The sequence below is a fragment of the Dromiciops gliroides genome, chromosome 3 (assembly GCF_019393635.1).
Source record: "Dromiciops gliroides isolate mDroGli1 chromosome 3, mDroGli1.pri, whole genome shotgun sequence".
Lineage (NCBI taxonomy): Eukaryota > Metazoa > Chordata > Mammalia > Microbiotheria > Microbiotheriidae > Dromiciops > Dromiciops gliroides.
In genome coordinates, this window is record NC_057863.1 from 149,667,908 (window position 1) to 149,956,265 (window position 288,358).

Sequence of the window (288,358 nt, forward strand, 5' to 3'; positions counted from 1 at the left end):
GTGTTTTTTTAAATCTCCTTCATCTCTCAATCTATTCATCCCTTCTTCACCTGACAGAAAACTATCCTTTATAATAATAAAGAAAACAAACTACTTCAGCAAAACCAATACATATCAAGAAAACCCAAATCATAGTTCTTTACCTTTGAAAATAATGGAAATAGGTGCACTCATATTTCTTCACTGGGGCCAAGTTTGTTTTATTATAATTTCATAGCATTCTGTTTTGATTATTTTTTGTTCTTTCCATTTATTTCCTTGTAGTCTTTTAATATATTATTTTCTTGGGTTTGCTTATTTCACTTTGTATCAGTTCATATTCTTTCTCATCCTTCTCCACAGTACTCATATTCATCATTTTTATATGTATTTTTTTTTTGCGGGACAATTAGAGTTAAGTGTCTGGATTTGAACTCGGGTCCTCCTGAATCCAGGGCTGGTGTTCTATCCACTGCACCACCTACCTGTCCCCTCATTTTTATATGTAGCTACATTCAGATACTATAATTTGTTTAGCCATTCCCCAACTTGTTTGCCATTTATTTTAATTCTGGGTCTTAGCCACTACAGAAAATTGTCCTACTGTATATATTTTAGTACATATAGGCAAGTCTTTCTTTTTGTCATATCTTTACTTTTCACTTGCATGTCAGTACTGCCCTTTGCAACTACACAAAATAAATCTAACCACACTTAAAAGTAATTGCCCTTCAAAACATCTTTCCAAGCCTAATGTTTCCCTGTTATTCAACTTTTTAATTGACAATTTCTACACAAAGTTTATCTTATACCCAGAAAATTGGCAAAGATGATAGAAGGAAATATTCAATGTTGGAGGAGCTATGGGAAGACAGTTACACATAATATTCTATTTGTGGAGCTATGAATTGATCTAATCATCCTCTAAAGCAATTGGACATTTTGCTTAAAAAAAAAAAGTTCAAACCCTTTGTTCCAGAAATAACACTGCTGGCATCCCACTTTAAAGAGGGCAAAAAGGGGGCAGCTGGGTGGCAGCAGTGGATAAAGCACTGGCCCTAGATTCAGGAGGACCTGAGTTCAATGTGACTTCAGACACTTGACACTTTCTAGCTGTGTGACCCAGGGCAAGTCACTTAACCCCCTCATTGCCCCACCCCCCCCAAAAAAACAAAATAAAATAAAGAGGGCAAAAAGATTGATATGTATCAAACTATAGTAGCATTTTTTGTATTGGTGAAGTATCAGAAACAAAGGAAATATAGAAATATGTTTTGCATGACTGCACGTGTGTAAATTGCCTTCTCAAAAAAAGGTTCAGGAGCGGGGGAAGAGAATTTGTAAGTCAAAAATTTTATAAAAGAATGTTAAAATTTTATTCCATGTAATGAAAAAATTTTGAATAAAATAGAATGTTATTCGGAGAAGGGGGACTATAAATTTTAGCAGATGATCACAGAAGACCATGATACAAAAACAAAAAAACACAGTTAAGAACCCCTATTATCTAATTTCACATTTTAAAGAGGGGAAAACTAAGTTGGAGAGGTTAAATGACAGACCTGTTCTACTGAATGGAAAGCTAGCTAAATCTTTCCCTTGTCTCAGAAGATCTTGGGTCTGGGATTAATTGCTCTGTCACCATTGTTACCAGGCAAATCAAACTTTAGGCAAGTCACTTAACCTGTAATACTCAGTGACAACACCTGTAAAATGGGTGCTTGCACTATGTATGATTTCTTGGGTCACTTTTAGTTCTAAAAGTAATGTAAAAAATAAGAGAACTTAACTGACAATTAGATTTATCTGAAAAGGACAATAAGAATCACATAAGTGGTTGTTTTACACAATGAAGAATTGCACCTTAGAGTCTCAGAAAGACTGGTTAACTTTTATGTACATTTGCCTATAATTTAGGTGTCTGCCACTTTTTGATTTCATATACTTTGTCAATGCTATCTCCTTAATTAGTATGAGAGAAAATCTAATCCGCTTATTTAGACCATCAATGCATTTTCACCAAAAATCAATAATAAAATTAATAAACATAGAAAACATTTTATAGCATTTTACATTTTGTGAAATGTAAATCCCCCTACGCTGAAAGCTACTGAAAATATTATTACGTTCTCCTTTTTACAGATGAGGAAACTAAGGTTCAGAGAGTTTGAAATGGCTTGCCTTAAAAAAAAATCATAATAAAGGAAACTGATCTTTGGAATATTTTATCTCCAAGGCAAAAAAGTTCTTTTATGCTAGCTATTTTTCTTTTTTTTCTTGAGGGTTTCGGGGAGGGGGGGTAGGAATCTGAGATTTTTATCAGTGTGGAGAACTCTCAATGTTTAAACTCCTTCCACCCTCCTGCCAGCATGAACATTAGCAACTAATCCCAATTTATAATATTGGGGAATTGTCTGAGGCTGAATTTGCTTGGTCAAAGGGTCAGTACCTGTCAGAAGTACCTGAATCCAGGGTTTACTGACTCCCAGGCCAGATTTCTATCCCCTATTTTAAGTATGGGTGGATTGTACTATGCCTATAAAGAAAAAACAAAGAAACAACAAAAAGCTTTTAGATCCCTTTAAAGAAAGAGGTTCTTTGTCATGCCAGAATACATTAATTTTTCGTATCTATCACTATTTAACTATCTTCCATTTGAACAAAAAAAATACTTGTTGATTTGAATATGTTCACTTGAAGATTGTAGTGGATCAGTTCCCACTGAACCCTCCAGGAATTGTAAAACAGCTCTAGGGTTTTGGCCACTGCTTTCTTGCTCTCTGGCAGATTTGGTCTCTTTGTGCTCTTGGAAACATCTATACTTCTGGACTTTGAGCATCTCTGTTAAAAAGTGTTTGCCTTCTAGCCGGTACCAACTTCTGAAAAACATGAAAGCTCTGCCTCAGTCTGCTTCTCCTCCCTTTTGGCCTCAAGCTTTTAATTAAGTGCTTAACCTAACACTTTAGCCAGGATCCCATAACTGTTTTTTTGTTCTTTAGCTTTCCTCTCTTAACACTAAATTCTGCTTTTTCTCCTGGCTACCTCCAACTGAATTAAAACTCACTCCCCTTTCCCTCAGGAAATCATATAACCAGCCTTCCTGTGACCCTCAGCTTCTAATCAGGATAAACTCAAGGCACATTTCCTCTTTGATTGTTTGCTTTTTATATTGCTTTGGGAAGCCTCTCCTCACTCTCTCACTATTATCAGTGGTCTGTAAAACATGTTATGGGTTGTTTCCAACCTTATAGTTGTCAGAATTTTTTTTCTCTCTCCTTATTTGTTGAGAAATGAAAGGTGCCCGTCATTTTTTTCTTCTGAGTCTTTAAGAACACATTTTAAACATGACAAAACATATTGGACAGATGTTAAAAAAAAACAACATACAAAAGGGTTGTTACCTCACAGTGGTACTGTTATGTGCTCATTGAAAGCCAAGAGAGCAAAAGTGGTCAAGGAAGGAAGGATTTAGGCTAGTCTATTGAGAATCTAAATTTTAACTTGAGTTTGGATGGAAAATAATAGATGCTAGAAAGAATCCAATACAATCTTATTCTCAGCTCTATTTACTTGCTATTAATGAAGTTAGTGGTGAGAAAACACAATTAGTGCCTTAATAATAAGAAATGAAAAAATACAAATAATGACTAACTATTCATTATACTTTTTTCTTTTTTCTTTTTTTAGTGAGGCAATTGGGGTTAAGTGACTTGCCCAGGGTCACACAGTTAGTAAGTGTTAAGTGTCTGAGGCCAGATTTGAACTCAGGCCCTCCTGACTCCAGGGCCTGTGCTCTATCCACTGCGCCACCTAGCTGCCCCCTAACTATTCATTATACAAGTCATTATTAAATATGTTGATTTGCTCATGCTGATCAATACTCCTGTGAGAATAGTAGGGATTTGGTTTTTTTTTAACCTCTGTCAACAACTTCTATCCTGGCTACCATTTGCTGGAGTTTGATACTTTACAGAGTTCCATAACCAAATTATTTCCTTTTTCTAACTTAGGGAGTTTTAAAGTCTGACTTTAAACTGTGAAAATAAAGATAAAGACTGGCAGTTTAGGATCCTTTTTCTTGTTCATTACAAGCTCTATCATGGGCCTGGATCTCCTTTATGTCATCATGGATTTATTTTTACAAGGCTTTCCTTTGAGAGCAATGTGCCAGGATTTGAATGTTTTACACATCTTGTGAAAAATAAATATAAGATGTAATGCTCTGACCTTTCAGGCAGTCTTCATTTTGATTGGCTAATGGTTACACTCTTTCTCCACAGATCAGTCAGGCTGTAAACAAGGCCAAAAAGAAAAACTGCCAGTCAATAAAAATGTACTGAATATAAAAAAAGGTCAGGATATTTTAGTGACACAGAAGTAGTGAAGCGCAGTTATTTTCATGCTTCAAACAAAAAGGACTGTATAATGAAGCAAAAATTAGGTTTCATCCTTATATCATTCTAATGAAGTAAAGTCAAACTATTTCCACTTAATTGTTATTTTCTAAATAGACAAACTTAAGACAGGGGTGTTTGTTTTGTTTTAAATAATCTATATTTGTCTATTTTTTTTCCCAAAGAATGTGACTTCTTAGAGCTTCCCTTAAAATATGAAAGATAAATGTGTATCATTTGAACCCAATTCTCCAACACTATAATTTGATATTGCAAGCAATCTATATTTTTTAATGTAGATACTTATTACATAAATATAGATATTTCTACTCTTTATTACAAAGCCCTCTTGATCATTCTAAATACCATGTTGGAATAGTAGTCACTACAACCCTTCTCCACTCATACTCCTAAAAAAGAAATGTAACTGTTAAAGAAATCCATGAAACCATATTGGTGAGTTTCTATACAAATTTATGCTCTGATAAGTCAATCTAATTGACCAGTAAATGTCTAATTATCCAACCCAACAGCCTCTTCGATCCCAGGTAATCAACTACAAAGTCATAAGGGTTTTTTTATTTGAATAGAGGAGAGAATAGCAATGCTGATGAAATGGCAGATTTTTTTTTTTGGTTTTCCTAGTATAAAGCCAGCTCATTGAGGGCAGGGACGGCTTGGTTATTCCTTCATATCTCCAGAGCCTAATGTGGTGTCTGTTAGGGAGTGCAAGAAGGTAATATGCATTTGTTTAGCAACTATTATGTGTCAGGCACTGTACTGAGTGCTTTTTATTCATCTCAATTATCTTTTACAGCTGGGGTAACCAATGCAAACAAACACATGTTAAGTGACTTACCTAGGGTCACACACCTAGTGTCTGAGGCCAGATATAAACTCATGTCTTCCTGACTCCGAGTCCAGAACTATATCCACTGTGCCAACTATCTACTCTTAATACATATATAAGCATATATTTATCATGTTAAGATTTTCAAAGTACTTTATATATTTATCTCAGGGCAACCACTATGTAACCATTCTTCCAACATGAAAATCAAATTGAAGAATATTTTTGGATACTCTGTAATCCTCCCAAGTAAAAGGACTGGCTGACTCTAATCACAACTAAGTATGTTCTCTTGGATTAGGAATTCATTCTTTGAGACCTTCAATTTCATAATTCGCAAAATTGGGAAAATAACATTTTTTAAATTACCTATTTATTGTATGAGAGGTATGTTTTATAAACTCTGAAGTGCTATAAACATGTGAGCTGTTATCATTCTTTTTATTTCAAAACCAAATTTTAGATGAGCAGGCAAAATACTAAGGAACAGGATAGCTGAAGTGTCACATTAAATTCTTTTTCTAATCTTTTATTTGATGATTTAGTGAGAAGCACATTACCTTACACTCTTCTCACTTCCTCTTTCCAGGTTTTCATAGCCTACAGACACAAAGTGAAAATAAAGTATCCCATTGGAAAGGTGAATTTCAGAATTACATTGAAAATATTGTGCTCATGTTAACATCTGGCATACACAAGGGGGTCATACTGAATGGGTTCAGAATAAGCTCCTTTGGAAGTAAACCTTTATTAGATGAGGAAGCTTCAGGGGAACCTCTCCTAGAATCTGTTCTTAATAGAGCATTTGAGGATGAATTCTGCACAGCTGGCCAAAAAATTAAATGAAAAAGTCTACCCTACCTGCCAACAGCTAGGCATTATGTGAATTTGCAATCTTTCGTAGTTTTTGCTTTAAAAAGGATGATGATGACTTAGCACATAAAAAGGACTGTAACCATGGAATAATAGGATCTTAGGATTTAAGGCTCAAAGAGACTTTAGATGTCATCTGATCCCATGTGATCATTTATAGAGTAGGAAATTGAAGGTCAGGGAGAGGTTGTGACTTGTCCAAGGTCAGGAAGGTAGTAAATAGCAGGAACGGAATCCAAACCTAGGTCATTTGATTACTTTCTATAGCAAGGTATTGTAGTATAATATGAAACTGAAATATGAGCTGACCCTATGTCTGTGCAAAGAAAGGGGGAAATGAAAGAAAAGATGATTAATCTGCACTGAAATGTATCTGAAACCTCTGTATTACTGCAGTAAAATTGATAGAAATTACTTAAAAATTGGGGAAAAAACATGTTAACTTGTTAGGAAAAAAAATAGCCTATATAACTAATAAAATTGTGTATTACCTGACCAAATATAGAATTGAGATCCTGCTTAGCAATAAACTCCTGGCTTGGGTACACCTCCATACCTAAACCTTACTAGAAAATTGAGATAGTGTGGGTAACATTGAAGCATTCTATATCAGAACAAGAGACAATGTAGTTTTGGGGTATTGTTGTTGTTGTTGATAATGGTTAAATAGCCTACTTCTCCAACCCCCCTGGTCACACTGAGATGTGCAGAGAGGTTCTCCACAAGTTTATGAAAACTTGAATAATTTGGCTTCATTTCCACAAAAGCAGCAAATGACCATTTTTCTTCCATCACTGACTTTGGGGATGTATAACTGTGCCTTGTGGAACTGGGAAGAGAGAAACAGACTATTAGCTAGGAATGCTGGAAGAAATAAATAAGTAGTATTTCTTTGCTTACCTAGAAATATACCTAGAAAAAAATGGAGACTCAAGAAAAAAAAAAACTTTTGTATAATTTGAAAGTTATTTTAGGCTGAATTAATCAGATAAGAATTTCAATTTCCCACTTAATTCTGTGCCTATATACATGTTTGAGGCATTAAAAAATTTGCAGAAACTACAACATAACTTCAGACTACTCCCCAATAATGTTAATTTAATTAACAACCAAGGGATGAAAAAACAAGCAAATAATAAGTGTTTACTTATATTGTTTAGAATATAATCTGGGATGATGTACTTAAAAATACCATGCATTTGGTGAATTATTATTGCAAATGATTTCCTTTTAGTTAGTTGTACTGTAGACCAGATCTTTATATAGTATTACCTTTACAATGGTTTATTATAAATTACTATAATCTTTTGTTTTGATTCATTATATTTAATTTACTTTTGTAATATTCTCTCCTCTAGGCAGTTGCTAGGTAGCTCAGTGATAGCTTGCTGGGCCTGTAGTCAGGAAGACCCGAGTTCAAATATGGCTTCATAAACCAAGTAGCTGTGTAACTCTGGGCAAGTCAATTAACATCTGTTTGCCTTGATCTACAGGAGAAGCAAATGGTAAACCACTCTGCCAAGAAAACCCCAAATGGTGTCATGAAAAGTCAGCCATGACTGTGACAACAAAAACAGTATTCCTTCTGGGTTACCTTGCTCTCTCATTTGCTGAAAAAGCTTACACCACTTTCCCAACAGCTAGACATTAAAAATTCTTTCATGATTTTTGCTTAAAAAACAATAAAAAACAAAAAAAGTCACAAGAATATTGATTGCTTAACATTAAAAAAAAGATCATAACCGTGGAATATAACCCAAGAGAGGTACCTTGAAGTTCAGGAAGTACTTTGTGGGTAGCTATACCTAAAACTATAGCTCATCAACTCACACCAGTGTGCTTCCCATGAATAGTCACTCACTAGACACAATTAGAACTTAACAAAAGATATTTACTCGATTGGCATGGTAAAAATAGCTTATATCTTAGATATCAGATATTTATCAGAGGAAATTATATTTTTTCCTCACTAAATAATATTTTCCTAATTTTAGAAAGGATAGAGTAAATTGATTTTATTGCTGCAAAATCTTTTAAAATTTACATAATTGAATTTGTCCATTTTAATTTCAGTTATTCTTCATATCACTTATTTTCTTAGGCTCTCTTCTCCAGTGAAATGACCTTTCAAATCTAGGTCATGTATAGTATCCATTTGAAGTTTATTGTGGTAAATGGCATTATATATTGGCGGAAACCTAATTTATTTCAAACTACTTCTCACTTTTCCTAGAAGTTTTTGTTAAACAGTAAATTTTGGCATGAGTTATAGGGATCTTTGGACTTATCATCCTCTATGAAACTGTTATTGTGTGCTTTTGAATCTTACGTTCCTACTCTGTTCCTCTAATAAACATTTCTATTTTCTAACCAGTACCAAATAATTTCATATTACTCTTTTGTGGTATATTTTGAGATCTGATAATGCTAGACCCTGTTCCCTGTCATTTATCCCCATAATATCCCTTGATAATCATCACTGTTCCTCTAGATGGATTTTTAATATTATTTTTCTAGTTCTTTAATGTGTTCCTTCAGTTGTCTTGTGGTACTGAATAAATAAAATAACTTAAGTAGTATAATCATTGTTATTACATTGGAAGAATCAAATGGAATGGGGTGGGTTGGGGGCAGGGGGATAAAAATACTTTTTCACTTTAAAAGGTAATATTTGCCCAAAGTCACATCAAACATTTGGTCAGTTGGGGAAACCACTTTCTTTATGTGGTGGTTTTCAACAAGTTAATAAAGCAAGCACATCTTATATACATCAGTGAACAGGAAAACAGGTCTTTATGTATTAGAAATATTACGATATGTTACATCTAGATATTTCCCAAATGTATACATTCTATCATATTGATATATAGACTGAAGACATACATAAAATTAAGGGTTACCTAAAGATCATTTAGAATAGACAGGTCTTAGCAAATAGATAATATCTTCTGGACAATGAAGCATAGAATTTATGAAAGAAATGGTAGAAAGTAGGGAAAAGTAGAAAATGAGGGTACTAACAATAGAATTAAAAAACAATTTAAAAATAGATAAAGCTAAGCTGGATGCTACAAATCAAGAACAATTAATATATTTCTAATTATTTAGGTATGGTGTTATTGTGAAAAGTTTTTTTAAATTGTTTTCTTACTATTTATATGTATGTCTTTATAGATGGGCTCCCAGATATTTCATGATTCTATAGTTATTTTGAAAAAAACTTTAATTTCTTACTACTGGGTTTTCTTGGAAATATATAACAACAACAGTAACAATAACAATGATAACAAAATTGGCATTTATACTGTGCTTTCAGGTTTGAAAAGCACTTTATATTTACTAATTCATTTAATCCTCATACCAATCCTACAATATTTTTATGACAAAAGAAATTTTGTATTATTCCTTATTTTTCTATTTTTTCAGAGTTTGTGTAATAGTAAAACTGGTCCTTGAATATTTTATGGAATTCATTTGTATATTCTTCTTATCTTGCATTCCCCCCCCCTTTTGGGATTTAACTTATACTTTGTTCAACATCACTTTCTGAAAAGGATTATTTAAATACTCTATTTCTTGTTCTGTTGCTATTCACATTCAGTAAATAACAGAGGTCATTCATATCGGAACCTTTTAAAATTTTATTCATGTCCTTGATTTCTTTCTTATCTTTTTTGGTAGATGTTTATCATTCTGCAAAGAATACGTTGATTTTTGCAACCTTTATGGTGTTGTTGTTTATTTTCCCCTGTAGTTCAACTGTCTTTTCCTTTATCCTATTCATTAAATACTTATTATGTATTGGCAATACAGATTTCATTTTTGAAGGTGCTTTTAAGTGTATTATAGTTAAATATTTAAACATTGTCAATTTTTACTATTGTGTTTTCAAATTTATTTCTTTTTTAAAATTTCAACTTTCCCTGAAACACAATAAGTTATATTCTTGACCATCATATAAAAATTATATCAATATTTTTGTCTGTTCCTGTAAACAACATATTGTTGAATTTACATTTCTAAAATGATAGTAATCTAACATTTATATAGCACCTGCTATGTGTCAAGAACTCTGATGAATTTTTCTTTCTTATGTTGTCTTTGTTTCCTTTTAACGTCCAATCCTAGTTTGATAGTCTACTTCTTCAAGATGAAGTTCGTTTTGCTTGTGACTATTCTCTTAAAAGCTTCTCTTTCCCATTGTCCTACTTTGAATTCCCTGTTAAGTTAAATGTATTGCTACAATAAACTCTGTGTATTCAAATTTTCTTTGTTCTGCTCATTTAAGAGTAAGGTTCATGTAATTGCTGATTCATCTACCCCTTCTTCATACTTTTTTCTTATTCTCTGCATATTCGCCTCATGCACCCAAATTATGTAATATGGTACCTTTCATCTCCTTCTTCCTCATTTCTTCCTTACTATATGGTTTTTCCCTTCTTTTTCTTTTTTATCTTAACACTATCAAAATAGAATGAAACTACCTTGCCATTTCTGCTATTTGAATTTTTAATTGCTCCTGTTAATTTTAAAGCTTTTAGGATTTCAAGTGTCCAAAGGGACACATCTCTTCTCCCCCTCTGAGAAAACACTTATTATTTAGCCCTTTTACATTGCTCCAATATATTTACCTTTCTTCACATGTTCTTTATTCATAACATACGTTTATTTGTTTTCCCCATTTCCATCATCTCTCTTCTCTTTTCTACCTATCTCAATATGACTGTTTGATAGGGTATTCTAGTGTTTTCTAAAAGGGCTGATGCTGAGAGAAGTTGCTTACTTTCTTGTCTTCTCATATACTCTCATGTAGACTTGACTCATGGAAGTTTCACAGTTGGAGAATGGATGACTCTTCCTTTTTCTGTCCTCATGTATTTTGCTGACTCTTACTTCTGTGTTGCATTTAATTTTATATATGCATTGTTAATATGAATGCATACATTCATCTGGATTTGATGGGAGGCACTTTTTTATCCAAAAGTATTTTTTTATGAAACCCTGGGTTAATAGGAGCAAAATGTTGTTCAACTGAACTCGAAACTGAACCTAGATAGCTAGTATATAAAAGACGCCACCTGGTAACTTCTTTTCCCTAAGGATAGCAAGTCCCTATCTTATAGGGACATCTCAGTGTCTTCATCCATTTTTTTGGAAGTCTGTTATCTTATCATGATGCTTTTGTATTTCCTCAGTACTTGTTACATCCATTCTTGTTACAGTATTTGCTTTTGGGTTAAGCTGTAACTGATGACACCCTGTAACCAGTGGACCAAACAAACAAAACCAAAAACAAACAAACAAAAACCCTTATATACCCTCAGAAAGAGGAAGTCCCCAAGCTCCCTTCTGAGGAGGAGGGTCTCCAACATGATCATGTTGTATTTCTTCTTGGGACAAATTAAATTGACATTATGTTTTTTCTGTCTGTCTCTGATCTGGTTTATTCTGTAGGAGAAATTATATGTTCTCTGATATGTTTTATTATTTTTTTTTGTAGGAGGATGGGTATGGAAACAAATTGTAGGAAATATTGTAAGAATAATTTCTCTGATCTGTTTGTAGGATACAGGCAGATTAAATTATATTTAATTTTCTTCAGGATTATAAGTAGTCTGTTAATAATATCATTTTATAGGGGCTTTTTGGTTTTATTTTGTTTTAGTTTTAGCATTCCTATGAGGTAAAGCATCTCCATATTAAAGAAGGGACTAAGAAGCATAACAAGTATAAACTTAGCCAATTATCGTTTATCTGATGGTTTCAAAAATGGAGGCTGGCAAGATGTGTTTCTGGAGCATAATCCACAGGCTAGCTTGTAGAGTCCAGAGAGTAGATTTCAGGAGTTATTCCTAAGTTCAGTATTTTATCTGCAAAATTTCAATGCTTTAAAACATTGCTGGATTGTATTGCATAAAGTAAATGCCACCAGAGTGGTGATCTTTCAAATCATTGTAGCAACAAGAGCTGAAATCAGAAGGCTCAAACTTAAAGCAAACATTGACAATAAATTCTAATGAAACTAACTCTGTTCAACTTAATATAATGCCATATCCTAAAATGTGGTTTGGGAGGGTTAGAATATTTTAAAAAGGTTTATTCTTTTGATATTACTTCTTTTCATTTATGATTCTGGAATATGTACGTTGGGAGTCGCAGAGAAAGCATGTTGTTTCTCCCTCCCTTTGAAACAAACAGTAGAGAAGTTGCAGTAAATTAGTTGTTGTTGTTTAAAGAGGGAGTATGTGGGAGGATGCAGGGCAGAATGGAGGCAAGATTGAATGGGAGGACTACACATCTACCAAGAGAGATTATGAGACTATGACTAAGGAGAAGAATGTTAAAATGATGTGATTTTAATTGGGTTGCAAAGGCATATGTTGAAATATTTCATACATAACTAGGAATAAAATTTCAATTTTAAATCGTTATGAGTCTTCATAAATTGCAAGACTATATTTTTAATATTTTGTCTAAAATACTCCCATAAAGATTTTACCAGTTAGTAGTTTCATCACAAAATAAAATACCTATAGATAAATGTATAGCCTATACTTAATTATTTATAAGTTAAAGAATTTGCTAGTAGTTTCACTATAAATTTATTGATGATAACTTTAGATTTATCTTTTGAATTTCATTGTCATTATTCAAATTTTTTTCTTGTAAATTTTCATCAGTAGTGTTGAATCTCAACACTTTAAGACATTCAGGATGCTTGAATCAAATTGATATTTAAGAATATTTATTGACTAATCATTTCTATACATATATTTATTTCTTCTATGTATGTCTGCATAGTTTAAGAGTAAGGAGAAAATATTTAAGGATAGGGATTTATTCTATGATGTCACTGGTATAGGAAATTACCTGGTAAAGAAACATCCTCTCCTAATACAGACTAGCAGATTGGGTTTTGTTGTTTTTGTTGTTGTTGGGTTTTTTTGTACCTTAACTTGTAACCTAGCACTTAATAAATGGATGTTGATTATTGGATTATTCATGGCAATTGGATAATGTCTTTTAAATTATTTAGACAATGAAAAATTATTTATATTTCAATTCAAAACACATATATTGGACTTCTAATATATGTGAGGGTCTTTGGTACAGGCAAGAACAATGACAGTTCCTACTCTCATGGAGCTTACTTCCAAATAGAAAGATGAAAAGTACACATAACCTAATAAAAAGTCAATTGAGGGGCAGTTAGGTGATGCCGTGGATAAAGCACTGGCCCTGGATTCAGGAGGACCTGAGTTCAAATCTGGCCTCAGACACTTAACACTTACTAGCTGTGTGACCCTGGACAAGTCACTTAACCTCAATTGCCGCACAAAAACATAACAAAACAAAACAGAAAAGTCAATTGAGAGGTACACAAAAATATCCTATAAAAATAAATGAAGAGGGGGTAGATAGGTCATGCAGTGGGTAAAGCACCGGCCCTGGATTCAGGAGGAGCTGAGTTCAAATCCGACCTCAGACACTTGACATTTACTAGCTGTGTGACCCTGGGCAAGTCACTTAACCCTCATTGTCCTGCAAAATAAATAAATGAATGAATGAATGAATGAATGAATGAATGAATGAATGAAGAAAGACCCTACTTCCATTATTTTTGTGATGGAAATTTGGTTTTTCAATGTGCCATGATATTTAAATGTTGCAATATACAGTATTAGCCCTATGTTCAGCTAAATATACAAACAAGCAAGCAAAGTAGTATTCTTAAAGAGTTACCAAGAACACTAAGTTAAATGATTTATCCAAAGGTAGATCCCTATCTGTTAGATGCAGTACAAGCCAGCTCTATCCACTATGCCATGCTGATCCATATTGCATATTATTATGTAGTTACTATATGATATATTTTATATAGTATTTTTTAAAGAAAATCTATTTTCCATACCTATGGTTATTTTTTTAAAGGTGATGAATGATATTCTTTCTCACAATAAATAAGTTACATTTCTGAGTCCTCCATTGCCATATTTCCTTGTAACTGTTTAGAGAATTATTCTGAATATAAGATTCTGCCAGATGGTTAGGAAAAAAAGAGTGAATTGAGTATATTGAGAGATTAATTCACCAGCTGAGGGAAGAAGACTTGATCCAGAGTCATCAGAAATTCCACCCACTAAACTTATCATCCAAGATATAGAAGATCTCTAATTAGCTTCCTGAACCAATTAAACACAAGCAGGAAGCATTAGTCATCAACACTATTTTGAGTTGATCGACTGACTTGAGAAACTGCATACCAAGAGGGAAAACTATGCTGTGAGTTTTTCTTCTGCCACTCATGCTTGCTGCTGCAGTATCTTTTACTTGTTTGGTTTGCGGATAGACAAAATTTCTCAAATTACTTCTGACTGAGCATGTTTACAGATTGAGATGCTGAAAAGAGAAGAGTAGATGCATATTTTTTCCTGCTCTTACTCCTATGCCCGTCTTTGAGAAGCTAATTTTGACTCATCTCCAGTCAATGGTCAACTTGCTTAAGAGTTGAGGATTTGAGAAAATTTAACCTAGGTTTCCAGTACTCTTTGACCTTATGTAACATACAGGTCAAGAGAAAATTCTGAGATGGCCGATGTGTGAGGTAGGATTATAAAGTAATGAGAACATTTTTGCTTGTGACTGGTAGAAATCGCTTTGATTAGCACTTGCCTAGTTTTCTACAAAGTAGAACAAATGTCTCGGTTTTTTTTTCTTATGAAATGTTGTCTTCTAATTATATGATAGTGAACTTGAATTTGATTTTTTGTAAAAATCTAAAGACATATAAAAGAATATTAGGATCATAGATAGAGAGCTGGAATGATAGTCAGAGGCCCTTTGGTTCTATGCCTTTATTTTTTTTGATGAGTTATCTGAGACTCCAGGAAACTGAAAGACTTGCCCAAGATCATATGAATTGTAACTAATGGTATTCAAAAATGGTATTTTTTCTGAATTTCTCTTAATTTCAAGCCAGTGCAATTTTTACTACAAATGGACAGTTTATGGGCATTTGGAAAGGCATTTGATTGCCATTGAAAACCAGGCTGGATTCATCAATAACTTAAAATAATCTCATTTCTTTTTTAAAAACATGGTTACTAGGGGCAACTAGATGGCTCAGTGGATATAGCACCGGCCCTGGAGTCAGGAGTACCTGAGTTCAAATCTGGTCTCAGACACTTAACACTTACTAGCTATGTGACCCTGGGCAAGTCACTTAACCCCAATTGCCTCACTAAAAAACAAAACAAAATAAAACATGGTTACTAGACTGTAAGATAAAGGAGATGCCTCAAACAAGAGAGGCATGAATTTCAACAAGGCATTTGACAAAATTGATGCTGATATCCTTGTAGACAATATAGAAAGTTGTTCAGTTAAATGACAATTCATTAATATCGACTGGTTAAATGATCATGCTGAAAGAATTCAAGGATTGAAGGTAATCTGAAGAGACATTTCTGGGTGAGTGCCTGAGTATTCTGTCCTGATTCACATGGACTCTTCAACACCTTTACCAATGATTTGGTTTGAGAAACAGATGAAATGCTTAACATTATTTCAGATGACAAGATTTAGATTGGAAAAAAATAACAGTCCACATAAGGATGCATTGTGTGTATGTGTGCATTTTCCAGTGTGTTGAGAATGCGCACATGTGCGCGCCCGCGCCCACACACACACACACACATATACTTACATATATATGTATATTCTAAACACAGTGGGAAAACGGGAAATTTCATAGGAACTATACTTGGATTTAAAAGAACAATTTCACAAGTGACAGACAAGAAATGGTTAGATAACAAAAAGATATGGAAGTTTTAATGAACTGTTAGTTTAATATAAGTCTGTGGTTTGGTACAGCACCCAAAAAGAACTAATATGGCCTTGGGCTACATTCGTAAAAGAATAGTGTCCAGAACAAATGGTAGTCTAACTCTATTCTAACCTGCTCATGCTCCATCTGGAATACTGAATTCATTTCTATACATCACTTATGGTAAGAATGGGGACTAACTGGTGTGCATTCAGAAGCCATTTGCAATTGTGAGGGTATTGTAATCTATGCTAAATAACAGTCAGTTGATAGAATTGTTGGTGCTTATCCAGGAGAAGAGAACATTTGGGGATACATGGAACAGAATAGCTCTCTTGAGTATTTGAATGATTGTCTTGAAGAAGAATCCTTTTGCTCAGCTACAAAGGATAGAGCTAGAAACAATGTTTAGAAGTTGTAGAGAGACTGATTGGGGTTCCACGTGAGGAAAGTTTGCTAACTTCTTGAGTTGCTCAAACAAGAAACTGGTTACCCTAGGAAAGAGTGAGGTTCCCTTCATATACACATAGACATGAATATGCATACATGTATATGCATGAATGTGTAAATTTATTGTATTAGTGCCTATGTATGTATGCATATATACACTTGTATATATGCATATACAATATGTTGTTTTATTCAGCCAAGCTCTTTTTTCTCACCTCTCACCCAAATCTGCCTCATCCATTGAGAACACAAGAAAAACAAAACCCATTTCACACAGGTATAGTCCACCAAAACAAATATCTGCTTTGGCTATTATATATGTATGTATGCATATGCATATATATGTGTGTGTGCAGTATATACATGTATATGTGTGGATGTATGCATGTACATATGTCTATATGTGTATGTATCTATGTACATATGTATAAGTAGAATTCAGCCTTCTGAGTTCTTTGGTTCTATCAGGAGCCAAGTAGCATGCTGCATTATTAAGTCTCTGGAATCCTGGTTGGTCATTAGCTGGTAAGAGTTCAGCAGAATTATATTCAACCACATGCACATGTATGTGATATAAGACACCTCCTTATCTTACTCTTTGCAAAGATGAAAGGTGTAGGATTGTGGTACAGTGCACATATTTTCTGACTTTTTTACTGTATTAAGGAGATATGATGATATTTTTTTCTTTTTATTTAAAAATATTTTGGGGGGGATTGCTCTCTGAGAGGGGTAGATTCTGAGGGAAATTATATTGATGTAGAGACATAAATGATGTCAATTAAAATGTATTTTTTAAAGAAAGCATGATAGATAACCAATAGCCAACTTCTATTCTCAAATAGTATGTTTGTAATGTTAAGAGCACATGAAGTTATTCATTGTTAAACTTGAGAGGACAGGTATGAGAATGAATAAAAATTCCTTACTTTGTGTATGTGTGTATATGTGTATGTATGTACATAGGTATGTAGTGTCTTTGTACGTGTGGCTACACAAATGTGCACGTATGTGTATATGGATGGATGACTCCTTTAGCAGTTTGTTGAACTCTATGGACAAGATAAACTATCTTCCATCTCTAGGAATTTTTGCTGGTCTATACACATGCCTGAAATTTTTCCCTCCTCAACCTCACCCTCTTGGCTTCCTTTAAGTTCCACCTGAATCTTACCTTGTACAGGAAGTATTTTGTGATCTCTTTTAATCCTAATGCTTCCTTCTGATTATTTCCAATGTATTTTTGTAAACTAGCATATTTGCACAAAGCTGTTTGCATGTTTTCTCCCATCATTTGATTGTGCTCTCTTTGAGAACAGGGCACTGTCTTCTTTGTATCCTCAGTACTTAGTACAGTGCTTAACACGTAATAAATATTTACTAAAAAGTTATTATTCCTGACATTAAAATAAAGGTTTAACTGTATAAATAAAATACATAGGATTACCTAAGAAACCAAAATAAAGATGCATATCCCCCCCCATTCCAGTTCACAGACCCCAGGAAATCTAGCAATAGGACCTTAGGGATACCTAGAGCCTCCCATGAAACCCTCCAGGCATAGGGGACAGCCAGCCAGATGAAAAGCACTGAGATTAGAGATGGAGTGCCTTGAATACAAACAGATGGAAGATAGAAGAGTAAGGAAGAGATTTGTCTTGGTTCTTCCAAATTCCTCCAAAAAACATGAAAATAATGCCTCAAAACAAAATCTGAATAAGCAAAACCAATGAAAGAATGTGGTTGATGAAATAATTTTCCAGCCAAAGAGAACTTAGTTTAGCAACAAAGTTCTGTCTCACTCAGGTGAGAATAGAGTGCAATGTAGCACTGGTGCAATGTGCCATACCATGGAAAAGCCAGAAGCAAGCCTTGGGTATGACTAAATCAGTGGTGAAAGCAGATTCTGGAACTCTCTAGACCATAGACGGTAGGGGGGTCAGATAATTGGTCAGAAAGAGATTACAGGGACCCTGTGCTGGCACTGGGAGCAGGACTCTTGTGTTGCCCCATATGTAGTTCCAGGTCACAGTCCCAGGGTGAGGAGGAGCACTAGTAGGAGCAGGAACCCTGGACACAGTTCCAAGATGGAAAAAGAGTGCTTGTGGTCACTCTCAGACCAGAGTACAAGCCAGGAGAGCAGTCATCACACTTCCTTAGTTCATACCACCTTGTAAGAACTGAAAACATACAGATTCCAAGAATTAGCTCTAATAATAGCAGCACAAAAAAAACCTTAAAGTTTGGGACAGTGCTCTGTCAACCCAGGGAGAAGAGTCCAATTTTAACAATAAATTTAAACAGTCAAGAAATGGGCTGGAAAATAAGCAAAACAAACAATAAATAGAAAAAAAGAAAAGAAAAGAAAAGAACCTGACCATAGATAGGTACTATGGTGAACAGGGAAAATCAAAGCACAAACTTAGAAGATGATGAGATCAAAGTAGTTATATGTAAAACCACAAACAAAAATTTGAATTGGTTCAGGCCAAAAAAGAATTCCTAGAAGAGCTCAAAAAGAATTTTTAAATCAAATAAGAGGGGTAGAAGAAGAAAATTTGTTTTCTATTATAAAGTCAGATTTGGTATTTAACCTGGTCTTTTCATCAAGAATACTTTAAGTCTTCAGTTTTATTAAGTGTCCAATTTTCCTTCTGAAGAATTATATTCAGTTTTGCTAGGTAAATTATTCTTGGTTGTAATCCCTTGCTCCTTTGTCACCCATAGATCATACTTGAATCCCTTTGCTTTCTTACTACCAAATTTGGAGTCATCCTCACTGTTTGTATTTGAATTGTTTTTTTCTGGCTTTACTTGAAATATTTTCTCCTTGACCTATGAGTTCTTTAATTTGGCTATAACATTCCTAGAAGTTTTCATTTGGGGATCTTTTTTCTGGAGGTGACCATTGGATTCTTTAAATTTCTGTTTTATCCTCTGGTCCTAGAATATCAGGGTAGTTTTCTTTTATAATTTTTTAAAGATGATATCTAGGCTATTTTTTTTTAATCATGTCTTTCATGTAGTCAAATAATTCTTACATTGTCTCTCCTTGGTCTATTTTCCAGGTCAGTTGTTTTTCCAGCTTGCATACCCATTTACCTAGCAATACTATTACTAGTTCAGTATCACAAAAGATATTTTTTAAAAATACAAAGAAAAGGAGCTATACATAAAAAATATTTATAGCAGATCTATTTGTGGTTGCAAAGAATTGGAAATTCAGGGGATGCCTATCAGTTTAGAAATGACTGAACAAGCTATGGTATATGATTGAAATGGAAGACTATTGTGTTATATGAAGTGACCAGCAGGATGATTTCAGAAAAACCTGGAAAGACTTAAATTAACTGATACAAAAGTGTAAGTGATCAGAACAAGGAGAAGATTGTACATAGTATTAGCAATATTATACAATGATCAATTGTGAATGACTTAGTTATTCTCAGCAATTCAATGATGTAAGATAGTTACAAAGAATTTATGAGGTAAAATGCTATCTACCTCAAGAAAAATAACTAATCGAGTCTGAATGGAGATTGAAGCATACTTTTAAAAAACTTTCTTTTTTCTTGGGCCACTTGTTTTTAGTCTGTGGTGTTTTTTTTTTTTACAACATGACTAATACGTAAATATGTTTTGCATTACTGCCACAGTAATATATACCAAATTTCTTGACTTCTCAATGAAATGGAGGGGAAGAGAAGAGAGGAAAAGAATGAGAGAATTTTGGAACCCAAAATTTTAACAAAAAATGTAAAAAAAATTATACATGTAATTAAAGAAATAAAGTAAAATGAAAGGTAAAAAAAGACAGTAAATTAGTCAGTTTAGTAAGACCATAGAGTGTGTAAAGAGGAATAATATGTAATAAGTTTAGAAAGCTATGTTAGGATCAGGATCTGAAGATCTTTGAATATCAAAGACAATAGAATTGATTGTTGATCCCAAAGGTGATGGGGGAATTAATAGAGTTCGAGTTGGAATGCTATAGTAAGACCTATGCTTTAGGAAGATCACTATGGTATCTTTTTTTTTTCTGGGGTTAAGTGACTTGCCCAGGGTCACACAGCTAGTGTCAAGTGTCTGAGGCTGGATTTGAACTTGGGTCCTCCTCAATCCAGGGCTGGTGCTTTATCCACTGTGCCACCTAGCTGCCCACTCGAACACTATGGTATCTTGATGAAAGATGAAGATGAAATGAAATATGAATCTTTAAGTAGGAGGAGATTTCAGGCAGAGATACCAATTAGGATACTATTGCCATAGCCTAAATGAAAGGAAATTATTCCTGAATTGTGGTGGCAGTGGGATGAGTAGAAAAAACAGGCCTGATGTGAGAGAGATAGAGGTAGAATTGACAATATTCGATGATTGATTAGATAGTTGAAATGGAAAAGAGTGAGAAGTCGAACATTTCAGTATAGTGAAGAGTTTATGAACCTGGATGAACAGATGGATGCAAATGCCCTTAATAATAGTAGAGAAATTGTGTATTTAGCTTGGGCAAGCATGGATGAGTTAAGAATAACATCACTTCAAAGAATACCCAAACTGATAATATAATTGAAATGTTAATGTATATTTTTAAATGAAACTAGGGGATATTTACCTTTCCTAGTCCAAAGTATTCCATTCTGAAATCAGACATTTATTTCACCCTTTAGTAACAAGTATAGAGCAAATACAAAGAAGCATAGGACATTGCTCCTGAAACATGACAAGTTAACTATGAATACAAGGCAGTATGTATTAATTTTCAGATGAGTAGTACAGACAAGTACATGAAGCATTCGAAATTAGGAGAGGTCAATATGGTCTAGAGAGATTAAAAAAGGTTTAAGAGAGGAAGCAGGACTTAAGATAGCACTTCACAAATGTATAGGACTGAAACAGTCAAGGGTGAGGATATATATGTCAAAATTACCAGTTTCTGTTATTCTTAGGGTTTTTTTTTAAGAAATTGGGGTTAAGTGACTTGCCCAGGGTCACACAGCTAGTGTCAAGTGTCTGAGGCTGTATTTGAACTTGGGTCCTCTTGAATCCAGGGCTGGTGCTCCATCCACTGAACCACCAAGCTGCCCCTATTGTTGTTCTTTTAAAAGTAGATTACCTTTTTCTGATTTAGATGATGAATAATATTTTAATGTATTTTATTTATCCTGGTAACAAAACTGACTCATTTTTTCAAAATATGAATGGTTTATTTAGTTTGGTATATGAGAATATGGGTTTGGGGGCACATTGTGATGAATTCTAGATACTTTCTACTTGATGAGGGAAAAGCTCTTTCAGAATTGGAGAGCTTTCAGAATCAATGAGCACATAAAATATTTTTGAAATCTTAAAAATCATTCAAGAGTAAAAAAATCTAGTTGCTTGCTATATTTGGTCATTAAGTAGAGTTCAAATACAGATGCCCTGAAAGCTATAGGGAACTTTGAAGGTTCTAGCTTTATAATGAGGAATGGCTGAGTGGCACTTGTGTTTAGATTTCACTCTAAAAGTGACTAAAAGTCTTAAAAACCTGGTTAGGTCTAATTATTGAACTAATGTTCAGTTATCCAAATTATTTCATTGGTATCTCAAAAATGATGCTTTCAGAAAGCACCATGAGAGCTTTCATAAGTAAAAGTAGTCAGAAGGAACATTATATCCTAGTCATAATCCAGCAATTACCAATACAGGTCATGTTGGTAATAAGTTGAATCCAAATCTGTCTTAAAATGTATCGTAGTGAATTATTTTGCCTGTGGTAAATATATACATACATACATACATATGTATATATATTTATATTTATATGCATACACATATGTATATGTGTGTATGCATATATATATATAGTTGCTTAAAATAACCATTTAAGTGTTTTATGGATATTCAATGAATCCTTTCAGCATGTCTTTGAGGTTGGAAATGAAGGAGAGATGTTATAGATTGAATCAACACTTGGAAAAACAAGGGACATGGAGAAAGCACACTGATAAATGAGTAAACTGAGGTAGTAGATGATTTTTCCAAACAAGGTTTAGAAATGAAAATAGAAGCTGGGTCCTTTAAGATGTAAGTACTGTGCTATGAGAATTGTGCTGTTTCCTAAAAAAAGATGAATAAGTGACCTAGGAGAGAAAATGTGTGTGTTTCTGAGGTAGATCATTTCATCAGTTCATTAAATCTTTTAAAGCACCGTATTTTATTAGCTTAAACTTTCACAATGGTACATAGTCTTGTCTTAAACAAGCAGTTTAAAAACAAGTAGAATAATGATAACACCAGATGTGTTCTGCATTTGGCAAAAACCAATACTTACAAATCCAGATGGTTTAATAAATCAATGCTGGGGGTGGGGGGATTGTGATTATTTGCTTTAAAAAACTAGTCTTTTAAATAGCAAGATTCAATAGAAGACTTAAAAACAATTACATTTATGGAAGCATAATTCACTTTCAGTAGTGAGCCATGTTCTACTCTGTCCCTTAATTCCTTATTTCAATATATGTTTTTTTCACATTCTGTTCTTATAATTGGAAATCCCTTGCCCTACATTTCAGTAAGTAGAGATGTTATCAAAGAGAGGTACTAGATGCTTTATCCATTCCTCTTAATCTCTGAAACCTCTTCAAAATAGAAATTATGAAAAAGAGATAAAGCAATTTCAGTGCTCTTGATGGTCTAATTCACCAAGAATCCTAATGAGGTAAATATCTGAGAACTAGAGGTAAAACCAATCCTTAATCCCTAACATACTTCATACCCATCACCCCCCACTGCCCACCATGTTCTGACAAGATGTACAAGCCTACCATAGGCTTGAAGCAGTACTCAACTCTGTCCCACCACACACTTTGCCAGCCCTAAAAGCCAGAAACTTGCTCTGACCAGTACTATACTGTAGCAGAACTCTGTACTGCAATAGCACTTAGGCAGAGAACAGAAAAATAGAGGGAACTGGTATAGGTCAATATGTTTGTGATGCCACAAGACCTAAAAAAGGAGATGTGCATTCAGCTGGGGCCAGTCATGCCCTCCAACAGAGAAGTCACTTGGAGCAGAGATGGAAACTGGTGAAATGTCAGGTAACTAGGTTGGAGGAAGTCCAGTATCAGTCTCATTCCTCTGGGAAAATAACTTTGAGAAGTCAGAAAGTGAGTGATAATGGAATAAAAGGAAAAAAAAAAGAAAGAAGCCTGAAATTACCAAAGATCATAAGCAGAAACATTCTGTTGAAGACACTGAGCACAAGTGGGGGGGGGTGGGGAGGAAGATAGAGGTAATATGGTCCCTAGATCTGGCAAAAAAGAGACTGGATATCTATGAGTAAATATTGCAAGGCAAAGGAAAATGAAACCACCTGAAGTGGCAAAGGTCCCTGTGGATTCACAAGAGAGCATGTTACCATAGCAGGATATGCCTGAATGGTTTAAGAGAAGCAAGTACTGTTTATCATTCACACACAGAATAGAAAAACTCAAATCCATGGTGGCAAACCTTACCAGAGAAACAAAAGAGAAAAAAATTGATTAGGCACAAAAAGTCATAGAAGCAAAGGAAATTATGGAAGTGAAAAGTAACATTAAAGAGATCTCTATGAGAAAAAAACATCAATCTCAAAAGTAAAATAAGTGAGTGATATGATAACTCAAGGCTTATAGGTCTCACAAATAAGAAATACAAGTCAAACAACAACAAACCCTGAACATCTTAATTTAAGAAATAATACATAAAACTATGTAGAACTTCTGAGATTAAAAGAATAACAATAAACCTTTTTATTTAAAGTTTAGAGCTCCAAATTCTATCCTTCCTTCCCTCCCTTCCCTCCCCACTCCCTGAGGCAGTAAGCATTCAGATATAGGTTATACATGTGCAACTATGTTAAACATTGCCAGGTTAGTCATCGTGTATAAGAAAACTTGAATCAAAGTGAAAAAAATAAGAGTGAAAAATAGCATGATTCAGTCTGTGTTCAATCGATGTCAGTTCTTTCTTTGGAGGTGGATGATGTTTCATCATTGATCCTTTGAGATTGTATTGCTGAGAATAGTTAAATCATTCACAGTTCTTCATTGAACAATATTGCTGTCACTGTGCACAATGTTCTCCTGGTTCTGCTCACTTTACTATTCACCAACTCATATGTCTTGAAAGAGAAATTTCTGAATAAGAAATGCATTGTCTTATAGGGTGAAGCGAAGGAGAGAAGAGTTCTATCCTAAAGACTCCGAGATGGAGAGAGGAAAGAGAGGGAAAGAATTATGAGATAACAAGATCTTAGGAAGAAATTGAAAATAATATGTTAAGAAAATTTGCAGAAAAAGGAAAAGGGTAAAATGGGAGAAGACAGCTAAGAAGTGAGAAAAGCAGGTAGAACTAGAGTTGCCTAAAGTAAATCACTGGAGACTATATATATATATATATATATATATATATATATATATATATCATTATAATATATATATATATATATATATATATATAGAAGAGGAAGTAGGCAAAAAATACTAATTTGGAATGATGCAAATGAAGTAAAATAAAAACCTAGCTCATAACTTTAAAAATGAAGGGATCAAACAATCCAATCAAATTTAAAAGGGTGAAAAATTGGTTAAGAAAACATAATGACATTTTTTGTTGTACATAAGAATACCCAAAATAAAAATGACCCTGTAAGAAAGTATTTGCCAATAAAAATATTCAACCTTTGAAATCCAGCTCAAATGCTACCTCTTTCAAGTAACTTTCCCTGATGCCTAAGCCATTAATATATAAATGATTCCTACTTCCTTAGATTTTTCAAAGCAGTTTGTAATTTGCCTGTCCCTCCCTCCCCCTTTCTCTTTCTCTCTCTCTGTTTCTCTCTTTCTTTCTCTGTCTCTGTCCCTCTCTCATCTGTGCATATATACACATATGCACACATACACACACACACATATATATATATATAAATAATTTTGCTCTGCATTATATTATTTAGTGAATCATAATTATCTTACGGATAAAGCCTGTAACTTCCCTAGGGCCTGGGATAGTAACTTGCACATATTTATTGAATTAAAATGAAAATATTTGGTACATGTTATTGCAATATGTGGATTACTGATGCTAGTCTCCAAGAGGGTATGTAGTAATGAAAAATTAGCTGGTGATCAGTGCTTCTTCTCACAAAGATTCAGTGGGTTGCGACTTTGAAGTGGGACTAATATAAATCAAACCTGGAACTTGTAACGATTGGAATAACACCACCTGCTGGAGACTTACTGTAGAATCGTTCCGCCCATGAAGCGAAGGTCTTTGAGGGCAAGACCAGGAGTCTTTTCTTTGGCCTCAGGAAGTGACTGGTGCTCAGTTTCATGCTCTTTCCTTTGGACTCTGGTGGAGAGTGGAGCTAGAAATGTGCTCTCCCTTTAATAGATAGGAATCTAGGCCTTTCTCTCTTTACCAAATTCTTATTCTCCTTAATAAATGCTTAAAAGTCTAACTCTTGCTAAAGCTTATAATTTATTGGCGACCACTCATTAGATATTTTAGACAGACTAGCTAGAATTTTAGCCCTTAACAAACTGTAAAGTAATACTCATTAACATTTTGAAAAATATTAAAGAATTAGAGTTAGGAATGTAGTTATTCCAAAGATCTTCCTTATTATTTTTTCCTTTCCTTTTTCCCCCAATTTAACAAAATCTTTTAAAATTTCTACTTTATAGAGAGAATTATGGGGGTTTTTTGTTGTTTGTTTGTTTTTTGCTACTGGAGTTGTAAAATTTAATTAAGGCATTGCTTTTGCCTTCATGGAGTTTACAGTTAGAAGGTAAGTTTTAAGGGAATTTTTGCAACTCCTGAGTTAAAGGATTGCCTTAATCCTGTTAGAACCTAGAGTCCTTCTAATTTTACATCATACCAACAGTCTTGTGTTTTTGTTTTTTGTTTTGTTTTTATAGGGCAACAAGGGGTGTCTTGCCCAGAGCCACACAGCTAGTAAGTGGCAAGTGTCTGAGGCTGGATTTGAATTCAGGCCCTCTTGAATCCAGGGCCGGTGCTTTATCCACGGCGCCACCTAGATGCCCCCCAACAATCTTTAGAAAAGAAAATAAGTTGTTGTTCTTATTATTGTGTATCCATCTGACTCTTTATGACTCCATTTGTAGTTTTCTTGTCAAAGTTATGGGAGAAGTTTGTCATTTTCTTGTCTAGCTCATTTTACAAATGAGAAAATAGAGGCAAACAGGGTTAAGTGACTTGCTCTACGTCAACAACTAGTAAGTGTTTGAGGCCAGATTTAAACTTGAGAAGATGAGTCTTCCTGACTCTAAGCCAAGCACTTTATCTAGTGCACAAAATAGCTGCCCTGTGAATAATTTTGCATATTTTTATTTACCTCTACTACCTTTTAAAATATTCCCTTAAAAAAAAGAATATATTTGGCCATTCTTTAAAAGTTAATAAGCCTTGCTTCTGCCTAACTTCAAAATATACACTTGAAAAAGTTTATTTCTCAGACCCATTATAGATCATAATTCTTTTTTATTTTGTTTCGCGGTTTGCAAGGAATCATAATTCTTAATAGAATTTTAGATATTTGAATTCGTAAACCACTGACGTTTTTCTCTATTCTCTGGTCACTGGTCTTAAAATGCCGTTTGGTTTTGGTATATTCTCCATCATACTAGGAAAAAAAAGTTCACATTCAAATATGAAATTTTAATGTGTTACAAACTCACCTTTGAACAATTTGACTGTATTTCCTTCTATATGGATTCCTAAAGGAATTTCCAGATGGTAGAGATACTCTTGGTCAGTTCCTTTCTCATTATGTTAATATTGCTTTGGTGTCAAAAACTTTTTTTTTTCAGAAAGAGTGGATTTTAAAGGTGAAGTACTATACCTATGAAAACTGGCATATTTCTCTTTGCTATTTGTTACTTTTGGTTTGCTTTTGAAAGTTCTTATTATTCAGTGCCAAAGTATGACTATTCATAACATAAACACTTATAGACAGTTGCAGATAAGAAAAAATTATTATTGAAAATAATGATTATTATAGCATGGAATAGTAGATTGAACACCGGGTTTGAAGTCAGTAAGGTTTAGGTTCAATGTGTTATGTGCCTCAAGAAAACTCAATATCCTTATTTTAAGTCATAAATAGTTGTAATCTACTTCCTTGAAGGGAGTACTCACACTGATAAAACCATGCATTCTTTATGTATTATCATTCATTATTATCAACAGAATCACCGAAAGGTCTGATTTTGTGAGGTTTTTTGGACAAAACATCTGGATATATGTGACTAGTTCTTAATAAAAAAAAAAAAAACATAAACCTCAAAAGACTCTTCCTTTGTCATTCATATTTTATTTTTGCCATTTGTTCTTAGTTACTCCAGGGCAGAGCTACTCCAAAACCTGAGAGATGGATCGACTCCAAGTGGGCAGTGGGGGACGCATAGATGATCAAAGTCAGTGGAGACTGTGAGGATGAAGATGGGTTGTGGAGGATCAGAAGTGGAGAAGTAAAACGTGTCCTGAAAATCGCAAACTGTAAGTCATTGATTTTAATGCTTTCTTTGAAGAAGTTAATTTGTGAAGTGAAATGAAAAGATGGTAGCCTAGCTTGAGGTTGAAAGGAAGATCATTGTGGGTACACAAAGAGCAGGAGGAATGTTAAAGGAATTGGAGATGAAGAGAGACTGGAAATCTGTTGCAGTGGCAATTAATCTGTGTGTGGATATACTGGATGTGTATTCATTTCTCTGTGACTCATTTCTCCTGATTGATTTTATGAAATGGTTTTGTTACTTTTGCAATTGAACATGAAATAATGAGATGTGGGGAATGATAAGCATATATACAACCTCTTAAAAAGCAATGTGGTAGCTAGTGTTAGAGTTGATAAATAAGCTAAAATCCTTTGCAAATAATAAAATAACTCTGTTAGGGTCTATAATGTAATCATCAAATGAATTAGATTTCACTTCATTCACTTGTCAGGCCCCAGCTTAGTAAAATGAAGAACAAGGACAAATATGTAGAAAGTTCAAGTGGAAAAAAATGTATTTGAGTCAAATTCTGTGAATTCTTTCTCCAATGATTCTACCAATCTTTCCATTTTCTTTGCTTGCCACCAAAATGGAAAATGATGGACATAATGAAGACATATAAGCAAAGCAGTTTTAAGTTTTTGGCTGCTCATGTTAATCAGTTAAACACTATTACAGATGTTTGAATAGTTATACACTCAGGCTTTACCAAGTGTATCTTTTTGTTTTGGTCAGTTCAGATGTAGTGGTTTCTTTTTATGAAGATATCCTCATCGTAATATGATTTAAAAAAAAAAAGTTTTGCATCCCCAGGGGACCAAACTGAGCACACTGAATACAATTGTATGGAAGTTAAGTAATCTATCTACCAGAGGAAAGCATTTCTCTCTCTGACTGACTCACATCCTTTTAAAAGGTGCAGAGGCCATTCAGCATGTTTGATATGGTCCTCATTAGATCTCGAGGAGTGCTTGTGCACATCATTAGTTCGTCCTGGGAAGTGCAAGATAAGATCCCATACACCTTCTTGTTCTCTAGGAGAACCTTTTAAGATTTAGACAGGTTAAATGAATCAAGTAATACAAGCCAAACAGTAATACAGAAAAACATAAATCCTAAAAGCACTTTTGTCAAGAAATAGTTTTCCTACTAGATTTACTAATGGACAAAAAGAATGAGGAAATCAAGAATTTGAAGGAGTAGCTGTTTGCTGGTCATTTAAGTAGCAGTTTGCGTACCTTAACAATAAGTTACTAAAGTTTGACCAATGTGCCAGAAGAATAAATCAACCTCCCAAAGTGAGTAATTTGGCTACTATAATAGAGGAATGAGAAAGCAAGGATGATCATCAGAATCATTTTCAGTGGTTCTTATGGGATTTGTTTATCTTGCTTGTCCTTCTTTACCTGACATTTCAAATCATATAAGCTTATTCCTGGAACATTATGATGGCTTATTTGTACAAAAGGACAAAAGCTGAACAATCTTTTGGACTTTTGCAGGTGTAGCTATTTACCCAAATTGTCACATTGTTGTTTCATGTGAACATAAGACAGCTACTGGGAAGGAGGATCAGGGTATCCTCAGTGGCACTAATGGTAAGAATGAGATTCTTAAATATATTTTTCTAAATGTTATATAGTTATAGACATAATTATGCTTCAAATCATAGCCCTTTACAGGAAGAAAAACATTTTCTTCTTTCCTAGATTTTTTTTTTATAAACTTAAAAACTTTTTATGAAGTTATGGGCATAATTGCTTTGTTTCATGAGAGAGCAGAGCCTCTTGTGGATGTTACACTACTAATGGTTTTCTCACAAAGTCATAACTTTTCAAGGTGGCAAGAGGTGGAGTTTTACTTTAGAGCCTGTTCTCAATTACGTAGAAATGGACAGGTATGGTACAAGCAACCATTTCATCAGAACAAAGAAAAGTTTAGTTATATATCGTCTTAGAACTCCAAACATAAAAAAAAAAAAATCCACATTTGCTGTAAATGGGCTGCCTATTAGGTTTCTAGCATTTTATAGCTGTTACCTTTCAATTTTTAATAAGCGGGCAGGAAACCACTGTGGACAGCCTGCTGAAATGAAGTGGGACAATGAGAGTGGGAGAGTGTGGGGCACACTTCTATTTCTGTACAATGGTATGCTTTAATTCCCCATCTTCATTTATTTTGGTATACTGGCGAAACAAACTGAAGCAGTTCCAAGAGGTTCAATTTACACAATGATTGTGTTACTAGATATAGAGTTTTCATATTTTTGTGGTGGTGGTATACTACTATAGCTTTGTAATTTAAAACTTATAACCTGATTAAGCATCAAGCTTGCCAATGGTAATCTCCACTTACCTTAGTACCTTGAACAGTTCAGAAGGTACGTTATTGTACCTTTACTTTTCATAGGCATTTCAAGTGGAGATGTATCTAAATTTGCACATATTACATTTATTTTAAGGTACTGCAATTCTGCTTAGCTCATGGAGCACAGAACCTTCTGTGATGCAGGCATGCTGTATTGGCAGTCTATCTCTGGTATAAATGTTCATATGGACTATGTGCACCCGATCTGTGGCAGAGCCTTCCAAGCTCATATTGGTCTGAATAGCCACAGTCCAACATATCATACGTTCAACCTGACACAGTAATATCATTTTGGTTCTCTTAGAGCTTGAAGGAAAACAATCACTTTTCATAGGCATTTATTATGAATTGGGGGTAGGGAAGGTTGTTTACCGTGGCCAAAATGCCTGTGATTAAAAAATATAAAAAACAAGTAATTCCCAATCATATCAAACAATATGTGTCTGGGTATACACACACACACACACACACATATACATATGTGTGTATATTTGAGTATATATACATATATAATAAACATATTTACTGACTACCCATGAATATAAAAATAGTGGTGGTGAGTTTTATAGTTTATAGTAATGAGTACCTACGAGTTCATATTTCTGTTTTTACCTATTTCAAGTTATATGAAGGTATATGTATAACTAAATTTTTTAATCTTTAATCTCTAGGCATTTAAGCACTTTTTTGGGGATGGTGAGCAAGGTTTATCTTTTGTCATAGAAATTATTTCACAGATGATCCATCCAAGAGGTCATCCATTAAGCTTTTCTCATATTATTTAATGTCTGATAAAAATGATGATATGTTTATTTCTATATTTGGTCTATAAAAACATAACTCTACTCGTTTGCTATTTGAAAGCTCTAAATATATTTCTCTTTGATTTTTTATTAGAAAAAATTCTAAATTATATGAAACTATTCTGTATTGTCTGACAGAAGTTGCCTAACCGTTTAGTGAAGGATGTACATTTCTTTTTCCATCATAGATAAAATGAAATTTAGTTTGCTTGTTAAAAAAAAGTTATGAAGTATACCCACTGGATTTGTAAATGAGAACAGATGCCCAAATCATTGTTGTCCAGTATCATGTGACGACATCATTAAAATTTATGATGGCTCTTTCTCTATTTTGCTCTAAAAACTCAAACCATTGTCAAGTTCATGTTTTATGAGGCCTATGGTAACTGTGACCCCTGTGATCCTCAAGAGATAATTGTGCTCCTTTGCCTCCAGGAAGTGAACTTTTTTTTTTCTTTTAACAAAGCATAATACTTCATAAAATATGCAAAAGCTCCATCCTTTGCCATTTTAGCAGTCTTAGGCACATTCTGTCCAACCTGAGAAATGGTGAATCAACAACTAGGCATTATAGTTATTCTATAATATTTCTGAATGAGGCTATTTTCATAGTTAAACTGAAATAAGATGGGCAGTTTGTATGGAGTAGAATCTTTTTTGAGAAGCAAGGGCTGAAGAAATAGTAAGCAGATCTGTTTTACTGATGTCAGAGTTCAAGGTAATAAGGAATTGTAGGTAGCCTCAGATTAGAAATTGCAAGAATATAGAGGTTCCCTACCCCAAAAGCCAAGAACTATTCTGTCTGATCATGCCCACTGGATTTTTGGTGGTAAAAAGACAAATTAAGCCTTGTGCATCATGGAAGGCTATAGTCTTGGATTGTATTAGTGGAAAACAAAAAGAGCAACAATGGAGAAAGTGAGTGTCATCTGGTCAGATCCCATTTAGAAATTTATGTTTAATTCATAATTCAACATTTGAAAAGAGATATTTTTGAACTAGAGTATGGCCAAAGGAGTATTACCAGGATGATGAGGTACTGGAGATGTTTAGTTGGGAAAGAAGACAAAGAGGTCATAGGAGTTATCGTCAAATATTTTATGGAATATCATGAAGTAAATTCATTAGGTCTCCTGCTATGGCTTTACCAGCATGAGTATATTTAGAGGAGCCATAGCAAATTTGATTGAGGGCTAAGCAGCTGAGAAAACCATGTGCTGCCATCATGGAAAAGCTGGAGCTTTGGAGATATGTATTTTGTCTGAGAAACAAATAGCTAATCTTTTGTTGAACTTCCTGTTTAGAAATCTTTTTTCTGTCCCCAAGGCTTTTCACTTCCAGATCATTTTCTTGGATGCTGATACTCTGAAGACACCTTTGTTTTTTGACCTGGCTTAGTCTTTGACATGCTTCCTTTGATTCTGATTGTGACCTTGCTATCTTTTCCCAGGTAGATATTATATTTGAATTCAAATGTTTGCCTAAATCATCACTATCCCCTTTCTATTTCCCATTGGGATAGGACAGATTATACTTATTATTTATTATTCCACAGGGTAGAACTAGAAGCAATGGATAGATGTTATAGGGATGAAGATTTCATTTCCTTATAAGGATGAACTTAAACTGTTTTTCAAAAGTAGTATCAACTTCCTTGTAAAACCATAAACTTCAAGTTCCTGGGAATATACAAGCATAGACTGGCTGAGCTAAACTAATTCAGTCTTAGAATACTTTTGGCCTTGGCATATGTTGATGGAACCCAGAAACTTTTGTCTAGTGATACAGAATAAAACCAGGATGAAGTAGGGTCAGGGAAATTTTGAAGCAAAATAGAGTTGATTTCATGTCAAAAGATTAAGTCCTATAGACCATATTTTGAGTTAAACATAATGTAATAATTAATAATTTAAAGGAAAAGCATAATTTGTTTTCTCCCCCAAGCTTCTATTTATATCATATTGAATACATGGTTCCACAGAACGTAGTTAGGGAAATGCTGCTGAAAAGGAGATTCCTTTATAAGATGGATGTTGAATCTAAGCTCCCTTTCAACTCTGAAATTCTATTAAGACCAAGTTTCATTTCATTTTCCACATATTAGCTATATATTAGCATAAGATAACATATTGAATACAAATGTATATAGTAAACTTTAGCCACTCTGCACAACCTAAAAAGAAAATTCCTATAAACTTATTGGGGGTGAGGGATAGGAGTTGCCAAGAGTATGATGAGTTTTCTCATATTGTCAGGTGTCCAAGGATATTTTCATTTTCCCACAACCTGTAAAATAATTCACTCCCTGAACCTGAACTTCTCTTCCTCCTAGCATAGCCAAATAACATTTACAAGAGTTGACATACATGATGCTAAGGCAACAGCAGACCAGCAACGAGTCTAGCAGAAGTGGTATACTATCTTCCACTATGGACCACTGTCCTTGGACTAATACAGGTCATGTTCACTTTTCATAGAGACTGAGCTCTAAAATGAGGTTTCAGGTTCTTTCCTTTATTCTCTATTTCTTTACATCCTCTGGGAAAATCCTCTAAAACTTATGTATTGGTTCCCATCTAGGGTCTACCCACAAGGGATCAGAAAGGTACTGAGGAAGCAAAGTACTTCAGATAAAAAAGCAGTTATTTCCTCTGCTACAAAAGAAATGGTTAAATCAGAACAAAATTTCAAAATTAAAAAAAAAAATTATTTCTAAGCAGACAGACAAAGTTTTAACAGGAAACAGGAAACCAAAACTCATTATATTCTCTAAGAAAATCAAAACTTAAAACATGAAACACTTAGTGGGACAGCTGAACTATCATCTTGCATTCATCTTGGTACTGTCTAAACAATTCCATTAAAGTCCATATGTTCTGGCAAGCTATCTTTCTATCAGTGAACATCTTTTCTGACGTGGGTATAGTTGCACCAAACTCCTCCTGCTGCCAATTAGATCTGGCTAAGGATCCCCCAAAGCCTCTAAATGCTGAGCTGCCCACTCAATAAAACTTCATCACTCATGGTGGCTGTTTGGTTGTCATGAGGGGAAGAAAGGCCCTCCTCTGTCCCTAGGTCATTAAGCAGTCCAAAGGAAAGCTCAAAGGATCCTGAAAAAAATTGGCAGACAGAAAAACTGTACTATTTTGCAGAATCACTTTAAGTTTTACTAAGCAAATTATTCTTCCTGGCTCAGTGACCAATCCTTTTTGATGAAACATGCCATTCTGAAGCTAGGAGCAGGTGTACAAGGTTCTCTATGTCTTTTTTTAAGATGCTACATCTCCTTTCCCAGTCCCCATAAGACCAAAACAAATTCTTCAATATGATCATTTATACTCAAACCCTGCCACATAAGTGAAGGTAGTTCTCACTTCCTCCCTTCACCAAAGTCTGGGAAAGCTATCCTTGAGACTTTCTTGGTCTACTGAGTTAAAGCTTGAGCAGTTGAGGTCTCCTGTTAGAAAAGGGAAAGTCCTTGAGTCAGGGCCCTTCAAACATTGTGACTGGATATCCCACTGCTTTGTGAGTGAGCACAGCCAATACATCTGCTGAAAAGACCCATTTCTGTACAGACCTGAGAATTTGCATCTGTCTGAACCAGTGCTATGTTCTTGCTGAATATTTTTCCCCTATGTTACAGTTAAATAAATCTATTTTAAGCTATAAATATCCATTTTATTTTAACTTTGACCTTGAACCACAAGATTATCCAGATTTTGACTCTGTCTGTAATACCTCTGTCATACTGAGATGTGATAGTACTGTAACCTGGAAATTTTTTTTTAATGGGAATGGGAGTGGGGAAGGGAAATCAAGACTTCCCCCATAGTCTTTGACAAGTGATTACCTACAAGCAGAAAGATTTATGATGACTGAAAAGCTTGAGAGACACAATTTATGGGTAACTAATCACTTTATTAATTATTGCTAGCAGATAATTAATAAAAGGGTCATTTGGCTGTCTCTCCTAAACCAAAGATAAATCATGGTGGCTTCTTGAGGCTTCTTTGAGCTCGGAAGAGTAGGTGTTCACAACAGGAAGCAATGAACTCTGGTTAATAATTAAGGAGAAAAATGAATATTATAAGGAGAGGTGGGCCTATTCTAATGAAATGTTGGGGGACATGACTTTGATTATATTACTTTGATAACCAGATCAACCCCAGGCAATCTAGACAAAGGATTTATGTCCCTTCCCCACTCCACCCCCATCCAAGCCTAAGTAGAACACAGTAGGCTTGACCACTAGGGTGGGCTTTGAACAAGATTGATGAGAATGTTAACTCAATCTTATTATCAGCCCTATTCTTTTTTAAAATTCTTTTTATTAAATTAATATTTATTTTATTTCTGTATGTTCATTGAATTATCAGCCCTATTCTTCAGGGGCTGATTTAACCTAATACAGAAAGAGGAAATAATAAGGGGGGTGGGGATCCTGGACCTCCTCAATAGTAAATAGTCATTAATATAAGATATAAATAGTCATTTCCCTCAGATTAAACACATAGCATACAGAGTGTAGGCAGTGATCACTGGGAATACTTGGGAGTATTTTTTTTAAATCACTTAATATTTATTGTCACAATAAAATATCAAAGCTAGTGACATTGATAAGTTCTGTCTTGGGAGAAAACAAAGTAGGCAGCTAGGAATGGACCCTGACTTGAGGTGCTGAAATTGACCTCTAATCTAAGAACATCAACACCTGTCACACCTAAAATTCTTCCATAAGAATTTATTCCTTTGGGTCTTTAAAGAATTTTGGTCTGTAAGAGTTCTCTATTAAAATGCAAATGTTCCTGTCAACTAATACCTTAGCAAAACTAAGGTATTAGCTGATAAAATGAGATGGGTGGGAGGTGTGCTAACCAGTGACTGGAGAAAGAAGTGAAAGAGGAAGTTAAAGGCAAACTTCATGTGTTGTCCAAGGACAATGACCCCAAGGAAAATTATTTTGCCAGTCTTTTTCATTCCAAATTTATTTTTATCCACTTTCTGTTTTGTTTTTCAGAAAATATCAATGTTCCTAGAGATATTTAAATAGACAATTCTTAGCATAAAATATTAGCTGTAAAGTAAAATTAGAAATAATTATAAAATCCAAGGAAAATATTGTATTTTTCCATGGCATTCTCTAGATACATTTAAATTTCACTAATATAGTGTTTTGATTTTCAGATATTAACCATTAGCTGTCTTGAATTGACCTCTGGCAGTTTTGCCTATGTGGCAATACTAGCAATGACCTTGGCAGAAACTAGAGCAGTCTGTGTGCCTAGTAAAATTATAATGGCACATTGTTGGTCACTGCAGAATACAAGTTGATGATTTATTTTGAAAACAGTAATGCAGCATGGTTGGGTGAGTGAAAATTCTTGGTTTCCTTGGCCTGTTATTCTCACTATAAATCTATACCCCAGAATCTAAGCTACTTATAGTGGTGAAGTAGAGTACAAATAATAATAAGCTATTTCCTTTAGACAACTGTTATCTCTCCCTCCCCACCCCTTTGAGAGAACTATTAACAATCAGCATTTCTCTAATTCTAGAAATGATTTAACATTGTAAAATGAATGACTCCTTTTTCAGTTCCATAACAATTCTAATTTAAAAAGTGATATTTATAAGATTTATATGACCATTTATAGCTAAATAATATGTGCGTGTAGAATTCAAATTAAGAATTAGAGATTTCCTTTAAGTTTTTTCAGTTTAATGGACATAATTCTGGAAAATTTTCAAACCCTTAACTTTTTTCAAATGCTGGAAAGAAATAAGCAACATTTTAGCAACATAAAAACCTAGTTGTCACATGTTCACTATTTTGTCTGATCATATTAAACTTAAATTATCCAAAGCATTATTATGTTAGATTCAAATTTGGGGGGACAATAAAAAGTAATCACTGCATAATGAATACAAGCTTTTGACCAATGTTTCATGTATTCACTGCTCAAGAGCAAGAAGTATGATTAAAAACTTAGAAGACATATTAATGCTGTTTTCTTTCACTGTATCTAAGAAACTGAAAAGATAAAGTTCTTTGAGACTTAGTTATAAAGCACAGTTTTCACATTATAGTATAAGAAATGTTTAGTGTTAATAAATGGAATATGTAGGAGAATTGAGGCCTCTACTGACCAAAATTAATATATTTTAATTCAGTTTATATCATTAAGGATGTAGTATTCTTATTCTAATTTACATTCCTCAATAATGAAGCCTATTTTTAGACTGTTATCATTTATTATGTCTGTTAAAAGTATTTGTCCCATATCATATATGGTGGATAAGATGAGATGTGAATTCTTAAATATTTATCCAAAAATACCTTAATCAATCTATGAATTTTATATGAATTCCATGTTTTTACCCATGAACTATAAAAAGAAAATAATATTTGAAGCAAGATGTAAGAAAAGACCACACACCTAGTTAGAAAACAGTAACTTCTCTCTAATACCAACCACAATTTATCTCCTCTAAATGCTTACGCCTGGTTTTTCTTTTTAAGGCCCAAATAGTCTTCCTTGGAATCCCTTAACTTCAAAATTCCTAGCCTATTATAACTCCAATGTATGTGACACATATTTTCTCATATATAATCAGCAACAGCAGAAAAAGTATCTTAACAGAAAAAAAAAATCTCTGCCCTCCTGCTTCAGGGTCTAAAATCCTACATATTTCTTATCAAAGAAAAGAATAAAATAAAATTTAAGCTTTGAAAACTTTCCTCTGCTGAGTGGCTTGACTTTCCACTTTCTCCCTTTTTTTCTTTTCTTTTATAAGGTAGGAGCACCATTTATTATTTAGCCTAGGCTGGTTTCTTTTTATGGGGGCAAGGAGGATATCCTTGGGATTTGAGAGGTCTTGGGGACAAGGCCTTGAAACATTTATGTGGCTCCTTGGTCACCAGAGATATAAAAGGTCCAGCTCTTGGAGAGGTGGTAACCCTCAGGCTTGACAGCATTCCCACTTGTATGTGATTTTTAAATAAATAAATAAATGTGTGGGTGTTTGTGTGTGTGTGTGTGTGTATTTTTTATGACTGGATACTTTTGTTGTGTGGAAAGTAGAAAGGAGTGCAATATACATTTAACCAGTGATTCTGTCACTTTAAAATCTTTTAATGTTAAGTGAATTTTTTTTTTAATTGAATTTTGTATGAAGCCTGAATTACTGGATTGGCATGAGCCTAGGACTGGCCTAGAACACCTTCCAAATCAGAAATGGAACAAACAAAAGGAAAATGAGACCATTAATATTGTCTCTGATTTCAAATTATGTTAGGATTCTTACATTTCCATCGTGAAAGTGTTAAGATGACCATGGTTCTAACATAGTGTTCCTGCTAACTTGTCCTTTGCTTCTCCTTTTGACTTAATTAATTTTAATCTTCAAGAGAATTTTATTTACTAGAGCAACCCTTTTAACATTTATAAAAATGACTTCTGCTTCAAACTTCCAACCAACTTCTATTGGAGTTTTGAGCACTTTGAAGCATATGCATTTTTATTTTTTTGTTTGTTTATTTATTTATTTAGAATATTTCCCTACGTTACATGTAAAAACAAATTGTAACATGGATTTTTAAAACTGTGTTCCAAATTCTATTCCTTCCTCCCTATAGCCCCCTTAAGAACTCAAACAATTCAATATAAGCTATACATGTGCAGTAATGCAAAACATAGCAGACAAAAACCTTTAGAAAAAGGAACTAACAACAACAAAATAGATGTCCATCAGTGTTCAGATACCATCAGTTCTTTCTTTGGAGATGGGTCACATTTTTCATAAGTGCTTCACAGATGTCTTGGATCTTTGCATTGCTGAATATGACTAAGTCATTCACATCTTATAGTATTGCTGTTATTTTGTATATAGTACTTTTCACTTTGCATCAGCTCATGTAAGTCTTTCCAGGTTTTTCTGATAGCATCCTGCTTATTTTTTCATAGTAATATACATTTATATAGTACTTTAATGGGAGATTTCCTTACGAAACACCCCTGAGGTTGATTATTGCAACAATAATAATCAACATTTATATAGTACCTTATACCTGACAAAGAGTTTTCTTCACAATAACCCAGCAAAGTATCGTCATCATCATCATCCTCACCTTACATTGCTCTTGCCTCTGCTTCAATTTTTTCCCCCACTTACTATTGCTAACTGTGTCTCCCTCCATCCTATTGGCTCCCCATGCTATTTACTCTATTTTCTATCTTCTTTTAGACTTTCCCTCCTCAAAAGTGTTTTGCTTCTGTCGGCTGCTCCTCAATCTGCCTTCCCTTCCTTCATCCCCCCACCTTATTCCCTTCCCCTCCCACTTCCCCTCAGGGGAATTCGTATTTATTCCCTCTTTGAACCTATTCTGATGAGAGTAAGGCTCACTTACTCCCTGGTTCCTCCCCCATCTACCCCTACACTCCATAAGCTTGTTCTTGTTTCTTTTATGTGAGATATTTTTAACCCATTTCACCTCTCCCTTTTCATTTCTCCAAGTGCAATCCTCTTACTCCTTAATTTTATTTTAAAGATGTCATTTTGGGGCAGCTAGGTGACAGAGTGGACAAAGCACCTGCCCTGGACCCAGGAGAGCCCAAGTCCAAATCTGGCCTCAGATCAAAGACACACACCAGCTACTCTACCCTGGGCATGCCACCCCACCCTGATTTCCCAACAACAACAAAAAAGATAAAAAATAAATGCTTTATAGATGTCATCCCTTCACAATCAATTCCCACCTGTGCCCTCTGTCTAAATTTATTCCTTTCAGCTGCCCTAATACCGAGAGAGTTCTTATGAATTAGAAGTATTATTTCCCATGTAGGAATGTAAACAGTTTAACCTTTTAACCTCCTTCAAGATTTCTTTTTCCTGTTTACCTTTTTCTGCTTCTCTAGGATCTTATATTTGAAAGTCAAATTTTCTATTCAGCTCAGGTCTTTTCATTATGAATACCCCTAAGTCCTCTCTTTCATTGAATTCACATTTTTCCCCTAAAAGATTGTATTCAGTTTTGCTTGGTAGGTGATTCTTGGTTGTAATCCCAGTTCCTTTGCCCTACAGAATATCATATCGCATGCCCTCTGATACTTTAATGTAGAAGCTGCTAGATCTTGGGTTGTCCTGACTGTTTCTCCACAGTACTTGAATTCTTTCTATTTGGCTGCAAGCAATATTTTCTCCTTGATCTGAGAGCTCTGGAATTTGACTATAATATTCCTGGAAGTTTTCATTTTGGGACCTTTCTCAGGAGGTCATTAGTGGATTCTTTCAATTCTTATTTTATCTTCTGCTTCTAGGATAACAATGCAATTTTCCCTGACAATCTCTTGGAAGATGATGTCTAAACTCTTTCCTTGATCATGGTTTTCAGGTAGTCCAATAATTTTCAAATTATCTCTCCTGGAACTATTTTCCAGGTCATCTGTTTCTCCAAGGAAATATTTTACATTGCCCTCTATTTTTTTCATTCATTTGGATTTTCTTTTTTGTGTCTTGATTTCTCGTAAAGCCTTTAGTTTCCATGTGTTCAATCCTAATTCTTAAGCAATTATTTTAATCAGAGAGCTTTTCCATTTGGTTCTTCAAGCTGTTGACTTTTTTTACGTGACTGTCCTACATCACTCTCATTTCTCTTTCCATTTTTCCTCTACTTCTCTTATTTTATTTTCAAAGTCCTTTTTGAGCACTTCTATGGCCTGAGATCAATTCATATTTTTTCTTGGAAGCTTTGGATGTAGGAGCTTTGACCTTGTTATCTTCTTCTGAGTGTGTCTTTTGATCTTCCTTGTCACCAAAGAAACTTTTTAGGGTTAACATCTTTTTCTGTCTGTTCATTTTGCTAGTGTACTTCTTGATTTTTAACTCCTTAAAGTGGGGCACTGCTTCCAGGACACACTGTCCCAATCTTCAGGTGGTATACTTTAAGGAGAGGCAGGTTCTGCACTCTCCTGACCTGTGCTCTTGTCTGTCAATAAGCCCAGGCCTACTTACTCTTTAACCTGGAAACAAAAATCTATTTTCAGCTCTGGGAGAGCTGGCACCCCTCCCCAACCTAGAACACCACTCAAGACTGCTTTCTGGTTCCCAGCATGGGCAAAGCAACTGATTTCCATCTCAGTGCCAGCAGAGACCCCTGGAATCTCCCCCCAGCCAACCGCTCCATCCTCTCACCAGACTGTGAGCTGAGTTCCAGAAGAAGCCACTGCTGCAGCCAACTCAGAGGCTCCAGAGGTCTCTTTTTCTGGCACAGCCTGCCTGGGGCTGGACTCCACACCCACCCTGGTATAGCAGACCTTTCATGATGAGCTTCTAAGCTGTCTTTGGCTGGAAAATGATCTCATGCCAACATTTTTTGGGTTCTGCTGCTCCAGGAATTATCTTATGGCATTATTTGGATGCTTTTGGAGAGATGATGTGGAGCGCTCTGAGTGGTTACTGCCTTTCTTCCACCATCTTGGCTCCAAAGTCTCAAAGCATATGCATTTTGAACAAAAAAAGGACCATTCTTAAACACCCTAAAATAGAACAGATTGTTCATAAATGTCTCTGTAATCTGGATGATAGGAATGAAAGTGAGTTCATTAAGTTTGCCCATTGGCAAAGGAGGCAAAAATTTCTACATGTTGCTATAGGGGTACTAAAAGGTCAGTGTGTTTACCCTGGTTAGACAACAAAGGTAGGGGGCCTTGTTTCCATAAGGCTTCATAAGGGTTCGTTTGTTTCCTGGCAAACAACTCCAGACTGTTATTTTGCTTAATTTATGGGATTATTTTACTCTGGCCAAGGGCCCTGAGAAAATGAATTAAGGAGAAGGTAAATATCAATGGGTTTTCTCTCAACTTTTAATGGTATTAGTGGTAGTGTGCAGGTTGAGCACATAAGACCAACATGGTTGACTTTAACATAACACATACTGAAAAGTTTCAAAAAACTTGTTCACAGTATATAGTACTCATCTCGAGTTCTGCACATAGATGTTGGCTCTATTGCTTTTTTTCTTGTGTTTTTTTTTTCCTATCACTGATAATTTCCTATGTTTTCTGCTTACCTATTTTGTCTCCTTGTTTTCTTTGTGTTTTAGAAAATATCCTTATGACAGACTCTATCCCAGAATTGGCAAACATTTCAACATGATATTTTCTTGTTAGTATTTCCCTCAAAATTCTCCTCTCTACAACCAGACTAATTTCTTAGCCCAGACAAGTAATTATTATTATTATTAGTAGTAGTAGTAGTAGTAGTAGTAACAGTAGTAGCAGCAGTAGTAGTATCAGCAGCAGCAGTAGCAGTATCAGCAGCAGCAGGAGTAGTAGTTGCCGTAATAGTAGTAATTCACATTTGTATATGTGAACAGCTTTAAGATTTACAAAGCACTTTACAAGTATTATGTCATTTGATCCTCAAAATAACCTTGTTAGATAGATGCTATTATCATCCTCATTTTACAGAGTATAAAACTGAGGGTGAGAGAATTATTAATTATCTAGGGTCAGGGGTAGCTAGGTGGCACAGTGGATAGAGCACCGGCCCTGGATTCAGGAGTACCTGAGTTCAAATCCGCCCTCAGACACTTAACACTTACTAGCTGTATGACCCTGGGCAAGTCACTTAACCCCAATTGCCTCATTAAAAAAAAAATTATCTAGGGTCACACCTCTACTGAGTGTTCAAGGCTGAATTTGCTCTTAGGTCTTTCTGACTCCAACAAACACTCTATCCACTGGACACCTGCTTGGCTCAACATCCAAAACCCAGAAAAATCAACAACCTAGGATCCTAAACAGTAGTTGGACTGGCCATTTAACTGAAGTAGACAATGAAGAAAGGAGGGAAAACAAGAACAACAGGAACGATTTTTTCCAATTTCACCATTTCATCTGAAGCTTTCCTTTTTTTTTTTTTTGACTGTAGCACTAATTTAATTGGGGCCTCATAATAGCTAAAAGATTAGGAAATAATTCAATATTATTTTTAAAATTAGCCTTTCAAAATTAAGTTAAATTTCAAAAAGAAAACTACTCATTGGCAGCACAGCTGTGACAGGTTTAAATCACTGCTAATACCATTGCCCGGCATGGATAGAACACTTATGCTCTCAATTTGCTTTTGCTTCCACATGGGACAGTCAAGGATAGGGGATAGTTGTGTTTCCTGGACTTTGGCTAATTTTATGAAGCCTACAGGATAAGATAATAAAAATCTCAGTTGGAAGAGACTGGAGAGGTCATCTAGTCTCTGAAAAATAAATTCCCTCTATAACTTCCATGACAAATTCAATGAATAATCCTAAGAATAATAACTTAGATTTATTTTAATAGATTAAATTCTAATCTCCAAATGTATGAAATTGGTTATGTCTGAGTAGATTAAGCTCCTACCATAGACTAAGACTAAGACAACTGAGTTTATGTGGGAAAAAAAGTAATTAAGAAAAGCAATTCTTGATAGAGAAGAGGACTAGAACTATTTGTCAGACACTAATGTGGCAAAAAAAAAAAAGATTGTTAGATGAATGTTGTGGTGTCACTAATTTGTGAAACATATTACAATAAAGAAAAGTTTTATTTCTTGAAAAATTTGGGAACAATCAATTCTAGGCACAGGAGTTGGTTGTTGTATACTAGTGGGAACATTGTATATCAATTAAAAATTGAAACCAGGACTCAGGAGAATGGGGTTTTGTTTCAACTAGCCCACTAACTTTCTGTGGGGTCTTGATTAAGTCACTTTACTTTTTGTAACCCTAATTCCTTCATCTATAAAATGAGGGAATGAGACATAAAAACAGCTAGATCCAATCTAGTCCACTCAATCTGTGATTCTCTGTTTGATTATCTCTTCCTTGTATAATTCGTTTTGTTTGTGTTACTCTTTAAAAAAAAAAAAGTTTTATTGCTGATTTTAGTTTATATCCTGTACTATACTATATTTCTTCAGCTGTTTCGCCCACTTTATTTACAACTCATATACCACAAAGAATGTTTTATGAGTATTTTTTCTATATATCAGGTCTTCCTATTTTTCAATGTCTTTGTAACATAAGCCTAGTAAAGGAAATGCTGAGTCAAAAACGATAGTTACTTTCTAACCTAATTGTAAATTGTTTTTCCTGAATAGTTGCACCTATCCACAACTTCAATAACAGGAGGTAGGTGTTGTCTTTCCAACACCTTCTGCCAACATTGACAGTTTCCTCTTCTTGTATCTATAACAATTTTTGGGTGTGAAGTATCACTTTAAAATCATTTTAATTTCTATTTCTCTTATTAGTTGTTTGAAGTATATTTTTCATAAACTCATCAGCAATTTGTGATTCTTTTGAGAAGTGTTCTTATCCTTTGACCATTATTTATATTTTGTACAATAGCTTTTAGTCTTGTTCAGTTGTATCCAACTCTTTGTGACCCTTTGAACCACATTACATCAATGCTGTTTTGGGAATTTTCCTGGCAAAGATATTGCTTTGGTTTGCCATTTTCTTATCTAGTGAATTAAGGCAAACAGAGGTCAAGTGATTTGCACAGTTAGTATCTGAGGCTGGATTTGAACTCGGGTCTTCCTGACTCCAGCCCCAGCCCTCTATCTGCCAAGGTACCTTGCTCCTTCTGTGCCATTATGTAAATCCCATATGTATCTTGGATATCAGATTTTTATCAGTTATTTTTGATGATAATATTCTTTTCCCTTACTTGATAGCTTTTCTTTTTACTGTCTTCGAATCAATTTTATTGATATTGTCTTGGTAAAATTCAAAAACATTGTAACACTTGTATCAGAGGTTCCTTCCTGATAGAAACAAGTCCAATTACTCATATGGGAACATCTTGCTTCTCTGTCTCATTTCCTGTACCCAAATGATAGGGAAATTAACTACCTGAATTCTACACCCTCTCAGGTCCACTGAATTGTCATGGCCTCTCTTTAGAAACACACAGGCTCACAAGACTCAAACTATGAAAGGTTGTATTTAGAATTTAAGGAAGACAAATGGGATTAGTATCATAGTAACAATTTTCACAATGAGCAACCCTCTCTCTGGAGACTTGTGTAATCTGTTATTTACATTGTAAATTTTACAGTACTGTTCTAAGTAGAGTTCTGGCAGGTGCTACATGAGCATAGATTGTTTCTATCTGTATTCCCTTTTGAGACAATTAACTAACTTCATAGGACCTTCTTCCCTCCCTCCTTTCTTCATTCCTTCCTTTCCTCCCTCTTTCTTTTCCTTCCTCCTTCCTTTTTGTCCCCTTCCTCCCTCCCTCTCTTCCTTCTTTCTTCCTTCCTTCCCCCTTCTCTCCTTCCCTTCCTCCTTTTCTTTCTCCCTCTTTCTCCCTCTCTCTTCCCTTCCTCTTCTCTTCTCCCTTCATAAAAGTCCACTAATAGTGTTTGCTTCTGTTCAGTGTATTAGTGTTTTCTGTAATATTCTCCTTAAGTTCCAATATAGGTGGGACCAAATGTCTCCGTCTCTAACCTCCAGCCTATGTATGCATTTCCCACTTGGTTTAGCAGATCAAGGAACTTCCTAATCATCACTCAATTCCCCCTCATTCTTTCACAATTCCCTTTGGGAGCAATTTGGAACTATGCCCAAAGAGCTATGGTGCTATGCATACCCTTTGACCAGTAATACCACTACTAGGCCTATATCCCAAAGAGATCATAAAAAAGGGAAAAGGGCCCACTTGTACAAAAATATTTGTAGCAACTCTCTTTGTGTTAGCAAAGAATTGGAAATTGAGGGGATGGCCATCAATTGAGGAATGGTTGAACAAGTTGTGGTAAAGGAATGTAATAGAATACTATTGTGATATAAGAAATGATGAGCAGGAAGATTTCAGAAAAACCTGGAAAGACTTATGTGGACTGAGGCTAAGTGGACTGAGCACAACCAGGAGAACATTGTACATAGGAACAGCAACATTGTGATAGATTTAGCTCTTCTCAGAAATACAATCATCCAAGAAAATTCCAAAGGACTCATGGTAGAAAATGCTCTCCACATCCAGAAAAAAGAACTGTGGAATCTGAATGCAGACTGAACCATGCTGTTTCTACTTTTTTTGCTTTTTTGAGGTTTTTTTCTCTTTTCTTCTGATCCTTCTTTCACAATATGACTAATGCAGAAATGTGTTTAATGTGATTGCACGTATATAACCTATATCAAATTGTTTTCTGTCTTGTGGACGGGGGGGGGGGGGAGAGAGGGAAGGAGAAAAATTTGGAACTCAAAATATTAAAAAAGGAAATGTTGAAAACTAGCTTTACATGTCACTGGAAAAAATACAATACTTTTAAGATTTTAATAAGAATAGTTCACACAGGGCATGTGATTGCTTTATTTACTCATGGTTTTTTTCCTGTGTGTTTAGAAGATGGAAGGAGAAATAGAGGAGGTAGTCCAGTAAAGTAGGATAGGTTCATTGGCTGTAGAATTAGAGGAACTGTGTTCAAATTCTACTTCCAATATTTATTTCCTGTATGACCTCAGACTAATAACTTACCCTGGCCCTCACTTTTCTTATATGTAAAATGAGGAACTTAGACCCTCTCAAAATCTATGATCCCTCTGACCCTGTACCAGGAACAGAAAGATTTCTAATCTCACCTATGTTATTTTCCAGAACCACGTGGTAGAAAGAGCTCCTGAACTGGGTCTCAGGATAGTTGCTTTAGAATGCTGGCTCTGATAGTTGTTTGACCATTGACATGTCATTGAACTTTGTAAGTACTAAGTGTTCTCATTATTAAAATAATGGAGTTGGACTATATGACATCTAAAAAACCTCTTCATTTAAATCCTATGCACTTTTCATTTAAAGATTTCCAAAGGTGCACTCACTACCCACTGAGGCAGCCCAATGCATTATGTATAATTCTATTTTTAGACATTTTTTCCACCATATTGAACTGAAATTAGTCTCCTTTTAAATTCCATTCCAGAGTTAGCTTAGATGGAGTACCAATCAGTATCTAAAGACCTCAATCTGTAGGCAAAATTTCATCAATAGAATGGAAATGGAGTTTTGTTCTCAGTAGTCCTGTTTTATTTATTTACTCAGTTCCTGTAGTTATTGAGGCAAATGCTTAGATTCAGTAGTATTATAGGGAAAACCCAATTTTCCTCACAAATTCTAATTTCAAAACCATTCAGGAGGTCCAAAGCAAAGCCTAAAATGTGACATTTTATATTATAATCCCCAGAGTTGTAATGATTCTTATCTAAATGTCTGAGATATGAAGAATTGACTTCCAGCATCTAGTAGTCAAGAGTTGACTTCCATGGAACTTAAGGGCCTAATACTTTATTGGGAATCTCATACATCTCTAGGGATTGTCCAGGGTTTTTTGTTTTGTTTTGTTTTTTTGTTTTTAAATTTTAGGTAGGCGGGGCAGCTATGTAGCTCAGTGGATAAAGCACCGGCCCTGGATTCAGGAATACCTGAGTTCAAATCCGTCCTCAGACACTTAACTAGCTGTGTGACCCTGGGCAAGTCACTTAACCCCCATGGCTCTGCCCCCTCCCAAAAAAAAATTTTAGGTAGGATACTTGCACGATTGTATCATGTGTTTTGATAGCTTGTCTATGCTGCTTGGGAACTGTAGGTCTATAGAAAGGGAGTTGATTGGTGGCTGAGAAACCCTGAGAGGCTTCTTTTTGTTTTTTTGGAAAGGAAGCTTGATCTGGTGATTTTTCATTGGAGATCCAGTGATTGTTTTCCAATCCACCACAATTTCCCACACCAAATATAGGATAGCTTTGGAGATTTTAGGAGCTTATCTGAGAATAAACTTTCTGTTAGAGGGGGTAAAAATTTCCCCCTCTTTTCTTGTTATCATTTTTATTCTTGTTTGTTTTAGTTTTTATGTTTAATAACTAGCATTCATATAGTGCTTTGTTTTGCAAAGAGCTTTACAATTGTTATCTCATTTTATCCTTACAACAACCTTCTGTGGTAGATTCTAGTAAAATCTCCATTTTACACATGAAGAAACTGAAGCATACAGAGATTGAGTTACTTGCCCAAGGTCACTTAGCTAATAACTTTCCGAGGTCAGATTTGAACACACATCTTGTTAATTCCAGGTCAAGCTCTCTACGGACAGCACCACCCAGATGTTTCTCTCTTCTTTCCTTCCATTAATGGATTTTGTTTCCAAACCTTATGATTTGGAGGTGAGCTCCAGAGTGTCAAAGGTTATGTCAGTGGATTGCATGTTCTGGAAAAGCCTATTAAACTCCAAAGATCTTGAATACAAATAACAAATTATATGTCTGTCGTCTTTGTCCTAACTTAGCAGTTGATATCATCCGATTTATATAACACTGTAAGGTTTGTCAAGCATTTTAGACATATTGTCCCATTTGAGTATCCCAACAATCCTGCAAATAAAACCCATTGTTAATAATTTTTTTCTTGCAGCATTATTGGCATCATCTTTTGGTATAATACTATGAGCATTATCCCCATTTAACAGCTGAAGAAACAGAGCTAAAGTGATTTGTTCAGCACTATTCAAACCCAATTCTATGATTATTCTCATTTCAGCTCTTTTCCCAATAAGCACACTGAATAGCTAAATTCATAAGAGCTCACGACCAGAAGACTGGTCACCAAAGGCCACAGAAATTTCTGAAGAGGGTTCACTAAAGTCTAAAAGAGTTGCGATCTGCAAAAGTGGATGAAGGCCATAGAACCCTCAAGACATAGATCTTGGAAATAAGAATGGGTATAGGAGATTCTTCTCTTCAATGAACACTAAGCAGAATGTAGCTGGTTCTTAGCCACATTGATCATTGTGAGGTTCTCTGTTGGTTTTAGACATATCATAATGTCTGTATTATTATTCAGAAATGAGAAGTGATTTATTATAAGAGACCAGACTCCATGACCTAATAACTGCAACAGTTCAGAGAGCAGCTCTTCCCTTCAAGATTGTCTTCAAGTTTTTGAGTTATATAAATAGGCCTTTTTGTCCTCTCATCTACAGTTGACCTAAGTATGGATTTATTTGCTTTACTCTAATATGCTAGAGTGAGTGAAAATTAATAAGCCAAAAGTAATTATTTAGTGCTAATGGTTAAATGGAGGGCAAGGCACTGATCTTAACAGCGTAATTTTCTAGATTAATGTAATGTCTCAATTTTGGAAGAGATACATTAACACAGTATGCATTACTTGGGGGTGATTTTTTGACTGATGGAGTTTGACTTAGTTTAACCTTCCCATTACATTAGTATTTCATACTAATTGTATATTTAACATATTAATAATAATTACTTATTAAGAGATATAGAAAATTAATTTCAGTTTTCTTACAATTCTTAAAAATAAAAAAATGTGGCTATCACAATAATTGTTAATTGCCATTTAATCTCTAATATATATGTTATCTTTAGTATATATGTTTCACCAGGACAGTTAGAGGGCCTGAAGTCAGTAAGACCTGGGTTCAAATTTGGCCTCAGGCACTTGGTAGTTGTATGTCCCTGGCCAAGTCATATAACCCCTGTTTTCCCCAGTTTCCTCATCTATAAAATAGAGATCATGATAGCTTCTACTTTGAAGGGGTTGTTGTGAGGATCAAATGAGATTATTTTAAAGCATTTAGCACAATGCCTGGTAAGTGGTAAGCAATATATGTTATTGTTGTTGATATTTATTATTATATGTACATACATATACCCATTGAATGTGTGTGTGTTTTAAGACAGGAGCAATTGAATTTCAATATAGCTCTATAAATGTATTTATTCTGAGATCTAGACTTAAACTTTCTGGAGCTTAACTTGTTAATCATTTATGAATGTATCATGTAGGTAGATTCTGACCAACCCTCCTCTTATCCTCAGACTCTATGTAAAAATATCAGAAAGGCTTTCCTTCCTTCCCCCATACTTTTATTTCTCTTTGATTCTGCTAGTTCTTCTTAGCCCATTGATGATACTAAACATCTCATAAGCTAGGTTGAAATGAACAGGTCCCAAGAAGTCAGAAGAGGTTATTGTTAATAGTCCTGGAGAAAGGAGATGCTTAAAGAGTCTGAATCTAACACTTTCCATTTACTCCAGATTTCAAGCTGACTTCCCAAATGCCCACCTTTCCATTTTCTAGTAAGAGACAGCAAGTTAATTAATGCGCAGCACTTTCCTTTAAATGCTCGAGTGCCAGAGGCATTGAATTGAATTAACAGCTACTCAGCTTGTCAATTACCTTTTAGTTGCTTACTCTTTGTTGATTGCACAATAAACGGGTTCCCTACCTTGGAGCTCCCCCTCCCCATTGTTTCACAGCATTTCTTTCCTTCCCCAAAGTGGGAAGTTCAGATGTATCTATACTCGTAATTATTAATGTCCTTTTACTACTCAGTTTATTTTTTCAGCTTCCCCCAAACTTTATGAAAGTTTAATTCCTACCTTCATTTGGGTAACCAGGTTCCATATCATAGCTAGCAAAAAGAATGCAGGTTTTTGTTTTTGTTTTTGTTTTTTTGGTCGGTTGGGTTTTTTTTTTTTTTAGCCTTAAGTAGTAGCAGAAGGAGATGGACTAGGATTGGAGAGCAAAGGATGAAAAGGGAAAAGAAGGGAATGTAAGGTACAGTCCATAGGACATATGATCTCAGTTAACCAGAATTCTGGTTAATACCTCATATCTCTGACATATAGAATGCAGTACTTTTTACTGCATAAAATACCTGTGTGTATATGTGTGTTTTAGTAACTTAGAAACTAACTCATCATCAACACAGATATGTCTTAATGCAAAACATACAGAGATTCTGGGAAGGAAGCACCAAAAAGAAAAAGAAAAAAAAGAAAGATTTTCTCACATTTTATAAATCAAGTGGTTGCTCTCTTTTATTACTGAGAAATGTTTTTAATTTAATCATTATGGTGAGAATGATGTGTTATATTAGTAGCAGGAAGAAATAAGGTACTATCGTTTTAAAGGTTTTGAAAATATTAATGTTACAAGACCAATTATCCAGATAGAAGCTGATGATTGACGTATGCCATATATTGCAGCTATCACATGTTGCTTTTGAAAGGTTAGCCAGAATAATTTAAAATTAAATAAATTGTGTATAGATTGCAGAAAAAATTACTAGACTGGAAATCTGGCTTCTAAACTACCACTAAATGTAACACTGGGCAAGTCATTTAACAGTTCTGTTCCTTTATTTTATTTTTTAAAATGTATGTATATTTTATGGATATTTTCTGTTTCTTATATTAATTTTATTAATATTAATAATAATATTTATTAATGTTATTATATATTTCCTAAAATTCTAGTTTTCTCTTCCCTGGCAACAATCCTATATAACAAATAGTACTTTTTTTTTTCTTGAGAGAAAAAGAGGTAATAAAAGTTAGCACAACTGATCAATTCACAGAGAAAGTTTGAAAACATGTGCATTGTGTAACAACTATGGATTTTACCTCCATAAAGGAATAGGATGGTAGTATCTTCTTATATGTCTTCATTTAAATCCCATGTAAACTTTATCATTTTGTTACATTTAATTTTTTGTTGTGTCATTGTCCTTTCCTTTTAAATTGTTGTAGTTACTATGTATATTGTTTTCTTGGCTCTGCGTAATCCATTCTACATCTGTTCCTATGGATTAGAAAATAATTCAATATTATTTTACAAAATAGTCTTTCAAAATTCAATTAAATTTCAATAAAGAAAACTACTCATTGGCAGCATAGCTATGACAGATTTAGAACACTTCTAATACCATAGCATAGCACTGATGGGAAGCTTCTGATATCAACCTGCTTTTTTGTTCCCACATGGAAGAGTCATTTATTACAGCACAGTATTATCCCATTACATTCATGTACAGTACCACAATTTGTTTAGCCATTCCCCAGTAGATGGACATCTACTTTGTTTCCAATTCTTAACTAGCACCAAAAGTACTGCTATAGGGGGCAGCTAGGCGGTGCAGTGGATAGAGCACTGGCCCTGGAGTCAGGAGGACCTGAGTTCAAATCTGTCCTCAGACACTTAACACTTAGTAGCTGTGTGACCCTGGGCAAGTCACTTAACCCCAATTGTCTCACTGAAAAAAAAAAAGAAAAAAAAGTATTGCTATAGATATTTTGGTGTACATAGATACTTCCTTCTTATTGATGGCTTCTTTACAATATAAGTCCAGTAATGGAGTCTCTGCTTCTAAGGATATGGGTATTTTATTTGCTTTATTTGCATAATTCCCAATTCCTTTTTTTCAAAAATGGCTGTACTATTTTATACCTCCACCAATAATATATTAATGTGCTTATCTTCCCACATACACACATAACATTGACTGTGTGTTTTGTTTTGTTTTTGTGGGGCAATGAGGGTTAAGTGACTTGCAAAGAGTCACACAGCTAGTAAGTGTCAAGTGTCTGAGGCCATATTTGAAGTCAGGTCATACTGAATCCAGGGCCAGTGTTTTATCCACTGCACCACTTTGCTGCCCTCCACAACATTGACTGTTGACACTTTTTTGACATTTGTGTAAGTTTTCAGGGTCTGAAGTAAAACCTCAGAGTTGTTTTGATTTTCATTTGTCTGATTATTAGTGATTTAAAGCATTTTTCCACGTAACTGTGAATACTTTACAATTCTTCTTTTGAGAACTATCTGTTCTTTTGATAATTTATTTGGGAATGGCTATTAATCATATATTTTTATTAACTATTTATATATCTTAGATACCAAACCCTTATCATAGAAATTTAATACAAAGTTTTCCCCAATTCAATTGCTTCACTACTTATCCTCAATGCATTAAATGTTGTCTTTGTAGAAGCTTTTTTCAGTTTCAAATAATCAGTTATTTATTTTATCTTTTGTAATTGTGTATGTATCTTGTTTGGTTATAAATACCATTCTTGTAGTGATGAGCAGTATATTATCTGTTTCTCTTCCAAATTTTGTTCACAGGATCATCTTTTATAGAAAGGTCACATTTTCATTTAGAATATATTGTGGAGTGAGGTTTGAGGTGTTAAGCTAAACCTAATTTTTGTCAGACTGCTTTCTAGTTTTCTGAATACTACTTCCATTCCTCTTCCTCATCTTCCTCATGCTCCCCCTCTTCCTGCAATAAGGAGGTATTCCCTAGGGAATATATTTGCCACTTTATCAAAGATTGGGTTATTAAGTAATGTTTCTGAATTTCTCATGTCTAGTGTATTCCATTGATTCATTTCTTTATTCTTTAACCAATACCAGGTGGGTTTAATGATTGCTACTTTATAATACAGTTTGAGAACTGAATGTGTTATTCCCTTCTGTCCTTTTTTCTTTTCAACATTTCCTTTGATTTTCTATATCTTTTGTTTTTCCAAATGAATTTTGTCATTTTTTTAAGCTCTGTAAAGTATCACCTAGGTAATTTGATTGTTAAAACATTAAAAATATAATTAATTTTGGTAGTAATGTCTTCTTTATTTTATTGACATTGTTAAGGGCTAAAATTCTAGCTAAACTGTCTAAAATATCTAATGAGTGGTCGCCAATAAATTATAAGCTTTAGCAAGAGTTAGACTTTTAAGCATTTATTAAGGAGAATAAGAATTTGGTAAAGAGAGAGAAAGGCCTAGATTCCTATCTATTAAAGGGAGAGCACATTTCTAGCTCCCTTCTCCGCCAGAGTCCAGAGGAAAGAGCGCGAGAGCGAGCGCCAGTCTCTTCCTTCCTCCTCCCACTAGTCCGCGTCACTTCCTGATGCCAAAGAAAAGACTCCTGGTCTTGCCCTCAAAGACCTTCGCTTCCTGGGCAGAACTCTTCTACAGTAAGTCTCCAGCAGGTGGCGTCATTCCAATCGTTACAACATGATCTACCTCAAAACATTAATTATTCCTCCCCATATTTATCTTGGTCTTTAATTCTTTAAGGAATGCTTTGTAATTGAAAAGCTTGGGAATATTGATCTCCAGATATAGTTTGCATTTTATGGTTTTTTGGAATGAGATTTCCCTATTATTGCTTCTTATGTTTTTGGTGTTATTTAACAAAAATACTGTTGATTTTTGGGAACTTTTGTATCTTGAAACTTTGCTTGAACCTATTAATTGTCTCAATTAGTATCTTTGTTGATTCCCTGATTCTTATCAGCAAGCTTGGATAATTTTTTAAATCTCTATTTATCTTTATCCCTTGAATTAATTTATTTCGTCTTATTGCTATTGACAGCATTTGCATAATTATATCAAATAATAGTAGGGAGAGTGGACATCCTTGCCTCACTTTTGTATTAATTGCAAGAAGGTTTTAGTATGTCTCCAATGCATATCATATTTGCTTTTGGTTTTAAATAGATGCTTTTTATGATAGTAAAAACCATATCTCACTGCCTATACTTTGTGGAGTTTTTAGCATAAAAGAATATTATACTTTGTCAAAGACTTTTTCTGCTACTGATTTGATCATGTGGTTTTGGTTTTTAATATGATTAATTATATTGTTTTCTTAATGTTGAACCATCTTCACATCTCTGGTTAAAAAAAAACTTACTTGGTCATAATGAACGATTTTTTGGGATATATTTCTGTAATCTGTTTGGTAGAATTTTGTTTAAAATATTTCACTCAGTTATTATATTGGTCAACAGTTTTCTTTCCATGTTTTATCTTTCCCTGGTGGGTTAATAAGGCTCTATTTGTCTCATAAAAGGATTTTGACAGGGTTCTTTCTTTTTAAGTTTTTGAGATTAATTTATGAACTCTAGATATTAATTATTCTTTAAAAGTTTGAAGGAATTGTCTTGTGAATTCATGAAGTTTAAGGGTTTTTTTGTTGTTTTTCTTTTTGTTTTTGTTTGTTTGTTTAGTACTTCCTTTACAGCTATGTACATTTCCTTTTCTGAGATTGTGTTAAGTTTTTTATCTGGTCTTCTGATAGTTTAGGGATTTAATATTTTGGAATTATTTCTTTCAAAATTCTTTTATGTTTTCAGGTTTTGTTAGCATATAATTGCATAGAATATAGTCTTCTTATTCTTTTAAAAAATTTCTTCTGGTTTTCCTATGGTTTCATCTTGCTTATTTGCTATTTTATTGACAATTTTCTCCTCTCTTCTTTTTAGTCAAATTAACTAAGGGTTTATCAATTTTATTATAGGGGTTTTTTTTGAAGAATCAGAGATTTCAGTTATTTATTATTTCTCTGGGTTTTGTTTATTTCTGGTATATCATTTTACCTCTTTAATTTTTATTATTTCTTCTTTTATGTTTATTTTATTTGATTTGTTAATTTTCTAAATTTGAAATGCATGTTCAATTCATTAATATTGTTTTTCTATTTTATTAATATATTATTGTAAGGGCATAATTTTCTCTCTAAAGACTGCATTAGCTGCATCCCAGAAGTTTCTAGTGCAGCCTCAGTGACTATAGTGTTGGAGGGTAGGAAGGGATGCTGAGCAAGCTTAAGTTCAGTAAGAGTCAGTTCCTGAGTTACTTTTTAAAATCTGTTTGATTCCAGGTGTCCTAGACCAAGGCTTTTTCATCTTTTTCCACTCTCAACCCCTTTTTACCCAAGAAATTTTTACATGACTCAGGTAGATAGATATATAAAATAGGTATACATAACCTTGTACTGTTGCCAAATTTTTTCATGACCCCCAACATTCACAAGCCCATATGGGGGATCCAAAGTTTAAGAAGCTAGGTCCTAGAGCATGGATCGAATTGAAGTTGCTTTATGTTTGGCATATAATTTCTATTTTGGAAAGGTCTGAAAAGTCATGGGAATTAGAGAAAATTTCTAGTTCACTAACTTCTTGTTCATGTGACCCAGAAATTCTTTGTCATTTGTAAAATAGGAAGGTGGGGTTAGATAGTACCTTTCAGTGTTAAAATTCTATACAATACAAATTTTCTTTTAAATTTTTCATTAAGAAAAGTTGCCGGGGAGCTAGGTGGGACAGTGGATAGAGCACTGGCCCTGGATTCAGGAGGACCTGAGTCCAAATCCAGCCTCAGACACTTAATACTTACTAGCTGTGTGACCCTGGGCAAGTCACTTAACCCCAATTGCCTCACCCAAAAAAAAAAAAAGTTGAACATAAATGAATTTATTGAAAGTTTTTCTTGTTAACATAATAACAATCTCTTTGGGATCACTTCTATTATAGAGTTGCTATTATGTCTTGTCCTCTTTGATTCTTCTCATAATAATATATACCAATTAGATTTTTCTTAATTTTGTGTAATTTAAAATTCTAAATGTGGATTCTAATCTGTTCCCCCAGTTTTGGAGGGAACTGACTAAAATCACTGTTAAAACGAGTTTAGGTTTTTAAGGGTTTATTGAAAAATAGAAAGAAAAAGATTGAGAACAGAATTGCAACAGCCTGGCATTCCTATCTTTCTTCAAATTTCCTGTGAAGTCCTCTGCCGCCCCCACCACCATCAAGCCAGGAACCCAAAAGAGCCAGAGCTCTCTGCGCAGGCCCTCTTTCCTCCTTCCTGTCTCCTCCCAGAAAATAGGAGGCTCCTCAAGTTGATTGGCTGGTAGCCTTGATAGACAACACCCATGAGCAAACGTCACTTCCTAATGCCAAGGAAAAGCCACATGGCCTTGCCCTCTGAGGCATTTTCCTCATGGCGGAGCTTTCCTACAGCAAGTCTCCAGTAGGTGGCATCATTCCAATCATTCCAATTTTAAGTTCAAGAATCATCTTAAAAGAGTTCATTGTTATGAGTCTGGAATGAGCATTCATGCTATATTTTCTAGAATCATGAATTCTTGAAATCCAGTATACAGAGGGTGAGAGGATCCTCAAAAGACCAAGGTCTTCTATTTTTTCCCAATACCTCACACTTTTGTTTTAATCAAAGACATCAGTGCTTAAGAACTATGATTTTCCCCTTACTGCTTTACCAGTAGCCTGACACAAAGAAATGATTGTGGTCTTCTTTTAAAAGATAGTATACTGAACAGCTAGGTAGAGCATTGGTCATGGAGTCAGGAGCACCCAAGTTCAAATCCAGCCTCAGACATTTGACAGTTAGTAGCTGTATGACCTTGGGAAAGTCACTTAACCTTCATTGCCTTGCCCCTTCCCCCCAAAAAAAAGTAGTCTATTTTTCTTTTACTTTTATCAAGAGTAGAACAAAGGAGAATTGTTTTAGATGAAGATGTAGGAATTAGGATTAAAGACTAGAAAAAAATGTCATGAATTCGCAGCATTGTGAGATACACACAACACACAACATATAATGGCAATAGATTTTTCCTTCCTTCAGTGTTTTTATTTATTTATTTATTTTGGTGAGGCAATTGGGGTTAAGTGACTTGCTCAGGGTCACACAGCTAGTAATTGTTAAGTTGCTGAGGTTGGATTTGAACTCAGGTCCTCCTGAATTGAGTGCCAGTGTTCTATACATTGTACCACCTAGCTTCCCCTTCATTCAATGTTTTTAAGACCAAACTGTCTATCTGCCATGTCAAACTTTAGTCCTGCCTGTAAGTAGAGGTAGAGGTTGATTTTTATTCTCTGCCAGCAGACATATGAGATTACGTAGCACATTTTCTTGATCTTGTTCATGTCCTTTAAAAACTCTATTATGGGGGCAGCTAGGTGGTGCAGTGGATAGAGCACTGGCCCTGGATTCAGGAGGACCTGAGTTCAATCCAGCCTCAGACACTTGACACTTAACTAGCTGTGTGACCCTGGGCAAGTCACTTAACCCCAATTGCCTCACCAAAAAAACAGACAAAAAAAAACCCCTATTATGCTCAAAACTAACATATAACCAGCTTATTAAGGGTGTATTGGCCACATTTAATGAATACCTGTAGGAGAGAAATTTGCTCCTAAAAGGAAAAGGGGAGTAAGAAGGTCATCACAATTTATAGGTGACTCTAGGGATTTACTACTCTATTCCATCCTCAGCGAAATCTCCATTAGAACATAAGTGACATGCATCATCCAGCCTTTCCTTGAACACCTTCAAGAAGGAGGAAACTTCCAGCTATCAAGGAACTCCATTCCATGTTTGGACAGCTCTAATTATTACAAAGTTTTCCCCACCTGCATACAAAATCTGAACTTTATTCTATGGAGCTTAGACCTGTTGCTCCTATTTCTGCCTTCAGAAGCCAAAAGAATAAACTTAATCCATCACACATTCATAATAATTCATCCATTGTATAATGGGGAGGAAGAAGAGTTAAGCAAAACTAACCAACATATTAAGAAGTCTGATGTTAATATGCAGTGTTCAGCCAATTAGGTAACAAGCCATTTATTAATTGCTTGCTATGGGTTAGTTATTATTCTGAGTGCTGGGCTTACAAAGAAAGACATATAAATGTCCCTGACTTTAAAGATACCAGAATAAGTAGGTATATACAAGAAAAAATATAGAATAAACTGGGAAATACCTTTTGCAGAAAGCAAATAATAAGCATTTTTTCTCCTTCTTATGCCCAACTGCCTGTCAAATGAAGTGTGTTTAGGGGAGAACATTGTAAGAAATGTCTTCAGTGAAGTAAAATGAATTCCAATATCTTGTGTGTGTGTGTCAATCTACATGTTTAGTTCATCACCTCTCTGTCAGGGGGTATAAATAGCATTCTTAACCATTAGTCCTATGGAATTACGGTTGTTCAGTGAGTTGATCAGTTTGTTTTATCTTTTAAAATTATTTTTATATTGTTGTTGTTATAGTATAAATTGTTTTTCTTGTTTTCCTTACTTAATTGTACATCAGATAATACAGTTAAGTTTTAACAGGTCTTTCTAAAGGTATATTTCATCATGTCTTACAATACCAGTCTTCTATTACATTCACATAGCAAAATTACTTCAGAGATCCTCTAGTTTATGAGAACCCCTTTAGTTTCCACTTCTTTGCTACCACAAAAAGAGCTGTCATAAACATTTCTGCAGATATGAACTGTATCTCAAAGGAAACTGCAAAAACTTTGAGACAGAGCTGAGGTAGGAGTCAATTCTAGGAATGGGGCAGAGCCAATAAAAAAAGCAGGAAAATGTGAGATGGAATATATTGTATGAGGAGCAGTAACAAGTCTGTTTAACTCAATCATAGACTATGAGGAGGTTCATAGAGGTAGGAAGGTCACAATTTGTGAGGAACTTTAAATGCCAGACAGACAACCTTAAAAATAATATTGGAGGTAATGGGAAGATATAGTTTATTTAATATGTATGGAGTTGGGTTACGTGATCACACATGCACTTCCAAAAATATTTTTTGTTGAGTAGCTGATCAGTTACAATGGGGAGAAACATGGAGATAGTCTGTTTAGAAGGTTCTTTAAATAATCTAAGTGAAAGGTGGTGAAGGTTGGAACTAGCATAGTACCTTCATGAATAGAAAGAAGACCTATACAAGAGATGGATTGGTGGAACTGATAAGATTTAGTGACAGATCAGATATATTTGTGGTGAGAAAGAGTGAGGAATCCAAGATCATCCCAGTTTTGCAAGGTTAGAAGACTTAGAGGATAAATTGAACCACTGACTGTAATACAGAAGTTAGGAAGCGGTGTGAAGATTAGATAAGAAAATGTAAATGAATTTTTTATTGGAGCTGTTGAGTTTGAGATATCTATATCACATTTAGTTCAAGATGTCCAACAAGCAGTTTGGTGAAGCAAGACTATAGCATGGGAGAGAGAGTGGGGATGTATATGTAGATCTAGCAATCATCAGAAGGGCAATGATAATTACATTATAGAGCTGATCAAATTACCTAGTAAGATAGTAAATAGCAAGAAGAGAAGAGAGCCCAGGGCAGAGATCTGGGGGGGGGGGGGGGAGGGGGGGAGAGAATACCTCCAGTTAGTGGGGATGGCATTGATGAAGACTTAGCAAAGGAAACAGAGAGAACAGTCAAATAAGAGGAAAATTGGGAGGAGCAGTCTTCTCAATCTAATATTGCTATTTTGGCAAGGGGGGGCATTCTTGTTTTACTCCTGTATTGACCAGGGAAAGTGTTTAGTTTCTCCCCTTTACATTTGATGCAAGATTTTCATTTTGGATGGATAATTTTTAAATTACATTTTAAAATCCCTTTATAGCTGAACTGGGAAAAGTTATTTTTTTTATCATAAAAACAATTTGCTATTTTGGCAAGGACTTTGTCTACATCCATTGATATAATAATGTGATGTGGGATGTTTTGTTGTTTCTTTCAATATGATTATGTTGATTACTTTCTGATATAGAAACCATTCTTCCATTCCTAGTATAAACTCCAGGTTGACTATAGTAACTGTTTTGTTTTTGTTTAAGTAGTTGTAAAATTTTTATTTAAAATTGTTTGAATTGGTATTCCTTATTAATATTCTATCTATAATTATCTTCCTTTGTTACTACATTTTTTTTTTCATCAAAGGAATCTGGTAGAATTTGTTGTCAATTTTAAAAATATTTTTTGTAGTACAGATATTAAAATTTCTTTAAAAGGTTTGATAAGCATCAAACTTCTTGCTTCTCTGATCTATCCTGGTAATATGAACAATTTCATATATAAATTTTATTTTAAAATACTTTGTTGGGGGCGAGATAGGTGGTTGCAATGGATAAAGCACTGGCTCTGGATTCAGGAAGACCTGAGTTCAAATCCAGCCTCAGAGACTTGACACTTAACTAGCTGTGTGACCCTGGGCAAGTCACTTAACCTTCATTGCCCTAGTCCCCCCCCCCAAATTGTTAAAGGGAAATTTCATACATCTTGTTAAGTTTGTTTTGTTAGTTGTTTCATTTGAAACTTATAAGATAAAAAGGGCAAATGTAAAATTCACACTTTTGTTTCTGTGGCTCTACCTTTTCCACTTTTTCTGTCTTTTCCATACATTGAAATAAGAGATAACAAATGCCTGTTGCAGAAATATCTCTAAGTATTAGTCTCTTCTAATTTTCTTCTCCTCCTTTGAGTATATTTTAAAGAAAAACATTTAAACTAATTTGACAAAAAGTTCTACTCATACCATAGTCTATTTTATGTCTTTCTTAAGGAAGCCTATCTTTGCTTAGAAGAAATAGATAAAATGTCTTCCACATGGAATTGTCTTCAAATTATTCAAAATTACAAACTTCTTTTCAAGAGCTAGTTTAAAAAATCTTATCTAAGTTACTGAGAACTCGCATATATCCTCTCCTAAATGTCATTCTTTCAGATAAAACATTTCCATCATAGTATCATAATCATATTCATACCCTCAGGCATAAGTGTTCGAATAGAAATATCAATAAGAAAATCTCCTCAAGAAAAGTCTTACTAACAATTAGACATACCCTCAAGTGGTGAAACAGGTTGCCTTAGGAGATACTCAGCTCTCCCTCAATAGAAATCTGCAAGTGTAAGTTGAATGTTCATTCATCATGCACTGTTGTAGAGGGCATTCTTGTTTGGGTATTTTGGGGGCCTCTGAGGTTCCTTCCCATTTTGAGACTGTCAGTCTCTTTAAAAAGAGTCCTGTTGGAAAAATGAGATGAATATAAGTCATTCATTGAAGTTCGACTTGCAACGCTCTAGTAGAATTCACATAAAAAAATTGTATCTAGCACTGTTCTGGGCCCTGTGCCTTGGTGCTAGGGAAAACAGAAAGCTTTAGATAAACTATAATCCCTGCCTTTATAGAGTATATGGTCTAAAATGGAGGGAATTATCATCAGTGACACTTACAATGCATGGTGTTACATCAACCAATTGGCAAGCCTGTGTTAAGCTCTTACTGTAATAAGGCTCTTGGAATACAATTACAAAGAAAAGCTAATACTTGCTTAAGGCGTGTGATACATATGAAAACAACTACCAAGTGACCACAGAGTGAAGCTGAAGGTCTTAGCATCTGTAAGGAGTGGGAAAAGGTTTCTGTAGGTGTAACTTGAGCTGAGTTTTGAAGGAAGCCAGGAATTATACGATGTAAAGGTAAGGAGGAAGAATATTTCATGTAATTGCATCTGAGCTTTAGAGGGTGTGTATATGTGTGTGTTTAAATGAAGGATTATGAGGTCATAGAACTTACATCAAGGGGTTTAATGATAGGGGAATCATAGAAGTCTCCATTGAAGAAGTAGCATAGCTTTGTTATATCAGCACATATGTGGTTAATATACATTATTCATCTACTGTTTATTCCAGTGTGCCAATGGATGTAAGTGAGAAGGACCCTGTTTTGTTTGGGAGACTGATGTAATCATCAAATATCACCTACAAATAGCATTTGCAGAGGTTTGATGGAGAATTCCTGTAACAATGATGGGGTGCTTTTGCAAGATTATATTTGTACCTTATAATCAGAAGGTCATTGAAACAAATAATCTGTCATTTCATCCATTAAGAAACCTTGAATAATCTTAACATATACATGCATACTTTTTGAGTCTCAAGGCTATAGTTGCTCTAGCAGTCCAATTCTTGCCTCTCCTCCCTTCCCTTTCCCTCTTCCATCCCTCCCTTGCCTCTCCCTTCCTTTACCCTTTTCCCTATATCTCTCCCCCTTCCCTTCTCTCCTGTCTCTCCTTTCCCTCCTTCTCTTTTCCCTCCCTTTTCCTCTTTTCTCCTCTCTGTAATCATCAAAACAGTAGACACAAATGCAAAAATTCTTGAATTCTCTTCATCTCTCAGCTGATTTACTGTGAAGAAAAGGTTCACTCCAGAAAATCAACTATGAAAGCCAGCTTGTTCCCTTCTCATATATGACTTATGTCAACTTGCTTTCTGGGGTTAATGGGGGGAAATGACCCCTGGTACCCTTATTTGAAAAGATAGGCAATTAAGGATGGCAGCTAACTTCAGTAAGAAAAGAATGATGGGTCAAGTAGATTGCCCCACCCCAAGTTATGGAAATCCTTTGTAAGTTTAAAATTAGAGAGAAAAATTCTGGTGAAAAGAAAAGTGATCATCAAAAATAAGCCAGCTAGGTGGTATAGTGGACAGAGTGCTGCACTTGGAAGCAGGAAGGCCTGAGTTCAAGTCTCTGGCACGTGCTACTTGTCTGATCCTAATTAATTTATTGCTTTTTTTGTCCCTCAGATTCCTCCTCTACAAAATGTTTATTTTTTAGGGGGGGGGGAAGTAGGGAGAATGAAAATACAAAGACTTAACATGTGGAGTATTTTTAACATGTAAACTTAGTGTTATATGTAAGTGCTATTTAGTAGTAGTAGTAATAATAATAATAATCCACAAAAGTGGGCACAATGAGAAATGCTGCTTGGACCAGGATACACCTCAGATATTCAGAATTTGAAGACACAGACACAGGACACTCAGAGGATTGTAAATCTAACACTGAATGGAGAAAGAGTGCTTGGGTGTGTGGATGGGCAAAACAGTTTGGTTTTATCCAGATCTTCATAAGCATATGGAGCTAAAGTAAGTCAGAAGTCGTCACTTAAAAGCAATATGCCATGGAAAGCTTTTCTGGTAACTGGGAAGAGAAGATAACTGTATAAAATGACTCAATATGCTGAGGAAACAGGAGAGGGTGGTTTCTTAGAAGATAAGATCAAAAGGACTTTTGAAGATCATTGAGAAATAAACTAGGGAAGTGAACATAACCTCTTAAATGATCCTTAGCCATTAAGGGTAGCTCAACTTCAGTAACTGAGGACTGTTAGGAAGAGAGCCAGATTTGAAGGAGGAACAGGGGGTGAAATGAGTTGCTAAAGGGAAGGGAGTATGTCCCCTAGCTGATGTGAAATTTTTCATATGGCTACTAGTTATAATAAATTTTATGTTTCCCTTGCTCCTCTAATGCCTTTCTCCTACACTGACATATCACCTTGGAAAACATTTTCTCAGAAAGAAAGATCCTTTTATAAAACAGATGACTCTTCTCATTACTTGAAAGAGACACTAACCTCTATCCTATTTGAAAAGGTTTTCTAAGTGTCATACTCTTTTGAACTATAATCTACAGTCTGCAATATTGTACTTGTAATTAATTTTACAGTTGAAGTATTTGAACACTATTAAGAAGAAAATGCTGAATAATCTGATTATTATATTTCCTTGCCTAGGCCTTAGTTTATTTCTATAACCATGGAATTACAATTCAGAAAGGAAGGGAGGGAGGAGGAAAAAAATGGATAGATCATTTATACATCTGACTAAATATAGTAATGCAAACCAGATTTAGATCTAGAACAGCCCCCAGAGGTGAATTAGGCCAAACTGTTTATTTCTTTGTTTGTTTTTTATATTTGGCAGGGCAATGAGGGTTAAGTGACTCGCCCAGGGTCACACAGCTAATAAGTGTCAAGTGTCTGAGGCTGTATTTGAACTCAGGTTCTCCTGAATCCAAGACCAGTGCTCTATCTACTGCACCACCTAGCTGCCCCCATTTCATTGGAGAGGAAACTGAGACCCAAGGAGGCTATGACTTGTCCAAGGTCAAAGAGGCAATAAGTATCAGAGGTGAGATTTGAACACAGTTTCTCTGATTAAGAACTAAAAAATGATCAAAGAAATCATATGATTCTCTAAATTAAACATACTCTAGGCCAGGGCTAATTAAATTTTTTCCACTTGCGTCCCCGTTTCTCCTGAGAAATTTTTATATGATCCTGGGTATATAGGTATATAAAAAAAGTATACAAATCAAACATTTACTGTCAAACTTTTCGTGGATACCACGTTCAGTTACACAACCCCATATGGGGTAGCAACCCACAGTTTAAGAAGCTTTGCTCTAGGCCACTGACAATATGGTGATAAGATAAAATTAATGCCTGGACATAAAGAGAGATTGGGTAAGGGAAAAGTGATAGTGGTGGAGACAACTATAGAATTTATATAATATTAAAGTTATCTAGGGCAAGAGTTTAGTAAAAATCACTTAAAAGAAGTGTTTTATTGTAGAACTTTTACATGATGAATCTTTAACTACTTTACCTGGAATTGTCATTTGGTAACCATATTTTGAATTGAAGAATTGTCATGAAACTCTGTCCCATTCAGTGAAGTTTCATGTTACCCACGGACTTCACTGCTCCATTGTTTGAGGTAATTTGAATTCTTATGGGAGGTAAAGATTATGGACAAGTTGGCCCTAAATAATTAAATAGATTTTTTTTCATTTGTATGTTATTGATAACTTGTCTAGGAGTGGTTGTAAATAGATTTTGGCACTGACTGTCATTTTTTAGCCATTCATTTCATTTGGGTGGGGCATATATTACTAAATAATGTAGATTTAACATTTAGAATCAATTTCCATAATAAATAATGTAAATTATATCTTTTAAATCACAGCTTCATTCACTTCAGCCAATTATTTCAAGATCAATATTTGAAGCCTGATCAATCTAGAGAGGCAATACTCAAATCAGAAGTATTGCCTCTCTAATTCCCTGTCCAAAACTCTAGCTCTCTATTTTTTAGAAGAAGGAAATTAATGCTTTCTCTTTTGTCCAGTTTCTTTGGTTTAGGGCAGTGATGTCAAACAAATAGAAACAGGGGCCATTAAACAATACATAACGATTCTTGAGGGCTATATATTGATTTAGAAAATAACATGTTAATATTATCTATGTTTTATTGTCTTTTTATTCATTTTATTAAATATTAACTGACATTTTATTCAGATTCAGACATTACTCTCCAAAATGTACAGGACTCTAGCAGATCTAGGTTAGGGTGTGAAAGAATGGTAATCTCTGTGCTTGACCCCTCTGGTTATAGGTAATCTGCAATTTGTAGTAAGAGAATTTCCTGCGTCAATGGCAGGTTATGCACTGGGTACCTAGCCAGTATCAGTCAGAGGAGACACTGGAATTGAGATCATCTTGACTCAGAGCTGTAGCACTTTTCTTGTTAATAAGAGATTAAGATTTGAGCATAACTGAGACACAGAGAGCTTTAAGTGACTTGCCTAAAGTCACACATATATAGTAAGTGATAAGGAGTTGAAACTAGATCCTCCTGCCCCACATGCACTCATCCCATTCCTTTTTTTCCCACTCTGCTCTAATTAAAGAAAAAAAAAGTCCATATAAGACAGAGCCATGCTCATTTCATATCAGCCATTTATCATCTCATTATACCAGTTAGACCGCATTCCCTTCATCTCACAGAACAGCCTCATGTTCTATCGAACCCTTTGGAAGGGGTCATGATCATACTTTTCACAAGATTTTATCCCTGGTCCAAGATAGCATCCTTAGCATAATTTCCCACTTAAAATAATAAAGTTACTCTAAATCTAGTTTGATTATACTATTTTTTTCCCATTTTCACTTTACATCTCACTTGTGTGTAGTCAACAGTAAGTTAACACTTACATTGTCATCTACCTGCCAATGTCGGGAAGGAAAAAATTGATGTGAATAGCAAGTTGAAACGTATTATAGCTGTAAAAGGGATGAGGTTCCCAGGGCTGGAAGGGTTAAATCTATTTTGTCATGGAGATTTTAATTTTCATCAGGACTATCTTCTTATTAAAAACCTGATCCATACCCACCTTAAGTTATTCACTGGAGATGCAACAAAGAAGAGACTTGTGAGCACCAGTGGCATTAGAAACAATTGCCTTGGTGAGGCTGGTTTTGCAGCTAGACCACCAGAACAGATGGCTATGCATTTATTCCAATCTAGGGATTCAAATTGGCAATAGTCATACAAAAATATTGAAAAGCAGGTCTGCAGTTGTGCAAATGAGATTTTCTTTATTAAAAAAAAAAGCACTTCTACTATATTCCAATGAGGATACATATCAAATTTGAGACATTTGCAATTGTAGTAGGTTTATCTTCTGTACTGAAATTTTGGCCATGATTCTAAATTGATGATATGTACTAAGCACATTGGCTGAATTTTCTTTGAATCATCTCATTGGAATTACCAAAATTTTTATGTTATTTTTTTTCCCCTTCGCCTGTAATGAGACATGTAACAGCAGCTGGTGGATCAATAACGTCCTGGGTAATATAACATGTTGTTTTGCATTTTTAAAAGTCTAAACTGCAAATGAGAATGACAATTGTATTATTTTCTTTTTAAGAGTTAGTTGCTTCCATAAAAGTAAAAATAAAGCTTGTCAAAGGTAGTGTCAATTTTAATACTGAAATGAGATCATTGCTAAGATGGAAGCAATACAAGACAGAGAGTCTAGAGGCCTGGGACCTGTTCTCTGTTCTGTAGTACTAGGATAACTGTATAATGTTGGGAAAGTAATTTCACTTCTTTTTTTTCCATATAAGTATTTTATTATTTTTAATTTCACTTCTTTAGAAACGTTAAATATCCCTGTCAAAACAATGAGATGAAGAATCTTCTTACCCCCAGTGTATCTGCACACTTGCAACCATATTAAACTGAAAAGAAAAACAAATAGATGACTTTAGGGTTTGTCAAGTGTACAATTTACAGTTTCCCCATTTGCAGAATAAGTTAGCTAGGTGGTGCAGTAAATAGAGCACTGGACCTTGAGTCAGGAAGACTCATCTCCCTGAGTTCATATGTGACCTCACTTACTGGCTGTGTGACCTTGGGCAAGTTACTTAACCCTGTTTGCCTTAGTTTCCTCATTTGTAAAATGATCTGGAAAAGGAAATGGTAAATCCAGAATCTTTGCCAAGAAAACCCCAAATGAGGTCATGAACAGACACAACTGAAAAATGCCTAAACTACAATAACATGTAAAGTTATTTCTGATATCATTTCCAGCTCTGGCATATATTAAAAATGATATGGGGGGCAGGGCAATAAGGGTCAAGTGACTTGCTCAGGGTCACACTGCTAGTAAATGTCAAGTGTCTGAGTGCAGATTTGAACTCAGGTACTCCTGAATCCAGGGCCGGTGCTTTATCCACCATACCACCTAGCTGCCCCCTGAAACCAGTATTTTTAAAACATTCAGAGAATCATAATTTGGGAGGTAGAAGAGACTCAGCCTTTTAGTACAACCTATATAGGAAAGCAATTCTTACTGTAATATACTCAACACCTAGTCGTCTAGTTTCTTCCTGAATATTTCCAAGTAAGGGGAATCTACCACTCACTTCTCCTTTGGACTGCTTTTATTGTTAGGAAGGTTTCCTGACATTAAAACTTTGAAACTTGGACCCACTGCTCCTGGCATTATCTTCTTTTTTTTGTTTTTTGTTTTTTGGGGTTTTTTTGTGTGTGTGTGAGGCAATTGGGGTTAAGTGACTTGCCCAGGGTCACACAGCCAGTAAGTGTTAAGTGTCTGAGGCCGGATTTGAACTCAGGTACTCCTGACTCCAGGGCTGGTGCTCTATCCACTGCGCCATCTACCTGCCCCTGGCATTATCTTCTTGAGCCAAACAGAATGAGTCTCAACTGTCTTCTACATGACAGGCATGTCTAGGATTTCTTTTTTCAGTGCCAGGTATAGCTTGTCAATATTAGAATTTTATTGATTCCTTTGTAAATACTTAGGGCCCCCAAAAGTGAACACCCTCTTCTCATTGAGTTATTACATTTTATTCTGAGACTAAACTGAATGAGGCTTAATTCGTAATTTTGACAAAATTTTGCTTTAAAATTAAAAAAAAATTTACAAACCCTTTTTTCCCCCAAAAAATTATTATTATCAAAACCATTTTTGGCTTTTTGTCCTCCAATAGTGTAACACTTGGGCTATTAGACCATGGGATTGTCCATTTGATTTTCTTTCCAATGTAATATGTCTGCAGATGTGCAAATGTATTGAGAGTAGGAAGATTCTTCATTGCATTGCTTTGTCTGGGATATTTAACCTAGCTATATGCTCAGGGATAAAATAGTTTTGGCTGTAATGTTTTGCTTAATTAACCCGTCCTTGTCCATTTATATGGTGGTGATATTGGTAGAGACAAAGAAGAGTCTTACTACAGATCTGTACCACAGCTCATCTCTGAAAGCTCTAGTCAGAACCTTGCAATACTGGTTTTCAATATGAATTTGAAATGTATGGATCTGCTGCCAAGCATAGAGATACAGCCTTATTACTGTGCCCTCTTAAATATTACAGAAGAAATGTAGTTTATGTGGCAAGATGAGGATAGATTTTGTCTGACCTAAGTGTTCCTCTTCTACATTCACTGGTAAGGTAAAGTGAAAAATAACCTGTGGGTGGCAACAAAAACCATATTCAGATTTACCAAAAGTCTCTGAAAGCAATTCATGAGCCATAGTTACATTTCTGACCAGATATCTGCCCAGTAGGCTTTTTCTGCATTGTGTGTATGAAGCTATACTGTTGCAGCCAATTTTTTTTTTAAATTAGGCATTTTGGATTCTTAACCCATCTGAAGCCTTTAATAAGAAACCATACAAAGCAGACTCTTATTTATGTCTGAATTGTCATTTTATAGTCATCCATAATCTCTAATGATTTTTTTTGGAAGCTGGGCTTTAGTAAATCTTAATAGAAGAATAAGAAAAAAAGTATCTAGAATTAAAGATAGGTCTCATAATAAGAATTGGGAAAGGGGAGGCAGAATTAATATATTATTCCATTTAATTAGCTACCAAGCATTATTAATTGTGCCTCCCAATTATCCTTTTCTCTCAATTCATATAGTCATCATCCTAATTCAGGCCCTTATCACTTCTTGCCTATGCCATCTCCTAATTGATCTTCCTGTATCCAACCTCTCCTATCTCCAATCCTACCTCCACATATTGATATTCTGGAAACAAGTCACCCCCATAAGTATTAAGAAGCATCTTAGAATGTTGCCTTTAGCATTGAGAGGTTAAATGGCTTGACCTGGATCATATTGCTGGTATGTGTTAGAGGGAAGATTTGAACCTGATAGCCCTGACTCCAAAGCCATGATGTCTTTACTCTTTTTTTTTTTTGCAGGGCAATGGGAGTTGAGTGACTTGCCCAGGGTCACACAGCTAGTAAGTGTCAAGTGTTTGAGGCTGGATTTGAACTCAGGTCCTCCTGAATCCAAGGCCAGTGCTGTATCCACTGTGCCACCTAGCTGCCCCTGTCTTTACTCTTAAAACTGGGTTTTTTATTGCCTCTCTGAAACTATACAAAGTCTTGTCTTTGGAATTTAAAACCCTTTACAACCTGACTCCACACTGTGTTTTAAGGTTTGTTACACATTGCTCTTCTACCCCTCAACCCTGTCTTACTCTCATTTCCAGCCACACTGGCCTATATGTCATTCAATTCAGATGCTTGCCTATCCCCAACCTCTTTAAATTACATGATTAATCTTTTACTCCACCTCATCCACACATACATATGACATATCATAGATCTCACCATTACACATACACATTCCACTTCTGTAATTAGAAACTTTGACAATCCTCAGTCAACAGCTTTTTTGTTGGTTTCCTTTTCTCAAGCCTCTACCCTCTGCAATCCATCCTACAAACTTCTATCAAAGCCATTTTCTTTAAATGCAAATCTAACCATATTACTTTTTTACTCAAAGCCATTGGTTTTTAGTTACCTCTTCAATAAAATACAATTTTTGAAGCCCTACACAACCTGACCCCAAACAACTTATCTTTTTCATATTCATTGTATATTATTCCTCATCACACATGATATAATCCAATCAAATTGACCTTTTCTCTATTCCTCAATATGGTACTCTGTCTTCAGTGTCTGTGCCTTTTATTGGCCTTGAATTCCATCTCTCCTAGTGTTCTACTTCAGAACATCCCTTTCTTTACTTGAGCCAAATCAAGCACTATATTCTTCAGTTAACCTATTCTTATTGCTCTATTTCATAATGTCCTCCCTTTCTAGCTACCTTGTATTTAACTACATTGTATGTGTTTTTAATTCAACACTTTACCTCTGTATTTGTTATGTTTTCTATTAGCACGTAAATTCTTTGTGATTATGAATTACTTCATGCTTTATACTTATATCTTCAACACCTAGTACAGTGCCTGAAGGGGCTGCTAGGTGGTTCAGGGGATAGAACAAAGGCCCTGGAGTCAAGAGGACCTGACTCAAATGTGGCCTCAGACACTTGACACTAGCTGTGTGACCCTGGGAAAGTCACTTAACTCCAGTCATCTCAAAGATCTGGGGCCATCTCTGGTTGTCCTGGTGTATATCCTACCATTGGACCCAGATGGTTCTGGAGAAGAAAGTGAGACTGATGACTTTGCACAGCCCTGCCTCACTTAAATCCCATTCACTGCAAGTCATGACATCACCTCTTGATGATAAAGTCCTCTTTGAGAGTGAAGGACAAACAACAACAACAACAATGATAGATATGGGGGGTGCGAGGGAAAGGAAAAGAGGAAAGAGAATATGCATTTAAATAGCTCCTACTCTGTGCTGGGCATTGTACCAAGCACTTTACAAATAATTTCTAAAACATAATATCATAATATGACATCTATAATATAAATTTATAGTAGGTGTTTAATAAACACTTCATAAATTGATCCTTAATATATTCCATTCTATCTTTCATCTCTGTGCCTTTTTATAAGCTATCTCCTATGCCTAGAATGATTTCTCTCTTAACAAATCATACCCTAATCATAAAGTCCAATGATCTTTTCTAAGTCTAAAACCTCTGAGAACCCTTTGCATTATTTAATATTGTTGATTAGTCCCCTTTAATCCTTTATCCTCTATTCATTTCTGCAATGCTGTGTTCTAAATCTTTTGTCCATTCTATTTCTCTGTCTCTATCTCTCTTTTTCTACCTGCTGCTTACAATTCTAACTCCTAAATGTAGTTATATTTTTGCTTCCCTTCCTCCTGATATGTATCTGTGTGTATTTTTAGCCTGTTTTTCTCTATGTATGTTTGTTTACAGACTTCTAGTTATTGAACTCATTCACTGAAATGAACTTCATATACTCTAAATTCTAGGCAAACTAAACAACTAGTCCTTCTCTAGATTTGGTATCCCTGTCTGTTTCCAAAAATGGTCCCTGTTTACCTGCAATGCACTTTCCCATATCTCTAAATCTTTATCTTCCTTTCAGCTTCTTTATTCAGCTTCTTCTGGAAAGCCTTCCTGTATTGACCCAGGTATAGTAAAATCTTGCTCCTCAAAATCATTTGAAGAAAATGAGCTCCTCTAGCATCGTCCCTTGACCATAGGAGAAACTTAAGAACTATTTGTCAAATGAATTTAATTGGAACTGTATAGATGAATGTCTAGGTCCATTCACAGTTCTGAGATATAGAACTACATTCTTGGGCGAAGCTAGGTGGCACAGTGTATAAAGCACTGGCCCTAGATTCAGAAGAACCTGAGTTCAAATCTGGCCTTAGACACTTGACACTTACTAGCTGTGTGACCCTGGGCAAGTCACTTAACTCTCATTGACCCACCAAAAAACAAAACAAAACAATACAAAACTACATTTTTATCATCAAACATTTCTGCTGTGTTGTTTAAAAATCTAAACATGAGTTCTAATCTGTCTCCCCAGTGTTGGGGGGGAAACTGGCTTAAATCACTGATAAATTCAGTTTAGGCTTTTAAGGGTTTATTAAAAGATATATTATCAGATAGCAAAGAGAGAGAAAGATTGAGAACAGATTCCTTATAGCATGGAAATCCTAGCTTTCCTAACAGCCCATGTGAAGTCCTGCCACCAAGCCGATGCCTCGAACCAAAAGAGCAAGATCCTGTCTGCCAGCCTCAGCTTCCTACTTCCTGTCCTCCTCCCAGAAATGGGAGGTTCTTCAAGTTGACTGGCTGAGAGCGGTCTCCTGTGATGCACAGTCCAAGCCTCTGAGAACACACTCTCCTTAGGGTTGCCCACATGTGATCTCAATTTAATCAACCTTAAATAGGTTCAACTTCTGAGAACAACACCCTACTCAGGGCTGGCTAGGTAGATTTAATCATCACAAGTAGGTACTTAGTCTCTCAGTCTCACCCAATTCAGTCAACTCCAAATCAAACTTCAGGTGGGGGCTCTGCATCTGCCAAAGTCCCATTATTTTATCACACTGCTGGGACAATTTACCTATTTATTAAATATAATTTTTCTAAATTTGACTTCTTTCCCATACCCATTTCACCTCATTAGATTCTGTTTCTCTTAATAGTGTCACCATCCTTCTTGTTACTTGGGATTTAAATCTGAGTTTTCCGTTCCTTTGCTCATCACATCAAATAAATCATACCTTCCCCAATGCCCTTTGTTTCCTCTCCTACACTTACCATTCTAGTTGTCTTCATTTAAGCCAGACTGCTAAAGTAACCTTCTCAAGTCCTCCCCATTTCCAGTTTCTCCCACGTTTAGTTTATCTAGCACATCAGTGCCAGAGTAATGATTCTAATTTACAGCTTTTATTATGTTATTCCCCTACTCAAAAATGTTTGCTAAATCGCCATTGTCTACTGAAAAATAAATTACTTAGTTTGGCTTTCAAGAATTTTTACATTGTCTCGAGTTCTCCTTTTATTGTCAGTTCTCACTAATGTATTTTGTTTCATCCAAACTGGACTTATAGCTGTCCCCAAAACTTAAATGGTTCTTTCCTTCCTCTATGCCTTTGCTATCACCATCCTAAAGGACAATACTGCTTCACTCATGTCTGTTACTTCATGTCTCTACCCGTTGAAATCTTTTCCATCCTCTAAGGTATAGCTTAGACACTGACTAGAAATAATCTCTTTCCTTACCAGCAAACCTCATAGCACTTTATTTCTACCTCTGCCATTAACATTATACTGTAAGCTAATTTGTATTATAATCATGAATATCTGTCATCTCCAACTATTAAATTATAATGCCCTTGGTTTTGAGAGCTTGAGAATGATACCTTCAAATAGTTTTTTTTTTAAATTTATATAAGTGAATATTTACTAATAACCTAATAGGTCCTAGAGGATTCATTATTTTTTCTCAAATGGCATACTTTTTCCCATAAAGGACCATATGAAAAGTTCAAAAGCAGCTAGGTGGCATATTAGATGGAGCACTGGGCTTTAAGTCAGGAAAATCAGAGTTCAAATCCTCCCCCAGATACTTACTAGCTATGTTATTCTGGGCAAGACAGTCTTCAATTTTATCATCTCTAAAATTATGATAGTAACATCTACATTACAGTGTATTTGTGAGGATTGATTGATATAGCTTTTGTAAAGTGCTTTGTAAGCCATAAAGCACAATTTAGGTGCTAGCTGCTGGTGCTGGTGGTGGTGGTGGTAGTGGTGGTGGTGATGACAAGATCTAAGAATGGAAGTTGATGCAGAAATTACATTGAGTTATGGTTAAGATTAAAATATACAAAAGAAGTTAAACAAGTAGAATAGAGAAATTCTGGGAGGGAGGCATCAATCACACATCTAGGCAGATAATTGGAAATGATATCTGAGCTGGGCCTTGAATGTAGTGGTATAGAAATAGTCCATTCTAGAAATGGGAGATCATACGCATACATCGATAGGGATAGGAACATAGGATTACATTTTAGAACTGTAAGGTAATCTAGTCTAACCTCTTTATTTTCCATAAGACCCAGACAGTTTATCATGTTGCCAACTATCACATATAATATGTAGTACAACTGTGAATTGAATCTTTGCCTTCTGACTCCCAATGCAGAGTACTTTGCTCATTACTGTGCTGCTCCTTGGGGTAGTACAAACCTGGAAAGTTCAGTTTGACTTAAAAACTTAAACTGTGCAGTTTAGCCAGAGCAAAGAAGTCTAATAGGCAGAAGAGTAATTATTCAGTTTGATTAGAATATGATGTGCATAAAGAAAAAAAAGTGTCCTAAATATGTAGGTTGGAGCCAGACATTGAAGCACTTTGAATGAGTATAAGTGTGTGTAGAGTATACTCGAAGTGGATCTAAGAGTGTTAGCACACCTTAGGGTAAGTGCTAAAATTGGCTCCTTCCCTTCTCCTCAGTTTCCTACTGTGAACTAAATAAAATATTATTTCTTATCATAGGTGTGCATAAAGCATAGTCCTCAGCAAAAGATCAGTTGGTAATGTTCAACCCACGATGCTGCATCAGCTTACCTGACCTAGAGTTTAGATTATTCTATACACAGTCAAGATCCACTCATGGCTCTCAAGCCAGGAAATGCTACGATCAAATGTGCACATTATTAATTGCTTTGGTGTTGAGGAGTAAAGAGTTAGGGAGGATAGATACTAGAAATGAGAGAGTTCAGAGCAATTTCAACAGAATAGTCAGGAGATAATGATGGTCTTAACTTGTTAAGAAGATAAAGGTAGGAGAAATGAAGAACATTGCAGACAAATAAATTATAAGGTTGACAATTGCTAGGATGCAAGGTGTGATGGAGAGAGAATAGTCCAAATGACTAACATTCTGAGTTTATACTGGGGAAGTGGTGATGCTATCAAGAAAATAACTAGAACAAAAGGGTATAAGCCAATTTGGGGAAAATATGATAACTCTTTTTTGGGGAGTGGATTAAGACATAGATGTGGGCAAGTGACCTAGATAGAAAGTTAAGTTCAGAAGATGATGGAGACATAAGGGTTGGAAATATAGATCTGGAAATGATGGGCATAGGTGTTCAAATTGAAGACATAGATTAGATGAATTTGCAATGGAAACAGCATCAAAACACAGAAGTTTCAGGTTGATACACATTTGGGAGGAGAAAGATGAACCAATGAAAGTGTCACAATAGAGAAATGTGTCAGAATAGTGTCTGAATAGAGAAATGAAAGATAAGTGTCACAGCAGCCAAGGGAGGAGAGAGTATCAAGAAAGTGTGTGTGTTTAAAATCTAAATTGTGGGTTCTAATCTGCCCCCCAGTCTTGGGGGGAAGCTGGCTAAAATCACTGATAAATTTAGCAAAAGTTAGGCTTTTAAATATTTATTAAAATATATATTATAAGTTAGTTAAGAGAGACAGATTGAGAACAGATTCCTTATAGCATGGAAATTCTAGCTCAGTTCTAATTGGTGTAGCCAGAGAGAAAGAAAGCAATTTCCTTTCCTAGCAGCCCACATGAAATATCTCACCACCAAGCCAGTGTCTGAACAACTAAGCAGCCCCCATCCCCCGTTGTCCATTTGCCACCATACTCGTTTCCTGGACAAAAAGAGGCCAATCCTCAATGGCTTCTCCCAGAAGCAATCTGTGAAACAGGAAGCAGGGATGTCCACACACACAGCTCCAAGCTAATTGTCTGGTAGCTTTGATTGACATGACCACAGGTGACTCTATAGACGAAACTTCCAGATGCCAAGTCACATGCTTTCTCCTCAGGGTGGAGCTCTGATTCTCACAAAAGAAGGATGGTTGGTAGTTTCAAATACTTCAGAAACACCAAGGATGTTGAGGACCTCATTTTTAAAGACTGAAATAAAGGAGAGAATGTAGGTGAAGAGAGATCATGAAATGCAGAACAAGGAAGATGATATAGCATGGTGAATACTCTCGACATTCTCTGAAAAATAATAAGTGGGGTAACAACAAGGGGAATGAGGTAGAGTTGGGAATTGTGGGCAGAAAAGGACTATTGTAATTGCTGAAGTGACAGAGAGGGTGTCCATAGGATAAGAATAAAAGTGTTATAGTGTAATTTTGAGGGTGTGTTTGAAGATTATTAATAAATGTGTAGTGAACTGAGTCATCACAGTTTTACTTCTTTTACTTGCCAAGATGATATCTGTTAGGGTATCATCTCTTTCTTAAATTTGAAACTACAAGGTCTAATGATCCCCTTGAACTCCTCAATATTTATTGTGTTGGTTCTATTAACATAAAAGGTATCAAACACCTCTGTAATGATCTATTTCTGGTGCTCTGTGAGTTCATTTTTGGGTCCTTATCACTTATCTAAGTCTGTGGCCTCTAGCTTTGCTTCTTGATAATTCTGGTAGCTTTACAATAGAAGGAAAAAATGGCCATAGTGGAATTATTCACAGTTGGGGATTAGGATAGCAATAGAAAATTCTCATCTTCCTGAGTTTGAATCTGGTCTCGACATTTACTTGCTTCGTGACTCTGAGCAAGTCACTTAATCCTGTTTGCTCCAGTTTACTCATCTATAAAATCATCTGGATAAAGAAATCATAAACCATTCCAGTATTTTTGCCAAGAAACCCCAAATGGATCACAAAGAGCTGACGTGACTGAACAACAAGTATATCTATATAGATATAATGAGTGTATGTATATGTACATATGTACATTTATGAAAATGTTTAATATATACATATTTTTGTTCTATTCTGCACTTTACAGACACAATAAAATCCATTTCTACTTACACAGTATAAGAGGCAAAAATAGAAAATGGTATATGAGTCTATGAATACAGTTTGTTTTAAAAGAACAAGTGTCATGGCGAATAGAGTGCTGTCCCTGGAGTCAGGAAGACTCATCTTCCTAAGTTTAGATTTTACCTCAGACACTTATTAATTGTGCTGGGAAAATTACTTAATTCTTTTTGCCTCAGTTTTCTCATCTGCAAATTGAGCTGGAGAAAAACAATGGCAAACCACACTAGTATCTTTAAGAAAAATACACACACACACACACACACACACACACCAAAAACCAAATGGGATCACATAAAGCCAAATGTGACTGAAAACAAGAATAATAAGTTGTTTCTTTCAAAGCTATACTGCTATTCTTTCTTTTCTGAACTTTTTTCCTTCTATGTATTTTCTTTTAAAATTGTATTTTCTTTACAATTCCCCTTTTCTTTCTGTTTTGAAGGAAAATTTTCATTGGCTACCACCCCCTTACTAAATTGGGGAAAAAAAGGAACATTTACATGCATTTACAAATTGACCTGTCCACAATTTGCTAAAATATGATGAATTTGATCCCATAATCTCTCTTTCAGGAGGTAGATAGCTTGCTTCAATATGCCTACTTTTTAATTGTTGTTACTTGGTCAGATTTGTCTTTCATAATTGTTTTTCTTTACCATGTGATTTGTATTTTATAAACTCCTGCATTAGTTCTGTTCATTCTCCTCCTCATCAGTTTATTCAAATCTTTTCCTTTTTCTATGAAGCTGTCCATTTGTTATTCCTTATGGCACAACAATATTTCATTCTATTAATATACCACAATTTGTTCAGTCATTGCCCAACAGGTATCCATCCCCCTTTTATTTCTAATTCCTTGCTATAATGAAAAGAATGCTTAGAAGTCTTTTGGTTAATGAAAATCATTTTCCTATTTATTTTATCTGTTTGAGGTCTAGTAGTGGTATTGCTATGCCAGAAGGCATGCACAGTATGTGACTTTCTGGGTATATTTCCAAATTACTTTATACAATAGTTATCCCAATTTACAGCTTCACTATTGTGACCATCCATGTTCCCAAGGCTTCTCCAAAAATTGTCATTTTGTGCTTTTTGGGGGTCACTTTTTGATCAATTTGATGATTGTGATGGTCTTCAGAGATATTTTAATATGTATTTCTTTAATTAATAATCGTCATTTAAAGCATTTTCTACATGGCTATGAATAAGTTGCTATTTGTTCCTTTGAGTACTTCTTCATATCCTTTGATCATTTATTTGTTGAGGAAGGATTGTTATTATAAATTTGAATCAGTTCCTTTCTTATGTTGGATATCAGAAATTTGTTGTACTGATCCCCCCCACCCCACTCCACTAAACTGTTTGCCCTTTCTACAAAGATCAAAGCAGTTAAAACTGTAAGGTAAATGTGTATTATTAACACATGTTGGAGAGGTAATTGAAGCTCAAGATAGGTACAGAGACAGTAAGAAAACATTTAGAAAATCTACACTATTCCAGATATCTTCACCCAGAATAATTATACCTCATAATGCTGAAATAATTTTAGATGTGATTATAAAATCACTGTAGTTAACTGCTATTGTCAGTTTTTGGTGATGCTTCAGGAATTGAGAGCAACAACAGGAGACTTTATGATATTTTAAAAGTGAAAATGAATTTTCTCATTTGAGCCTCTCAAAAATTCTGTGAGGTAATACAAATATTATTGTCCCCATTTTGTAGATGAGTCAATTGAGGCTCAGAGAATGTGAAAAATCTTACTACTTTTAAAAATCAATCCAATTATCAGGGCAGCTAGGAGGCACAATGGATAGAACACTGGTCCTGCAGTTACGAAGACCTAAGTTCAAATGTTGCCTCAGACACTTACTAGGTGTATAACCCTGGGAAAGTCACTTACCCTCAGTTGCCTCCAAAAAAAAATAAAAGATCCAATATCAATAAATTATACAATAGTTGCTCTTATGGGGCAGCTAGGTGGTGTAGTGGATAAAGCACTGGCCCTGGATTTAGAAGTAGCTGAGTTCAAATCTGGCCTCAGCTTCTTGACACTTACTAGCTATGTGACTCTGAGTAAATCACTTAACCTTCATTACCCTGCAATAAATAAATAAATAAATAAAATTTTTTAAAATGTTGCTCTTGAAGCCAATCCTTGGACAAAAAAAAAATCAATTGATTATTGCCAGGGATTATTAATCACTTAGAAGATGAAACATCCACTGGAAAAGGAAATGACAAACCACTCCAGTATTTTTTGCCAAGAAAACCCTATTGGCAGCATTGGCATGATATTGGTCATGAAGAGTCAGACATGAGTGAATGACTGAAGAACATCCAGCTGATCTGACTTCCTTTTTATTAGCTTGGTAAAACAGAATAATGCTGTAGACATCCTGTAAATGCATTTCAATAGGGCATTTGAAAAAAATTTCTTACAGTTTCTTCATACACAAGATGAAAACTTGTGGGCTAGATGATTATATAATTGAATACATTCAGAACTGTTTTAATATGGCACTCAAAAATATGGATTGTTTAACAGATTTATGTCAACCTGAAATCCAATATCTCATGGCATGCCACAAGTGTTGGTTCTTAGCCTCATTGTGTTCAACGTTTTTACAATAATCAATTACTTAAATAGGTCATGTTGATAAAATTTGTGGATTACTCCAAGCTCAGAATTATAGCTAATCCATTAGCTGACATAATGAGAATCTCAAAAGATCTTGTCAGACTAGAATACTGAGCAGAATCTAATGAAATAATACTTAACTGGTATTGATATGAAATCCTACTTTTGGGTTCAGGAAATCAACAGAAGTTATAGCTTAAGTACAATGATGATCTAGCAGTTCATATAATAAAGAATTATGGATTTATTTTATTGTAACCTCAACCCAGCAGTGCAATGTGACAGCCCAGTGAACTAATGAAATCACAGACTGCATGAACAGATGTAAAACATTCAGAAAAATGCAAAAGATAGCCATACCACACTCTATAATTATCAAACCACATTCAAATAGAGACAAAGTAATAGTACTAATTTGTTCTGAAAAAAAGGGACAGAACAGTGTATTAGAGAAATATACATCATTTGAAAGGATCAATCATGTAATTGAATGATTGATGAAATGTTACTACAGTGAAATTGAATCATGCCTCCTTAACATCCTCTTAAAATGACCTTGTTTTGGACAGTGTTAAACAAGAACTGTATGTACATTGTTCAGTTCTTGTGGCCATCTGTTAAGAAGAATGTGGAAAAGTTAGAGTACATCTTTAAAAAGGGCATCTACATAGTGTTCTAATTATGAAGCCCGTGACCAGTTGAAGGAAGGAAGTTACAGAAAGGCATATTTTTTTAATTTTTAATTTGAGGCTATTGGGATTAAGTGACTTGCCCAGGGTCACACAGCTAGTAAGTGTCATGTGTCTGAGGCCAGATTTGAACTCAGGTCCTCTTGAATCCAGGTCCGGTGCTTTATCCATTGTGCCACCTAGTTGCTCCAAGGCGTGTTTGTTTTTGCAATACAAGGGACTAAGTTTTTAAATTTAGAGCTTTGAGAACATGAAATCATCTGTCTTTTGAAATACTAAGTGGTTTTTCATTAAATTTATTTTAGAGGAAGTTTGGGTATCAAGTAGGGGGTTGGTCTTGATGATCTGCAGCATCATTTTTTGACTCTGACTTTATGATTCTGGAATGAAGTTTTTATGGAAATCCACAAGACTATTGATGCTACTTTCTTGGATCATATTAATTTGAAGAATTTTCATCTTCTGGGTCTTGGCAAATGGACTCAGGGTATATAAATGATAATTTTGATATTCATTAAATTTTCACAGTGGGTGCCTATCAGTTTCCTCTAGATAGCCTGGTATCTGCAGTATCTCTATTTACTTTATTAGCATCAGTTTGCTTGGATGCAGTAGGATAAGCTTTTAGCACTCTTTCAATTGGTAATATTAGGAGAGATATTGACTACTTTCAAGAGAAAAGGAAAAAAATCACCTCGTATTATTGTTCATAACTATGGGATATGTTCAGAGAAGGAAGGCAAATGACTAATAAGTATCACAATGCATATAAAATATATTCTTTCTCATAGTTCACAGTGCTAGTACTATGGAGACTGGAAGATGGTTTGAGGTCTGTAAACACTTGTAGAATAATTTTAATCACCGTAAGAAAAGTAAAGTTCATATATATCTATATGAACACTCAAGCTGGGTGCAAAAACTCTATGCTACATTATTAAGTTTGTTTTACTAAAATATATTCCATTGTCTAACACAATAGAATATTCAAGTTGGATTTCAGATCCAACCAGCTAATAATGAATGTATGGTAGAAAAATAGAAATGTAAATAACCATGCTTTCATTCCAACTAAAAATACATATAGATGCAATTTTAGAATAGTATTACTCCTATTGTTAAAGTCTGGTGCTACTCAGATTATGAAATATATTGACATTGTATGCTAATCGTGATTCAATTAATGAGAAATGTTTAGAGAGAAAATGTAATATAGCTTCAAGCTATAATGAAATATTCACTGACAGTTAAAAGTAAGCAGTATAATGAGATACTACTTAAAACTTAATGCAGAAATTGAGAAGAGAATTGTCATGTTTAAAAAACATATATCCTAAAGGAGTATACTCTGAAGATCTCAAATCTAGAAATAAGGCTTCCTTTAAAATGTTTAATAGAGATTCTTTTTAAAGATATTCTTGAAATGCCAGTTCTTTTATCATGATATTGCTACTGATTTAAATCGGTGTTAATACACCCAAAGAGATTTTCTCAAAGCTTTTGGAAAAGCAGCTGGTGAATTGATTGATTCAAACACAGCATTTCCAATAATGGTGGACTCGCTTCCTTAACATTCTATTTATGGAATTGTTGTGTATGTTATTATGAGGATTCAACTAGTTAATGAAAAAGCATTTAGTGAATGCTTACTATGTGATAGGCACTGCACTGTGTTGGGGATATTTTAATCCCTCTTTCTCTCAAGAAGCTTACATTTTAATGGAGGAAAAAACTGTGTGTGTGTGTGTGTGTGTGTGTGTGTGTGTGTGTGTGTGTGTATAGGAAATGCAATGTATGTATGAATATATATAGGAAACACAAAATGATCCCTTCAAAAGCAGGTACCTTATAACTCAGGGATTCCACAACTCTATGAATTTTATTCTAATTATATTTTAAAAGTAATAGAAAAAGGTTAAATCAGTGGAAACTTGGGGTGGGGGAATTATCTATTTGGAGGAAGGGGAAAGGTGTTTTAAAAAGAACTAGAAAACTAAACATGATCTATATTCTATACCTCATATAATATGGATTTACATAATTTGCTACATCAAGAATAAATGCATTTATTGGAAATAAAGTTAACAAGGGACCTCTCTTCCAACCTATGTAGACTCAGGTAACTAGAAATAATAATAAAAAAAATAAGAAAAATAAAACTAAGGCTAAATAAATTGATACCAATGTGTAGTTTTGAGTCTACTCAGGAGCATTCAGAGTAATAGAATGTACTTGTTATATTAAATGGCATGTTTACTAACATCTTATTTGTGCACTTTATTTGTATGCAGAATTCTCAAATACTATAAGTAACAAGACTCTGTGGATATATATTTATATTTTTACCATAACACATATTTGGGAAAACTTTTAAAAATAGGTAGAATTTTAAGACATCTGTTGTTGGATATTTGAGAAATATTATTATTACTCTACCTGTCATAGTCTAAGTAAAGGATATAGTTAGCATATACTAAATAAGAAACTGTTCTTCATTAGCCTCTAATAGGATGATACTAGATGATGCTATTTTTTGCTTTACCAAGTACTCAAGACTTACCTTAATTTCAAAGGCATTTAAATTTTGTATCATTACATCTCACCATTTGCTGATCTACTCACTTTCTAACAGTCATGTCATAAAAGTACAGATGGAGGGAATTTTTAATTATTGTTAACCCTTCCATTTCCCCCATTTCTGTACGTTTCTTCATTTAGAATCCCAGATAATTCTCTATCTCACACCCAGAGTATTTTTTTTTCTCAGAAAACAGATCCCTCTATGTACCAGAAGGTGCCGCTGCAGCCCTCACCGACAACAACTACAGCAGCAACTACAGGAGAGGGTGGATCTCTGGGCTTAGAGGCGGATTGCTCTCCTCACTTTTCTGTAGCCAGACAGGGGCTGGTTTCGACGTACTTTATTAGAACTGGTGAAGAATTGGTGGTTAATTTCCTTGAACAGAATTTCGCTTTTGTCTTCTTCAGCAAGGATGTGCACACTAAATATAAATGCACAGCTGTTGAAAATAAAAAAGAAAATGCTTCATTTAGACGATATTAATTTCAATCACCAAACGTTCAGTGTAATATTCTCAGGCTTAATTACTCATGTAAAGAACATTATGACTAACGATGAAATAAAGGGTCCTTTATTCCATTGAAGGTTTTTTCTCCTTCCAACAATGTAGCATGAGGTTTTTTGTTTTTTGGGTTTTTGATGTGGAAATTCTCCTAGGTTCATTTGTTTCTGTCTCAGTCTAATTTCTAATATTGCAGTGTGATTATTATCTACCTTTTAATTACTTCCTATCCACTACCCCTCCCCGACCCCCATTCCCCCATGAAAGAAAACAAAGGAAAAACTGAGTATTCTAATAACAGGTCATAGTCCATAATTTCAGAAGTCTGATATACTGGAAAGATCCTTATATTTAGTGTTGAGAAAACCTGGATTGAAATCATGACTACTACTTTTGTAGCTTTGTTACCTTGGATAAGTTACTTTACTCATTGGGAAAATGAGCGGTTTCATACTAACTCTAAATTTTTAATCCTACCTTTGAATATTAGACTCATTCATTGATAACTTCCGGATATCATTGCTTAAAAATAGCCCCTGTGTAAGTGATAGAAAAAAAAAATCAAATCTGTTCTTGGAGCCATGTATTATAGACCTTTTACCTTAGAGCTCTCTACTAGCAAGTTAAGTGACAGATGCTGTGCTAGGAAGGAAGGAAGAAAAGGTGATTATGCAGACTTATTGACAGTCAAAAGAGGTTGAAATTGATTATCTTCAAAGAAACACAATAGGAAGAAGGCACCTCACTAAAAGCCCAGCCACTGAACAAGTTCTCTATTAATTAATTGTTAGCCTCTAGAGATAAAAAGGCGCCTAAACAAGATATAAAGCTCAGTAAATGGATCTGAATGAGTGAAGCATTTCTTTTTCAATTTCCTTGCACAACAATACTACTTAACTATACCCAATAATGCCAAACAAAGGGGATGGCGGAGTGGGGTGAGAGGTGTTGGACAGTGTAAAAAGGTGAAAAATGCACATGCCTGTGATAGAAAATCCAAGAAATTAATACAATAAATTGGTATGTGAATGCCTTTATAAAGCGATTTTTATTTTGACTTAACTACATAATCTAAATGGTTTAATGGTTTACTTGTTTTTGGCTTTTACCATCAAAAGTATGCAATGAGAGAGAGAGAGAGAGAGAGAGAGAGAGAGAGAGAGAGAGAGAGAGAGAGAGAGAGATGGAAATGGAGATGGATGTTTGCATTGAGAAAGAGGGGGAAAACAGGTTTGTACAAAGCTTTTGGCATGGAACATTTAAGAAAAGAAATGTCCCTGAAAGATTTCTAGTGTTCACCCCTTTTAGTAGGCTGAGGGATGAAATCAAAACATCTTCACTGGAGAATTGTGTTATCTTTATGACCAGACATTGCAGAAACCTTTACCTGCATTCCATGCTATCATATTGTAAAAAGAAACTCAAATGCCTAATTGTTTCATTCACTCAACAAACTTTTGTTAAAAACCTGTTGTGTTCAGGATTCTCTAAGTAGAGTAGATATCATTTTTTTTTTTGAGATTTAGTGACAGCTCTCATGAAACTTGAATCACCTAAGGAGACTTGTGATACGCAGTTAATTTTAATATATGTGATGTAAGCACTTTAATGAGAAGCAAAAGCACGGTGAGAGCTAAGTAGGAAGGTCATTACCAATAATGCAGATCAGAAAGGAGTTCATAGAAGAGAAAACCTTTGAGTTTAAAGGTAAATGAGAGTTCAAGGGATGAGTGGGAAAGAGAACATGCAAAGCATAGGGAATAGTGTGAGCAAGGGTTTGGATTTTGCAAACACATAGGGAATATTGGTTGGGGAATGGTGGTTAGAGGGTAGATCAGGATTTATTGGAACATAAGCAATGAAAAGATAATGTGAAAAAAATCAAGAAAGGTAGGACAGCACATAATTGAGGTGGGCCTTGAATGCTAAACAAAGGAGTCTAAACTTTTTTCATGGGCTATAGGGCATGCAGATTTAGGAGCAGAGGGTGTATGTGACCAGATCCATTTTTAAGAAAGACAGCATTCTGGATTTTTTTTTTTTTATTAAAATGATTTTTGCATAGTATACGTAAACATCATGATTTCTGGAACACTTACTGTGTATCAGGTATCGTTTTTCTGAGAGTGTGAAGAGTATTATAATAGGAGAGGGCATGAACTCTCTAATTGTTGCCTAATTACATCTTTCTCTCACAAAATGGTATAATAGGACATTTCCTTTCTCTGATACACTTAACTTCCTCATAGATAATTCAAGCAAGAATGGCACTAACATATTTACAATGATATTTCTGAGGGCATAGCCCCCTAGAATTATGTTCTAAAGCATCATTAAAAAGATATCTTCAATAAAAATATGTAAACATGAATGAAATGTTCAAATCATGATGTCTGCTCACTGTTTGATTTGAAATATTAACAATTTAAATTGAACAAAATTCTATACCCAGATGCTGTTAACCTGGAAATTAAGGAAACAATCAATATAGGAGAAAATAAGGTCCTTAATCTGGGCAGAGGAACTATAGCTCCTGGTGTCACAAAGCAAGAAGCTAGGAAAACCCAAAGATGGGAACCAAGGACAGGGTTTTTATGGGGTAACAGAACAAAAGGGACCTTAATGTAAATGAGCCTTTAACAAAAGAAACCATAGAACTGCTCTTGAGTTAAGTATATAGACACTACTTAACTCTAAGTAGAAACTGCTCTGTGTAGGTGGATCCTTTAACATAACAACATAAAGTCCAGGAAGTAAGGTGGGCAACCATTGGGAGGGGATAGTTTGCTTGAGACGAGGTGGGGGAGGTCCATAAATCCTTAAAGAGTCTGGAATTGACAATGATTGGTTAGCCGCCAGCAATTTATTTGCCTGGGAATGGGGAGTGGGTGGGGATCTGTCTGTTCTCAGTAAATTTGTAGTTATCAGTGCTCAGTAGTAGAAAAATTCTTTGCTAATTCAGCTTAGGAAAAAAAATAGCTGGACTTAAACATACCCTATTTTGTTTTGTTTTTAAATTTCTTTAGATTTGTTTTCAAAAGGGCCATGCTCTCACGTTTGAAATTTTTCTTCATTTTCTCTATCCTCTGAATAGCCAGTTCTACATTTTAAATATTTTATAATTTTGGAAACAAACTGGATATGTCATAATGGTACAATTCTTTACAATGACTGGTTTAATCAGAAGGCACTGATAGGTCAATTGCTTTGAACCTAAATAAGAAACCCTCCTATAGAGGGCAGCTAGGTGGCACAGTGGGAAAAGGACCGGCACTGGATTCAGGAGGACGTGAGTTCAAATGTGGCCTCAGACACTTGACACTTACTAGCTGTGTGACCTAGGGCAAGTCACTTAACCCTCGTTGCCTAAAATAAAATAAAATGAAATGAAATGAAATGAAATGAAATAAAAAAAAAATAAAGAAACCCTCCTATGATGTTCCAGGAATGTGATCATCCAGCTTTTGCTTTGAGTCCTGTTGAGAGAGGACTTGCTGTACCTTCTAACACATTCCAGCTCTATTTATTGAACTTTTCCGTCCAGGAAGCCTACATCTGCCTTGTTCAACTCTTGCTCATTGCTTTCATTCTATCCTCTGGGGCTAGATAGAAAACATGTTATCTTTTTATCTATACCACAGCCTTTCACCTATTTGATGATCCTATTCTCCTCCACAAAGCCTGTTCTTTAAACTTTCCAGTATATTTTGAAATTCACCAACAGCATGCATTTTACTACAGCATTGCAAAGCAAACCTGATGGCAATCGTTGGCAGAATGGAGGTGAAGAACCTGAATCAGCTTCAAGCTAGAAAGTATCTGTAAAATTAAGTGAATGTAACAAACTTAAGGCTGACCAATCACTGGAAAATTCTAGACACTGTACTTGCTGTGGGGTAGAATAATAAGGCCCTCCCTTTAAGAAGTAATTAGGTTAGAGCAGCTAGGTGGCACAGCAGATAAAGCACTGGCCCTAGATTCAGGAGGACCTGAGTTCAGAGTTGATCTCAGACACTTGACACTTACTAGTTGTACCACCCTGGGCAAGTCACTTAACCCTAATTGCCCAAGAAAGAATAACTAAATAATCAAATAAATAGATCAAATAAATAAAAATAAGTAATTGGGTTAAAAGAAGTCAAGATTAATAAGTAGAAAGAAAGAACTCATTGATATATGGATGAATATTTCTTGTATATTAACCTTTATGGTTTTGTCTTTCACTTTATATTTTAAAAACCAGACTTAATCTTTATTTTTTATGAGAATTCCACATTTGGTTTTATATCTAAATCTGTGAACTTTATAAAAAAAAGATATAGTTCATTAAATGAAGGAGGTGCTATATGGTACCTCCAATAAGATACTGAGTACCTATTATTAAATAATACATTGAATTCAAGAATAAAAGTGGAAATATGGCTATCATTTATGTGGAGCCATTCATGTCCAAGATTCCTGATATTTTCATAAACTTAAATTAAGCAAATTATAAAATATTTCATTTTGAAAGCACCTTTTCATATATCAGGATGTAACCTGCCTGGGAAAGGAAAAAAACTGCTGTGGAGAAAATGTATTTTATAATTTTAATTTTAATATTTAAAAATACATACTTATGGTAAAACTTTTAAATAGTGTTCTATTTTTTCTTTTAGCCCAGACCCCCCCTCCAAAAAAATGACATTCTTACAGTCTAAAACTTTTATTAAAGTCTTACTACTTCATGTTTTTCAGTCTTGAATTTTAAATTTCCATCTTCAAGATATTCAAGTCTGGCATTTTAGACTTAGCTTGAGCCTCCTCTCCTTTAGATCCAAAGACAACATTTCTCTAACTGCTATGCTATTCTGTTTTCTACTTTCTAACATGCCAACATCAAAAGCTAAAATTCTGCCCTCTCCTTACCTTATCCATGTCAGAAGCAGGGTAACTGGGAGAGATTTCAACATCAACAACTAACTCATCTTAAAGGTAAACAAGGCACAAAGAAGCATAACATTTTGTGACAAAAAACACTACTGGGTGAAAGTGGTATTTCTTCTAGTTCAGTCTTCAGATATTTTAAATTACTCCATCTTGGGTGACATGGTTCTTAGTTAACATAACATTTATGTTTGGGTGGGCCTCCTCTTCGGGAAATGTTAAGATTTTGAAAAAAAAAAACAAAACATACAATATAAATAATGGAGATCCAACTTAAAGTTAGCTGTTATAACTAGGGTGTGAGTAAAGCAGAGGTAGAAAGTTGGTCAAGTAACACTATTTTTTTTCTTTCATTATATGTTTGTGATACAATCAATCAATGTCATGACAGTCCCCTGAAACCAGTGTAAATCCTTTCCTCCTATCAGGATCATTGCCTCCATTTCATCAAGACAATTTTTCCCTTCACAAAATTCTAGAATGAGATCTGAAAGAGACTTAACAGATAATCCTGGTCAAATACCCTCATTTTACAGATGAGTCCCATAGTAATTAAGTCACTTGCCTGGGTTCACAGAGGATATAAATAACAGAACCAAGAACATAACAAAGGTCCTCTGATTCCAAGTCTAGTAATTTTTTCCTACCATACCACTTCTTTGACCATGGCTAAAATGCCACCAATAAGCCAGTGAAGAAAATTATTTTGCTAACCAAGTACAACTTTTTTAGATTGGAAGATTACTTTATTATCATACGTTATTTCAAGTTGTTTAGTATTTAAAAAATCCAAGGCATCCAACCAAAAACAAAACAAAACTTTATTTGAATGATCTGTTATTGCATGCCAATTGGGAAAGAGTCAATCTGGGAGAAGAAGACTGAAAAAAGTTACTTTATGAAATCATATTATTCTCTATTACCAGAATGGTTCACAGATTCATTTCCCTTTTGCTGCAATGATTCCCATACAGTTATTACAGTTCTTAGAGGACCACATTTTTACTCTGAATTTAATTTGAGGTAATATCTTTGAATAAGGAGCCCCCATCTAATGTTTTATAGTTGGTTAGGTCATATCACTTAGTAAATTAAGGTGCTACTTTGTTCATGGAAGACATTTACAATGAACTGAGGTATGTGGAAGTATTCCACAAACAGTATGCCCATTTAATACAAGTATAATATACATATGACATGCATCTTTAAAATTATCAGTAGTTACTATATTTTACCTTACCTGTGATTTTATTGTTATAGAGAACCCTTGTTGAGAAAACTCCTTCTCCCAGTGAAGAATGGCACCTACTTTGCAATTTAAAGTCTTAAAGAAGGCTGCTGAGAGATTAACTATATTCTCAAGTTCAACCAGCCAGGAACTTTCAGAACTCACATCTCTCCAACCCCATGCTGAGATGCATTGTTTTTATGAATAAGGGCTATTAAATAGATAAAAGGCCTCTTATGCATATTATATGTGGTATCTCAGGCAGGTCACTTAAGCTTTCAATCTTCAGACAATTTTATAATACTATGAATTGCCCAAAAAAAGGGGGGGGGGCAGCAATCTGAATGGTTCAAAGGTTCATTGTCCGGACCTCCAGAGCTACTGAAATCATAGATTTTGTGAAGAAAGAACAGGGTGAGAGTATATACCTTCCTGGCAGGCTAAAGTCATACCTTCTCATAAAATACTCCTTTGTACCATCTTCAGAGATAGAATATTGAATAGACTAGACATACTAGGTAAGGCTAGATTCAAGACTGTGCAGGGGACCTAGAAGAAAAGCTATGCCAATTCTAAGAGGAACATCTTGAGGACTCCATCTTGAAAACTTCCAGGAGCTGAGAGTTATCCTCTATTATTTGTGCTTCCTAAATGTAAGCCAACTGTCTGCCCTACGCTTTGTTATGGGAGAGAGTGTCACAGACTTATGATGTACCTCAGTTATTTTTGGAAGTGCCCCAATCAAGACTCCGAGGCTAATAGTAATGCATTGAATAGAATATGGAGTTGGAGTCAGGAAGATGAATTTAAATCTGGCCTCAGACATTTATTAGTTATATAACCTTGGTAAAGCAAATAGACCTCTATTTGCCTCAGTTTCCTCCAATGCAAAATGGGATAACAATGGTATCTTCCTTCCAGGGTTGTTATTAGGACCAAATGAGATAATCTTTGTAAAACTATTTAGCACAGGGGGCAGCTGGGTGGTGCAGTGGATGGAGCACCGGCCCTGGATTCAGGAGTACCTGAGTTCAAATCTGGCCTCAGACACTTGACACTTACTGGCTATGTGACCCTGGGCAAGTCACTTAACCCCCATTGCCCCGCAAAAACAAAACAAAACAAAACTATTTAGCACAGAGTAGCACTTAGATACACAAATGCTCATTCCTTCCTTCCCTAGTGTTTTTTTTTTCTGTATACTCTTCATAAATCTAGGGAAGAATTTTGAAGTGGAAAGATCACTGATCTAAGGATTTGGGACTCATGAGTCTTTTCCAGAAATTTTAAGGACCTGGCTGGAAGTAGGACTAATGTTATTGTTACAGTACAATTGACACAGAAAATACACAGCTAAGTACCTGAGGTGGAAAGAGAGAGAGTTTATTATGCGTGGGCCCAAAGTGGGTTTTCAAGCCTCCAACAATGGGCTCCATGGTCTTGTAGCCCACTTGGTTATATACAAAAGGAGTAGGCATGGTATAGTGGCAAGTTTATCAAATGAAGATGAGCTCAGTTATTCATGGAACAAAGGATGCATAGTGGTGCCTAGTGGTTTAATCATCATTACAGGAATACATAAGAATGAGGTCAGTAGTTAAGGGGGGCCAGTCATTGCAGCTGGAGTCTCTCAAAGCCAGAGCTTGTCTAAGACAGACAAGGTCAGAGGCTATGTGTGATTTTCTACATCAGTATGGAGGGACAGAATGTTGCTACTCCCAACGCTTTTGTGTCTGAATGCCTGTTGGTGATAGTTGGTTAGCAGTTATTGCTTCTTTTGATGAGGAAGGGGGCTTTCTCCTCTACAATGATATCTCCCCTTAATGATGTCTATGGAGGCTAGTATAAAAGTTGATTTGGGGGGATGGAACAGCTAGGTGGAGCAGTGAATAAAGCACCGGTCCTGGCTTCAGGAGGACCAGAGTTCAAATCCAGCCTCAGACACTTGACAATTGCTGTGTAACCCTGGGCAAGTCACTTAACCCCCACTGCCATGTAAAAACAAAAACAAACAAACAAAAAATAAAACAAAAAAAAAAGAGAGAAAAGAAAACCAAAGTTGATCTGGTGTTTTGAGGGACACTGCTATTCTCAAAGTTTTTGGATTCAGTGTCTCAGGCTGTCTCCAGAATCTAAGAGAAGATAGCAGACAAGGTGGTAGTAGCAGTGATGACAACAACAGGGCCTTGGCTCCTATTTATCCAGCAGGATACTCAGCTGCTTCATCTTGGGTTAGATGACATCATGATAACTTAGAAGTAAGAGAAAGAAGAGTTACTTAATTCTCACTTTTCTTCTGCTTTCTCTTTAAAGGAGAATGCATTGAAAATTTGCACTGAAAAGGAAAAACACAAAGAAAAAGGATACCCAAGATGAATGAGCTGATAGTAAAAGAATAATTTATTACCTTGCAAGAATTAGTCATATGGCCAAGATGAGATACATATGTGGGTACTGAAATAATTGGTAGGTTTGATGATCAAGACATTGTCAATGATATTTGAAAGATCATGGAAAATGGGAGAGATGCCCCCCAAAATAAAAAAGGAGATATGTTTCAATTTCAATAAAAAAGAAGACAACAAAATTTTGAAATTAAGTAGCCCAATACCTTGACTTTGATTCCTGGGGAAAATTCTAGAACATATCACTAAAACTATTGTTAATGACCATTCAGAAAAGAAATTAGTGAAGACGAAGAGCCAGCTTGTGTCATCTAGACTATAACATGTTGGACTAGCATTTATCAAAGAGCTCCAGGAATTTCTGCTGGCCCTTGGGTTAACATCTTTATTAGTGATTCAAAAAAAATCAAAAGTGGCATGCTTATTATATTTGTGGATATCACAAAGCTAATAGAGATAACTAACACACTAGTTGAGTCCATTTCCAAGCTTGACAGGGTGAGCACTGGAGCAAATGTAAAAAGATGAAATTCATTTGAGATAAACATAGTTTCTTAGACCTCATTCTAAAACAATCAGTTTAGCACATATAGATTAAATAGGTAAAATGCAGAAATTTTTTTAAAAAGAAGCAAAGGCTGTAATGTAACAGAGGTGTCAGATTCATTTGTGCAGCCAAAACACATTGAAATGTAAGTGGGAAATGTTTTAACCAAAAAATACAATGGTATACAAACAACATTTACTTGTGATTTTCTAAGTCAATATGCCTCCTTCAGCATTTCTATTTGAGTTTGATACTGCTTATGGACAATATGAGCCAATATTGGGTGTGGTAGCCAAAAAGTTAATGAAATCTTGGGCTACACTAAGGTTTAGGAATAGAAAGGGCATAGTCCCTCAGTTTTCTGTTTTGGTTAGATTACATCCATAGCATCAAATTCTTGGGTACCACAGTTTATTGATAAATTAGGATGTTAAAGAGTGTTATGGAGTCCTCGTTCTAGGAAGTTCACTGAAAGGAACTGGGGAAGATTAGCCTGGAGAAGTCATTTGATTCAGGAGAGAAGGGGATAATATTAGTCTTCACATATTTGAAAGGTTTTCATATGGAAAAGGGATTATAATTCATTTTATTCAGCCTAGGTAGAAGCGCCAGAAACAGTGTGTAAAAGTTACAGAGTCAAATTTGGACTTAATGCCAATAAAAATCTCCTAGCAATTAGATCTATCTCAAAATACAGTGTTTTTTCTATGGATGTGGTGGATTTCTCCTCACTGGGTATCTTCAAGAAGAAACTAGATGACTTTTTTCATTACTGTATGTTGGGGATTACTTTCAGGGATGGACTACATGGCTTCTGAGGTTCCTTCCAACCAAGGGTGTGCAGGTAAATATTTAACAATCGGCTCTCTGGGAGAAAAAAAAAACTACACACAAACCACCTTTAACTTTAATTTGCATTATGAATATTTTCTTCATCACTTTCTTTTTTTGTTGTTTTGGGGTTTTTTTTGGCAAGGCAATTGGGGTCAAGTGACTTGCCCAGGGTCACACAGCTAGTAAGTGTCAAGTGTCTGAGGCCAGATTTGAACTCAGGTCCTCCTCAATCCAGGGCCCGTGCTTTATCCACTGCACCACCTAGCTGCCCCTCTTCATCACTTTCTTATGTCTAAACAACCAACAAAACAAATAAATTCAATTTATAGTATTTGCCAATTTCCAAGGTATAAATGCTCACATTGAAAGTTTAACAATTGACATTTGTAAGCCAGTAGGAGCTGGCTTCCACATACCCCTGATTCCAATTCTAAAATTCTGTTAACTAGATAATTTCTAAAGTTCCAGCTCTAACAATATATGACTCTAAATGAGACTGTGATTGCAAATCATTTAGGAGGTGTACTTGTTTCAGTAACTCTCAGAAGCAAAAACCATAACAAAATCATAATGGCTGCTTTACAAAGTTGATATGCAAATTTGGGAAACATCCCATACTTTCATTGCCTTTAATGTACTGCTCAGCAATCGACAATGTTTTGTTGTCAGATTGAATTCCCTGGCAAAATACCTTGCCACACAGCTTCCACACCACAGCAGGAAATGTTTGTGAAGACCATACCAGCTGAGTAGCTTCTTGTCTAGAAGGCAGACATGAATCTCAGACAGAGTTCCCTTCTCATAGACCTGCTGGGTCAAAGAGTGATTTGCTTAGTGTCAGTGGTTGCTGTAGGGAGAGTGGAAGGGGTGCTTTGGTAGAAGCACTGAAACACAGAATATATGAACTTGAAGAGTTTTTTAACCTGAGTTCTGTGAATTTATTTTTCAAAACATATATATTTAATAATTATTTCAATATAATTGGTTTCTTTCTAATCCTGTATATTTTATTTTATGCTTGAAAAGTCATTATCCTAAAAAGGGATCCTAAGACTTTTTCAGACTACTCCCCTGTTCCCTTCCCAAAAATGTCATGACATATACAAAATAGATAAAAAACATTTTAGTTCAATTACCTTATTTTTTATCTATCTGTCTATCAGTCATCTCTCTATGTTTATTCATTTGGTTTCTTTATTTTCTTTATTCATTCATCTATCTATCTATCTATCTATCTATCTATCTATCTATCTATCTATCTATCAATCATCTATTTATTTTTGCAGGGCAATGAGGATTAAGTGACTTGCCCAGGGTCATACAGCTAGTAAGTGTTAAGTGTCTGAGGCCAGATTTGAACTCAGGTCCTCCTAAATTCAGGGCCAGTGCTTTATCCACTGCACCACCTAGCTGCCCCCTCCCTTATTTTATAGATACAGAAACTAAGGCCCAGATAATGTCGCAGGGCCTCTGATTGACAGGCTTTCTCATTCCAAGTCTATTGCTCTCAGTTGTATAGGTCTTCAAGCAGGGCAGCTAGGTGGCACAGTTGATAGAGTGCTGGGAATAGAATCAGAAAGACTCTTCTTCTTGAGTTCAAATCTGGCCTCAGACTCTTTATTACCGTTATGACCCTGGGTCAGTCACTTAACCTCTTTTGCCTCAGTTTCCTCCTCCATAAAAGGAGTCAGAGAAGGAAATAGCAAACTACTCCAGTATCACTGCCAAGAATACCCTAAATGTGGTCATGAAGAGTCAGAAATGATTGAAATGACTGAACAAGAAAGCAGGATGTCCTATATCTTAACTCCCATTCTATGTTCCAGTTCTAAACCATAGTGACATTCTATTAGTGACTATGTGGATTTCATTTATCCACAGCAGCTATCCCCGCTGTGGATGCAGATAGTCAATCTATAATTGACATTGAATTAACAAAGATTTACTCTGTTTGCCAAATCTGTATAAAGGTCATTTTCTTGCATGAAGTGTTGAAATTGATTTCCTAGTGGTCTAAAATTGGAGGTATTATCTGTTTTTATTCTTTCCACATGAGTCTTCATGTTCTTTTGAAGTAAATACATTTCACAGGAGACCCTTTGATCATTATTATCTTCTGTATTGGTATATTTTTGTTATTTTGTAGGGTAAATATCAAAAGCCTCAAAGAGTTAGGATTTACTCAGGAAATATTAGTTTTGGACCTGCTCTGAGACCATGTCTGCTCGTACACGTGATTGGATCACTTTGATGGATCTGATTCATCAGTTAAAATATGAGAATAGTTTGATTGGATAATATAGGCATAACTATTGATTCTGTATGTATCTATCAAAATCTAGTAAGGAAAATCCTGTGGTACCACCTCCAAAGTTGTTTTTTTTTCCCTTTTATGATAATACCACTACATTGAGAGCCAGTAACAGCATAGTTATTACAGCTGTTGACAAGTTTTATTTTGATTACGTATAATCATAGGTTCAGAGAAGAGAGGAGGAAGGACCGGCATACTTCAGTTTTGCTAAAAGGTGTTTATAAAAGTCAGATGTTTAAGTTCATAGATGGAAGTTCTTTTGCCTTTTTTTAAGTGGTAGTTTAAATTGATCCTTTTTTCTGTTAACTTATAAGGTATGACTTAGGTGGAAAAGTAAAAGAAAAATTCATTTTCAATGAATGCTTACCATACTGTGCTTATAAAATAGTATGCCTTCAGTTCAATTGAATGCACCAAGCATTTATCAAGTCACTACTCCTGTGCTAGGTGCTAAGCATAAAAAGTCAAAGAAAAAAAATAAAAGATTCTTTCCCTAAAGAAGTGTGTCTTGGTGGTTTTCTTTTCTAAACAAATGGATTAATTTATGCTATATTTGCTTGTAACCATGAACCAGAGAAACAGCTTGACTTAATTGCTAGATAGCCTCCCATGAAGTTAGGAAGATGAATTCAAGCCCCTCTGTTCACACAACATGCTGACTACGTGACCCTAGAAAAGTTACTTTACCTCTCCATTCCTTGAGCACCTAAGACCATAACCTGTAGAGGAGGTGTCACTTTCCTTTTCTATTGAGGACTTCCTCTTCCAGCATTCTCTATATAAATGAAATCACAAATCCCATTTTTAAAAGTACTCAAATACCTTTTTCTGGAAGACATTTGTATTTCTTTGTCCTCATGCCTTCTAATTCATTTATGCAGCAGGCATGTATTTATCATTTGCACTTTGCTGAAAATTGTGTTATGTAAGAGAAGATATAAAATTAATACAAGCATGGACTCTAGTCTCAGGGAATTGTTTCTAATTCCAGTAGAAGGCAAAAAACACATAACCATGACACAATATTGAATAAACACATTTGAGAGGTGGAAAAGCACTATATAGAATCTGAGGGAATAATTCGTGGAGCAGATGTCATCTGAGTTGTTCATTAGGGGATAAGTTATACTCAAAGATGGGGAGAAATGTCATCAGGGACATGGGGATCAGTTTAGTAAAGACATAGAAACTGTCTTTAGGGAATAGAGACTAGATCAGATAGTGAGAATGTAGGGTGCATAAGGTGGCACCATTAGTGATGTTTATAGGATATCTCAAATGTCATTTTGAACCTTTGAGCTAAGGTATGACATTAATAGATCTATATGTGAAGGGAAGATTTGTTTGGCACAAATGTGAGGAACAGATTAGCTAGAGGACAAACAAGAAGTAATTAGACCTTGTAGAAGCCTGTTGCAATGATTCAAGGAGTTAGTAATATAAAAGTGTAGTGGTTGGTGACAGTGGGAATAGAAAAGACTTGAATACAAGTGAAAGATGATGTAGCAATGGTTACTAAGACTTGATCAATGATGTTTTTCCTTTCCTTCATGATCTCATAACCAAAGATAACAGTAAGACTTGGAACTTGTGACACCTTGTGAATGACACTCCTTTTGACTGAAGGAATGATCTGGGGTGAAATGTAGGTTATTTTTCAGACATGGTGAGTAGGAGGCACTCATGTGACATCCAAATGGAGAAATTTCTCATTGGAAGTTGGAAATATCAATCCAGAGCTCAGAAGAACTGTCAGGCCTGGAGCCATATACATGGGAAACATGCAGGTCATCTAGGCTAAATGCAAGCAAATACTGTGGAATTTCAGCTAGTTTACGTTATATAGGATTGAACTTGGAGACACAGCTCAAGATTGCATCTCACCTCGGCCACTTATTGAGTGACCATGGGCAAGCCACTTTATGTCCCTAGGACTCAGTTTCCAGATGTTCCTGATGAGAGGGTTGGACCTCTAACCTCTAAGGTCCCTTCTAGATCTAGGTCAATGAAGACATGATTATCTTGTGAAGAAAAAGAAATACTGGCAAGCAGAAAATGACTATAGAAAAGTGAAAATGCAATAATTTCAAGAAAAAATATAATGAATTAGATCAATTTTAAGTACATGACAGGCATCTTGGCAGCAGGGTATGTTGAATAGAATAAGAGATGTCCCTTATGGTCTTTGTTATATTACTGAATGACATTAGGTTATTATACCTTTTTGTCATATGAGCAAGTTGGGTTAAGGTTCTTCAAAATTCTATAATTCAAGGCAGTTAGGTGGCCCAGTGGATAGAGCATTGGCCCTGGATTCGGGAGGACCTGAATTCAAATCTGGCCTCAGACACATGACTCTTACTAGCCGTGTGACCCTGGGCAAGTCACTTAACCCCCATTGCCCCACAAAAAACAAAACAAAAATTCTATAACTCTATAGAGTGCTAGTAGTAGAAGTGATAGAATATTTCCATTAGTATAATGAATGAATGGATGGATGGATGAATGAATTGATGATTGAAAAGCATTTATTGAGAGCTTAAGGGCTGACAGTACAAATATTTGGCTCAAGTTTTTCTTTTTTTTCTTTTTTCTTTTTTTGCTGGACAATGAGGGTTAAGTGACTTGCCCAGGGTCACACAGCTAGTTAAGTGTCAAGTGTCTGAGTCTGGATTTGAACTCAGGTCCTCCTGAATCCAGGGCCAGTGCTTTATCCACTGTGCCACCTAGATGCCCCTGACAGTACAAATAAAAAGGGAAGATGAACTCTTTTCTCAAGGACTCTATAGGAGAGATGATAGCAAAGGTGGTAGCTACGAAGGAATGTTTTGGTCTGAGAAGTCATAGAGATGGTAATGGAAACAATCGACATAATAACGATGAAGAATAGCAAAATATATTCTGTAACCTTTGCTTACTAGCAATATAATTTTGGAGACCTCTATAATACCCTTATTTTCAGCTCTGAAATGATTCATCCAAATTCCCAAACCTAATGTTTTCTGTAAAACATAGCTATTATATGAAATATGCTTTAGTCCTTTCACCTTCATAGCATTTAGTATTTTGATTGGTGGTTATTGCTTCACGGTGGATTAGTGAGGCAGTAAATGGGAGAAGACTTAAATGGACAGCTAATCAAGTGAATGGATATCAAGTAGTCAATTACTACAGTGTACAATTATAATTCACAAAATATGTGAAGCATTATAATTTTTGATGCTGCACTCTTGTACAAAATATAACTAGAACGGACAAATGGCTGCACACTAACACACTTGAGAATTGGGTTGTTACAAATATACAGTTCTCTAAAAACATTGTAATCTTTCCTTCCTTAGATGCCACAGGCAGTTTTTCTACTCACATTTTGTAAATATGGCATGATGTTTATGAAGTAATGGACCTACCATTTTATCTTTTTTGTTTCATAGAACGTTGGCCCTTGGATGCTTCCCTCGTGTGTGCTAGCACCTTCGACCCTATGCTTTATACATGACTTTAAACATAATTTATACCTTCAAGGATCTTCCAATGTGTAGGACTTTAATAATAGCAAAAATCTCTAAACAAATGTCTTCAATATCTTGTACTTACATTCCTAAACAAATATCTTCATGTTTATTATGTTCTCTACTTGGCTCTGGCACATGGTAATCACATAATAAATGCTCACTCTTTTTGCCTGCCTATCATCTATCTATCTATCTCTACTTCCTTAGTTGCATTACCCAAAGAAGTATAATCTACAGTTTTGGGGCCTTAGCTTCTAGTTTACCTATAGTTTGTACCTTTAATTTCAACTATAAGCCATAGTAGATAAAGCACTGGGCCTAGAGTCAGGAAAATCTGAGTTCAAATCTAGTGTCAGATGCTAGCTGTGTGATGCCCGGCAAAAATCATTTAGCCTCTGCTTCATTTTCTTCAACTGTAACCTGGGGACAATAAAGGTACCTACCTCACAAGGATGTTGTGAGGATCCAGTGAGATAATATTTGTAAAAAATGCTTGGTACAGTTCCTGGAATATACTAGGAGCTATATAAATCTTTATTACTCATACCCTGCCAAAAAAACCAAAAAACAAACAAACAAACAAAAAAAACCCCTTATAATGGGAAACCTTGAAAAGGCATCAGAGGGATGTGACTAGAATACAGGTTAAAACTTCCTTACAGAGAAAGGGCAATGAGAATGCTCTTCCAGTGTGTACTGTTTTACTTAAACTGTACTAGTCTTTGAGGTTGGTTCCTTGAGATAAATAGTTCTGTATTGTTATGTTGAACAGTTTATATATAAATGCTTAATCAGAAATAACCAATGTGGGGTGTTCTTGGGAATGTACAAAAGAAATCAGAGAATGCCTGTTACTGAGTGGTCTCTCTCACTATAGGGATTTGGTCCCTCTCCCCTTAAATTCAGTCAAGGAAATCACCATTGGGTTGGATATCTGTGGTTAATATGCTAATGAAATCTAAAGACAAGTCTGTCTCTATTATTGTTTTACACAAATGTGGATAAAAGTGATTTTCCTAATTGATTTGGAGCAAGACTTTTGCACTGTCTGGCAGAAGATTGGCCAGCCCCCGTCAGTCTCAACCTTGAGGAACGATCAATATATAGCCAATAAAAAGTCAATGTTGGCAATGACTTTTGAGGTGTGGAAGCATTACATCTGTCAGAAGACTGGAGAGAGGAATAGGATAAGGGAAAGGGGTTTTCTATCTTTTTCTTCTCCCCATTGGCCATTGTGTCTTGCAGTGGAGTTTCATGCCCAACATGTCCCACAGAGAAAACACACACACACACACACACACACACACACACACACACACACAGAGCTAGAAGTAACCACTAGCAGCAAAGTAAACGACTATGGATTTAAAGGTGAAGCAGCTACAGCATTTAAGAGTTGAGTTTCAAAAAAAGAGGTACTTATAAGAAGGACTGGGAACATTAATTTATGTTGCTCATTCACACAGAGATGATTGGTCCCAAGATGTCAATTTATTCATTTGTAGTGAGAACTGCAATTGTCCAGATCAGCTTTTGAATCTGTTGGTTATTAGCACATTCTTATCTCAGTAGGGAAACTTAATTGTAAAACAAAATTAAAATAATAGTTCAAATTGAAATATTTTATGGTCAATAAATCAGTGAATTAAGTACAGTAGGTTTTGTTATTTCTACTTTACACACAAGGAAATAGATACAGAAACTTTAAAAAGATTTTCCCAAGTTTATGTTTGGGAAAGTCCTTCATAACTTGCCTCCTGCCTACCTTTCCACTCTTCTTGCACTTCACATCCCCCCAGGTACTCTTGCATCCAGTGATGTTGGCCTCTTTGCCATTCCTTGAACAAGATACTCCATCTCCTGGTTCCAGGTCCTTTCACTGGCCTTATATTATTCACAGAATGTTCTCTCTTCTCACATCAACCTCTGCCTTTCCTGGCTTCTTTCAAGTCCCAGCTAAAATCCCACCTTTTATAGGAAACCTGTTCCAAGACTTCTTAATTAGAGCGATTTCCACATGTTGATTACTTCCTGTTTATTCTGTATGTAGCTATTTTGAACATATTTCTTTTTGTGTTGTCTCCTCCATTAGATTGTGAGCTCCTTGATGGGAAGGACAGTCTTTTTAAAAATACATATTTTGTATCCTTAATGCTTAGCACAGTGCCTAACAGAAGGCACTTAACAAATATTTATTAATTGACTGTCTGCCCAAGAGGGATAATAACTGGCAGAGCTATGGACTAGTTCAGACTCCAATTTACTGTACTTTCTACTAAGGCACAGTGATTCTGAAAAAGCTGATTTTATAATCATAGGCCAGAATAAAAGAGTGGAATAACTTTAAAATCTATGTTCTTCTAATTTATAATAAAGTTTAATGCTTTCCTTGAGGAAAATAATCTATTTACCAAAGTGAGTGCATGTTCATATTAGTCACTTTTGTTGTTTAGGTCTTTCAGTCATGTGTGATTCTTTGACACCTTTTGAGGTTTTCTCAGCAAAGATACTGGAGTGCTTTGTCATTTTCTTCTATGACTAATTTTACAGAAGAGGAAGCTGAGACAAACTGGGTTAAGTGACTTGCCCAAGATCACATAGCTATTAAATGTCTGAGTGTGAGACTTGAACTAAGGAAGATGAGTCTTCCTAAGTCCATTCCTAGCACTCTATTTTCTGTACTACCTAGACCACCTAGCTCCCCTATGAGTCAATTAGAATACCTCTAATTTGCATATTACTAATGAAACACTGACAGATTCTAAGTCTCCAATCCTCTTAAAAAAGACTCATAGAAGATCACCTCTTTTGTGATTGTTATATCATCCATCCTATTTTATATTTTATTAATATTTCTAAATTTATAGTAAAGACTGAATTATTATAGCAGTAGGGAAATACCTTTTTGAAAAAGTGATATAGTTTATTAAAAATAGTTGAAACTTTCTTGATGTGGATTTCTTCCTTTTCTGTCATTCTTTCTTAGATTTTATGATCTCTCATTTTGAGCACCTACAGTGCAATATCCATTCACCTTAAGATCAAAGGGTTAACTGAAATGGTTGTTACACACATATATATTATCTTAGTAATCCTTAACAACTTATAACTTATGTTTTTTCTACGTCCTAAAGTAACTCTAATGCCCTCCCAACTCTCACCCTCTTCCTGTGCTGCAATTCACCAATTCAATAACTTTATTCTTCTCACCAAACTATGACTTCTTTAGATAATGTCTTAAGGTTCATTATCACGAAAGAACTTTTAACAAGCAGAAATGTCTTCTTCCCCTCTTTCATGTCATTTTTCTTTAGCCTTTTTAATCCTTAAAGTCTAGTTAAACAGTATTAGACTTGCAAATAATAATGCTTAAGGAATATATTGTTTTACAAAACTCGTTTCTCAAAACAATACCATGATAAAAACAATTATTATTATTATTATTATTATTATTACTCACATTTTATAGATGGCAAAACTAAGTCTCAGAAAGAATAAGTTACTTGTACAACATTTTTATTAGTTAGGTCTTTTTTTTTTGAGGCAATTGGGGTTAAGTGACTTGCCCAGGGCCACACAGCTAGTAAGTGTTAAGTGTCTGAGGCTGGATTTGAACTAAGGTCCTCCTGAATCCAGGGCCAGTGCTCTATCCACTTTGACACCTAGCTGCAAAAAAAAAAAAAAAAAAAATAGAGTTAGGTCTTGATATCCAGTATCCTCATTCCAAGACGCAGGCACTTTCCATTGCACAACTTGTCTTGAGTGGACAGTCATAGCAGATGGTCAAGTGGAAAACCTGTTCTGCTCTTCATGTATTTTCATGGCAACTAGGCATTCAAGGGAAATTTTGACGCATGTTTTGTACTTATTTGCAAGGATGTACTAAGTATTACTTTTTTCTGTAACCAAATTAGCTCTCATTGTCCTTTAAATGACTATATTGTTGGAAAGCTTCCAAAGCTGCTTTCATTACTAAAATTAACCTTTTGTAAATGTCAACACACCATACCCCATCCATTTTGGAGCATATATCACATTACCTATAAGCCATTTGACCTTATGAACAATACCACATGGTAGATCGTTACTACAATTGTCAACCTCTGTGGAGTTTTACTGACCTGATGTTTTACCTTGAAGTTCGTGTAGCTAGTGTTAATGTCAGACTCAAAAAAGCATCATTACTGGTCAAATGATTGAGGTTGTACTCATTTTTTGCTTTAAGTTTCTTTTGTGTAACCAAAGGAAGGATGGTAAACAATTCATATTTACTACTCCTTCCAGGGTACAATGATGTTTTCAGATTAGCATATAATTAATTTATTTGCAAAACTGACCCATCAAAACATTTACCAGTCACATTAAACCATGTTTTATTCTTTAAATTAACTTTTCAATTTGAATGCAGTGGTAATTTTTCTTATTAAGAGTTCTGGTTTTGTTATTCAGTCATTCAGTTGAGTCTGACTCTATAGAGACTATAGAATACCAGGTCCTTCTGTCCTCCACTATCTCTTGAAGTCTGTCCAAGCTCATATTCCTTGCTTCCATTGCCCGATCCATCCCATATTATGCTGGACCCTTTTCCTTTTTCCCTCAAAGGGCTCTGGTAACAATTATCAACTACTCTTGTTCCACAATCTCCAGCATCAGAATTATAGACAGCACATCAACAGCTGACCCTGAAAGTGAGGTTAATGTGGCTGAAGACCAACAACAGAGAAAATACAAATATATCTCATTGTGTGAAACCTTTACTCTTCCACATAAATCACTTCCAGAGCTGCAGCTAATGTGGACCCAGGAAATGAAGCGATTACTCACTTAAACCCATTAGGTCTCAGCTCTTGCTAAGTACTATGAATGTTAGAAATGGCCCCAAAGATTTTAGAGATACACCTATTTTGAAAATAATAATAATAATAATAATAATGATAATGATAATGATAATGATAATGATAATGATAATAATGTTATGAGCTTTTGTACTTATCAACAGAAATGTGATGGTTCACAAAATGTACAAGTTCCATTCTTTCCCACTATCCAAAAGGATTTTTAGGTAGGTGGTTTATTTTTTACCTGACTTGCTGTTAAATGATTTCATGCAATATTCCTCTACCATCAAAGGGTTCTAATCCAGACATGTGTCTTAATGATAGCTCAGCTGTGTTTTTATTAGATAGTGAATTTTGATTGGTTACTGGATAATTGTTAATCAGAAGTGGTCATAACATGCCCTAAGAAAAATGCTTGAAGAAAAGTGTAAAAAATCCATGTTGGGATCTAGATTGCCATTCCCATCTTTTTCTTATTTATTGTGAGCAATTTTTTTTAAAGCAATTCTGCTTAAGAAATAGAATTTGGTTTACCAGAATCATGAAAGTAGAATGGTATTATGGAACAAAATGTTTGATTTTAAGTTTAAAAATCTGAGTTGAAATCTTACCTAAAACTTGGGTGACCTTGGACCAGTCACTTTAACTCCCTGTGCTTCATTTTCCTCATCTATAAAATGAGGACCCTCTCCTTAGATTTACTATAAGAATCCTTCCAGCTCTATAACTATGATTATATGATCTGTAATTATTTGCAATTCCCTTCATGTTTGTCCTTTTCTCATCTAGTGCTGTGATGCTGTATTTTACATGACAAAGTATGGAGAGATATCAAACAAAAATTGATATTGTGGAAGTAAGTTATAACAGCAAGTTAATCTTTGTATAGCTATTATGTTCACTCACAGTTCTTTCTATGTAGTGTCCTATCCTATTCAGTTTGACCCTGCCCCTTTGCCCTACTTAACCCTCCCCTATATAATTACACATCAATGCACATTTATCCAGTATTCTTCTTATAGCTGTGCTAATTAAGAATAATAGATCTTGGGGGCAGCTAGATGGCACATTGGTTAAAGCGCTGGCCCTGGATTCAGGAGTATCTGAGTTCAAATCCAGCCTCAGACACTTGACACTTACTAGCTGTGTGACCCTGGGCAAGTCACTTAACTCCCATTGCCCCACAAAAAAACCCCCAAAACAAAACAAAACAAAACAAAACAAAACAAAACAACAAGAATAATAGATCTCGTCATGTCCCTTCAGAAGAGGGCCGTGAGAAGATCAGCAGCAAGTGGATGGTTGTGGGCAGAGTTTTTAGAAAGGAAAATAAGACTAGAGGAAAGAAGAATATTTGGGTTAAGGTCAGAACCATAGACCAAAATATGATAGCTCTGAAGAGCAAAATATGAGGCCAGAGACCTATAGAATATTTCAGACCAAAGGAAAAATAAAGCAGTCATAGAAGCCAGGGATTATCAAAACATAAGAATTGAAAAAGGATCTAGAGGATTTTGAGGTTTCCCTTAACAGGCTAATTTACCCTCAAAAGATCTTTCCAATCCATCACCTTTCCATTCAAAAGCCAAATAATTTTGTTCAGACTCTTATAATCATTTTCCTGGATTATCTCAATAGTCTTTTTGCGTGTTTGTTTTTGTCTTTTTTTATATGATTATAATTTTCCTCAGTATACCTCCTACACTCCCTTAAGGAGTGCCAGCCAATATGGTAAATAGTTATTTTTATAAGACAAAAAAAGAGGGTGGAAAAAGAGAAAACAATGAAAACAGCTATATATATATTTGGGGGGGGGTGTGGCAGGTCAATGGGGGTTAAGTGACTTGCCCAGTGTCACACAGCTAGTAAGTGTCAAGTGTTTGAAGTCAGAACTCAGGTCCTCCTAAATCCAGGGTGGGTGCTTTATCCACTGTGCCACCTAGCTGCCTCTTGAGCAATATATTTTTAAAAAGGAAAATGTATATGTGCACAATATCCATGGATCTCCTACTTTTGCAAAGAATGGGAGTATCTTTTTTGAGCCATGCTAGTTGTTTGTGATTTTGCAACTTTCAATTTTGGGTTTATTTGGGTTTTTTTTGGTAATTTTTCTTTCTAGTGACAATGTTGTAACCATTGTACACACTCATACACACATATACATACATACACAGACATTTTAGCTCTTGCTTCAATCTGCCTCAGTTCATAAAATCTTTCAATGCTTCTCTGTATTCAGCACATTTCTTTCAGCAAAGTAATATTCCAACTTAGTTACATACCATAATTTGTTTATCCATTTTCCAAGTATGAAATTTAAATGATTTAGGAAAGAACTCCTTTAAAAAAAATAAAACCTGATAGGAATGATTTTTTTTAAATGAGGTTTATTGCACACCCTGAAAATTGAAAAAGATAAGAAGAGATGTGAATAGTCAATATTGTAAGGGTTTTAGGAAGAAAGGATTTTTTTTTTCTCTAGTACACGGTTACTAGTGTGAGTCAGTACCACCATTTTGGAAAGAAATGTGGAATTATGCATATAAATCAATCATTCAATCAACAAACATTTGTTAAGAGTCTGCTGTATACCAGACACTGTGATAAATGCTGGTATACAAAAAGAGGCAAAAGATAGCAAATACCTGGTTTCAAGTAGCTTACAATCTAACGAGGATGAAAATATACAAACAAATAAATAAAAACCAAGCTATAGAAAAGATAAATGGGAAATAATTACTTGAAGAAATGGTCTGGAATTAATGTGTCTGGGGAAAGTCTTCTTATAAAAGATGAGATCTAAGTAGCGATTTAAAGGAAGACAAGGAAGTTTTAAACTCTTTGACTCAGTTCTTCCATTACTAGGCTTGTACCTCAAGAATATCAGTGATAAGAAGTAAATCCTTATACACAACAAAATATTAATAGTGATACTTTTGTAATATCAAGTAATTGGAAACAAAGTCAATGTGAGTATTTTTGTTATTGTTAAAATCTATTTTTTTAAAATTTATTTATTTTTTATTATTATTTTTTTTTCAGGGCAATGGGGGTTAAGTGACTTGCCCAGGGTCACACAGCTAGTAAGTGTCAAGTGTCTGAGGCCGGATTTGAACTCAGGTACTCCTGAATCCAGGGCTGGTGCTTTATCCACTCTGCCACCTAGCCGCCCCCTCTAATTTATTTTTAATATTCCTTTCTTTTAAAATTGAATTCCAAGGGGAAGCTAGGTGGCGCAGTGGATAGAGCACTGGCCCTGGAGTCAGGAGTACCTGAGTTCAAATCCGGCCTTAGACACTTAACACTTACTAGCTGTGTGACCCTGGGCAAGTCACTTAACCCCAATTGCCTCACTTAAAAAAAAAAATTGAATTCCAAATTCTCTGCCCCCCCCAAACATATTCCATATTCACTGAGGCCAGTATAATGATAGTAAATTGCAAAATCCCCAAATAAAAACTCTTAGGAATATGCTAACTAAATTTCAGAACTTGCATATCAGGGAGAACATATTGTAAGGAGCCAGAAAAAAACAATTCAAATATTATGGAGCCACAGTCAAAATCAGTCAATATTAAGAAGCTTTCACATTAAAGGAGTAGAAGGCTTAAAGATAATAATCCTGAAGGCAAAGAAACTGGCATTCCAACAAAAAATAACTTACCCAGCAACACTGAGTATAATCCTTAGAAAGGACAAATGAACATTTAATAAAATAGAGGATATTTAAGCATTCCTGATGAACAAACCAGGTGAGTAGAAAATGTGACATTTAAACATAAGATTCAAGAGAAGTAGAAACAGGTAGATGTGAGAAAGAAATGATAAGAGGCTAAAGTTCAATTTTTTATGTTCCTATATGGGAAGATGTAACTCCTAAGAAATCTATCAGGATTAGGGCAATTAGAAACAATGTAAATAGACAGATTATGTGGCTATGAGTCAATTTTGTTAGGAGGATTTCAAAACAAATAAAGAAGTGAGAAAGAGGGAGGCACTGGGAGAGGGGGAAGGGAAAAGTAGAATGGGGGAGAAACAAATGTTGAAAATTATCCCTATATGTAACTAGAAATTAATTTTAAAGAGAAAAAAAATAGAATGGGGAAAATTATTCCACATAAAAGAGAAACGCAAGGAAAAGCTTTTACAATGAATGAAAAGGGGGGGGTGGTAGTGGCATGGAATGCTTGAACTTTACTCTCCTCAGAATTGTTTCAAAGAAGGAAGAATACTTTTCTGTGCACTTATTGTTTGTGTTCAATAAAATTTGATCCCCTTGAGGACAAAGATGATTATTTTCTTCCTAAGTCCATAATTTAGTAAAAAGTACTAAATGTGTTAGATGAATTGAATAAAATTGAATTTTGGTGAGAACCTCCTCATATATTTTAAAATCTGAGAAAGTATGACCATTTTTTGTCAGAAGAAAAAACTTCCCTTGACAATTTTGCCTACTTGCTTTTCTTCATGGAATCCATTATAATTATGTCTTTGTTGTTGTATAATCATGTCCAACTCTTTATGATCCCATTTTGATGGGGTCTTGGCAAAGATATTGGAGTGGTTTGCCATTTCCTTCTCTAGTTCATTTTACAGAGGAGGAACTGAGACAAACAGGGTTAAGTCCAGGGTCACATAGTGTCAGATTTTAACTCATGAAAGTGAGTCTTCCTGATTCCTAGATGAGTACTCTATCCACTCTGTCACTTACCTGTGCATGATTATGTCCAGTTTTATTAAAAAGTCTCATAAGATTCTGACTTGTTGTTCCAGAACTGCAGCTAATATGGACCCAGCAGGGGTGAAAAACCCAAGTTCTGTCTCAGTAGGACTGTTCACTATTTTTGTCTGTTTGTTTATTTTTGTGGGGCAATGAGGGTCAAGTGACTTGCCCTTGGTCACACAGCTAGTCAGGTTCAGATTTGAACTCAGGCCCTCTTGAATCCAGGGTCAGTGCTTTATCCACTGTGCCACCTAGCTGCCCCCAGGACTATTCACTGTTAATGGGTTTTATCACACTCCCTAGAGTTACAGACTCTGAGATGGTTGTTTAGAAGTTGTATAAATATATTGAAGAGCCAACTTGATATATTATATTGGAATAATTCCAAATAACCATCTTAGGACATCTAACTTTATTGAAACATCTCCTAAAAAATCTGAAGGTTTTGTGATTGTATTGAAAAAAAAATCTCTCACATAGCCATCTCAGAGTTTGTACTTACATCAATATAATTTCTAAATAGCTGTTTCAGGTTTTACAACCCATAGTGTGATAAAACCCATTAATAGTCATCAGCTCTATTGAATCTCACTGGTTTCACCTTTTCATTCAGTTGCTCAAAAGCTACAGTCGATTGAAGATGGACTCAATGTTTTCTATCGCCAGATATTAAACTTATTTCAGTATTTAAATCTCAAACGGAGCTTTCAAAACAAGAACTAATAATGTTTTTACTATATTCTTCTGTTTAATTGTGGAATAAATTAATCTGGACATAGGAATAAACCAAACAACAAAATTAAACATGTTTTGGACTTGTCCATGTCTTCACTGTTAGGTCATGTGTAGAAGGTAAAACTGATCATCCTGGACGTCACACTAACAAACCATAGACTTGTTCTCTTCTTGCTCAGTGTTATGGACAGGTGAAGGAAGAGATTTCTTTAAAACACTCTTGGCTTCTTGGTCCCAAACAAATGCTTGAAAATTTGTTTTGACAAATGCTTTGAATAATAAATAGGTTCCTGGATCACTGCTGTTCACTTTTGCTGCAAAACATAAGTCATTTATGCCATATTGTAAAGGATCTATATGACACAGTTCTTTCTATGGCATTCCTTCTTTTTTAAAAAAACAGGCATTGTGAAGTTTTTCTTCCTTCACGCAGTAATTGTCAGCATATAAATGGACAACCTAGCTAAAGGGGAAAAATGAATGCTTCTGAAGAGAGAAGTCATTTTACTATCTGCTGAGTGCTTATATCTCAAGATCAGTCAGAAAACTAGGCCTTATCTTCCTTGTTGACAATCACTGTCTGGTGAAAACATTCTTTTCCAGGAACATGAATCTTGTCCACCCATCCCTGAAGTGATGCTGTGATCTGACAGAACAGTTTGCTAAGCTAACACTTAGGGAGCATAGGATGGGAGAATTCCTTCCAGCAGAAAGTTAATGATCTGTGACATTCCCCTTCCTAGATAAAATACACACACACACACACACACACACACTCACTCACACTCACACACTCACTCACTAACTTTATAATGGCTTACATTTTCTGGGTATGAATGACTTTAAGTAAAGGTGTTGAGAAGGAAGAAGGGAATCTCATGTATAGCCCACATTACTTGATAGTCATTGTGTGTCCTTTTGACTTACCATTCACTTAACTTTTATAAGGAGGAACAGAAGATTTATATCCTACAGCAGGAGAATTTTGCAAGTTTGCAGTGGCACTGTTTTATAAGAGAATATCTGTACACAAATCTCAGCTGCAGTTAGCTGTGTGACCATGAACAAGTCACTGAATCTCTCTGAGTTTCAATTGCTTCATCGATGATAGCATTTCTCTCATATTGTTGAAAGGTTCAAAGATGTTTTTGAAGAGCTCTGCAAGCTTTAAATTGCTGTCTAAAGGCCACTTTATATGAGAGGCAGCAAGACAGTGGATAGAAAGCTGGCTTTATTCAGATGACCTAGATTCAAATCCTCCTTCTGAGGCTATGTGACCCTGGACAATTCACTCAAGGGTGCCAGGCAACTATCTAAGGCTATTAATTGCTGAAAAGGTACTTACTGTTCTGAATTGGTACTAGGTACTCCCTAGCAAGAAAAAATCAGAGGTCTAGTAAAAATGAATGAAAAAATGAACAAATGCATTTTAGTTAGAGATGGAATATGATATAGTAGTGGATACAAAGCTGGTTTTCCAGTCAGGAAGATCCGAGGTCAAGCATGCCTTTAACATATACTAACTATGTGACTAGGAGAGGAGTCACTTGTCCACTTAGTGTCTCCAAGCATTTCTATAAGACCATGAAATCCAGAGAAGATGCTGATCTGCATTTGTAGAGGCAGTTCCCTCATGAACCAGTCCCCTATACTAATGAAATGACAAGTCTGATCCAAAAACTAAGTATCACTTACTGTCATTCATAGTGGAACTTTCTGAATTATGGTGCAAAATGGACATAAAGATTCCCTGCTTTCATTTCATTGTATGGCAATTACATTTACATTTGGATTCTAGGTACTTTGATTATTTTTCCTCCCCTGCTTAATTACTGATTTTTTTCTTCATTAGTAAAGTGATAGAGTCAAAAAGAATATTTATATGTGCCATTATTATTTTACAGATGGCATTAGGCAGAATTAATGTGAATTTTTCATGCCTGCTATTTCCTGCCTTGGCTATATCTTATTGGCTACATATTGAAACTTTAGCTCTGAAATATTAAACCAGTTTGGGCCTGTAAATCCTTTTGCTAATCTGTAAAATTTAGAGGCAGAATAATATTGTAGTAAAGAAGCAATGGGTTTGAAGTCAAGAGAGCTAGGTTCTCCTTCCATTTTTTTTGCATCCACGTAACCTTGAGCAAGTTAATTTGGCTTCATTTACAGCTACATGGTAACTAAGGTTTCTTCCAGATTTAAATTCGATGACATTTCCCCTCTGAGGGTATCTCAGGACAAATTGCTTCATTTTTCTAAAATGGTAATAAACCTTGCAACAACCTTGCAAGGTTGTTGTGAGAAATGTTCTTCAGAAATTGTAAAGTGCTAAACTAAACCACAGAACACTATAAGTTCTCCTCATTGTTGCCATCACCACTACCATCCTCTCTACATCCCCCTATTTCCTTGTACAACCTTGATCTTTTCTCCAGGTGTAGGTAGTAGCTTGTGTTGGCCTTGATTATTACAGGTGATTCTGACCCTCAAATTGTACATAGTACTCATTCCTGTGCATACAGTAGTATCATAGACTTTATAGAAAGCAAATTTCAAGTTTTTGTTTGCTCATAACTCATCTCCCCTCATAAATATCATGAATGTTTATTAAAGAGTCAGTTTACCTTACTCCTTACTTTAGCCTTTCCTAGCATCTAAAATGTGCCTTGAGTTAAAGCGCCTTGTGTTAAATTTGAAATGATATTAATTCATTCACATTCCAGGGAACTGTTTTGTAAATTATTGCTTCAGTGTACTCTGTTGAAATATCATGGAGGGGTTAATGAATTCTAGAATGAATACAGCTTCCATGCAAGCCTAAGATTGGGAGAATCTAATTCATTTTCTCTGCTTCAGTTCTGCTTTTACTATCCATCTCCCCAACAGGGGGTTGGGATCTTGTTTGATTTAAATTGTAAAAGGTATCACTGTAGCAACAATGATTATGTCCATACGTTAAAGATGGCTGTTAGAAGTGAGAAACATTACATAATGCTAGTCTGTGTTGGAAAAGTGTGACTTGTATCAGAATCTTACCAATATTCAAAAAGAAAATCTTTTCTTTTTCCTTCCTGCCCATGGCTTGAAGTGTTATTGTTGAGATCTTTACACATTCTAAACAGGTTCTTCATTTACAATAAAAGTATTACTGCTTTTATTTCCCCTTATTGATTTTATACAATTTCATTGTTAGAACAATCCAGAAAGACCTCAAAGTAATTTGAATACATCAACATATCATGTTCATCAAAGAAACCTGGCAGAAATTCACTATGAAAGAGGTTTCTTTTCATACAAATAAGTTCAAGTCAATCTGAAGTTGAAAAAGGAACTATTAAATATCAGCCCTGATAAGAAAACTTCTCAAATAAACCAGAACCCTATGATAGTTTCAGTATAACAAAATCATATAAAAGACTGGGCTTCAAAAGCAAAAGATGTTGTGTGTTTACAGTGTGTTTGTATTTAAATATGTATATGTAAATATGTGTATATGCATATATATACACACATACATATACATACAGAAAACCCACAAAAACAGCCTCATTAGCCAATTCTGTAAGATGAATTTTAAAGACAGAATTGAAAATCTTCAATGTTTTCAATTGTTGATTTAACATCATAGTATAACCACTAAGTTAATAGGTTCATTAATATAGAGGTGGAGGGGGGTAGCAGAAACCGTTTAGTCTAACCTTTTCATTTTATAGTTGAAAAAAAAACTGAAGCCCAAGAAGATTGTGGGAATTGTTCAATATCAGAGGCAGGATTTGAACCTAGCTTCTCTCACTCTAGAGACTAGCTTCTTAAACAGTAGGTCTTGACCCCGTATGGGGTCATATAATTGAATGTGAAGGTCGTGAAAAATTTGGGAACAGTAAAAGGTTATGTATACCTAATTTATATACATGGGGTCACCTAAAATTTTTTTTCTGGTGAAAAGGGATCATGAGTAGAAAAAGTTTAAGAAGCCCTGATGTAGAATCAAGGCTCTTCTTACTGTTCAACACTTCCTACCTACACTGATGTGTCCTGTGGAGGTGATACTATGTTCTTCTCCTACTCCTTAAAAAAATGTTACTTTTATTTTTTAGGAAGGAAGAAGTAGGTTCTAGCCCCTTAGGGCTATCCCACTAAGCAATCACCTTCTACCAATGCATGTTTATAACTCCATATTTATTTTGTTTAGTCTTATATGTTGGAGCTGTCTCTATGAATGATTCACTTTTGCTTTTGTATCCCCAGAGTCTGACATATAGTAGGTGCTTAATAAATGATTGATTGATTAAAAAACAAAAGGCAAGCTCTCAAGCTAGGAAAAAAACAAAACAAAACAAAAAAAAACTTCAAATATCAAATAAAATTCCAGATCTTTGAAATTTGTTTTTGTTGTTGCTGTTGTTGTTTTTTAGTGAGACAGTTGAGGTTAAGTGACTTGCCCAGGGTCACACAGCTAGTAAGTGTTAAGTGTCTGAAGCCGGATTTGAACTCAGGCACTCCAGGGCCGGTGCTCTATCCACTGCGCCATCTAGCTGCCCTAGAAATTTGTTTTTAATAAAGATAATAATAGGATCATTGTATTGTTGAAAATAGTCAAGTCATTCTCAGTAATTCATCAAACAATATTGCTGTCTCTGTGTACAATGTTCTCTTGGTTCTGCTCACTTCACAAAACATCATTTTATAAATGTATTTCCAGGCTTTTCTGAAGTCATCCTGCTTGTCATTTCTTATCGCACAATAATATTCCATCACCACCATATACCACAGCTTGTTTAGCCATTCCCCAATTGATGGGCATTGCTTTGATTTCCAATTAGTAGCCACCACAAAAAGAGCTGCTATAAATATTTTTGTACAAATAGGTCTTTCTCTCTTTTTGGGGATGTGTCTGGGCTATAAACCTAGCAGTGGTATTGCTGGATCAAAGGGTATGCACAATTCTCTAGCCCTTTGGACATAGTTTCAAATTGCTCTCTAGAATGGTTGGATCTTTTCACAACTCCACCAACAGTGTAATAGAGTCCCAGCTTTCCCACACATTGAGGTGTTATTAAGGCCTGCAGCTACCTTGTGACTCTGTACAGTACTCTAAATCTATCACCCCTTCCCTTGACTACAAGCAAGTAACACAATAATAGCAACAAATGTCCTCTTTAAGTGTGACCCTGGGCAAGTCACTTAACTCTCATTGCCCTGCAAAAACAATTAATTAATTAATTAAATTGTGATCAGTCCCATTTATATTGAGGATATGAGGAGAAAACACATTTGTTTTCCAGTATCTTTATTTCTCAAGAACAAATACAACATATAACCAAATAGGCCAATGCAAAGTATATTTAAAATTGCTGTTGTTATTATTTGTCCTTTGTTCTCAAAGAGGACCATAGCATTGGGAGGTTGTCATGACTTGTGGTGAATTGGATTTAAGTGAGGGAGGGCTGTGCGATGTCACCAGCCTCACTCTCTCTTCCACAGTCATCCTGGTCCAGTGGTGAGATATGCATCAGGACAACTAGAGATGGCCCCTATGCAGTGGTAGACTTTGCCTTTTTTAAGCTAAGGTCTTTCCCAGGTCTCAGTTTGCCTGAGGCAATGTCCATTTGGTGATTAAGTCTAGGTAAGAAGTGAGTAATTTCAAAAGGAAGAGAAAAGCAGGGTTTGCTCATGGAGAGAGAAGAGAAAATCTCTGGGGCTAGAAGCCATGTTTTTATTCTTTCCATAACCCACAAGGTCTGGAAGACTAAAGAAAATAGTAGTCACTCAGTGGTTGATAGAAGAATGGCATAGATGGTAGAAATAGCAAGTGAGATACACTCAACACATCTTTATTAACTTCTCTACCCTCTACTTCCCATAATAGACAAGCACATGTACATAACTTTATTGCTAATAATCAGTATTTTCCTCTACAAATATGCAAATGAAATTGATCAAATATTTGACTGGCAGTTATTTGACTGAAAATACAACGTAGGACATAATACATTAGATGGGAATCTATGAGCTAAAAGTTATGTTCTTGATTTTGTCACTGAATTGCAATTAAATCTTTTTTTTTTTAATTTATAATCTTAGGGTATTAGAACTCAAAGGAAGCTTAGAAGAAATCTAATGCGCTACTGAATTTTACAGAAAAGGAAGCTAAGACTCAAAAAGATGTACTCAAGATTACACAAGCATTTTTAGAATTGGAACAAAAGTCCAAGAGTTCTGATTATTAGTTTTGTTTCTTTCTACCATGTTTTTAATATAAAATCAATAATGCTAGTTATAGAAATTTGTAGGTTCATAGATTTACAGTTTGAAGGAATCCTAGAAGCTATCTAGTCTGATCTTCTCATTTTATAAATGAAAACACTTGAGCTTAGAGCTGTTAAATGACTTGCCTGAAGTCGCATAGCTAGTAAGTGGTAGAACTGGGATTTGAGTCCAAGTAAAGCAAAGCTTTATTATCATCTATACAAGAGGTTTTTAACCAAGGAGTCACATAACCCAGAGTGGTACATGGATAGATTTCAGAGGATCTTGGATGGGGAAAGAAACAACTTTATTTTATCTACTTCCAACTGAAAATTTGCATTTCCTTCAGTTATTTTAAAAACTTTGTTTGGAGAAGGTTTCTATAGGTTCACCAAACTGTCAGAGTGGTATTCTAAAAAGGTTAAGAATCTTTCTTCTATGCCAGCTCCTATATGAAAAGATCAGATATCTAAAGTCTGGAAAGGATGAATAAATGCAAGGATACATAGTTAATTAGCGACCACACATGCAACAAAACCACAGTCACCTGATTCACAAGTCAGTAGACTTTTCAAATATGCCACAATGCTCTGTGACTTATAAATTATCATAATGAAGAAAGTATGCTGATGGACAATTAATTTATTCAACAAGTACTTATTTAGTACCTACTACATGCTAGGAGCTGAACCAGGAACTACAACAGTGTTTCTTAGCCTTTTTTGTTTGTTTGTTTCATACCTTCCTTGGCAATTTCATGAAACCTATGGACCTATTTTCAAAATAATGTTTTTAAATGCCTAAAATGGAATTACAAAGTCAACCAATTATATTTAAATATAGTTATTCATATATCTGACAAGTTAATGGACTCCAAGTTATAAAACTCCAAACTAGTGGTGTGAAGATCTATTTAAGATCCTTAGAAGAAAATAATTTCAAATATATAACTAAAATATGATGTAAACATAATTATATTTTTTCTTTTATGTCTTCACAAAGTACATATTAATTCCTAAGTCAATTTAAATAAATATTGTTCAGAATGGACAATTCAAAAAAATATACCCTCAACCTCAGTTTCTTTTCTTCTAAAATAAGATCCTTTCCAGTTCTAATTCTCTATGACTTCTTTATTCCGTATCAATTCCAGTCTTTTCAACATTAGAATCTTCAAGAATCAATTAACACCTAATTGTCTATGCATTTTCTACCACTGCGTTGTGACTTTCTTGAGGTATTATAACTTGAACTGCCCTCTCTTTATTCTGGGTTGGGATCAATCATGCTTTTTTACAAGACCTTAAAATCATTTCCCTTAACTTCTATTTTCAGTTAACGAGTTCCAACAAACATAATTTAGTTCTACTAGCTTACCACTATCTTTGTACTATGCTTTCTTATCTTTTTTCATTGTTCACATCTTTCCACATGGTAAGGATTCCCACCATAGTTATAATTTCTGCTGGTTACAATCCCTTGCAATCCTGCTCATCCTATTAAGTGTCAATTTAAATGCTACTCTCTGCCATGAAGATTTATTTTTCCTATCCCCTCCCAATTAGAAATAATCATTTCCCGCCTTATGTCTCATATAGCACTTTATTTGTACCTCTCTTACACACATATCCTATATTGCTTTGGATGGGTGTATATGCCATATGCCTTACAAGGATAAGTATTAAATAAATCTCATGATGGTCAGGGCTATGTCTTTATTTTAAATCTGCATATCGCCTAAATTATTTGCATTATTTATCATAAGACACTACATATAATAAACAGTTAATAAAGACTTTTTTTTCTCAGTGCAATAAACATTTATTTTATTTTTTCCAGTTACATATAAGGGTAGCTTTCAACAATCATTTTCATAAGATTTAGAGTTCCAAATTTTTCTCCCTCCCTCCCTTTCCTCCCCCCTCCATAAGACATCAACCAGGTTATATATATACAATCCACAAGTGGTCTTTTTATCAGTTCTTTCTATGGGGTGGATAGTATGCTTCATCATTAGTCCCTTGGAATTGTCTTGGATCATTATATTGCTGAGAGTAGTTAAGTCACTCATAATTGCTCATTGAACAATACTGCTATCACTATAGACAATACCCTCCCAGTTCTGCTCACTTCACTATACATCAGTTCATATGAGTCTTTCCAGGTTTTTCTGATACCATCCTGTTTGTCATTTCCTATAGCACAATACCATTCCACTACAATCATATACCACAGCTTCTTCAGTCATTCCTCAATTGATTCTTAGCCACCACAAAAAAGTTTCTATAAATATTTTTTTGTACAGTTTTCCCCTTTTTCTTTTTCATGATTACTATTGTTAACTGTTTCCCTCCATCCTGTTCCCTTCCCCATGATATTTACTCTATTATCTATCTTCTTTCACCCTATTCCTCTTCAATAGAGATTTGCTTCTGTCTGTCCCCTCCCCCATTCTTCTCTCCCTTCTTTTGCCCCTCTCTCTTTATCTCCTTCCCCTCCTATCTTCCTGCTGGGTTAGATAGATTACTCTACCCAATTGAGTATGTATGTTATTCCCTCCTTGAGCCAATTCTGATGAGTGTTAGGCTCATTTATTGCCCAGATTAAATAGATTACTCCACCCAATTGTGTGTGTGTGTGTGTGTGTGTGTGTGTGTGTGTGTGTGTTAATCCCTCCTTGAGCCAACTCTGATGAGGTTAAGGTCTTTGAGCCTGTTCTGATAAGTGTTAGGCTCATTTAATGTCTTGTTCCTCCCCAATGTTTTCCCCCACTCCATAAGCTGTTTCCTGTTTCTTTCATGTGGGATTTCACCCCATGCTACCTCTGACCTTCTCTCTCCCCCAATGCATTCCCCTCACCCCTCAATTTAACCCTAAAGATGTTCTCATGGGGCAGCTAGGTGACACAGTGGACAAAGCATCCAACCTGAACCCAGGGCGAATCCTAGCCAAAACCCAGCCTCAGACACAAGACAGTTACCGACTGCATGACGCCAGGTATATGCCCCAACTCCAATTTTTTATGGTTTTCTAGGGACTTGTATTTGAAAGTCATATTTTTCACTTGGTTCATCAGGAATACCAGAAAGTCCTCTTCTTCATTGAAGTCTCATTTTTTCCTCTGAAAGATGATGCTCAGTTTTGCTGGATACATGATTCTTGGTTATAATCCCAATTCCTTTGCCCTCTGAAATATCATATTCCATGCCCTCCAGTCCTTTAATGTAGAAGTTGCTAGATCTTGTGCTATCCTGACTGGGGCTCCACAGTACTTGAATTCTTTCTTTTTGTCAGCTTGCAATATTTTCTCCTTGAACTGAGAGCTCTGGAATTTGGCTATAATATTCCTAGGAGTTTTGCTTTGGGCATCTCTTTCAGGAAGTGACTGGTAGATTCTTTCAATTTCTATTTTACCTCCTGTTTCTATAATATCAGGGCAATTTTCCCTTACAAATTCTTGGAAGATGATGTCTAAGCTCTTTTATTGATCATGGTTTTCAGCTAGACCAATAATTTTCAAATGATCTCTTCTGGACTTATATTCCAGGTCAGCAGTTTTTCCAAGAAGATATTTCATATTGCCTTCTATTTTTTTTAATTAATTTGGATTTGCTTTATTGTATCTTGGTTTCTCATAAAATCACTAGCTTCCATTTGTTCAGTCCTAATTCTTAGGCAGTTATGTTTGTCAGAGAGCTTTTGTACCTCCTTTTCCATTTGGCCAATTTGACTTTTCAAGCTTTTCACTTTTTCTTATGTCTTTCCTGTATCACCCTCATTTCTCTTTAATTTTTTCCTCTACTTTTCTAACTTTATCTTCAAAGTCCTTTTTGAGCACCTCTGTGGCCTGAGACCAATTCATATATTTCTTTGAAGCTTTAGATATAGGGGCCCTGGCATTGACATCTTCCTCTGAGGGTGCACCTGGATATTCCTTGTCACTAAAGAAACTATCTTTGGTCCTCACCTTTCTCTGTCTGCTCATCTTGCCTTTCTTTTACTTGACTTTTAGCTCCTTAAAGTGGGGCACTGTTTCTAGGCTGCGCTATCCCAAGCTTCAGGAGGTCCCACGTGGTATGATTTAAGGAGGATCAGGTTCTTCACTTGCCTGGCCTGTTCCCTGGTCTGTAGATGACCCCAGACCAACTTGCTAATCAACCAGCTTTGTGTGTTGTGGTTGTCAGCTCTGATGAGCCTGTGCACCTCCCCCACCTGGACCACTGCTACTCAAGCCTACCTCCTGGTTGCCATCAGGAGTGAAAAACCCAAGTTCTGCCTCAGCACCAACATAAACCCCTGTAGTCTTCCCCCTTCTAAGGGATCATCCCTCTCACCAGACTGTGAGCTTAGTTCCAGGCAACACTAATGCTGCAGCTGATTCAGAGGCTCTGGAGGGTCTCTTTCTCTGGTGTGGCCTTCTTGGGACTGGATCTGTGTCACGGTGACTGTAGGGTTGGGCTCCATTCCTGTCTCAGGATAGCAGCTCCCTCCTTCTGACCTTCCAAGCTGTCCTTGGTTGGGAGATGATTTCAGCACATTCTTCTGTGGATTTTGCTGCTCCAGGAATTGTCCTATGGCATTATTTGGATGTTTTGGGGAACAATCACGTCATGAGTTCGAGAGCTCACTGCCTTCCTCTGTCAACTTGGCTCTGTCCTGGAAGTCCAATAAAGACATTTTTAAAATTGAATTGAGATAAGTATCTCATTTTCCTCATTAAAAGTCAGGCTTTCTGCCTTTAACAGTTCAGAAATAGCTTATTTGTTTTTGTGTTCCTCAGATATACTTGAACAATGATAGCACTTTATAGCAATGAAGACAAAGGTTGTATCCTCTGATGGTATCTGATCTTTTCCTGTAATTTCTATTCTCCTTATGTTAATGTATAGAATATACAGAAAAGTCATCCATAAATGTCACCAAAAGCACTTGCTAAAATATTTAATTGTCAATAGAAAAAAATAATGTATAACAAAATAATTTATGGAACATATTTTTAACAATTAGTTTGGAGGTTGATTTAACACACTTGAATATACAAATAGAGGTAATAAATGGCTGAAAGAAAAAGATGAATACAGTGGAAAATGCTAATTGGGAAAATTAAAATGTAGATGGTCGAGGAAAAAATTTCTTCATCCAAAATTCTTGGAAAGCTTTTTAAAAAATGAAAAAAAAAATAGTGACCTCTTTAGCCTAGACCAGAGAAATAGTCATTCTCTCATTACAGTTTCAGTTGGATGTTAAAATTTTTGGAATGTTTTTCCAATGAGTTCTTTGGTTACTCCCTGATTTTCTTAAAGGTATCTTTCATTTAGAATGAGAATATGACTTACGTAATGGAACTTATAAATGTCATATTCTATCACCTTGACTACAAAGAATCATTGAGACCATTTTAAACCTTGCCTGAATGTACTTTAAAAATGATGTACTTGGGGTGATTGGGATACATCCAAATTTTTGCCTGGGTCTTGATTTGACAGTGTTTAAATGGTGAAGTTCTTCATGAACTCAATATTAAACCCTATTTACTTTAATGAAAAGTGGCTTCGCGAAGCAATATTTACAGATCCTTAGCAAGGAATGTAGTACTGAATATCAGTTTACTCAAGTCTGATCCTTTCATTGAGTTGCTGTAATAATGAAATAAGATGAAAAGACTTTGTATAAACTAATTTTTGTTTTTAGTTGGCCGAAAATGTGAAGTATCAGAACCCATTTTAGATATTTAAAGTTATATAAATGTAGGTTTTAAATGAAGATTAGTAGCACTATTGTCTTACATCCAACCTGAAAGTAATGTGCTCATGCATGTTAGATTTAATAATAATGTTACACTTGAAAAGCGGCTTTCACCCATGTTTTAACACATGGAAATCATCAGTATGCTAGTTACACCCTTGTAACTGAAGCCAAAATCATCTCCACCCTATTTTGAAGATACAGTGAATTTAATTTAACATCAAGGATAAACTTGGTCTTAGTAGTTGGACTATGTGGTTAAGAACATAGGGAAAGAAGGGGAAATATATTTTGGAAAATCTTTTGAGGGGTCTTCTCTCAGCAGGACAATTTATAATTAGCCATTTTGGAAAATACCTTTGGTATTGTATAATGTTCTTTGTTATAACCGCCTTCCCTTACATATATATGCATATATTATGTGCATATAAATGCATACATGCATTGCACATATGTGTGTACATGCACACACATGTGCACGTGTATATGTAAATGTATGTATTGTGTGTGATGCAGCTGCACAGACAGAACACACTTCTAGAGTCATATGAAGAAACTAGTTATTAATTTGGTTATCTACATAGTTTAAAGTGGCAGCTAGGGGGCATAGTATATAGAGCACTGGCCTTGGAATCAAGAGGACCTGAGTTCAAATCTCACCTCAGACACTTACTAGCAGTGTGACTCTGGGCAAATCACTCAACCCCAATTGCCTTAAACATCTGGGGCCATCTCCAGTTGTCCTGTTCCTCCCTCAGTTAATTCCAATTCAATGTAAGTCATGAGACCACTCCTATGTCATTGTCCTCTTCAAATATGAAGGACAGGGTGGCAGCTAGGTGGCACAGTGGATAAAGCACAGGCCTTGGAGTCAGGAGGACCTGAGTTCAAATCTGGACCCAGACACTTGGCACTTACTGGCTGTGTGACCCTGGGCAAGTCACAACCCTCATGGCCCTGCAAAAACAAATAAATAAATAAATTTTTAAAAAATATGAAGGACAAACAACAACAATATGCACTATGAATAAATGAAACATAATTAATATTTCCTGCTTATCCATTGGGTATCTGACTCATAATTATGAATATGTAAGGTGGGAAAAATTGGCATTAAATGGAAAGATAGGGGATAAACTAAAAATGTAAAAGGTCAACATTTTGTAAAAGGCATTCTTTTAAGCCATCAGAGAAGAAAAACTGATTTTTGTCAACAAAGTACCTTATGTCATTTTAGCTTCTAGCAAGCCTTAGTACTGTAGAGCATTTTGAATAAACCTCAAGTTAGATACATTTCTAAAATATTCCCAGGGGCAAGAGGGGAGAAAAGAAATATATAAACAAACCCTGACCTGGTAGGGAAAGCAATTAAGGGCATGTTCAGAACACAAGCACTTATTTCAAATACAATGCCCATAGCTCCCTGGATACAACTGAGCCCTGAAAACTAATGTGATTTGTTCTTACTGAAATAGAAAAATACATGGATAAATGGATGAATAAGATAATTAAGGAATGCTGAATATCTACAGAAAATTAAAATTGTTAATGCCTTAGTAAAAAGGAATGTATTACATGCAAAGAGTCAAAAACCTCCCAATAATGTGCTATTATTCACATTTCCAGAACAGTCGAGAATAATAGTTGAGCGTTTCTGCTTCTTCATGCCCTTTATTTGGAGGTTTGACAGAAATCTTTCATTTAGGGAAAGTGATATCCTGTCCTCTGTAAAGATAGGAAGAGAATAGAAGGCCATAACTGTCCTTGTAGGAAAGCTCTTGGACTTGGAGAGCTGGAAGGGAAGTTAAAAACCATTTAATTCAAACTCTCTAACTTTATATATGAGGAAACTGAGGCCAAGGAATTTTAAATAGAGAACTCAGTCTAATAGCAAAATAATGAGAAATTGAACCCTAGAAATGAAGTCTTATATGCTCATGACTAGTTGTTTTATCTCTATTTTATTGATTAATACTTTTGTGAGAATATTACTCTCCAGGGCCCTCTGCCAAGAAAACATGAGGTGACCTTTCCGAGTTGTGATGTCCAGAAAGTTGTCTCACAATTCATGAACTGCCTTTAAGTCATGTCAATTGAATGCTACCAGCCAATTAGCTTGGAGCTGTGTGTGGGCACCACCCCTCTTCTCGTCCCATAGGAAACTTCCACTTGAACTGACTGAGGCTTTTTCTCTTTGATAGCAGGACTGGCTAGGTGAAGGGAACTTTTTCTCTCTCTCTCAAGCATAGATCTGAGCTAGGTTTTTCCATTCTTTCAGAGACACGTGTTCTCTCTTTACTGCCTTCTAATATACTTTAATAAATGCTCAATACCTAAACTGTTGTTGAAGCTTCTAATTATAAGTAAATCCTATCTAGTTTCCCCCACACACACACTATGGGACAAGTAAGGTGATTTAGTTCTACTTGTCACACTTTGCCATTAATTAAACCTCCAATTTGGCACTTTTAGCATGAATTTATACATCTAGCAAACCAAGTAAACCAATTCATTGTAAGCAATATTTGGAAATGAACTGAAGAAAACTAATTTCTTAATCTACATAACTGGGAGCCAAGATGATGGAGGAGAGGCTGTGACTCCCGCAAACTCCCAATAAACTCGTCCACTCAATCCCAAATAATGCCGTAAAAAAATTTACATAACTGTTATAGAGTTTGTCAGATTAAAGGAGGAGTAAATTGATGTTTTTGGAATATCAATCATCTATCTCTTCTCAGGGGAGAATTTTATTCTTTTCGGGAAAGAAGCAGGAGATTAGCGCCTTGAGACTAATGCATACTGCTACCCTTAGAGAGAAGAAATAAGAATGGAAACATATCTTTCTGCCTCCATAAATATTGGTAATCTAGGGGAAACAATTTTTAAGTTCAAGCCACTATCCATCAATGGATAAAGGGTTCCCTAAGGGGAAATTCCCTAGAGTCTAACATAGAAGTTTACAGATTGGAACATTCTCTAGGTGCTAACTCCTCTACATGTAAACATGTTGTTAGAATTTCTTCTTCCAGTGATTTCTCCATGGTGGTGGTTGGGGGTGGGGGAAGCCTAGAACACTGTGTGTCCTCTTTCAAGGTCAAAATCCAGGAAAGGAATCTTTCTCCCAAGTTTTTGTTATCACCACCCCTTCATGCACTCACATAGCCATCAGGCAAGTGATCCTTGTCTCTTATATAGAATCCTATATAAATGCCCATGCCTGAGCTCTGTTACAGATATTTGGTATGGTCTTTTTTTCTTTAATAATCTATGTAAGATTGGGGGCGGCTAGGTGGCGCAGAGGATAAAGCACCAGCCCTGGATTCAGGAGGACCTGAGTTCAAATCCGGCCTCAGACACTTGACACTTACTAGCTGTGTGACTCTGGGCAAGTCACTTAACCCCCATTGCCCCGCAAAAACAAACAAACAAACAAAAAAAGCAAGAATAATCTATGTAAGATTTTGTAGTTATATATTAAGTTGAATCAGAGAGTTATAGAGAGTTCAAAAGGTCAAACTAGTCCAACCCTTGCCTGAAGCATAAATCACTTCTTATAATATTTCCTCCATTTTTGCTTACATATATACCAATGCTGACACAACCAGACACAAAATTTTCAGTCAGCATTTGTTTAAATGAATTTGGTTAAAGGTAACTCATTCCACCCCAAGGTGGCCTATTATCCTTTTGGAGAATTCTGAATTTTGGAAATTTGTTCCATGCCCATCTGTAACTTGTATGTCTTAGTCCTATTTATAAACTCTCTGAAAACAAATTTTTTCTGCTTCAAATAGATGGAGAGTACTCATTCCTCTCATCCCCAATATAAGTTCTTTATGATTCTCATGTCCAGTTTCTCCAAAGAACATTCTTAAGGTCTAATTTTGAATGCCTCGACCACCCATGTCAACTTTATCTGATTTGACTTGCCCATTCCTCTTCCAAAATATGTTGAACAGAAATAAATATATTATAGGTGGAGTCAAACCAGGATGGAGCACAGTGTGATTGCCACTTCCTCGTTTCTTGACACTCTATAACTATTAATAGAACCCTCTAATATCTTGTTTTTACCTGTTTTTTTTTTCAGATTTCTTTCATATTGGTCAGCTTCATACTATATACATTTTAGCCAAACCAGCCAAGAAACTTTGCCCTGAACTTAACATGTGATCTCTCATCTCTATGGCTTTGTAAGAACCACCTTATATACCTGAAATAGCAAAGTTCCTCACTTCCCCTTCTAAAAATACTTAGCTTCCTTCACTGCACAGTACAGCTGCCCACTGCTGCCTGAAATGTTGCCTGATCTACTCCTGCTGTTAGCATTCTCTCCCTTACAAAGTAACTTTGCATTTTTGCCCCTGAGGTACATGTTATGTCCTACCTTGCCCAGTGTAAGTTCCTTGAGGTCAGGGATGATATAATTTAAAAACAACAACACTGCTAACCCAATGCATACCACAAGTTTGCATATAGTAGTTAATCAGTATTTGTTGAATTTTTAACAACACTTATTTTTTGCCTTCTTATATTATACCATTGGTTCACAATAAAGAAGTCTGTTCTAAACAAAACAAACAGGAAAAAGCTCAGAGCTTTTTCATATTAACTACTGCATAGTAAAGTCTTCTCCATAAGGCATTATAAACTTTATAGATAAAGTTGAGGCTCATAGTCAGGTACTTCATAATGACTATTCCTAGGATTTAATCCAAGACCTCCTGAATTCAAGGACCAAATCTTTTCCATTACAACATACTGCATATTGACATAAAAGAGCTGAATACATGCTTAAGTTGTCAGATTTCATTCTCTCCATTTAATATTAAGAATAAGAAAATATAAAAATTAATAAATTGTAACTTGTAACAATAAAGCCAAATGATTAGAATTCTCCTAATAAAAGAAAACAGTTACAGAAATGCTTGAGAAAGAAAACTTATCAGTCTGTTGCTAACAGAAAGCAAATTTAATAGCAATGTATAGCAAGGTTTAAGATTGAGTGAAATATATAATGTAACTGCATAATTGGTAAAAGCATGAGTAACAGTAATGATACCTGATAAAGTCAAATTTAAATTATAAAAAAAAGTAAAAGAGACAAACAGGGTCATTAGTCAGGTAAAAGCATTTATTAAGTACTCACAGTGTGTTAAGTACTGTGGTAAGCACTAGGAATACAAAAAGATGCAAAAGACTGTCCCTTCCAACAAGAATCTCATAATCTTTTGAGGGAGACAACAAACAAAAACTGTACAAACAAGTTATATCCAGGATATATAGGAAATAATTAAAAGAGAGGAGACTCTAGAATTAAGAGGCATTGGGAAAGGTTTTCTGGAGAAGATGGGATTTTAGTTGGGACTTAAAGGAAGCCAGGAAAGCTAATAGGCAGATACACCAGGAGGCTACTGAATAGTCCAGCTATAAGGTGAAGAGGACCTACATCACAGTTGTGACATGTCAGAAAAGAGCATGGAAACTTATTCCAGGGATGTTACAAGGTTGATATTGACAGGTTTTGGCAAAAGATTGCATATAGGAGAGTGAGAGATAGTGAAGAATTGAGGTTTTGAGTCTGGGAGCCTAAGAGTATCTTGCTGCCTTCTACAGGGATAAGGAAGTTAGAAGTAAAGTGTGTGTGTGTGTGTGTGGCGGGGGTTGGTAGAAGATAATGAATTTGGTTTAAGTTGTCTATTGTACATCAAGTTCAAGATGTATGAAAATCCCGAGGGACAACTCTGGTTAGAGAACATGATGTGAAGTAGCATGTAGCAAAGGAAATTGAGGGGTGGTTAGAAGATGGGAGCAGAACCACAATAGTGTTATCCTGAAAATGTAGAGAGAAGAAAATATTGGGGAGAAGAGAGTGAGCAACAATATCTAAAGCTTAGGGAGATAATGAGAATTGAGAAAAGGCCATTGGATTTGGCAATTAAGAGATCAATAACTTGGAGAAAACAGTTTCAGTTTGTCAACTGGGCTTTTTCAGAAATGGTCTCTAAAATGTGTATGGCTGGAGTTGCTTAGAATAAGCCAGAAACAAGTGAGTCAGGAATTAGAGAGAGTTTATTTTCCAAGTGAAGAAAAAGGCCTGCAAGCAAGGTAGAGCTATAGACACATGTGCTGGAGCCCCACCCCTAGTGTGGAGGACCCAGGCAGTGTGGAGAGATCTCAATACTTATAGTAGGTGACTACTCAGTCAGTTGTAACCCTAACAATAGGGGAGCATCAAGTATGTGACAAGTTTGATTCACTGCAGGACATTCTGACCTTGTCCAATGTTCGTCTTTGACCAGAGAACACCTGGTGAATTGCATGATTAGCCCAGAGGGTGATCACCACGGGCTGTTGTCCTGCCAAGCTCAGGGCACAGCTTGCTTGCTGGGCCTTAGCTCTGGAAATAGGGAGTCTAATTTTACTTTGTCAAGTGAAATGAGGTGGAAAGCCAAATTGTAAGGGGTCAAGAAGAGAAAGATTGCTTTTTCAAGGAATTGAGGCACAAGGAGCAAGAGATACAGGATGATGATTAACAGGGATGGAAGGACCAAGTGAGGGTGTTTTGTTGTTGTTGTTGTTGCTGTTGAAGATGGAGGACGTGTAGGTGTTCTTGTAGGCAGTAAGAAAGAAAGCCAGTGACCAGGGAGATACTGAAAATGAGTGATAGAATAGGGAGTATAGAAGGGGCAATCTGTTCAAAGAGATAGGATAAAATGGGATCAATTGAAGAAGTAGAAGAGTTAGCTTTAGGTCAGAGTAAGGGCACCTCTTCAAGGGTAAGGAAGGAAACAGTAGAAGGCATTTGGATGATATGAAATGAGTAAGAGAGCAAGGAAGTAGTTCATGATAAATGAACTACTGTTCAACTACTTGTTTTTCTGTGAAATATACTAGGTTCTCAGCTAAGAGGATAGGGAAAATAGGGAAAGGGGGAAGGCATGGGAAGTTTGAGGAAGGTTGAAAAGATTTGCAAGAATTCCTTGTGGAGAAGAGGATAGTAAATTGGTAAGGGAGGTATAAAAGGATTGCCTATCGACACTGAGGGCTCAGTGGAGTTTGTGTATGGACCCAGTCAGAACAGTCACAGGATGTTCTCCATCATCATATTTTATACCAATATAGGAGTGAAAGCAGTGAATGGTAGATATAATCAAAGGCAAACAATTAGAAGGTGCAATGGGCAATATAATAAGGGGAGCAGGAATTAAGAATTGGATAATGTAGAGTTGAACTGATTCACCAAAGGTTGAAGACAGGGAAGAGAAGACAGAGTTGCTAGTATAGTGATGACCTGGGAGAGAACTAAGGGGGTAGGGGATGAGTGGAGGTCATTTTCACTGATATAATGAAAAGAAAGGTGAGTAAAAATAAGCAATATTCTAATTTTTATGTATTCAACAATTTGACATTATCATAAAAAAGATTACCAGCAATACCACAAGAAATAAACAAAAAATAAAATATTAGAGGAAATTAATTCAGACCCACATTTTACAACATACACATCATTGAAATTCAATTGGATGATAAACTTGAACAAAATATTTTTGACATAAAAGAAAGTATAATGTCCTTCATTTTTGGAAGGTAGAGGACTTTTTCTAATACAAACACACACATATATATGTACATATACACACATATATGTGGGTGCATACATATATAAATATGTAATTTGTGTGTAATTTGGGATACACTTGCTAGGCTTAGTAAAAATAATTATATTTAACAAAACTAGTAAAAATAAAATGCCTGAGGAACAGTTCTGACAAAATCATAGTAATTTAAAATACAGAAAGAACTATTAAAATTCATAAAAGGTCATAGTCCATAATTGATAAGTAGCTAGTGGATATAATTAGTAATCTCTTCTCATCTCATTTTTTCTCTTCTCATCTCTCTCTGTGTCTCTATTTCTCTTCACATTTCTATCTTCGTTTCTTTCCCCCACCCCCATTTTCTTCCTTCCATCCTTCTCTCCTTCCTTCCCTGGAAGTACAATGGTCACTCACAGCCCCAATACCATTATTGTTTAGGACAGAATTTTTAACATCTTTCATTTCTGACCTGAGATATTTTGTCCCTCCCTCCTTAGGTATTCTCATGGTTGTTACTCACAGTGACATGCCATATTGCCCTCCGGACTTTGTGTGGACACTAAACCAGCTTTACCCATACTGCATTTCAGAACTTTGTTTCTGAACTCCTCAGCTTAAATGATTCATCAGCCTTAACCTCCTTAGTCGAAGGGATTACAGGCATGTACTGACACATCTGTCTCAAACAGATAATTTTCAAAAGAGTAAATCTGGATTACTAATAAATATTTGAACATGTCTACATTAATAATAATTTTAAAAGATTGAAATTAAACTGAGCTACAACCATCATAATCATCACATTGGAATGGCCATAATCAACTCACAAAGCAACCATCAGTCTTATTTGCTAGGAAAGATTAAAACAAATTTAAATTTTAAAATGTCATTAATAATAGTAACAAAAAAAAATCAAATGGTTTTGGCATTAATCTAAACAGAAATATGTGGAATCTTAGTACAGCTATACAATTATAATGACTGAAATTTTAAAAATACCTTAATATTGAGACTATTCAGTGTTCATGGATAGGCTAGATTAAAACAGCTAAAATGAAAACAATATCCAAATTAATTTACATATTTAATGAAATACTAATTAATATCCCAAAGGGTCTTCTTATAGTAGCAGATAAAGTTATAATGAAAGTCATGTGGACAAACAAGTGGGCTAAAATATCAAGTGAAAACTCTGAACAACAACAACAAAAAGCTGATGAAAGTGGTTTTATATTTCCAGATTTTAAAATATAATGGAGTTATTAGGAATTCCCCTAAGTACTGGGGAGAACAACAACAAGAAAAACAGAACAATCTCTTAATATAATAACATATACACCCAGATATCCAATGAATTAAAAACAGAATATTGATCTTGATAAATCTGGAGAAAACCAAATCTAGGAAAATGAATCTGTAAGAAATCTGCTTAGGAAAATTGCTTGGCAAAAGCAGTCAGCAAGTATTTATTAAACTCTTTGTTCTGAGCACTGTTTCATACCCTGGGGACACAATGAAAATCAAAAGTGGTCTTTGCTCTCATTTGGGAAGATAACATGCAAACAACTATGTATGTACAAGGCATATAAAGTGTAAATCCATTTGGGAGGAGTAAGAAAGGCTTGAGGAAAGTGGGATTTGAGCTGAGCCCTAAAGAAAGCAAAGGGAACCAGGAGATAGAATGAGAGGGGAGACTATTCCTGGAATGGGGTGAGAGGACAGCCATCGAAAAAGGAGTAGGGTAAGAAAACGGAGTGATGTGTGCAAGGAACAGAGAAAGTCTGAGTTATTGGATCATAGAATAAATGGAAGGAAGTTAAAGAAGTAAGAAATAAAAGTAAAGAGATTGGAAAAAAAAAAGTAGGAATGGGACATGTTGTGAGAGGCTTTAAAAACCAAATAGAGGGTTTTTTTATTTGATCCTCATGATACAGGCAGTCACTAGAGTTTATTGAATATAGAGCGAAGAAGCCTCCTACTATTATATCATAAAGTTCCTAGTATTTAAGTTGATGCATTTCTTAGCTCAGAATTTTTAAAAAATCTTTTTCTCACTTTCTCAACTCAAAGGTCTGCCTAACAATAAAATCAATAAATAAGCTGATGGTAGAGTCAGAATTTGATTGCGGATCCTCTAACTCTACCCTCTGGTCCTCTGGTTCTTTTTTTATTCTACCAGTCTGCCTCCTCCTACTAGGGAGGAAAAAAAAAAAACAACAACTATGCATAAAGTAATCTGAATGCATTTTTAAAATAAAATCTAAAACCTTTAATTTGTGTTACGTAAAGAACTTTTGCTTTTGCATTAAGTTGTGTGAATGAGAAGATTTCATAAATGTAAGGTAATGAAAGTGATCGCTGCTGAAATTCATTACATCACAAATTCTGTTCTAGTTCAGTCAAGAACATATCATTTATATTATGTTAATAACTAGCATTTATTTAAATAGAGCTTTAAAGTATTGCAAAGAGCTTTTATGAATATTATCTAATTTAATCTCACAACCTTGGGAAGTGGTATTCTTATTCAGATTTCACTAATGAGGAAATTTTAGGTAGATAACAGTTAAGTGGAGGCAGCTAGGTGGCTAAGTGGGCCTGGAGTTAAGGAAGACCTGAATTCAAATAAACCCCATACAAGGTCACAAGTTAGACACAACTGAAGAACAACAACAATACTAACAACCAACAACCAACAACCAACCACCACCAAGGACAAGTGACCTGCCCAGGTTTACACAACCAGTAAGTGTGTAAGATGGTATTTGAACTCAGGTCCTCCTGACTCTAATTTCTGTACTTTATGTACTTCATTATCTAGCTTCCCCCATCATTTTAAAATCTTGACATCATGTGTAGAAATAAACATTAGGCCTCAATAATCATCATCTTAATTTTGGAACTATTTTGTAGCAATTTAAATCTTAATTTGGGGCATTTATAAGATAAATTATTACTTTTAATTAACTGTGGAAAACAAAGTTTTGTATGTGTATGATACACTTTCTGTTAACACCAGTTTGCTTATTTTAATGCTTCTTCTTAGATTTTCTTTTTTTAGTAGCAGGGATAACTTTAGTAACCAATCTCCTTATCTTGATAATCTGGTAGATCAAGTACATCATCTGCACCCCAGCATTAGGCTATTCACAAACTTAAAATAATCAAGTACAGGTTGGGCCAAAAATAACAGTCAGGAAGGGGCTTCAATATTTATTAACTCACTTATTTGTTTTTAATTTACAATACTATAGCATCATTTAGAGTACATGGAAAAGAAATATGTATATATACATATATGTGTATATGGGAAATAAAGAAAAAACAATGTCCAAAAGGTTATTAAAACATCAGACCCCATCATGACTTTTGGCCCACCCTGTGTTTTAATATGAAGCACATAACGTAAACTAAAGGATTTGGTGTTTTTAAAGAGATGAACATTTGATTTTAATTCAGGCATCCTGGGTTTGATTCCTAGCTAAGTCATTTCCTGTTACCTGGATTTTTAAGCAAGTCATATCAGACATATGGTCTCTGGGCCTGTCACTTTCAGACCTGGAGTATGAGGGATGGCTTCATGAAAGAGGAGTCATGTAAGCTGGATGGTGAAGAAAGACTGTAGGGTCAGAGATTTTAGTGTTGTTATGATTCCTAGAAATCAAATAGTAATATTACCTCATTTTACCAATGAGGAAAGTGAGGTCATTTACTAAGTTTATATAGGTAAAAAAGGTAGCAATTGGATATTTGTCATGTGACTTCAATTCCACTGTTTTTTTCAATAACTTATGCCTCCTACGGCTGTTGAAGAATGTCAACAAACAGAAGTTGGAGGGATTGGTATGGGAGAATAGTGCAAGCAAACAAATTCATGGAAAATTTGTTTCTGTGTGAAACATAGAACGTCATTCTAAAGTTTGCCAATGATAATAAAATACTTTCCTTCATTTAGGCAGAGACTTGGAACCTGAATCTTTTCTTCTCATCTTTTAAACTTGGACTGATTAAATTCACAACTGAAGCACTGCTTTCTCTTCCAAATATATATATTTTAAGTATCCTATGAGTATTTTGGCATACCCAAGTACCTAATTTCTGGTGCTTATGTAGTAATCCAATATATTTTGGACTGTTTTTCATTTTTTTCTAAAGATTTATTTATCCCTTTTTATATTGATCATTTCTTGACATTCCAACCTCCACAAAAAAATTTCTCTTCTAACAAAGGAAAACAGTTTAACACAAATGAACACTATGACCAGAGTTTGAAGAGTATTCATCATTCCACACCCATAGTGCCCCAACTCAATATCAAGAAGTGGAAAGGATTTGATAATCCGTTCTCTTGCTCCAATATTCACTATTGCATTTAACCCAATTTAAACTTCAGCTGTTTTGCTTATGTTAAGAATACTGAATGAAGCTGCTAGTGCCCTGCTGCTGTTTTTTTCTTGTGTTGAAAAATATTTCATGAACTAATAACTTCATTAGAAAATCAGCACACTGTACCTCAGAATTGAAGAGCTGGAAAGACAGATTTGAAGAGCTACACCTATAGCCTTAAACAATTGGTCAACCAATAAACATTCCTTAAATGCCTACTATGTTATCAGGCTAATCCCTAATTGTGCTAATTGCTGATGATACAAACACCAAAAAAAAAAAAAACCAACAACAACAACTTTCCAAGGGCAGATCATGGAAGGAGTTAGAGAAGCCAAAGAACTCTAAAATGAGTACAGCTGGGTGGGAAATGATTAGTCTTAGGACCTGTCAGTTCTATTCCCCTTCTTTAAGTAAAGTACTTTATGGCTCTAGCTTACAATCAAAGGGGCAGAGGGTACTGATAAGTAACAAGTTGATTACATCTTGCAAGATGTAAGTCCAAAATGAGTGCAGCCATTTTGAACAGAGTGCCATTGTAGTCATTTTTCTCACACTTAAATAGGCACTAGTTCAGTATGCCAAATACTCAGCATATTTGGCATAGTGTCTATGATGTTGTCAGTAGATTGTGAATGGAAGGTGCTTGTCAATATTATCTGGGTATCATTCAGTAAGAAAGGGAGGATGAATGCTTAGCTTAGGACAAAAATCGTAAACTCAACAAGTTTATAAACTCTAAGGTGGTTGAATTTACCATCTGCAGTAAAGACAGGAATTGACCCAGCTCAGGCTCTTACCAAATATTTTGGGAATCTTAATAAGCTACACCTCACCAATTTCATTTCCACACTCTTTAATTATCAAACTATATAGGGGAGCAAAAGGAAAAAAAAGAGGAAAATACAATACTTTCCATAGTATCATAGAATCATGGACTTCAAACTGAAAGGGACCTGAGAGACAATCTAATCCAACCCTCTAATTTTATAATTGAGGAAACTGAGACTCAGGAAAGGTAAGTGACTTCTTCAAGGTCAAATAGAAAGCAAGCATTAGAGGAAGGTTTTGAACCCTGTTTCTCTGACCCCAAATCTGATAACTCTTTCCACTGTATAAAAATATCTCTGTCTACAATACCTAAGGAGTTTATGTTCCACTGAGCTGAACCTGGGATTTACCACACATACACACTTAAGTAAGTGCAAGGTAATTTGAGGACAAAATAAACAATAACAATCAGTTGGATCAGGAAAGACTGTGTATAAAGTGACACCAGAGTAAATCATTAAATAAAAATTTAAAAAATAACTGACTTTTATGCAGAACTTTGAAATTTGCAGGGCTCATACATTTCCCCCTCATTTGAGCTTACATGGTAAAGTAGATATTAAAGTTGTAAATATCCCCATTTTGAAGATAAGGAAACTGAGACTCAGAGGACTTAAGCAATTTGCCTGTAATCATGTAGCAAATAACTGTCAGAGATAAGATGTAAACACAGATGTTTATCACTCAAAGCATGGAACGTCAACCTCTCTTCCACGTTGTTTCTTAGAATGAAGTTAGGGAGACTAGAGGTAGGGATGAAAAGTGGTCAAGAACTTAGGAGAGTCTAAGACATTTTTGCCTTGGTTATCATAGTTATTATCATTACCATTACCTTTCCTCTCTGCCTCTTCCCCTCCCTTTTCCTACAAATACTCCTTCTGACGCAGTGATTTGTTTGACCCTGAGAAAATAACTTAGAGCTCTAGGCCATTGTCTAAGGCCATAAGTTGTAGGGAAGTTGCCAACCTGTGTTTATAAAGTGAGTTTCCTCTTTCAAGAGTTCTTAGTAAAATAGCATGTCTACATGCTCTCTCCTGAAACTAACTTGATAATCTCATTTTAAATCATACAAATGATATTTTTGTCTACACATATGACTTTTTAGTAGCTAAGATGAAGGTTATAGTCACCCTCGAATATTAAAAACAAAATCCAGGTAAATGATAGCATATAAAAATGGATTTGAGTACAGATGAGATGTAAGCAAAAACAAATAGCTAACTGGCAATGTTATGAAAATGTATGAAAAGTGTTCTGTGATAGTGCCAAGTAATGGAGTATTTTTTCATGGCTTTTTACCTTTAATTCTTTATACCTCAGGCTTAGGAAATGTTAGTTCATGGCTACATGACAAGAAGAGAACTTTTCAAGAGAAAATGAAATGAAGTGTGTGGTTCTTGGCAGTATGTCACAACAACTGAACTATAGCCCTCTAATACATTTTATTTAACAACAGAGTGCAAATGGCGACATTTTCTCTAATCTAGTCGTATTCTGTAATTGTTTAGTGGTCATTAAATTAACTAAAAGTCTGAGCATTTAAAATTTTATTTTGAAGATCAAATGAGATAATACTTGTAAAGTGCTTTGCAAACTATAAAGTGATATATAAAGGTTGTTTTTCCCCCCTTGGCTCTTAATTAAGCCTCATGCCAATTTGTTTTTCTTTCCTACATGAAATCAATAATCTATAAACATCCATTAACCACCTACAATGTAGCAGGTACTGTGCTAAGGACTGGGGTTATAATAAAGGCCAAAAGCCAGTCCGTCCTGTCAAGGAGCTCACAATCTAATGTGGAAGACAATACATAAAAATATTATCTATCTATCTATCTATCTATCTATCTATCTATCTATCTATCATCCATCTATCTATCTATCATCCATCTATCCATCAGCTGGTATCTGGAGCTGGGGCATGATTAAGTGGTACAGTCAGGTGGGAATATGAGATGACTCTATTAGACATTTTCTTTAAATAGAGGATCAGAGAGGAGCTCTCCAATGTCTACTCTACTTACTCCCCATCCAGTGGGGGGAGGGGCTCCAGGCACAGGGGTTATTGAAGAGGTGTGTGATAAGGTTTTGGAGATTGTGAGGTCCAGGAGAGCAACCATGTGAAAAATTGTGCTTGTGAAAGACCATAGTTTGTGTGATATTTTTTTAATATGTGAAAACAGAAATGATAGATAGAAAATAGGTTATAGTTAGGACCACACAAGATAAATGCAGTAACTTTCATAGGATAAGTACAAATCCTTTGCTACTATATCTAGTACAAGTAAACTGGGTTTGAGCCATGGAAAAAGAATTCTCTTCTCAATGGTACTGTTCTAGTCTAGGGTTGGCTAGTGTCTGTATATTTGGATTATTAATCCACAAGAAAAGTACACCTACCTGTGAATTCACTGGGAATTTTTGGAAAGGACAAGCTCATGATACCATTCTATGACATTTAGATGATACTTTATTATTAAAGTGGAGGTAAAGGTTTATATTCATTTGTTGCTGTTGTCTTTATAAGTCTTCCCTCCATATGTGTTAAATACAGGAGTATTGAAAGTCATACATGTTTAGGAGATGGTCATAAACAGAAGACTACTATTATTATCTTTTATCTGGAGTTTATAATGAGATGAGGGGAAACAACTCATTTTTGAACAACTGTTATTAATAAAGACAAAGATGATAAAACTGCAGCCAAATTTTAATGAAATGTCATATGAACCGGTATAAAAACACATCTCATGCTGATAGTACTTTGGAACATGACATCAACTCCCTTAGGTTAGCCAAGTTATTAAGTATGGCATGTTTGCATGGATACTGTGGTGAGGCAAAGAAAGGCAAAGGTAGTTGATCAGTAAAGTTTACCATGTGGGAAGATTTAGGTGCTCCTTAGATGGCAAGTTGAATGGAATGTCAATTATTAATGACCCAAACTTAAAGGAAGGTCAGTATTAGATAAAACAGTGATCAGGAAACAATAAAAACTCTAGGTCATTGCAAGAAGAAAGGAATTACATGACTTTAGAAACTAAAGTGAAGATCTGCTGTATTTGTATTCTTCTGTAGTCCTTGATCCACAGTTTTAACTAATTTGTTTGTGTGTGTGTGTGTGTGTGTGTGTGTGTGTGAGAGAGAGAGAGAGAGAGAGAGAGAGAGAGAGAGAGAGAGAGAGAGAGAGAGAGAGAGAGAGAGAGAGTGTTCAGGTTGTTGGTTTGAAGAACATTACGTCAAAGGTAACATAATGAAGCTATTCACACTTTTAAATTTAAAATTATATGAACATGTCCCTTATAAGCTCAGCTTTCAGAGTTCTTTCAATGGTAAATATGTGCCCTGAGTGGTAACTTATTAATGCAAAAATCAAATCCTCAAAGCACTCTTTAAAATAAAATTGAATCTGGTTGTTGCCATGTTTTAAACAGAACAGAACATATGTTATTGATAACACTTGAGAGAAACAAAGCAAAGCACACTACATAAATATTTATTTTTAAAGGCTCATCTCACAAAAGATATTAAGCAGTAATGGAAACTAATGACAGTAATCATGCTATATTATCAAAAATGCTTTTGAGTAGCTAGATGCTGCTCTAGAGAAGTTGCATCTTTCCCTAGCCAAAATGGTCCTCGGTATACTACATTAAATTGGATTTGGAGTCAGTTTTGGCTGTTTCCTCTACAAGCTCATGAGTAAGCCTCTCTGGGCCTTAGTTTCTTTTCAGCAAAATGGGGGGATTGCATTAAATCTCTAAGGTACTTTCCAGCCTTAATGCTATGATGTGTCATCTATTGTATTCCTATACCTGAAAATTTCCTGTAAGTATTGCTTTCATTTTTTTAAAAAATAGTTTTACATTATTTTTAGTTCTAATTTTCTCTTTTCCTATGTCCCTCCCCCACTGATGGAGAAGGCAAGGAAAAAAAAAAACATTACAAACACACACACATATAATTATGCACATGTGTGCATAATTATGCAAAACAAATTCCCACTTTAGCCTTGTCAAAAAAAGAAAGAAAAAAAAAGGAAGAAAGAAAGGAAAATATACTTTAATTTATATTCTGAATCTATCAGTTCTTTAACTGGAGGTAGAAAGCGTGCTTCATGATGAAATTATGGATGTCACTGGAGTTGTGAATGCTTATTGGGTTGGTTGGAGTTACTAAGTCTTTAATTGTTCTCTTTATTCTTTTTGCTTCACTTTGCATCAGTTCATACAAGTCTTCCCAGATTTTGCTACAACCATCTCCTTCATTATTTCTTATAATACAATAGTATTCCATGATAGTGATATACCATAACTTGTTCAGTCATTTCCCAATGGATGGACATCCATTCAGTTTCCAATTCTTTGCTGATTTGTAGCGCAATGAACAATGCATCACTTATACATTTCTCTTATGTAACTATTTCACATACACTTGTAAACTCCTGTGTTTTAGATAAAATGACATGGAGGTGATTAAATTTAGACATTAAAATGGTAGGGTATTGATACCCCTCATTAGCTTAAGTACAAAAAGAACATTTTGCTCTAAAATAATGATAGATGTCAAAATCAAATTTCAGATATATTTAATTGTAAAAGGAATATAGTTGATTAAACACGGGTGCTGTAAATATTGATATGCTGTTGGTATTATCCTATAAAAGAGACCTGTGATCAAATTTTTTTCAAAACATAGGAAGAAATAAGACAATTGCAGCTAAGTCAGTGAGGGCAAAAGGGTTTTATTTGTTGATTAAACAAATTATACATCTCTCCCTCCCTCCACCTTATTCAATTGCTGGATCAGCAACCTCATTATACCGAAAAGTAGCTACCACTAGTAAGCAAGGCTTTGAAACTTAATGGAAAGTTTAACTTATGATGTTAATAACAAAAGGGGAAGGGAAAGAGGGAGAGATAAAGATTAATATTGTGAAATAACATATTTTAATGTGTCACCAACAACACACCTGCTTTTTTAGAATGTTTATTTTATTCTATTCTGCCATTTTAAACTTGAAGTAGGATCCTGGGACCCTACCTTACATATCTTTATATGTCTTCCAGTGCTTTGTATTATGTAGGAGTCATTCCTTACACAGAGCAGCATGCAAGTTTGTCAAATAAGGATGGATAACTTTGTTAATATTATTAGTTTTGTTTTCTTAAATTGAACAAAACCAAAATTCATTCTAATCAATATTTATGATGTTACTCTCAATTATCTTAAATAGCCAACTTATTTTTTTACTAATGAAAATTTATGCTATGGAACCTAAAAATGCTTAATTAAAAAGGTTCACTTAAGTAGTATATTATTAGTAGTGGCATAAAGTAAAAAGAAAATCTAAAAAATGAAAAACATTAGGTGGTGACATAAATCCACATATAAACAATTAGATAACTTCTGATTATATTTTAAAATGAGGAGCTAGATAAATGAAGTGTTATTTAATTAAATGAAAATCACAGGTTGAAAATTTTCCCCATTAGTATTAATAATATTCTGTGGTTAGAATAATCAGATGCTTTTTTCTTTAATAAATATAAAACCAGTGGTGTATATAATGAATTAAGATACACTTTTAAAAGTTGAAATTTAGACAAGGAAATGAATGGCACTTGTTTCATTTCCAGATATACAATATTAAATACATAAACATATGTTTATTATATATATGTGTGTATATCATCTATATATATCTTATGTGGGTGAATAGATAGTTCACATGGAAATATTCCCTGACATGGAATTCCAGCTTAAAAGTATGGAAACTCTAAAGCAAATCAACTGGTAACCTTTTAGGAATATAAGTAATGAGATTTGAGGTTGGAACTTGGATTTGCCTCTTTTTCTGTTCCTCTTTTATACATTTTTAAAAACTCAATTTTATGAAACAAAGTATTTTCCCAAAGGGTTAGTAATGTGTGTATAACTCTAAATTACATAAAAAGACTGGATAAAATTCTCTTAAAATTCCAGAAAAATACATCTCTTCCTTAAGCAATCAAGCCATCCATCAACAAGCATTTATCAAGTGCTATAACAACAACATAATAAGGAGTATTGATGTAGCACTTTAAAGTTTACAAAGTGCTTTATAATATTGTCTCATTTTAGATGGTAGTATTACCAGGGTTAACCCTTATACATGCTCAAGTGATCCCATTCCATCTTGTCACTTCCAACAGATTTCCCCTTATGCTTTCTACTTTCTATCACTCATTTTCAATCACTCCCTGTCTTCTTCTGGATACATTCCTACATACTTCTTTTCTACAAACATAACCCTATCTCCCCTAACTTCAAAAAATTCATTCAGTTAATTGATCCTTTCATCTCTGATAACTATCATTCTATATCACTTCTGCCCATCCTGGCTAAATTATTTGAAAGGGCTGTTTGTAATAGGTGACTCGACTATCTCTCTCTCCCTCTCTCTCTCTCTCTCTCTCTCTCTCTGTTTCTCTCTGCCTCTCTCTCTCTTGGGTTTCTGTCTCTCTTGGGTCTCTGTCTCTCTCTCTCTGTCTCTCTCTGTCTCTCTGTCTCTGTCTCTCCAGTCATTCTCTTAACTCCTTACAATGCAGATTCCAACCTCATCCTCATCATTATACTAAAATTGATCTCTCCAAAGAATCCAGTGGTTTTACTTTGGTTTTTCTTCTTATAGCCTTGGATACTGTTGACCGCCCTCTTCTCCTTAAGACTCTTTAGATTTTCAGAACATCATTCTATTTTGGTTTTTCTCCTACCCGATTGCTTTTTCTCTTTTACTTTCAATGGATATTTTTTTTCAGATCATACTCTCTAACCACAGGTGTCCCATAAGGTTCTCTAGTGGGCCTTCTTCTCTTTTTCCTCTATACTATTCATTTGATCATCTTCAGCTCCCCTAGATTTAATTACCATCACTGTTCTAGTTTCTGAAATCTACCTATCCTGGCCCTACCTTTCTGCTGACTTCCCATCTTGAGTCTCCAAATCCCTTTAAGACACCTCAAACTAAATATCCAGTAGACATTTTAAATACAAAGGGTCCAAAACAAAATCCATCATCTTCCCCTTGAACCTTCACTCCTTCCTAGAAGGAATAAGGAGTCACTTGAGTTGATTGAATGGAGTATGGAATGGTACTGACTTGGTCGACTTGAGGAAAATCACTTTGACAGTATAATGGAGGATGTACTAGAAAAGGACCATACTAGAACAGATTATTGTAATAGTTCAGACATGATATGAGGAGAGCCTGTACTAAGGTGGTGCTAGTATTAGAGGAGGAAAAAAAAGGGGGCTTATACAATAGACATTAGAAGGTAAAATGAAAAGAACTGGCAACTGTTTGTATTTGGGTCAGGGGTAGCGAAAGCATGGGAGGATGGTAGTGCTCTCAACAGTAAAGGGAGATGAAGGGGTTTAGGGAAGAGTTGGTGAATTCTGATTTGGTTATGTTGAATGATGGTTGTGAGACAACAAGGTCAAAGTATTCCATGTTGTTGTTGTTGTTTTTGTTTTTTTTCAGTTGTTTCAGTCACATCTGACTTTGTGACCCCATTTGGGGTTTTCTTGGCAAAGATACTAGAATGGTTTGTCATTTCTTTCTCCAGCTCTTTTAACAAATAAGGAAACTGAGGCAGAGTTAAGTGACTTGACCAGGGTCACACAGTTATTAAGTGTCTGAGGCCAGATTTGAACTCAGGAAGATGTGTCTCCCTCACTTGGCACTCTATCCACTATGCCACCCTAGCTGTACTGAGATATACCATAGGTAGTTGAAAAGTTGAGACTGGGTGTCATGAAAAAGAGTAATAGATCTGTAAATCAATCCTATAAAAGTGATAATCAAATCAATGGTAGTTAATAACACCAAATGAAATAGTATTGTGAGAGAAGAGGGCCCATTCAACTGTCACAGAATCATGGATTGATATGCCCTTTTTAAATGCATTAGTTATATTGATTTGATTACAGTTCCTAGAGAAGATGGTAAAGAAGGAGGATGGAATAGTTGCACATCCCTATGACAGGAAGATACCTGTGAAGCCTGTTCAGGTGGTTGGGTTGGTCTTCAAAGAGTGACAGGTTGAGTTCTGACCAACAGAGGGCTCCGGAGGAAAAAAAAAAAGTGAAAATTCAGTTGGGAGAGCCATGGGGTGGTAATTCAGAAGGAAAGGACTCATTTTTCTCAGCAAAGTCAGAGGCAAAGTCCTCAGCAGAGAGTATGAGGAAAGGGGTGTTGTTGGAGGCTTGAGAAGAAAAGAGGTTTGAAACAGCCTCTGTGGGCAATGGGAATCAATTAGGGAGAAGTAAAAGGATTGTTTTGCTGCCAGAAGGGCCCAATTGAAGTTAGATATATATTTGTCATCTACACAACAACTTGGTTGGACAGCTTCCTCTACTTTTGTTTTGTACATAATAAGCACTTAATAAACCCTTTTGTTTTCAGCTTCCTCTAAGCTGGCACATAGTAAAAGCTTAATAAATGTTTGTTGACTGACCAATTGTTTAGCCGCCCTTGAGTAGAAGTGGAGGAGATGAACAGTGGGAATAACCCAGGGTTGAGTTTTGGCAAGGTATGAATGATGAGAGAAGACAAAGTTTCAAAAGTAGATTGAATTGAACTGCTTTAAGTATAGGGTAGAAAAGAAAGGAAAGTCAAAATAGAAGTAATGAATGGTCTAGGAAAGTATGGAGGAACAGCAGGATAAGAGAGCATGGTGAGATTCTTCATAAAGTCTAAGGTTAGGAGAGGTGAGCCATAGGCAATGATAGAATCATAAGAGTTTGTGTTCAGACAGTGGAATGTCATAATTTTTGATGATCAAAGTGGAACTGTACTAATAGCAGCTAACACAGCTAACATTTAGATAGGTTGGAAATATTCAATTAAGTTCAAGTGACTTTTTTTTTTCTTTTGGAAAACATTTTCATGCCTGTTAAGAAGGTCTTGGGGGCATATTCCAAGTTCCATCAAAAAAGAACAACTATAAGAAAATCCAAATCCACTGACATTCATTCTTTTTCCCAGATAGAGGAAAAATGTGGAACTTGGCTAACCGCTTCAATAACAGATTTAATACTGCCTGTTTAGATTAGTGCAGGCTGTACCCTGCAGTTTATGAAATATTTAAGGGGGAGAAAAAAGCTTAGATAAATCCAGCCACAGTGGAAAACCTTGGCTTCAAAAATCCCTTTACTCTTGCTAAAGTATATTGAAATATATTCCAGGCTATAAATCCATGGTAAATTAAATCTGATAACTTCCTGACCATTTTAAGGTCCTCTTTTATGAGATTTAGATTATATCGTCTAAAACAAGAATTTCCATCAAAGAGCATAGGAAGATGGTTCTGCTTCATCCATGAATTTCCATTAGTGAATGGTGATACTGTGTTAGTCTGATATATAAGTATATATATGTATGTATATATGTATATGCATATGTATAGCTATATGCACACATTTATATTATAATTGATGCCCTAGCTACCTTCCTTTACTTGAGCATTTGTCATTACCTTTTTGGTACTATAAAGAATACAGTCTCATATAATTTCAGGAGAAATGAACAATAAAAATGACCTTAAAATATAACTGGTAACCTGCCACTAAATCAGAAATGAACAGTAATACAGAATTGACCCATGGCATAAAACCTATCTACTTCACTTCACATGGAATTATATAAATCTTCAGACACAGAAACAGAGTCGTTACAGAATGTGGATATGTGACTATTCCAATAAAGTTATTGAAACTGATTCAATCTACTGGAAGATTCTACATTCAATGACTTAGTTCATATGATATGATTTAATAGTAAGGTGATTTCTAAATTAAAGAGAAGTGAATTTCTATATCATAATGTGAGGAAATAAGATCAGCATTCATTGTGAATTAGATTTTCATGTTCATTTTCAACATCTCCTTATTCACCAGTCCCTTCCCTACTAGCTAGAAACATCCATATTTTCACTATTCTTAAAAATATATATAAAACCCTTCACATGACCCTACCATTACCTTAAACTATTACCCTACATACGTGTTTCACAACTAAACTCTTAAAACAAGTTCCTTACACTTGCTGCTCCTATTTTTTAACCACCTATTCACTTCTCAGTCTGACAACCTAATTTCCAATCCTACATTTGCTTCAAATTGCTCTCTCTAGTGTTGCCTGTGTTCTTTCTCTCTTTATTTTTATTTTAACTTTACTGATAAACTTTCATTTTTATGTCACATTTTTTCCAAGTACGATTCTCCCTTACCTACTGAAACATCATTTAGAACAGCTTTAAAAAAGAAAGAAAGGAGGGGAAGCTAAGTGGTACAGTGGATAGAGCACTGGCCCTGGATTCAGGAGGACCTGAGTTCAAATCTGACCTCAGACCCTTGACACTTACTACCTGTGTGACCCTGGGCAATTCACTTAACCCCAAATGCTTCACAAAAAAAAAAATCTGTCTATACGTATACATGTGTTACTGTGCATATTATTTGTGTTTGGTTACTTGTGTGTATCTCACTCTGTGCCACCAAGTAGAACATAAGCTTCTATGGGGTAGGGGCTGTTTTGCTATTACCATTGTATTTCTATTCTCTGGATAAGTGCCCTCTAACAACTACCTAATAGATGGGTGTGGAAATGAAGTGAATTGAATTCATGATTCAGGGGCATCTAAGACAGCTCATCTTGGCCCTAAAAGAAACTTTTGCTTTTTCCTCTTTCAGGATATTTTCTTTAGCCAGGTTCATCCCTGAAGTAATAATTATTCCTGTGGACATCATTCTTTTTATATTGCAGACAGTAGAATGGGTAACTAAGGTTAATTTAATGCAAAAGCTTTGTTCCTCTTTATGATGGGTTGTGGTCCCTTCCAGCTCAAGGGTAGCTAAAATGTATCATCTCCTGATGGATGATTTAGTGACCTCAGGAGCTATTAATGGGTAGGCAGGTGTTTGTAATGCAATTAGTGCTAATTAGCAAGTTTGTTGACACTATTAAATGGGAAGGGGTAGAACAAATATCGAATAGAGTTCTTATTATCTCAGGCCTGGAAATAGATTTCTCTTGGGTAGAGATAATGTGTTTTGTGAAGAGTCACAAAGGAAGGAGAAGTTTCTTCTCTTCTTTTTGTTGTTGCTTTGATACTTCAAGAATCTGTGCTTTTATCGTTTTGGATTCCCCCTTTATATATTATGGTCACAGATCACAACCCCTTGACAGCTTGACAATTTTCTGAAATTTTCATGCCTGAAAAATTTTACCACCTTGTGCCAACATGGTGATAAGCATCTACCATTAGGATCAGGATAGCATTAAATAAGACATTTGAGACTTTAGTTTCCCTTAGCACAGATCTTAAAGTATTTTTTATGTCCATGAGGCAAAAAAAAATACAAAATGCATTCACATTTGATCTTCAGAATAGTCCAGTAAGGTAGCAAGTGTGTCTGTTGGAGAAAAAAACAAAAAACAAAAGTAAACAACAGCTGAAGATTAGAGTGATTGTATGTTTTGCCCAGATTGTAGAACTAGGATTCTAAGCAAGATTATCTGTACCTAAATCAAACCTTCTGTCAACTACAGTCTGTGTATGCCTAATATCTGTGAGACCTAAGTATAGTAAATGTAACCAAAAATAATTAAAGAAACAGCACAGTTCTACATTTATCAAATACCTACTTTGCTTATATTGCCAGACATCATGGTAAGTGTAAGTGATAATATAATGATTCAGTGGGATTTTTCATGTTCTCAAGGAAGTTGAAGTTCCTACAGAAAGGAAGTGGTATTTTTACAAATAATTTATAACACAAGTTATAATATGATTAATCTCATAGGAATCAGAGTTCCCATAAGAATTTTTTGTTTTTGTTTTGTGGGGCAATGGGGGTTAAGTGACTTGCCCAGGGTCACACAGCTAGTAAGTGTCAAGTGTCTGAGGCCAGATTTGAACTCAGGTACTCCTGAGTCCAGGGCAGGTGCTTTATCCACTGTGCCACCCCGTTCCCATAAGAATTTAAAGAGATAAGCATCATTTCTAGTTGAAGGTAATCAAGGAAGCCTTCAAGGAAAAAGTGATCCCTTAGTTGGCCCTAGGGAAATAATTTCCATGGGTAAAGGGATTTTTTTCTTTTAAATACAACAGAAATAGTGTGTACTAATGCATAATTAAAATGAGAAAAAGCAGGAAGAGATCACCTGGCTTATTGATGTTTAAATCCCATCAAAGCCACCAAATCACAAAACCAGTTATTTCTGTCTAAGGCAAAAAAGAACTTGGACTTGGAGAAAGAACTCTAGAATCATTCACACAATCATTTATTTGTCCATGCATTTTTTCTTTCCACTTGAATGAGGCTTTTTTTGTATACATGGTCTTTACTATTATTATTATTATTATATTTTCTGGATTAATAAATATCAAAAATACAAATATTTAATTATACAAATAAAAACAGGAAAGAAGATTGTTTTGAAAAACCATACTTCCTGTGCATAGTTTCTTCTTAAGGAAGATCTATAGATGTAATATGCATATAATTAGCATTTAACAAGATGCAACAAAATTGCTATATTTGCATAGTTTGATGCACTTTAAAATGTTGTTTTTTTCTGTGATTTAAAAAAAGTTTTGTTGAGTTGTTTTGTCTTTTCAGTAATTAGTTATATAAACTAACTTAATCTATTATAACCTATACTTTACAAGACACAAAATGGACATTTTCCATTCCTCAATTCCTGTGTTGTTTATTTTTCACTCCTGTCTGACTCTGCATAATCCCTTATTCTTTGGCAATATAATTCTACACATTTTCTGGACATACATTCTAATTTGTTTTTGATAGTCCCTCATTAAGAATCAATAGCTAACTTGCCTATGCCTTAGCTACTTTTCTTGTGTCCATCAACTGCTGAATCTAGGGTTTTCATTTCTCAAACATTTATTTATTTTTTTTGGCTTATGTTTTACATTCATTTGCACCCCAAGTTGATTTTTTCCCCTAAGGTAAGGTAATAACTCTTTACATTTGTTCACTGATTAAGAGAATGAGTTTTTATCCCCTTTTCTCACAACAATAACTTAATGAAAAATGTTAACTTGGGTGTCATTTTAGATTTTTTTTTTCTTCTGGCACTCTGCTGGTTATGTTACAGGAACCTAGCAAGTTCTTGTATAACATTATTTTTTTTTCTCTTTGTCTACTAATTTTTCAACCTACAATAAGGCATTCATTACTAAGCAATTTGAGTTCCTCAACAGGTTTTCACAAAACACAGTATTAAAAGTTTAAAAGCTCCAAAAGCAAAGTGAAACATCTTTGAGTGAGGTAATTCTCATACAAAGTCATGCCAAAATCTTATTGTCTATACAATATCAAGGAAAGCAAAACTATTCTTAACATTATTGACTTTGAGTGTCTAATTATGACTCTTAAAAGTGATGAAAGAGCCATTGTCACTATTTTCTGAGGATATTGGCCTCTGTTGTCTGACGCAGGGAATATGGGGTGGCATGAATGAAGTTCTCTCTGAAGAGAGTCTTACACTGTGCATTATGTAATCACAGATGTCAGACAGAACTGATAGGGAAAAGAAAGGCAAAGAAGACAGGTGCAGAGAAGGAAGGGAATGGTAAATGCAGGACATTGTACCCACTGAGTACTTATTTATTGAAGGTAGTTGAGAAGAGGGAAGCTCCCTCTCGAAGGGCAAAGAGAATTGCTTTTCTCACTAAGCACTCTGGAAGGGTGACCATTTTACCCAACAGACCTTTTCCATTAGCATGATAGAAAATAGTGGATAGGACATTAAACTTCAAATTCTGTCTCAGATACAATTGTTACATGGAGCAATTCATTTAACCTCTCTGTCTCTTCGTTTGTTTACCCTAAAATAAGATAGCTGGATTTGGTGACCTCTAAGGTCCTTTCCATTTCTATGATCCTATGAAACTTCAAATCCTGGCAGCTAAATGTTTGATGACCTTCAATTCAGCAAACATTATTTTATTATTAAATGCCTCATTTGCACAAAATACTATGCCAGGCACTAAAGCCAGGTATAGCATTCATTGGAGACATAGTCTCAACTTTCATGAAGCAATGTGCTATGTAGTATATATAGACATTTGAGTAATCTTGAGTAATTTGTATAATCAGTGGAATCCTGGTGAGATTATGTCTCTTAGCTCTGTAATCTTGAGCCCTTTACTAAACCAGCCTTAGTTTCTTTCTCTGTAAAATGGGAGTAATGTAAAACTTAACCCCATAGGGTTATTATGGGGAAAGTGCTTTACAAATTTTTAAGACTATGCAAATAGTAATTATCAATATTTATCAGGTTAGGACACATAAACAAATAGCAATTCAAAATAATATATATTTGAATAAGAGGAGTATAAGCAAAATATGGGTGAGATTTGAGTGGAAATGAGCCTTTTCCAGGGTATGACACAGAGGAGTTATCACTGAAAGCCTTCATTTGTAAAAAGTTCCTGCTCTTAGGGTGTTTATAATCTATTAATATACAATCACTATATCTTTAAGAGCTTTACAACTTTGTCCAAAAGGATTATGTAAGTTCCTTGAGGGTAGACTTTACATTTTTATCTAAGTATCCTCAGAGGCCAGAAATAGACCCTTAATAGATATGATTTGACTTAAACTGACTCTCCACCTGGAATATTATGGAAATGTTTGGTCACCATATTCTCAAACTAGGGAAATACTGTTAATTTGGACACAGGGAACTTAAAAGGACTGATTCGAGATCCCTTAGTCCATTGTCTTTCTGAAAAGTTTATGATGCCATTTTTCAAAAAGAAAAACAATTGAAGAAATGCTTATTAGATTTATTTTTATTACATTTGATATGGTTAACTATTCTTTGCTTTTTTTAGTGGTCTATATTTCAGACCATTTGCTATTTATTCAAAATTCTCTTCAATGATTTTGTTCTTTTTTGTTATTAATATCTGTGACATCTTCAGTTCAGTATAAGAAGCAGCTTAGATTTCAGTGCTTATGAAGCAAAAAATTTCTTGTATTATTGTAGACAGTAGGAATGTATAAACTTTCTTAAGATTAAAGATAATCTTTCTTGGTCCAATGGGAACCATTCATTTTTCTATTTGCAATTTATGTGCTTTAAGAGAAATATTAAGACAGTTATATAAATGACAGAGAACCCTTAAATCAGGTTTTTGAAAAGGCCTTGTTTGATTCTATTGTTTTCAGTAATTTCACAAAATTCTCCCTAGAGAACTGCAGGATAGTATGCAAGGGCAGTAGCTTAGGTTTCCTTACCCGCTCTTTTGTTGTTCATCCATTATACTTGAAAGGGACTACTGACCAGGGCTTCTTAAGCTTTTTCCACTTGCAACTCCTTTTTGCCCAAGAAATTTTTACTTGACCCTGGATATATAGGTATATAAAATAGGTATACATAACCTTTTACTGTTGCCAATTTTTTCACATCCTCCACATTCAGTTATGTGAACCCATATGGGGTTGCAACCCACAGTTTATGTTGATGTCAACATATCTTGTATTGAACTGTGGCCGATAAGTCAGATATGAATTTGGAAGGCTTTACCACAGGGAAAAAATAGTCCATTTGAACATCTGGGATGGAGATGTCTCTAGATTTGCACATTACACATTCTGCTTTGCTCAAAGACCATAGCACCCTTTTTGATGCACGTGTACCATGTTGAACAATCTTCTACCACTCTCTCCCATGTGTCACAATAGACACTCAAGTACTATAGAGAGTTCTTGAGAGTGTCCTTGTATTGCTTTTTTTTAACCTCTGTGAGTGCTTTCCTTTTATGAGTTCTCCATAAAATAGTCCTGATAAGCGTATATTCGACACTCAGATTATGTGGCCTGACCATTGGAGTTGCAATTTCTGCAGTAAAGTTTGAATGCTCGGCAGTTTAGTTCTAGAGAGGACCTCAGTGAATGGTACCTTATAACCATCAGAATCTTCCTAAGGCAATTTATTTGGAAGTGGTTTAACTTTCTGTCATGGTTCAGGTAGACTGTCCAGGTTTCACTTGGTCTTTTACTTATTAGCTGTATGACTTTAGACAAGTCACTTCATTTCTACTGGTTTATCTGGAAAATGGGATGATATTATTTGACTAGGTTGTTGTACTGATCAAGTAGGGAAGTACTTATAAAGTACTTCATGGTTTGGAATTACAAATGTAAAAAATTATAGTATTTAGAGCTAATAGAGATCTTTAAAATCATCTGGTCTAATTCCTTATTTTTCAGATGAGGAAACTAATGTTCAGAGAATAGAAGTCACTTATCCTTTATCATAAACTCATAAATAGCAGCACCAGGATTTCAATTGTTTTCTCACCACAATTTAAAATCAAGGCCTTTCTTCCTCAGTAAAATACACCATATTTTTGAAAATGTAAATATTATATTTATATTTTCCCCTATTGATGGAAGAAGCTAAAAGAGTTAACAGATAACCTATCAACTGTAGCTAAAAAGTGGTTAATAGATAAACTGAGGCTTGAATTCTTCATTTGTAATTCTAGCTCCTAGATCTCCTTCAGCTCATAGACCCCTGTGAGCCCCTATGTCACCCCCACTCAGCAGGAAGTAGATAAAGAAGAAAAGATCTTTGTCCCTTTTCCTGGGGTATATGAAAAGGGGGGGAGTGCTAGAGAAGGCTAAAAAGGGTTAACAGATAAACTGAGGCTTGAGTTCTTATCAATGGTACCAAAAAGAGTTAATAGAGAAATTAAGGTTTGTGTTCTTACAGTAACCAAGAGGGTTTGTCCCTATCAACCAACAGCATCAACAAAGACAGTAACTAGAACCATTAACCATTAATAGCCATTAATATTCTTAGATGACAGGACACCTAGATTCCAGATCTTAAGTAAAGAGATATCAAAAACACAGAGACCCTCTGGGTCTGCAAATTTAAGCATGTCTTTATGAACATGTACAGAAAGGACCAAATGTATCCTTGAGTTTTCCTTATGACGCATAAACCCCCAAAACACACCTCCAAGGAAAAAGGTGCCTGCCTTGGAGGTTGTGTTAGGACTCCAGGTAGTCCAGATTAGGATAAGACCTCCCATGAGCCTCCCATAAGGAGGAGATTAAGATAATGAGGAGATAACCTACTCTTTCTCACTATAAATATAACCATTTTCATCCCCTATTTGAGATACCTCCCTGGTGCTCTCCATATGGTCATCAGTCTTCCAGTAAAACTTAGGAAACTGAGTCTTGTAATTCTTTGGGACTCCTCATGATAATTTGATTAATTAAACCCACCACCACCTCACTATTATTTTCTAAGTTAAACACTTTTTTCTTTCCTTAAATGATCCCTCCAACACAGTTTTGAGTTAAGCATATCATCCTAGTCTCCCTCCTCAGGATATGTTCCACATAGAGATTTCCTTTAATACCCAGTCTCCAGAATTGAACACAGTACTCCAGATGAGGTCCAGCTAGGGTGGAGTATATTATATCAACTTTGTTGTTGTGGATACTATTTTTTTAAGCTTGCACCTGTGATTTCATCCATAAAACAAAACAAAAACAAAAACCTCCCTGAGGGAGCTTCATTTACCAATGCAGAGCAACAAATATTCTCTAAGTTAAAGTCTTGTAAAGTTGCCTGGAGACACTAAGAGGTTACCTGACTCACCCAGGGTCACAAAGGCATTATGAGTCAGAGGCAAGACTTGAACCAATTAGCTTTGACCCAGAGGCTAGTACTTTATCAGTCATACAAGATGATATTGTTATGATGTATGCCATTATGGTTTTGTTAAGAGTCCCAATAATACAACCTAAAATTAGATTTTTGGGCCATTTGATTAGATTGCTTTTTTATATTGAGATTGGAGTCCAACCAAACACAAAAATCCTTTTCACAAAAATTATTCCGCCATAGTAAGTAAAATTCTAACTGTTATGTACATCTGAATTTCTGTTGTTCTTATTATTAATTTATCATTATTGGAAAGCTGAACAGAGAGACATGAAGTATTATTCCTGGTAGCAGTGATGAAATAGAGGTGAGCAGAATCTAAAGCACAGAAGGCAATTAGGAGAATATAACCATAGTTGAGATAAAAGTTAAGGGGTCTCTGAATTGTCTTCACCAGTTCTCAACTAAATTGTAATTTCCTTGCAGGAAAGAACAATAACACATTCCCCATAATACATCCAATTCTACAGTACTAGCTCATAGTAGAAGCTTTATAAATACTTGTTGATTGATTTCCATTTTAATTAGAAGTGACTAGGTTGCACGGTGGCTGGAGCACTGGTCTTGGCATCTGGAATGTGTGGGACAAAAGACCACCTACTCAAAATAAATACCTGGAGTCTTAGAGTTTTAGAAAAAAGGGCATACCTGTGTATGGTGAATGTGTGCCTGCAAGTTCAGAAACAAGTATTATACATGATCCTAATGCAATACTCCCTCCCACCCCTGTCTGACTCCCACTGGCTGTTGATCAGGACTTACAATCTATATGCAACATCTAACCCAATCAGAGAACAGGATGATGTATAGTATACTCTGATCATGAGTTGATAATGAGCTCGTGCTGGAGGGCTAAGATTTATGGTATAGCCAGCATGTCCCTGAAGTTATACAATGACAGTATGTAAGCTAGAGACTAAGGAAATAACAAAATACACAATTAGGATATGGTTCCTCTGAGAAAAACACACTATGTTGTCTCTCACATGGAAGACCTAAGTTGAAATCCTGCTTCAGACATTTACTAGTTGTGTGATTCTGGGCAAGTTATTACACCTCTATGTTCCTCAATTTCTTCAGGTATAAAATATGGATAACAACAGAACCTACCTCCCAGATTTGTTGTGGTGATCGAATAACTGTAAAGCACTTCATATAGTGCTTAGTATATACTGTGACCTTAAGAAATGCTTGTTTTCTTACTACCTAATTCAGAATAGTATTTCTCCACTGAATTCCTACTTTGATGCCTTATTGTATGGAAGTACCTCTGGTTTCTCAAAGATATGCCAACAGATTGCAAGATCTGTATTGTCTGACCGAATTGGAAAGAATTTAAAAAATCATAGCAAGGTCTGTGTATCTTCTACGGAAAAGCTAAATTTATTGGGAAAGGGTCAAGTAGGTAAGGATTTGTTGTGGTTGGCTTTAGTAATTCCTGAAATTATCTATTAAAGTTGTAAAATATGTAGTGGTAGAAGTAATGTCCACAGTAATAAGATTAAATATATTTTGTAATACGGCGAGTATTGAAGGACACCATATATATGTTTCTTATCCCATAACCCAGATCACCAGGTTTTAGCAAAATTCCTTGGAAATCCCAAGCATTTCAATAAAACAATATAAAGATGGATGACTATGTGAATAGGATTATATAAAAATAAAGATAAACATTGCAGTATTTTAAAAGTTTTGGCTATCCTCGATTTGGATATGCCCTCCATGGACTGTAGCCCATCTGTATCTTATTAAACAATTTCATGAGTTATCATGGATGAAAACAAAACAAAAAATGAATCAGGCATCTTCTAGTGGCCAACCTTCTGGTGATTCAGTTCACCATATTCTACAAGATTTTCTTAAGTGACTGCTACATGCAAAACACTACACTAAGTGCTAGGAATACAAAGAACAAAACAAAATATTTCATGACTGCAAAGAGCACTTTCTGAATTTAGCTTGACTGTTCCTTAAAGACAATTCATTATGGAGCCCATACTTAGGTTTGTAGATTTAGAGCCGGAAAGGATTTTAGAAATCATTCACTCTAAACCCATCACTATTGTTGAGGAAACTGAGACCCAAAGAGATTAAATGATTTGCCCAAGGTCATATGTGGAGTAAGTACAAAGCTTGGATTTGCATAAAAAACTTCTTGACTCCAATCTAGTGCTTTCTACTAATCACACTGACTACTTTGAGGCTATTGTATGTTAGTAGGCCCTTGAGTGCCTCTGGGATAAATAAAGTCTAGAAAGAAAAGAAAGTACACTGTATTTATAGATGCTTTGTGAAAATTTTACAGTGTTCAAAATCGTTAGTTAATGTATGTGGAAATATTTTGAGAATGATAAAGTATGATGGAAATGGATTTTTTTTTTTGATTTTTAAAAAATCATTAGATAAAACTTAGATTCCATAAGAGTTTGTTGATATCATAGAGGAAAGATGTAAATCAAAATGCCAAATATGAGCCTATTTATGAAAATAGGAATAGAAATAGAAATATATATTAGAATTTAACAGTCAAACCTGGTCCACATACCACCATTAAAATGACCACTTTATTGTCAGGATTTTTTCTGCTCTTTTAGAAAATAAGTAATTGAAGGGAAACAGGAAAACCCGTGATTAAACTCTCAAATATAGTCTTTTAAATCTAAGATGACTAAAAAGAAAACCAGATTTCTTTTAAAAATATATACTGTTGGGGGCAGCTAGGTAGCAGTGGTTAAAGCACTGTCCCTGGATAAAGGAGTACCTGAATTCAAATCTGACCTCAGATACTTGACACTTATTAGCGGTGTGACCCTGGGCAAATTACTTAACCCTCATTGCCCCACAAAAAAAAAAAAAGGAAAAGAAAAAATGTGAATATATATACATATTCATGTACATACATAAACACATCTATATATCTCTCTCTATATCTACATCCAAGTCCACAACCACTCTCAGTCACTGTTCAGGAATTTCATCAAGTTAGACTACATCCTCTTTGAACCTTCTTTGGTCTATTATGTCTACATTTTGAAGGATTTGCCACTATATGCCGTATCGGATGGCTTTGTTCTTTTTTCTTTCTTTATTGTAAATTATATCTGTTTTCCCAAAGACCTTGGCTTTGGTGGGAATAGGAGTTGGGAAGAGATGAATGCAAACCCCTGCATTTTTAGCTACCCCAAAGTGGGACTAGGGATAGGAGGGCAACATCCTGTTCACCATTTCTTCTTCTTCCATCCCCAGCACTGGTGCCCAGACTCCTTATGGCTCTACCAGCTGGGTATAGGGGCTTCCATTTCATTTGGCCAACCCCCTCTGTTAGGGACTGGGCCCATCAGCACCTTATTAATAGGACAGCAAGTGGCCAGATGTGCTTCACCTGTGACAGGGACCAGTCTGGAGAGTTCAGCCAGAAAAGCTAAGACATGAGCATGGAAAACACCAGACTCAAGGGCCAATCCTTGACCCAGGAGTTTCAAGACATTTGTCAGGGCAACACACTGGGTCTAGGCCTACTCTGTCTGATGGAAGGCAGATACTGTGAGATCCAGCTTGATAAATGTGAGAGGACAGTGGTAGCAACACTGATCCTATAGGCAGCTGGAGAGGGTACTTAGGGCTTCCCATTGGGGAGTGTCCAGAGGCTGAGTGAGTAGGAGTCCAAGTGTCTAGGAGGCAATGAGGGGAGCAAGTTTGAGATCTTCACATGGACCTCTCTCAACAATTGGCTGTAGTTCCTGGCTCTTGTTGGGGCATCCCCAGATCCTGATGATTGGGCAAGCTCTCCCTGAGCTTTTTCCTGCTCCTTCTCTTGTGCACCAGCATGGGAGGGGTGAGGTGGATTATAGACTCAGGAGTCTTATATGATTATAGTAGTCAAAACCTGTGTGCCAACCTCTCTAAATACTGCCCCCTCCCCACTGCCCTAATAAGCTAAAATCATTAAGCCCCATTTTCTAAGAACATTACTCTTTATTATGAAAATATAACTATGGATGGGAATTTATGTGACTACTTTATAATAGATATAAGGGAAAAGACATGCTAATTGAAACACATCATTTCCCTCCATATGCCAAGAATTATGCTCAAAATAGGAGAAATTTATCTATTTATCTAGCTATCTATTCATTCATTCACTCATTTATTAATTAATGTATGTATGTATATATGTATGTATTGATTGGCAGGGCAATGAGGGTTAAGTAACTTGCCCAAAGTCACACAGCTAGTAAGTGTCAAGTGTCTGAGGCTGAATTTGAACTCAGGTCCTCCTGAATCCAGGGCCCACGCTTTATCCACTGTACCACTTAGCTGCCCCAGGAGGGATTTATTTTTGAATCACTCTCCCTAATGAATGTGTAAATAATTTTTTTTATATTCTCTCACTTTGAGAATAATTAACAAAAAACTGTCATACTCTCTAAAAATTCTTTGATTACCTTGTTCTATTCAATTTATCTCCCTCCGTTGCTTAATGCCTTAAAAAAACCGATCAGTAATCCACTGTTTTAAATTATTTTACTAGCTCTTATCCTCAAATTAGATAACTGACATTTTTTCTCATTTATTATGGGTAGTGATGCTACTTCCGATCATTCTAGAACCAGATCTAAACACTACCAAGAAAGGAAATAATTTTTTCTATTGTCATTTCTTTGGCATAGATTTTTTTTTGTATTGGAGAGAGATAGAAAGAAATAGTAATAGGGGACTTTTCGTGGCCTTTTGATTTTTTTCCACTCTTCATTCTACCTCTCTTATGACTCCACTTTTCTACTGTATGAGTTGCTTATTTTGAAAGAACAATGGCACCTGACTCTTGTAGTTTATGCAGATGTTTAGACTTTCACTGAGTTCTCCCTTATGCAGTCAACTTCTGTACTAATTCAATTCCACAAACATTTATAAAGTATTTATTACATGCAAGATGCTTTCCAGAATGTATCTTATTCGTGTGTGTGTATGTGTGGAAAAACAAAGAAACAAACACAAAAACCAAAAACACAATCCATAATGAGTGTCCTTTTCCTTTTCTTGCTTTCCTTTGGTCTCTCTCTTGATTGCCCAGCCCCAAGGGACTTGCTAGGTAGAAAGAGTGACATGGCTGTTCCTATCATTTAGATAAACCAGTAGTTCTCAACTAAAGCTTCCCAGTCATAGGGATGACTACCAGGAACTACCTTATATTTCAATACTTCATCCTAAAGCATTCTGTCCTGCTGCTATGCCTTCCAGACCACTGGTCACTTTGGTTTAACCTTTTGATGCAATCTAATCATTCTTCCTGCTTCATCTTTAGGTTTTCTGATCTGTTCCATTGGTGTGCAACTCTTTTATTATATAGGCATCATTTTACCAATTAGAGTTTGAGCACCTTGAGATTAGGGCCTATATCATTATTTTCTTCTATGTGTCCCTAATGCTTAAAACTTTTCTTAACAACTTGATTTGCTTTTACCCAATTCATTTGTTCAAAACACTGGGTAGGGGGCATCTAGGTGGTGTAGTGGATAGAGTACCAGCCCTGGATTAAGGAGGACTTGAGTTCAAATCTAGTCTCGGACACTTAATACTTACTAGCTGTGTGACCCTAGGCAAGTCACTTAACCGTCATTGCCCTGCAAAAACAAAACAAAACAAAATACTGGGTATACAAAGACCCTCAAGAGTCTAATGCTCTGTGGAGAGGAAAAATAGAAGAGAGATGGAAATAATATATTTATATAAACAAATAAGATAAATTATAAAAAAAATGTTTAGGGAAAATGAGAACTACAGAAAAAGGGCTCAAAGACAACCTGAGAAAATAATTTCTTTACTTAAGCTTTTAGAAAAATTTGGCATATCATAACTAAAAGATAAATCTATATTTAAAAAAAAATAGCAGTATCTCCACATACGCTCATCTGTTGTTCCAAAGAGTGCTTTGTAATTGATTTCACATTCAATAAGATGAAGATATTTTGGGATTTCAAAGAAGATTTTTTAATTAAGACAATCACCCACTTAAAAGAAAACTCCTGGGTGATCTGTTCCAAAGGTCTCAAACATGCTTCCCATGGTGCCAGGACATCTACGACACTTCTGAATGCAGCCCAGAAACAAACAATGAAAAATGTAAATGGGAAATGCCAAAATACAATAAAACACAGATAATGTTAATATATGTTTTTCTAAGTTAATATACTCCCACAAAGATTTTTATCCTACAGAGATATTTATTTAGTGACCCTATATTTATTTGGTTTGACACCATTGATCTGATAGTCCACCTCCTATCCCATTTAGAAACTATAGATAACTAAAACATACTAAAGGAATGATTTGTTTTCTTAAATATCTAAGACAAAAGGGTTTCTAAGGAACTAGTCTCAGAACCTAAGCTCCACAGCATATAAACAGAAATTATTGGTTTTGAAATAGAATTCAATTAACTAAGCCATTTAGAATGAAAGCTAAATAGTCCATAATTTAATTTATAGTTTTATTATATTTTCTACCTTGTGCCCAGGTAATATAGGAAACAACATGCATTTTTCTCTTATAATTTTACCTTGTCTTACATCAGATGTGTTCAAAGTTAGAATTTATACTAAATTTATTCAAATTGTAAGTTTATGTTTGGCTTTTCTTCTTTTTTAAAAAATATAAACTTTAAAAATATAATTATATAAATCAGCATTTACTTTATGAACATTGTTTCATGGCTTTGTTTCAGGGATTGAGGTCATTTGTCATGGTTGTTAATTCACTTTAGGATGGAGCATTTAATATGAAGCCTAATAAAAAATTCAGATCAGCTAATCCTGCTTATACAGAACTCATCCCAAAATATGTTCTGAGAGTAAATTGGATTATCATGAAGTAACAAGTTTCTGGAAATGATATTTCAGGAAATTAAAGTTCAGTGGCCTTGGACATTTTGTATCAAAAATTTTGATCCAATTTTAGTCAGTCAAGCAATTTTACCTTGTAGTCTAACATCTGTGGCAAGTATCCATTTTAAAGTATCACATACTTTTTTTAGAATGTTAAAAATATTATCCAAGTAATAATTCCTTTGCAAATTTAATCTTTGATTTATTTTCTTAATAATTTCTTAGTCTCATAAAAGTAGAGTATTAAATGGCCACTACTTCATTAAAAAAATTGGGTCCAAGAACTCATTTATGTGTATATTCTCTCCACCAATGCAGATTTCAAACCATGCATATCTGTCCTGAGTAATTCTTTTCCTTGTCTTTTTATAAATTCACTGCATTGAGTCACCAATTTCACTTCCTAAGCTCTATGAAAGAAAAGGCATCCAGTTGTAATCCTCTAGAGATGAGAAAAGGTTAAATGACTGAGTACATCAAATACATGAAGCTTTGATCAAGGTCCTTATCTCATAGGCCAGTGCTTTATCTCTTAAAAGATATGATCTCCAATGAGGACAGGCAATGACTACATCCATTTGAATGAATGCCTTGCAAATTTTTCATTTCAAGTTCAAGTAAGAATAAGTTACAAAGGAGTTTTGAAGTGAACACAAGTAAAATAAAATGTACCTCTCGGGTTTCTCTTCTCTGGTTTCATTTAAACATAGTAGACTAGCTTGTAAAAATTTGTTCATGTTAAAAGTCTCCAGGCAAGAATTGTGTCTGATGATTTTCAGTATAGAAGTTTCTTGTAGCTTATTTATTAGCTCCTGAAAAGATTTCATCTTGGCAAGTAACACACTCTTAACTCTAATGCTGTAACTACAGAAGCTATAATAGCTAAGGAAATAGGGGAAAAGTCAAAAGTCCATTCAGCCCATCATGTGTTTTTTTTTTTCTTCCTTGTATTAATGCCAGCTTAACTCAAGACAACATCTAATTGATTTTAAATGACCACAGTATCTGCCTCAACAACCTTGCCTAGCAGACCATCCCTAATATTTATCAGTCTCTGAGCGGATGTGTTCAGAATTTGATTTTCCAATTTAATGAACTTGCATTTTCCTGTTTTGTTCTACCCCACCTTCCAAATATTTCCTTCAAATTGCCTGTAGCATATTTTTCTTTTACTTCTTGTCCTGTGGTTCACTTTAAAGAATCCTCACTTCTTATGTTTGAAATGAACCTGAAGGATTATTTTTGTACTATAGAGAAAGTCATCCAAAGTCAAACTCTAGCTCCAGTTAAACTTTCGTTGATCCCTGTTAGGAGATGTCAGAAAGCATTCAGTTTAATGTGCTAAGTACTTGCCCATGACAGATATGGTACAAAATCATACTACATATAGAAAGGGGATAAATTTAGACACATATGTCAAGCAATGTAGGTTAAATTCTATTTTTAAGATTCTTTACATTCATGTGATAACCATGTTCTGAAATATTTATAAACAGATTTATACAACAAAACATAAATGATAATATAAATAACACACATAATACTTTAAGGGATGCAAAGCCTTTTGCTCACATTGACCAAGTGAGGTATATAGTATAAATGCTAATCCTTATTTTGCAGAAGATAAAATAGGTTCTGAGGAATCAATCAATTTGCCTCAAATCACATTTAGAAAGTTTCTGTGGCAATATTTGAATGGAGTTTTCCTAATTTTTAAGTATAATACTGTATCTACTAATAAAACCAGAGTTATCAAACATTGACATGTTGCCTGCAACACTCCCAAGTGGACTGAACTAGGTTAAAATATGGGAAATATTGAATAAAATAAGAAATGTAATAGAATATAGATGATAGTAATATGTGGTTTTTGAAGTCAATAGGCAACTGACCGAATTCTTACATATGGTTTAGTGGCCAGTGTTTGTAGTTAAATTTGACACTTATGATAAATCAACCTGTCCTGGATTTCTTCAGGCTTGATTTCAACTTGTGACTGTTTAGACATGTATCTGATTGTTACTATTGTTCAGTTGGTCAAGCTCTTGGTGACCCCATTTGGAGTTTTCTCCTTTTTTCAATCTTTTGATTTTGTTTTAGGAATTTTTTCCTCTTTTCCCTTTGCTGTTATTGTAATTGATCTTATTTTATCCATTCCAATTTTAAATGAGTCTATATTTGTGTATGAGTAACTCCTATACTATGCTGTTTTTTCAAGTCTTTCCTGTAAATCATTCATTTTATTTATAAAATTCTTTTTAAATTCATTTCTTCATTTCTGCTGAATTCTAAGAGAACTTATAGCAAAATCATATTTTATTTATTTATATTTGGAGGCCTTAATTGTAGATATAACATTATTTTCCTCTTCTACCTTTCTGACTTGGGTATCACTGACTCCACATTAATCTTTATTGTTCATATGAAAAATAATAATAATTGTTCATACTCTCTTTACTAATTTTTCCACCTTAATTAGAACTTTGGGTCAAGGACTGATTCTGGGTACTTCCAGAAGCAGTGTTAGGGCCTTTTTGGTCCTCACCTCCAATCACTTGGGGTTATACAACTGCTTCCTTTTTCTAGTGAGTACTATGTATTTTGAGAATTGCAAGGTTGATTCAGACCAGTGCACTGCAAACCTTTAGTGTCCTTAATCTCCTGTTCTAAACTAAATCTGACCCCTTATCCTCTTGGTTTGAACTTTGTAGGCTTCCAAACTCAGTCTGGAGTCAGAGGAAAACTGGAGCTTGAGGCTTCATGCTTCCCTGGCTTGTCCCTGGTTTTTGCCCGTGACTTGTTTTAAACAATGTACATAACTTAAGCATCTAGATTTGCCTGTCTTGCCTCTTGTCTGGACATTCAAAAGCTCCCATGTACTATGTTCTTTTGGGGGGGGGGGCAATGAGGGTTAAGTGACTTGCCCAGGGTCACACAGCTGGTAAGTGTCAAGTGTCTGAGGCTGGATTTGAACTCAGATCCTCCTGAATCCGGGACTGGTGCTTTATCCACTTTGCCACCTAGATCCCCCTAATGAACTACATTCTTGATCTGCGCTTTTATAGATAGATCCCCTTCCCTAATGCATACAAGCTTTTGTTTGTCTCTGTGCATATCTATGCTCTAAAAATGGACTTACTATAGTTTCTTTTTGGATTTCTAGATCATTATTTGGCACTATACTCTTCTATCATTCTTGCTGGAGTAGTTGTGAGTGAGTTAGGCTATTCTGCTCCCTCACTCTGCTGTTTTGCCCCCAAATTCTTCCATTTATTATTATTTTTCATTTATTATCATCCTTGTAACTTTATAGACCAAAGTGCCCTGCAACCACCACTTCTTTGCATGTTTTCTCACCCATTAAATTGTAAGTTCCTTGAGGGGAGGTTAGTCAGCCATTCTGTAAGTATGCATTAAGTGACTTTTGTGTTTTAGGTACATTGGTGAGAACTGGAGATATTAATAAAGTCACAAGACAGTCCTGGCACTCAAGGAGCTCACAAGCTAATGGGAGAGACAACTTGCAAGCTACTACATAGAATGTATATACAATATACAATGGAGATAATCAACCAAGGGATGGCACTAGCATTGAAGGGCATCAGGAAAGCTTGTTCTATAAGAAGTGATTTCAGCTTACACTTGAAGGAAGCCAGGGGATGCAGGAAGTAGAAATGAGAAATGATGAATATCCTATGTATTGAGAGAGCCAGAGAAAATGCCCATTCTGGAAATGAATCTTATTCAAAGAACAGTAAGATTAGTGTCACTGGATTGCAGAGTATGTAGTGGTAAATAAGGCTTACAAAGACTAGAAAGTTAGGAAGAAACAAGGTTTTGAAGGGCTTCAAATGCCAGAGGACATTATGTTTTATCTTGGAAATAATAGGAAACTACTATATAATTTATTGAATAGGAGTGCAGTATATAGCCAGTCAGATTTGTACTTGAGGAAGATTAATTTAGCAGCTGAGTGGAAAATGGATTGAAATGGGGAGAAACTAGAGGTAGGGAGTCCAATCAGCAGGCAATTGTAATAAAAAGGCATCAGGTTAGTGAAGACAACTATGTGACAGGCACTATGCTAATCAGCAGAGATACAAAGGGCAAAAAGCCCTACATCAGGTTAGTGGTATGGTCAGAGGAGAAAAGGAAAGTGTATACAAGATATATGTAGGTAAAATCAATAGGACTTGACAATAGGTTGGATATCACAGGAAAGATAAACTAAGGATTATTAGATGACACCTAGATGGCAAGCTTTAGTATGGTATCTTTGATGGTAACAGAGAAGAAGGTGTGAATGTTTCCAAGGAAATGAATTTAGTTTTAGGCATAAGTTTAAGATGTCTGTTGGCCATCCACTCTGTGATGTCTATTAGGCAGATGAGGATGTGAATTAGGGACTTGAGTGATGTGAGAGCTGGATAGGTAGATGAGAATCATTAGCATAGTGATGATAATTTGTATTGTCTGTGGGAGCTGATGAGATCACCAAATAAAATCCTTTAGAGGGAGAAGATAAGAAGTCCCAGGAACAGAGTCCTATGGGATACCTACCTCAAGTAGATGTGACCTGGATGAAGATCTGACAAAGTAAATTGAAAAGGAGCAGTTAGATGGGTAATTTCTCTTTTTATAATTTAATTTATTTTATTTTTCATTTATGAAATAAAAAGTATTTCTGTAAAACAGTAGAATTAAAAACAAAGATGATTGCACATGAAACATGAAATCTATTATGTACAGCTTGCTATTCATTTTAAATATATAATAAAGCCATTGTGTATCTTTTTTCTTCCTTACCCTCTACCCCACCCTAGAGATGACTACCATCAGACACAGATATATGTGTATATATGTGCGCTCATTCCATCCATACTTCTTTTTATCAGTTCTTTCTCTGGATGCAAATAGAGTCGTCCTTTATAAGTCCTTGGTACTAGGTTTGGGTATTTATAATAGTCAAAATGACTTTGTGGCTCAAAGTTATTCTTAAAACAATATTGCTTTTACTGTATATACTGTAACAGATGAATAATTTCATTGTTTTATATTCCTGGCATTCTCTTCTTTGCCATTTCTATCTTCTAGCTGCTCTGATTAATATTAAGTCCCCACTAAAATCACATTTTCTACAGGTAGCATTTCTTGGTCTACCTTAACACTAGTGCCTTCCCCTTTGACTATTTCCTATGTATCTTTTGTGTATCTTCTTTGTATATAGTTATTGGCATGTTGTCTCTCCCCATTAGACTGTGAGCTCCTTGAGAGAAGGGACTGCTTTTTGCCCTTTGTATCTCTGCTGATTAGCATAGTGCCTGCCACATAGTTGTCCTCACTAAATGGTTGTTGACTTGTTGACTCTCTCTTTCTTTTTCAGTAGTGGGGGATGGAAGGGACAAAAAGTATTGTGATTGATTGAAAAAAATTAATTTTAGACTAAGTACCCTAGGATGTATAATGACAAACATAATTGAGCAGGATATTTAAAAGCAAATTGGCAGAATATAGGAGAGATTGGGATAATTCTTTTGGAAAAAATAATCCTTTTTTCCAAAGGACTTTGGTCACTTTTTTCTTTTGTTCCTTACCCTAGAATGTCAGTGGTTCTGGTAATATTGGTGCTGAAATACAAATTAAAAAGTGCTGGTGAGCAAGAAGCAGAGATGGTGAGCAACTGGGTGCAAGACCAGTTCCAATGATTTGTTGCCTATATCATTCTTTAGGTAAATTTATAGGGTTTTCTGAGTTCCTAACTCAATTTAACAAACTGGCTACTTACCCACCAGGGTTTTTACAATGAATAGTGTGGAATGGAAAAGCATTTATTAAGTGCTTATCCTTTGCTGCCATTGTAGTAAACACCATCATCACAAATAGAAAAATGAAATGCATTGCTTTCAATAAATATACCTTCTCAGTGAGGGAAACATACAAGGGGATTCTGCTGCAGGGCAGATAGAAAGTCTGGTATACCTGAAGCTATAATAGGATTATTCTTGTCTGGTGCTTGGTTGGAGTATGCAACAGGTTTTCTAGAATCTTAGGCCAATCTCTTTCTGGGGAAGTTGATACATGGTCTGAAAAAGGTCATAAAATGTGAGCACATTGATGTTTGCTGTACTGTGTTGAAGATCAAAAGAAATAACATAAGTAAAATACTTTGCAAATATCAAAGCCAGTTTTATTATGACTGATATTACATTGCTTTGGTATGTTTCTAAAATTCTTACTAAACTTATGTACAATATGTTTTATAAATGGCTATTATTAGAAATACAACAGGATAAAATTGAACAGTTTTCCTATAGGGTAGGGATTGTGGATCAAAATTTAATTTGGTTAAATATATGTCTAACCCTAAACTAAGAGGAAAATCTGGAACTCCTTGTTCAGAAGGACAGAGCCAAGTTGAGGATGAAAACTAGTTGTAGAAGATCCTGAAAGAAGAAGCTCAAGAAGATAGGGTAAGTAGAGAGCTGTTTGGTACTGGGCGATACACAAAGCCAGCAGAGAGAGTAAGGGCTTGAGTAAGAACACCCATGTAAGCTTTACTACAGATAGCGATCCAGCATTAGTCACACATAGTAAGCAGTTAAGGATTGCTTTTTCTTTCATCTCATTTGATAGTGAAAAACATTTGAGATGGATACCATTCCCTGTTTTGTAGGAGAAGTAAATGGAAGCTGTGGAAATTCAATTAAGAAGTTTTTGAGGCATTGTTGGAACTTGTTGTCTAACTCCAAGACTGATGCCCTATCCATGATGCTACCTAGCTTCTTCTAAAATGAATATCATTTCTTTTTTTGTCTATGCACCCAAACTGGGAGATAATGAAGGCTTGGCTTCAGTCAAACCACCAATTATGGTTAAATTGTGACCTATTTTTAAACAAAGAAAGCCAACAAAATTTCTCTGTGAACAGATGTTCCATCTAATTTTTGTGCTCTGGGGAGAGGTTTGGAATATCATATTGTGCCAGTGGTCCCATATCTATTCCTGCCTCCTCTCCAACAATAGAAATGAGAAGGGAATAGGGATGAGCTACTGTCAGGGTCAATGAGTAGCATCTTGAACATAGTAGGTACATACTATGTTTGTTGAAATAATTTAATTGTGTCCAAGAACAGATGGCCAAGGATTCCATCTATTCCCATCAAAAGATTGGATATGATGGGAAAATGAATATCCTTTTTCTTTCTTTACCTCTTTATCCTTCTCCCTTTAGTCTTTGGAATTCTCAATTTAATTTAGTAGTCTGTGATCCACTCCCTACACAGGAATGTGTCCATGTATCTTTATATCCACTTAGTGACACCTCGTTCCAACTAAAATGCATGTGTTTATTTAGCCAGGCAGAATTCTCCAAAGGAAAGATACTTCTGTCTGATTAGACGGATAGATGATTATCAAATAACAATTGACAGATTTTTTTTTTCTTTTCCTCTTATTCCCTGTCTTAGAAACCTGTCTGCTATGGTCTCCCATGCAATTATTAGCAATTAGTTGTCTATCACAGCAGTAGCCTATAGTTAATGTTCATCATTGGCTATAATACAAACACAACCCAAGAGCTTTGGAAAGAGTAAATTACTAATTACCACCAGGATAACTTTCTTCCTCTAGGAAAAGAGACATGTTGAACATGGTTAACATTTTAAACATTTATTATGCAAATGAGATGTGACTATTAAGCAATAAACAGATTTTCAAATGTAACCTATAGACTGGACTGCAGATAATCCAAAATGGATCTCCAAGAGCAATTAAAAACAGAGGCCACATAATTAGAATAAATAACCCCCCAGGGAGATTATTTGGAAAGTGATAATATTCTGGTTTGTTTATTTTAAATAGTGAACAAAAAGCAGTTATGTTAATTATACCTGCCATATCCACATTGTGCAAATCAGATCCCAGAATGTTTGTTTATGGGCCATGACAAATTAAGCCATCTTTTGGGTGCTCCCCTCCCCGCCACGTTGCTAGAGGTAGCTAGGTTCTACAATTGATAGTGTACAGGACCTAGAGTGAGGAAAACCTAAGTTCAAATCTAGCTTCTGATAATTAATATAGCTTTGTGATCTTTGGCAAATCTGTCATGTTCATTTCCCTCATCTGTAAAATGGTGATAATTATAACACTCACTAGAATTTTTTGAGGACAGAATGTGGTACTTACAAGTTTTTTTTTTTAATAAGTGTTAGTTACTATTGTTATTTTCATTATTTACAACTTACTTTTTAAAATGTCCTTTTCCCCTTTTTTCTTTGTCTAGATTTGCCCATGGTTTTTCTTTTGATGAATTTGAGCAACCATGCTTCCATTTTGTGATATTGGCATAGAAAAACAAAATCAAAGTCTAATAGGAAAGAAACTTGACTGTAAACCATGTAACCACTATGAAACCTGACAGCTGTCAGTGAATGTTAAGTTTAAAGGACAATGCTCATGACTCTGTATGCTGTAGGTAAAATTCACATTTACTTTGTACTGAGATGCCCACTGGATGCCCAAGGAGTACCTGTGTATTTAATGGCACTGTGGCATAGGATAGCTCTACAAAGATACAGAACCTCTTATAAATTGGCATTTTCAAAGGTACTATGAAGATTCATAGAGAATAGTGCTGGACCCCTCCTCATATTTCTAGTACCTATTCAACTACCATTTCAGTTACATCAGCAGCTTATACTTCTTCCACCAAAGAAATATGTACAATTTATTAAAATGACGTATTCTGTTCTATAGCTGGTTTTGGTCATCTGATGTCATTAGTTTTTCAAAATACCTCAATCTCATTAGTAATGGAGGTAACATAAACTAATACAAAATAAATGGAAGCCTGATTTTTTTAAATTATTGTATATGACAGATGTTTTTTCTTTGTGTTAAGAAAAAGATAAGATGAAATCATTACTCAATCACTACATATGGAAATTTTAAAAATCTCTTTATGACACGATAGGATGGAATCAGAAGTGAAATGTAACAGTGGTTTGATTCTGTAAAAACCTGATACAATGCCTGCAGACTTCTACAAGTTAATTTAGGAGGAGAAAGGTCTTCATTTCTTTAGTCCTCTATTCTTAAATAGGTAAGCCTGTAATCCTAGGGTGATTGAAATTAACACTGCATGGCACATTCACATTTTAAATGGAGGACTTTTCATTTTTATTCAAAAGGTTATGTCATTTTAAAAAAGGGAATTGATCCTTGACTCTTGAAGGCTTTGCCCATTAAGGCCAAGAAGATCTTAGAAGGCTAAACATACTTTAAGTACTGAATAGGCTCAGAAATGGACAGACGGGGCAGCTAGGTGGTGTAGTGGATAAAGCACCAGCCCTGGATTCAGGAGGACCTGAGTTTTAACGTGGCCTCAGATACTTGACACTTACTAGCTGTGTGACCCTGGGCAAGTCACTTAAGCCCCATTGCCCTGCAAAAATAAATAAACAAAAAAATAAATTAATGAATGAATGCATGCATGCATGCATGCATGCATGAATGAATAAGTAAATAAATAAAATAAATGGACAAGCATCTGAGGACCAGCCTGGCTTTGATATGAGAGGCTCATTAAAAATTTGATCATATTAAATGGTAATGACTGTCTAGGAAGGGTTGATGGATCATTATTTATAGTGGAGTAGGGAGCACCTATAGCAGTGAAATCACAGGTTCTTGAAGAAACTTTTAATTACTTTTTAAGTCTCTTCATTTATGTTTATGTAATGGTAATGAAGTGATATGACTGCTAGGAAATTAAAACTACCTTTAAAACATAAATTGGCATATACACTTTTTAAAGTATAAACATATAACTGTTAGTGTTGTTCAATCATTTTGAAGTTTTGCCTAACTCTCTGTGACCCCATTTGGATTTTTCTTGGCAGAGATACTGTAATGGTTTGTCATTTCCCCCTCCAGCTGATTTTACAAATGAGGAAACCCAGGCAAGCAGGCTTAAGTGACTTGGCCAGGGTCACACAGCTAGTAACTATGTGAGGCCAAATTTGATCTAAGCAAGAAGAGTCTTCTTGACTCCAGGACCAGCACTCTAGCTACTATGCCATCAAACTGTCCCAAACTACTGGTAGTACCTGGTATTGTTTTGGTTGTGAGATACAAACATCATTCATTCATTCATTCATTCATTCATTCGCTCTCTCTCTCTCTCTCTCTCTCTCTCTCTCTCTCTGTCTCTCTCTCTGTCTCTCTCTCCCTTTCTCCCTCTCCTACTTAGGATTAACTGAAATTGTGTATATGAATGTGTATGTATATATATACATACATATAGTATACATACATAGATTTGAATAGCACAATATGAAAAATATTTAAAGCAAGGAAACATTTGAGTATACTTTAGTTCATATAAAAATGTGCTACTAAAAGATTACAAATAAATTGCTTTTTTTGGTGGATTCTCTCCAAATGGTAAACATTGACTCATATGATGATTAGAGGAACTTTGATTATTTCCATATCTTTTTCAGATTACTAGTTTTGTTTTTCTCTCTACTCTCTAGTCTCTCTGTCAGGTAATTATCTCTAAACAAATATATGCACAAGAGCAGGTATATTTTTATTAAAAAATTGTCAATGTTTTGTAAGTTGGATGAGTTATTATGCTACCTATCAAAAGCTAATTTCCCTTTTTTCAAAAATTTGAATTTTTTTGGCATAATAATACCAGTGATGAAAAAGCAAAAGAAAGATTTCCATCTAAAGAGACTAATTTGAATTTGACAACAATTAAGATTTTTTAAGTGTACAAATAGATGATGAAGCAGGGGCATCTAATAGAGGAAAAAATAAACAAAAAGAAATTAACAATAATTTAAGAATAATCTCATACTCAGGTTGTTGGAGTTACATGGGATCTCAGAGGTCATTTCAGAATGACTTCAAACTGTTACTAAAGTGAAGTTTTGCTCTTTTGGGTATATAATAGGAGTATTAAAGGAGGGATAGAATAAAAAAAAGTTATCACTTTAGGTAGCCTGCCTATATATGAGGGCAGAAAATATCTGGACCAGTATGAAATTCCATTCAAAACTTTCACATTTAAAAATAAATGCGGCTACTGAAAACCTATTGAGGGTATACTGTGGTTTTATACAGGAATACATTAATTCATCTCCTTAAATTCAAGAGCAGAAGAGAAGGTATTCTATGGTAGGTTAAATTGGAGGACATCTTTGATATGCCCTTTAGAAACAAAAATAAAATACAGTAGCATGATTTTTTTCTTGATTAAATTGGAATGTAAAAAACTGATTTCATTGAAAATGCAATTAAAATGTAAAAGAAAAATATAAAATATGTTTGGAAAAATTAAGACCATTACCCAGAATAGATGTGATTATGATAAAGGAGAATGGGGAGAAGAAAGAACTAGTCAACTTTAACTTACCATTTGCCTCATTACTTTATTTTTTTTTATTTTTTTTTTAGTGAGACAATTGGGGTTAAGTGACTTGTCCAGGGTCACACAGCTAGTAAGTGTTAAGTGTCTGAGGCCGGATTTGAACTCAGGTACTCCTGACTCCATGGCCAGTGCTTTATCCACTGCACCACCTAGCGGCACCACCATTTGCCTCATTACTTTAAATCCAGTAGAATGCTGACTATGTTGATTGTCAGTCACTCTCTGTCCCACCCTCCTTTATTACATCTGCCTGGTCACTCTTGGTCCTGTCCTCCAACCTATGTCTCCTAGATGTTTGTATGTTATTCTTAACTTCACATTAACATTTGTGGCTGTTGTTTCTTCCTTCTCTTTCTACTTTTATGAAAAAGTCTACACAAAAAATGGCACATAAGCAGTTTAACCCTATTAGATTAAAAGCAATAATAATAGTATTGCTGGATCTCTTTCTCCCTCTCTCCTTCTTCGTCTCCCTCTTCCCCTCTTCCCCTCCCTGGTCCCTTTCCTTCTCCCTCTCTCTGTGTACCTCTTCCTCTTCCTCTCTGCCCTCCCTACCCCTTTCTTTTTCTCTCTATCTCTCTGTCTCTCTCCCTGTCTCTCTTTTTTCTCACCCCTTGCTTCCTCACTCTTCTTTTTTCCATCCAGGCTAAAGATGGGAGTTAACCCAGAAGTTTCCTGTCTTAATTTCAGTTTCCCATTTCCCCTGCAAAGGAACCTGGATGCCATCCATCCATCCATTAACTCATGACTGACTTCTGTCACAAAACTTTGAAAGTATTGTGGACATTTTCTCTTGGCTGCAGCTACAGAAGCAGACAAAACAAGAGAGAACCTTCTCCAAAGGACCTGGTATGGCACATTGTTTTGTCCCTGTAGCCCAACACTGAAATGAAGTATAGTTGGAGTCCCCTCTAAGACTGATGCCCAAATGTTCTTGCTTGTTTCAAAACACCAGCACCAGCGCTGGTAGACAGACAGGTGAAGCCTTCAGCAGCATTGGGTTCTTCCATAGCCATCTCTTTCACCTTCCAAAGCTTCTGTTTGAGATTATGGATCTTGCAAGAAAGTCGGTCTACCAGACCATCAGTAAAATCCATTTCTTTGCTGAGGAAGCGTCAACCTCTCTATGTCTCCTTCCAGCTGAGGAGTAAAGATACTATACTACTGTTTTCAATGTCAAAGAAAAACTATTCCTAAATAGATGATGTGAGCAATTAGATAAACAAGTGATGATTATGAAGAATCACCATTTTATAATCAAGAAGTTTTGCCAAACTAATATGATTTCTAGTTTTTTGTAAAGGTTTTTAGGCTCCTGAAAAAAAAGACCCAATAAAGTCAGAAAACCATACTGATTGGGTCCACCTTAAATGTATATTATATAATGTCTACTGGGCCCTCATTACTACAGCAAGACAATTCATTTACATCTTCTTAATTCACAATATCACTTATCATACTTAGTACACAAATTTACCTAATATGTTGCCAAGTCTTTTCTACCTTTACTGCACTTCTTGTATATATCTCCTTTTCCTCATTCACATAGCTACCAAGCCTGGTACAGGTTCTTGATATCTCATGGACTATTGTAATAGCCTTCTACTTGGTTTCCCTGACATGTCTCTCCCTATTCCAGTCTGCCCTCTATGCAACTGCCAAGATGACTCCTGTAAAGTAAATGTCTGACTACGCCACCCCCCTCCTCCATAAAATCTGTCTCTCTTTTACCTCCAACAACAAATATCATAAACTCTGGCATTTAAAACCTTTATTGGCTTTGTCCCTTTTCTGTCTTCTTATACTTTATTCCCCATTGTGTACTCTAAGATCTAACAGCTCTGAATTCCTTACATGCCAGTAGCAAATACTCCCTGTCCTGAGTTGCTGCTTTTTTGCTGGCAATGCTTACCTCTTCACTTCAACCTCCTGGCTTCTTTTATCTTTATACAAGAGTCATATCAAATTCTAGCTTCTGCAGGAGGCAGAATTTGCCCCTCCCCTGACTGTTAGTGCCTTCTTTCTGAGACAAGGCAGTCTGTGTTTCTTATATGTACTTATAATTTATGGATTTTTTTATTAGGATGTGTGAAATTCCATTAGTACAGGAAACATGTTTTCTTTGTATCCCAAGAATTTATTCCAGTACCTGATGCATAGTAACAGCTTGATAAATGCTTTTTGGTTGACTGAATGACTCCCCAGATATAACAGGTAGTCCCAGATCTCATACTGTGTTACCTGCATGAGCTTAGGCAAATCACGAACTCTTCTGGGTGGGCCTTAGTTTCTTCTTCTGTAAGATGAGCAAGTTAAACCACAAGAACCCAAAGTTCCTTTCCATCCATAAGTGTACAGACCTATAATCTTAGTCATCTAATCACTCAAATATCAAATTTTATTTGGAACAATTCATTAGAGAAATATATCCTTGCTACTGTTTGGTTCAGCCTTTTTTAAAATCAGTGACAGACTTAGGAGTAACATGACAGTTGCTTTTAGGCATTTGAAGTCATTTGTGGTAAGGGGATTATACTTTTTCTAAATGGTCTCAGAATGCAGAACCTAGAGCAGTGGGTATAAGATGCGGGGGAAAAACATAATCGATAAATGCAAGGCAAAACTGCTTCACAAATTATAGTTTTCCAGAAGTAGGATGAAGTATATTAGAAATGTAAGCCAATTCTTCTTGCCACCACTTTTCTGCTTACAGCTCTTTCTCTGGCAGCAATACATAATTCTGCTCTCTTACTGTTTACTGGCTTGACTATTTTTTGGATAGGTTGCATATGACTGTGTTCATTCCATCACTCTTCCCCACTTTTCATGCCTGGTAGAATAGTGGAGTATCATCAAGAACAGTCCTAATACAGAATTAGACTAATCTGAATGATCTTCCCCTCTCTCTCATCCTTCAATTCCTATTCTTCCTAGGGATGGTCTGCCTTCTTAGTGCCCCTACATAGAGCTTGGCATGTAATGTCTGCTTAATAAATGTTTTTTGATATATAAATTACCATCGTACTAATGTTCCACAAACATCTTTCTTTGTATCCATGAAACCCCCATGATATTGGGTCCCTTAGCTGCCAAATCTGCATCATATCTGTCTGGCATACTTATTCTCTTGCACCTTGTTTGGGGAAGAGAATAGACTAATAGGGATGCTTACACATATGAAGTGGGATGGTGAATCTGTTAAGGTATGAATACTTTCTGTCTTATTTCCACAATGTGAATGTCACAACAAATCAGTTAGATGAATTGTAGATGTTCAAATTGACTAGACAGATTAGAAAGTGAGCAAGATTGAGAAATATTAGAATCATGACATTTTTAACCTCAACCTAGTAAAAATAAAAATGGGTAGAGAATGAGAAGAGAGAGCCAAATCTAATTGCTAATTAGATTTGATCTAATTTCTTCAGCCTTATTGTGCTTATGCCTGGAGGCCAAAGTAATGTGTATTTTATATAAATCAGAATGATAAAGCTGAGAAAGAAAACACAGGATCCTAGAAAAGCTAGGGTAAGACACTCTTCTTTGAAGTTCCTCTTGCTTTCCTCTACTGTTGGAACTTAGAAATGCTGGCTAAGATTTTGGGTAAGTTCTTTATGTTTTTTAATAGGAAAAGTACAGTAGAACAATTTTCAGAGTATTGTGAAAGTGAACATAAATTATATCAATTCAAATTAATTTAAATTCTTCTTTAAAAAGAAGAATTAAAAATAGAAAGTATTACTTGGTCACTGATTTGACTCTTTAGTGAAAAACCAATTCAATTCTACCTCAAGCTACTGACAAGAGAGTTAGTATTCCTCAACCTGATAGAATAGTAGAGAGTTCACTATGTGGAGTTAAGAGAGCTGTTCTCTGACTAGCTGTTCTACCTTGCCTCTCTTCCTTTGTAAAAATGGAGGAGTTGTATTGGGGAATGTTTTGAGTCATTCCTGTTAGGATTTATTGTGTGTCAATATAACACTAACCACTGGTCTCTCCCATCTCTAAAATTCGATGGTTTTATGAATGTGAAAAGAACACTTAGGATTATTACATATAATAGTGAATACATCACTTCTACCACCATTCATTTATTCCCCAATATATAAATAATTAAAATTAAAATAAAGGAAAAAAACAAATCATCAGTTTGCGAAGCTTTGAGACTTTCTAGGTCAACTCTTCTATTTCATAAGAAAGGAAACTGAGATTCATTGAAGTAAAATTATTTATCAAAAATCACACAGCCATTTAGTGTCAGAGATGAGATTGGAATTCAGGCCTTTAGACTTTCACTTAAGTTCTTTTTTTTTTTTTTTTTTTACTATACTGTGATGATTCCTTTTAGATCCTTACCTTTCTAGCCTTTTTATTTTGACTCTGCTGTCGAGATGAAAGGAGATTTCTGGATTTGGAAAGTGAAAAGTCTGGCCCTTTCTTACAAATGGTACAGTCATGGGTGACAGTAAATCAAGAAATCATTAGTTCATTGAGGACAAATAGTGAGAGGTAGCATAGCTCTACTTCTTTCCGAGGCAGATAGGTGGCACAGAGGATAGAGACACTGAGCCTGGAGTCAGAAAGACTTGAATTTAAATCCAGACTCAAACACCTACTAGCTATGTGATGCTGCAAAACCATTTAGCCTCTTCATGCCTCAGTTTCTTCAGTGGTAAAATGGGGATAATCATACCTCCCAGGGTTGTTGCAAGGCTCAAACACACACACACACACACACACACACACACACATTCTCACTATGTTTTAGTTTGTGGCAATTCCATTTGCCACAGGTGTGTCATGAGCCTTCAAAATACCAAGACAATTTAGATAATACACAATATATTTATATCTTGAAAAGACCTTAAAGGCTATCTAATTCAATGTCTTCATAATACAGATGAAGAAAATGAAGTAAAAAGAGATAAGTGACTTGTAAAGATGCCACAGGTAGTAAGTAGCAGTGCTAGGATCTATACTCCGGGCCTTAGGCCACAAAGCCAGCATGCCTCTCACTGTTGCATAGTACCTCCCAATTAGTATATATAGATTAAAGTATGCATAGTTTTAGCTATGAACTTTTCCCTTGAATTCCATGATATAATGTTCTGAGATAAGGATTTAAACATCTTAAATCTTTAGAATGGAATTATAATAATGCTTTTATTATTCTGTCACTGCCATTCTGGATTTGTCAGTATGCGGGGTGACTTCAGGATTCTGAAATTGTTGTCATATTGTTCAGTTGTTTCAGTCATATCTGACTCTTTGTGACCCTATTTGGGGTATTCTTAGCAAGGATACTGGAATTGCTTGCCATTTCCTTCCCTAGCTAATTTTACAGATGAGGAAACTGAGGCAAATAGGGTTAAGTGACTTGTCTAGGAACCCATAGTTATTAAGTGAGGCCAGATTTGAACTCAGGATGATGAGTCTTTATGACTCCAGGAAAAAAATATGTATGTGTGTATAAACATATATAGATATATGTGTATACACTTATATACATATGTGTATATATGTATACATATATACACATGTATACATATATATGTACACACATCTGTGTATACACATACACAGGGAGAGAGAGAGAGAGAAAGAGAGTCAGTCACTGGTTACAAAATGAGAGTGATAGATAACAGATTTAGAGCTTAAATATCATGCTGGTATCCATCAGCTTTTGAAAGTCCCAGAGATAGGCTTTCAGATGCTTATATAATTCTTCTATAATGGATTGTAGAAGGACAAAGACAAGAATTGAGAATGATTTGAAGGCAGTGAGCCTTGAAGGAAGACAGAATTTTGAGAAGTAAATTTGGAATTTATTCCAAAAAGTGGTGGACACCTTGTGTGAATGCAATGAAGTGAGATATGAGGCTTTGAATTTGGGAAATATCTGATAGTTTAGATTTGCTGAAATCTAGAGTTTGTGAAAAAAAAGTAGTAAAAATAAGATGGACAAGAAATCAAGAGTCAGATTATGAAGGACCTTAATTTCAAAGCTCATTTCTAAGCAAAGGAGAGCAACTCATGGGTTTTTCATAAGAAAGTGAAGTCAGATATGGGCCCTAGACTATTTTGGCAGCTAAATAGAGAACATATTGGAAAGAGGAAAGACTGGAAGTAGAGAGACCAGTTGGTAAGCTATTACATAAATCCTGGCAAAAGATTAAAGGACAATAGTTCTGAGTGCTAAGTATATTGAGGGTAATTAAATTTTATTTTAAGGTAGGTCAAATAACTCTGAAGAAAGAAATGTATTGTATTTTTCCAAAATGAGTTCCATACACAAAATTCTAGAACCATTTTCTTTAAGAATTCAGTTTTTGCTTATGTGGTTTTTCAAGGAAAGAGAGGAGATTATTCTGATTTACACTATTGCCACTTTGATTCAGTCTGGTTCAGTCAGATCACATTCATATATCACTTAATATAGACTGTATTCTCTCAAATTCTGGCAGTGCAATGCTGAAAAATAGTGTATCTCCTACTTACACAGAGATGATAGTCTGCTAGAAATGGAGGAAACATGTATAGATCAATGTGATTTAAGGGAAAATGTGGTAAGAGCAAAGGAAAGATGGAGACAGGGTAGTATAAGAAATGAAATGGGAAGACTTGACTGTCAATTCTCTACATTTTTGCATTTTCTGAGATCTGTCAGAAGTGGAGAGGCATGGAGGAAATGGAAAGGAATTCATAGCAATGATCCTAAAACATAATCTTTTTTTTTCTGGGGGAATAATATTAAATAATCATTTATTAGCACCTACAGTGTACTAGGCATTGTGCTGTCTTGAATCTACGAAGACAAAAAAATACACTTTCCCTCAATAAGCTTATTCCTTGGGATAAATTACACAAATCAGTACAAAATGTCTAGGAGAACTGTAACAATGCTACCACAGTGGAAACATTCGTGCTTGGACTTGTATAAAGCTAAGGATTCCAAAAGGTGGTGGTAAGAAGGAAGAGAATCTTACAAAAGGGAACTAGTTTGGAGCAAGGTGAAAAAACCTGAGAAAGATGTCTCTATACAAAGAATAGCAAGTAGGCCATTTGGGATGGAATGTAGGTTAGGGAAGAGTGAGTAGAAAGGATGAAGCATGGAGTTTTATCTAGTATCTAGGCTTCTTAGGTCCTTGTACTGTTCTAAGTTTTTTTTATCGTTATGGTCTCCTTGAGAGAAATTAATATTACACTATTATATTAAGTACTAATTATTAACTTGTAATCCGCCTTTTTCCTTCTATTTCTGTTAAAACCACAACCTAACTAGCTCAAATATAAATCCCCTCTCAGTCAAAATTATGTCACTACCAAATAAGGTTCAACAAACAAACCAAGAACTGGATATACAACTTCTGTTGAAATACTATAAAAGCCATTCATATTTCTCAATATCTTCAAATATAGAACTAGAGTTTTCTCAGCTATCCTCATTATCACAAAATCTAACTCTATAGTTAATAAGTCCTTCTTCTAAAAGTAGAATGAAAATTGATTGTTACATATCCTTGAAAAAGTTAAAGCCCACATCAGTTTTTCAGTATATTTGAACTACTATGGTCCAGATGTTTAGCTTCAAGTAAAACCTTGAGAAGAGCTGAAACAAAGCCAAAAAGAAACATATGATGTGAAGATCTGCTTGGGGAATATGTAATTATAGTTTTTAACCTTGACCAAAATGAAATTAGTAGTTTTGATAAAAAAAGACAGGAATGAAAAGCACTGTTAAAAACATTGTCAATTCATGTTACCTTTGAGGTAGAGACTAAGCTTGTCTTTTCATCCATTGAATGCTATAATGTCAAGAACAATAATCTCAGGACCAAGGGACCTAGGTTCAAGTCCTAGCTTCTTTTGTTGTGTGTCCAGAAACCAGAGATATAACCTTTCTGAACCTCAGGTTGTTCATCTGTAAGAAGGAGGGAGTGATAATTCATCTAACTATAGTATTTCAAAAGGTTGTGAGGACATCTCTTCTTTTTAGATTATATGATAAAAACATTTTAATTTAAAGTTTTGAATTCAAAATCTATCTTTTCTTCTCTTCCCCTCCTTCCTCCCTGAAGCAGTAAGACATCAGATATAGATTATACATGTGCAATTATGTAAAACATCACCATATTAGTCATATAGTACAAGAAAACTTGAATAAAAGAAAAAAAGAAAAAGTGAAAAATAGCATGCTTCAGTCTGTATTCCATCAATATCATTTCTTTCTCTGGAGGTGGATAGTATGTTTCATCATTAGACCTTTGGAATTGTCTTGGATTATTGTATTGCTCACAATTGTTGTCATGCACAGTTCTTCATGAAACAATATTGCTATCACTATGCATAATGCTCTCCTGGTTCTGCTCACTTCACTGCACATCAGTTCATATAAGTCTTTCCAGGTCTTTCTGAAATCATCCTGCTTGTTATTTCTTTTTTTCTAGTTATAAATCTATGTTCCTATGACTATAAAGTAGACCTACCTTGTAGTATGGTAATAAGAGCATGGATCAGAGGAACTGGGTTTGAATCCTGCCTTTATTACTTTAGTACTCTGGATGATTCACTGAACCTCTTTCAGCGTCAGTTTCCTCAGTTATGAAATGGAGTTGAGGAGAGCACCTAATTTACTAGGTTGAAGGATCAAATGAGAAAAAGGAGCAGTTATGTGGTTCAGTGAATAGATTGTTGGAAGATACTTGGAATTTAACCTGTTTGTCTCAGTTTCTTTACCTGCAAAATGCACAGCTGGTGGCACAATGGGTAGAGTGCCAGGCCTGGAGCCAGACACATATTCCCGAGTTCATATATGGCCTCAGACATTTACTAGCTATGTGACCCTGGGCAAATCACTTACTCCTGTTTGCCTCAGTTTCCTCATCTGTAAAATTAGCTGGGAAAGGAAATGGCAAACTACTCCAGTATCTTTACCAAGAAAACCCCAAAGGGGGTCATGAAGAGTTGGGCAAGACTAAAAAGTGATTCAGGGATGTTGTGAAGATCAGATGAGTTAAAATGTAAAGCACTATGCAAGCTTTAAAGTGTTATAATATTTTGAGCTACTGTTATTAGTTACTTCAACTCTCAGGGGAGCTGACGTTGACCTAGGCTGTCCAGCAGTATTCCCCTCAAGACCTTGCTCAAGGTGTTTTGCTTAGATGTTGGGACTTGGAGGATGATGCCCATGATTCAAAATGCCCACCCTTTATTTCTGGATTTGTGAGAAGGAGGAAGAAAGCTGCAAGAGTCACATGGAAGCTGTGAAGTGGGGGACAGGGCAGCCAGGTGTAGCCATGGTGCAAGCAAGGGCAAAAGGGTTGGAGGCATGAAGTTGCCAACATCAGAGGCTACAGCCCTTGTCCTTTCTTATAGTAAAATAAGATTGCATCACAATAATATACCAGGGCTTGTTTAACAATTCCTCAATTGATGTGCATTCCTTTAATTTCAAATTCTTAGCCACCACAAAAAAACCAAACCAAACCAAACCAAAACAAAACAAAACAAAAAAGCCCTGGTATAAATATTTTTGTACAAATAGGTCTTTTTCTCTTTTTCTGGATGTCTTTAGTATATAAACCTAGTAGTGGTATTGCTGGATCAAAGGATATACACAGTTTTATAGCCCTGTGGGCATGGTTCCAAACTGTTCTCCAGAAAGGTTGGATCTGTTTACAACTCCACCTACAGTGTATTAGTGTCCCAGTTTTTCCACACCCCCTCCAACATCCAACATTTTTCTTTTTTGTCATATTTCACTCTGATAGAGGTGAGGTGGTACCTCAAAGTTGTTTTAATTTGCATTTCTCATATCAATAGTGACCTAGAGCATTTTTTCATATGATTATAGATAGCTTTGATTTCTTCATCTGAAAACTGCCTTTTCATATCCTTTGACCATTTATCAACTGGGGTATGACTTGTATTTTTATAAATTTGACTCAGTTCTTTGTATATTTGAGAAATGAGGCCTTTATCAGAGATACTTGTTGAAAAATTATTCTTAGGAAATCTCTTAATATAGTGTACAAATAGGAACTCCTATTTTTATTGGCAGTCATCTTGCTGCACAAAAAAATCGTACCTCTTTATTGTCTGATATTAAGCTAGAATAAAAAAAATCAAAAAGTAAAAGCTTATTGTTAAATACTTAAAAGACAATGATGATTTCTAATATATTATGGGCTAAAGGATGCTACATGTGTAGGTAGAAAAATCTCTAAAGAAAATGATAGAACAGCAGGACTAGACTACATAAAACAGGAAAAATAAATGATGCAGACTGTACAGTTTTGAGGACAAAGAGGGGGAAGGGATAACACCAATGATTTAGAAAAATCCTGAATTTTCATTTTCAATACCAAAAAATAAGCATCTGAGAAAATATTAGTAACATGGAACCATACATCTATATTCCTATCTTTATAAAATCTTTATGAATAATCTGTATTCCCAGAAGTGCTTCTTTCATAAAGGTTTGGGAAAGGAACAAGGAAGGTTTCACTAAAAATATCCTACAATAGATTATATCTTCATGATCAAAGTAAAATATATCACTGTTAATTATTAAATATATATGCATATATGTATTTGGAAATAAATATGTACATATATGTATGTCTATATCTATCCCTGTCTATGTTTGTCTATGTCTATGTCTATTTGGTGGAATTTACACACTGCCTTAAAAATGGCTCTCCTCCATCAAGCAATCTGTCAAAATCATAGAAACTTCCTTGAAAGATGAAACAGTGGCTATACATGTTTGACAGCTCTCTGATGAATAATTTCAAACACTGGAATACATTTTTGAGCTCATTTATTGGAGAATCCCTTCCCCAATGATATAGAACCCAACCCATCCCTGCCTGCCAGTCCTATGTGATTATTATCAATGTCTTCAACAAAGTTCTCCACAGTTACCCAACCAATACATTTGAAGGCTCTCAACACTTCCTCTCAGGAGCATGACAGTGCCATTGCAATGCTTCATACAACTCTTATCCTTCTATCTTTCTGTGTGACCAACACTTCTCTCTGTTATATAATTCTTTGACTTCCTTAAATCCTTTTTGTTCTTTAAAGTTCCTCATTGGTTTTGTATTATAGTCCATGCAGCTCTATTTTAGCCTTTCCAGTGTCCTCTGTTTTATGCTCGTATTTAGATATTTTGAGATGGTGTTGCTTAAGGTTTCTCTGCAATACAATGACACTAGTAAAATGTTTGTATTGAAAAGGTAGACTTTTACTATCATCAGAAGCTTGAGGTTAGTAGAAGTTCCTTGTGGTTCCCCAGAAGAAATTGTGTCTCTTCCTCTGTTTTTTTTTAATTCTGGGCCCAGCTCATTTTCCATCTGAATTGTAATGTTGAATGAACTCAATAGCATTGTGCTCAGTGGCCATTCAGATTCATGTCAAAATCTAGGTAATAGATATTTTTCATCTATTAAGCCTTTTCCTTCATAGATAGACCTGCCCTAACTCCACTGAATGATCACAAATCCCCTTTGAGAATCTAATTTCTTGGCACTTGATCCAATTAACACTGTCATCTACAAATAGTAGAAGCTAGTAGATTATATCATCCACTGGGCTTTCCTTTTTCCTCTGGGCTCTGCTGGATGTCCTCTACCACAGTGGAAAATAGTTTTAGTCAGCATATATCTTCATGCTTTATGTCATGGGTAATACTTATTTTGTTTTCTTGAGTCCTCTCCTCTCCTTTCCCTTCCTCCTCCCCCTCACTCTCTCTCTCTTCCCCTCCCTTTCTCCCTCTCCCTTTCCCTTTCTTCCTTTCCTCCCCTCCCCTCCCTTTCCCCCTTTTCCTCCTTCCTTCCTTCCTTCCTTCCTTCCTTCCTTCCTTCCTTCCTTCCTTCCTTCCTTCCTTCCTTCCTTTCTTTCCAGGGCAATGAGGTTTAAGTGACTTGGCCAGGGTCACATAGCTAGTAAGTGTCAAGTGTCTGAGGCTGGATTTGAACTCCGGTCCTCCTGAATCCAGAGCTGCTGCTTTATCCACTGTGCCACCTAGCTTCCCCCCTTTTATTTTTTTTAAAGTAAAAACATTTTTATTTACACTTTTGGGTTCCAATTTTTTATCCCTCCTTCCCTCACTTCCCTTTCCCCTCCCTGTGGTGGCAAGCAATCAGATATAGGTTATGCATGTACAATTATGTAAAATATTATCATATTAATCATCTTTTTTATGAAGACATGAATAAAAGAAAAAAATGAAAAATAGCACGTTTCAGTCTGTATTTCATCAATACCAGTTCTTTCTTTGGAGTTGCGTAGTATGTTTCATCAATATTCCTTTGGGATTATCTTGGACCATTGCATAGCTAAGTCTTTCACAGTTCTTCATCAAATAATATTGCTGTCTCTGTGCACAGTGTTCTTTTGGTTCTGCTCTCTTCACTGTGCATCAGTTCATACAAATCTTTCCAGGCCCTTCTAAAATCATCCTACTTGTCATTTCTTATAGCACAACACTAGTCCATCACCATTGTAACAATTGGAATGACGACACCTGCTGGAGATTTACTGTAGAAGAGCTCCACCCATGAGGTGAAGGTCTTTGAGGGCAAGAACATGCATCTTTTCTTTGGCGTCAGGAAGTGACGTTTGCTAGTGGGAGGAAGAAGGAAGAGCCTGGCGTTCTGACTGGGGCTCTTTTCCTGAGGACGCTGGTGGAGAAGGGAGCTAGAAATGCGCTCTCCCTTTAATAGATAGGAATTTAGGCCTTTCTCTCTCTCTTTACCAAATTCTTATTCTCCTTAATAAATGTTTAAAAGTCTAACTCTTGCTAAAGCTTATAATTTATTGGCGACCACTCATTAGATATTTTAGACAGTTTAGCTAGAATTTTAGCCCTTAACACCATCATATACCACAGCTTGTTTTACCATTCCCCAATTGATGGGCATTCCTTTGGTTTCAAATTCTTAGCCACCACTAAAAGAGCTGCTATAAATATTTTTGTACAAGTAGGCCTTTTTCTCTTTTGGGGGATATCTTAGGGATATAAACCTAACAGTGGTATTGATGGATCAAGGGTATGTATGCTTCTATAGCTCTTTGGGCATAGTTCCAAATTGCTCTCCAGAATGATTGAAACTTCTTACAACTCCAGTGCCTAATATTTATAATCAGAGAGCTATTGAATGTTAATTATTTCTCTTGTTATATCTTACATGAAATCTTTAATATTCTTGATACATGGATGGGAGAAACCTTGTAGGAAGAGAGCCTGTAAGGTATTGTTTTCTCCTAAGGTAAATGTTTATTCTTTGTAGGTTTATTTTTTATTTTTACTAATCAATAAAGAATAAGTACCATGGGATCTTATATTCTTCATATATTTTAGTCAATTATGAAATGGTAAAGATGTTGTCCGTTGGTAAATATCACTTTTTAAGTGGAGGCAATAAGAGTTGCTCTGGGTCACATACCTAGTGTCTAAGGTTGGATTTGAATTCAGGTCCTCTTGACTCCAGGTCTGGCGCCCCATTCATTGTAATAACTAGCTGATCCTAAATATAATTTTTAAAAAGTTTGCTTGTTCCTAATATTCCCCTCATAAAAATGTCCTTGGTTTGTATTTAGTTTATTTGTCATAAAGATTTTATATATAGAAATTTATTTTGTATATAGGCATGTGGGCCAGTAGTTTCTGATGCTGTGATGCTTTTTTCATCACCATTTTTTGTGCAACCAAAAATTTCTGAGTTTTTTCTGCGCTTTCAATATCTTTCCTTTAAATTATTTGTAAATTAGTCCCTCAGTTCCCTTACATCCTCACAACTATATGGCCTCAAGCACAGATTATATATTGATAATTTGTTTCAGTACCTATATCTTTTACTCTTGTATCTCTCTCTCCATATATATACATAAATTCCTATACATGTGTGCATATATGTGTATGTATTTATATGTTCATACACACATACATAGAACTACAAATGTTGTACACATCGGCTGTCATTGGACCACCACCACCTCTTCCCTCTCTCTTCGTTCTCTTGCAAAAATTTTCTCAGAAGTCCCATTGTGTAATGTGTATGAAAAACCTCTGTCTTCATATATGACGGCTGATCTCACATACGTTTCCTAATTGGCCAGTCACTGCCTTGCCAGACTACTTAAGTATATGCATACAAATCTACACACATACCCATATAATAATAAACATGTATGTGAAGATATATTTGTGTATATTATAGTTATATGTACTCATGCATGTGTATGTGTATATATACACATGTATTTGTGTATATACATATATACTATATCTGTCTATGTATGTACACATTCTTGAATCTAGGTTCTATTTCCATATTTGTTCTCTTTAATCTCATTTTTACATCCTCCCTAAGCTTCTTAAGTACTGTGATATTAGAATCAAAATCAATAAATATTTTTCTTGTTCATATACTCTATGAAGAAAAAGAAAATTGTGACAATTTTCACAATTTTTTCCACTTTGTAGTCTATATTGTTTTCTTCCTTCTAGGGATGATTGTGCTTAATTTATATATATATATATATATATATATATATATTTTTTTTTTTTTGCGGGGGGGGGGGAGGAGGGTGAGGCAATTGGGGTTAAGTGACTTGTCCAGGGTCACATAGCTAGTAAGTGTTAAGAGTCTGAGACTGGATTTGAACTCAGGTCCTCCTGAATCCAGGGCCAGTGCTCTATCCACTGTGCCACCTAGCTACCACAACTTAATTGATATCTTGCTAATATTTCTATAAGTAAATTTTATCTTCCATTGTTTTTCATTTCTTTGTGTGTCAATATTGTTTATAACTGTCCCTCATTCACAAGATTTTAAATAAGAGTTAATATTCTAATCTTTTGTTGAATTTGGCAGATTTCTCTCTCCATTTACAAAGTGAGTCAAATATTTGTTGACTAACTGGCATCCTTTGATCTCAAAGTAGCAAGTAATTTACATTTATTTAATTTCTGGATGAAATTATGATAATTCATCATGCATTTCATTTGTGTTGTCCAATTTCCATTTAATTTTTTTCTGATAGCTTGCTTATTTAATTTAGGACTAAATCTTCTTAATTTTAAGACATAACTTTTTTATTACTCTCCTTATTGTAAATATTGGGAAATTTTCTCTGCTTTCTGACAAGTTGATGGTTGACTTTGCACAGATAGGTGACTTGGGGATGATGTCCATGATCATAATAAACCTTTTTCTGCCTGTTCAGATGTTGTTGATTTCATTCTTTGAGACACATTATTTGACTCTCATCATCATTAATCTTAAGCAAGAATCACTAATACTCACTGAAGATGTCAGTCATTGTCATGGAGGATATCCAGCATAAAATCGAAATTAAAAAGTAGTCTTTCTAATGCTAGGTTTGGTGGATTACATTTGGCTAATTGTATAAAACTGAAAATGATCTAGTCATTCAAAAGACTTTAACCTAACTCTCTATACAAGGCAAACCAAGCAAATAAAGAATACCTATTACACACTTTATTATCAATGGTTAGATGGTTAATCCATAGAAGCAGTCCATAAATACCTATATTTGGACAACTGAGAAAGGAAAATAATCTTTACTGGCAATGAACAGAAGAAAGAGAACAACTGGATTGATTTCCTTTGGAAAACAAGGCAGTGCTCCTCATGACCCTCTCAGTCTTTCTAAAGTAAAAGTCCAAAAGTATATATAAATGTAGATGTCTATTAGCAAAATACACATCTACATTTATATCTAGTGTAGGGGTCAAATTTTAATTGGGGAGTGTTAGCTAGGCAGCTTGCCACAATATTGGGGCAAGGAAGGAGACCAACAGCCTCCCTTAAAAACAGAGCAGGGTTTATTAACAAGAATGAACTTAAAAACATAAGCAAGATCAGAAGAATTATGGGAAAGGAAAAAAATGGGGGAAGGGAAACGATACAACCTGAATAACACCACTGCCCAGGCATCGGCTAAGAACACATGGCTGCATCCTGTTGCTTTCCAGCTTCAAGCTAGAATGGTGAAACTACTCCCTTCTGCTTCCCAGTAGACCCCAGTGTGTACACACAGGCCAGAGGCCCTACAGCTGTGGCATATATGGCAAGTCCTTCACACAGCTCTCAGCCCTCACCCGTCATGCCTGAAGCCAATTGGCTGGTAGCCCTGACAGTCACATGACTGCCCTCACTGGGCTTCCAGTCATTATAATTTTGCCAGGCCCATGGCAAGGCTACAATCAGTGGGTGGAGCACCATGCCATTGAGGAGGCATGGCACCTGAGCCCCAGACCAATATGCGCACTGGGGTTTTTTAAATTCTTGCCAAAATATGGGGTATTAAAAACCTCAAATAACAATTAATTCTTTACAATAGTGAACATATGTATGTATGTATACATGTCCTTCCTCTTTACACTGAAGTCGTTCACTACAAATTAAAACACCTCTTGTGACAAAAACCACTAAGCCAAAATATCTGATAACAGAAATGTATACAGTATGTTGTCCTATCAGTTCTTTTACTTTTTGGCATTGGAAAGAAGGATGTTTCATTATCTACTCCAGGACATTCATTCCCACCCCACCCCTGTTCCCCACAATTTCTTAATGTATATCTTCCAAAAGTATATCATTTTAATATCAATATTCCATAGGTGTTTTAGTATGGCTGTAAGTCATAGAATACCAGCTTTTGAAGAAATAAAACTGTTACCCAAAGGGCACTGGAAGACATGTGATATAGCCAATTACAAATGAAAAATTGCATTTGAAGAGTTGCATAAAATACATTGCTAGAGAAATATTTGACTGGAAATATAGGTACATCTAACAATAAAGAAGAATGAAGGGACACTGATACACAGCTTTAGGTCCCCATTATTACCTACATAATGTTAAGAGAGCTGAAGGTGCCCAGAAGATTTGGTACACTCTGTTGGCAATTTATAAGGGGGGGTAGAGAAGACTTGGACAGGGTGACAAATTGCGGGTGGTCTAAAATCTTTACCACGGCAGAGAGTATAAACATAAATGAATACACAGAACTGTTGCTGGACCTAAAATAATAATGACAATAAACATTAATATGTTAATGTTTCTTTCATTTTTTGATAAGTACATCGTATCTTGTCATTTGGGTTTTGCAACACGCTGTTCAGTAAGTGTATGAGACCGCACTGGAATTCAGATCTTTCTGATTCCAAGTCCAACTCCCTACCCTTACTCAACTTTCTACTACTCAACTTTCAATTACTACTCACACAACTTTCACCTCTGTTACTTGTCTTACAAGTTCCTCTCTCCCTAGAATTTCTCTTCCCCATCTCTAGCTGTCAAAATTCTGCCTATCTTTCAAGCCCCAGGTCACATGCTCCCTTTTCATGATGCTTTCTCTGATTTTTTTTTTTTGTGGGGCAATGAGGATTAAGTGACTTGCCCAGGGTCACACAGCTAGTAAGTGTCAAGTGTCTGAGACCAGATTTGAACTCAGCTCCTCCTGAATCCAGGGCTAGTGCTTTATCCACTGTGCCATCTAGCTGCCCCATGATGCTTTCTCTGAATGATGGAAACTCTCTCCTCTCTGTGCTAATAGAATGTGTTCTTTGTACTTCACTATTAAAGATCCATTTGTGTATTATGTTAAATTAAGTTGTATCTTATCTCTTCAACTAAATCATAAGCTATCTGAGGGATGATGCTTTGCACATAAAGAAGGCACAACAAATGTTTCTTAAATTGAATTGATTACTTCTGTCAGTGGCCAAATTCTTTTTAGAAATTCTACTTTACAGTACCATTTTAAAAGGTACTGAACTGCTACAAGATTGAGAAAAGAAACATTTTGCGTAATATATATTAATCATCCAAAGACATAAGATAGATAATTGATCTTTTTGTCTATTTTTCAACAGCTCTGGTAAACCTTGCCTAATTATCATCACATCTGCTTAGCAGTATTTTTAAAATGGTAGATCCATCTACATATTTATATGTATGTGCTTGTTTGTTTTCTTCATCTCTTTATTTAACATGGAGAGGTAAGAGGTAATTATTTACTGGTTTAAGATGTATCTACTGGTCAGACTCATTGAAAGAGTGCCTATGTTAAAACGATAAAGTGAACATACCAATCAGTAGAATCAGTAACCTATTAGCATAATGAAACTATATCATAGTCACATTATAAAGAGAATATATTTTCACCCTAATGGGGAAAAGAAAATCTGTTCAGAGTATGCATTACTCATCTAGATGAGGATATAGAATTGATGTTCAGTGCCAACTTTAAAGATTTGATTAAAAGAGATAATATTTAATTACTACCAATTATACTCATGAATAGAATGATTTATAGGTCAATGGTAAGACTTCACGACTTTCATTTTAAAAAGACATTAATTCCCCACACATAGCATTTTTTTATATTAAGGGTGTTTTATGCAAATATTGGGAAAAAAGCACTTGTAAGCTTTAAATGGAAACTTGGACAAGGAACAGCACACATATTTTAACTATCACCTCCTGATTATAGGTCTTCATTTTCCCAGAATTAATATGAAGTGAACAGTGAGATAAAGAACATAAATCAGTTCCCAAGAGTGTTCTTCAGAAAAGTTATGATCAGTTTCCTTGGAAAATATTGCATAGCTTTTTATTTGATTAGGCAGATGAAATAATGTGATTCAGTCACATAAAATGGTATGATGTGAATTTATGTATGATTTCTTTAATGTCGAACATTAATATGTCCCTCAGTGTTAGATGTAAAAATTGAATCCCATGATCTGGAAGGGTCTTGAGGAGTTTATATCCTCATGTCAGGATGAGGCTACATTTGATCTTGATAGAAGAGAGTTTCTAGAATTTCTTCTTTAACCTATCCCTTTATTTAAGTTATTTAACATTTTTTAGTGTAATGTAAGTGTGAAAGGAAACAAAGATAATCTCTAATCTGATCCTCTTATTTGATGGATATTGAATAAAGAAGTATCTCTCCTAGGTGACATAGTTAATGATAGACCTGAAACTAGAAACCATGTCTCTTATATCTCAGTGAAGTACTGTTTTTACATTCTAGATTTATTTTTTTAAACTTGTTTCCTCTTTCTGTAACTCACATGTAGTTTTAGATTTGGTAAATGATATTTTAAGAATTATCACTGACACTGAAAATAGAACAAATTAGGCCGAAGCATAAAAATGTGTGCCATATTCAAGTGGGTTGAAAGTAAACTATTAATGGTCACATTAATAGTCTGTTCTTGGGGGAAAAAAAAAAACTATTAAAGTTCCCTAGCTATCAGGATTATAAGGTGCTATTATACCAGCATCCTGAAAATAAAGGTAAAAAACATAATATTATAAACTTTAGACTTCATGGCTGCAAAAAAGACAAATTTGTTTCCTGTTTCCATCCTTATCTGAAGCTCAAGTTGTAGAGCAAAAAAATCATTGTTGTCATTCATTGATACTGATTAAAAATTTGAAAGTAGCAAATGGCTAAATGGATAGCTTTCTGTAAGTAGATGAGTTCTATGAACATATGATATGAAAAAACTGTTTTCAGTCAGTTAATTAGTTACAGGGGCAGCTAGGTGGCACAATGGATAAAGTACATGTCCTAGAGTCAGGAGAACCTGAATTCAAATCTTACTTTAGATAGCTGTGTGACCCTGGGCAAGTCACTCAACCCCTATTGCCTTAAATATCTGGGGCCTTCTCCACTTGTCCTGATATATATCATGTGACTGGACCCAGATGGCTCTGGAGGAGAGAGTGAGGTTAGTGACCTTGCACAACCCTCCCTCATTTCAATCTAATTCACTGCAATTCATGACATCATCCCAATGTCATGATCCTTTTCAAGAAAAAAGGAAAAATAATAATATAGAAACATTAATTACACATTGAGATTTGACCTTAATTGTAGAGCTTCTTTTGAATTTCTTCAGGTGTTCTATTTGGTTTTTTTTGTTTTGTTTTTTGCAGGGAAATGAGGGTTAAGTGACCTGCCCAGGGTAACACAATGAGTAAGTGTCAAGTGTCTGAGGTCAGATTTGAACTCAGGTCTTCCTGAATCCAGTGCTGGTGTTTTATCTACTGTGCCACCTAGCTACCCATTTCATTTATTTTTAAGTTGGTTTAAAAGATATATAAACTTGACAAACATACAAAGAAATGATCATATATATGGAAAGAAGAAAAAATATGAATTATATGTAATTGTAAATCTTAATATAAAAACAGTAATTTCTTGCTTCTCCGGGTGATGTTCTGAGCTTCTGTAGTGTACTTAAGTTTATTCAATGTTGTTATTCCATTTACTTGCTTCTAAGAATTGTGTACCTAATATATTTCATTGATTACTTTTACTATTCTTTAGACAATACCAAACTGTTTAGGTGATTTCTGATTCATAGCAGAGTCTTAGATGTCATACTTTTGAACCTCCTTCCTTCCCACTTTTTTCACCATTATTTACCTTTACACACACACACACACACACACACACACACACACACACACACACACACACACACATGTTTTGATCATCCAGGTGAATTGAAAAGATATTTTATCATATTCCATGAAGTAATTCTTCTATAATTTGCGTTTTATGCCACTTTTTGTAAACTAGACAGTATTATATATTTGTTAATAATATGCATGGATATATTTTTAGATTCCTTCTAATTTCCATTCACTAACTATCATAAATCTATCATATCTATATTACTAAAATTAAGTTAAGTTCTCTAAACTTTATTTTTTCTTAGCTTTTTTTTTTGTTGTTGCTGGGAATATGTCTGAAAGGAATACATTGTAGTCTCCAACTAACATAACTTTATTAATATTTTATCATTCATTTAAAGTATTTGGATGCTATGGACGTGTGGATATATATGTATGTATGAGTGTATGTATATATACATATATATGCACCTATACATGTGGAGAGATATGCTATTGAAATTATTTTATTATCTATATTATCATTATGTATAATATCATTACCCTGGTTATTTTGACTTTGACTATTTTTACTCTTGTTCTTACTGAAATCATTATTGGCAACCCCAGTTTTTTCTTAATTCACTAGAGTTATGGTCAATTCTTCTTCATCCACACATTTTAACTTTAACTTAGTTTTTTTTTTATTTTAAATGTTTTTTTTTCCTTTTTTTTAATCCTGCTACCCTCTTCTATTATGATTCCATTCACATTCCATATTATGCCTGTTAATTGTGTTTTCCTCCATTCAAACTCTCTTTTACTTTCTCATTCATATCCCACTCTTTAAAAAGATGGTGATGCAATAAAAGGAATATGATCATCATTATTATCCGATAATTAAAGCAGTACAATCCCACTTTTCTGTCCTATTTTCATCTAGTTCAGAACTTGATCATTGGTCCTTATACTGTATCTATTTTATTTCCCCAAAGTTCAGCTCTATTTTGTTTATGCCTTCATTCCCTAATTTCAGCCTTCCAACTTATATCCTACTGTCATCTTTCCTTGTCTTCACTGATTTCCCCGTTGAATTTTTTTTTGCAGGGCAATGGGGGTTAAGCGACTTGCCCAGGGTCACACAGCTAGTAAGTGTCAAGTGTCTGAGGCCAGAGTTGAACTCAGGTACTCCTGAATCCAGGGCTGGTGCTTTATCCACTGAGCCAACAAGCTGCCTTCCCTATTGAATTTAATTTTTTTTTCGTCAAATTTATATGTGTCTATTGAAGATTTCTTTGTCCACTTCAAATATCTCAACTTTATTGGATGCTCCTTTCCCCACTCCCCCCATCCTTCTCCATGTTTATATGCTCTTCTCACATGCCAATTAAGAGAAATAGTAACTCATCTTTTATCATAATTTTCTTGCTCACATCCTTCCAATACCCTTTTCTTTCCATTAAAAATTAATAAAACGTAAAATGTTTCTTCGTTTCTTTATTCTCTTTGTGATCCTTGAAGATTATGCAATTCCGAAGTGAAATTTATCATTTATTCTCCTATAATATAAGCATTTCAAAATTATTTATCCTATCATTTTTCTCAAATGCCTTTATATTTATAGATTATTATTTATTCTTTCATTTATATTGCAAGTATTTTATGCAACTCTGACTCATTTTCTTAGAGAATGCCTAAAAGACTATTATACCAGCAAAAATCATTAAGGGAATTTTTTTTCTTTTCTACAGGGTGTTACTGTAAAAACGTTGTTTGTATCTTAATGTGAGTCATTTTATTTTGCCTTTTGGAATTTCATATTCCTGTTTTTTCCTTCTGTTAGGTTGTTAGAACATAGTCTTCTGTGATTCTGAATTTTGTGGTTCCTTACTCTTTTTTTTCTTGTGTGCAGTATTTTTCTTTGCCCTGGAGGTACTGGATATTGGCTAATAATTCTTAATTGTTTTCATTTTGAATTTTCTTTCAGGATGTGACCATTGTATTTTTTCTAATCTTAATTTGCCCACTTATTCTGATAGACTGGAGTAGTTTTGTGATTGTTTGAAATGTAGCATATGAATTTTAGTTGGATCACAGTTTTTACTCAGTTCAGTGTTATTTTTTAAATCGTCACTCCTTGAATTACATGTTTTTCTAATTTTACAGTACTGTGACTTTTTTCCAATATTTTTGTTGACTTGTGGATTAAATTCTCTTTGATCTATTCTGTCTTTTGAAGATCCTACTACTTGGATAAGTTTTTCAACCCTTCTTTATGAGCTATTTATTTCTCATCCATTTATCTTCCTAAATTCTAATTTCATTTCTAATTTACTATTTTTGTATTTGCATCATTTCTCCAAGGAACTCTTGGAGTTCAAACCATTCAAACACTCTTGTGTTCAAGTCATTCTTTTCTCAAAGGCTTTATTTACACCTGTTTTGGAAGTGGAAATTTTTCACCTTTTTATGGTTTACCTCTTAGGCTTTTTTTAGCTATTAGTACTACTTCATTGTGTCCAGTCTTTGTTGTTGCTTACTTCTTTCTCTAGCTTTAAGTTTTGGGTTTGAGGTTTTCTAATAATACCAAGCTCCATTTCTTCATGTTCTCTTGGATCATGTGAGCAAATTGAGTTTAATCCTATCATCTCTATGTTTGTATATTGTTGTTGCTGCCAATCTGGCTTTTATAGCTGGGAGCAGGAAATCCTTTTTCTCTATTTCTTTTTTTTCTTTAGATAATAATATTATTCTTTTTGACCTCTTGCAGGATCTCAGAACCCAAATTTAATTACTGAGCTAGCTTTATATTCTGCTATGACTCTGTGGACATTTCTTGCCTTGTTCTGTTTCTACACTGATCTCTTAGAGTTTGCCTCTTTCTACTCATACCAAAGCTGACATCTCTCCAGTTTCAGACTATATTTACCAGAAATCAGAATAGTTCCCCACCACCCTCTTCATCAGAGCTCAAATTTACTGAGTGCTCTGGTACCTCCAAGTTTTTGGCCATGTTAACAAGAGATTGGTCTGGTCTTTTTTCTTCCCTGAAACATCCCCTTTCTCATTTCCCTCCTGTTTTGGGTCCTATTCTAATGAATTAGACTGAGGAATTTGGTCATCTTTATCATTGTTTCATCTTGTGCCCCTTTAGGTATTTGCTCAGGGTATTTATGTGATAATTCCTCTTTTATGCCTTAGTCCCATCTTATTCAGAACCATATTCATTCTATTTAATTTTGAATCCATAGGCAAAATTCTGAAAGATCTTAATACTTTGAAAACACAATTCTATAATCGTTTCACTTGACATTTGGAATAACAAAGATTTTTTCTCCTTAATCAGAAATGGTATGGATAATGATAAACATAAAAGGGAAAATAAAAGCAATCTTAAATTAATTATTTTTCATGGTGAATCTTCATGATGTCTTCTCATGAATGCTTCTCTTTTCCATTATGTGGGAGAAGAAAACATTATGGAGAACATTTGGGTTAGTATTAGTGGGAAATGAACAGAAACACTCTGAGAGAAAATTTAATATAGAATGCCCAACTAGAAGGAGATCAATAACAAGTTCATGATGCAAATCACGAAAGCTCACAGCTTAACATATGATAAAATTGAGAGCAGGGTTTTACAAATGTGACCAATAATCATGACAATATATCTGCACAGGATAGATTGGGGACAGAAGGATCCTCTCTGTAATAGCAAAATTTGGGGAAGATAGGTTAAGTTCACCAAAAGACTAACTCCTCTAATTTGTCCCGTAATTACCCTTCTGATTCAGTACTAACCTCTTGACTGAAATTATTATTATTATTATACATCCCCTTTTAGAAATTTGTCTCAGTACCTTGAGTTTTGGTGCTCTAATAAGCCTATTTTGTGTTTGTTGAATCATTATTTGAACTCTTCTGTTCTCTCCAAGAGTATATTACCTATCTGTTTTTAGGAATTTCCCAAATGAGTGGCATATGGCATCTCTTTCCAACTGAGATATGATAGGAAATGCTGAACAAGTGTTAACAAAACTGAAATTTTGTTAGATTTGATATGGTTCAGAGAAAGTACAAATGTAATCCTTTCACCTAAGTTTTTTAGGGGAGAAGATGGTGTCAGGAAGATGAGCAGTTCTCAAGCAAAGATTTCAGATGGCATAAACACAGATTATTCTTATAAATGAGAAAACATGATTTGTTTAAAGAGACTAACATATAGCCCAGAGAATTTGTGTTCAAACTTAGATTTTTAAAAAGACATAGAAAACAAGATATCAGACCACCTAATTGAGAACAAACATAAAGGACTGGTATAATATGCTTTGATATGACTTTGCATTGATAGAGGCATTGTACATAATAAAAGCAAACATTTAAATCACCCTCTCATCTAATCAAACCTCTTATGATTATAGGATTTAAGATGTCACTTTTTATGTCCTTTTACAGGTAAATAATCCCAGAGAAGTATAGTTATTTGTCCAAAGTAATATGACGGTAAAGAATATAGTTAGAATTTGAACTCATGTCCTCTAACTCTAGAAATTTTTTATGCATACAACTCTTTAAATCTATATTTTAGATAGAATATTGATAAACAAGGTCATAAGTATAGTGGGTAGAAAGCTGGTTTCAGACTCTGGAATACGTAGATTCACGTCCTTATTCTGAGATACACTGGCCATATAAATGGGCAAGTCACTTCACCAGTCAGCTCTGCAATCCCTTATGTAAGATTAAAAGTTGCCCATCAATTTCCAAGTATGATAACTTCAACTCCCAACTCTAGGTAATTTCTGTTTTAAAAAATATTTTATTTTCTCTAATTACATGTTAAAACAATTTTTGAAACTTTTTTTAAAAAAAGTTTTGAATTCTAAATTCTATCCTTCTCTCCCTTAATCCCCCCACTTACAGGGTAAGAAATCCAATAAAGTGTATATGTGTGCAATCATGTAAACCACTTCCATATTAGTCATTTTGTACAAGAAGACCAGAACAAAAAAAGAATGAATGAAGGTGAAAAATAGCACTCTTCAGTCTGTATTCAGACAGTATCAGTTCCTTCTCAGGAGGCAGATAGCATGCTTCATCATGAGTCCTTTCAGATTGTCTTGGATCATTGTATTGCTGACAATAGCTAAGTCATTCACAGATCTTCAACAAGCAACATTGCTGTTGTTGTGTACAACATTCTTCTGGTTCTGTTCACTTCACTATACATCAGTTAATGCAAGTCTTCTCAGGTTTTTCTGAAATTATCCTGTTTGTCATTTCTTATACTGCAATGATATTCCATCATAATTATATATCACAACTTATTCAACCCTTGCCTAATTGATGGGCATCACTTTTCTTTCCAATTCTTAGCCACAACCAAAAGACCTGCTAGAAATATTTTTGTACAAATATGTTATTTTTCTTTGTTTTTTGATGTCTTTGGAATATGAACCACCTAGTAGTGGTATTGCTGGATCAAAGGGCATGCATTGTTTTATAGCCATTTGTGCATAGTTCCAAAATGCTTTCCAGAATGATTATATCAGTTCACAACTCCACCAACAGGGAATTAGTGTTCCAGTTTTCCCACATCCCTTCCAAAATTTATCATTTTGGGGGGTAACATTAACCAACCTAATAGATGGTACTTCAGAATTGTTTTAATCTGAATTTTTTGGTCAGTAATGATTTAGAGCATTTTTTTCCACATTACTGAAAACTTCCTGTTACTCTAGGTATTTTCACTGGCTATCTTCTATCTCAGGAATTGTATTTTTTTCTCTACTTCCTGGCTTCCTTCAAATTTCAGTTAAAGTCATCCTTCTAGAAGAAGCCTTTTCATGTCATCATTAATTTGTCCTTTTAAATTATTTCCATTTGTTTTTAACTTACCCAACATGGATATAGTTTGTACATAATTGCTTTCATGGTCTATCAATTAGATTGTGAACTTCTTGAGAGCAGAAATTGAATTTTTTGCCTTTCTTTATAATCCCAGCATTTAGAATTATATCCGGCATATATTCGACACTTAAAAATGCTTATTGACTTGACTTATTGAAGTGACAATCCACACTGGTAAAGGAATGTTATTACCAGAGCTCTTACTCCAATTAAATTACAGGTCCAAATTAAAAAAACAGAACAAAACTGAAAAGTTAGAATTCATCCAAAGAAGAGTGAACAAGATGATTAAAGGAGTTTAACTTATTAAAAAATTCTGAGAATTGGTTGAAGTACCTGGGAATGTTTAGCCAAAGATAAGCAGATTTAGTTGAGACATGATAGCTTTCTTCAAGAATTAGAGTTGTTCAAAAATTAGCTGAACTGTCTAACAAGTTAGTAAGTCTCTTCCTGAAAGTCTTAATGCTGAACTCATTGACCACTTAGTGAATTTTATAAATACTACTCATGTACAAATTGAATTATATAGACCCTAATGTCCTTCCCCACAATATTATTTAATTATATTGCATTTATAAGTATCAACTATATGCATTCAATGAGTACTTGTGCTGTGTGCCTGATATATATATATATATATGTATGTATGTATGTATGCAGGTGTATATGTAGTGTATGTATATGTATATATATGAAAAATGTATAGCTTTGCTAAAATAGAAATGAAACGAATAAGGAAGACACAGATTTTCAGATTCTGTTCCATTCTTTTCTTTCCACCTCTTTCACTGCCCTCTCACTAGGAAATTGTTCTGCCTACAGTAAGAAGTGGAGGCTGTTTTATAACATCTGAAATAAATTTGCTTTCTGAAGATTCAGAAATTATCACAAGGATAGGAGCCAAAATATTTTTAGTGCTGATGCTATTCAGTGAAATGTCAATGTAGAACATTGGAATTTAAATTCATATAATTTTCATTTGTAGCAAATTCTATAACAAAGTACTCAATACTGAAAATACTCCCAGATATTTAACCTCATTTGTTCGATGTGATCAGATCTCTGAGCTCATTATCTTTGGATGTGATCTTTATATAACTACCTTGTGTTACTCTTATCCTTTTTTTAAAATCTCAGTGCCAAAGAAAGATTTGATTTGATAAATTTTTTTTTAAATGCATCATTCAGTAATGATCTTTCAGAGAAAATTAGTTTGGACAATGGACTAAAATTTAGATGTGTCTATATATGGGGTTGATTCAAGTATTCCTAGTGGTTTTTTTCTATTCTATTATCTATTTTATTCCCCTTACTTTGCTTGAAATTCATGCACATGCCCACTTAAATAAAAAGGCTGAATAGATACCAAGCAGAATTCAAAAAGCTGAAAATGTTATTAAAAAATCCTTTGCAAAAGTTCAGTCAAACAATTCTCTATAATAAATACATTTGAACTCAGTCACCAAAGAGTCCATGTAAACTATGTTTTCCCCCCTTAAATAGCTTTGATTCACATAGGATGTAGTTTAAAGTTTTAACTTTGCAAAGATTTTAACTTTTATTAAGTAACTGTGAATAAACTATATTCATTGTGAAGAACTAAGAATCTGATTCTTATTGTTGCTTACTTGTTATTTGTTTCAATAGCATATTCTTAGCCCTTGAAAAACCTGTTTTTAACTTGCTTGTTCCAACATTCCATTCATTCCCTTCCTGCTGTCTGGATGGTAGTAAGTCACTGGTTGTGAGCCCTGTGTCTTAGAAAACTATCAAGAATTTTTAAACAACTTCTCTTCAAATTTACCCAAGTCTGAAAGAAGAACAATTTTTGCTTCTTTTTGATACTTAAATTCTGTCTTCCTTTCCTGTGCAGGAAAATGAATACTAGGTCTTAAGGTTAGTGAAATAAAACTCAGAGGAAAGAAAAATAAGGGGAAAGGTAGAAGTACAAATGTGAAGGTCTTTTAGTCCAAATATAACTTTATCTATATATGGGGTTTTATAAATAAGTTGTGAAATTTGTTATTTCTTTCACAAATATTCATTGACACTTGTGTGACCCTGGATAAGTCACAACCCTTCTGTTTATTTCTTCATCTATGAAGTGAGTAGATTAGGCGACATGACTTCTATATTCTTTTCCATATTTTAAATTATGGTTCTTGGTTTACAAATTACCTAAGCTTACTTAGGTATGAGGTAAAAACAGTGAATTTAAGTTGAAATTTTGCCTGGTTGCATACATATTATCTACTTCAAAATTAAGACATTTTATATTGGATTAATTCTTATAACTATGTATACCTGGAAAATATTCCTTTAAAGTAGTATTTTTTTTTTGGGGGGGGGGCAGGACACTGAGGGTTAAGTGACTTGCCCAGGGTCACACAGCTAATAAGTGTCAAGTGTCTAAGGCCGGATTTGAAGTCAGGTACTCCTGAATCCAGGGCCGGTGCTTTAGCACTGCACCATCTAGCTGCCCCCTAAAGTAGTATTTTTGCAAATAAGGATGTAAATACTGTGGAATGCTATGTTGGATATCATACAACTTCCTCTGTATTCCCTATAGTAGCTCCCCTGTACCACAAAAGCCACCAGTGGAAATGAGAGCATCGTGATTCTGTGATCACAGAGTAAAAGTGGAAAAAGGAAAGCAAATTAACTGCTAGTCACGTTGTGTTTTTTTTTAATCACTTTGACCACCAATTCACTAGAAGATTTAATGTAAGTCTAACATAATACCTATATAAGGAATAATACCTATGTATCATAATATTTATAATGCCCGATATAATATCTATATAATATTAGGGTGATGACGCTCCCGTCTGCTGTCATCAGCACACAGATGTAAGCTAGTCAACATTCCTGAATGTTACAATGGAACTCATATTTTATTTGGTTTGGGTTTTTTTTTTAACCCATAATATATTTGGAATCAGAGAACTTGGATTCAGATTTTGTTTCTCTCACATACTACCTTTGTGACATTTAAGGACAAAAAAAAATCACTTAACTTTTCTGGGATTCAGTTTACTCATATCTAAAATGAAGGGATTTAGGACAGTTGACTCCTAAGGTCCCTTATAACTCCATTCTGTAATCATAAATTTATTTTTAAATGAGAAGTGGAGTTTATGCAGATTAAAAAAAAAGATAGGTGAACAGAGAAATCACTATAGTAGAAAGATATCTTAGTTTTTCTCTTTTGATATCATTCCTCCTATTGCCATGGGCTATATAAAAAGTGTTGGTATGAGGCAAAGGATTAATGTTGGAGTCCTTTACTTTCCTGTTCTTGGTCCATAGTATACAGCTTCCCAAGGTCTAGTTAATGGGAAGATGCAGAGAAAAACCCCAAACAGTCACTATTGTTCAATCATTTTTCAGTCATGTCTGACCCTTCATGACCTCTTTGGGTATTTTCTTGGAAAAGATACTAAAGTGACTTACCATTTCCTTCTCTACCTCATTTTATAGATGAGGAAACTGAGGCAAAGCTAAGTGACTTGCCAGGGTCACACAGCTAGTAAATTATATGAGGCCAGATTTGGATTAAGCTCTTTCTGACTTCAGTCCTAGCATTCTATTTACTGAGCCACTTAGTTTTATTTTTGAGTAAATGATATGTTTTGAAATCATTTTACTTTTAGAATTTTATTTTCCAACATCTACTTTGCAAATTAATAGATAAAAGGTAAGGGAATTTGTAACTATCCTATTTCTCTATTCCTTGAGTCTACAGCCTACATTAGATATAAACAGGATTTTGAGGAATTCATTTGCTTCACCAAAGGAAACCATCTCTCTCTCTCTCTCTGTGTCTCTCTCTCTCTCTCTCTCTCTCTCTCTCTCTCTCTCTCTCTCTCTCTCTCTCTCTCTCACTCACACACACACACACACACACACACACACAGATTTTCAAATGCCCTGCTTTAAACAATATTTAAACATATGTTAAAACACCCACTGCCAGTAATGGTCTTTTCAGAAAGGACCCAAAGAACCAGGAGCACTTGCTCTCATTTCATGATTTTGTAAGTTAATTAGCAATTCAACAATCAACTCTTAGATTCTTTACATCTTTTAGTCATGTGGGTATTTGTAAAGAAATGGTATTGTGAGGAATAATGCTAGTGACTGTTTCTTCATCATATCTTCATCAATATTTATTATTGATAGGCATAGATTATTCTCATAAAAACTGTATCAATAAAAAATGGGTAAGTGGATCAATAGTTATTGATATTCTCTTCATCTCATACTAATGTGGTAAAATCAAAGCTAATAAAACTGTTGAATTACTGAATGATTTGAATACTTAATGTTTTGTCATTTTGTTTTGGTTTTTTGTGAGGCAATTGGGCTTAAGTGACTTGCCTAGGGTCACACAGCTAGTAAGTGTTAAGTATCTGAGACCGGATTTGAACTCGGGTCCTCCTGACTCCAGGGCCAGTGCTCTATCCACTGCGCCACCTAGCTGCCCCTGAATACTTAATGAATGAACCCTGGATTACTTGGAATGATTATCTATATTGGTCACAAACTCATATGCAGTCAAGTAAATATGCCCTGAGGGGTTTTCCTGGCACCATTATAATTTTTTTTCCAGGGCAGTGAGGGTTAAGTGACTTGCCCAGGGTCACACAGCTAGTGTCAAGTGTCTGAGGTTGGATTTGAACTCAAGTCTTCCTGAATCCAGGGCCAGTGCTTTATTCACTGTGCCACCTAGCTCCATCTAAATCTTCTAATCTCAATTTGTCCTTATTATGAAAATGAAATAAAAATGTTTAATCCATTTAACTTTAATATAATGAGAAACTGACAACATCATGTGTAATGGAAGGAACCTTGTATTCTAATCTAGGAGGAGTAGAGGTTTGAATCCTGGTTCTTCTATTAACTGCTTGTCACCTTATTAGGTAAATCACTTAACTTCTCTGGGATTCCCTTTATTTATATATAAAATGAAAGCATTGGATTAGATGTCCTAATGTCCTTTCAAACTATAAATATATGTTCAGGTATGCATACTTTCTCTTTGCTTTTTCTCTACAGGTTGGTATTTATCCATTAATTAGCATCCTTTTAGGCATCCACTCCTTTGTGGATCAGTCCATCTGCATTTGTCTATTTTGTTCAAAAAAAACTTCTCCCTATATCTTGTTGAAATCATGACACTACCTAGAAAGAGGCAACATGACAATGAATAGAACTTGGGAATTTCTGGCATCAGGAAAACTGTACTGGGTATATGACCCAACTTTGCTGAGCCTAAGTTGACTCATGTATAAAATGAATATAATAGAACCTACTTTACAGTGTTGTTATGAGAATGAAAAGGATATAATGTATATAAAGTGAGCTATTATTATATAACCATAAAACTAGTATGATATTGCCTTCATCTACCAATTTTGCAACAAAGATTACAAAAGAGAGATGCAAGACATAATTGTGGCTGTGAAGTGCCAACAGTCTTCAAAATAGGGGAAGGAGTTTAGGTAATGGAACTGGGTATACACTATTAAGAGAGATTTTTTTTCTGACTAGCTGCCACAAACTTTAATGGAAGCTAGTTTTCTAAGACTTTGGTGTTCTAAGCCTCTTCTGCGACTCTAGTTAGCAGCCGCAAAACATACCCTGGTAGCAACAGATATTACCATAAGCATGGTTAAGAAGAATGAACATGAGAATGGCTACCAACCAATATGACCCTTATGATTTGTTGCATTTTCAATAAACTCCATAGATTGATTTTCAAAAAATGGAAGACCAAAGTGCAGATTTTAAATGCATAATATTTCAAGTATCTTAGGCACATATCATTGAAATACATATACCGGAGGCGGCTAGGTGGCGCAGTGGATAAAGCGCCAGCCCTGGATTCAGGAATACCTGAGTTCAAATCTGGCCTCAGACACTTGACACTTACTAGCTGTGTGACCCTGGGCAAGTCACTTAACCCCCATTGCCCTGCAAAAAAAAAAAAAAAGAAAGAAATACATATACCAATAAAAGAGGAATTCAGGGGTTGCCAGACTATAGCCTGATGATCAAATCCTTCCTGCCTTACAACTATTTTTGTAGGACTGTGAGCTAAGAGGTGTGTGTGTGTGTGTGTGTATAAAATTTTTTATTTAAAAATGTAAAAATTGTAATGAGAGAATAGTATGTACTGAAGGGGTGAAAAGCAAAAGCATATTAAGATTTCTATTTAATATGATCTGATCAAAAATTACAAGGATATTTGATGTATACACCTACATCTTTAATTCTAGTGGGATACACACACACATACCTATACCTACATACCTACACACCTACAAACATATATAGTTATAACAACTCAAACTTTCCTAGGAAAATAAAGTTAGAATACAGTCTTCTCAAATCTATGATTCTATGAATAAATGGCTTTGATGTAAATTAACACTGGATGGAAACTTAGAGGCCATTATGGGCAGCTCTCTTGTTTTAAACATGAGGAAATTGAGGAATGGGGAAGTTGTCATTTTCTCAAGATTACACAGCTGGTGAATGTGAGAGATGGGATCTGAACCCAAGCCTTGATGACTCCAATTCCAGTGTCTTACCCATTAAGTCATACTTCCTCTTGTAGACCCCTTACACTACCTTTGGTTGAAGCAGAACTACAGGTGAATGGAGATATCAGCCAAATAGCTAACAGCCAGAGAATAGTGAAAGCCAACTGTCTTGAATTGCCTTCAATCTTATTCATAGTTCATCCTATACTAGCTACTTTTTAAAGGTAGCAACTTTGAAATCCTTGATTAAAAACTATGGAGAGAGCATTATATCATGATGTGTCCTTATCCAGTCTTAGAAACAGAATAAGATTTAGTTGAGAATCATGGTCTCAAAATTGAAATCTTTCACAGAAAAATGTTAGTGCCAAGAGAAATTTGTCTGTGCCAATAGACATCCTTTTCTTTTATCAGAGTTGTCAACTATTTTAACAGCACATCTGTTGCTGGAGTAAAGGCCAAACAAGTTAGGATTGCTCATTCATTTGAACAAACAGAATGATCAAGGGCAATAAAGTAATAGATCAAAAAGTTAGTTTCCTTAGGGGCTGTTTCCAATTATCTATCTTTAACTTATCAACCATGTCAACAAGCAAATGGAGGTCACGATTATGTGATAAAAGTTGCTAAGTGGGGAAAAAGAAGTTGCAGGTTGGGTCACTCCTGTTTTTCTTAACAGCCTAGTTGGAATGTGGTTGATCTTACTGATTTGTGCAAAGCTGTGTTTTGAGGTCGCCAGAGCTGATTCAGATGAAAAATGTTTTCTCTACATGGTTGGTAATCCTATTCCCAAAAAGTGGATAATGTCTTGCTTTTCTTTAGTTTGTATCTAGTGGCTTTCTGAAAACTTTTCCAGAAGGCATTTTTTGGGGGGCAGGGGGATATTCTCGCTTTCCCTCTCTTCCTGTCTACTTCTCACTGCATGTCTGTCAGTTTTTCTGTCCATTTCTTTCTCTATCTCCACTATAAATTTGTTATGTATACTTCTCATTTCTCTTTCTTGAGTCAACTTATTAAGTCCATTGTTCTGTCAGACTTTTACAATTTTTAACAGCATTACTTTAATATAAAGCCAAAATATGCACCAAAAAACCCTCCAAATACATTGGCTTTCATAGAGTGCCATAATCTGCATTCTGTTCTGTTTGTATTTCATATAGTTCTTTCTTTCAAAACACTTCCAGATGCACTCATTTGTCATGGCTGTACTACAGAAAACACCATCATTGAGTTTAAACCAACTTTTAGGATAGATACTTGCTGACAGTGTAAAAAATTGATATTTTCACTTCTGTATAAAAGGGTCTTAATTGGTCATTTGTTGTACCTTTAAAAAATAAATGTTTTATTGATCATCTTTTTTGGGTAAATATTTCTTTCACTTCACAAATATTTCCCTGTCTCCACCCCATGGCAAATAGAATTCTCTTTTGAACAAACAAATTCAATTAAGCTCATCAAATCAGCACTTTAAGTATATCTGACGAAGACTGCCATATTAATCAGCCAGTACCTTACCTCCCTGTTGAGAAGAGCACATTTCACTTTGAGTCTTCTGAAGTCCCATTGATAAGAGTTTTGATGTTGTTCAGTATTTTAACTTTTGTATTATTTTGGCAGTTGTATAAAATATTTCCCTGGTTTTGCTCAATTCATTCTGCATTATCTCATATCAATGCTCCCAAATTTCCAGAATTATTTATTGTTTATATGGCACAATAATATTCTATTCCACTATTTACCACAGTTGCTTCAGTCATCTCCCAAACACTGTATATCCACTTTATTTCTGGTTATTTATTATACAAAAATTGCAGTTTATTTTTGTAGATATTATACCTTCCTTCTGTATTTGATATCTTTCAAGTATATTTCACCAATAGTACTGGAGGGTCAACAATATGTACATTTCAATCACATTTTAAAATTTCTTTCTAGAAACTTGATTAATTCCTAGCTTCACCACAGAAAATTAAGGTTCCTAAGTTTCCCATATCCCCTCCATCGTATCGAACAAAATGCAAACATTTTGTAAGCACAAAGACAGGGAGAGAGGTGCACACTAAGAACCACCATGATGGGTACAATTTTGTCATTCTATCCAGTCTGATGGAAATGAGTAAAAATAAGTTTCTTTAATTTGTATTTGAATCAGTCGTAAACTTTTATTAAGTGCCAACTATGTACTAAACATTTCTCTTATTACTAGTTATTAAAGCATTTAATTTAAATTAATTTTAAATTTAAAACATTCTTCTTGTTCTTCTTAGCATTCCTTCTATTGAGAGGTACCTATTCATTCTGGGCATTTCACTTAACTTCTATCAACCTCAGTTTCTTTGTATGTAAAATGGGACGAATAATAGTCCTATCTTATAGGGTTGTTGTGAAAATCAAATGATGTAATATATATTAGGTAATGTGCAAATTTTAATAAATGCTATTATTGTGTACATACAGTTATGTATATTTATGTTTTAGTTCCCTAGAATCTCATAAATTAAGCCTTTATTATAGATATTTTCTGAGAATTTTTTCCAAATAGTATTTTTTATCTTAGTTTCATTAATTTTGTTCAAGCAAAAGCTTTTCAACTTTTATCTAACATAATTATTACTATACCTTACTTGGTTAAGAGTTCTTCCATGAACTGTGTAGTTGTATGAGATACTTTCCTTTATTTTTAATAATGAAACTTTTAAAATGTTTTTATTTATTAGAAAATAAGTAAAAAGCCCATGTAGTTCTCTGAACATTGTACGTACTTAATAAAATGTTTGTTGAATTGAATTAGAAGGCAAAGAAGTATGATGGAAAAGAATGAAAGTAGAAGTCCAAGTATATAGGTTTGAACTGTGGCTCTGCCACAGAGGCAGAGTCACAACACCCTTCCTAGGGCAACATCCCAGGGCAAGTCAATACCCTTCTTCCACTTTCCTTTTCCTAATCTGTAAATGGAGTGAATCAGAAGATTTCAAAGTTCCTCTTTTTTTTTTTTTTAGCTCCAAATACCATCTATGAAATTAACTGAATTGAATTTTCTAAGTTGGGGAAGAAAGATGGATCATCATTTTTGGAACTTTTTAAAAAAGTTAATTCCTCTATTGTAAAGGTTTTTTTAAATTTCATTTCCAATCATTATTATTAATACCAAAATTTATTTACTGAATATCAACAAGTACACTAGATTTTTGTAGACTTTAGGGGAGGTATGGCCCTTTTCAGTTCATCTTTTATTTTAGTATATTTGCACTTATTATGGATGATTTAAATTCAATTGAAACATTTTTGGTTCAAAATATAATAATGATGTAAGTTGTCAAAAGTAATCCTTATTGTGTGTTCCTCTTAGTTGTATACATAGTTTAATACCAAAGAAATAAGAAACTCCTCATGTCTATATAAACATTTGTGAAATGTGTAATCTTCTTTGGTGTGTGCCAATTATATCACAAAATTTAAATTCTTCCTCTGAAATGTTCTGTTTGCTTAGACAGTTATAATTCCCGTTTTATGTCTTTTTAACCTTTTGCCAATCCTGTTTCATAAGAAAGGAATGACTATATCTCATTCCTTGTTTTATGAATACATGTTTTCTTTAATGCTTACAGCTTCTCCTGCCACACTTTTTTTTTTATTAGGCTTCTCAAAGTTGGGTTTCATATTTTTAGATTCCATTTATATTCATGATCCTGGTCTCTTTATTCAACATTTAGTATATCATGTCATAAAATTAGCACCTAAGGTATATGAATTTTCAGAAATCGAATGATAAGATTCTGTATGTAGAAAGAGAAATATAAGAAGTTAAATGAGGGGGTATTAGAGTGAACTTGAATGCTGAATAAAAGCTGGAATGAAAAAAAATGTTTTACAAGCACATAAACAGGGTGTGAGGTTATCACTACGAAACAGCATGATTTTTTGAGAACAAGTGATGCCAATCTAACCATATCAACATATATATATATATATATATATATATATATATATACATATATATATATATATATGTCCATATATATGCACAGACATTATATATGTATGTGTGTGTGTATGTATCTGTATATATGCTTTTTCAGGTTGGCAGATCAAAATAATATTATAGACATTAATAGCTTTCTTGGTCTCCCTGTGGATAGTATTTCACTTTACCTACTGGGTAATAATAGTTATATGGATTCAATCTAGTTGACAAGATACAATGATTAATGAGTGATTGTCAAAGAGAATTCACCAGTGATATTCTGCAGGTCTTTGTTTTGGGCGCTTTTATCTTTAACATTTTTAAAATAATGACTTACATACAGATATAATCGACCTTATCAAATTTATGAATGACTAATGAGCTAATATATCAAATAGCATATTTGGTGTCAAAAGATCCTTGTAGTCTAGAATAATGGACTGAATTTAAGAGAGAAATTTAAAAGGAAAATTATAAAATAATTTTTTGACTTTTAAAAAGTTGTAAAAGCAGCAATTATATGTAGCACATAGGGTGACAAATGACTAGAAAGCAGTTATCATGAAAAAGAATTAGGGATTTTAGTAGAGTCTAAGGTCAATATAAATTTGAAGTAAAATCTGAAGGCCCCACATATATGTTCTATTAGGTTAGAGCAATGGAAGTATAGTGTCAAAATAAGGTAGGTAAAAGTACTCCAATAGATAATAATCTTCTGCTTTTGCCAGACTACTCCTGCACCAAGGGCTGAATATCAGGTGAAATATTGACAAACTCATCACAAGGAAAAGAGGGCAACTCCACTGGGGAAGAAGCCTAAATAACAACAGGACAAAAGGATCAATCGAAACAACCACAGATACTTAGATGGGAGAAAGTGAAGAATTAGATAATTTATAACAGTAGTCTTAAAGTATTTGAAGGGTTATTTTATAAGAGAATGTTAATAATAATAGTGGTAATAATAGTAGCATTAATAATATTCTCTGAGCATATAATGTACATTAAACATTTACAGAAATAGTTTCAGAACAGAGTTTACAAACAATAGGCTTATACAATTGGATTTTGTATATCTAAATGAAGGTGCTTTTATCAATGAACAGAGCCTATATATGAAAACAATCTGAGGAGAATCAAAAGGTGTTCCATAGACTAAAATCTATGAACTCAAGCTACAATATGTAAGCAAACATGTATCAAAACTACTCGAGTCATGCATATATATTCACACCAAAAGAGGTGTTATTTTAGCAATCTAGTATGACATTTAAAATTTAATGTGTGGTCACCTTATTTCTGTCCCAAGTTTGGGGAAAATCAGCCACCAACTCGAAATCAGTCTTCATGTGGGAGCCCCTGGGAGTCTTTTTTGTCTGGGACTTTGAGTTGGTAGCAGACAGAGAAAAGGAACGGAAAATAGATAGACTTTTCTAGTGTTACAGGACTACAAGTGTTGTCTTTGCTCTTTAATAAATACTTAAAAGCCTAAACTCTTGCTGAATTTATCAGTAAATCTTAGCTAGTTTTCCCCCAAAACTGGGAGGGGGCAGGTAAGGACCCACATTAGATTTTAAACATCACTGTGTGTGTGTGTATGTGTGTGTATACACACACATACATACATACATACATATATATATATATATACACACATCATCATCTTATGGATTAACTAGAATTGTCTGTCTCAAAGATGATTTCAGTAAATTAACAGAAAACAGTTAACATTCCAAAACTTATTGAATTATAAAACACTATCATTTTATCTACCTGCACAATAGACAACAAAACATTAAATATACATTGATAGGAGGATAGCAATTTGCCCTCAGATAATTTACCTCAAGTCCATTAAAAAGGATGAGGATTAGATCACAATAAGCTCTTAATTTATATAACATTTTAAGATTCACAAAGCACTTTACTTAATTTGATTCTCATAATAACCACACTTTGGGTTGGGTGCTGTTATTTTCTTCATTTTATAGGTGTGGAAACTGATTCTTAGAGAGGCTAAGTTACTGACTTAGGTCATATGGCTAGTAAGTTCCTGAGATGTTATTTGAACTCATTTCCTTCTAAGCTAACTCCAAATCCAGTTCTCTGTCTACAATGCTACAGTCCTCAGAGGATAAAACTATAATCAGTGATTAAAAGTTGCTAGCATGTAGATTTCGATGATCAAAAAAATTCCAAGAATTAAACTTCCTTAAAAGAGAGGAGGGCTGCTTGGATTTGGAATTCTTTCCATTGGAAGTCTTCAAGTAGAGACTTCATCACCCCAAGTTGGAGATGCTATACATAGGATTCATAGCTTGGAATGTAGCAGAAATGGATCCTCCTCTAAAGGCCACATTTTCTTCATGTATGGTTAAATATAATCAGGAAAATTGTCTAATATTTGAGATTTCTTGTCGGGAATTTCATTCTAGTAAAGACATTTTTAAAAACTCCTTATTGAACAATTGAATGATATTAGTTGCTGTTTCCATATATATTAAATAAAATTGAGAAAGTTTGAATCCATTGAAGTTATGGATGAGAAGAAAAATAGGAAAGAAATTTATGAGTGACTTGTTTCCACACATTAGACAATTAAGAAATGTAAATAGATAGAATCACAGAATCTCAGAATTGGAATAGAACATAGAATCCATCTAATCTTGCCATTCTTGAAAATGCATCCCTGCTACAATATCTATACCTAGGGATTAATCAAGCTGGTTGTTTTGTTTTGTTTTGGTAAGGCAATTGGGGCAAAGTGACTTGCCCAGGGTCACACAGCTAGTAAGTGTCAAGTGTCTGAGGCTGGATTTGAACTCAGGCCCTCCTGAATCCAGGGCTGGTGCTTTATCCATTGCGTCACCTAGCTGCCCCAATTAAGCTATTCTTAAAGATGTTTGATGAAAAAGGATCCTACTGCCTTTCAATTCTCCTTTCAGATATCTCCGATTTTTAAGCATCTCCCCACTCTAACACTTAGTGTTACAACTTCCAACTACTATCGCCAGTTTTTCTTTCCAAGCCAAGCAAAAGCTTTCTTCCACAACCAAGCACTTTAAATACTTGACAATTGCAATCTTTCTATTGAATTCTATTCCCCCAGTGTACTTAATTCATATTGGTTTCTAAGTGGAAGTCATAAGCTAAAGTTGTGCCTCTGAGTAATATCTATTTATTCCCTAAAATTTTAAACTCTGTATTCTCTCTAATGTATTGCCCAGTGAATTGACCATTTGTCTACAATATATCATGTGCTAATAACAATTACAATGTAATTATAAAATAAATTATGTGGGAATAAAAGAAAATGTTAGTATATTTTAACATATTGTTATAAAAATGATGTGATATGATATGATATAAGGCTATTATTAATGTAGTTACTACTGAGATTCATTGGGACAAAGGGTAATGAGGGATGATCTTGGAATGTAGGAGAATGGGTTTTGAACCTTCCTTCAGACCCTTACCTGTTGTGTGACTTTAGATTGATCACTTAACCTCTGTGAACTTCAGGTTTCTCTTCTGCACAATTAGAATAATAGTAGCTCCCCTACCTTGCTGAGGAGATATTTCAACCAACTAACTGACCATCCTTAGCAGCAAAGATAGGCTATTATAAATTTCTTGTGAAATTTTGATCCGGATCAGTGACAACTCTGATTTGAAACATTAGCCAAAAAAGCCCCTTTCCCTAGTGAGGGCATGCCAAATTATATACCAGGGATATGTAGAGTGGAATGACAGAAAGGTTCAAGAGGGAGTCAGATAAATGAATCTTGGAAATGAGCTGTTCAGATTGAGACAGTGTGAGAGTTACTGAGTGTGTCAAGGCACTGTAGATCCAGCAAATAGCTAGTAGGGCAAATTCTTCATAGCTTCCTGCCTTTGTTTTTTGGTTTATTCAATTTTCAGTCATGTCTGGCTCTTCATGACCCTGTTTAGGTTTCTTTTGGTAAAGACACTGGAGTGGTTTGCCATTTCCTTCTCCAGCTCATTTTACATATGAGGGACTGAGCTTAACAGGGTTAAGTGACTTGTCTAGGTTCACACAGCTAGTAAGTGTTTGAGACTGAGTTTGAACTCAGGAAGATGAGTCTTCTTGACTCCAGGCCCAGTTTTCTATATTCTGCACCACCTAGCAGCCTTTGCTACACACTGCTACAGAAATATATGTGTGGGTTCTCCGGTAACATTAAGACAACTGAAAAAGTATATGCAAAGCTGCCAAACACATAGTCCTCTTGCATGGATGTAATAAGGATCAAATCAGTGTTCTTTACATAAAGTGTATATATGTATGTGTATAAAATATACATAATTAAAGGGTGATATAATTTTATCTCCATTTATTTTTTACGATGGTTGTACAGATAATATTATTTTTCGTCAAACAGTTTCATAGGAACATAGTACTCTGGTTGTTTAAAATAAAGGTTTTCATAAATTTCTCGTTCATCCATATTTTACTCTGAATATAACTCTGTAATCTTTAAATATTTATTAAACTTTCCTGCTATTTCAAAATTAAAGAAGTAATTTTGCTTTGCTTTCTGAGAGGAAGCTGAATAATGACAATATTTGCCTTGGCTCAGCTGGAAGTATTTGATTTAAGTTGCTTTGTTAACTTTAAAAACTATTTAAGTTAAAATACCTATATTGTAGAATAAAATTATCTGGCACTATTGTATAATGAAAAGAGCACTAGACACAGGCTCAGACACCCCAGATTTGTTTTACAACACTGACACTTAGAAGCAAACAAAAATAAAAACGAAAACAAAACAAAAAAACAACCTATGCACTAATTTTTATCTGCTTGACTCACTATCTTCTGCAAAATGGGGATAATAATACTTATACTGTGTACCTCACAAGGTTATTATAAGTAGTTGTGAGCTTTGCACTATTTTAATGTTAGCTATGTGTACTGCCATTCATATTAATAAAGTTGATGATTAGAAAGGTGTCTTTAAAATAAGTGATTTGATAAAGACTCCAATAGCATTATATTCCCAGGTGCATTGTTGATGGTATAAAGAATGATTCTCTAACCACTGTATTGCTGGAGGAAATTGGAGAAATTGATACTCTTGCTGCAAGGAGGAGTTATTGTAAAAAGCTATCAAGATTCTCTGAGTGCAACTGAAAACCATCTTTATGAAACTTAATGGCCTGGTTGATTTTTATCCCTTAAAAGCCAAGTTATGTTACTGTTTGCATTGATCTGCATATTAGAGTAAAAAAAAATCTGTAAGATTGCTGTCAAGTCAGTTGAAACAATGTGCCACTTTGCTATTCTTCTAGGTGTGGTGCTCATAGACTAATGGCTTATAGTTCCTTCTAATAATAATGTTATTATCTTGAATGAATGCTATTTCAATTAATTTATCATGGATTAATTCGAAAGTATCAGGTTATTAAATTTAAAATATACATTTTATTTGGCCCTAACTTATTGATTTGGTGTTTATGAATTATGGTTCTCAGTCATGCCCTTTTCCCCACATTACTCCATATGTTCCACATATTAAAGCAAGTAGGTTTTCTTTCCTGATGGATAAAAATTAATATGGCTCCAGAAAGTGCTGCAATTATATCATCTATTCCCTCTGGATCCCTGCAACGTAATTGATTTTTCCAGGGTCATATAGTCGTTTAGAGAGTGAAGTAGTGACTTCTTTGATAAGTAGCCTAAGAAAATATATTAGAATGTTCTTTGTTGAATGTGAACATTTCAGACTAATAAGGGAAAGTGAGATGGGAAATCAGTTCTACTACTGGAACAGCAGTGGAGAGTGAAAGTATTTGATGCTATTTCATAGGATCATGACATTTCCTCTGACATTAGTATTATCCCTTCTCATTAGTATATCTGTTTTATTACCTAAGTTTTGGTCAAACTGGGCCAGACATTTTTATGGATAGAAAAGAGGAGTAGGCTATTGACTATAAATTTGAGGCATGCTAGAAAGGCCTTCTCACACATAGACAGACACACACTAAAGCAAGATTAGCTCCTTGACCTAAAAAAAGAAGCTACAATTGTAGATCCTGGCTTTTATATTTTCTACAAATACATATGTGTGGAATAAAGAGTGTTCAGTTTAATTATTAGGCTTCAAATTATATGCCTAACAGCAACATATAATCATGATAATTATATATACATATATGTATAAAACATTTATATATAGTTGTGAAATATGGGATATAGATTACATTATATAACATTTGTATGTGTGTGTATATATAATCACAAATAAAAATAAAATACTTGAATGAATCTAATCCTAATTAGCTGAAAATATATGAACAGAGTGTAATAATTGTATGCTTAATTCATAGCTAGTCTCTCATTGTTGATATAATGTCAGTATCATCAGCTTTAAACACCAAGAAATAAACTCTGGTTACTATGCAAAATCAGTTACTTTTAATGTAAAGGGAATTTTGCGTTTTCAAAGTTTAAAAAATATTTAGATGAAACAGTAATATGAGATACAACTCTAAGTCCCTTAAACTAGATTAAAACTCACCAAAGTTAACTTGGAAAAAAAATGTAAGCACAAATCATTTTAATTTTAGTAATGATCATGCAGCTTGAAACATCAATGACCAGATGTCTACTGACAAAGCTGACGATTAAAATGAGATGATATTTTTCACAACAAAATTTGTCACTGACAGAAAGCACCTGTAGAAAAGGCATGGATGCTCTCTTGTTAAAAACAATCTGCTCTTTAACAGAAGAAACAGATGTGAAATATGATTTCATGGTGCTTCATTTCATGAAATTCGGTCATGGTTTGGTATAGATTTTAATTACATATCAAAATAGACTTAGGAAAGTATGTTCATTTTAGGATGTCAGCATTACTTGTTAAAAGATCTGTTTTGCATTTAACACTCATTTTTAGGTCAAATTAAATTTAATCATTTCTTGCTTGTTTTCTGTTTGTGAAATGAGCAATGTGAATGCTTTTGCTGCTGCAGCTCCTACTTCTACTCCCACCACCACCACCACCACCACCACCACCACTATTGTTTTCAAAAATGTAATCCGGCCTCAGACACTTAACACTAGCTGTGTGACCCTGGGCAAATCACTTAACCCCAATTGCCTCACCAAATAAAAGGGAAAAAAAAGAAACAAATATATCAATTTCTATGACTAGTTACCCAGACTCACTTTCTTTATTCCACCCTATATTCAGCTTCTAAATTCTCTCTCGTAATGCTAAATTAATCATGTTGTTCCCATTCAAAAACATTCTCTGCAGTAGAGCTTTAAATACCCTCTACTTGTCAGACCATGTATACGTGATTGCCTTGCTCCTGTCATTGCTATTTTTTTTTAAATGTCGTTTGCCTTTGTAGACATGTCATCATATGGAAGATCTTGTCTGTTTTTGCATAAGTCTTCATTCAGGCTAGCCGGATCACAAAATATTCACTGTTCTCTCCCTTAATTTACCTACTCCAAATTTCTGCATGAAGAAAGCCATCTATAAATGCAGGTTAACAGCAAACTAAATAGCATAAGGTCTATAATCCACTCCTGAAGGAGCTCACTGTGAGGAGACTCCAGTGACCTTTGTCAACCAAGATTGACCTTTGTTGTTTGGCTTGAAACAAGTAGAGGTCCCCAGAGTCTGCTGAACTCATCTTGAGTTGTAGTTGTGGTTTACAGGTTGCCACATGGGAGGGTGGGGTGTTTTGTTTGTATACTTTTCCCACAGGTTCTTCTATTGTTTTTTGTTAAGGTGGTTGGGTCATGTCTGACCCTTTATAGCCCCATTTGGAGTTTTCTTGGCAAGTATACTGGAGTGGTTTCACATTTTCTTCTCCAACTAGTGTACTCAGATTTTAGAGCAGCTTCAAACCTTCTCAGAGTGGGTAATGTATTGAAACAACAAGAAAAATTTATTTCTCCATCAGCCCGAATTTCTTATGAACCTTTGGTGACCTTGGAACAGAATCTGTGAAGCACCTATAATTCAGAAACAAGGAACAATGATTTAAAATAAAAGGGAAGTTTGCCACCTATTCTCTGGAAGCAAAAGCATCTAGAAGAAATGCAACTGCATCAATAAACATATTTACTATGGTAGCCTAAATTCTCTTAATGTGTAAAGGCTTTATTTCCATGGTTAATAATAATATCTGATATTAATGTTTTTCATTCAAGTCTCCGAATTATGTTATTTGTACCTCACCATAACACTATGATGTAGAAATTTCAAAAATATTATCCTCACTTTACAGATTAGGAGCCTGAGGTTGAGAGAGATTATTTTTTTTCCTCCTAGTAAGATAGCTAGTGTCCAGGGTAAATTTTGAAGCTAGGTCTTCCTGATTCCAAGTACACTAATTTATCCACTATAGTAGCAGTTCTTGAAGTCTGATCCATAGACCCTTTGTTGTCCCCAAGACTCTAGAGGTCGAAAATATTTTCATACTAACTCTGACATTTTTATTAATAAAATAGTATTCCCTTTTCCAAGTACCTATACCTGTATGAAACCAGAGCTGCTTCATACTTTAACCAAAATAGCATGTTGCAACACACTGAATCAGAAGATAGGAGAATCTAGCTGCCTTTTATTAAGCTAGACATTAGAGAAATTTGCAAAAATTTGCCACTTGTCTCACCACTTTTTGGAGAAAACACAGTTCTTTTCATTATAAATATTTGTTTTACCATGTAATGGAATTATTTTTGTTATTATTGAAATAATAAATAATATTTAAAACATTTATCAGTTTTAATGTCTAATATAGTAAATGTTAGATAAAGGGGTCCTGAGATTAATAAGTTTGAGAAACACTGCATCATTCCATTCCCCCTTTAATGATAAAAACATCTTCCTACTCAATTAGTTATCCAACGTACATAGGGATTTTCTTCTATTCTTCTAAACATCCAAAGAGGTCATGTACATTTCTTACACTAGGAATGGCAATAGAAAATTTCTTGCTCTGGGTAAAAATTTGAATGAGAGGGTTTCTACCACAATGGTAATACTGTACTTGGTGTTAACCTAAAACATTTAAAGTTTTTTTGTTTATTTTTGTTGTTGTTGTTGTTTTATCCTCATGATAGGATGTTAACTCTCCTTTAAAAAGTGTTTAAAGAAAATCCAAAGCTTTTAAGAAGTTATTGAAACCTAAATTTAATACCTGATGAAGAATAGTTTATACCCTTATTTTAAGCTTCATTTTGTGTTGTTTTTCCTATAGCAAAGCTGAGCTATATATGATAATTTCCCACAACAGTTTGAATACTCAAGCTTGTGCTTTTAAAAAAATCCTTTTGTCTTCCAAAGAAAAACATAATTTTTAAGGTCTTTCCAGGGAACTTGTGAACTTACCTATATATATATATATACATATATATATATAGATAGATAGATAGATAGATAGATAGATAGATAGATAGGCTGTATATGATAGTACCCCATATAGTCCTGGAAACAATTTAAAATCTTACTTCCTGTAGCTTTGATGCTAGAAGGCAAATGTATGCCCTCTATTTCTGAAGTCGCAGTGCATGGAGTATAGTGCTAGTGTTAGTGTACCTAACATATTTTGCCAAAGGTGACATATTTGGGAGAAATAGAATAAATTATGTATATTTGTTTGGCTCAGCATTTAAACTAAGTTTGGACTGCAAATGATCTGTCACTTTCAGCAAAAACCAAAATAAAACAAAACCCTCTTTTCTCAAAGCTCATTATGGACGGGCAATGCACTTATATACATTTTATGACTTGTACATTACTTGTTCAATTCCTTTGGAACATATGTTTCCTGTGAACAACAGAGAACAGTCTTATTTTGGAGTATACAACTGGGTGGTATAGGGTGCTCTGTACTAGAAGGAGTTAAAAGACATACTTTTGAACAGAATGATGATGGGACATGAATATCATGGAATAGAATCATGGAGCATACACTAATGGAATCCCAAGAAGCCTTATTTTTAAGAAGCATTAAGTATATGCTTCACTGATTTTGGCCATATGTTAGGCCTAGACTATGACTTCTCTCTAGGACTTAGTAGTTAGGGTGGGAAGGTTTCCTGAAATGAAAAGAGAAAAGAGAACTAGGTTCTAGCCCTGTTGTACCATTAATTTCCTGTGTGAGTTGCGGATGGGAAAATTACAACATATCCGAACCTCAGTCTCTTTATCAACAAAATATGGATAAAAATCTCTGATGTGCCCATACTATAGGATTGTTGTTAGATTATAATGAGGAAAATAATGAATTGCTGAACACTATGCAAAAAAGATGACTGTATTTAAAATCCATCATTTGTGTTAGGGTCTATGGTAAACAAACAATAGTAGATGGGTCAAGAGCACACAGGCAGACCACTGGAGAAAACCAGCTCAATAAATCTCAAGCAGCAACTTGTATTAAGGAAAGAAATGCTCTTTATATTTTGAACAAGTAAGAATCTAAGGAAGTATTGTAGGCTAAGAAGTGAGAGGAAATCATAACAACTGAATATTTAGAGAATTTTTCTAGGTCTAAGTGTAGTCTAGGAAAAGGCTTATGGGCAGGAGTCTGATGGCTAGAGTAATAGAACATTGAATGAATATATTTTAGAGGCAGGGGGAAGGCAATAAACAAAATGCCCTGCACACATTGCTAAAGAGATCTGAAGTGAAAGGCAAATTTTTTTTACATTTGATCATTTCCAGTTGCATTCAACTCTTCATGACTACATATATGAATTTTTTTGGTAGAGATATTGGAGTGGTTTGCCATTTCCTTCTCCAGCTCATTTTAGAGATGAGGAATCTGAGGCAAACAAGGTTAAGTGACTTGTTCAGGATGACAGTGAGTTATTAGGCCATATTTGAACTCAAGAAGATGTCCTGCTGACTCTGGGCCCATCTTTGTATCCTCTGTGCCACCTAGCTACCCCATAACTAGTCATTGGTCCAATGAGACAATTAAAAGGAAAGATAGGTCTGAGTGGAAACTACTAAGAATTTAAGCAAGCTGTATTATGCCTTAACAATAACCTATCTGTAGAATATCTAACCTTTCAGATGTTTTTTAAACCTTGTCTACCAAAATATCATGTTTTGGGGAGAGGGATATTTCAAAATGATCTACAGTTTCCCATCTAGGATTGTGGTCTTCCAGCATCATCCTTATGAGCTGAAATGTTCTGCATATTAAAAGTAAAAACTGACATTTATATAGCTCTTAAGATTTTCCAAGCACTTTACAATTAGCTCATTTGAACATCACTAACACAATGGGGCAGAGATGTAATTAGAAATGTTTATATATAGGACATATGGGGAAAGACTCACTTGGTGTGTGCCCTAAGGAGAGAAGCACCAGCTAGGTGGCAGCTACTGGTAGGAAGAAATCAATTCCTAGAACACCATTTTGTTTTTTACTCTTCTGAAATTGTGGCCCTAAAGTATCTAGGAACTGGTATGGAGTATGTAGCCTGTTTTGGCTACTTGGAGAAGAGCTTGGCAAGAGAGGAAGGGAACTGGAGGACAGGGCTCATCATGACTAATGCTATTGCAAACACTGGCCCTGGATTCAGGAGGACCTGAGTTTAAATCTGGCCTCAGACACTTGACACTTACTAGCTGTGTGACCTTGGGCAAATCACTTAACCCTCATTGCCCTGCACCCCCAAAAAAACATGACTAATGCTATTGCCACAGCCTGGGATTGGCTGGGATAGGCAGGGAAGAAAATGACCCCAGAAAGGTGCTATTTGTGTCCTAAATTAAACATGCTAAGACAAAAGCCTCAGTGATCTACTCTAGTAAGAACCCTTCAAAGAAAATTACTTAATATAATATGCCCATTTTATATATGAGATGGGGTAAGAAAAGTGCTACTGATAATTTATTTCCCATTGATAAATATGTAAATAACTTGTCTATAAGTAGAGATCACCTCTAGCATATTTCAAAACCTGGGACAAAATATATAATGTGCCAGCCCACTAATATTTCTGTAGATCTAAAATGAAGTCACAATGTACATGACTCTAGAGTCTTTCCTGTGCCAATTATCTCTAGTTTATCCCATATATGTCTGGTACACAGCTGTTTGCATGTTGTTTCCTTCCTTAAACTAAGAGCTCCTTGAGAGGAGGGGCTATTTTTTTATCTTTCTTTGTATACACAGGTTTAGCACAAAGGTGCTCCCACAAAGGGGAATAAATCTAAGAGTATGATTGTATCAATGATAATTCATCCATTATGAATAAACCACTTCAAAACTTGTTCAAATTCTGTAGTGTGGTAGATGGACAACTTATTATTATTTAGAAAAATGAACAGTTATAAGTCTAAATTAAAATCTAGTTGCTAAAACTATTGAAAATATAAAAGTAAAAAAAACCCAACAACCACATACGCAAGGCCATTGTCATAAAATTAGATTGGCTAAAATTGCTGCTGGTATATATTAAATTATCTAATGCTAATAGAGTTATGTCTAGTATTTTTAGAATGCTAGTAAACCTCTTGTTGAACATATTAAATGAATGTATTTGACTTCTAACTCCTTCAACAATGGAAATTTTCTGTTTTCCTTTCAATGGTTAGTTTCAAGTCCTTGTGTCATGATTTAATACTCTGGGTGTGAAGTACTAGAAAATGGATTAACACTCATCTGGTTGTGTAGGGGCCAAATTTAATATGGGGAGAGTTAATTGGGTGGCTCGCCATAATATTGGGGTTCAGAAAATGAGGAGGACTTCTGGGGCGGAGCCAAGATGGCGGAGGAAAGGCAGTGAGCTCCCAAACTTATGACATGATCGCTCCAAAAAACATCCAAATAATGCCATAGGAAAATGTCCAGAGCAGCAAAACTCACAGAAGAATGTGCTGAAATAATCTTCTAACCAAGAATGGCTTGAAAGGTCAGAAGGAGGGAGCTGCTGTGCTGATACAAGAGTCAAGCCCAACCCCACACAGATCCAGTCCCAGGAAGGCCTCACCAGAAAAGCAGACCCCCAGAGCCTCTGAATCAGCTGAAGCACCAGTGTCATCTGGAACTAAGCTCACAGCCTGGTGAGTGGGCTGAGCCCTTGGCAGGGGGGATACTACAGGAATCTATGCTGGTGCTAAGGCAGAACTTGGATTTTACACCCCTGCTGAGAACCAGGAGGTAGGCTCTAGTAGCAGTGGCCCAGGTGGGGGAGGAGCACAGGCTCGTCTGAGCTAACAACCACAACACACAAAGCTGGTTGATTAGCAAGTTGGTCTGGGGTCATCTAAGGATCAGGAAACAGGCTGGGCAAGTGAAGAACCTGATTCTCCTTAAATCATACCACCTGGGACTTCTTAAGCTTGGGATACTGCAGCCTAGAAACAGTGTCTCACTTTAAGGAGCTAAAAGTCTAGTAAAAGAAAGACAAGATGAGTAGACAGAGAAAAGTGAGGACCATAGAAAGTTTCTTCAGTAACAAGGAAAACCAAGGGGCACCCTCCGAGGAAGATGTCAACATCAGGGCCCCTATATCTAAAGCTTCCAAAAAATACGAATTGGTCTCAGGCTATAGAGGTGCTCAAAAAGGACTTTGAAGATAAAGAGGTAGAGGAAAAAATGGAAAGAGAAATAAGGGTGTTGCAGGAAAGACAAGAGAAAAAAGTTAACAGCTTGAAAAGTCAAATTGGCCAAATGCAAAAGGAGGTACAAAAGCTCTCTGATGAAAATAATTGCCTAAGAATTAGGATTGAACAAATGGAAGCCAGTGACTTTATGAGAAACCAAGACACAATAAAGCAAATCCAAATGAATAAAAAAAATAGAGGGCAATGTGAAATATCTTCTGGGAAAAACTGCTGACCTGGAAAATAGGTCCAGGAGAGATAACTTGAAAAACCATGATCAAAGAAAGAGCTTAGACACCATCTTCCAAATAATAGAAAGAACTGATAAAAAGAACACTTGTGGATTGTACATATATAACCTGATTGCGATCTTGTGGAGGGGGGAGGAAAGGGAGGGAGGGAGGGAGAAAAATGTGGAACTCTAAATCTTATGAAAATGAATGTTGAAAACTACCCTTACATGTAACTGGAAAATAAAATAAATGTTTGTTGCTGAAAAAAAAAAAGAAAAGAATGAGGGACCTCTACGTCCATAGTTTCCTCCCTTCTAAACTGCCTTTTTAGTTATTTCTCCCTGGCCAATAAGAAAGGAGTTTAACAGCCTCTTTTCCACAAACAAATCAGGTTTTATTAATGGGAACAAAATACACAGTGAAGGTGAAATTAATTAAGCCAATGACAAGGGAATAGGGAAAGAGCAAAATGGATAAGCTCCCTGGCTCTAGCAAAGACTGACACAATCCCCAAACTTGCTTCCAGCTCAACTAATTCAAAGAGCCAGACTCGTTTTTATTAACTCACCACCTGGGATCTGTAGTTTCAATAGGAAACAGCTATGCAGCCTCTCAGCAGTCTGCTCCTGGAAGCTCATCAACAGGAAAAGACTAGCTCCCCTCAGTGAGCATTCCCTTTTCTACTTTTTATTCTCCCTCCCTCAAAAGGGAGGTCCTTCAAGATGGATGTCAGAGAGTGGTTCCCTTGCTGACATCAGTAGCATATATCACTCAGGGCAGGCCAGGTGTGGCCTATATCCAATCATCCCTAGCCATTTTCCCAAACAGTACTAGATCATTCAGGTAGGACCCCTGGGCATCTGCCAAATTCCATTATTTTATCACAGTTGAAAAGCATCTTGTCAACATTGGTGCTGAAACACTAAAGAAGAAAATACCTTTGTCTTAATTGTATTTAGGGTTTATAATATTTTCATATGGACTTTCTTGTAATTTAGTAGGTAGTATACTCAAAGTGAAAGAGAGTCAGAATCTCATACAGGAAAGATTTATGTTTCTCAAGTAAGAGGACCTTGATTCATTTGCTTAGTAACTTCTACAAGACCCTTTACATCACCATGATTCTAAATTCCCTAATCTGTAAAATAACAGGATTGGATTATATGGCATCCGAGAGTCTTTCCTATTCTAGTTGTATACTACTTTCTGACCCTCTCTCTACCATACAACTCACATGTCTTACCCCATTTTCCTCTGCTCCCGTTTGATTCTGACTCTGAGAATTGTTATCAAATCAACATTGCCATTTTGACATTCCTCTCCTGTCACCAGTCCCTCATGGCTATCATCCTCTATTAGAATGTAAGCTTCTCATGGCCCCAAAGAAGAGCTCTGGAAAAAAAAATAGATACCCTCTCTGATTTGCAGAGATGGACAGTTCTTTGGGTGTGGAACACTGAACATATTTTCAGATTTTTTTGAGATTATTTTCAAAAATTTTCCTCTTCTTTTTCCTTTAAAAATATTTTGTGGGATGGCTTTCTGTAAAGGCCAAGAGTAAAGGATACAGATGGAAATTTTGGACATGTAAGGATATGAGATATAAAAATAATTTATTTTTTAAAATGGTTGAATACTGTGATATATACCTATAATCCTCACCACTGGGAGGGGCTGAAACTGAGGTACTCCTTGAACTCAGGAGTTCTGAAATGCAGTAGGGCCAAATCAGATTGGGTTCAACACAAATATAGTAAGCCCCCAGGAACAGAAGGAGAAAATTTTAGCTTCTGTGCCAATAAATATTAAGATCGACCCATGATTGACCTTTGTAATTCCAGCCCAGGTAAGAAGACAGTCTAAAAAAAAAGTTAGTTTCTTCAAGTCAAGGACTTTCTTGATTGCTTGTATTTGTATCCATAGTGTTCTAGGCATAGTGAATATTTTAAATGCTTTTTAGTCATCCTATGATTTTTGGATTGAGGAATGAACTTGGAGAACTTCTCTTGGAATCTTGGGTACTATATTTTATAAGATACTAGGCAAAGGACCTCACTATAAGTCAATGTAATTTAGGCAACATTCTTGACCATAGTCTCAGTTTCTCCCCCTATATAATTGAAATAACTAATATATCTATTGACTATCTCATAGAATTCTTGTGAGAAAAAGAACATTGTGTGTCAGGTAGCTAAATTAATTATCATCATTCATTGCATCAGCAGTTCAGAGGCAGATTTTAAAAAGAGAGAGCATGGCACAGTACACTGTGCTAAGTATCAGACCTAGATTTGATCTAGTTCCTAATTGTGTGATCTTAGAAAAGTCCCTTAACCTGTCTTGGCTCTATTCATCCATTTGCTAAATGAGATATTAAAGGTGGCTATCTCTAGAGTCTGTTTTATCTAAATATAATATATCTGTGAGGAACTTGGGGCTACCGATGTTGAAAAAGATTCCTAGTACTGAGGAATTCACCCTGCTTATAAGTTTCCCTCTTTATTTCAGGGAATGGTAATATATATTTCTCTAGTTTTTTTTTTAAGTAAGTGGCTAAATATTCTTTAAGGTTTATATGTCCAGTGCATCTATCCTTGAAATGAACCACTGGCATGCACAAGGGACAGTGAATGTAGCTGTGCAGAAAGGAAGCAGTGCTGGATGTAAAAGATCATCTCCCATTAAGGTGTCTGCCACACAAGTTGCACTTTGTATATCATGCATGATCAATTATGCAAATATCTGTAATGAATCTGATTATCAAAGGACTGTTTCCTACAAGGCTGATAATGATCACTGCTCATTTGACTAATAATAATATGACTACAGTAATGTATACCATGTATAATCATTGGAGACAGTTTGGGGAGATTGGTGCAAACTCTAAGATATCATTATTGACTCATCTATGAATATGCCCTAGCTGTATTCTCTTTTGAGGATGAATGACTAGGGATATATGCTGTGATTATGCATGGGAGCACATCATTTAATTAAGAAGGTATAGATATTTTTCCTCCCTTGTATTAATCAATTAAAATAAATGCTAAGCTTGTATTTTTTTGTTTCATTATAAACTTGCTCAACATCAACAAACTTGAACATTTTGTTATACAAAGAAAATAAAAAAGAAAATTGCCTATTAAACTATGGACTTTTATTACATAATTTTCATATTTGTATATACATAAGTATGCGAAATTTAACACAAGACTGCCTTGATTGTCTATGTCCCCTTCTGAAATTCATTCTGCTCTCTTTTCATTTTAAATGTAATATTATTGTCCTTTTATTTATTTTTTTGCTTCTGTCCCCCTCAATGTAAAAGCTTCCCCTTGTAATAAATAAGTGTAATTAAACAAAGCAAATTCAGACATTGGCTGTATCTGAAAGTGTATTTCTAATTCTTTTCCTCTAGTTAAGGTTGGCCTATGTAGAATCAAGCGTTCCTATTCCTCTAATCCCATGCATGCTTCAACATCTTGCCTTCAAAGAGATATGCACAATGCTTATTATAGCATTACAGTTAAAACTTATGAAGACTAGAAAAGTAACTCCCCTTCCGTTTTAAAAAGAAAAAAGATGGAAGAATTCTCTTCTTATATACTTTATTTGTAATGTGCATGTGTATTTTGTTCAACATGCTGTAATTTCCTGGTTACATTAGCCACACAACACACCGAGACCAAGGACAGCATTGTTCCAGCTGCTTATAGAACTTTTATATTTAAATTATTTCATAATAGATTTCCTTACCTTCCAGAATTATAACTTTAGTGGTAGCTACTAAAACATTCACAAAGTGAAATGGAGTTCATTGAATTTTATAACAGGAAGCAATTTTGACTTTGAGCAAAAAAAAATAAATGAACAAGATAACATCTTTGCATGCACATTGATATTTCAGTGCACATCTTCTTTGCATGTATGGCATTTTATCTTTGTGAAAAAAAAAGTTTTCAGGGGGAAGGAGAGTTACTATAAGAAAAGACTATTTAATTCTGTTTCCTTCCCCGTTTCTACCAGCAGCCACCTGAAATATCTGAACATTTCTTTGATCCAGAGTTAAAGATTCCTGTAAAGTAGATGAAGAGCTGAAGCAAGCTGAGGAAGTGATCCCATAAATATTGTTAATGAGCCATGCCAAGAATACAGAACCTAATCTTTCAGGACAGTATTGCTGGGGCATGCATCCACTGTATCCAAGGATAAATAAACTCTTTTAAAAAGTGTGTTGTATATGGGTTAACTCCTGCAAAGGTTAAAAACATCAAATTCTGAAATATCATGACCTGACTTTAATGACCCAGTAATAGGTTGACATTTGCAATCTCTTTTTTTTGTGTAATAGCCCACCATATGCAAAGATCAGTTCCTACATTGTAGCTGCTTATCTCAAAGGAGAAAATATGAGTAATAATAGTACAAGGGAGGTTAATAACAGGTACAGGCCCAGCATAGCTTTTATCAGTCCGTTTAGAAAATGAACTGAGAATTGCTGTCAACTTGATTGGAAAGGGGAGAGGAAGAATGGATCCATATGGGAGACATCAGTCAGAGCTTCGAGGGCTGCTATGGATGTGAAGGTTGTTTGCAAGGTTACCTGGTCTGAGGCAACATAAAGCTGAAATTTGCATGTCAAAGCTCTGTTCCCTTTTTAACATAGTGTCACACAATTTGTTGGCCCTGGGGTTTAAATTTCACAGATGTCTAAGCTCATTTAAAAATTAAAGTGCAGTAATCTGTGATCCACTGTGCACCTAATCATTCTGATTTTTCAGAATAATGCCTATGTGGTGAAATTTTTGTTTACCCATTATGCCTTATTCATAAAGTCAAAAATCCTCGTTTTTCATACTGTTTCTCAGACTTGTTTTGTCACTTAAAAGATAATTCATTCTTCAGCAAGATATTTTTTTTCTTCAAACTCAGTGTATCAATTACATACTTACAAATGCCTCAAATTGTTATATTATTTAATTTTCCTTATGGGTCAAAATCAGTATTATGGTGTTAATTATATCTCTTTTTTGTGTTTCTCTCTCTGTCTCTGTCTCTCTGTATCCCTCCCTTCTTCTATCCCTCTTTTTATCCTCTCTTCTTTTCTTCTATCTCTGTTCTTCTCTTCCTTTCAATGCCCTTTCTCTGAGTACCTGCCTTCTTTCTGCCCCTCCCTAATGTCTCTCCTTTCTTTTTCTCTTCATCTCTCTTAACCCTTCCTGCTCACATCCAGCAACTAAAGATATTCATTTAAAGAAAAAATGGCACTGTATTTTGCTGAGTTACTTCATTAAATGTAATGGCCTCACCCTACATGAAAATGGCACAATATACTATGATCCAATCGATTACCATGGTTTTGAACAGATTATATTTACTACAATTATATACCAACACCTTTCCTCAGCAGAACTCAAACCCTTCCATGATACGTTTTGATAAAAGATTCTATGAAGCTTAGAAAATATAATTTTAAATGGATTGCCAAGTACGTTTTTTTTTGGTTGTTTTTAACTCAGCTAGATAGGAACCATATTTGTTGTATCTCAGTTCACATTGAGGTAGCTAAGAAAGCTTTGTTTCTTTGATTTATTTTCATGCTAGATCAGGCTAATTATGGGAAATAGTGATGACCTGTTGTTTTAGCATCAAATTTAGTTCATAATTGTGGGTCGTAGGCTTATTTTCTTGTCAGAGATCACTCCTCTGCCATTATTCTTTGCTGAGTCAGGTGCTTTTATTGAATTAGTCATAAAAGGCAGAATAATACAATGGCAAGAATGCAAATTTTAGGGTCAGGGAACTTCAGATCAAATCCCAAATCTTACCCTTTACTGTTTATGTGATCATTTAATCCTCATGGGGATCATTTTTCTCATATGTAAAATTAGGGGATTAGACTAGATGACCTCTGATGTCCCTTCCATCTTTAAGTCTGAAACCATGTTTAATATGCAAGGCTTCACGTATTTCTAGAGGATGAAGCGCACAACCTAAGCCAGCAAACTGCATGCAGGAGAAATCATTTTAACAGCTCCACTTCCTCGGCCACTCAAAGTCCTGCAAGGTATCACAAAGTAATGCAAAGTCAATGAAAGCAGTGAGGTTTCAAGGGGGAAATTACATAAATGGATTTTAAATTGTGTAGCAAACAGAATAAATCATTTGATATGCATAATAAAATAACAAAAGTAAGTAGGAATAAATCACTTATTGAAAGTTGACAGCTTCTATTTAGTTAGTTAGTTAGTTTGGGGCAAAAGCCACACTTGCCTTTCTCTAGGTTGCTGGTAGAATCAGCTATGCTACAGTAGTAGTACAGGGTCAGAGAGAAAGGGCAGGAAACAGTGAGAAAACCCACATACATGTCAGTCATTCTCTTGTTCTTTTGTCCAAGTGTTATTCTATCCTCACTGGGCATCAGAAGGTACCATGTTTCAAATGTTAGATAACTTTTGAGGCATTACACTCTTCTCTTCACTGACAAGATCTTCCCTAGAGTGCATTTGGGTCAGCTATTGAAATTTTAAATAACTTAGAAGTTTTGTTTTGTTTTTTAAAGAAAAAAATATTGTAATGAGATTGTGATTATTTACTCGTGTGGAGGATCAAGACTTTATATCTACAGACAGTTTCTTAGCATTAAATGCTTTGGTCAGCTAAAAACCAGTCTAGGCAGATATCTTGATGTTTTTAACTTTCCAATATTGGAAGAACTTAATGTTTTGCTACCCGTAGCTATGCTGTGATTCTGGGAACATGTAGTTCATATTGATAATGTGTCAGTCATCAATGGATGATTAGCAGATGGTTGAGTATCATAGGTTACCTGTAAGAAAGAAGCAAGAACCTCAAAATCCATTTTGTATCTAATCTTGACCCAATCCAAGGTTTCAATACTCTGAGACTATATGAAAACATATAAACACTCAGGTTGTTTTGATTTAAAATTGAAGTGATCAAATAAACTTACAGTTTATTGGGGTAGGGTAGAGATAAATATAGAAGTAAAAGATTTTTACAAGAAATATTTCTAAAATATATTTTTTTCTGTAAGAAGGATGATTTAAAGAACCAAAAGAATTAAACATTTTAACCTAATCCTTAAAAAAAAATCCATAAAGATTTTGTTTGTAAAGAAAATGAAGTCTATAGCCATGTATTGTTGAAGTACATCTGCATTTTTGGTGAGGGATATGAGGATGCTTAGACTTCCAAGATTTATTCTAATAAGATGTTGGCTACTGCCCTCCAACTGATAATGTAGCAGGTGGCTGCTGAGTGGCAGTGCCTTCACTCCATCAACCACAGGGGATCTGATAAAACTTGGATGATTAGTGTTTCTGCTAGCACATTTGGCCGGTAATCGTCCCAGAAAAAAAGATGACAATGAATTCCTTAGGTAAAGAGGAGAAAAGAAAACATTCCAGGCACAGAGAACAATGCGAGCAAAGGCACATTGATAAAGGAAAGGGAGTATTTGACAAATAATCCAGTTTCGTTTGTGGGTATACATTCAGAAGCTTGGAGTAGAATAAGAAATATCTGGAAAGGTTTTGTGGTATCTGATAGTGGAAAGTCTTGTCGTATGAGTATTCTAGTGAGGGCAGAAACGAACCCAGTTAACTAGGTGACAAGTGGCAGAGCATCATTGTTGCTTAATGCATTGGTTGCTCATCTGAAGGAGATATGCAAAGGCCAGGTGTATTTTTCTTTGGAAAGAGAAGAGGATTTGAAAGGATCTGACCAAATCCCTGTTGTGAGCATATTCTTGTCAAGTTCAGGAGTAAACAGTACTAAAAAAGAAATGTACAAACATACACAAGCAACACAGACTCACAAAATCACAAATACCTAAGAGATTGAAAGGAAAGTAGAAGTTATCTATAGAATCCAACCTCTCATACAGCAAAAAGACATTGTCTTTATATGACAAGACTAAGAGATGCTACTTGGAATCTTTGTGACCAATTTCAGTGATGAGGAACATACAACATTAAAAGCCAGCAATCTATAATAAATTCAGTTGGAAGTGCCACCATTCATATGAGAATGGGTTACATTTGCTATTGTGTAATTGATTGAGGAAATTCATGAAGGATGATTCTCACTGTGAGTTCTTATCACAGAATTAGAATAGGATATTGATAATTTCTATTGATTCAATAGCAAGAAAATGCCTTTTAGAGGATTTTTTGTATATTCTTAAATAAATTCTAGAATTATATGATTCCTGATGAAATAAATATTTTAAAACAATTTGATATCCATTCTTTACCAATCAACATACATATATTCAGCACTTTCTATTTGTCAGGCACTGGGGATATAAAGACAGAAACAGAACCCTAATAATTTTCTAGGGGCTTAAATCCCATCTGGAATGACAACATGTTTACACATAATAAGAATGAAATAAACAAAAGATAGTTTGGAAGGAAGTGCACTAGTGGCTGTAAGGGTTGAGAAAGACTTCTTGAAAAAAGAAAAGCCTGAGCTCAGTCTTGAAGAAAGTAAGGTATAGTTGAAGGCATTGGGGTTGGCCAGGGTAAAGGCTTGAATATGGGTAGTAGAGTGTGGCTTAGGAAAGAGAGTAATCTATAATGATGTTGGAAAGATACTCTGAGGGCAATTGATAAAGGGGTTAAAAGCCAAACAGAGAAGTTGAGGTTGAACCCTTGAGACTGGGAGTTACCAGATTGTGTAGATTAGATAGGGGTTTAAGGAAGTAGACCATCATTTATTGCATGATTGCTCATTTTTATTTATTTATTTTTTTTGGTGAGGCAATTGGGGTTAAGTGACTTGGCTAGGGTCACATAGCTAGTAAATGTAAAGTGTCTGAGGTCGGATTTGAACTCAGGTCCTCCTGAATCCAGGGCCGGTGCTATATCCACTGATGTACCTAGCTGCCCCAGTAGACCTTCATTTAAGGAAAATCACCTTGTCATCTGTGTTTAGGATGGTGTGAACTAGAAAGATTTTTGACAGGGGAGAACAATTCAAAGACTATTTTAATAATCCAGATGAGAAGTAATGAGGCCACAAATTGAGGTATTTAGAGACTGTGTAAATTTGGAGAAAGGACTCTCAGAGATTTTGTGGAGGAAGGCAGTATAGTATTTGATAACTAATTAAATAGGAGTTTAGGGAAATTGAAGAGATTGGGAACCTACAAGATTGGAACATTCAATAATAATAGGTGAATTCAATAGATGGGAGGTTTTTGGTGGGGCAAAATTATGAGTTCTGTTTTGTACATTTATATTTATATTTATATTTATATTTGAGAGTTGGTGATTTGTGATTGGAACTCAGGGAAAAAGACCTGGAGATACCATTTCATTTTTACATAGTTGCTTATATAGATCTGTGTAGAGATGATAATTAACCCTATGGAAGCTGCTGAGAAATTTGAAAGAGAAAAGAGGAAAGACAAGGAGAAAACTTTGGAATAAGCCCACACTTTGGGTGTGTGTTCTGAGTGCTAATTAGCAAAGGAAACTGAGATGGAAATGTCAGATAAAGAAAACCAGGAAACAAAACCGAGTTATGAAAAGAGAGTAAACAGGAAGCTAGAGTGGTCCCCAGTGTCAAATCCTGTCGAAAGTTCAAGAATATGATACCTGGAAAAAGAAAAGAAATCTGTTTTGGCAGTTATGAAATCATTGGACACTTTGGAGAAAGTAATGCCACTTAATTGAATAAAAAAATGAGAAGCCAGATTGCAAAGAATAAGAAGCGATTACAAGGAGAGGAAGTGGCATTTGATAAATATAGTTTTATAGACTTTTCCTAAACATTGTTTGCTGAGGAAAAAATAATAGATATTTAATAAATACGTGATATTGAATAAACTTTCAAAGTTCCCTCCAATCCCAAAGTTGGCAACATTTTTCTTTGTACATAATATTAATACACATCTTTGAGAAGATATGTTTAAAAGGACATGGTTTGTAACTCGATAGCAAATTCCAGAACAGAAACCCTTGCTTTAGTTTAACAATTTCCATAGAAATGAAAAATCTCTTGACAGTAACTAGCACGCTAAGAAACAATCCCATAGAGTATCCTTATGTATTCAAAGAAAGGCGAAGCATTGAAGTGATTATCCAGACCTCCAAAAGAAGAGTAAGTTTAAATAACATATGTAATTTGCATTTTAATTTATGAATGTCAATATCTGATACTTACATTTCTTTACAACTGAAAGTACTTTTGTCTTTCTGTATCTGTTTACCAAAGGAAAGGCTTTCTTCTAGTTATTATCACTGAAGGAGAAAAAATGAGGATAAAAATCACCAAGGTACTGAGTGTAAGTTCTGGTTAATCATAAAGATAGATGTCTGTTGCTTTTGAATGTGTTCATCTTTTTAAAGGAGGATTATTTCTGATGTTAAAAAGTTACTTCAAGGGAAACTTTCCTAATCCAAAGAATATATGTAATGAATAGTATTCATATATGTTTTTGTCCAACATATCTAAAATTATGTTCACATAAAAATTGTTTATGCCACTAAAGGATAATTAGGAGTGATAAACTCTTCACAAGTGATTTTTACTACTGAACATAGGTCATTTATAATGCATACTCAGTAGTAACTTCAAAGGTGTAAGTAGGCCATTTATGTTTTTCATGGTATTGCTTGAAAAGTCAGTTTATTGGGGAATTTACTTGGTTAAGTAATGGTAGGAAAATACCATAATTGCAATCTGTTAAAAATAAAAATGGTAAAAATAAGCATAAGCATACCATATATTTACATACATGTAGTCATTGAATTCTTTCATTTAAAGTAAATTATATATATATAGTAGATACTTGTGGATATAATATGCATAGATTGTATGCTATACGTAAATGGGTTGTAAGTAAGAATAAAATTGTAGAAGGTTATCTATTTTAAGTTATACTATTAAATGTTGTAGTCTCTTTCATTTTGTTTTTGTATGGACCCATGATTTCACTAGATGTAACTAGGTGGCTCAGCAGAGAATGCTGGGCCTGGAGTCAGGAAGACCTGAAATAAAATCTGGCCTTGAACACTTGCAAGCTGTGTAAGTCACTCAACCTTTGTTTGCCATAATCTACTGGAAAGGGAAATGGCAAACCACTCCATTATGTTGCTAAGAAAACATCATGGACAACATTTTGTGTGCTATGGTCCATGGGGTCCCAAAAACTTCAACATGACTGAATGATTGAACTTCAATAAAGTATTTCATTAGTGGAAACATTTCACCCAAAAAGGTGCCCTTTACCAATGCACAGCAGGAAATTATCTCAGAAAGGTCTCCAAATGATAAGTAGGAAACACTAGCTACAAAAATTTTTCTCAGTTAATTATTTGGTATCTTACGTTAGATGTTTTATGTGTACAAAAGCTTTTTAATTTTATGTAATAAATATTGATTCGTTTTTATCCCCTGCTATCCTCTCTAACCCTTTTTTGGTGATGTTCTGAAAATAATGCACTGTTGGCTGAAATGGGACTTACTCTAGATATTATAGAAAGCAATTTGGAACCATGAGCAAAGGGTTAGTAAACTGTGCATACCCTTTGATCTAACAATAAATACATTTGCTAGGACTATACTCCAAAGGTATCAAAGAAAGAGGAAAAAGGATCCATATGTACAAACATATTTATTATAACTCTTTTTGTGGTAGCACATAACTGGAAAATATGGTTCCTATCGATTTGGGAATAACTAAGCAGATTATGGTATATGTGTGTAACGGAAAGCTATTGTGTTTTTAAGAATTTTTTTTAAAGGGGAGAGTTTCAGAGAAACCTGGGAATAATTTTTAACTGATAAAAAGTGAGGTCAGGAGAGCAACTTGTACAATTACAACAATATTGTGGGGGGAAAAACAACTTTGAAAGACTTGAGAATTTTGATCAGCACAATTCCTAAAACCATGATTACAGAGTAACAATTGTAAGGAATTAATTGTGATTTAGGGTTTCTATGACCCCATCTTGCTCTATTATGGTCAGACTGAAAAGATGTAATTTTGAAAAGCATAAGAGAAGATGGGTGTGTACTTGAAGACATTATAGAACAAACAACACAAAGAACATTTATTGAGTCAAAGTATCCAACTAAGTGCCTAAGCCCCACCTGGGAGTTCCCCCATGTCCACATGGGCCTGGCCAAATTATAATGGGGAAAGCCCAGGGGGTATGTTGAACCAATTGGAGACTCCCCTTCCTGTGGGAGAGGCAGGAGGGGAAGAAAGGGAGAGAGAGAGAGAGGGGGGGGGGAGCTGTTTGTTGGTGGTTGATCTTCGGAATGATCCAGGAGAGACTGTACAGCTGATTCTCCTTAGAATTACAGATTCGAGGTGATGGTGAGTTTGTGTTTTTGAAGCAAGGCTAGCTCTTTAGACCAGCTGTGCTGGAAGCAAGTTTAGGGTTTGAGTCAGTTTTTGTTTGAGCTAAGCTATTTGTTCGAGTAGCTGAGGAAACAGAGCTTATTCGAGGTACCTGGGGGCCTTTTTACCCTAGAGATTTAGATTCTAACCATCTGTGAAGTGGGTCATATTTTTCCCTTTCTCTATCCCCTTTCTCATTGTCCCTGGCCCTGTTAACTTCACTTGTGTTGTAAATTTTGTTCTCTAACGACTGGAATGACACCACCTGCTGGAGACTTACTGTAGAAAAGCTCCACCATGAAGTGAAGGTCTCTGAGGGCAAGACCAGGAGTCTTTTCTTTGGCATCAGGAAGTGACGTCTGCTTGTGGGAGGAAGAAGGGGGAGCCTGGCGCTCTGATTCTCTCTCTTTCCTTTGGACTCTGGTGGAGAGCGGAGCTAGAAATGTGCTCTCCCTTTAATAGATAGATGAATGTAGGCCTTTCTCTCTCTCTTTACCAAATTCTTGTTCTCTTTAATAAATGCTTAAAAGCCTAACTCTTGCTAAAGCTTATAATTTATTGGCGACTACTCATTAGATATTTTAGACAGACTAGCTAGAATTTTAGCCCTTAACAGTTCCCATCAATAAAACCTGGTTTGTTTGTGGAAAAGAGGCTGTTAATCTCCTTTCTTATCAGTCTGAGAGAAATAACTAAAGAAAAGGCAGTTTGGAAGAGAGGAAACTTTGGACCTAGAGGTTTCCCATTATTTCCTGAACCCCAGTATTACAGCGAGCTGCCCAATTAACTCTCCCCATACTAAATTTGGCCCATACACAATGATGAAAAATCTTGCCCACTTCATGGTAAAGACATATACAGACTGAGACATACCTTTTGGGATATAGCCAGTGTAGGAATTTGTTTTCTTTGAATATACATATGTACATAGATACACATGTACATACATACATATATGGATTTTTTCAAAGAAAACAAATTCCTACACACACACACACATGCACACACACACACACACATACACACACACACATGTACATGTATATGTAAATCTTTTTTTAAGGAAAACAGATTTCTACTCAAATTCCTACAGATAGACATGCACACACTTGTTACAAGGGTTTTTCTTTCTTTTTCCCAGTTTGGAGATATGTGGGAGGAAGACAAAATAAATCATTGGAAAAAAAATTTTCAGGAGATGTGATAAAAGAACCATTATGGAAATCCTGCACAATGGCTGGCCCTTAATAAATATTTAGTGACTGGCTGATCTGTTTACTCATGACTGAGATCATAACCCACACATACTTTCAAGATATACTTGTCTTCACATGGACATTTCATAGGGAGTTCAGACAGCATGATGGTGTTTTTCTTCTAGATTTCTTTTTATTATGCAGATATTAATACAAAATCCCACTTTTAACATGACTTACTCTCTTGATTATTTTTTGCTAATACTGTTTAAATCACCACTTCTTCATAATTATTCATTAGTATTATGCTGTACCCTACTCAGAGTTATCATATATACTTCTCCTACCCTTTGGGTGACCTCTGATTTTAATTTCCCAAAGACTGTGATGTTCCATAACTTGCAGTTGTACACCATCAAGGCAATAGCACTTATGTTTAAAATTTGGATTTGGAGTCTAGGAATAAGCTTGGGGCATTTAAAAACATTATGTATTTTTCCAGATGTCATCTTGACTATTTTCTTCATCCTATTCAATTCATTTTCCACATCTGAGGGATTAATAGATATGTACTGATAAAGTAGTTCTATGAAGTGTCTATGTAACTTCATGTCAGTGTGTGTCTTCTTTTGCTTTCCTTTTTTCCCTTTGAGTATGGATGGTTACATTGCAGACTGCATTTGAGAGAGTCTACATTGTTCCAATGTTTTATGAAATCTACAAAAGGTTACTTGTAAGCATATACATCTGGAGGACCTTGTCATCTTTAGGATGTACACTTAAAGGTCATATGCTTCACTATATTTAGACTGGTAATCAAGAAGATAAATTCTGTCCCTAGTACCTGACTCAAAGCTTTTCTAGCATGATAGAAAGATTACAATGTCACCACCCCATCAACAGCCATCTCAGTAGAACTTTATGATGACACAAATTTAAAGCTGAAAGCAGAATTAGATATCTTCTAATGCAACTATAAGCTCACAAAAAATAGCATTAGAGGTGTTAAATTATAGATTATATTTCATTTGATAGTAAATATTGAGCTAAAATCTCTTGATCCCCTAAGTTCATAAGAACTATTTGTGCCCAACCTGTAGTAGAGTCTTCTGAACTCATAGCTGTCTTATCAGCCACAGTTCGACACACTAGACCTTGACTCCAATATAGAGATGCCATTTTGGTCCTTTTTGAGAATGAAGGATAAGAATCAACCACCATGTGAAATTGTGAATTAGCTACTGTTTATCTTGTATGTCTCCCAATCTCTTTTTAAATCTTTGTTTTCTTTATCAAAGCAGAAGTGTTCTGTTTCAATGTTTGTAAGCCCTTTAATTTTCAAAGTTTTCACTTTTATTCTTGTATAGAAACTACTAACATAGATTATTTCTTTTTAAAAACTACATACTTGGGCATCTAGGTGGCACAGTGGATAAAGCACCAGCCCTGGATTCAAGAGGACTTGGGTGCAAATCCAGCCTCAGACACTTGACACTTAGTAGCTGTGTGACCCTGGGCAAATCACTTAACCCTCATTGCCCTGCAAAAAAACAAAGAAAAGAAAAGAAAAGAAAGAAAGAAAGAAAGAAATCTATATACTAGCTTCTTTCTCTCTTCTTATAGTATATCTATAGCTATATAATTTCCTTATCAAATTAAAATATATGTATATATGTATATATATGTCATATATACATAGATACACATGTATTATACATCTATGCTTTTGGTACAACTTTGTTTATTTTTTCAGCTTCATTTAGGGTTTTGTTTTGGTTTTGGTTTTTTGGTGAGGCAATGGGGGTTAAGTGATTTGCCCAGGGTCACACAGCTAGTAAGTGTCAAGTGTCTGAGGCCAGTTTTGAACTCAGGTCCTCCTGACTCCAGGGCCAGTGCTCTATCCACTGCTCCACCTAACTGCCCCAGCTTCATTTAGTTTTTACAACTTCATTCTTTTAAGTTCAAATAGACTTTTCTTTATTTAGTAAGGGGGTGGAAGATTCCAAATATGGTGGTTTCATTGTCATTGCACATCTGAAGAGATCATAATAAGAACTCCAGTAGATTATTCATTTTTCCTTGTACGCTAATTTGAAAATGCTCTTGATATTATGTGGTTTAAGTGAATCGCCCACCAAACTCTCAAAATGCTTTTTGTTGTTGTTGTTATTTGGTAAAGGGATAATGCTCAAATGTTATGTTTTCTTCTTCTGTAGGATTTTTACCATAAATGAGTACTCGTAACTGTTACTACCCTTGGCTGCTTTGTCTTACCCCTTGGTATCAAGATCAAGTATTTGCTGACTAAGGCACATTCTAAGCCCTTTATGCCTCTTTATTGCAGCAGTGATTTTGTTTTGGTTAAACTTATATATGAAAGAGTGACAGAATAATTTAAAATTGTTTTTGGCCATTTCCAAATTTGGGTATTTGACAGACTCTTTAACTGAATTGGGTTGGAGCTGTGGCAAGTCACACTAACAAGTGTTCTTAAGTATCAGTTTTGCACCAAGCACTGTACTAAACCCTAGGGAAATAAAGACACAAGCTGTTGTGACATCAAAGAGTTCACAGTTGAATAATAGCTATTGTTATAGCAAGTCTTGAGCAATTACTAGTTGAGAGACCTCTGACAAGTCATTCAACTCCTCTGTGGCTCAGCTTCTTCATCTGTAAATGTAAGTTAAACTCTGTGGCATCTTCTGGCTCTAATCTCTAAATCTATGAGTCTCTGATTCTCTGATCTCATAATCCTATCATTCTGTGATCCATTCCTTAGTGTTAGTATGCTTTATAGGCCAAATTAGCTTGTTTTGTAAAATGTAAAAGTTAAATTAGTTAATCACTAGCCTCCCTCCCTCCTAAATCTATAATGTTGTTTCAGCTTTGTCCCTAAGTGTCCCTAATTGTTATGTTGGCTACATGGCAAAAAATTTCTTCACTTTTTTCATTTTTAAAATATTGGCATTCATAACTCATATATCAGATATTTAATAACATTTTGAAAAGCTAAGGATTCTATACATTAAAAAAAAAATCTTGTATTAGGCATTTGTCTTTTTTTGGCTTAATTGTGACTAAGCCTTTGTATATGTTGATCAAGCACAATTTAAAATTGTTGTATTTGATAAATTAGGGAAAATATTGAATTTAAATATAAGGATTTTATATATATATTTATATATATATGTAAATATATGCTTATACTCGATATTCAACCCAAAATTCATTAAGCAAAGATCATATATATATATATATATATATATATATATATATATATATATATATATATATATATATATATATATATATACACACACACACACACACACACACATATATATACACATAAATATATACATACACACATATATATACATATATACACACACACACACACACATATATATATATATACACACACATATATATGTATATACGCATATATATTTCTTTTGCTGAGCAATGAGGGTTAAGTGACTTGGCCAGGGTCACACACAGATAGGAAGTGTCAAGTGTGTGAGGCCAGATTTGAACTGAGGTCCTCCTGAATCCAGGGCTGGTGCTTTATCCACAGCACCACCTAGCTGCCCCCTAGATATTTTCAAAGTAAATAGATTTTTATTTTCCCAACACTTCCACCTTCCCTTTAAGTGTCTTCCTATTTTCCTTGCCTCATTAACCTTGTATTGTTTTTAAGGTACTTAGTCTCCTTCGTTTTGGCACATCTTCCTGACCCTTTTCTCTGGACCTATGTCTTCTACCTCCTTCCCAATCTCCCCTTACTCCCGCATTTTAATAAAAGGCCTACATGCATAAAAATATTTACAACTGTTTGTTTTGTGGTAGAAAAGAACTGGAAACTAAGAGAGTGCCCATCAGTTGGGGATAATCTAAAGAATATATTCTATATGAATATAAAGAAATAATCATTTGCTAAAAGAAATTATGAAGGGGACTATTTCAGAGAAACTTAGGAAAAATTGTTTGAACTGAGGCAGAGTGAAATATATAAAAGCAAATATGTAAAAGGAAACAACTTCAAAATACTTAACTCTGATCATCACAATTACCAGAAGATTAATGATGAAACGTGGGGTGGGGAGAGATTGTGGTGCTTTTTTTACACAATTTCTTCTATGCGACTATGGACAAGTCACAATTTTTTTCTTGTTTTTTATTTATTTTCATAGTATTTTATTTTATTTTTTCTAATTACATGTAAAGATAGTTTTCAACATAAAGTTTTGTATGGTTTTGAGTTGCAAATGTATCTCCCTCCTACCTTTCCCTCCCCCTCCCAAAGCCAGCAAGCAATCTGATGTAGTTTATACATTACAATCACGTTAAAAGTATTTCCAAATTAGTCATGTCATGAGAAGAATCAGAACAAAAGGTTAAAAAAAATACAAGAAGAAACAAACAACAACAACAAAAGTGAAAATAGTATGCTTCCATTTGCTTTCAGACTCCATTTTTCTTTTTCTAAACGTGGAGAGCATTTTTCATCATTAGTCTTTTGGCATTTTCTGGCATTGTTGTATTTCTGAGAAGAGCTAAATCTATCACAGTTGATCATCACACAGTGTTATTATTACTGTGTACAATATTCTCTTGATTCTGCTTATTTTGCTCAGCATTAATTCATCTAAGACTTTCAAGGATTTTCCTGAAATCTGGATGTTCATCATTTCTTACAGCACAATAGTATTCCATTACATTCATATACCACAACTTATTTAGCCATTACCTAAGTGTTGGGCACCAATTCTTTGGCACCACAAAAAGAGCAGCTATAAATATTTTTGTACATGTGGGTCCTTTTCCATTTTTTATGATATTTTTGGGATAAAGACCTAATACTGGTATTGCTAGGTCAAAGGGAGTGCACAGCCTCATAACCCTTTGGGCATAGTTCCAAATTGCTCTCCAGAATTGTTGGATCAATTTACAACTCCACAAACAATGCATTTATGTTCTAATTTTCCCACATCTTCTCCAACATTTATCATTCTCCTTTTTTGTCATATCAGCCAATTGGATAGGTGTGAGGCAGTACCTTAGAATTGTTATAATTTGTATTTCTCTAATCAGTAGTAATTGAGAATATTTTTTTTCATGTGATTGTAGATAGATTTGATTTCTTCATCTGAAAACTGCCTATTCTCATCCTTTGGCCAGTTCTCAATCGGAGAATGACTTGTATTCTTGTAATTTTGATTCAGTTCTCTATATATTTTAGAAATGAGGCCTTTATCAGAAACATTGATTGTAAAAATTTCCCCAGATTTCTGCTTTCCTTCTAACCTTGGTTTCATTGGTTTTGTTTGTGCAAAACATTTTTAATTTAATGTAATCAAAATGATCCACTCTGCATTTCATAATGTTCTCTATCTCATCTTTGGTCATAAATTCTTCTCCTTTCTATAGATCTGATAAGTAATCTATTCCTTCCTTTTCTTATTTGAATATGCAATCACCTTTTATGTCTAAATTATGTACTCATTTTGACTTTACTTTGGTGTACAGTGCAAGATGTTGGTCTATGCCTAGTTTCTGCCATATTCTTTTCAAGTTTTCCCAGCAGTTTTTGTCAAATAATGCGTTCTTATCCTGGAGCCTATATTCTTTGGGTTTATCAAACATTAGATTGCTATATTCATTTACTACTGTATTTTGTGTGCCTAACCTATTTCACTGATCCACTATTCTTTTTCTTAGCCAGTAGCAAATAGTTTTGATTGTTGCCACTTTATAATATAGTTTTACATCTTTTATGGCTAGGTTGCCTTGCTTTGCATTTTTTCCATTAAATCCCATTATATTTTTAAACTTTTGTTCTTGCAGATGAATTTTATCACTTTTTTCTAGCTCTATGAAATAATTTGTGTTAGTTTGATTGCTATGGCACTGAATAAGTAAATTAATTTAGATAGGATTGTCATTTTTATTATATTAGCTCAGTCTACCCATGAAAAATTATTTTTCCATTTGTTTAGTTATAATTTTATTTCTGTGAAAACTGTTTTGCAATTGTGTTCATATATTTCCTAGGTTTGCCTTAGCAGGTAGACTCCCAAATATGTTATTTTGTCTACAGTTATTTTTGATGGAATTTCTCTATCTGTTGCTTCTGGACTTTGTTGGGTATATAAAGATATGTTGATGATTTATGTCAGTTTATTTTATGTCCTACAATTTTGCTCAAATTTTTAATAGTTTCATGTTGTTTCCTAGTTGATTCTTTAGAATTCTATAAGTATACCATCTTATCTACAAAGAGTGGCAGTTTTTTTTCCTCCTTGCCTGTTTTAGTTCTTTTAATTTCTTTTTCATTTCTTATTGCTAAAGCTACCATTTCTAGTACAATATTGTATAATAGTGGTGAAAATGGACTTCCTTGTTTCAGTCCTAAACACTTTTAAGTTATACCTCTTACATATAATGCTTCCTGATGATTTTAGATAAATGGAGCTTTCCTTAAGATGATAAATAGTATTTATTTCTGTACTCTAAGTATTTTTTAAGAGAAATGGGCACGGTATTTTGTCAAAAGCTTTCTATAAATCTATTGAGATAATCATATAATTTCAGTTAGTTTTGTTATTAATGTGGTCTTTTATGTTGGTAGTTTTCCTAATATTGAACCAGTCCTGAATTCACACCTGGTCATAGTGTAACATCCTGGTGATAAATTACTGTAACCTCTTTGCTCATATTCTGTTGAGAACTTTTGCATTAATATTAATCAGGGAAATTGGCCTATAATTGTCTTTCTCTGTTTTTGTTCTTCCTGATTTAGTTATCAGTACTATATTTGTCTTATAAAAGCAATTTGGTAGGATTCCTTCTTTGCCTACTGTTCCAAATAGTTTGTATAGTATTGAAATTAGGTGTTCTTTAAATGTTTGGTAGAATTCACTTGTAAACCCTTCTGGCCCTGGACAGGATTTTTTGTTTGTTTTTTGTGTTTTTTAATGTTTTGTTGCATTTTTACAGAGTTCATTGATGGCTTGTTCAATTTTGTTTTCTAAAACGGGCTTGTTTAAGAATTTTATTTCCTCTTCTGTTATTATGGGCAATATAGATATTTTTGTAAATATTCATCCATTTCATCTAGATTGTCAAATTTATTGGCATATAGTTGGGCAAAATAGCTATTGATTACTGTTTTAATTTCCTCTTCATTGGTGGTGAATTCACCCTTTTCATTCTGGTATTGGTAATCTGCTATTCTTCATATTGGTAATCTGCTATTCTTCTTTATTTTTATAATCAAATTAACCAAAAGTTTATTGATTTTATTTTTTCATAAAACCATCTTAGTTTTATTTATTCTACATTTTTCTTATTTTCAATTTTATTAATATCTCCTTTGATTTTTAGAATCCCTAGCTTAGCATTTAATTGGTGATTTTTTAATTGGTTCTTTTTCTAGCTTTTTGAGTTACATGCCCAATTGATTGATCTCCTTTTTCTCTACTTTATTCATGTGTTTCCTGTAAACAGCAACATATTGTAGGATTCTGATTTTTAATCCATTCTGCTATAAGCTTTCCCCTTTCCCTTATTACTTTTCTATAGGGTAAGACAAATTTCTATACCTGACTGAGTGTATTTATTATTCTTTTTTTGAGCCAAGTCAGATGAGAGTAAGTTTGAGGTAATGCTCAACTCTCCCTTCTTTCCCTCTATCGTAATAGGTCTTTTGTGCCTCTTTATGTGATGCAATTTACCTAATTCTGCCTCCCTTTTACTCTTTTCCCAGTATAATCCTTTTCATCACCCCTTAAGGTATTTTTTTTCTTTTTTACTATCATCACATTGAAATCAACTTATACCCACACCCTATGTGTATTCCTTCTATCTGCCTTAATAAAGATATAGTTCTTGAGTTATAAGTATCTTCTTCCCATATAGGGTTATACCCATTTTGGCATTATTAAATTACATGTTTTGATTTTTTCCCCGCTTTACCTTCTTATGCTTCTCTTGAATCTTGTATTTGAAGATTGAATTTTCTGTTCAGTTCTGGACTTTTTATCATGAAAGTTTCAAAGTACCCTATTTTGTTGAATTCCCATATTTTCCCCTGAAAGATTACTCATTTTGCTGGTAGTACATTCTTGTTTGTAATCAAAGTTCTTTTGCTCTCCAGAATATCATATTCCAAGCCCTCTAATCTTTTACTGTTGAAACTGTGAGGTCCTATATAATCCTGATTGTTGTTCATTGATTTTAAAATTATTTCTTTCTGGTCACTTTTAGTATTTTCTCCTTCACCTGATAATTTTAGAATTTGGCTTCAGTATTCCTTGGAGTTTTCCTTTTGGGGTCTCTTTCAGGAGATGATTGATGGATTCTATCAATGAGTATTTTTTTCCTCCGGTTCTAAGACATTGGGGGCAGTTCTCCTTGATAATGTCATGAAATATGCTGTCCAGGTGTTTTGTTTTGTTTTTTTCATGGCCTTAAGGTATTCCAATATTTTTTAAATTGAGCCTCCTGGACCTATTTTCCATGTCTGTTGTTTAGCTGAAGAGTTATTTTATGTTTTCTTCTACTTTAACATTCTTTGAATTCTGCTTTCCCACTTCCTGATGTTTCATTGAGTCATTAGCTTCCATCTCTCCAATTCTGATTCTCAAATTATTTTCCCCAGTCAGCTTTTGCACCTCTTTTCCCACTTTTTTAAAATTACATTTTAAAGTTCTTTCCTTTTTCAATGCTATTGACTCTCTGTTGCATAACTCTCATTTCTTTTCCCAATATTTCTTCTACTTCTCTTATTTGATTTATAAAAATCCTTTTTTGTACAAGAAAACTTTATTTAAAGAAAAAAATGAAAGAAAATGAAAAATAGCATGCTTCAGTCTGTTCCATCAATATCAGTTCTTTCTTTGGCGGTAGATAGTATGTTTCATCAATAATCCTTTGGGATTGTCTTGGATCATTGTATTGTTGAGAATAGTCAAATCATCTGGATCTGTTGTTGATGAAGACATGCTGGTTATCACCTCTTCCTTCTCTAGTTGTTCATTTTTATTGTTGTTTTTCAGTCATTCAGTCAAGTCTGACTCTTCATGACCCCACAGACCACAATAAATCAGGCCCTTCTTTCCTCCACTATCTCTCAAAGTCTGTCCAAGTTCATATTCATTGTTTCCATGACACCATTTATCCATCTCATCCTGTGCCATTCCCCTTCCCCTTTGTCTTCAATCTTTCCCAATATCAGGGTCTTTTTTTTTTCACTCTTAGAATAGAATTTTATTTTCCAAAATATATGTAAAAACAAATTTTAACATCAATTTAAAAAAAAAATTGTTCCAACTTCTCTTCCTCCTCTATTCCCACCCCCACCCACTAGAACTCAAGCATTTCAAAATAAATTATACATGAGTCGTCATGGAAAACATTCCCACATTAGCTAGGTTGTGAGAAAAAAACAGTCAAAAAACTCCCCAAACTTCAGACTAAGGAATTGTCAAAGAGAAAAAACATTTTTTAAAAAAATGTGTTTCCAGGGGCAGCTAGGTGGTGCAGCAGACAGAGCACCGGCTCTGGAACCAGGAGCACCCGAGCCCAAATCCGGCCCCACACACCCAACACCCACCAGCCACATGATCCCGGGCAAGCCACCCATCCCCAATTGCCTCACCAAAAAAGAAAAAAAAAAGAAAAGAAAAAAAAAATGTGTTTCCATCTATTTCAGATACTATCACTTCTTTCTCTGTAGATGGGTTGCCATTTTCATAGTCCTTCAGGGTTATATTGGACCATTGCCTTGCTGAAAATAACCACATGCTTCCCAGCAGATCATTTTACACTATTGCTGTTATTTTGTATACAGTGCATTTTACTCTGCTTCAGTTCATGTAGGTCTTTCCAGGTTTTTCTAATAGTATCCTGTTCATCATACCCTAAATAATGTACCTTAAACTTGACAAAGAATTTTCTTCGTATTAGCCCAGCAAAGTCATCATAACTATTTCCCTCCATCCTATTCCCTTCCCATGATATTTACTCTATTTTCCATCTTCTTTTAAACTATTCCTCCTCAAAAGTATTTTACTTCTGACTGTCCCCTCCCCTACTCTGCACTCCCTTTTTTTTCACCCTTCCTTCCTTATCCTCTTCCCCTCATACTTTCCTGTAAGGTTAAATAGATTACTCCTCCCAACTGGGTGTGAATGTTATTCCCTCCATGAGCCAACTCTGATGAGTTTAAGGTCTTTAAGCTAATTCTATGTTCCAAATTTTCTTCCTCCCTCTCTCCTCAACCCTCCCTATGAAATCAAGCAATTCAATATTTCATACTTGTGCCGTTATGCAGAACATCTTCACCTTCCTTGAAAGTATTTTGCTTTTTACTACTCTCTCCCAGAATCTGCCCTTCCCTCCTTCCCCCTTATCTCCCTCCCCTCCCTCAGGGCAAAATATATTACTATACCCACTTGAGTATGTATGTTAGTCCTTCTTTGAGTCAATTCTGATGATATTAAGGTTCAAACACTCCCCAATTCCTTCCCCCTCTTCCCCTCCCCTCCATAAGCTTTTTTCTTGTTTCCTTCATATGAACAACCTCTTCCCAGACCATTGCTCCCCTTCCCCCTCCCCCAGTCTATTTCTCCTACACCTCAACCCTATTTTAAGGATGTCATTATGGGTTAGTTAGGTGGCACAGTGGACAATGCACCAGCCCTGGACCCAGGAGGCCCCAAGCCCAAATCCGGCCCCATACATAAGACACCCCACAAAGAACAAAACATAACTTCCTTCCTTTCAGTTCAGACCTGTGTCCTCTGTATTATCTTCCCATATAGGAAGATAATATTGTAATGTTAACAGTTTGATCTTTTAATATCCCTCATGAAGTCTTTTTCCTGTTTATCTTTTTATGCTTCTCCAGGGTGTTGTATTTGAAAGTCAAATTTTCTATTCAGTTCAGGTCTTTTCATAACAAATGCCTGAAAGTCTTCTTTCTCCTTGAAGTTCCATGTTTGCCTCTGGAAGATGATGCTTAGTTTTGCTGGGTATGTGATTTTTGGCTGTAGTCCCAGTTCCTTTGCCCTCTGGAATATCATATTCCATGCCCTCCGGTCCTTTAATGTAGAAGCTGCTAGATCTTGCTTTATCCTTATTGGAGCTCCACAGTATTTAAATTCCTTTTTTCTAGCTGCTTGCAATATTTTCTCCTTGACCTGGGAGTTCTGGAATTTGGCTATAATATTCCTGGAGGTTTTCCTTTTGGGATCTCTTTCAGGAGGTGATCGGTGGATTCTTTCAATTTCTATTTTAGCTTCTGCTTCTAGAATATCAGGGCAATTTTCCCTCACAATCTCTTGGAGGATGGTGTCTAAACTCTTGTTTTGGTCATGGTTTTCAGGTAGTCCAATGATTTTCAAATTATCTCTCCTAGATTTATTTTCTAGGTTAGCTGTTTTTCCAAGGAGATATTTCACATTGCCTTCTATTTTTTCATTCAATTGGATTTGCTTTACTGTGTCTTGGTTTCTCATAAGCTCACTAGCTTCCATTTGTTCAATCCTAATTCTTAGGCAATTATTTTCAGCAGACAGTTTTTTAATCTCCTTTTCCATTTGGCTTTTCAAACTGTTGACTTTTTTCTCATGACTCTCCTGCATTGCTCTCATTTCTCTTTCCATTCCTTCCTCTCTTTCTCTACATCTTCATTCTATCTCTCCTACTTTCTCTTCAAAGTCCCTTTTGAGAGCTTCCATGGCCTGAGACCAGTTCATATTTTTCTTGGAAGCTTTGGATGTTGGAGCTTTGACCCTATTATTATCTTCTTCTTCTGAGGATGTATTGTGGTCTACCTTTCCCCCAAAGAAGTTTTCGATGATCTTCTGCTTTCTCTGCCTACTCATCCTGGCTTACTGTTTCTTGGCTTTTTACTCCTTAAAGTGTAGCGCTGCTTCCCGGACACACTGTTCATGCTACAGCGTGGCCCAGGGGGTGATTGGGCTTCTTCTCAGCCTGCCTGGCTTGTGAGTAATCACAGCTGCTTTCTCTTTGACCCAGAAACAGAAGTCTGATTGAACTCTGATTCTCTATGGTCGGAAGCTTGGCGTGCTTTTACCCCTCCCCCACTGGGCTACCACCACTCGATTCAGCCCACTGGTTCAGACCCAGGGCGCTTTGCCCCAACTCCAGCAGATACTGCCTCCACTTCACCCCGGCCTACCTCCGAACCCCCTCACCAGTCCGTGATCGGAGCCTCAGAAGCTGCTGGTGCTGAAGACTCTGACGTGTTGGAGGCACTGTCCCTGGCTGGGTCCGGACCGCGCGCTGAGCTGTTCAGCCTGATCAGTAGGTGATCAGAATTGCCCTCTTTTGCAGAGAAACTGTTCTTATGTGCATTAGGCTGTTCTGGGTTTTGATTTTTACCGCATTATTTGGGCGTGAATGGACGGGTTTATCTGGAGTTTGTGGGAGTCACAGCCTCTCCTCCGCCATCTTGGCTCCGCCCCCCCTATAAAAATCCTTTTTGAGCTCTTCCAAGAAGGCTTTTTAATGACCAATTCTTCTTCCCCTTTGAGGCTTTGGATATAGGCATTTTGACATTGTTGTCCTCTTCTGAGTTTGTTTTCATCTTTTCTGTTACCATAGTAGTTTTCCACAGTGAAGGTTCTTTTCTGTTTCTCATTCATATTTTATCCTAGTTCACACATTTTTTTTTAGTGAAGCAGTTGGGGTTAAGTGACTTGCCCAGGGTCACACAGCTAGTAAGTATCAAGTGTTTGAGGTCGGATTTGAACACAGGTCCTCCTGAATCCAGGGCTGGTGCTCTATCCACTGTGCCACTTAGCTGCCCCTATTTCACATCCTTTAAAGTTGAGCTCTTCTTCTAGGAAATTGCACCCTGTAGGGTGCAATTTTCCAAGCTCCTTTTGCTGGGGGTGAGGGGCCTGATCACTGGCTCTGAGATCTCAGCAGCTTTCAGCTTGCTCATTGCACTGGGGTGGCCCAGCCTAGTTGTACCTGTTAGCAGGTACCCCAGTTGGCAGATTGCCTTCTGTGTTGAACCTGGGGGCCTCAAAAATGGCCTGCTGTGCCACTAGCTTGCTGAGAGAGGACCATTGGTCCTCAGCTACTAATCAGTGCTGTGGCTAAGCGCATTCTGCTTGCTAACCCAGACACCCTCTGAACTGAGCTGTGCTCCCCTTTTACACAGATGAGACAAACCTTTCCTAAAGTCCTTCTAGGTTATCTTAAGTTGGAAGATTGTTTCTCTCTGTCTTTTTTAGGTTCTGTAGCTCAATAATTCATTTAGAGACTTAATGTTGTTTCTGAGGGAAATTTGGGAGAGCTCAGGCAACTTCCTGGCTTCTCTCTGATGTCTTGGCTCCACCTTCACATTCACTATCAATATAATCAAATATATATGTAGATCAGTTCAGATTTCATTTGCAGTTGAAGATTCTGTCCTGGAAATCAATTCCTAGTAACTGTTTTAAGTATTCTTTATAATTGCTCACTACTAAATGTAGGAAAAAGCTTAGTTTATTTTCCCAGGACACCTTATGATTCTCTGAATGTTAAAAGCTGCTTCAAGCAGAAAGAGTGAGATTACATGCACTACAGGCACATAACAATGCCATAATGAAAGTTCTTGATTGTCCCTTTCCAATCATAAGGGAGGAATTTTCTTTTCTCTTAATGTTATCTCTTAACCAAATGGCCCCTTAGCAACCAGTATTGCAAAAGATAAAACACCTCGTTTCTGATAGACTGTTGTAACGATTGGAATGACGCCACCTGCTGGAGACTTACTGTAGAAGAGTTCTGCCCATGAAGCGAAGGTCTTTGAGGGCAAGACCAGGAGTCAGGAAGTGACGCGGGCTAGTGGGAGGAGGAAGGAAGAGACTGGTGCTCGCTCTCGCGCTCTTTCCTCTGGACTCTGGCGGAGAAGGGAGCTAGAAATGCGCTCTCCCTTTAATAGATAGGAATCTAGGCCTTTCTCTCTCTCTTTATCAAATTCTTATTCTCCTTAATAAATGCTTAAAAGTCTAACTCTTGCTGAAGCTTATAATTTATTGGCGACCACTCATTAGATATTTTAGACAGACTAGCTAGAATTTTAGCCCTTAACAGATGGCTGACCACGAAGAGGAAAGCTAAACCTCAGTCTTCTTCTGATCTTCTGGTTGGGTAAGAAATTTCCCCTCCCTCTCCCTTTAACTGCTAAGTACTGGTGTACTGGCTGTGTTTTCCTTTAAATTTTTTCGAATGGACCTTTTAAACTCCCTAATTATCCTATTTTTGATTTTAGTCTGTTTAACCAGACAAATGGGGGATAAGATCATGTTAATGCTTTGTTTTTGTGGATTTTCTGTTTTTCTTTTTCTTTTTGTTAAAAGAGCCAGCAACTTACTCACACAAGGAAATATCTCTCCCTCTCCCAACCATGCTTTTACAGAGAAACCTGAAGAGATTCCCGCAGCTTTTCCCAGTTCTAACACTAATTGTTGCTTTAATTTTGCATGCCTGGAGGCAATGACCCACCCTCTAGAAGCTTTTAGTCCCCTAGCACCTGGAGGCAAAGTGGGGGAAGAGGAATCCAGGCCTGAGTTCAAAATCAAGTCTGATTCAAATTGCTCTGGTCCCTCCCCTCCTCTCCAGACCCCACCCTCTACTCCTCCTATGGCCAAGCCCATAGCTTCCCCTGCCTGGGAAGTCCAGAGATCTAATGCTCATGCGCAACTTTCTCTAACTACATTTGCAGCTTCAGGCTCAGCCCTTCCCCAGCCTGGCTGTGCTTCTGAGACAACTTTAGAAAACCCTTTAAATTCCACATATGCCTGTTTTGTTCATAATTTTGCTAACCTGCTTTTGTCTTTAATTAGTAATCTTATAAAGCATTTGTATGGTGAAAAGACTGACAGACAATATAGAGGGGTTAAAGAAGAAAAACTTAAGCTGAATAAGAATGACAATCATGAACATATTTCAAGACTCCGCTTCTTTTGCCATGGAAGGGTACATATTTTACAGAAATGTAGAAGTAAGCAGCAACGTATTGATATGAGTATTGGGGATTTTAGATATCGGAATCAAAAGTGTTCTGAATTCACTCAGAGTAATAGTATCAGTTCAGAGGTTACATAGGATTTCTATGCTATTACATCTACATTTTGAAATTAATGGTATGAGTTTATTTTCATGCTTTTGAGATTGTGTTTTATACTTAGTTTTTAAAACAAGGAGAACATTAGTAAAAGCTTTTTATAGTCATGTGATCAAGTTTATATTTTATAATACTCTTATTAATATTAAGTTCATATTCATTTAGATTTCCCTAGTTTGAATTTCATTGTCTTTTATTGTTCCATGTGTATTTTTTTCTATTTATTCATCTCTAATTTTGAAACATTGCAAGATGGTTTTGATTTTATAATACAATGTTAATTCTACGAGTATTGTGCTCCCATATTCTGAGTTGTTTGTTTTTGTTATTTTTTCTCAACTGATTATTTGATCAAACTCTTTGAAGCATTTCCCTGGCAAATTGGTTGCCATGGCAAGTGTAAAGAAGTATTATTTTTTGATAAGCATATTCCAAAAAAAAAAAAAAACAGGGGAATATTTGTAAAAGTTCTTTTTTCAAAAAAAAAAGTTTTCATTGAGATTGTGTTGTGCTTTAACTTCTATTTAAATATGTTCTGATTTTTCACAAAAGTAATAGTATACTAAGTAAAAAAAAGGGGTATTATTTGAAATTGTTGCGTAATTATATATTATATTCTCAGTCAAGATGTATTCACATTTTTTGCAATCATTTATTATCCTCAATTTTAAATCCATATGAAACTTGGATTATGGGAATTTATCATTTAAGACATTAATTGCCTTTGTTCTGAGTTATCAGATGCCAGTTGGCCAAGATGCCATCCCATCACAAGAGGAATACATGCAAGAGCAGACACTGAACTGTCACATGAGGGGAGACATGCATGAAGTCAAGGTATGGCCGAGAGAACGGCTTTTGACAAATGTTGAGGTTGGATTCTCTTGGTTTAATATTTTGTTCTCTTTTTCCCCACAATATTGTACAGATGGCTGGAAGTATTCATCCCACCCATCTCACTTCTACACCTGGCTTCTATGCTCCCTCCTATATGCCTGATGCCATGGACATCTGAATCCCATGCATCTGATTAAGTCTGACTCAGTTTCCTCCAATATGTTTGGTGGCATGGACATGTATTCCATCCACCTATTTTAAACCTGGCATACTGCATGGACAGTATATATTGCTCAAGTGTGGGAATGCTCATATCCCATCATTTCTCTGTTCTTTTATGGTAACCTCCATAATTATCTCAGGTGTCATGATAAATACAGTGTTGAATTTGGCCTTGACACCTGTTACCAATTATATTAGATTTTGTAATTTCTCATAATGGCATGAGGATAATTAGGCAGATGATGCAAAAAGTGATGAAACAAAGATAAAAAATTATTTTTATTAATTAATATTGCAGCAATTGTCTTCTCAATTTCCCTCCATAAGGGGGGACTATAGTAATATTATAATTTTAAAGAATGTTTTAATTTTTGTTTTATTATATGTTTCATGTGTAACAACTAAGATTCTGAATTCCCTTAGACATGTTTTTGAGAACTTTCATTGTTTGATTTGATTATTGACAAAGCTATTTTAAAGTTGTGTTAAGCTCAATTTTGTAGGAAATTTTCCTGGCTGATTACCAGCATCCACACATCAACCCCTGAAAAGACTTCCATTCCACGGCTACACCTAGAGGACATCTGAGAAAAGACATTCAGAGACTTTAAATGAATAGTTTTGTTTTGTTGTTGTTTTTTTTCTCTTTTCTCTTTCTGTTATAATATACACCATCTGTAACATGTATTCTCTGCAGAGGCCCTCCCTTTGCAAGACTAATGTCAAAGCGTCGGTTCATGAGGACAAAAAAAAATCGCCCCTCTGGACAAAACTTTCCTCTCTTCCTTTTCTATATTGTTGTTCACATATTATTAGTTAGCAATAGTTATTATATTGTTTTTACTGTTCCGTCAAGGAAACATTTTGTTTCTTGAGGAACAACAGGGGGGACTGTAACGATTGGAATGACGCCACCTGCTGGAGACTTACTGTAGAAGAGTTCTGCCCATGAAGCGAAGATCTTTGAGGGCAAGACCAGGAGTCAGGAAGTGATGCGGGCTAGTGGGAGGAGGAAGGAAGAGACTGGTGCTCGCTCTCGCGCTCTTTCCTCTGGACTCTGGCAGAGAAGGGAGCTAGAAATGCGCTCTCCCTTTAATAGATAGGAATCTAGGCCTTTCTCTCTCTCTTTATCAAATTCTTATTCTCCTTAATAAATACTTAAAAGTCTAACTCTTGCTGAAGCTTATAATTTATTGGCGACCACTCATTAGATATTTTAGACAGACTAGCTAGAATTTTAGCCCTTAACACTGTCTCAGTTTCAAAACACTAAGTTCCAATTCTTTTTACAAATAATAGCTTAGAACTCAGTTCTATGTATTCAGAGCTATTTTATCTTAAAAATAAATTATATAAACACATACAAATAAATAAAAGTTAAAAAACATAAAGTAGTTTTACTTTATAAGTATTCTTTAGCATAGACCTTAAAAGGAACCCTGAGAGAATTTCATTCTTTTGTGATAAAACTCCTTTTTTTTTTTTATCTCTGTTTAAATTTCACCATTAGCACTGAGTCATCATCCTCAGAGCTTTTAATATGGTCTGTTTATATGGCACACATGACAACAGGTACATACAACCTGATTCTTTAGCATCATCTTCTAGCAAAGCCACTTTTAATTACCTCAAAATTCATATTTACCATTTCATACTTATTTTATCGAAATAACTTTTCATGCACTATCTATAATTACATCTCCCTAATAAAATTCATCATACCTTATCTATTATTTATTACTCTCACCCTCTTTTTTCCTTGTTTTTTTACTTTGACATTGAGAAATGACTGCTATTTTTGGCAAAATATTTTCTTTGCTTTTAGAATAATTGAAAATAAATAATATAGAGTATGACAATTTGTTATTATTGTTGTTGTTGTTGTTGTTACTTGGTCTTAATTCTTCCCCCAAAGTGACAAAGAATCTTGAAGAAATTGGGTAACATGTTCTTGATTATTATCATTATTATTATTGCTGTCTCAACCTTTGGTTTCATTAAAATAGAGAACCTTTGATGGAGGTAGGGGGTACTCTTTCTGCTGACATAGGCAGAAACCTGTTCTCCAACCACTGAAATGTGAAATGTCATTCCCAAGGTCACATAGCATGCATCAGGAGCTAAAATTGAATACAGTAGGCTTTCTATTCAATTTAAAATATTGCTTCTCAACCTGGTATTTACATTTCCCATATTTCCAATTGAAATTGGTCAGTCTTTCTATCATGTTGTTATGGTATTTTTTGATCAATAATTGTAGATTTTATCCTACTTAGAGATATTTAAAACATAAGTTTAAAATTGTTTTAATTTTTAGGAGTTTTATAAACTATACACCAGAAAAATGTTAGTTTTTAAAAATTTCTTTCTTTTTTTTTTTTTTTGGTGAGGCAATTGGGGTTAAGTGACTTGCCTAGAGTCACACAGCTAGTAAGTGTTAAGTGCCTGAGGCCAGATTTGAACTCAGGTGCTCCAGACCTCAGGGCTGGTGCTCTATCCACTGAGCCACCTAGCTGCCCCTTAAAAATTTCTAATGAGTTTTAAAAACTGAAAACATTGTTTAAATAGTTAAACATATATATATATATATATATTTATGTATATATAGACTACTGATGTCAGATGATATTTTAATTTTATCTATTTTAAAATACCTAAATATATCCTTAGCTGATTTATGTCATGTGGAAGTCAGGTGGCACAGTGGATAGAGCACTGGACCTGGACTCACACCTGAGGTAATTTTTTTTTCAGATACTTAGTATGTCATCCTGGTTCAGTGACTTAATCTACATGGTAGGCCAAAAGTCATATATATTTAATAACTGCTTTCTTTTTTTTTTGTATTTAATTTACAATACTATAGCATCATAGGCAGTATCTATAGGAGATGAATTTTCATTTTGTATAAAAAATCAAATCTTGTAGATGGCAAAAAATAAAGAAAAAATCATTTTAAAAAAGTTGTTAAAACATCACACCAGTTCATGACTTTTGGCATATCCTGTATTTGTGTGAGTTTGTTCATCTGTAAAATGAAGATAATAATAACACTCACCTCTTAGGGTTACCACGAGAATTTAACGAGATAATAATTGTAAAGAACTTAGCACAATGCCTGACACATGGTAATCACTATATTAAAGTTTGCTATGATTATTATTTTTTTCATTATTTCTTTTGATACTACTAATTGTTTTAATGATTTCCCAAGGCTTTCCTAATACTGGCATTTTGTTGTTCTCTTATACTTGACTGTTTGGCATATAGGCTTCTGATCCCAATATTCAATATAACAAATAAGTGCACCTTCTCCTATTGTTTAAGTTGGTTCAAGTAATTCTCAGAAGCATATTTGTTATGCTTTCATATATAAAATATTTCATGTGATTGCACAAGTATGTATTTCTTTCTCAGATAAGATTTTAACCCAAGCTTACATTCCCATTTTATTCTTGTCCCTTTCTTTCCATAAATTCTCCACAGATATACCCATCATGCTAGTGGATTCCTCCTGTTCATTTATTATTTCATGGATACCAGTTCACTTAGGCCACTCATTTGTTATTTACTAGTTTTAGTATGTGAATGGCCTAATTTTGTTTTCTTTTTCCCATAGTATTTTTATATGTCATTAGAGATATCTAGAAATCTAAACAGTGTTGTGTGTGCATAAACACACACACAAACACACAAATAAATATATGTGTGATGCTTAAAATTAAAAGAATGGGGGCGGCTAGGTGGCGCAGTGGATAAAGCCCCGGCCCTGGATTCAGGAGTACCCGAGTTCAAATCCGGTCTCAGACACTTGACACTTACTAGCTGTGTGACCCTGGGCAAGTCACTTAACCCCCATTGCCCCGCAGAAAAAAAAAATTAAAAGAATGGTTGCCTATTTCTGTCCCTAGTGTACGGAATTTTAGCTGGGGTTTATCATATATCTGTTACTTAGAAATCAGAGGTTACTGCACCAGTTTGGGGCATTAAGCATTTATTAAAGTATATTAAATATCAGTAGAGTGCACATGGCTCTGAAAGATAAAAAATAGGAAAGCCTAGAGAAGAGAGAATATGGGCAACCCCTAAGGGCTGTGTTTGCACTCACTTCATTACTGCCCCAAAGAGAGCAAGCGTCTGTGCAAGCTCCCTGAGGGCAGAAGCAGAGCCCACCCATAAACCTTGTTCAAAGCTCATTGGCTAGTATCACTCACATCTATTGCTTCACTGGATTTGAGGGCAATTTGGTGCAGTCATGGTGATGTTAGAGCCCAGAGAACAGGTCCTCTGGCAGGAACAAAGCTTTCAGGTAGGTGTGGTTTTGGGGCCCCTGGGAGTCCCCAAACCCCTATTATTTTCTCACAATTCCCCCCTCTGCTTCATTAAGAAACAGGGTCTCCTTAAATCGAGCAATAAATATGACAAAATACTTATAAAGGAATTCTATGATGACTAACAATATAAGGGGAGTGAAAAAGAGAGAAAAGAAATTGAGCAACACATTGACAAAAACTATAGGATGCAGTCACCTTTAGAAGGTGGATATTACAAATAAAAGAAAAAAAACTAAAGGGGGCAGTCCCTTTTAGGAGATGGATATTACAAATAGTGTATGCAATGAGAAAAGGAAAACAGGAAAGTGTCCATTTAAGTCTTTGAAAGTCTTATCTCAGTTTTTGGGATGACATCAGTGTATAACTTTGGATTCTGGGCATGGTTCTCAGGTGTGGTTGTAGAAAAGTCTCTCAGGTGTTTCAGATGCTGATGATCAGCTAGAAAGTCTCCTCAGCTGGAAAATTTCCTACAAAATTGATTTTAACACAACTTTAAATGGCTTTTCCAATAACCAAATCAAACAACGAGTTCTCAAAAATATATGTCTAAAGAAATCCAGAATCTTTTATGTATTGTCCAGTTGTTACATATAAAACAGTTGTTACATATAAAAACAAAAATTGAAACATTATTTTAAAACTTGATATTACTACATACCCTCTTATTGAAACATTTTCTAAAACTTCATATTACTACATACCCCACTCTGGAGAATAAATTCAGATGTTGTAATATAAAAGTTGCCAGATTAATTTCAGCTATAATAACTTTTTTTTTGAGGGGCAATGAGGGTTAAGTGACTTGCCCAGGGTCACAGAGCTAGTAAATGGCAAGTGTTTGAGTCTGGATTTAAACTCAGGTCCTCCTGAATCCAGAGCCAGTGCTTTATCCACTGCACCACCCAGCTGCCCCCAAGTCTATATATTTTTAATGAAAAACATAATGAACAGAACAATGAATTTCTAGTAACATGCTTTAGTTACAAGGCAAAGACAAAACTAAATTGTAGTCCCATTGTTGTACCATATGTGGCACTGTTAATTAACTTGTTTGTTTAGAGGCTGAAAGCCCTTTAAAAATCATATATTGGGGGGCAGCTAGATGGTACAGTGGATAAGCACCAGCCCTGGATTCAGGAGTACCTGAGTTCAAATCCGGCCTCAGACACTTACTAGCTGTGTGACCCTGGGCAAGTCACTTAACCCCAATTGCCTCACCAAAATAAATAAATAAACAAACAAATAAATAAAATATTAAAAAAAAATCATATATTGGGGCAGCTAGGTGGTGCAGTGGATAGAGCACTGACCCTGGAGTCCAGGAGTACCTGTGTTTAAATCTGGCCTCAGACACTTAACACTTACTAGCTGTGTGACTCTGGGCAAGTCAGTTCTTAACCCCAATTGCCTCACTTAAAAAAAAATCACATATCAAAATATCCTGACTAGATTTATCCATTTCATAATAAGTTACAGTGTACGATTTCCTAAGTGATCACATGTTAAATTCTGTTAAGACTTGAGTCTTAACACACACACATCTGGTATTAACTTTGTAAAGAGTTTTGGGGTTCTTTTTTAATAATTCTCTCATATCCTCCTCTGATTTGTGTTTTTTTCTCTTTCTAGCACAAAACAAGTTATGGTCCAATTGACTTTCTGTCTTCTTAATAAATATTGATATATTGGATGCAGTCAAGCAAGGCTATGTGTGATCCATCTTTAAAGGTAGAGTCATTATGCAGGGAAGTTACAATTTATTTATTCCTCATTCATTCTCTCATCTTTTGAGAGGAAACATTATGCAAATATTGAGCACATTCAAGAAATGAAAAAAAATGCACAAATGTTCCTTTAAAAATATGAGCAGGTTTAAAACAAGATAGAATCTCAGACACAATGCTTTGGAATTAGGCTGCACATACACATCACATTGTATTTGTATATCAAATATCTTGAATAGAAGCAGAGTAATAAAGCTAAGAGAAAAAGAGATTCTCTGACTGTAAGTACTTAAGGATTTAAGAATAGATTATAGGAGTTGAACAAGACTGTCTTTCACTAGGAAGGATTAATAATGATTAATCTTGGCATAGAAGAGCAGATAAAAATGATGCAAACTTTTCAAGGAAAGCAATTGGTGTTTTTTTTTTTCTTTGTACCCTTTCTTACCACATTCAAGTGCTGAATGACTGTTTGTTGACTGAATGATTAAAACAGAGTTAAAAAATTGATTTAAAGACTCGGTGAATTTGTGAACATATAAATTAAGCATATTGTGGGTTTTTTTGTTTTTGTTTTTGGTATCATACTCAAGAAAGGACAATCTTAACTTTGACAAACTAATTCCTATCAATCTAGTCAATCTAACATACTAATGTTAATTTATCTATCTGGTGAATTAATAGTGAAATTTTCAAGAGAATTAGTTGGCTAACTGAAGCGACTGCTGATTTATAACACATATTAATTCTGAAGGCAATTGATTATTGTTTAACAGAATAAAAGCTGGATGAAGATAGGGGCTGTTCATTATTGTCTAACTCCAGTGCCTAGCACAATGCCTAATTTGTGCATATTGGCACTTAATAAAGGCTTGTTATATTTAATATTTCAATTACAATTTTAAAAAAACCTCCTGAATTATTATATTATTAGAACCTTGTTTTTATAAATTCATCTGCATTTATAATTATGTAAATGAAGCAGTTTTTGTACTTTAAAATACATTTTATTGGGGCAACTAGGTGGCACAGTAGATAAAGCACCAGCCCTGGATTCAGGAGTTACCTGAGTTCAAATTTGGCCTCAGACACTTGACTAGCTGTGTGACACTGGGCAAGTCACTTAACCCTCATTGCCCTGCCCCCCCCAAATATATTTGTCATTTTATTTTTGTATCATCTTCATATTATATTCCTTTCCTCATCCCACCTCTCACCCTGACACCCCCCCCAAAGAACCCCCCACACACAAAAACCAAAAAAACACACAAAGTACAGCCAGAAACATTGCAAGGGAAGATGACCCATGTTCTCGAAATCTATGCTTCTCATTGCCTCTGTTTCCCTCTTGAAATTCACTGCAATGCTTTATGATATAATAAAGTCACTTTTTATTATAAAGAAGAAAACATGAGGAAAAAAGTTGTACAATACTAACCAATATATAAACAATTAATATTATATTGTATGTCCCATACCTATATTCCTCATCTCTATGAAGAAGTAAGGAGTGATGTCTTTTCAGATATCTTCTGCATTGGTCATTATAATTTCACAGCATTCATTATTGGTTGTTTTGTTACTCTTTCCATTTATGCTGTTCTTGTACAGATTAGCTAGTTATGCTTGCTTTGCTTTGTATCATTTCCTAAAGGTTTTTTTTCCTCTATATTTCTTCAATTTATGGGCATCTACTACTTTAAGTGCAGTTATTATTAATTTGGTGTATGTGGTCCTTTTTTATTGTTGTTAATGACCTCTTTGGGACATATGCCTAGGAATGAATCTTTAGATCAATGGGTATTGACATTTTGGTCATTCTCTTTACATAATTCAAAATGACTTTCTAAAATGGTTGAACCAATTCTCAGCTTCAACCAAGAATCAGTTAGAATGTCTTTGTCTTCATGACCTCTTCAACACTGACCACTTTTAAAGTCTTTGCCAGTTAATTGAAATGTTTTTGATTTCCATTTTTATCTAATTAGTGATTTGTCTCGTTATTTTATATGATTGTTAAGAAGTTTGCATTTTTGACCACTTGGCTATGGAGTAATGGCTTTTATTCCTACATATTTCTATTGTCTATAAATCTTGAATATCAAATCCTATAAAAAATATCTGAGACAGTGTTTTAACCTCCCTTTGTATCCAAGTTGAATTAATTTTATTCATGCAACAGCTTTTCAGTTGTATGTGATTGAAATAATTAGGTTTCCCACCCTTCTTTTCAATGATCAGGATAGAGAAAATTTCTCCTTTAGTTTGTGATTTAGCAAAAAGTTTCCTGGACTGCAATTCATTAGAGTTTATATTCCATCCCAGATTGTCCAAAAAACAGTGATGTGACTTAGAGAAAGTTATTTCTTTCTGGAAAAGTTTCCTGTTTTTCAAAATAAATTATATAATCCTAAAATTGCATTTTAGAATTTAATGTCTATGATTCTGAAATCCTAAATTAAGCAAAGCCTTGATTTAATCTAATTATTATTTATTATCTTTTCTTCAATATAGGAAGCAGAACAGTACAGCAGAGAGAACCTTAGTCTCAAAATCAATAGACTAGCCATATAAGTAGTGTCATTAAAGATAGTATGATAGTAAAGGTGATTCAAGACAATGCCACTTGTAATGCAAGAAAAGATAAATGCACATGCAAATTTGCAAAAATTGTAGTCTGCCTATAAAATAATCATCTGCCACTATTTCTTTTCCCCTTGAGTAATCATTAAAATCATGAAATGCACATTTATTTCATTTGACTCATAATATATCTGGCAAAGTAAATCCATTTTTAAAAATACTATAGAGACAGCTAGGTGGCGCAGTGGATAGAGCACTGGCCCTGGATTCAGGACTACCTAAGTTCAAATCTGGCCTCAGACACTTAACACTTACTAGCTGTGTGACCCTGGGCAAGTCACTTAACCCCAATTGCCTCACTAAAAAAAAAAAAAACAAACTATAAAGTTTCAAACTGTTGGAAAATGGAAAAATATATAATTATAGAAAATGCCTTTTAAAGATAATCAATTTTCATAGTGTGATTGTTTTATCCAAGAGAAGGGCTAGAGAGAAAGATTTATTTTAATATTTTTAGTAAGTTTATAGTACAGTCTTATAGAATGCAATATGTAGAAATTTATGTAGTTCAGCTCTTCTTTTTGAAATATGATTTCCAAATTGAAGTCAAAATATGAGATAAAAAGAATATTGTTTCTGTGTAGAAAAACAAAAAAAAATCCCTGTACATTATTTACAAATTTGAATTCAATGAAGAATTTATTTTTATAAAATTGTCAAGAACTATCTGGTTAGGTGAAATTTAGCCAGGTATGGTTTACCCCTACTCTCTAATTTGCTTGGAAAAATGCAGATTTTGAAGAAAAATAAATGACAATAGTGCATTGAGATTTGAGAAATTGTGCTTCCCTGTAGTGTCAGACTTGGAATCTGATAGATAAATTCAAATTCCAGCTCTGTTACTCATTTTCTTAGTTACGTTGGACAAATCGTTTCATCAACCTAGGCGTCACTTTCCTCATTTGTACATTTAGAGAGTTGGAAAGGGTCCCAAAAGTTTCTCTCAGAACTGAGTCTATGATCCTTTTATAATTTCTTTGATTTCAATGTTCTGTTTGACCTTTGTTCTTCAGCTAATGATCTCATTTCAAATACTTAGTTAGCATTTATTAATCACTTGCTACATACCAGGCACTGTGCTAGGTTAGAAATATAAATACAAGTATTAAGAAAGATAGCATTACTCTCTACGAGCTTTAATTTTAATGTTTGGAAGATTTCACAAAAAAAGGAAATTCAAGGAGGAAGGGGGAGTACCTGGTTTGGAGGTATGGTAGAGAAAGTCCAGAGTATAGCCTGTAAAGGAAAGAAAAGATTGTGAATTGAATTGCTTCTTGCCTAAGACATATTATCCATTGTAATTATACTAATCAGGACTTTTTGAAATTCCTCTTAAAAATGTGTTAAATTAGATTTTTGTGGTGTCAGACTTTTGAGAAATGAGCTTTTGTCAACTTAAAGAGATATGTCCTGAACCATAAAATGTAATGATCCGGGGCAGCTAGGTGGCGAAGTGGATAAGGCATCGGCCTTGGATTCAGGAGTACCTGAATTCAAATCCAGCCTCAGACACTTGACACTTACTAGCTGTGTGACCCTGGGCAAGTCACTTAACCCCCATTGCCCTGCAAAAAAAAAAAAGTAATGATCCTCCCCTTGCCCCCCACCCCATCCTCCTGAGCCCACTTAAACCTACCCATGCAAAGCATATGCTGTAGGTTTGGAAGATCTTGTCACATTTAACTTGGAATATTTTTTGTATTTACTTTTTTTTTGCTATGGGTATTGGTAGGAGCACTGCCATTGTTTCATTGGTTGTCTCTTTTCTTATTCTTATGATGAACATAGCAAGTGTCCAGTGTCTTGGAAAACTTTTTCTGTTGCCTCTGCATGCATGATGAAACCCACTACATTTTGTTTGTTTGTTTGTTTGTCTCTCTGAAGTGAACCTGCAAACTGTCCTTCCAATTAACTTCAACTTCTTGATGTCTTCTAGTTTCCTTTATAGTAAGAATGTCATTGAGGATATAGTCCAGTTATTCTAGTTATGCCTCATTTCCCTAGTCACTGGACAAAAATAGGACATCAAGAATGTCACCGGTTAAACTAAAGTTTTTGTGTGCCTCAGAAATCATTGTAATTTTGAGTCCCTAGTAGAAAAACAGGCAGGAAGTCCTGAGATTTAAATTGAAATTTAAAATGAAAAAAGTAAATTCCAACATCCTCATTTGATTAGGGGTAACTAACATTTTTTAAGCCAAGCCTGATTTTTCTGTTCCAGACACACTCAATTTCTGCTTCTCAGATGCCTTCTTGCTCTGAGCTTTGTTTGTTTGTTTTTAATGGTTATCCTATCACAAATGGAGAAAGGGAATGTGTGAGCCTGATTATTTACTGGAAAGTTTTGATAGAATTATCTTATTTGTGGTAACTGTCAGAAGGCATAAAAAATTGTACTAACTCATAATAATCTACCTGAAGTCACTGCAGAATGAGAATGGTAAACTTTGTAAATGCCCAGAGTATAATACATCTGTTTCTAAATAAAAAAAAAAGGAGTTAGTTTTTTTTGTTCATTTAAAAACAAAACAAAATCAAAACAAAACCAAGGCCGGTCCGGGAAAAAAAATAGTAGAAAATAGAATAGAGGTTCAGTTTGTATGGGACTATCCCATATGGACTTTGCCCCCTTATCTCCTTTTTCACATTACCTAATTAAAAGAGGTCAGTGAACTTGATATCCATTACAACTATAGAATCAACTTATCTAAGACTTAATAGAGTTGTACTTACTACAAAATAAATGGTCTTTTTCATCTCTTCTGTCCCCCTTCCTTTACACACACACACACACACACACACACACACACACACACACACACACACACACACACGCAAAAAGCTGTTTGCTTGGTCTTAGGAATACCAAACTAAAATAGTTTATTTAAGGCATAATGATGATGATGTTATTTATATAGTACTTTAAGTTTTACAAAGCACCTGAAAAGTTATTATCTCATTTGATCCTCAGAGTAACCCTCTGAGATTGGTGTTATTAATACCCCCATTTTACAGATGAGGAAAATAAGACTGAGGAAAGCTTGAATGATTTATACACCACCATTCTGTTTATTACTGATTTTATCCCAAAGATATTCTCAGTGACTATAAAGACCATAAGCTTATATTCCAAAATATCCAGATAGAAAAGGTAGCTATTTTATTCATTTTTGAGATAATATGCAGAACATTAAATATAAAAAAATAAAAATAATGTAGGATAATGATTTATCTCAGGACCACTTCCATCTGAACCTGATTGAAAAAAAAAAGAATGATTGTTCTGTAGTAATAGTAGTAATAGTGGTGATGGTGGTGGTGGTGGTGGTGGTGGTGGTGGTGGTGGTGGTGGTAGTAGTACTAGTAGTAGTAGCAGTAGTGGTAGTATTTATAACAAATTATATTTTGACACATGTAAAGCAAATTATTAAGTCATGAGGATTTGTTAATTTAGGGTTAATGATAGCATTTAAAGATTATCAGTCATGGAAATTTTATTGTTAAGGAGTCTATATTTAGTAAGATTCATCTTATATAAGAAAATTATGGAAATTGCATGATATATTGATGTGGTTTGTAAACATTTAATTTTTACTTGATGGAGCAGCTAGGTGGCACAGTAGATAGAGTGCCAGGCCTGGAATCAGGAACACTCATTTCCTTTACCTCAGATACTTAGTAGCTGTGTCACATTGGGCAAGTCATTTAACTCCATTTGCTGCAGTTTCCTCATCTGTAAAATGAGCTGGAGAAGGAAATGGCAAAACACTACAATATCTTTGCCAATAAAATCCCAAATGGAGTTATGAAGAGTTGGACTGAAACAATTGAAAAACAATAAATATTTAGCAGATACTAGAAAGACATGATCAGGTAGCTAGAGTTAAATACCAGAAACTCACTCTCCTTTATAAATCAACAAGCAGTAAATCTTCCTGGTACAAGTACAAACAACAAAATATGTTTGAGAATTCAAAAAACTTTTTGGAATCAGAACATTATTTTTAAAAGATCTGTTGTCCACAACCACCTACATATGAGTGATTCTTAAAAAATGTTGAAATAGTTCTTCAAATGTATAACGTGAAAATGAATATTCAGAATCTCTAAACTGCATGAAATGCATTTAAAATATAGAGGCCTAGTGGAAGAAATACAATATCATGTAAGAGGAATAGGATGAAGTATATGTTGTCGCTCTTGTCCTATCTACTTCTGTAACTGTCTTGAAGATGCTTTCAGTAAGTCTAAAGAAGATGAAATTACATCTCAAACTCTCATTCAGCTATAAAAGGAAGCAAATTTAATAGTCTACAGAACCATAAATACGAAAGAATAACTGCAGGATAGTGACTTTGTCATTGGTTTTTATCTGTACCCCATTAAAATATAGAAATGAAATAATACCTCTCTCTTCTGTTCCCCTCTCTGCAACCTTATAATTTATTTATTTGTTTGTTTTTCTTTCTTTCTTCCTCCTTCCTTCCCCTCCCTCCTCCCCGACCCCCTTCTTAATTTAGTTTTTGCCAAAGAAGCAGGCAGGACCTTGTTCCTTATTGGAACTGGAAGAAGGAAGAGCCAGTCTGTTTTACCATGTGTTATGAAATCCATATGAGAGTATATTGGGTAATATGTTTATTGGCTAGAAAGTGAGTTTAGAGTCAGGAAAACCTGGATTGAAGTTAAGCCCTCTAACGTTTACTACTTTTGGGGCACTGGCATGTCCTTGGACCTTTGGCAAGTCCCAAGGCCCTCTTTAGGACTAAAAATCAAAGAACAAGTAAGATATAGATCGGATGGATGGATGGATGGATGGATGGATGGATGGATGGATGGATGGATGGATGGATGGATGGATGGATGGATGGATGTACTGGAATTTTCATAAACCAGCAGAAAGACTGAAATGTTGCCTTCATAGTGTTGCTTTATAGCAATGCAACTTGTCACAGACAGCACTTGAAATTAAGTATCTATGGCATATAAGAATAATAATTGTTATATAACATTTAGTGGTTTACAGTGCAATTTCCTCAAGACCACTCTGTGGGTCAGGTCATTAAAGGATTATTGTTCCCTTTTTATAGATATGGAAACTGAGCAGCCTGAGAGATTAGTCCACACACCTACTAAGGAGTTGAGGCCAGATTCAAACCCAGGATTCTGGATTTCAGTGTTTTTTCTATTACTTTCTTCTCAAAATGGTATGGAAGAGAGAGACTAAAGTATATGGATGAAGAGAAGAAATACAGAAACAAATAAGATGACACCTATGATACTTTCTTTTTAACATGCCAACAAATATTTAGCTATAAACCACAGAACCATGCTAAGTAGTAACTAGTAAACATAAAGTTTTCAGCTCTGAATTGAGTAAGAATTTCGACTATTGGTGGACATATTTCCAAAAACAAACATAAATTGAACCAACAGCAGTGATCCTTTCCCCCATCAAATTACTTAACTGAACTTTATAAGAGAAGAGGTCCTATTTAATATAGTACATTTGTATAAGGTTTTATTTCTTATATAAGTACTTTATTTTAGGAGTACTTAAATTTTAAAGAAATTTTTGAGCTTGTGAACACCTGTTAAAACAGGTGTGCTATGTCATGCTGTCGGGCCCCCTTTCTCTCACCCCGGACAATTTAATCCAGGGTTTAGATGAATCTTACAGAAGAAACAGTATATTAAAATACAGTTTGGGGTTAATATTTAAGAAAAATTGTCTAATGATTGACAGTATACCATTTCCTCCTGCACCACTCCTCTCACATGTTGAAAAGAACTCCTTCCTATGATCAGTATTGAAAAGCCTTTCTGAATAACAGAAGGGGGCTCTTCCCTTGAATAAGGTTCAGGCTAATCACTTTAAGGAATCAAGAAGAAAATAATCATAACAAGATGAGAGGTCCTCTATGTTCAAATTTCAGTTTCTACCCTTAATTCATTAAGAAATATCTTTTGTTCTTCCTATATTTCTCAACTAAAGAGATTTCTGGGCTTTTAGACCAGAGACATTTTCTTTATATTTCTAGAGAAATTGAGAAGGTTTTTTAATATGCTTCCACACTCTTTGCTCACCTACAACTATCATTGTATCATCAAAGTTTCATTGTAAAATCATGAAGCATAACTTTAGTGCTGATGGATTTTTCTACTATGCATTTCACTATTCATGATGCAAGGCACTACTCTAGATGCTGCCTTTATAAAAAGGAAAGCAATCCCTACCCCCAAGAAGCTTACATTATATTATAATAGAATGAGACAACATGTACAAAATATAAACAAAATAAAAACATGATGATTTGGAGAAGACAGTAACAACCTGTGTTTAAGGAAGGCCTCTTTTGAGAGATAAAATTTCAGGTGAAATGGGCAGGTAGGTGATGCAGTAGATAGCTCACTGTCCCAGGGATCAGAAAGTCCTGAATTTAAATATAGCCTCAGACTGGACAGCCTCAACTCTGGGACAATGTCACTGGCCTCTTTGTGCCTCATGTAAATAAGAGACTCTGTCTCCCAATTCTAGGCATTTGCAATGGTTGCCCTCCTTGTCTAGAATTTTCTCTTTCCTCATCTCTGCCTTCTGTAAACTTTTCTCCCTTAATATTAGCTCTGGCTTTATGTTCATTATCTCTAATTTATACTGTATATATTTTGTTAGTTTATATGTGTTTACATTTTGTTTTCCTTTAGACCATGAGTTCCTTGAAAGCAGCAGTTCCTTGCTTTACTTTGTACTCCAGCTCTTAGCATAATACCTAGACCATGAATCACTTAATGAATGTTTATAAACTGATGAAATTTGAAAGACTTTAAATTCCAAAAATTGGATTTTGTATTAGATTATAGAAGAAATAGTGGGCTACCAAAGATGCTTTTTCAGGTTGGTGATTTGACCAGAGGTATACTTAACAGTATCAGTTTGGCAATGATGTGGAGAATGGATTTCAGAAGGGAAATGCCAACACCAGGAGACAAATCGGGAGGTTATTGCAAGGATAAAGTGATGAAGATATCAACTATGGTAGTATCTAGATGAACTTATAGCTAAGAAATAAGCCATGGTAACTTTCTCCTTATAGATATAGCTCATGAAATTGTATTCTAATGTTCATATCTTTAAAATTTCACTATGCTCAAACCATCCAATTTTTTAAAGTAATTTCCATTGGGTTTAGTATCTGAATGGAATGAATTTGGTCATTTCAGAAATCAGTCACTAATGTCATCTTGATTATTAGGTCTGGAAATAACTAGGGATAGCTCACCTTCAGGTAAGAGCCCGAGTGCTAGTTAAACATCTTGGAGTTTATAGTCCAACACTTGTGAAATCATCACTAATGCTGCATGTCAATTCTCTGAAGTCCTGGAGTTAAACAAACAAACAAACTGGACAGTTGGGGAAAAGAGATGGAGTGAGAAAAGGCAGAGCCTGGAATTATTGTGGGAGAGCCAGAGATAGTTACAGTTAATTTGGCTGCATACTCTAGGGCAAGTGCCTCTGCCTCTAGCTACCTCAGCATCAAAATTTATGCCAGGAAATCTGACTGTGCTTCTCTAGCAGTGTTCATCTTTCTCTCCGAATTAGGAGGAAGTTCCACAAAAGTCTCTCTCCAGTCTCCTTTCACTTCTATATTCTCTTCCACATTATCATTTGTTTTCTCATTATGTTCCAAGCTATTCTTTTATACTGAGATTTTCTCTGTTCTTTCTCCTCAGAGTTATAGTTCACTAAAAAATGTATAGGTCTTTTCTATACTTTAGTTAGGTATAGAGAACTATTGCATAATGAATAGAGCTCTGGACTTGAAATTAGAAACACATGGATTCAAATTCTGTTTTAGGAACTTGTTAGCTTTATGACCATTGTCAAATCCCTTCCTTCCTCCCTCCCTCCCTCTTTTCCTTTTTCCATCCTTCCTTCCATTCTCTCACCCTCCGTTTCATCTACTATTTATCCCTCCCTCCCTCCCTCCCTTCCTTCCTTCCTTCCTTCCTTCCTTCCTCTCTTCCTTTCCGCCATCCACCTATCCATCCATCCATCCATCCATATAGATAATTGCCCACTTATTTTTTGCAGGTTTTGAACTTAAATTATTTGGTAAAGTGGAACATTGATCTAATTGTGCATCCCAGGTCCTACAATGAACTACCAGTCTTACACACAATGATCCATGGAAACATTTTTAAAGCACCTTTTGTGGCTCAATTCACACTAGAAATATTCTTATCATCTAAGAGGTGTGTTAAAAAGATCTTGTTATCAATTAGTCAAGGTCAACTAACATTTCCTATTTCTGGGACTAACTCAAGCATAAAAAGACAGTAACATAACACATTAACAAGTTAAGTACAAGCTGGGGACCGATCTGGAGAATCACCAAACGATACTCTCTGGTTTGGGTAGACCTGATGAATCTGTGAAGAAATGTCAAAGCCAGGATATTTCAAAATGTTAAGCCCCCTGGAGTTAGTAGGAAATGTATTTATGGTGTGCTTGAATATATCAGTGCTTAAATGAGTGAATAAATAATTTGGATTGATTATCCAGCCATGTATTTAATTCAGTTCAATAAACAGTTATTATAATTGTCTATAGTGTACAAAACACCTCCATATGTGATGTGAGAGATCAATGGGAAAGCATTTATTAATGACCTAGTAGGTGCCAAGCACTGTGCTGGCAGACCTCATAATTCTGAGTGTATTCTTTATTATAGGCCAAACCCCAAATCACCTTTTCCTTTGGAAAAAAAAGATTATAATGGAAATCAATGGAACCTATTTGAAATGTAAATATTGTATTTAAACATAAACGTAACATGTTTAAGAAATTAATCTCATATGGTTTATTTCAGAAAGATAAAGGTTTAGTATCACATAGTAGAAAGAGAATTAGACTTCGAATCAAGAAATCCTAGATTAAAGTCTTCCCTCTTTGTGATTCTGGGCAAATAACTTAAATTCTCACTATTCCCAGATTACTTTCTATAGTTATAAGTTGCAGAATAGTTGTCCACCTCCATTGGTAGAGGGAGTTTACTCACTAGAAGTTCCCTATATTTATGAAATGACAAATCCAGATCCTTTTACGCCCCAAAAAGGTTTAGAAACATACCTACCTGTTATGTAAAAATAGCATTAACTTTAAGTATCTGGTGCATCATAATTTTATGCATCCCATATTGGAAGTGCTTTTCATTCTCCTAGTAAGATTTAAACTTTTCTTTAACAAAAACTAGAAATAAAAAACAAGTTCAACTGAACTTGCCAAAACTGAAAATTTGCTTTTCTCCCTGTTTTTATTATGGCTGCTAGCACTGCATATGAAAAGAAATCATATTAGCCATTTTTCTGTCACCTTAATGTCACTATCTTCAATGTCACACCTCCTTCATTCCTATCACCTGATCAACATCTTCACCATCATTTTTTGGGGAAAAATTTATCTTTAACAGATGAAAAACACAGCTTTCATTCCAAGTTAATTAGCATCATTTGGGTGGATAGCAGAAAACCTTGCAAATCTGAAAGTGTAAAAAATGGATGAATGAATGAGGTTACTCATAAATTGACATCATGTTTAGTAAGGTTTTCCTCTCCCATAACTCAAATGATGCCTCCCAGATATGAGAAAAATATAAGGCTGTCAGCAGGGTATATTCTCCCACATTCTCATCTTTAACAGCAAAAAAATAATTTTTAATTGCTACATTATCAAAAATGTGATTTTAGTTAGTGTTTCATGCTTTTGGAGGAAAATTAAAACAGGACAAAGAAAACTGTTTCTTTTTCTGTCTCTCTCCAACCTGTTTCTCCCTTCTGTCTCTCTTTGTCTCTCTCTCTGTCTTTCTGTCTCTCTCTGTCTCTCTCTCTGTCTCTCTCTGTCTCTCTCTCTACCCCCTATTTGTTTCCTCCTCCCTCTTTCCCTATTTCTCTGTTTCTCTGACTCCATGTCTATCTCTTTGAGTCTCCCCCCTCTTCTCCTTTCTCTCTTCTCAAGTCTTTTTCGAATGCCTTATCAGGATGTAAAGAATGTGCAAAGGGTCACTACCAAAGCTTAGGCAGATCCTAACAAGCTGAACAAAATAGTGGCATACAACATATCTGTTGACTGAGAGCCATTCTTGTTATGTTGACAGAAGTTTAGAACCAGGTTGGTCACAAGTTGATAAATGTGTTGGTCGCTGCCACTCTAAAAAAATCATTTGCTAAGTTGAAGGTGATTGCTTAGTTGTGGAGATGAAATTCACAATGAGAAAGTTAGCTATTCTTGAATTATCCTAATACAGTGTTACATGAACTATGTTAATTATATATGTTATTAATTAAATATGTTAAAGTCATAATGGAGATATTTTGCATGGGAGGGAAGCAGGATGAAGTATGCCTTGCAGGTGGTATTTCTAACTATTTAACTTTTACCTTATAATATGTCCTTTTGTAATCTTTTTTTGTTGTATTCTTTGGCTCTATTCTGTTTACTTAAAAGGCTATGCAAATAGAGCCATTTCTTCAGTACATGTTCTCCATAAGTCTTTTATTAAGCTTGCTAATGAAATCCAGCTTTCTTATTGCTATATTCCTTATTATTTTTGTAATGACCCTTGATAAGGGAAATATACTTTTGTCTAGAATCTGTATTTCTGATCATAGCTAGGTTTTGTTTTTTTCTTCACAATCAACCACAGGCCAAATGTTCTCTATCTGAATAAGAGGGAAATAAGCCTGTAGCCAGAGTACTAGCTAAGTCGTCATAAATAAAGTAATCCTAAGGATTTTAGGACGAATTAAGGAAAAAGGAATGTTTGAAGATGTTTAAAACATGCTGGGAAATGTTTGGAATTATTTTTCATGGCCAGGGGTCCAAAAAGAAAATTTGAGAGAACTGCGCTTTTTCTGAATGTAACCCATTGAAAACAAAGTCCATAGAACCATATTCAGTTTGGGGAATGGCTTTAGGGTAGTTTCATATGATTTTAACAAATATTTTTTATCTTGTATTTCTCAATATTATTTTTTGAAATTACTTTGTGAAAAAAAATCTCAATGGGTGTCTTACAGCCCAAGATACTACTCAACCTTTATTTTTAAAATGGTAATTTTTGGCAGTCTGACAACTTGAAACACTTTTTAGATAAATGTTTCATTGCCTTTAAAATGTCTGATTTTAAAATCAGTACATTACCAACTAAATTACACTTACATGTAAGATAATTAAACATAAGACTTTGAATTTCATGAATTGAGGCAGGCCAAGGTCAACGACTAGAATCCAAAATATAATTAGCAGTCAAATCAATTTTTTCAATGGAAGATCCCTTGTTATTTCCTTTTTCTTTTATACATTTGATGCACTCATTATCTATTATGTCCCTCAAATTCTATATTTTTAAACAATTTCCAATGCAGTCATCAAATATACTTTTTTTCCCTTTTTTCATTTAAGTCACTTCCTGAATTAGACAAAACAAAAATAAATGGTCAGTTGCATTTGTTTTTGTAACAACCTCATCCTTGTCTTGTTTCTTTTCTTTGTTTTCGGAGAGGAGGGGAATTCAGACCCCTAATTTCATTGGTGTAAGAAACTTAGCATAGAAGCTCCCTTGGGGCATTTAAAAGTTAAGTGACTGGCCCCTTGTCACATAGCTGATAATGAAAACTTATACAACCTGAGTCCAGATTTTCCTCACCACCAATGTTGCCCATTGCATACCACACCATGCTACTGCTAATAACTATTAGTACTTTTAAATAGTAGCTAAGTAGTTAGGTAGGTGACAAAGGAACTAGAGTTGATAAGACGAGTTCAAATCCAGCCTCATAGACTTATATGCCTCTGTCTGCCTCAGTATCCTCAATTGTAAAGGAGCAATAATTGTAGAACCAGCTTCTCAGAGTTGTTATGAGGGTCAAATGACATAATATTTGTAAAGTGCTTTGTTAACCTTAAAACCTTATGTAAATGCTAGCTATTGTTATTGTTGTTATTATGTAACACTTGCACACCCAGATTCAATGAAAAGAAATTGCCTAAAGTTCAACAGAAATAAAATTAGCTTACATTTACATAGCAATCAATCAACAAGCCATTTTGAATAGTTTCTACTATATATATGCCAGGTCCTAAACAGAAACTACAAATATAAAATGAAGGCCATACTTACCTTGGAGGAATTTAAATTTTACTTAACCAAATTGTGTTTTTTCTTAATCCTTAGGATAATTCTATAAGTTAGGTAGTATATGTATTTCTCATTTCCATTTTAACTGATGAGAAATCTGAGGCCCAGAGAAGTTAAGTGATCTACCTAAGGTTACCCAGCTCATACATAAAACTCTATTTGATTTTTAGAAGTAGTTTTCTGCATCACCACTGACATCTGTCAGCAAAAATGCTTTTGAGACAATTACCATAATAAGTTGAGCCTGAACTATAGCACTTCAAGAATATATTGTCAGTATAAGAAATTTACAAGCATTTTAGGTTTTTAAACATGGTTTTATTTACAACTCTTTCCATTGCCTTCAGGGGTTGTCCTTATGATCACCCCAATCATTTATTAAATATTTTCCATTAACATTTGAAAAAAATAGTAATGATAAAAAGTTTACTTTCATATAGTACTTGAAAATTTATAAAACTCATTGCTCAAAAGCATCCTTTATTGTAAACAAACCTATTATTATTAACATTTAAAAGATGAGGAAATTATAGAGAGGTTCTGACTTTTCCAAAGTCATACAGGAGTGAAATAGGAGGCCACATTTCATGATTCCGAATTCTATCAAGTACAAAATAGAAATTAAGCTTTAGTCCATCTTGAGATTGTAACTTCTGTATGTCAATCACTAAGAAAATCTATATGGAGGAAACTGATATGTTGCCAATTAAACCAATAAGTAATCTTCTACTTTACATTTTCTAGCAGATTATACAGGTTTGTAATTTAGTATAAAAAGCAGCATTTCACTAAAATATTTCATTAAAATAATTTTGTATGTGCTGTTTCTTTTAAACTATCCAGCTCAGTTGTTGGTCCCTGGACACCTCTCCCACCTCCCCTAGTGACACTAAAAAATGGGCCCTGAGGGCATTTCCAGTAAAGAGACATTGATGAAAAGTTTGGGGGGGGGGAGAAGGGGAAGAGGTCACATTTTTTATTTTAATACACAGTAACCAGGTAAGCATCAAAGAAAAGGAGCAATGACTCATGCTTTTGGCCACTCCTCCAGAACTTCATATAAATTAGATAATGCCTAGAGGCAGCAAGGTGGAACTGTGGTTAAAATAAGGGTGGGGGCAGACAGGCTGGGCAGGGAGTCAGGAAGACCTGAGTTCAAATCCAATCTCAAACACTTACTGGCTGTATCACCCTGAACAAATCACTTAACCATTGTTTGCCTGATTCCTGTATAAAATGGAGATAATAATAGTACCTACCTCATATGTTTAATATGAATATCAAATGAAATAATATTTGTAAAGTACTTACCAGTGCCTGTCACTCAGTAGGTGCTTTATAAATGATAATTTTGGTGTTGTTATTCAGAGCACTAAATTTAGAGTCAGTATGATCTGAGTTTGAGTCAGGCACTTATTAGCTTTTTGAGCCAAGCTGAGTCATTTAACTTCTCTTAGCCTCTGGTTTTTCATCTATAAAATAGGAATATTAATATCACCTACATCACAGGACTGATGTGAGTATCTAATGAGATAGCATATGGAAAACCCTTTTAAAGCCTTACAAAGCTATATAATGCCAGTCATTTTCATTATTAATGATGATTATCGCATCTAAATAAACAATATAATATACTTACAATGTGAAATACAGTTACAGAATATTAGAGTATGGAATTGGATTTGCGTAAACGAGTATTGGTTCCTCACACTCTTTACATATTCAAGATAAGTTTTATGAATAATAGAATCCTACGGTGAATCTTTTTGAAGTGGAAAAATATTTTTTTCAAAATGAATATTCATGTAATAGGGTTTTCTCCCTATTTTCTAAAGACTTCCTTGAATGTCCCAGCTAGTTACAATGGCAGTGCACAAAGTAGGAAATCTCAGTAATTTTCCCAGAAATCTAATATGTGGAATAATATTACTCTGACCTCGCCTTCTGATTGATAGTTTATACCACACACAATTTCATACATGAATATATAATGTTACAGATTAAAACCTACACAGTTTTCCATCTTCTATACTTATTTCCTTATTTTAGTTCTTTAAGTGGATCACAATTTTTTGAGGCCAAATCCTATATCCAGGAATTTATTTCTATTTCCCACAACTTCTAGAACATGGTTGGTCCCAAAAGGAGTGATAAAGAGATACTTGTTTGATTGTGAAATCCGTATTTTCACATATTGGGTTTGCTGAAAAGAAGATATAACTAAATGTGCCTTTTACCTTGGGGAAAACAAATTTTCATGGTTTAATTATGTCATGGCTAAAATAAATATGAAGATTCAAACTTTTTAATGTATATTTGCTGCAACACACAATATTCTTTAATTTGTTCTTGCTAGTCCTTTCAAATCAAGAAAAAGAGAAATATACTTTAAAGAAAAAGAAGTAATAGAGTCTCATCTCAGGATAAAAATTGCGTTGTATTTCCCATTAGCAAAGATGAAACAGCTTATTGTTTGAACCAAGTGATAACCTTCTTGAACACTAGTGTTGAGGTAAAAGTGATTAATATTTGAAACACGTAAATATATTTCCTTCTCAAAATTCCTGACCCTAAAATAAGGTTATGAAAAGTAATGAATGAAAGGCATACTTTTTTTTTGAAGGCTCATGGAGACATGCCTGTTCTTTTATAAAAAACAAAAAAACACATCATTAAGAGGAAAATTATGAAATATGGAGGATCTAAAGTTTAATCTCATAATGGCTAGGTACTTTATGAGGAATATAAATCTATGAATATTTCCTATATTTCCACAGTTTGGGGACTTGATTTTTCTTAATATCTACATGAACATTTGTTGATATACCATATGTATTAATGTACTTTGAAGGTTCCCTGACAGAATAAGCACAGGACTGTACTTGGTTCTTCAGGCATAAGCTCATAGATAAGCTAAAGAATGTGCATGTGAAATACTTTTATAGGCTCAGAGATGAAATGGATTAGTATTTGAACTAAATGTATTCCCAGTCAAAATTACTGGTCCTAGGAATATGGTTGGTAGAAAAAATGAATCAGATTCACACTGTTCTTTCTTGAGTTGACATTCTTTTATCTGTTGGTACTCTAAGTAATAGAATTATATCAGAATGCTTGAATAAAAAAAATCTACTCCTGCATAAGGATTTGGTCTTGGTCAACAAATCAGCTGGGTTTATAACCCCCACTCATAACTTTTACAGTGATAAAGGCAAATTGTATAAGTATTATTTTAGGATATATTTTAATAAATGTTTCCTAACTGGTTTTCTGTTAAATGCTTTGTGGTTTTCAGGTTATTTCCATCTTTGTTGATTTATTTAATTATAATTTAGCCAAACAGCTTTGGTTTGCCTAGTATCTTTCCCCCTGAATCCTTCCTTCCCTCTTAACTTCTCTTTTACTACAAGCAGAGGTGTCAAATTCTCTGCTCACAACCACCCTACAAAATTCCAAAGTTTCTAGATTAGATGCTCCTTAAATTTCCTATATTTTCTCTTAAGCCACAAATCCCTATGGTTACCATAAGGAGTTACTTATAGACCAGATTTATTCAGCTACTGTTACTCAGAAAAGAAAAGAAATCTTGCTTTTATGCTACTTGTGCCTCACCTAGTCACTTTAGATTCTACAATTCCAGGCTGCTCTCAACTAGCCATCTTGTCTCCTAATTTCAATGATGGACTTAAGGGATGTATCCCTTATAATTTTACACAATAATTCAATTAACTAGATATCTTTTCTTTCTCATCTTATAAAAGGAAATAGCTAATCTTGAGCATCTCCAAAATCAGGATAATTCAACCTGCCATAGACATATCATTTTTTAAAAATGACACTCATTTTCTTTCTGTGAATTTCTTAATAGAAACTGTGGGAGCAGTTAGTCTTGTGTTTGGTAGGTGGTGCTAGTTACACATATAAAATGATAAACTTAGAATGTGGAGAACTGGTTTCAAGATCTGCCACATAAGCACTATAGATCTCAGTTTCCTGATGCCTAAAATGGGAAGCTAATATTTCTGTTACCAATCTGAAAAGGTAGTTGTCGTTCACTTACTTCATTCATGTCTAACTCATTGTGACCCTATTTGGGGTTTTCTTGGCAAAGATACTGGAGTGGTTTGTCATTTCCTTCTCCAGCTCATTTTACAGATGACAAAACTGAGGCAAACAGAGTCAAGTGACTTGCCAAGGGTCACACAGCTAATAAGTCTTTGAGACCAAATTTAAACTTAAGTCTTTTTGACTCCAGGCCTAGGATTCTATCGACTTTGCCACCTACCTGCCTGAGTGTGTGTACGTATGTGTATATGTATGTATGTGTTATTCAATTCAGTACAACAAATATTAAGCACTTACTATGTGCTAAGCCTTGAGTGGAGTAAAAAGAAAAAAAAATTCCTGATATTAAGGAACTCACATTCTATTGGGTACAGGGATAAGTAAATGCAAGGGAATTTGAGGAGGGAAAGAATACTCAAATATAAGGATCAGGGAAATTTTCGAATAAGAGGTAATACCTGAGCTGGCCCTTAACACATCACCATCATTGTCATTGTTATTATTGTTGTTATTATTAATAACAATAATTATTATAATAACAACAAAAGCATTGATATAGCACCTACTATGTATGCTAGGCACTTTTTAAGTACTCTACAAATACCATTTTATTTGATCCTCATAACAGCCCTGGAAAACAGATGCTATTATTATTATCTTATTTTACAGATCAGGAAACTGAGGCTACCAAGGGTTAAGTAGCTTGCCCAGTGTCACTCACAGCTAGTATCTCAGGCGAGATTTGAATTTAGGTATCCTAAGTCCAGACATGATACTTTTATCTACTAAGCCACCTTGATGCTTCTGCATATACGGATTATGAATACGTTATAGGAATGTGAAAACAAAAAACAAAAAGGAGATGCAGTATTGAGTTCTAAGAATAACTAATATATTGACTTGGCTCTGAAGGAGAGTATGTGAAGGCAATTATGTGAAAGTAATCTGAAAAGGTGAGGTGACTTTTTTTTTAAGAAGACACTGAAGATTTTGAACAGAAAAATGACATGCTCAAACCTGGGTCCTAATTGTGTGTGTGTGTGTGTGTGTGTGTTAAACAATTGTGTGGAAGAAGAATTCGACAGGGTGGAGAATGGAAGCTATTCTTTATTGCCTTTTCATGAGGCCTTAAAACATTTGCCCGCTTGGGACAAGTCTGACTGCTTTTATTGTCTTCATCTTGCCTTCCTTGCCTGAATATGTGTTGAGACCTCTTGACCTACTTTATCTCTCTTCTAACTATCCTATGATTCTCCAGTTCAAATTGTGTGTTTATTATTCAATCCTGTATTAAGAAATACTTTCTAACATAAGCACTTTTATCTTAATTCTGAACCGTACCTCAGTACCTCTTCTTCTGGTTTTTTTTTTGGGGTTTTTTTGTTTGTTCGGTTTTTTTTAGTGAGGCAATTGGGGTTAAGTGACTTGCCCAGGGTCACACAGCCAGTAAGTGTTAAGTGTCTGAGGCCAGATTTGAACTCAGGTACTCCTGCCTCCAGGGCGAGTGCTTTATCCACTGCACCACCTAGCTGCCCCTCTTCTTCTGTTTTGAACTCTTGAGATGAAGTTTCTTGTATAGTCATAGGTTTTCAATGTTGGTAGGTATATTGCTTTATAAGTTTCTCCACAAAAGTCTAACTTATTTAAAACTAGGTTCATCTTCATTTAAATCTATTTACTCCTTTATATACATTTTCTGGTTATATCTAACCAATCATGATGAAAAAAATACAGATTGGTATTCAGTACTTGAAAAATTATGTTTTTCTGTTCTTCAGTTCCTTAGGACTTTGTGAAATTTATTAAAAAGCAAAATCTGTAATTTGAAGAAATTAAAGGAGAAATAAGGTTCTTTGCAGAAATATTTCTCAAGTCTTCATGAATATTGTTGTAAATGAAATGACTTTATTTATGGCTGTACTTAAAGAATCCATAATTTGATGAATGTGTGGTGTCCTCCCAATGATATAACTCACCACTCTGCCATGACATAGGTGACTGCTATAATAGATTATTTTGGTTGGAAAAAAAAAAGAATAAGCCAGTGACCACCCCCTGAATTTTGGTAGATTCATCATTGAGAAAAAAGACAAAATTAATTTCTACATATATATTCTAAACTTTTCTGGTTTGGTAGAATTAATTGCTAGACTTTGAATGTATTATTATAGCCCTTGCAAACTTAGAGCAAAAAAAAAAAAAGACAAAAGAGGGGCAGCTGGGTGGTGCAATGGATAAATCACTGGCTTTGGATTCAGAAGGACCTGAGTTCAAATCCAGCCCCAGACACTTGACACTTACTAACTGTGTGACCCTGGGCAAGTCACTTAACCCCAATTGCCTCACCAAAAAAAAAAGAAAAAAGAAAAAAGAAAAAAGAAAACTGATATGAACTAGTGTAAAGTGAATAAGCAGAACCAAGATCAAATAATATAGATGACTACAGCAATATAAATGGAACAAAAACAACCACAATGACTGAGTACTGTGCAATTATAGTGAACAAGAACAAGTTTAAATTCCCAAAATAAAGGAAAGAGAAATCAACCTTTCACTTTTTTTTTTTTTGGAAAGAGTGAGTATTATAAATGTGGAATTGTATATACTGTTGGTCTCAGTTTTGCTGAAGTGATTCTCTCTTTGTTATAAGATTTGAATTTGTGGGAAGGGAGAGAAATATATTTGGAGCATAAAGTGATGGAAAAACAAAAATTACTCAGCAATCTATCTTTTAAATAAAGAATGCCCCAAATCCATATCTCAAATTTCAAAGTTGGACTTTAGTGAGTAAAGGTACTATATTCACTCAACTTTTCTTAATAAACATTTTTATTTAAAGTTTTGAGTTGGGGTAGTTAGATGGCACAGTGGATAAAACACCAGCCCTGGACTCAGCAGGACCTGAGTTCAAATCTGGGCTCAGACACTTGATACTTACTAGCTGTGTGACCCTGGGCAACTCACTTAACCCTCATTGCCCCACAAAAAAACAAACAAACCAAAAAAAGTTTTGAATTCCAAATTATATCGCTCCTCTCCTCCCTTTCCTAAATTCTGGCCATGAATCTGATAGATAAACTACGCCATGCTCTCTTACTTTTCTTATAGTATCACCCTTTATATGTAAATCATGTACCCATTTTGATCTTATTTTAGTATACAGTGAGATGTTCTATATATAGTTTCTGCCATACTGTTTTCCAGTTTTCCCAGCATTTTTTGTCAAATAATGAGTTTTTTGTTCCAAAATCTTGTCTCTTTGGGTTTATCATATGTTAGATTACCATAGTCATTTATTATAGTACATTTCATACCTAATCTATTCCACTTATCTACCAGTCTTTTACTTAGCCAGTATCAGATAGTTTTGATGATTACTGATTTATAATACATTTTGAAATCTGGTATGGCTAGACCACCTTCTTTTGCATTTTTTCATTGATTCCCTTGATATCCTTGAGCTTTTATTCTTCCAAACGAATTTTGTTATTATTTTTTTCTAGATTGATAAAATAATTCTTGAGAGTTTTGTATGAAACTAAATAAATGGATTAATTTAGGTAAGATTGTGATTTTTATTATATTGGTTTGGCCAAACCACGAGCAATTAATATTTTTCTGATTGTTTAGATCTGATTTTATTCATGCGAGAAGTGTTTTATTGTTATGTTCATATAGTTCCTGGTTTTGTCTTGGGAGGTAGATTTCCAGGTATTTTATATTGTCTGCAATTCTTTTAAATGGAATTTCTCTATTTCTCTTTCCATCTCCTGCTGCTAGACTTTGTTGGCAATACATACATACATATATATATATATATATATATATATATATATATATATATATATATATATATATATATATATATATATATATATATATATATATATATATATATATATATATATATATATATAAAATATGTGTGTGTGTGCAAATGATGATGATTTATGTTGGTTTATTTTGTATCCTGCAACCTTGAAAAATCTGTAATAATTTCAAGTAGATTTTTTTTTAGTTGATTATCTAGGATTTTCGAAGTATAGCACTGTATCATTTGCAAAAAGTGATAGTTTTGTTTCCTCTTTGCCTATTCTAATTCCTTAATTGATTCTGTTCCAGCCCCTTCCTTTGTCCTGTGTGTATCCCTCTGCTTCAAATGTGTTTCTTGTAAAAAACAAATTTTAGCATTTTGGTTTTTCATCCTTTCTGCTACCCACTTCCATTTAATGGGTGAGTTCAGCCCATTCACATTTATAGTTATGATAACTCTGTATTTCCCTCCATGCTACTTTTGCTTGTTTATCCCCCTCTCTTTCTCACCCCTTTAGTTTTTTGGGGTATCAACACATTAATGTCACCTTGTAACCACAATCTCTGTCTACAAATACTCTTTCTAATTGCTCTTATAAGTTATAAAGTTGTTATGATTGAAAAATATCATTTTGCCATATAGAAATAGAAACAGTTTAACCTTATTGAATTTCATGTTTTTCTTTCTTTTTTCCTTTTTACCTTTTTGTGTTTGTTTTCCTTGAGCCTTACAGTGGGAGATCAAGTTTTTATTCATTTCTGGCCTTTAATCTGATATTCTTGAAAGTCCTCTATTTCATAAAATATCCATTTTTTTCTGAAAGATTACATTCAATTTTGCTGGATAGGTGATTAATAGTTGTAAACCTAACTCCTTTGCCTCCTATTCCAAGCCCTGCAATCCTTTAATGTGGAAGCTGCCAAATACTGTTTAATTCTGACTGTAGCTTCACAAAATTTAAATTGTTTCTTTTTGGCTACTTTCAATACTTTCCCATTGATTTATGAGTACTGGAATTTAGCTATGATGTTTGGGGAGTTTTCATTTTCAGTTCTCTTTCAGCCAGAGATTAGTGGAATCATTCCTTTTCTGTAATGCCCTCTGTCTCTAATGTATAAGGGCAGTTTTCTTTAATAATTACTTGAAAGATATTGTCCAGGCTTTTTTTTTTTTTTTGATCATGCTTTCACGTAGTTCAAACATTCCTACATTATCTTTCATGGATCTATTTTCTATGTCATTAGTTTGTTCCAATGAGAAATTTAACATTTTGTTCTATTTTTTGTTTTTTTACTTTTTAAATTTTGTTTTATTGTATCTTGATGTCCCTTAGTCATTAGTTTCCATTTGTTCAATTCTAATTTTTATGGACTTATTTTCTTCAGTGACCTTTTATACTTCTTTTTCCATTTGGCTAATTCTGTTTTTTAAGGAGTTATTTATCTTGGTAAATTTGTATATATCTTTTCCCATGCTATTGATGCCTTTTTCATGATTCTCTTGTATTTCTCTCATTCCTTTTCCCAGTTTTTCTTCCACTTCTTTGGTTGGCCCTTTAAAGTCCTTTTAAGCTTTTCTGGAAATTCCTTTTGGGCATGAATACATTTTTCTTTGAAGCTTTACTTGTAACATTTTAGCACTATTCCCTATCACCATAGCAACTTTCTATAGTCCAGCTTTTTTGGTGGTGTGTGTGTGTTTGGGGGGAGGGGGGGTTGCTCATTTTATGCCCTATGTTTGGTGACTTGGGATTTTCTGTTGTTGTTGTTGTTGTGAGAGTTGGGTTTAATCCTGTACTGTCCCAAGTTTTTGTGCTAGGACTCAGGGTCTTACTGGTGGCTTTCACTTGGCTTCAGGGATTAGCTGTTTGCATTCTCTGTAGGGTAAGCTTCTCTTCGGGCTTATATTTGGTGGTGGGACACACCAAGCCTTTCCTGGGTGTGGGGTCTACTTGTTGGCCTATTGCAGGGTTGAGGCCTTGTTTCTGGGTTGCTATGGTAACAGGGTATTTCTGCTAGCAGGCTCTGGAGGAGTAATTTTGTTTCAGATCTGCCTGCTGTTTTCATGTGGAAACAGAGTCTCTGTGCTGGTAGGCCCCAGGAGTGGGATCTCAATGTTGGCCAGCCTTGGGGTGAAGCCTCACTATTGTTCATCAGTGGGATCAAGACCCCCCAGGTGACTTGTGCTGCAAACAGGGTTGCTGGTGTGGGGCCTTCCTGTGCTGCCCAGACTGCTCAATTGCCTAAGGGAGCTGCTGGTTTGCAGGAGGGCAAGGCCTCTCTGGTTGATTGCCCCAGACAGAACTTTGCTGCAGGCCCCCAGCAGCAAGGCTGGCTACTGCTACTGCTGATGCTGCCCTTGGTCCTCACTCCCCTCTCACCCAAGTAAGATAGATTTTTCTTGATGGGCTGGTAAGCTGCTTCCCTGCTCCTGAAACAATTTGGAAGCAGTTTTTTTAGTTGTTTGGAGGGAAAATTTGGGAGGGCTTCAGAGGGTTCCTTCCTCATTTTTCCATCTTGGCACTGGAAGTCATTCACTTCAGTTTTAAAGTTAAGAAGATATTACTAAACTGTGCATCTCTTAATTTTTAGTGGTTAAGTATTTTCTTGAGTATTTAGTCATTCAGTATGTCAGATAAATTAAAAAAAAAAGATTATCTTACTTAATTTTGGTTATAAGTTCTGGATTTATTTTCTTATATTATTTTCTAAGCAATACATTTTTTTTTTCATTTTACCATACATGCTTGTTTTCCATTCTCCTGTAGTGCTACATAATTCTTTGGTTTAAATTAAATGTTTGTGTTCATTCTATTGTGATGTTCCATAACTTTTATTTTTTTATATACAGCTTGTGCTTTGACAGAGCTCAATATACTCCAAGTGGTAGAGACAATCAAAATCACTGTCGGGGGCAGCTAGGTGGCACAGTGGATAAAGCACCGGCCCTGGATTCAGGAGTACCTGAGTTCAAATCCGGCCTCATACACTTGACACTTACTAGTTGTGTGACCCTGGGCAAGTCACTTAACCCCCATTGCCCTGAAAAAAAAAAATCCCTGTCGGCTCCCAACGAGACTTTATCTTCCTCTAGATATGTGTAAGAAGTATTTTTGCACATATGTGCATAAAGGTCTTCCAAGAAATTCCTGCCTCAATCATGTTTTTAGCAAGGAAATGACCCTGAGATTTTGAAGGCAGCAGACTTTTGTTATAACCTACCAAGATAGAAAGGCTTTAAGTCAGTGGAATGGCAAAGTTATGTTTATCTGCCATCTAGCCAAATTAGATTTGTGATGCTGATCAGAAAGGTAGCCACCCTCTGGTTATTTTATTTGGGAGGAGGGTGGCTATGGAATCTCATGAAAACTCACTCTCAGGTATAAATAAGGTACAATCTATTAAGGAGAGGAAACATCCAGTGAGATCTTGAGGCATATATTTATATCTGTCTTGATTTTCTTAGACCATTTTCTTCTTTATCAAGCATTTATATTCATTATTTAACCAGCATTTTTGTGAAGTATGTATTCCTGTACCTAGGTAGGGAGGATGATAGAAAGTTTAGAAGTTATGGAGTATACAGGCTACCAGAAAAACATTGTCTATTTCAATAAATTGATACCTCATTCAGCTCTGGAATCATCATGTCTTGGTCTCAGTATTAGAGATAACATTTAGTTAATGGCCCATTGGATGATTTATATATCATATATAAGGTGTCAAAAATTAAGTTGAAAAGTACACTATTTTTGATAGAATAAGAAAAAATAAAAGGAGAAAGACAAACTTTGTTTCTTTACTATAACAGTGATAACATCAATGTAAAAACTCCCTCCATTGGCACAAAGAATCCATTTATGACTTGACATCCTGTGATTCTTTATTCATATTTAGAGATATCTAAATGTGTACTGGGCTGGCTTAGGAAATAGTGAAACATCTCATCATAGGAAGTTTTCAAGCAATCTTGGCATAATGCCATTTCAGGGGGACATTATAGATGAGATTCCTATTCCAGTATGGATTACATGCTCTCCAAGTTACCTTTGAGCTCTGAGACACTTTGCTATATGGGAATGGTTGAAGAAAATACCATTTCATCAAACGATGGAGACAGGCTGAATGTTGGTATCATTGACAGAAATAATGCATGCATAATGGGGCAGGGGCAATGAGGGCTAAATAACTTGCCCAGGGTCACATAGCTAGTAAGTGTAAAACGTCTGAGTTCGGATTTAAACTCAGGTCCTCCTGAATCCAGGGCTGGTGCTTTATCCACTACGTCACCTAGCTGCCCCCAAAAAATGTTAAGAAAGCAAAGAGGAGAATATTTTTTTTCTGAAATCAAAGAATGGCATATTTTCCAGATAGAAGGAGTTAATGGTGTCTAAGAGCAGAAAAGGTAAGGGAGGAGGTAACAAAAAAAAATGATATTGGATTTTTTTAAAAATTAGGAGGTCACTAATTATCTTTGAGGGAGCAATTTTAGTTGATGACTGGAAGCCAGTGATGGTTGAATGTCTGTGAAAAAGAGAGCGTTAGTAAAGTTTGGGAAGAAGTAGGTTTTTTGATTAAAGGTACTGATGGGGGTATTAGCCTTGACTTCGTGGAGATGCTTTTTTCTTTGTTTGTTTGTTTTTGTTTGGCATGGGGCAATGGGGGTGAATTGAGTTGCCCAGGGTCACACAGCTAGTTAAGTGTCAAGTGTCTGAGACCAGATTTGATCTCACATAGTCCTGAATCCAGGGCCAGTGCTTTATCCACTGCGCCACCTAGCTGTCCCTGCTTTTTTCTTTGAGAGAAAAAGAAAAAATGAAATTTATGAAGAATCTGTGAAATTTTGAGGTATAGAGAAAAGAAGCTGAAGGACCTCCCATTAGATGGTCTTAGTTTTCTTACTGAAGTAAGGGATGTGAGTATGATAGTTTGATGAGAGAAGCAAAGTCTCTGCATGGAAAAAGATGGGGAGTTAATAAGAATAGAGGAGATTGCTGAGCAGAAATGAGAGTCCAGATGAATTCATTTACCATAAATTTATGGAAGGATAAAAAACAAACTCTTCAATTTGGCATTTAAAGACCTTCACAATCTGGCTCCAGCCTACCTAATCAGGCTTATTGCTCATTACTCCCTTTCATGAACTCATTGTTCCAGCCAAACTGGCCTACTTTCTGATCCTCAAACTTGGCACTATTTCTACTGCCTCCATGCCTAAGCACAAACTATCACACATGTCAGGAAACTCCCTCCTCATTTCCGCCTCTCAGAATCTGTCCCTTCCTTCAAGGTCCAGTTCATGTGTTACCCTCTAAAAATAAGCCTTTTGCTAATTCCTTATTTATTAGCACTTGCTCTCTCTTTTTCAAATTACATTTATGCACTTACCGGCTTACATGTAGTATCCCCAGTAGAATGTAAGCTCTCTGAAGAAAAAGACTAATTATTATGTTGTTGTTGTACTTCTCAAACCAAGAACAATGCTAACAATGAATAAATAAATAAATGAAAAAGTAAATAAATGAATGAATAAATGATTTTACATTTATATATCTTTAAGGTTTACAAAGCAGTTTATACATATTATCCCATTTGATCTCTAGAACATCCCTGGAAGGTACGTGTTATGCTCATTTTATAGATCAGGAAATTAAAGAAGACAGAGGTTAAATGACTTGTCTAGGATCACATAGCTAAGTAGCTTAGCCAGTCAGTAAACTTTTATTAAGCACTTAATATGTGCCAGGCACTGCGCTAAGGGCTGGGGACACAGAGAAAGGCAAAATGTCTTTTGTGAGCTCCTAAAGAATTTCACAGTCTAATGGGAGAGACCTTATACAACCAACAAGGATTAATTGGAACTAATCTACAGAGGAGAGATACTAGAATTAAGGGATATTGGGGAAAGCTCCCTTTATAAGGTAAGATTTTTATAGGCACTCATAGCCAGAGGAGTCAGGAGTTAAATGAAGGAGAGAATTATATAGAAGACAGGTAGTGAAAATGACTGAATTTGGGAGATGACATACCTTATTCAAGGAAGAATAAGGAGACCAGTATGACCATATTGCACTGTACATGGTGGGGGTAGAAGGTAGAAGAAAACTAAAAAAGATTGGGGAAAGGAGGACAATAATATAAAGCATTTTGAAACCAAATAGAAAATTTTATAGTTGGTCCTAAAGGTGATGGGAACCACTGTCAGTCAGCTTGTAAGCAAGAATTTATTGTAAACATCTACTGTGTTCCAAGCACTGTGCTAACCACACAACAACAGCAGCAGCAGCAACACAACCAACCAAACAACCAAACAAATTAAAACAAAAAAAGCAAAAGACTATCCCTTGGGTCAGCTAGGTGGCACAGTGGATAAAGCACCGGCCCTGGAGTCAGGAGGACCTGAGTACAAATCCGGCCTCAGACGCTTGACACTTACTAGCTGTGTGACTCTGGGAAAGTCATTTAACCCTCATTGCCCTGCAAAAAATTTAAAAATAATTAATTAATTATAAAAAAAAGACTGTCCCTGCTTGGGAGGAACTTACAGCTGAATGGGGAAGACAACATGAAAACAACTATGTACAAATAAAATCTATGAAGGTGAAATAGGAAATAATCAACCAAGGAAAGGCACTAGAATTAAGGGGTATAAGGCAAAGCTCCTTGTAGAAGGTGGGATTTTAAGTTGTGCTGGAAGGAAGCCAGGAAAGTCAGGATGTACAAATAAGAAGGGAATGGCATATGAACATGGAGGAATAGTCGCTGGAGTTTATTGAGTCAGGGGTGACATGGTCAGGCCTGCACTTTAGGAAGTTCACTTTTATTGCTGAGTGGAGGGTGAATTGGAATGGAGAGAGACCTGTTAGAGGACCTGAGGTACTCAAGTCTACTTTACTTCATGCCCAGCACTCTCTCTACTGCTTCCAACTAGTTTTCACCTTGTAGACACAATAAAATATAAAATATTGTCTCAATTTTTCTACTTTCCACATCTTCACTAGCCTAAGAGGAGGGCTAAAGGAATAAGATTGTTGAGATTACCATCAGATCATTGAATACTAGAAAACTGGGATTGGTAAAGGATCCAGATTTTTCAGGCATTCTAGAATTGTGGCTAATAAATAAATAGGCTAGTGGTAGATCAAGGTTTGATACTGAGTCAAAGCCAGAGTGTATGAGATGTATTTGAAGAAATAGGGAGAGTTGAGGAATTGAAGGATGTCAAGATGATGGTGAAAAGTTATTTTATTTTATTTTATTTTTTTTTAGTGAGGCAACTGGAGTTAAGTGACTTGCTCAGGGTCACACAGAACTCAGGTACTCCTGACTCCAGGGCTGGTGCTCTATCCACTGTGCCACCTAGCTGCCCCGAAAAGTTAATTTTTAAGGTAAGAAAAAGGAGCAAGAAAGGTATGAATGTTGGAGATTATTTTAAAAAGTAGGACTTTGAATGAGCTCTGCTAAGAATTAAATAAAGGGGAGATGTTTCCTGAAATATAGTTGCAAAATAGTGCAGTACTCTCACTCATCAAAATTTGCTTCATGATACAAATATACATTTCCTTAGCATCCATATTCTTATTCTGATGTTTTGTGGGCACACTTCATAGAAAATAATGGGAGGCAACTAGGTGGCGCAATGGATAGAGCACCAGCCCTGGAGTCAGGAATAACTGAGTTCAAATCCGGCCTCAGACACTTAACACTAGCTGTGTGACCCTGGGCAAGTCACTTAACCCCAATTGCCTCACTTTAAAAAAAAAAAGAAAAGAATGACACAGTTACTATATATTTATGTGGGTGTATGTGTGTACATGTATGACAGGTTTTATATACACATATACATATATAATTAAAAGTGCTGATCTTTGTAAATGAAAATGTAGAATATACACACATATAAATATATGTAAATGTAATTAAAACCACTGGTCATTTGAATGCCAATGAAAATATTCAGATTATAAAATTTCCATATCTACACATACTTTCTGGAAAAAAATTATAATATTTTATCTTATGAAATGAAACAAACATTTCCATAACATAGTAGAATTTTTTTTGAAAAGATAAATACACTCGAAACTGCAAAACTATTATGTACAACTTGCTATTCCTTTTAAATATATAATAAGTTTTCATATAACTTTCCCCCCCTTTTTTCCTTCCCTTTTCCTCTTCCCTAGAGATGTGCATATGTTTGTATGAAAAAAAAATTATTTACTATTTATCATTTCTTTTTTGGGATGCAGATAGTGTCTTCCTCCATAGATCCTTTGTAATTAATTTGGGTAATTTATAATAGAATGACATATTTGCTCAAAGTTGTTCTTAAAACAATATTGCTGGGCAACTAAGTGGCACAGTGGATAGAGCACTGGCCCTGGATTCAGGAGGACCTGAGTTCAAATCCGACCTC

General features: G+C 35.1%; 1 pseudogene; it reads right to left on the bottom strand.

Annotated features, from left to right (window-relative positions):
• Positions 1-48,686: 48,686 nt before the first annotated feature.
• Positions 48,687-171,754, bottom strand: LOC122747265 (annotated as a pseudogene).
• Positions 171,755-288,358: the final 116,604 nt, after the last annotated feature.